A 288358-nucleotide genomic window follows, 5' to 3' on the forward strand; every position below is an offset into this window, starting at 1 on the left:
AGCAACAATCCAGATAAGTTCAAAGATATCGTGCAGATTTCATGCATGGACACATGAGAACAGAAATGTTTTTAACCTGGATTTAAAAATGTCTCCATTTGGTGAAAGTTTAATCTCCACTGGCAGTTTGATATCACATATCACATCTTATTTCAAGAAATCTTGACAAGCTGATTTTCACTAGTTCCATCGGCAGATTTTTTTTGCTTATTTCAAGCAAAAACGTCTTTTATTTGTTGGTTTTTTTTCTTATTTTTGGAGGGGCATTTTTTCCAGTGCTCAGACTGAGGTCCAATGAGAAGGGCCACCTGTCGTCCGACGCTTTCCAGTGACCTTACTCATGAGTAAACAGTGCAGAGTGATGTTAGAGCATCAGACGTCAACATGCATCTAACGCATCTCACAAATGTCACAGGACACCTTGAGCGTCCCTCTGAGGCGCCGCGGGCTTTGATAAAAACGGGAGCGTTTGATGCCCTGGGGAATAACAACGAGCTGCCTCATGGCACCACAACACGGTTCCACAGAGAGGAGAGGAGATGATGGGATGTGAAGGAATGTAAGCAGGCGCCATACGCTAAAATACCCCCGAAATATCCTGCAAGGGAAGGAAAATAGAAGGAATTTGAAAGAAACTGAAGGGTATATATGCAGAAAAAACCCTCAAGAAATCATTTCTGCTGAAGGTGGCAAAAAATGATACACCTGTTGATATTCTGGCTCAGAAAATGATCCGAAACACATCTGGATCATCTGTAAACATAGTTGAAATGTTTCTGTGTTCAAATGTATTCAAATATACACTCTCAGAAAATAAAGTACAGAATGTACCTTTAGGGGTACGATGGCTTGTCACTGGGGCAGTACCCTCAGAAGGTATAGTTTTGTACCCTTATACTGACGTAGCCTAACACAGACTGTCTAGCGTACCCCAGCATGTAGAAAAAAGGTACATATATGTACCTTTTACCACTTAAAGGTGGGGTAGGGGATCTTTTTCTGGAACATTTTTTTACATATTGCTTGAAATACTCTTCACACCCCCATTGCAACCAATTAATTAAAAGTTTTGACACAAATATGAAAAGTTTTAGTGGCCTCTAGAACGTACAATCTAGGAAAAACACTGTCCAATCATACTGAACGGACCGTTCACAATGATTGGATACTGATGCGTCTATCAAAGTGCAATCTGCTCCTCCCTCCCCCTCCTCCCCCTCCCCCTCCTTCCCCCTGTGCGCGTACCCTGCTCCGTGAACGAAGCTTGGCAGGAAGCTAAACTAGAGCCAGCTTGGCTAGCACCTAGCATTATTAAACGTATAGTTAGCATATACTAAATACTAAATACGGCAACGATCGATGCTTGCTGTCAGAACAGCACTCGTGCACCTTCGTGCTCGTGCGCGTTCATGTACTCTAGAGGTGTGCCTTCGGGGGGAAAGTGAAGAAAAGGGTTGGGACTTTTTACCGGTGTATTTTCAAAATGCAGCTTCGCTGGACTCAAAATCCAGGATCTCCTACCCTACCTTTAAGTACATATATGTACCTTTTGGACCCTCAAAAACATATGTGTCAAACTCATGGCCCGCGGGCCAAATGTGGCCCGCCACGTCATTTTATGTGGCCCGCGAGAGCTTAAAAGGTCTGATTGTCTACAAATAAATAAGTCAAATACGTGCAGTGACCAAAAAACTACATTTCCCACAATGCATCCCGCCACTAGACTGCAATGTTTCCAAATCGATGCGATTTTCCCAACAAGTGGAATTGAGAAATACAAATAATGATCCCAAAATGTCCAGGAAGAGAAAAATTGATGCAGATGCACCTTTCATCTGCATCAATTTTTCTGTTTCAAGAAAGATTGGAAGGCGAATACGTGTTTGTGCTTCAAGGAGAAGAAACGGTGGCGGTTGTCAAAGAGTACGATCTACGTCCGCATACTGAGACCAAACACGGAGCTGAATGTGCCCACATTAGGCCTCAAGAAAAACAACAAACTGCCCAAGAATTAAAAGGCAAACTGCGACCGCAGCAGAATGTGTTCGTGAAAGCCACAAACCGGAAACAATGCGGCAGTAAAAGCCGGCTTTGTTTGATATTTCAAGTTTGGAACAAAGTAAATGTCCTAACTTGTGTTTGATGTTATTTTTCTTTATTCACTTGGATAGTTTGACCGTTGATTGATGGAGTTGATGTGGGTTTCATAACCTGACAAATTAAACGGATTTATGATATAATAACAGAGCAACAAGCAAACATATTTTTTTTTACATCCATGCAAATATATATGTTATATTTGCAACTTGAATAAGTAATACATTTAGAGTTATTTAACATTAAGGAGTAGTTACATTTATTTTACATTGCATTTAGAAGTTACATCTGGCCCTTTGAGGGCAACAACTATGCTGATGTGGCCCTCGGTGAAAATGAGTTTGACACCCCAGTCCTAAAAGGTACATATATGTACCTTTTACCACTTGAGTACATATATGTACCTTTTGGACCCTCTAAAAAGTACATATAGGTACCTTTAGGTCCAATAATTAACCCTAGGGTGTACATTAGTATAGATTGTACCTCAGGGGACAAAAAAGGACTCGTACTGTAGCCCTATTTCTGAGAGTGGACGATAATTTCCGTGGCATTTAATAACTCGTCTGATACTGAAGTCGCGTGGTTTCCCTTCAGTAAAGACTCCAAACACTCCTGCCACTGTCGAGCTGTCCCCCTACTATAAAATTCTGTCAGTAAAGTGTTAAAAGTTCAAATTTTACAACCGCAGTCACATGTTTCCTGGGGTATTTATGTATCCTCAGCTGAACTTTGATGTCAGGGCAACACTGGCAGTCTGTTGGAGAATGTGGCCTCCAGGACCACCGAGACCAAGTGATCATCTCTTCTTCTTCATTTCTTTTTTTTTTAAGAGAAGAAGTTCTTCAAACCTAAAAAACGCTCAAAAATAACTTTTAAAGTCATCTGCCCTTGTGTAAAAAGCCCGCTTCGTGGTCTGGCACGGCCCGACGTGGCTGCAAAAACACAGCATGGGATCATGTATAATTAGCAGGTTGATGCAAAGAGGGAGAGACATGAGGCATTAAAACATGTGAAGTGTTCTCATGGAGGAGCCACATGTGTTAGCTAACAGCTTTTACTTCTGCTGTCGGATCAGAGAGGCAGGGTGGTCAAACACGGCGGTTACCTCGGGTCAAGGACGGACCTACTTTTTCAAAAACAAAATCCACACAGCGGGCTCCACCTACATTAGTGCAGCGGGCCCCCGCACGCCGGCCGCAGGGCTGCTCGTGTTTGGGAGAGAGCGGCGCTCCGTCTCTTTCAGGTATCACATGATGAGGAGATCAAACGGCGCTTGGCATTGAACGTCCCAAGACTGGAATGTTTACCTTCGACAGGAGAGAGCAGCAGGAAAAACAGTGTTGTTGTCTCAGGAGCCGCTCACGCCCACGCCGTCGCACGCCAACACACACACAAAACACGCACGCCACAGTCTCCGGGATCCACTTGCGGATGATTAAAAAAATAACTTTCCGTTTCAAGGGCATGAAAAGTGGGTTGATACCCGTGACGGATGAGCTGAGAAAAGCAGGCTTTGTTTGGAACACACCCACGGAAAAGAATGCACACCTGTATGGATCTCACGCAGGTTTTTACAGCGTGCGCGGCCCTCTGAAGCAGTTTTACAAGCACTTTAGATGTTTTCATAGTCATTCTGCGGGATAATAACAACACGGCCTTATCAGCCACAGATGGTTTGACCCTGATCTCAAACACCAACAAAGTCATTTTTAGGATTACGGGAAGAGACAGAAGACGGTAATATCTCTTTATCAACTTCTGAGTCACCCCACTGAGCACTTAACATCGCAATAGCCTGAACAAATAAAAAGTTTAAGCTTGAAATGAACTGCAGATAGAATATATGCAGGAAAGAATCAGGCATGTTGAACTGAAGGAATGTGCTCTGGACTCAAAGACGGAAGGGAAGACTCTCATATCTAATGGTGAAGCACGGCGGTGGGAGTGTTATGGTTTCACCGACCTGTAGACTATGATGACGGGTCAAGTTGAAGAAAAAACTGGGTCCAATACACACTTCAAAACGCCTTTGAGATGTTTTTTTTTATAATAATAGACATAAATGTTATTGCAATGTAACATTAGGGCTGGGCAACGATTTAGTTTTATTTTAAATGTGCTGCCATATGAATGAAAGTGCCATAACATTTGTTGTGCAAACACACTTTTAACATCAGCATCTTTCTGTAGTTTTTATGTAGAAGCCTCGCTCCACTGTCTGTTTCCTTGAATGACTTGCTGCTATCAGTTGTGTGTTTTGCCTTTAAGTGATATTTTAGACTGGAACTACTACGCTGAGAAGACAATTCAACTTGGCTGTGTTTACAGATGACTTTGGTTCTGTCGACTCCGCCGTCTGGAAGAACTTTAACATGAAAATGGCCGAGTAAAAGTTCCGTACCCTTCTCCATGTTTGGTGGATCCACCGATTACTTTCTTTTCCGGTTCCACAGCAGACAGCAGCAGACTTTTACAAAATAAAAGCCTGTGAGCAACAGACTTTTACAAAATAAAAGCCTGTGAGCAACAGACTTTTACAAAATAAAAACCTGCGAGCAACAGACTTTTACAAAATAAAAGCCTGTGAGCAACAGACTTTCACAAAATAAAAGCCTGTGAGCAACAGACTTTTACAAAAATAAAAGATTGTGAGCAACAGACTTTCACAAAATAAAAGCCTGTGAGCAACAGACTTTTACAAAAATAAAAGCCTGTGAGCAACAGACATTTACAAAATAAAAGCCTGTGAGCAACAGACTTTCACAAAATAAAAGCCTGTGAGCAACAGACTTTCACAAAATAAAAGCCTGTGAGCAACAAACTTTTACAAAAATAAAAGATTGTGAGCAACAGACATTTACAAAATAAAAGCCTGTGAGCAACAGACTTTCACAGAAAATAAAAGCCTGTGAATAAGGGGATAAAATGATCAAAATGAAGCTGAAAATATTCCTTATTAGTTTTATCATTGGTTGCTTGTCTCGTTTGTTGCTGTGTTGGACCTGGTGACCCATTCAGGGTGCATTCGCCTGATGGCAGCTGGGATAAACTTCAGCATCCGGCAGCCCTGAATTGGATCAGGAGGGCTACAGAAGATGGATGGCTGGATTATCTTACATATTTATTCTTGTTTACGTCTCTGCCGTCATTCCAAACCACACGGGCTCAACTGCTCTTGAAGTCCATGCAGCATCATCTGCCAAGACCAAATAAACACGTTTAAATACAACACTCGACCTTTTGCTTCATGGAAGCCTCCCCTCTGAGCGGCCAACATGTAAGACGGGTTAAGTCATGGCATTAACATGGCAAAAATGGAGCAAAGTCTGTGAGGAAAACAGCACAAACAGTCCCAGTTCCCACATCATACAGCACAAAATGTTGGGAGCTGTAATTCAGTGTACTTTTCTCCTTCACTGAGTCTCTTGTTCTGAACCTAAATATAGTCTGAGATCTGCACACACTGTCTCTGGAGCTGCTTTACAGCCTCTTGGATTCGGTTTTATTCTTTTTATTTCATTTTGTTTGCTTGTTTGTTGTTGTTGTTGTTTTTGCTCTGTACTAAGGTTGATCGGGGATTCAAAACTAAAACAAACATGTACAAAGTGTTAGTTAGTTTTACAATTCTGGAAGGTTATTGCTGCTGCAACTTTGGGAATTCTGTGACGTCCACTGCATGGTAAACATTACAAAGTTATTGCCCACGAGTGTGAGTGTGACCGGCCAGAAGTGGTCTTGTTGCTCACAATTTCATTATAAACTTGCCACACATGTACAGCGTGATGAGTTGTTCTAACTTGTAAGGTGCTACAGTTTGACCAGAGGTGATGGCCTCTGTCAAAGTCCCGCTCTGGCATTTATAAATCCTCTAAAAACTCATCCGTGTATCTCCAAACTGCACATTTAAAACTTTTTACCATGAATAAAACCTAAGCTTTACAAATTACTCAGGATATGACCCTCCTTGCTACTCTTCATTCAGGGAATATACTGTGTTATAGAATAGAATAGAAAAATACTTAATTCATCCCCCAATGGGGGAAATTCAAATTAGTCAAGTAGCTCAAACAATTATTAATATTTACAATGATTGTATATTAACAACAACAATAATAATACCAATTCTAATAAAAATACTACTAATAACTAATAATAATAATAATAATAAATGACTAAATAAATGGCTTTAAAATAAATATTTAAATAAATATATATAAATAAAATAATAAATTATGGATGTTCATTTCATAAATATAGCTTATAGAAGCATAATAATGGTGATGTGTCCCATTTTTTGTGCTTTTTTAACATCCAGCTAGCATCTTACTGCTAGCTCCTCACAACCAGGCTAATTCTTAGCAGTTAGCAAGCCCAGGGCTCCCAGAGGTCGTCTGATTCCTGGGATTAGCATCTGAAAATAGGCCAAATTGGGAGCAATGGCAGTCGGTGAGCCAACTGGAAGGTGCCATCTTTGAGGGTGCTGGGCTAGCTGGAAGCTAGCAGAGCAAAGTCTCAGCTGGGGAGAGCGAACTTCCTGTTTCTGCTGTTTCCCAAGAGTTTGCTCCTGAGTTAGCTTGGTTCTTGACCCTGTCTAGCCTTGTGGCTTGTGGCTTCCGCGTTTAGCTCCCATTCGATCAGGAGCGAGCTTCTTGCCGCCTCCCATGGCCTGCTATGTGCTATAATTAGCCTGCGCTCACTTATTCTTAGCTTTCAAACTTCTCATTTCATCAGTTCCTCGCAGTACATGCAAATCTGCTGTACAGTCCCACCCTGCAAGTAGTCAGGATTGGTTGGTGCCGGTTTGTCCAAACAGTCTTCGCCTCTCAGTGGTGCTCTGCAGATACAAAGCAGAAATCCTCAATCACAGCCACCGGTGGCTTGTTTATCAAATCAAATCAAATTTATTTGTAGAACATTTCATGTACAAAACAGTTCAAAGTGCTTTCCATGAAATAAAAGCATTGCAGCAGGGAGTGGAAGAAGCATTAAAAATACATAAAAGAATATAAAGAGAAACAAATAAAATAACTAAAATGAATTTGAAAAAGAGCAACAGTCCAGATAAGTTCAAAGATATCGTGCAGATTTCATGCATAGACACATGAGAACAGAAATGTTTTTAACCTGGATTTAAAAATGTCTCCATTTGGTGAAAGTTTAATCTCCACTGGCAGTTTGTTCCACTTGTTTGCAGCATAACAGCTAAATGCTGCTTCTCCATGTTTAGTCTGGACTCTGGACTGGACCAGCTGACCTGAGTCCTTGGATCTCAGAGCTCTGCTGGCTTTATATTCTCTGAACAGATCACAGATTGTAAACCATCAGCAGGCTTTTATTATTCTGTGACTGACTGGAAGCCAGAGTAAAGATTTTAAAACTGCTGTGATGTGTTCAGATCTCTTAGCCCGGGTTAAAACTCCAGCAGCAGCGTTCTGGATGAGCTGCAGATGTTTAATGCTCTTTTTGGGAACTCCAGTTAAAAGAGCGTTACAGTAATCGAGTCTACTGGAGATGAATGAATGGATGAGTTTCTCCTGGTCTGTTTGGGAGAGGAAACCTTTAATTCTGTTAATGTTTCTGAGGTGGTAAAAAGCTGCCTTGGTGACAGCTTTGATGTGGCTGCTGAAAGTCAGATCTGAGTCTATCAACACTCCGAGGTTACGAACTTGGTCAGTGATTGTAAGGTCCCGAGTCTCAAGATATTTACCAACGCTGACCCTCTTCTCTTTGCTACCAAACAGAATGATCTCAGTTTGGTCTTCATTTAATTGCAGAAAATTCTCTCTCATCCAGGTGTTTACTTCCTCCAGACACTGACACAGTACGTCTGCTGGGCTGCAGTCGCCATGGTGACAGAGACACATGAAGTTGTGTATCGTCTGCATAACTGTGATAATTGATGTTAAAGTTCAGGAATATCTGACCCAAAGGGAGAATATACAAGTTAAACAGAAGAGGTCCAAGAATTGACCCCTGGGGGACTCCACAAGTCATGGCCACTCGCTCAGATTCATAGCTGCCAATAGTAACAAAATAACTCCGGCCTCCTGTAATTTTGATTTTTTTTTGTCGTAAAGTGGGTGTTACTGACGTCCTCGTCGTGCTACTGCCACAGACAGCCCACAGACCTGCTGCCTATTTATTCATTCGGCTAAAATTCAAAATTAGTAACCCGGATTTTTTTAAGTAAGCGACGCACCTCCACGTTATCAGTGCTAGTGTAGAGTAATTAATAAATTATAAACAGCATAGTTTGTGCCTGTATAAGCTTGCCCATAGGAAACCGTTTCATGGCCGAATATCTCAAGAGAGCAGCCAGACGCCTCGCGAATATCTTCGGAACAGCTCCAAATGTTCAACAACAAGCAGGGGTGAGTAGAACATCATGCTATAATGTGAAATCAAGGGCCCAGTGTCAAAAAAACGGTCTTATCCTTTAAGGACCGCTCCAGAAAGTCCAACCCAGTTTTCCAGCGTGTGCAACAGGATTCTGTGATCTACAGTATCAAACGCAACGCTGAGGTCCAACAGAACCAGGACTGAAACATTACCAGAGTCAGTATTCAACCTGATGTCGTTTAACACTTTGACCAGAGCTGTTTCAGTGCTGTGACGTCTGAAGCCTGATTGAAAGTTATCAAGACTTCCACTTTCATTCAGAATGTCGTTGAGCTGGTTAAATACAACTTTCTCAATAATCTTGGATATAAAAGAGAGATTAGAGACAGGTCTGTAGTTGTTCATCATAGAGGCGTCTAGAGTTCTCTTCTTTAGGAGTGGCTTAATGGCAGCCGTCTTTAGTGACGTGGGAAAAATGCCTGATGCCAGTGAGCTGTTAACTATTCGTAGGAGATCACTTTCTACTGAGGTAAAAACAGTTTTTAAAAAGTCGGATGGTATTATGTCCAGAGTGCAAGTTGTTGATTTCAGATGCCGAACTGTTTCCTCTAGGATTTTTAAATGTCAAGTGTAAACAATATCAAAGGTCGGGTAGGAGATCCTGGATTTTGAGTCCAGCGAAGCTTCCTTTTTGAAAATACGCAGGTAAAAAGTCCCAACCCTTTTCTTCACTTTCCCCCCGAAGGCACGCCTCTAGAGTACATGAACGCACACGAGCACGAAGGTGCACGAGTGCTGTTCTGACAGCAAGCATCGATCGTTGCCGTATTTAGTATTTAGTATATGATAACTATACGTTTAATAATGCTAGGTGCTAGCCAAGTTGGCTCTACTTTAGCTTCCTGCCAAGCTTCTGGACGCGTAATTCGTTCACGGAGCAGGGTACGCGCACAGGGGGAAGGAGGGGGAGGGAGGAGCAGATTGCAGTTTGATAGACGGCATCAGTATCCAATCATTGTGAACGGTCCGTTCACAATGATTGGATAGTGTTTTTCCTAGATTGTACGTTCTAGAGGCCACTAAAACTTTTCATATTTGTGTCAAAACTTTTAATTAATTGGTTGCAATGGGGGTGTGAAGAGTATTTCAAGCAATATGTAAAAAAATGCTCCAGAAAAAGATCCCCTACCCCGCCTTTAAATTGTGACATAACGTCAGAGTTATTTCTAGGTTTCAGACACAGATTAGTTTTCTTGTTTGTCTGTGTGGCGTGAATGTTTTGTCTAATCGTTTTGATTTTTTGTGAGATTTGTGAGTTTTTCATCCATAGCAAACAGAGTTGGAGAATTGTTGACATTCTTATAAATCATTTCAGATGAATGCAGCTGTCTGGCCTTGCACAACATAGGACAAAACACAGCAAGAAAGCTTTGCTGTCTAACCTGATTTTTTTTACCGTTGCTGTCAGTCTGCACGTGGCCTCGGTTTACGGTCAGTAGGCCTGTGGGGGTGGACTTGTGTTGGACAGCATGTACTGTCTGGGACTTAATAACCATGAACCGTCTTGATGGTGTGTGTGGGTGTTGTTGTGAGTATCTCTCTTAGTGAAGTGATGCGGATGGAGCCTCTGGTTCCTGGGACTGGGCCATGTTTTTCCCTTGTGTCCCAGGACACATCGATGACGCGGTCCGGTTAAGCAGCGTCCTCCGAGGGCTGAGAATCAGCAGTCAGGAATGTGATGTGAGTGGGCACAATGACGCTAATCCCCTGCAAAGTTGTTCTTTTTCTTCTTCTCGTCCCCTTCTCACAAGATTTCCTTAATCGGATAATTCCTGTCTTTTTAAACGGGGGAGCGAGGATCAGAGATTGAGCGTCTGGGAGAAAAACACGGGAGCAGAACCGAGGGTCATACATGATGATGGGGGAGTCTTGTGCTACTCTGCTGTAAGGTGGCGAACGGAGGAATGAATTTATCCGTTGGCATGTTGCATGATGGTGCACGTGTGAGTCTGACAGGGTCTTTCAGTGCGTTTCCAAACGAGTGTATATGTTTGTGAGCTGGTGATTGTACACTTGTGTGTGGGAAACCCAGGAAATCCAGTCTCCCATGCGCCAGCATCCATTGTGTTTGGTTTCCTCCTCTCTCTTTCCTTCTGAGTGACTGTGTGTGTGTGTTTAGCTGCAGTGCTTCCCTCTCTCGCTGTGGCTCTAATGAGATAGAGGAGGAAGTCCGAGCCAGAGGATTGCACTTGGCAAAGTTAACTGGAAGCAGTCTCATGAATGGGTCAGGGGAGCCGTGTTGGTAGAATTAGCCGTTATTATGTCCCCCTGCAAGCAAAAATGGAGATTTCCATCCAAGCTCACTGTTACTTTAGACTCCCTCCTCCAGTTTCCTTCCATCCGATCCATGTCTGCAGATGCTTTCCTAGTTCACAATAGAACAATCGGCCCAGAACATCCACATCAAAGAATCTGCTGCAGTAAATGAAGCCTGAAAGATCACATGCAGCCAGGAAGAGCTACAGTGGGATAAACGTAGTCACCGCCCTTTGGGATGTTGACTGTATTGACTCTTTGGCTCCACCATCTCTTCATTATCAACTTTATTATCTCCCGGAGGGGCGGATAAATATGCACAGCTGGGAGTCACAATCTTTACATAAATTCAGAGAAATAGGACAGTTGCAAAGTTCTTTTTACGTCAATTAAGTAACTCGCCAAAGGCATGAATTTAAGTCATCATAAGGACAAAAAAGTTCTCTTGTAGTCACCCCCACGTAAAGAGAATATGCTCATAACTGTTTAAAAAGCTGTGTGTTCGGTGCTTTATTGTAATATTTCAGGCAAACAGGTCATTACCACAAAGATTACTGGAGTTTCTGCTAATAAAATACATGAAAATCTAATTTAGAAGCAACATTCGTCTCACTCTCTTCAGGAGAAAGTAGCTGCACCTGTCCTGCACAGCTTCAGGAGGTTGGGTTTCTGTTCTGCATGTATGAGGTTTTGGTTGATCTTTTGGTGTCCTGTGTTATTAAAGGGATAGTTCGCCTCTTTTGACATGAAGCTGTATGACATCCCATACTAGCAACATCATTTATGAACATCTTCTTACCCCCTGCTGCGTCCTGTGAGCAGAGTTCCAGCCTCGTTTTGGTGTTGACGAAGGTAGTCCGGCTAGTTGGCTGGGGTTTAAAAAATAAAGCGTTTTGTTTCTCAAAACAATATGCGTTCAACAGAGTAATACATTTGCATCACAAAATCGTTCTCCAGGAAAAAGTCAGACCTCACATTCTCTTGGCCCTATTTTCTCTCCCTTCGTATCACTGCCTGCTGCCGCCTGCCGACAGCCGCACCTGTTATGGTGTTTGCTGCTCGGAAGCAGGAGACTGCTCGGTCTGCACGGTCTACACAGCAGGTGCCAAAGACTTTACATCCGTGCAAAGTAGCTGCATGCTGTGTGGTCAAATGTTTCAGCATGTTGGAGGTATTTCCCCCTTTGATGCGAAAGCTCTGCACGTGTTGCAACTGGCCCTAATATTTTCCTTTTTGGTGAAATATAACCAAACTTTGGAGCGTTTCTGCCTCAACGCCATGTTGGAAACATTCTGAGCCAAAATACGAAGCGTGCACATCGTCATCGCGCAAATGCGTCAGACGTCAGCGGAACCTATAAACGGGATCATTAGGCAGGCGGATTAACGATTCCAAGGAATCGAATGACTGGGAGCCAGTTCTCAATTCCCATCCCTAATCTTGGGCCCTTATCATCTTCAGTCTGTCTAGGGATGCTATTTGATCATTCTCTGTCATTCAACACATGAAATCACTGGCAAAATCATGTTTCCTCCACCTCAACATTAGCAGACTGAGGGCTGTGGTCTCCCGGGCTGACATGGAGATACTCATTCATTCTTTCATCTCATCTGATTACTGCAACGCTCTGTTTTCATCACTCAATAAAACGGTACTTTCCCATTTACAGTCCATCCAGAATGCAGCTGCTGGGTTGCTCACTCGGTCCAATAAATATTCTCATGTCACCCCCCTGCTCCGCTCTATGCACTGGCTTCCAGTCACTTACAGGATTCAATTTAAAATTTTAAATACTCACCATCACATACAGAGCTCTACATGGTCTTGCACCCACTTACATCCATACCACCTCACGCACACTTAGGCTGTGTTCGAAACCGCATACTACATACTGCATACTCATTGATCAGACAGTATGCAGAGCGTTTACCCACAATGCATTTCGCTCCTGCCCGAGCCGAAATCAGCCGGCCTGAAGCTGATTTCCCTTAAGCTCTAAACTCTGTAAACTTTAGCAACATTTGAAACATTTTCAGGTGAGAAAGTAGTCGTTTAGATCCCCAACGTGTTGAAAACCTGACAAAATACCGGCTGTTTACAATTTTGTTCTCACGAATTCAGCGCTACTAAAGCTAGCCGCAGTGAGCAACGCACTTCCGGTTATTTTCACAAAATAAAATACCCGTTGCCTTTTATCATAGGGAAAGCCATTACCATACAATTGGTGCTTTTGTTTTGAAAACAGGAAGTGAACCTACCCTCGTTGTAGCTAGCTTGAAACTGCCGTTTTGACAGGAAATGACGATCGGCGACGTCACATTACGTTGCATCTTGAGTAGTTTGAGTATGAGTAGTAACCTCATGATGCATACCCAACATTTCGGAGAATCTAGTATGCATCCGGGAACTTCTCGAATACTCAAACTCGTACTAACTTTTTGAGTTAGTATGAGTAGTGGGAGTAGTAGGAGAAGTATGCGGTTTCGAACACAGCCTTCGATCCAGTCACCAGAACCTGTTGTCTGTCCCACACACCCGCCTGATACCTGTGGAATTTCAGGCAATTTATACAAAAAAGAGCAAAAATATCTAAGGCACAAGCAAAGATATACATAAGGAGACATAAATTACAAAGCATGACGGCACTGTGGGCTAAAAGTGTGCAGAGAATAGTGCAAAAGACTGGTTTCCCATGACAGAATGAGAGTGGCAGGGAGCCGCATCGCCTTCAAGGGCGTCACCAGAGTTTAAATCACTGGATTATGGCGAGCTGAGAAGCAGCTGTGGAAGCCCACACCACATATTCCTACCATGGAAAATACAGTCCCCTCCAAAAGTATTGGAACAGCAAGGCAAATTCCCTTGTTTTTGTTGTTCACTGAAGACATTTGGGTTTAAGATCAAATGATGAGTATGAGACAAGAGTTCAGAATGTCAGCTTTTATTTCCTGGTATTTACATCTAGATGCGTTAAACAACTTAGGATATATCACCCTTTGTATTACACCACAGCATTTTTAGGTGAGCAAAAGTAAAGGAACAAATAATCTTAAAGTAAATAACATTTAATATTTGGTGGCATAACCCTTGATTGCAATAACTGACTCAAGCCTGCGACCGATCGACATCACCAAACTGTTGCATTCTTCCTTTGTGATGCTATTCCAGGCTTTTACCGTAGCTTCTTTCAGTTCTTGTTTGTTTCGGGGGGTTTCCCCCTTCAGTCTCCTCTTCAGGAGGTGAAATGCATGCTCTATCGGGTTACGGTCAGGTGATTGACTTGGCCAGTCTAAAACCTTCCACTTTTTCCCCCTGATAAAGTCCTTTGTTTTATTGGCAGTGTGCTTTGGGTCATTGTCCTACTGCATGATAAAATTCCTCCCGATTAGTTTGGATGCATTTCTCCATAAATTGGCAGACAAAATGTTTCTGTACACTTCGGAATTCATTCTGCTGCTACCATCATCAGTTACATCATCAATAAATATTAATGAGCCTGTTCCAGAAGCGGCCATGCATGCCCAAGCCATGACATTACCTCCACCATGCTTCAGGATCATAAGCAGTTCCTTTCTTTCTCCACACTTTGGCCTTTCCATCACTTTGGTAGAGATTAATCTTGGTCTCATCAGTCCATAAGATTGTGTTCCAGAACTTTTGCGGCTCATCTCTGTACTTCTTTGCAAATTTCAATCTGCCCTTCCGATTCTTACTGCTGATGAGTGGTTTGCATCTTGTGGTATGGCCTCTATATTTCTGCTCTCGGAGTCTTCTTCGAACAGTGGATTGTGATACCTTCACCCCTGCACTGTGGAGCTCGTTGGTGATGTCACTTACTGATGTTTTGGGGTTTTTCTTAACAGCTCTCACAATATTTCTGTCATCAACTACTGTTGTTTTCCTGTTCGACGTCTGTTGCTCAGTACACCAGTAGTTTCTTTCTTTTTCAGGACATTCCAAATTGTTGTGCTTGCTATGCCCAATGTTTGTCCAATGGCTCTGATTGATTTTCCTTATTTTCTCAGCTTCAAAATGGCTTGCTTTTCTCCCATAGAGAGCTCTCTGGTCTTCATGTTGGTTTATCCTCTTTAACAAGAAATTCAGTCTTTATAGGTTTAAACATGCAGAGCTATTTAATGTTTGAATAATCAACCTTAAAGGCAACACCAGGTCAACAAGAAACACCTGTCAGTCACATGTTCCAATAGTTTTGCTCACTTGAAAAATGTGTGGGTTCAAACAAAGGGTGGTATGTCCTGAGTTGTTTAACACATCTAGATGTAAATACCAGGAAATAAAAGCTGACATTCTGAACTCTTGTCTCATACTCATCTTTTGATCTTAAACCCAAATGTCTTCAGTGAACAACAAAAACAAGGGAATTTGCCTTGCTGTTCCAATACTTTTGGAGGGGACTGTATTAAACTCCCAAGAAGAGGAAGACCGTGGAGAAACTGCTGCATGGCAGCGATATGTTAGAATGTTTTTATTTTTCTCAACTGTTAGAAGTCAAAGAGGAAGCATTTTCTTTCTGAACATCCTACTTACATTCAGGACTGTGACAGATAAGCCTTTTAGTGGATGTTGTACCAAAATCGGCACCATTGGTAACGTTATGTCTACATTTACAAAGTTAAATAAGTACGGCATAGTCCAAAATTACTTCAGAATGTGCCTCTTTGGTTTTTTTTTATTTTTTGTTCTGTTTATAAGAAATATAAACTGTCACTTTTCAGCATTTCTGTACAGTTTAGTGGAAAAAAACCTGTGAAATGATGCAAAGCAACACAACATTCATCTTTTTGTTTCATGATGCTCAAATTAAGCATAAAATACCCTCTTTTATAAGAGTGCTCACATTTCTTTTTCAACCTGTCCACGGTTAGACCCATTGTAAACAAAATGTACACATACATGCAGTTACCAGTCAAAAGAAATTAATGCTAAAATATAAAATTACTCAATAAATGAATTAATATGCCAATAAGAAACAGAAAACATTGATTCGTGCAGTAATTAATGTATTAAATGTGGAATAAATGCATATTTTTGCTTTGATTTCCAATAGAATTCAGAAAACTTTGTGTCAATATGCCTATTTCTTTACTTTATCAGTTTATTATATCTCTTTGACAGGATGTTATATGTATGATATTTTATGTAATTCAACCTTTATGTTGCAGAATGTATGGGGAAATAACATAACAGAATTTGATAGTTCTCAAAATTGATCATATTTATGATACCCGGATCATTCGTGTCATTTGAACGGACACAAACACAAACCATCCTGAGAGCCTCACGAGGAAATGGCGATGCAATGTGGAAAAGTAAAGCTGTCGGACAAATGTAGTGGAGAAGAGGAAAAGTTTGATAAAATGGAAATACTCAAACTTGTACTTATGTGCAGTTACTTGAGTACATTCCACCAGTGCTGCCATCTTTTATAGCATAAAACCACATGTCATAGCTTTATTAGCTGTACTGGGCCGTCTTGAATTAAGGAGATTAAAGGGATAGTTCGCCTCTTTTGACATGAAGCTGTGTAACATCCCATATCAGCAACATCATTTCTGAACATCTTCTTACCCCCTGCTGCGTCCTGTGAGCAGAGTTCCAGCCTCGTTTTGGCGTTGATGAAGGTAGTCCGGCTAGTTGGCTGGGGTTTAAAAAATAAAGCTTTTTGCTTCTCAAAACAATATCCCTGCTGTGCAGACCGAGCAGCAAACAGCGTAACAGGTGCGGCTGTCGGCAGGCGGCAGCAGGCAGTGATACGAAGGGAGAGAAAATAGGGCCAAGCGATTGTGAGGTCTGACTTTTTCCTGGAGAACGATTTTGTTATGCAAATGTATTACTCTTTTGAACGCATATTGTTTTGAGAAGCAAAACGCTTTATTTTTGTGGCCCAAGCCAACTAGCTGGACTACCTTCGTCAACACCAAAACGAGGCTGGAACTCTGCTCACAGGACGCAGCAGGGGGTAAGAGGATGTTCATAAATGATGTTGCTGATATGGGATGTCATACAGCTTCATGTCAAAAGAGGCGAACTATCCCTTTAAATGCTACACCGGCGCTGGTCTCCGTAACCCCGCCATCCACAGCACACCTAAGCTGTTCATGCTCTGGCTCAGCAAAGAGTTGGTACTAGCATAGCACTGTTTTTCTGGCTCTGGAGCCGGTGCTTTGGGGATAGAAACAGAAAGAACTGGTTCTAAGTTCCACTCTGAACCAGATCTGCAAGCCCTTTGATGAAAAATAAACCCTAAAGCCCGATTTATGCCCTACGGAACCGGACGAAATTCGTCTGTCCGGTCCATACGTTGCTCCCGGAGCTTCTGTTTGTGCCTCCGTCCGTATTGCGCACGTCCCTAAGAAATCCTCTAGAGGGCGGTATATATTGAGTCATTGTCGGCCGCGGGTTTGAGAAACATGGCGTCAATTGAGGAAGTTGCAGTCATACAAATGTATATACCCCCTGACCATCTCACAAATCCTCTCCTCCATTACCTGGCATTTTTAAATCTTAAAATGTTTTAATCTCCTACTCTTCGTTCTTCTTCTTCCTCCATAACTTCCGGAGCCAACACGCTCCTGACTCTCTACTGCCCCCACGAATTCCTCTGGTATTGCTCCGTTTCACCCGGAGCTCACCGGATTGCTAAGCTCTTGACCTACGGACAAACTGACGGATGAAACGCCCCCCGGAACCGGGTGAAAGCGTCCGTTTCCGTAGTTAACGTAGGGCATAAATGGGCCTTAAGAGCTGTTTAGATAAGGAGAAGTATGATGGATTCATACAACCTGAACTCATCAATCATCAAAATTACCCTGGCACAGACGGTTTGAGATGAGCTGGGGCACAGAGAGAAGGAAAAGCTTGGTTAAAGCTCTTATTAAAGTAAAAGGTGGCAAATTAATTCATAATTAAAGTTTTGACACCATCAGTTTTTGTTCCACAAGGCAGAGGATGGGGATTTCTGCAGCTGAATTAAAGAAAAACAGATAGTTTCAGGGGATAAAAACTGAACTCTCATGTGAAGGTCAACAGACTGTCAGCGGTGTCATCAGCAACCACAACAGATGAAGAGTCTGAGTTAAAGTACTTTTAAAAGAAGTCCAACGCTGAGCCCAACATGTATTTGGACACACAGTTTGTTTGTTTGTTTGTTTGTTTTATTCAGTCACACAGTAAACAACAAATGTGTTCAGTACAATCACAGCATTTTTTTTAAAGTGACTGAAAAGCTGCAGGCTGAAGCGTAATGCTTATATTTAAGCCTGTCCTGTTGAACTAAATGAAGCTACCCATCAACCTATATTTTTTACAAATAATAAAGTAATTAGAAAAGTAATAGTAAAAAGAGAAAAGACAAAAAAAAACAGAATTGAATCTAATAAAGTAAAAAAAAAATAGAAGAATAATGAAGTAAAATCATAAATAAACACAAAATCCTTCACAGATTATAAATACTTCCTTTTGAAAACCAAAAATGTTCTACAGTTTCTTACATTTATATTAGCATCATTCCATAATGAAATCTCCTTTTAATGTCTTTTTTGGCCTTTGCTGCAGTAAATTTGTCTCTTAAATTATACTTTGTATGCTGACTGGGAGTAACTTTGATTTAGCTCGATACATTATTTGCATTATTTTGTAATATACCAGATCATTGAACTTCATAACATGTGATTTCATAAACAGTGGGGGGGTATGTGCACAGTAATCAACCTTATTAATAATCCGTATGGCTCGTTTCTGTTGGAGAACTATTGCGTTAACCATTGTTTTATACGTTGAGCCTCAGACTTCCACACAGCTTGATGTGTAAGGAAGTATAAGTGAGCAGTAAATAATATGTAAGGCCTTTATAATTTAATATGTTTCTGTAATATGTGAAGGACTGTGGTCTGCAGCAGCTGGTCACATGTTCTCATAATAATCCTTTACAAATCCACACTGAGGCTACAGTAAGTAACCCAAGTTGGTCCGAGTAAATCATTTTACTTCATGTTTCTCTTCGGTCAGTAGGCTGCTTTTTATTCCTGCTTTCTTTTTTTAAGTCGGGTTGTGTAAAGTGCTCGTTAGTATTAGTTATTTTTAGGGTTAGGTGAGTTAACTCGTTATTATTTAACGCCGATAAATATTTTATAGCAGTTTTTTTCTTTTTTTTAAGGGAGAGACAGGAAGCAGGGGACAGAGAGAGGGGGAACGACATGCAGCACAGGCCTGCTCAACCCACTACACCACAAAACACCCGTTTTATTATTTATTTTATTATTGTAAAAGTCTGTTGCTCACAGGCTTTTATTTTGTAAAAGTCTGTTGCTGTCTGCTGTGGAACCGGAAAAGAAAGTAATCGGCGGATCCACCAAACATGGAGAAGGGTACGGAACTTTTACTCGGCCATTTTCATGTTAAAGTTCTTCCAGACGGCGGAGTCGACAGAACCAAAGTCATCTGTAAACACTGCCAAGTTGAATTGTCTTCTCAGCGTAGTAGTTCCAGTCTAAAATATCACTTAAAGGCAAAACACACAACTGATAGCAGCAAGTCATTCAAGGAAACAGACAGTGGAGCGAGGCTTCTACATAAAAACTACAGAAAGATGCTGATGTTAAAAGTGTGTTTGCACAACAAATGTTATGGCACTTTCATTCATATGGCAGCACATTTAAAATAAAGCTAAATGCTAAAAGCTATACACTACTTTTAGATTCATTTTTAGATTTTGCGCTTAAATGCGATTAATCGTGATTAATCAGGGAAATCATGCGATTAATTAGATTAAACATTGCCCAGCCCTAGTTATTTTCTTACGTAATGTCAATGTCTTACCTGCTGGAAGCTGAGAGAAAAGGTCATTTTCTCCATCTTAAAAACAACTTCAACCTGAAAACTTTTGCAAATGTTTGTGAGATCTCTTTCACACTAAAAAAAGGGAGTAAATTTACACATAATTATAGGGTTTTCTTTCCAGTGTGTCCTCTCCTCAACCCACCTAATATAATTAAGATCCCACCAAAGATAAATGTAATATATATATATATATAAATATATATAAATGCATCATTTTATTCTCTATAACTCCAGAGATGAGCCTTGAGGGAAGGACCAAATAGACCTCAGGGTATTGGTTCAGTCCATCTGAGAGCGAACACAAACAGCATCATGATGCATTATCAGTTCATTTGATGGATGAATATCAACAGCAGCTGATTTGTCCACAGTTTCACTTTTTCTTCGAACATTTGAGGCGGAGTTTTGGCTTTTAATTGTGAAACCCAATCATTATCTGTGACACATCCCAGCCTCAAAATGCAAACAAAAGAGCCCAAAAAATCTCTAAAAGCCAGCTGTGTGTTCACAAATCTTTAGGGGAGAAAAAAAAATCTCGAGTGCAACTTCACTTGATGCCAGGAAAGAGTGTCGTCTACATTTATTTGGACTACAGGAAACCTCAGGTTGTCTCTGCCAGGGCCAGTTACTCCTTACGATGCGTCGAAATAGTTCGAGTTTTAGGTCACGAATGTGTGACGAGAGATTATCGCTAAGTTCAAAGAGTCATGGGCGTCGCACCCGTGGGGGGTGGGGGTGTTTCGACACCCCTCACTTTTACAGCAAGATGATTTCATCCCCCCCCACATTTTCCAAGATGCCAAAGAGGAAGAGGCAGCAGAAAATTGACTTCTTTTTCAAGTCAAGTTGTCATGTACCGTGACCCCTAAAATCAACACCCTCCTCCCCCCCGCACCAAGCCACACATCGGAACTTAATGGGGAAAAATAATGATCAGAAGCTCACTCTTTTGGCGAACAAATAAAGTTTTTAAAATGTGTTTTAAAGACTCTGTACCCTCTTTAGAATAATTCCATCCAGATTTGAGCAGTCTAACTATTGTAGTTTCCATACAGGACCTAGTTTAGGGCGATCAAAATGCAAAAAATGCAGTGAAATGGCCCTTTATGCCCATCCATTTAATTCGCGAATCGGATGCCAACTTCAGCGTCGTGTCTATGGGCTTGATGTGGGGCTCATGTGCCCCCCCTGGAACACCCCCACATTTAAAATCACTGCTCCACCCCTGCAAAGAGTGCATCAACAGCGTGTTCACAGCGTGCTCCGGGATATGGAACACAATTATCTGGGCTTAATGTAAGCGTCACGCTCTGAGCACGATCAAGAGAAGAGGATAAGTCGCATAATAACGTCAACGTAAACAAACTTTGAGCAGAATCAGGCTAACTGTTTATGTGTGTAATCCTGCAGTCTAAGCCGGGCTGAATGCCTCTCAGCTTCAGCAGAAAGTCCAGAGACGTGAGACTGATGTTGGTTTTCTTATTCGACTTTAACTGTTTCAACCGTTACTAAAAGCCATTAGCTGCAACTATAAAATAAAACGGCATCATTATGTCTGATGTTTGTAAAAATCTGGTCAATTCCTGGAGTTTTGGAACGTTACGACTCTTAAGGAAAGGTCACAAGTCAAGACATAGGCTGTGTTCGAAACCGCATACTACAAACTGCAGAGCGTTTACCCACAATGCATTTCGCTCCTGCCCGAGCTGAAATCGGCCGGCCTGAAGCTGATTTCTCTTAAGCTATAAACTCTGTAAACTTTAGCAACATTTGAAACATTTTCAGGTGAGAAAGTAGTCGTTTTAGATCCCCAACGTGTTGAAAACCTGACAAAATACCGGCTATTTACAATTTTGTTCCCACGAATTCGGCGCTACTAAAGCTAGCCGCAGTGAGCAACGCACTTCCGGTTATTTTCACAAAATAAAATACCCATTGCCTTTTATCATAGGGAAAGCCATTACCATACAATTGGTGCTTTTGTTTTGAAAACAGGAAGTGAACCTACCCTCGTTGTAGCTAGCTTGAAACTGCCGTTTTGACAGGAAATGACGATCGGCGACGTCACGTTACGTTGCATCTTGGGTAGTTTGAGTATGAGTAGTAACCTCATGATGCATACCCAACATTTCGGAGAATCTAGTATGCATTCAGGAACTTAAAAAAAGTTAAAGTCAGTATGAGTAATAGGAGAAGTAGGAGAAGTAAACAGGTTTCATTGTCATTCAGATACACAAGTATGCAGATAAAAGTGTCCAGAAGCATCTAATAGTGGCTTTTTTTTTTCCGTGTCCCAGTGAGAAACCAGGAGAAACTCATCCATGCATTCATCTCCAGCAGACTCCATCACTGTAACGCTCTTTTAACTGGACTTCCCAAAAAGAGCATTAAACATCTGCAGCTCATCCAGAACGCTGCTGCTGGAGTTTTAACCCGGACTAAGAGATCTGAACACATCACAGCAGCTTTAAAATCTTTACTCTGGCTTCCAGTCAGTCACAGAATAGATTTTAAAAGCCTGCTGATGGTTTACATCTGTGATCTGTTCAGAGAATATAAAGCCAGCAGAGCTCTTAGATCCAAGGACTCAGGTCAGCTGGTCCAGTCCAGAGTCCAGACTAAACATGGAGAAGCAGCATTTAGCTGTTATGCTGCAAACAAGTGGAACAAACTGCCAGTGGAGATTAAACTTTCACCAAATGGAGACTTTTTTAAATCCAGGTTAAAAACATTTCTTTTCTCATGTGTCTAAGCATGAAATCTGCACGATATCTTTGAACTTACCTGCTTGATTTTAATCATTTTATTTGTTTCTCTTTATATTCTTTTATGCATTTTTAATGCTTCTTCCACTCCCTGCTGCAATGCTTTTATTTTATGTGAAGCACTTTGAACTGTTTTGTACATGAAATGTGCTACAAATAAATTTGATTTGATTCGTACGCCACCGCCAGGCACGTACACGAGTTTGATCAATCCTGTTTTCTTGGATTTAATGAAATCCACATGTTCATGTCGAGCCATGAAATTCTTTCCGACTGCAAATGTTCTTCCAACAAATGTTAAAGAGTTTCACAACCTCTGCAAGGTTATGAAACTCTTCCTCAAGTTGTTCAACAGGAGCCAGAAACACAACCTGCTTATTTCTGATTAACAGAGAAAAAAAAAACATCCTCCCTCCAGACTGTTTCTCATCAAGGATTTCCCCGATGCGAGCGTGTTGTTCTCTGCCTGCTGCGGTATGTTTTGCCCACATGCACACGGGTGCAGACGCACGCGGGGTGAATGAACTCTGTGTTGTGTAAGAGCCCCTCTCGTACCGCTCCTGCATGTTCGGTGTCTTCTGAACCTCGACGCAGATGGAATGTGACGAGCTGAGAGAAAACACCTTAAAAACATGCACGAAATGTCATAATAACCTGCAAAAAACACACAGCGGATCACGGTGACCTGTGGTAAACCGAAACAGTTGGATAACGACGCTCTGACCCACAGACTCTGGCACAAACAAGGCGCCCCATTTCGAGGAATTGATGAAAATAAAACCCAGAGATAAGAACCGATCGCATGAAGGCGACTCCTCTGCCGTAACCCTGAAACTACGAAGGTTAAGTTTCTATTTTTGCTGCTCGGGGGGGGCGCGTCTGGTGATAACGTCACGATGATCCCCAGCCGCGTCTGCAGCCACGATGAGCAGGAACAACATGTGGATTATCCAGGTCACTGGGGGGGTTGTTGACCATAAATGAACACGGAAACCACATGTTAACTATATCAAAGGAAAGATTTCAAAGACAATTCTGTACAAATCAAGAAACATATTAAATTATAATGCCTTACATATTATTTACTGCTCACTTATACTTCCTTACACATCATGCTGTGTGGAAGTCTGGGGCTCAACGTATAAAACAACTGTTAACGCAATAGTTCTCCAACAGAAACGAGCCATACGGATTATTAATAAGGTTGATTACTGTGCACATACCCCCCCACTGTTTATGAAATCACATGTTATGAAGTTCAATGATCTGGTATATTACAAAATAATCCAAATAATGTATCAAGCTAAATCAAAGTTACTCCCAGTCAGCATACAAAGTATAATTTAAGAGACAAATTTACTGCAGCGCAGGCCAAAAAAGACATTAAAAGGAGATTTCATTATGGAATGATGCTAATATAAATGTAAGAAACTGTAGAACATTTTTGGTTTTCAAAAGGAAATATTAATAATTTGTGAAGGATTTTGTGTTTATTTATGATTTTGCTTCATTATTCTTCTATTTTTTTACTTTATTGGATGCAATTCTGTTTTTTTTTGTCTTTTCTCTTTTTACTGTTACTTTTCTAATTACTTCAGTATTTGTAAAAAATATAGGTTGATGGGTAGCTTCATTTAGTTCAACAGGACAGGCTTAAATATAAGCATTACGCTTCAGCCTGCAGCTTTTCAGTCACTTTAAAAAAAATGCTGTGATTGTGCTGAACACATTTGTTGTTTACTGTGTGACTGAATAAAAACAAACAAAAAACCATGCAGAGGGGACCCACACTGTAAAGACTGATGCATGATTCAAGCTAAACTGCGACCTTTACATAAGAAATAAGCACGATTATTCACAGATAAGGCCTTGAAGATAAGTAGAAATTTCAAAACAACAAGGCCACTAAAGGAAGGTCCGTCCGCTCTGATGTGTGTGCTGCAGACGTAAGATGTGTGTTTGATGTTAAGCTGCCGGTTCGCCCCCCCCCTCGCATGCAGAAATCTGTTCCCGTACACAAACACGGACTGCAAATAACGCCAAAAATGGAACATTCCCAAAGTTGCACTGTTCGGCGGTTGTTTTTCCTCCCACGCTCCGGGGTCCAGACTCCAGCAGGGTTTACAGTAAAGGGATGTTATGACACACAGGATACGCAGCGCTCACAGAGGGGTGGGGCCGGGGCAGAAGAATTATCACTAAAGGGATAGTTCGCCTCTTTTGACATGAAGCTGTATGACATCCCATATCAGCAACATCATTTATGAACATCTTCTTACCCCCTGCTGCGTCCTGTGAGCAGAGTTCCAGCCTCGTTTTGGTGTTGATGAAGGTAGTCCAGCTAGTTGGCTGGGGTTTTATGCGTACAGCCACCTAGCGATAGCCGCACCTGTTACGGTGTTTACTGCTCGGTCTGCACAGCAGGCAGTGATACGAAGGGAGAGAAAATAGCGCCAAGCGATTGTGAGGTCTGACTTTTTCTGGATGAACGATTTTGTGATGCAAATGTATTACTCTGTTGAACGGATATTGTTTTGAGAAGCAAAACGCTTTATTTTTTAAACCCCAGCCAACTAGCCGGACTACCTTCATCAACACCAAAACGAGGCTGGAACTCTGCTCACAGGACGCAGCAGGGGGTAAGAAGATGTTCAGAAATGATGTTGCTGATATGGGATGTCATACAGCTTCATGTCAAAAGAGGCGAACTATCCCTTTAACCCCACGGAGCGTCGCGGTCGACTGCATCAGTGCGGCGGCAGCGCCCCCCCCACTCTGCAGTGTGTGACAACACCACAGCTGTAAACCGGGCCCGAAAGGCCCGTTTCCGCCTCTTATCTCGGAGAGTGTGAGTGTTTATGCTGGCACTGCTGAGCCGGGCGCGCTTGATCGTATCAGAGAGAGTCCAGCAGGTGGTAAACACTCCCATGCACACACACACACACACACACACACACACACACACACACACACACACACACACACACAGTGTAGTAAATTTCTTGGTTATCAACAAGTTGGGAGTATTGACATCCTCTGTGGTGATTGCACACAATCAGCATGAATCACAAAGCTAATAGACGAGGCAGGAGGATGAGGAGGAGGAAGAGTTGGTTTATCATTTACCCGCTGAAAAACACAACCTTGATGTTTTCTTGTCAGGGCAACAACCTTGTTTTGTTGCCATGACAACCTGTCATTCAGGATGCTGCGCATGCCACAGCTTTGCCACTCTAGCAGCAGCAGCAGAACACACACACACACGCGCACGCACACACACACACACACATTTTCCCCATCGCTGATGAATGTTTTGGAGGCCGGTTCTTCCTGCGACAGGACTTGAAACATCCTTTCGCTCTCTCGGCTCGACGGACGCAACGATAAGGCCTCGCGTTTGTTTTGTTTTTCTTTCTCCTGCAGCAAAGAAAAAACAACACAAAGGGGTGGGAGGGGAAGGAGAGACGCAAACACACACAGTGCATAACCCACAGAGACACCTTTTTGGACTCCCCCCCACCCCACATACACAAAGAAACTGGCCATATCAGAAACATGTAAGAAGCAGGGACTGCTGTTGCTCACTGAGAACCGTTTGTCCTACTTCTACGCCAGAGTTGTGAGATCTGATTTAAATCGGTTCGCACAGCTCAGCTTGAGGATGGCTCGTTTCTGACATTTCACTGTTTTTAACCCCTTAAACCCTCAGCTGGTTTATGACATTTTCAGGCAGCAGCAGCAGCAGCTCCTCGACTGCAAGGCTAAAAATGAACAAACCTGGATCATATGGATGAGACACATGCAGCAGAAATTAGAAATGCACCGTGCTCCTTGTGGGCTGTTGGTGGCCTGGGTCTGGGGGCCCTCTCGGCCTGCTTCTGATTGCTGGGGGCCGGATTGTGACACTATACACTGATATTTAAGCATGGTTATTATATGGGACCATCTATGTGTATTGCATGTTCATGCACACACACACACACACACATACATTCATTAGCCCAGTAGCATGCTCACTATGCTCACTAAGCAGTTGTTGTGCTGTCCTGTGGTTTAAGGTCACCTGTGTATTATATGAGATTGCTGCTGCTTGTGTTTTTTTTTGTTTGTGTGTTTGTTCTCTGCTTGTCTGCTTACAGGTGCTCCTGGTGCTTGAATTGTCTTCTCAGCGTAGTAGTTCCAGTCTAAAATATCACTTAAAGGCAAAACACACAACTGATAGCAGCAAGTCATTCAAGGAAACAGACAGTGGAGCGAGGCTTCTACATAAAAACTACAGAAAGATGCTGATGTTAAAAGTGTGTTTGCACAACAAATGTTATGGCACTTTCATTCATATGGCAGCACATTTAAATAAATAAATAATAATAATAATATGCTTAATTATAACATATATATATATATATATAAAAGATATAAATAATAATAAATAAATAAACACACATAAATAGTAAATATGAATTTTTTTGAGCTACTTGACTAATTTGAATTTCCCCCATTGGGGGATGAATAAAGTATTATTCTATTCTAATTAAAATAAAACTAAATGCTAAAATGCTAATTTTTGGATTTTGCGTACAAATGCAATTAATCATGATTAATCAGGGAAATCACGTGATTAATTAGATTAAACATTTGAATCGTTGCCCAGCCCTAAAATGTAATGTATATCCACTTTGTAAGGTGTGCAGGGTCAAAGTTTCAGGACCCTCCATAATTCTCAGGTCTTGTTGGAAAATGCACAGACGTCCCTGGAACAGATGTGTTCCTGAAGGTGTTGCTGTAAAATCTCAGTGAACTTTTCTGCATTAATGCTGCCATCACAGAAGCTTTGCTCATTCGGGCCCTGATCCAACCCCATCCCATCCCAGAGACAGTTCAGTTGATTGCAAATTCCTCCACATTCCTTGAATATTTTCATGATATTTTACAATTTTAAACAGTTCCATGATTTTTTTCTCACACTTGTTGACAAACCAAAGACGCTCTTTCCACCCTTGTTTGTCAGAAACTTTCATGGACACTACACTGAATTGATATTATTTTCTAAACTTCATCACAAGCCCTAAATCGCTCCCATCTCTGCTTTTTAACTGAAAAAAATAGATGTATCCCAACAAATTAAATCATGTTGATGACGTGAAACATCAAATATATTGAGTATTGAATATAAATTCCTGTTTTCTTACAAAATGAATGATTTTCTAAGCCGTTTGAAGTCTTTTTGATGTGTAGTTACACATTTCTGGACCGCTGGTGGTAAAAATGAAACAACGGAAACAGCCATTTTTCCTCATTTTGTTGTCTTCTCTCACTGAGATGTACCTTTATGCCTCAGTAACTTCTTTAGGGGCAGATTAGCAAACTAAAACCACTGTAGTTGAGCTGCCGCCTGACTACGTTTTAAGTTCGATATCATCTTATTTTCTTTGTTTTATGGAACTTATCATAAGATATATGTATAAGATATAAAATAAGTCTCTTTAACAACCCTTATGACACGTATCTTTTTCAGTAGATTGACTTTTTGATTGCATCTAACCTTCCGGAGGACTAAATATCAGAGACGCACTCCCGTTATACGGTAGCTGCTCTTTACAGGAAAACATAAAGCCTGCTTTCATGTTTTCATGGCAGCAGATGTGTTTCTATCGTCAGTGAGAGGCCAACATCAGGCTGACATTGACCTCTGTGCTGCTTACATCTTACATCAGCTGCTGTTTTTCTGCTGTTATGCAACTTTAACCTGAGTTTGTCCAACTCTCAGGGTGAACCGCCCGAGTGAAAACGAGCACAAGAGGAGCTGCTGGAGACGTGTCCCGCTGGCTTTATTCATGTAATCATAATACGTTAATATCCTGGTAGTGTAAACACTTAGTATAAAATATCGTCTTTAACAAAATGTACATTCACATAAAACATCTCAATAAATACATGACAAATATCAGATCATTCTTAATATATCTCTGGAAAAGACAAATGTACAATAATAGCCAGTAATACCCACATATAACAATTGAAACCCGTATCATACAGTATTAAAAATATCCAAATTTACAGGAAAAATATTGTCCACAACTCCCTTTCATGAACTTTTCTGTCAACTGTTTAAAGCACGTGTATAAAAATAATCTCAAACCTCAAAGAAAGCATCCAAGCTACCAGATTTTTTAGATCTATATTAAACGTGATAAGAAGTAGTTTGTGGCGTTTTTTTTAACAAATCTTTCCAGAAATCAAACACTTTCTGTCACATTTTAATCTACAAAACTGTTCCGAGAGAACAGCTCAAAAAACGGTAAAAACACAGCCATTCAGAACCAGGAACTCCACAATAACCGTAGCCACGCGCGTTCGGCGGCGCTACAGCTCGACACGAGAAGTTTGATATGTTTACGAAAATAGGTTGGCACGTCTGAAAAGCGGCTACCTGTCGACTACAGCAGGAGCAGCGAAGAAGAAGAGGAGGAACTCCATCTATCCTGAAACATGGGCTGTGTTCGAAACCGCATACTACATACTACAGTCTGCATACTCATCGATCAGACAGTATTCAGAGCTTTTACCCACAATGCATTTCGCTCCTACCCGAGCAGAAATCAGCCGGCCTGAAGCTGATTTCCCTTAAGTTCTAAACTCTGTAAACTTTAGCAACATTTGAAACATTTTCAGGCGAGAAAGTCGTCGTTTAGTAGCCTGACTACGTCATACTCACGATTCTAGTCAGAATGTGAGTCTGATACGCTCAATAGAGTTTTGAGTATGGTGCGTGTTTCAACCGAACCAGGAGAAAAAATGCCTCTTCGCTCAATTGGATAGACCTACAACCAATCAGAGCAACGTAGTATGTGAAGTAGATTAAGCAACACACACAGCTGCACGCACGATAAAAGTCTTTATCGCGTTCCTCTGTTCGTTTTTCAAAATGAATGCAATGTGGAGATCCTGTAGAACAGACTCGATGGCAGAATCTACACACCCTAGCTCTCCAGCGACAGCCATGTTTGTTTTAAACAAATTCAAACCAAGCGCTCTTTAGTGACGTCGTCGATAATGTCCCTGTTGATCATCTGTCCATCATCGTATAAAGCCCGCCCTGGCAATCTGATTGGGTCGACTGTCGCGATGTCGAGCATAGAGATTTCCCCAACTGAGCAGGGCCAGACCGAACTTCGACCAAATATTTTATGGGCGGGGCTAAGTTCTGCTGGCACCTAGGCTGGTCCCCAACGTGTTGAAAACCTGACAAAATACCGGCTATTTACAATTTTGTTCCCACGAATTCGGCGCTACTAAAGCTAGCCGCAGTGAGCAACGCACTTCCGGTTATTTTCACAAAATAAAATACCCGTTGCCTTTTATCATAGGGAAAGCCATTACCATACAATTGGTGCTTTTGTTTTGAAAACAGGAAGTGAACCTACCCTCGTTGTAGCTAGCTTGAAACTGCCGTTTTGACAGGAAATGACGATCGGCGACGTCACGTTGCATCTTGGGTAGTTTGAGTATGAGTAGTAACCTCATGATGCATACCCAACATTTCAGAGAATCTAGTATGCATCCGGGAAAAAAGTCAGTATGAGTAGTAGGAGTAGTAGGAGAAGTATGCGGTTTCGAACACAGCCAAAGTCCTAAAAAACATAAAAAAAAAAAATAAAAAAAAAATAAAAAAAAAAAAAGAGTCAAACATCGAGCTCATGAAGAAGACACGCATCAATAAAGCACCTTACATTCAAGAGGAAACCGCTACCTTCACCGCATGCATGAGGACGACATTAAACGGAGTCCGCCGCTCGGCCCGCATCAGCGTTTCCATCAAAGCATGCATGTAAGAGCCACAGGCTGGCAGGCAGTGCATGCTAGAAGAGATTAAAGGAGAGTTAATGGCTGTGGTGAGCCGTACTGCGAGTAGCATGCTATACCATGAAAATAAATCATCTGGGTTTGCATGGTTTGGGTGTCTCCTCATAAACAAGTTGTCTTTTCCCTATCAAAGCAGTTTTCAGTCCTTTAAAAATAGCAGAATAGAATATATATCAACCGTAGAATATTTTTTCTTCATTCACGAGCACGAAAAAAAAAAGAAAAAGAAAAAGTAAAGAGTATCCATACAGAAAGTAAGTTTTCTAAATCATGCTTCGACGCCACAGAGATAAAAGACCGGTGTGGCTACAGCTATGCACTCCACTGGCTACAAACGGGTCAAAAGTAGGATCCAGCCGGCCACGGCATGCGAGGAGCGAACTGGCCGAGAGAGAGAGGAGACGAAGCGCTTTATTGCTACACTTTGACGAGGAAGAATCCGGAGGTCGGGCATCACAGGGAAACGGGCAGCAGACATGACTGGAAATGCAGCGGCGGCGGCATATCGTGCACTTAAAAAGACGCCGAGCAGCTCGGCTCGAGGAATCCAGAGTTTGAGGGGCAGAAACGAACCGAGCGGCATCACTGAAGGCAACGCCTGCTGCTGTTGTTGTTGTTTGGCAAGTTTACACCATTAACTGCATTTGGCGTTGCCGTCTTTAAAAACAACGGCGCCCCTGAAATCTGAACTGGAGTCCGTTTAATCATTAAAGGAACTGAAAGGCAACGAAAACATGTCTCTGTGAGGAGTGGTTGCTAAGGCAAGGTCACCGATTTGGTTTTATACTTAAAAGAAAAAGGTCATCTTAGAGGAATTTGTTGTTGTTGTGAGAGAGCTACACTGTTAACTGTTTTAGCATCAACTCTGAAATCCTGGAGACATCCTGAGGCCTTTGATCAACGGTGGAGCGTTCAGGGCACCCCGCAGTGTGGGAAGAAACAAAACAGGGCTCGAGTGTGGAGGGAGAGTCAGATCCAAGCCTCAGACAAGCCCGGATCCAGGCCAGAGTGAGTCCAGGCCCGAGTGAGTCCAGGCCAGAGTGAGTCCAGGCCAGAGTGAGTCCAGGCCCGAGTCCAGGCCCAAGTGAGTCCAGGCCCGAGTGAGTCCAGGCCAGAGTGAGTCCAGGCCAGAGTCCAAGCCCGAGTCCAGGCCCGAGTCCAAGCCCGAGTGAGTCCAGGCCAGAGTCCAGGCCCGAGTGAGTCCAGGCCCGAGTCCAAGTCCGAGTCCTGGCCCAAGTGAGTCAAGGCCCGAGTCCAAGCCCAAGTGAGTCCAGGCCCGAGTCCAAGCCCAAGTGAGTCCAGGCCCGAGTCCAAGCCCAAGTGAGTCCAGGCCCGAGTCCAAGCCCAAGTGAGTCCAGGCCCGAGTCCAAGCCCAAGTGAGTCCAGGCCCGAGTCCAGGCCCAAGTGAGTCCAGGCCCGAGTGAGTCCAGGCCCGAGTGAGTCCAGGCCCGAGTGAGTCCAGGCCCGAGTGAGTCCAGGCCCGAGTCCAAGCCCGAGTCCAGGCCCGAGTCCAAGCCCGAGTGAGTCCAGGCCAGAGTCCAGGCCCGAGTGAGTCCAGGCCCGAGTCCAAGTCCGAGTCCAGGCCCGAGTGAGTCCAGGCCCGAGTGAGTCCAGGCCAGAGTGAGTCCAGGCCAGAGTCCAAGCCCGAGTCCAGGCCCAAGTCCAAGCCCGAGTCCTGGCCCAAGTGAGTCCAGGCCCGAGTGAGTCCAGGCCAGAGTGAGTCCAGGCCCGAGTGAGTCCAGGCCAGAGTGAGTCCAGGCCCGAGTGAGTCCAGGCCCGAGTGAGTCCAGGCCAGAGTCCAAGCCCGAGTCCAGGCCCGAGTCCAAGCCCGAGTGAGTCCAGGCCAGAGTCCAGGCCCGAGTGAGTCCAGGCCCGAGTCCAAGTCCGAGTCCTGGCCCAAGTGAGTCAAGGCCCGAGTCCAAGCCCAAGTGAGTCCAGGCCCGAGTCCAAGCCCAAGTGAGTCCAGGCCCGAGTCCAAGCCCAAGTGAGTCCAGGCCCGAGTCCAAGCCCAAGTGAGTCCAGGCCCGAGTCCAAGCCCAAGTGAGTCCAGGCCCGAGTCCAGGCCCAAGTGAGTCCAGGCCCGAGTCCAGGCCCAAGTGAGTCCAGGCCTGAGTCCAAGCCCGAGTCAAGGCCCGAGTCCAAGCCCAAGTGAGTCCAGGCCTGAGTCCAAGCCCGAGTCAAGGCCCGAGTCCAAGCCCGAGTGAGTCCAGGCCCGAGTCCAGGCCCGAGTCAAGGCCCGAGTCCAAGCCCAAGTGAGTCCAGGCCCGAGTCCAGGCCCGAGTCCAAGCCCGAGTCCAGGCCCGAGTCAAAGCCCGAGTCCAGGCCCGAGTCAAAGCCCGAGTCCAGGCCCGAGTCAAAGCCCGAGTCAAAGCCCGAGTCCAGGCCCGAGTCAAAGCCCGAGTCCAGGCCTGTCACTGGAGGGTCAGCATCCCCGCCTCCCTGCCTTCCAACGCCAGTAGAAGAAGAGTGGAGAACGGCCTTCTCCGCTACAGCCGTCTGCCACTTTTGTTTTCTTGCTTTCCACGTTCCCCAGGAGACGGCGTGGATCACACCACTGCAGTGGGAACAGAGGGCAGGTACCTGGTGGCGCTGGTGGAGGCGGTTGGTTTGGCCACGCTTGGGCTGGGGGTCCTGACGCTGGCATAGGTGGTCACTGTGGGGGCGGGGCTCAGCCTGGTGCACACGCTGCCCTGGGCGAAGGCGCTGGCCCGGCGCTCGGTGTTGCCGGGCCGCAGCTGCTGGCTCTGAGACGGCCTGCTGCCTTGTCTGCGCCCCTCCAGGAAGTACGTCAGCATCTGGCCTTTGCCCTTCACGCTGACCTGGCCGCGGCACACGAAGTTGTAGTGGTCTGTAATGAGGCGGTAAACGTCCTCCGTCACCTGGAGGGGAAACACAGAGGTTGATGTTTGATATTTGCTGCATCCTACACACACAGAAATGAGGGTTTCATTTCTAGTTGTTAGAAAACGTACAGAAACGGTCCTTCAGCTGTAAATACCGACGATCTTTGGTGCAATTCTTACTTTTGTACTTACATGTACTTTTGCATGTATTTGCATTTCTTTAAAGTGAAGTCAATGGCTGTGTTCAAAACCGCATACTTCTCCTACTACTCATACTAACTTTTTGAGTTAGTATGCGAGTTTGAGTAAGCGAGAAGTTCCCGGATGCATACTAGATTCTCCTAAATGTTGGGTATGCATCATGAGGTTACTACTCATACTCAAACAACCCAGGATGCAACGTAACGCGACGTTGCCGATCGTCATTTCCTGTCAAAACGGCAGTTTCAAGCTAGCTACAACGAGGGTAGGTTCACTTCCTGTTTTCAAAACAAAAGCACCAATTGTATCGTAATGGCTTTCCCTCTGATAAAAGGCAACGCGTATTTTATTTTGTGAAAATAACCGGAAGTGCGTTGCTCACTGCGGCTAGCTTTAGTAGCGCCGAATTCATGGGAACAAATTTGTAAATAGCCGGTATTTTGTCAGGTTTTCAACACGTTGGGGATCTAAACGACTACTTTCTCACCTGAAAATGTTTCAAATGTTGCTAAAGTTTACAGAGTTTAGAGCTTAAGAGAAATCAGCTTCAGGCCGGCTGATTTCGGCTCGGGCAGGAGCGAAATGCATTGTGGGTAAACGCTCTGCATACTGTCTGATCGATGAGTATGTGGTATGGAAGTATGTAGTATGTAGTTTGCGGTTTCGAACACAGCCAATGTGTTGTTCACAAATGGTGGGGCTGATGGCCCAACCCACACTTCCTTTTAGCATTTTATACCTAAATCGAGTGGTAGAGACGGTTTAATTAGGTTTACTTCCACAAATCTTTACAGTAATGTCATGGAAATATGACAGAATATTAAAGGATTAAAAGTACAAAACCATCACTGACGGATAAATGTAAATGTAAATGTACTTTATTTATACAGCCCTTTACAGACAATCCTTACGATGTACCAAAGTGCTTTACAGCAGATAATAAATAAAGAGAAGAATAAGTAAAAACAAATAAAAACAATAAAGAAACAGTGAAAGCAATAAAATACAACAAAATCGAATAAGATAAAAGTGTCATCATACTACTGGGTATTAAAAGCCATCCTAAATAAGTAGGTTTTTAGCCTAGATGTGAAGAGGCCCATGTCAAAAATAAGACGCAGCATGACGGGGGGCTTATTCCAGAGCCTGGGGGCAGCTTTGGGAAAAGGCTCGCTCACCCCAGGGTTTGTATTCTGACCTGGGCACTTCCAGCAGAAACTGATCTGCTGACCTCAGAGCTCTACCAGGACTGTTAAAAGCTCAGATAAATACGACGGGGCGAGGCCGTTAAGAGCTTTGAAAACAAACATTAAAAGTTTAAAATCAGTTCTATAAAGGACAAGACCTCTACCTTCATTTATAAGGGTGTAGTCCAACATTAGGACTTAAGACAGGGGGAAGCCTAACCCAACACCGGTCTATATTCATCATGCCATGTTGGAAGTTACTGTTGTGGTTGTGACCGGCCATGCATTAATAATACCAGCAGGTCCATTTAAAAGCATTCAAGCAGCTGAGCTGCAGAGTTTGTTGAGCATGTTATGAATGAAACTCGTGATTCTGTACGAGGGAAAGTGAATCAGTTCCTTTTCATTGACAAAAGGGGTAATCATGCGTACATAGAAGTTACATGCGCCAGCCTTTAAGAAAACGTATGAATCCACAATATAATGCACAAAGAAAAAGAAAAAAACTCAAATGAGATCAGATATACGTTTATTTGTGCGTCGCTTTCATGTATTTCTTGGTTTTAAGAGGCCCAAAAATCTGAAGGAAGTATTTTTTTTAATCAATATTAACTAGGGCTGGGCGAGTTAACTCGTTATTATCGCATTAAAGCATTGATTATTTAACGCAGACAAATATTTTAATCGCGCATTAGCGCAGGTTTTATTATTTATTTTAATTTTGTAAAAGTCTGTTGCTCACAGGCTTTTATTTTGTAAAAGTCTGTTGCTCACAGGCTTTTATTTTGTAAAAGTCTGCTGCTCACAGGCTTTTATTTTGTAAAAGTCTGCTGCTCACAGGCTTTTATTTTGTAAAAGTCTGCTGCTGTCTGCTGTGGAACAGGAAAAGAAAGTAATCGGCGGATCCACCAAACATGGAGAAGGGTACGGAACTTTTACTCGGCCATTTTCATTTTAAAGTTCTTCCAGACGGCGGAGTCGACAGAACCAAAGTCATCTGTAAACTCTGCCAAGTTGAATTGTCTTCTCAGCGTAGTAGTTCCAGTCTAAAATATCACTTAAAGGCAAAACACACAACTGATAGCAGCAAGTCATTCAAGGAAACAGACAGTGGAGCGAGGCTTCTACATAAAAACTACAGAAAGATGCTGATGTTAAAAGTGTGTTTGCACAACAAATGTTATGGCACTTTCATTCATATGGGAGCACATTTAAAATAAAACTAAATGCTAAAAGCTATACACTACTTTTGGATTCATTTTTGGATTTTGCGTACAAATGCGATTAATCGTGATTAATCAGGGACATCATGTGATTAATTAGATTAAACATTTTAATCGCTGCCCAGCCCTGATATTAATCAAACACTGTTCATGGTTAGAAAGGCAGGATCTGAACCAGTTCCTACACCTGCTCACCTTTTTCAAATTAGAGTTTAAATTGTACCAAAAGAGAAGCCAAACTGTTATTTGTTTAAGCTTTCCTGATGATCAACTCTTCCACACAGAGCTTCCAAACTTTCCCTATTTTTTATAAACTTTTTTGAAGCCAGAAAAGTTACACACAGTCATTTATATCATAAGATTAGCTCGTTTTTTTTTAGCTAAGACATTACAATCAGTCAGTCAATAAGTGCCAAAATGCAGCTTCACCCACAACTATAGAAAAACCTTCTTTTTACCTCCCGGTCCTGAAGATTAGTCACAAGTTATGCATCAGATTTCAGTCCTCTGCAACCCAAAAGATGTCTCCAGTGATTTAAGCAACGCTCATATTTAAAAATCATTTAGTATCTTTTCCGTGTTTTTTTTTAACTTGAACTTGCCTCTATGCTTTTACTTGCCACCAGTTTGTTCGTATCCTGGGGTCCGGTCGATTAGCCTATGTTGCCTGGGAACCTTTCTAACTGAGCGTAATGACCCGGAAGTATCTGAGTACGGTCTCTAAACACTAAGGAAAGAAGCTCCAATGCTTCCTTAATAATCTCTTTGAGCAGAGGACACACCGGACCATCTTTTATCAAAGGAGATAATTCTATCCCACAATTCTTTGCAGGTACGCACGATTATTTTCATCCGGTTGCGCCAACTGTGATTCATGTGGATGAAAATGAGGATATGATATATATGCTGCATCAGATTAACGTAACAACATGAAAAGATTGTAATAGATGAAGAATCTAAAGTGCTTTTTGAAGGACGTTGGCTGAACGTTTGTAATTTCGGTGTTGCAGAGCAGCTCGGCCTTGAGGAGTTTTCCTTCCATCTCACCTTAACCCCATGAGGTTTTTTCACAAGTCAAGGAAAAGAATTTAGGAAAAGACCCCAAACTGTGAGCGTCGGCCACAGATTCTTCTTCTTTTGCTGGATCTAGACTCCACAGTGACTCACATTCCATCTAGTGGTAGACGGTGGTATTGCAATACATTCTGGTCCATCCTTAAAGGATTCATCTTAAGCATAGAAAGCATAGTATCTCAATCTAAATTTAAAATAACTTATTGCTTTTTTTCATGTGTTCTTGGAATTTTGTTGCATCGTATCTTACAATGCAGGAGCTTTTGACAGGGTCACATCCTGAAGAAAAGAAGCAGGAAATGGACACAGCTGAGGAATACCTGGATCTTTCCTTGTACTCCGGTACTGTCCATCCTGCTGGCCACATTCACCGTGTTTCCCCAGATGTCGTACTGAGGTCTCCTGGCTCCAATCACTCCTGCCACCACTGGGCCCACGTTGATACCTGGAGTGAACACAGACCACGGTGTTTACATGATTAAGAACGAGGGAGCTTTAACCTGTTTTCTCTTTCTTTGCTCGTCAAAATTTAAATACGTCTCACTGAATCTGGGATCAGAAGGTGAAAATGATGTAAAACCCACACCGACTGTAGAACTTCAGTTCATTTGTCCGGTAATAAACACAAAGAAACACACAATCAAGCATGCTTTCAGTCAGTGGGGTCACATGGCACTGAAAGGATCGGATAATTGGCTAAATTAGAACAAGAATGAGTTGAGCAAGGGTAATTATCCTTGGATATAAGGCGGTGAATGAATGGAATCAAACTCAGGCATTCGAGAAAATGGCGAACGAAGAGCAAGATGAAGCTACGTCCCTCTACATTTGGTCTGTGATGAGCTGCTTGTTGCACAAACTCGATGCCCAACGGAGCATTCTCCATCGCGTTGTTTGTTTCTTTCTGACGGCGACAACAACAGTAACATCGTCTTCTTTGACTTCCGGGTCACGACCCCGGGAAAAAATCTCGAGTCTAATTCGCCACGTGCTTCAGCCGGAAAAGGGTGGAATGCCCTCTCCGGGTCGGGAATGAGATCCTTCCCCAAGTGGAGGAGTTCAAGTATCTCGGGGTCTTGTTCACGAGTGAGGGACGAATGGAGCAGGAGATTGACAGACGGATCGGTGCGGCGTCTGCAGTGATGCGGGCTCTGCACCGGCCCGTCGTGGTGAAGAAGGAGCTGAGCCAGAAGGAGAAGCTCTCGATTTACCGGTCAATCTATGTTCCTACCCTCACCTATGGTCACGAGCTGTGGGTAGTGACCGAAAGAACGAGATCGCGAATACAAGCGGCCGAAATGAGTTTCCTCCGCAGGGTGTCTGGGCTCTCCCTTAGAGATAGGGTGAGAAGCTCGGTCATCCGGGAGGGGCTCAGAGTAGAACCGCTGCTCCTCCGCATCCAGAGGAGTCAGATGAGGTGGCTCGGGCATCTAGTGAGAATGCCTCCTGGACGCCTCCCCGGTGAGGTGTTCAGGGCCCGTCCCACTGGGAGGAGGCCCGGGGAAGACCCAGGACACGTTGGAGAGACTATGTTTCTCGGCTGGCCTGGGAACGCCTCGGGGTCCCCCCAGAAGAGCTGGAGGAAGTGGCCGGGGACAGGGACGTCTGGGTTTCTCTGCTCAAGCTGCTGCCCCCGCGACCCGATCCCCGGACCAGCGGAAGATGATGGATGGATGGATGGATGGATGGATGGCTTCAGCGTCTACAAGCAGGTTTAGAGTGACTTTCAACCCAGTTATCTCGGGTCTTAATCCAATCCGATCCAATTTCTTGCCAGATTAAGGTGTCTACATGCACTTAATAACTCAATCTTATTGTAATTTAGCCAATAATCCGATCCTTTCAGTGCCATGTGACCCAGGTCAGAGTAATCAGTTAACCATCCGTGCATGAGTTGGGGGTGAGGAAGGAAACCCGAGCATTAAATTACATAACCGAAGCAGATAGAAGGAGAACAACTACGCTTTGTTGTCCTCCCAAAGGAAATGATCAGTTACATAATAAACCTTATTTACCCATCTGTAAGGCTCTAAATGATTACACCCTGTAGTGTAAGCTTAGAATCATATTCAGAGGCTTAAATTACACACAGGCCACAGGAATTATTAATCAATCCACCTGAAAGGAGTTTCAGGACTTCTGTTAAGGATATCAGTGCATGTTAGACAGCTGACTCAGAGCGGGGCCTCCGCAGTAACATGGCACGGAGCACACAGGACATCCAGTGTTGCGTAAATTACCGAAAGTTTCTGCAGAGTTGGCTCGGCCAATGGACACGGAGCCCCACTCTGCAGACAGGATAGAAGTGTGTACACCAGGTTAAGAGTGGGATTAAACAAGGACTCCTGTCACAGGATACCTAACACAATGGGGCCCAGAACTCCAGGTCTGGCTGCTACGAGTTTCCTGAAGAGAAGCTTCTCTCTGTGATGCATTTCCTGGCAAACTTACTGGCACCGAGCCTCCACGGTGTCCTGTGCAGCAGGTCAGAAGGCCTGACACAGGTGCTCATTATGTTCAGTAGGCCAGTGTGTCTCTCCCTCACTCACCGACTCTCAGCACAAAGTCGTTGTAGGACTGGTAGTTGATGGCGTCCAGGACGTCAAACATCTCAACGGCAAAGTCTGACACCGTGCACAAATGTGAGGTGACGGACTTCTTCCCCTATGAATCAGAAAAGCACACATTAACGACGTTGTTGACCTCCTTTTCTGTTACCCTGACCCGGCTACGTGCACGAGTGTCAACAGCAGCGGCCACAGAGGCGTGCACCAGGGTTTTCCCCAAAAAACAGCAGCTGCCACCGAGTGTTGAGTAAGTTTGTTTCGAGCCCTGCAGAAGGTGCAGAAAGGACTCTTTTGTTTGTCGGCTTTGCGGGGTTTAAGGAAACTTTATAAATGCAGAAATGCTGACGCCATAGAGGCCGGTAATCCCTCGCAGAGGATTATGTGGACTGAAATGTCGCAGTGTTATAAATAGAAAACAAAAAATAACAACAATGCAGTTTTAAAAAGTGCCGTAAGAACACACTGGAGCTCATACAGGATCTAAATATAGCTACTGCATGTGTACCTTGGAGGCAGTTGTGGGAACCAGCCCTACTGCAGCCATGTATGTACTGCCGATGGTCTTGATTTTCTCAATGTCCCTGTAGCACTCTTTATCCATCAGCTGGAAGAAACAAAGGGAGGAGGAGAAACGGGATGGGAAATAAGAGGGAAACCGTTCCTGATTTTGCACATTTCAGATGACAGATGGGCCGAAGATTCAGCTCACATTTGTAAATATAATAAGTTGTGCTGGCAAATAATCCAAATGCAATTCAAGATGGTCCATTTGTGTTTTTGTAAATTAATGCTTTACGTTGCCGTTTATAGATTCAGGCAAGGCCGAACGTCATCTGTAAGTAATCCCTCAATTTTGAAGAACTTTCCCAACCGCGACCGTTGCTGATTATATTGCATCAATAAACAGTATTTTTTTTTCATAGCCACAATGTCATCTTTAAAAATGACATTATGGATGTCACACAGAGCTGAGGCTTCCCTCAGAGCAGCGGGCAGACATGCGATCTGCAAGGGGGAAAATATATAAAAACAGCTGGTTTAATGGATGGAACCAATCGTTTCACTCACCTCATCAAAGTCAGCGATGATCTCATTGAGCAGCCTCAGGCACTCGACTCCCATGTTGTTCCCGTCCAGCTCGATGTAGAAGTCGTTAAAGTTGGCGATGGAGGCGAACAACACTCCCACTTGAGCGTAGGACTGGTAGTACAGGTCCTGGAGGGGGGACAGTTAGACACGTGTCACTTCACCCAAAGGACAAAACAGCTATGGGCTCACGTGAAAAAAGCCTCGTTTCCACTATGCAGTCCGGTACGGTCTCTTTGGGGTCAGCTTCTCCAAAGCCTGAGTTTGTTGTTGTTGTTGGTGGTGAAGAGGTCAACAGGAAGTGGCTCTATTAGCAACAGTTGGAATGGGTACAGCGCCACCTATCATACCGGGGCATGACACGCTTTGTGCCTCTGATCCCATTCATTCACCGCCATATATCCAAGGAGAATTACCCTTGCTCAACTCATTCTTATTGTAATTTAGCCAATTATCCGATCCTTTCAGTGCCATGTGACCCAACTGAGTGTGGAAGTGGAATCAACAGCCAACCTGTTACACTGGTAACATGGTTCGTTATTGCGTATTTCCAAATTGCTGATCTGATAATCCTGCCATGTTGCACAAAACTAGCAGCAGCAAACTCTGTGTGAAGTTAGCCGACCGTCACAGAGCACGGAGTGAATGAGCTGTGCTGCAGCGGCGGCGCGCGTTGATGACATCATCCCAGTACACGCGTGTGTAGAAAGCCCCCGATAACAACAACACGGCAGCTCTGAGCTCTAAATATCTTCCGAAGGACGCCGACTTTCACCAAACTGTTATCGGTGAGTAGATGAACGTCAGAAATAAGGTCCAGGTTTAAAAAAAAAAAAAAGAACTTCCCCTTTAAGTTAGATGCCCTTAAAATATCAAACATGCTTTGTAACAACACAAGGACGGCTGAGGACAACATGTGCACTGAAAATGTATTTTAATCACTACGTTTAGAGCAGCGAAACTTTGAAGTCCCTCTGTTGTGTTCTGAGTACAGTGTATGGGTGAACTTTAGCCCAGAGGAAAGAGAGGAAGCCTTTCTATACACTGGAGCTCTGTGGGGTCCCCAATGCGCTGGAAACACACTTCCTGGCTTCCTGCCCCCAGTGTTTAACAATCTCAGAGTCAGCTGATCCCCGCACTGACTGATGCATAGACTGTCGAAGAACAAAAATAGAACTATTTCATCTTTTTATTTCCATTTTCAACAGTTCTATCAGTGAAAAAATAACCTTTAAAATACCTTCACAACTCAGCTGATAAAATACTATATTTTGCTTTGGGAAGATGTTTGAAGGTCGTTTATCAAAGCAAATTTAAGTTGCACTTACAGTATATATCCTCAGTGCTTTGTTTTTTGGAGGTGGGAATTATAATGTGTTGTTTTTAATGCTCTTTTTTCTACTTTGTTTTTCCCATTCAAACCCAGTAACTCACTTTGTGCTGCAGCTACGTTCAGTTTGCATGAAAAACTCGTAAATCAGGGCCAATGTGAGACCCAACTGTTGCACATATACCTGAAGAGCCAAAGGTGTAAGTTCTCCAGATGTTTTATGGTGGCTTTAATTCATTGATCACAGCTGACCTGTGATCGATGAATTAAAGCCACCTCCATTGGTTCACTAAAGACTTTTAAGATCAATATCAGAATAATATAGTTTCACATAGGGCTGGGCGAGTTAACTCGTTACTATCGCGTTAACTCGCTAATTATTTAATGTCGATAAATATTTGATCGCGCATTAATGCTGTTTTAAAAAAATAAATATTTATTATTATTTTTAGGGGCTTTTGTGTCTTTTATGGATAGGAAAGTTCAGAGAGACAGGAAGCAGGGGGCAGAGAGAGGGGGAACGACATGCAGCACAGGGCCGTCCGATGCGGGACTCGAACCGGGACCAGCTGCAGCGAGGACTGTTTTATTATTTATTTTATTTTGTAAAAGTCTGTTACTCACAGGCTTTTATTTTGTAAAAGTCTGTTGCTCACAGGCTTTTATTTTGTAAAAGTCTGTTACTCACAGGCTTTTATTTTGTAAAAGTTTGTTGCTGTCTGTTGTGGAACAGGAAAAGAAAGTAATCGGCGGATCCACCAAACATGGAGAAGGGTACGGAACTTTTACTCGGCCATTTTCATCTTAAAGTTCTTCCAGACGGCGGAGTCGACAGAACCAAAGACATCTGTAAACACTGCCAAGTTGAATTGTCTTCTCAGCGTAGTAGTTCCAGTCTAAAATATCACTTAAAGGCAAAACACACAACTGATAGCAGCAAGTCATTCAAGGAAACAGACAGTGGAGCGAGGCTTCTACATAAAAACTACAGAAAGATGCTGATGTTAAAAGTGTGTTTGCACAACAAATGTTATGGCACTTTCATTCATATGGCAGCACATTTAAAATAAAACTAAATGCTAAAAGCTATACACTACTTTTGAATTCATTTTTGGATTTTGCGTACAAATGCGATTAATCGTGATTAATCAGGGAAATCATGTGATTAATTAGATTAAACATTTTAATTGTTGCCCAGCCCTATTTTCACACCTTTAATGCAGCAGGTGTGAAATTACCATAACCCGACTCCTCTGATCAAATCGGCACCAAACTCGGGTGTTTGAGGAGCGTCTGAGTCATGTTTTTGTTCCAGAAGCTCTTCAGACGTTCTGTGGATGCTCACCATGTTCCTGGGGTTCGACATGAGGAAGTGTTGGGCCACGTGAGCCGGCAGCAGGTTGAACAGGATCCTCTTGTTGTCCAGCTTCACCTTCTCCATGTCGTCCCTCTCCTCCTCCGCCTGGACTCCATCAGCAGCGACACAACACACAAACACATTTTGGGTCCTTTTACAGAGTGATGCACGTGGTTATCCAAAGTGAAACTGACTTTGGGAACATTGAACATTGGGGAGAGATGTAATTGCTTGTCCTTATCACTAGAGGGAGATAATGATTTGCAAACAAGACAAACACACAGTCTTTCTTAAAATAGAAACATTCAGTCTCTCTCCATCTGACTGTAAACTGGAGATAAAACCTGCAGCGTATCAATGAATCTATCAGAAAAGGGAATTACAGCTAAACTGAATACATTCATTAAGATTTAATTTGACACTGTAAAATAAGCAGACATCATCAGTTTAGATACAGAACATGACCATTTGCTGAACCACAATCATAAGAGAAAGAAATAATTCTTTCAAATATCAGGAACTAGCTCATCTGTATTGGATACTCCAGATTTTACAGGCATAAATCTAGCCAACACATTGATTAAAAGTGCTTATTTTCCTCGGAAACACTCAAGTTGACAGCAAATGATTTATGTAGGTTGCTTAAAGACACCAAAGTACCATCCGTAAGACAGATGGCCAGCCTTTGCTGCCACTTGAGCTACTGCTACCTCAGAATTGATCACATTACATTAGTTTAAAATATATTTCTTAACCATTCAAGACCAGAGAAAACATGTCGCTTCCACCCAGACTTTGAGTGACGTTTCAATCATTTACAATGTTTAACCTGAAATAACATCTGTGAAAAACAGCAAAGATAACACAGTGTGACAGACAGAAAACAGGATTTCTGCAGCAACACGGTGATTCCCAAAGAGCTGTTAGCTGAAAACTTGGCATTAACTCTGACCTATGACTCATTCAGGCAGGAAAAAGGCTCCTAACTCGAGGGATGAACCAGTGTTGTGTCCACACGGAACAGACAACTTAGCAAAGAAGCCATTTTAAACCGGATCTTTAGGCACTTTGTTCCCAGCAGCCTGTCACAGAGACACATCATTTGTTCCCATTTCTTTAGCTGCATCTGTGAAAAACAGCTTCATAGTTTCAACTTTTTTGTACATTTACGTTAAAACTGCTTTCAGTTACCAAAAGAGTCAAATTAATATAAGAAATTCTGTCTAAAAATCCCCAAAAAATGAATGTTATCACGTCTAAAAGTAGAAAAGTAGGAAAGAACAGACAATAATAAGAATTATATGTTATTCAACATCAAGAAAAAGTAAATAAGATTCAATTTAAAGCTTAAAAAGGAATATAAGATATAATCTAATGACTAATTATGGAAAAATTAATATAAATTAAATGATGAAACTGCTTTATGCCACCAGAAATGAATAATCTAGAAGCTCTTTGTGGGTTTTAGACTGGAATTAAGATTTGTTCCCATTTCTTTAGCTGCATGTGTGAAAAACAGCAAAGATAACACAGTGTGACAGACAGAAAACAGGATTTCTGCAGCAACAAGGTGATTCCCAAAGAGCTGTTAGCTGAAAACTTGGCATATCTCAGCATGGTGTGCAGTGTGTCCTTAAAACATTTGAGGAAACTGGACAAGTGGAGGGCAAAAGAAGAAGTGTCAGCAGCCGTTTCCTCTTTTTGTGACAATGTATAAAGAAATAAAAGTTGCATCCATTCCTTAGCAGAGTAATTGACGATCATATTATAAAGAAAAGTGAATGATTTGTTGCTACAAACACAGACTGACCTGAGTTGCCCAGAGATAGTCGAGCCGCAGCTTAAGGTCCAGCTGTCTTGAGTGAAGAACCAGAGCTCCAGAAAACAGCAGGACTGCCAACACAGGATCGTAACCTCGAGTGTGGAGAAAGCCACCGCTGGAAAACGGAAAAAAAACACACAAAAACAGAATGAGTCAGATTTGTTTCTCCGCAGTTTTAATGTTGTTTATTCACACTTTTGAGGAAATTATGGAAGACTGATTTAAAATATGGAACGAATAAGAAAGAAAAAGAAAAACAAGCGTTTAAAAAAATAAATAATAATAATTCACCTGAAATAGAATAGAATAGAAAAATACTTTATTCATCCCCCAATGGGGGAAAATTCAAATTAGTCAAATAGCTCAAAAAAAATATTAATATTTACAATGATTGTATATTAACAATAATAATAAAAATACTACTACTAACTAATAATAACATTACATGACTAAATAAATAAAAATAAATAAATAATAATAATAAATAATAATAATAATAAAAATTAGAATTAGAATTTAAAAAAAATTAAGAAGAGTAAGAGAAATAAGTGGATGTAAAAATCAAACAGTTAAGAAACTTGAAAAAAAAAACATCTTTTCCACAACAAGCACCACATCAGATGCAGTCTCACCCCACGGCTTGGCGATAGCCACTGGTTTCCATGACAACTGTGTAGGTGACAGAGAGGAGGAGGAGCAGCAGGATCTTGGGGAGCGACGACACACGGAGGTAAGGGACCACGGTGAGGGTGCCGGCCACACAGGACAGCAGGGCGTAGGCCATGTTGGGGCCGGCCCCGTCCCCCGCTGTGCTGTTGGGAGGTTCGACCCCGAGAGCGTCAGCGGGGACGTCCTCCACAAAGCGGCTGGAGTTGGTCTCAACTCTTCCCCATGGTACACAACCCACCTGGAAGGAAATAAGCCGGGTGAGACGACGATTCAATGGATCCACAGCTCATCCTATATCAGATGCTCCATTTCTACACCAGGCTACTTTACAGGAGTCGCCGGCTGTGTTCGAAACCGCATACTACATACTACATACTTCCATACTGCATACTCATCGATCAGACAGTATGCGGAGAGTTTACCCACAATGCATTTCGCTCCTGCCCGAGCCGAAATCAGCCGGCCTGAAGCTGATTTCCCTTAAGCTCTAAACTCTGTAAACTTTAGCAACATTTGAAACATTTTCAGGAGAGAAAGTAGTCGTTTAGATCCCCAACGTGTTGAAACGCTAACAAAATACCGGCTATTTACAATTTCGTTCCCACGAATTCAGCGCTACTAAAGCTAGCCGCAGTGAGCAACGCACTTCCGGTTATTTTCACAAAATAAAATACCCGTTGCCTTTTATCATAGGGAAAGCCATTACGATACAATTGGTGCTTTTGTTTTGAAAACAGGAAGTGAACCTACCCTCGTTGCAGCTAGCTTGAAACTGCCGTTTTGACAGGAAGTGACGATCGGCGACGTCACATTACGTTGCATCTTGGGTAGTTTGAGTATGAGTAGTAACCTCATGATGCATACCCAACATTTCGGAGAATCTAGTATGCATCCGGGAACTTCTCGCTTACTCAAACTCGCATACTAACTCAAAAAGTTAGTAGGAGTAGTAGGAGTAAAATGCAGTCACTGTTTCTCATCTAAATATCTCCTCTGCCACCCGGCAGGGTGCAGAGAACCCCTTAAAACGTTAACCAATCAGGAGCATGGATTAGTAAGAGAGTAAGATGGTGACTTTAATTTCAACCGGAAAGTTGGATGAATGGGATCAAGGCACAAAGCGTGTCATACCCCGGTATGATAGGTGGCGCTGTACCCATTCCAACTGTTGCTAATAGAGCCACTTCCTGTTGACCTCTTCACCACCAACAACAACAACAAACTCAGGCATTGGAGAAAGATGGAGAACGCAGAGCCAGATGAAGCTACGTCCCTCTACATTTGGTCTGTGATGAGCTGCTTGTTGCACAAACTCGATGCCCAACGGAGCATTCTCCATCGCATTGTTTGTTTCTTTCTGACGGTGACAACAACAGGAATATCGTCTCCTTTGACTTCCGGGTCACGACCCCGGGAAAACATCTGGAGCATGCGCAGAACGCAAAGTCTGATTCACCACGAGCTTCAGCGTCTACAAGCAGGTTTAGAGTGACTTTCAGCCCAGTTATCTCGGGGTCTTAACCCGATCCGATCCAATTTATAGTCAGATTAAGGTGTCTACATGCACTTAATAACTCAGTCTGATTGTAATTTAGCCAATAATCCGATCCTTTCAGTGCCATGTGACCCCACTGACTAAGTGGGGCAATGATTCTAAGTGCTTTATGAAGCCTTTTCAACCTTTTCATAAATTCAAATCACACGTCTTTGATCTCTTATCAGAAAAATGTATCAACCAGTTTATACAATTTATTAGCTTTTTTCTCAAATGTTTAACAGGATCAAAGTCCATGAGACGACGCCACAAAAAGTCTGAAATAACACTTTCTTTCCATATTCATCCATGCATTTGTAATCATGTACAGCCTCTTCCACGAGACCAGAAATGCTTTGCAACACACTATAAATGCACATTTTAATGTGTTTTTAAAGAGCAAACAAAAAAATAACATAAGAAGAGTTTGTTCTTGGATTATTTCACGGTTGTCTTCCTCGGATAGTTTTTATTTGTTGTCATATGAGCTTGGTTCATTGCTGAGGTCACATGGTAACAACCACTGACAGCAGTACCGACTCGGCCATCTAAATCTAAATTTATCACGGGCGTTCTTGACTTCACGAAGGCGGTGAGCGCCAAAAAAACGATGTTAAGAGTGCCAGCAGGTCTTTATAGATCTTTATAGAAGGCACAATTATTGTAAACATCAAATACTGTTGGAGAGTAGCTCTCAGTTCAAGATGAGTCCAACCGATGTCACAATTTGCTGGCACAGCGCATCAGCCCTTAAGGAAGACATGTGGTATGCAAGTCTGGAAAAAGATGAATTTTTCAACACTTTTTGTTTTGTATGCAAAGATGCTCCTCGGTTTGTTTCAAACTCAAACAAATGGGATCCAGGCCACAGACTTACCACGCAGGCCTGGGTAACAGAGTAGGTGAGCAGAGCGAGGATGACACACAGCACCGTTCGGATCTGGATGGTGAGACAGCCCGGTTGGCACTAAAACCAGAGGAGACAGAAGGGAAGGATGAGGCGGAACACAAAGAGTGGGTAAATGAAGCACCTGTTTATCGACTTTAATAGTATTTTGGACACATCATTAGCCACGAGTGGAAATGAGGAGATTTTGTGGAGCTCTATTAAAGGAGACACTAAAGGTTATGATGACCGCCCAATGGAGCATGAAGCCAAGGTGTCATATAAAGGTTAGGCATGTGATCCCGCTGTAAACTAAAGTCTCACCAGTCAGCATTTGTAGCATTATTCACAAAGAAAAACATTATTAGTGAAATGCTGCAAAACAGGTGGGAAAAAGTTTAAAGAAAGTGCTTAAACCGAAAATTTAGGATAACTTTTCATAAATCACTCATATATATAAATGACAGAAATAAACAAAATATGCAGAAAAATCACAACAAAAAGTTATAAAAAGTTACAATTTTACCTGAAAGAGATGCAAAACAGGTGAGAAAAAGTTTAAAGAAAGTGTTTAAACTGAACATTTAGGATTACTTTTCATGTATTGCTCATATATATACTATAAAGTGACAAAAATCTACAAAATATTCAGACAAATCACAACAAAAAGCTATGAAATGATACAATTTTACCTCAAAGAGATGCAAAACAGGTGAGAAAAAGTTTAAAGAAAGTGCTTAAACTGAAAATTTAGGATTACTTTTCATGTATTGCTCATATATATACTTTAATGTGACAAAAATCAACAAAATATGCAGAAAAATCACAACAAAAAGCTATGAAATGTTACAACTTTACCTCAAAGAGATGCAAAACAGCACGCAAAAATAAAATAAAAACACTAAATCACTCAGTTTGAGAAGCAACTACAAAGACAGCCAGCACAACCACAGACTCAAAACAATTCTGATCACTTGTGAAATGATGGCAAAGATACTAAAAACAATCCCACGCAGAATGAGAACAACTGCAAGAGGCAAAAAATATAAATACCTCTGAAAACATGTGAAATAACCAGAGACCTAAAAAGTACAGATATTTAACTACTACGAGTTCCATCTCTCTGAAAACAAGGCCAGTTCTGCAGTTTAAATGTCAAAAACACTCCTAAAATTATGCACAGAGAGACTCGGAAGGACTCAAAACAACCACAAAAATGAAAACAGGGCACTCAAAACGACACTAAAACAGCTCAAAACTCCAAACATTTGTGGAAAGACGCAACTGCAGGGACTTTCAAATGAACCAAAAAGGCATAAAACCATCCCAAAGACATTCAGAACAGCCAGAATGACCTAACAGGAACAAAACAATTCTACAGGTAGGCAAAATAATTGCAAAGAGACTCAAAATAACCACAAAAGGTTCACAAAACTACAATAAAAAGCCTAAAAATAATTCCATAGAACTGCGTGGACTGAAGAGAAACAACCATAAAGAGAACTGAATTAGTCCCAAAGTCACTAAAGGACTATAGAGACTCTAAGGAATCAGAGAAAATGTCAAAAATGATAGAATTGTTCCTCTGTTTTTGTGATAAAAACCTGAAATAAGACAGAACAGGCTGCTGAGAGGTTTGAAGTCGTACCTGAACACTGGTGAGATGCAGGTACATCACACAGGCCACATGGAAACAGACGCACAGCAGCAGCAGCAGCAGCACCAGCATCCCCCTGAGAGACCAGCAGAAACCAGAGTGTAACACGGCTACTGTATGTCTGACTGTCTCAGGAAACGTGTGATGGGGGAGTACGTACTGCGGGATCATTAGCAGATAGATAAGGCCAAACAGAGCGGCGAGGATCAGTGACAGAACCACCGCACCGATGAAATGGTCGTCATAAACCTGGTTGTACTGAGAGATGAAGAAACAAACACAAAGATTGCTAATCAACATCTGTCCATCCATCCTTCCATCGACTCCTTTTCCATTTGGTCCAGATCGAGGTTTGTTTACACGTGAAGCCAGTTCATATATATTTAGAGGTGGGTAGAGCAGCCAAAAGTTGTACTCAAGTAAAAGTAAAAAGTAGTCATCCAAATAATTACTTGAGTAAGAGTAAAAAAGTGCTCAGTGAAAAAACTACTCAAGTACTGAGTAACTGTTGAGTAACGTCTGATTTATTTGTTAACACAAGCATTCAATCAGACAGACAAAAATACTAAATAATATATCAAATATGAAATAATAATATAAATAATAAAACTTTAAATATATAAAATAATAAATAATCATCTTTAGGCAAATTAGAGTTCATCCAATCAATAAAAATAAATTAAAATTAATTAATTAATTACAAAATAGCTTAAATTAAAATAATCCAGGTAAATTCATGTACTTCAATAAAAAATAAAAGAGACTTAAGAAAATTTTTAAAACATATGTAATCCATATGTAACCTAAAAAACAAACATTCACCTATCCATGGGGGGAAAAAACGAGTTTAGGAAACTTACCGCTACATGTTTCCTCAAGTTAGATGTTGAGTTTCTGCTGAAATGTGCGTTTGTTTTGGTTGACACAGAAGACACATAATGTAGCTGCTGTTTCTCACTCTTTGTAAGGTAAACATGCTTTCAGTATGAGGCCTCGTCTGCGTCTTCATTTCCCACCGTTGGTTCTGACATTTTTCATCTGTTTCTTTGTTTGTTTGCTACGACTGCTAATGCTAAAGCTAACCCGTCCCGCCGCTGAGATCGGGTACGGTCACGTGACCAGACTGCACGGCTGCGTCTGATTGGTGGAACACAGTCAGGTGGTAGAGCCTTTGGTGGAAGTCTCTCTCTCTGTCAGAATAAAACATTAAAATGAGGCGTACGCGGGGGGATAAAAATAATGAGGCGTAGAATACCAAAGAGGTAAGAAGAAAAGTAACCAGCTCATTGTAGCCTAATGTAGCGGAGTAAGAGGACAGTTTCTGCTGCACACATCTACTCAAGGAAAAGTAAAAAGTATAGAGATTTAAAACTACTCCTAGAAGGAGAATTTTTCAAAAACTTACTCAAGTAAATGTAACTCGAATGATCCGTGAATACTTTAAAACAGACTTAAAGGAATTAGGTTGCATGACGTGTGATGATTTTATTCACATTATGTAGCATTTTACCATGTTTTCACGGCATCTGGTGACACACACACAGCGGCTATATGACGCATGCGTTTGGCTGCCAAGTTGCCAGGTTGGTTAATTATAAGCAACTTTGAGAGACTTTTAAAGCTTTTTGAGAGAGGATGGCTGCAGGTAAAAAAAAAAGAAGACTCAAGTAATACTCTCCTGTTTTTAAAATATATGAATATAATGAAGGCTTGGGATGCGCACAAACACCCCAGTGGCTTAAAAGGATGTAGCGTGGGCTTTAACTGAAGCATACTCCTTAACATGATATGCAACTAATGTGAACACCACAATGTGAATATTATTAATAGTTGGAATAATGCTGTGCATGTACACATATCCACCAAACACACAGGAAGCTTAGCAACAGAAACTTTAGTAGCGCCGAATTCGTGGGAACAAAATTGTAAATAGCCGGTATTTTGTCAGATTTTCAAAAACAAACTTATTCAACTAAATTCTGTCTTTTTCTTGAAGAATCACACATTTAGAATATGTTCAAGTTTTTAAAGTTTTTTATTTGTTTGTTTTTTTACTTTTGAACTCGATTTTAATTCCACTGCAAGCTGTTTGAATGTCAAGACACACACACAAAGACACACAAAGACACACATGTAGGCAGACAAACCTATCCCTGTTCTGCGCCTCCTTTATAACACCGCCCACGCACACATATGAGAACGCTGTCACGTGTGCTGCTCAGACGTTCCCGAATCATTATCTGCATCCCCTCCTGAGAGGGTGGGTGGATTCCTCACACAAACTCACGCACAAACACACACATCACAGACAACAGGCGTGGGAGAAAGAGAATTATAAACTGTGTGGGGTGTGCTGTGCGAGTGAGACAGAGGGGGGCAGGACATGCAGTCACGAAGCATCTCGCCTTTGCGTGTAATGAGCAAACTATGTAGTTGTCACACGAGCATGCTGATGTAAATCCAAGCTTCTGCTTCCCTGCAGATGCTCTGTGCATGTGTGCATGCCCTCACCCTGCGCTGCCTGTCTCCGCTCCTGTAGAACAGAGTGAAGCGGTTGAGGTCCGACGTCTCCGACTCGGTTTGCCGCGCTTCGATGAGTCGGCCGATGTAGCGGTTGACTCGTGTGCCTGGCGAGTGTTGCACAGCCGTGGCTGAGAAAGACGTCCGACTTCTCAGCTTCTCGGACGTGGTCCGCAGGGCTCTCCGCTGTCAGAGACACACAAAAAAGACAACATAGTTTCCTCAAATTACATGTTAAGTTTCTGCTGATATGCCCGTTTGTTTTGGTTGACACAGAAGACACATAATGTAGCTGCTGTTTCACATAGTTGCTGCTTTATGTGGTGAGGCATATAAAAGTAGAGAGTAGTCAGCTCAGGACTAAACGATTGTGTTATAACTAAACAAAATATAGCTGCAAGCAGCGATGGGGAGGCCTAGCAGCATGGCACAATAGGCAAAGCTACGGCCGCTCAGGAAGGCGTCATGAGTCCATGCACCCAGTTTGGCATCGATACCTCAATGCATCAAAGAGATATGGCCTAATGTCCTGTTTGCGCGTCGGCGTAGATTTTGATTGGCTGCCACGGGCAAAAGGAAGCGAAATGAAAACATCCACATGATAAGTTTTGTGCGGCTTGGTCTGAAGATTCTAAGTGCCAAATCGGACAATCTCCGTGACCGTAAATGCTTTTTGAAGGTATTTGATAAAATTCAAAATGGCGGAAAATCCAATATGGCGCAAATGACGTCATGAGGTGCGTTGGCCTCGTCTGCATCCAGGGATTCCAACAGTACCTCATTTATGAAATTTGGACCAAGGGATCCAAAGATATGAGCAAAAATGCATTTTTGCTACATATAGCGCCCCCTAAAGGGCAAACTTCACCAAACTTCTTTGGTCTCTCAAAGATGTGGTCATGAGTCTGCGTTAGGAGTTTGATGTCATAACATCAAACAGTTGCCGAGATATGGCCTCACTTTCGGTTTGGCAGCGTCGCCGCCGAGTTTGATTGGCTGCTACAGTCAAACGGAAGCGTAATTAAAAATTCCACACGATAACTTTTGTGCGGCTTGGTCTGACGAGTCTATGTGCCAAGTTTCGTGGTAATCGGACAATCTCTGTGACCGTAAATGCTTTTTGAAGGTTTTTGATAAAATTCAAAATGGCTTAGAAAAAAAGGATTCAAACGGTGCCTCATTTGTGACATTTGGAGTCCAAAGTTATGCAGCTGAATGCACTTTGAACTTTGACGTGTTGGTGGCGCTAGAGAGTACACTCTTGGTGCATAAAATTCTTGAGGTTGACTTTGGCACTGTGCTAAATACGTGTGCAAAATTTCACAACTTTTTACCATAGCGTTCATGGTGCTGCCATAGACTTCAATCGCAGAGAAACGGATCAATAATAATAGGAAAAGCTACTAACAAAATGGGTGCCTTAGCAGCTTCGCTGCTAGGCCCCCAATAAAACAGTCCTCCGCCTCATCAAAACTTTGGGACACAAAGATCACAAACAAAGACAACATAGAAAGCAGCACAACGATCCCAAACTTTAAATCAAACCATCCAGATAAGGAGTAAAAACAATAAACTCAGGAAGGGCATGACAAAAACAAAGATAAAGGGACTAAAAATATGCTTTAAATTACAGAAATATAAAAGAAAAGCTGGTATATTCTGTGATACCTGGGCACTGCCATCAATTAGGAATAATAGCAAAGTAGATAGTTTATGTTTAGACTCAAGTGAGCCGTGTGTGAAGCCACTAACAAGTTAGCATGGTAACAGTTATGCTAGCAACTTTTAAAAGTTAACATCAGAGACTGTAGCAATAAAATATCTCTTTATATGCTTTTTAAAATGGGATATACCGTCAGCATGCTACTCTTCAGCATGCTGGAATTCTAACACTAGCTTTTTGAAACGTTCACTGATAAAAACTTTGAAGTAAAATGGCTAATGCTAAACTTTAGCACAGTTAGCTTGCTTTCACATTACATTACATTACATTACACTTAGCTGACGCTTTTTATCCAAAGCGACTTACATCTATTTAGATACAGGGTATTGGTTACAGGCCCTGGAGCAATGTGGGGTTAGGTGCCTTGCTCAAGGGCACTTCAGCCATGAATAGAGGTGTAGGGAGAGGTAATGGTGTAGGGAGAGGTAATGGCGGGACTTGAACTTGCAACCCTCTGATCTTAAGTCCACCTCCCTAACCACTAGGCCACGGGAGTAGCTCATGTCTTCAACAGCTTTTTGATGTTGAAACATTGAACAACATTAGCATTAATCTTTAAGTTAATCCTTAACTTAAAGGCTCTTGTTGGGGAGTATAGAATTGAAAAAATTTTGGCAGCTAAGCTAAATCTAAACAGAGAAAGTGAAGGTTTAAACAGAAGTGCCACCTTTGGAGGGGTGCTCTGCTGTTTTTTGCCATCGTTATCTGGTAAGAGTTTGTTCTCATTGGCTAAAAAATAGATAAAAATGGTTAAATTTGGTGGGGAAGGGGAGATATAGAGATTGAAAAAGAGAGGAGAAGTTAATTACAGAGGGAGAAATTTAATCAAGTTGCCAAGGGGTGTAATAAAGAGCACCGATCAATACTGTGGACTCGATAACAGACCAAGATGCTCCACATCTGCTCAGATTTCTGCACTTTGCTATGTTTTGGTAAAATAAAGTTTTCCTCTGACTGTGCGTTAGATCTGCTAATTAACAAGCAGCTGCTGTACCGAAACCTGAATCCCAAGTAGCCTATATCTAGTTTTATGGTGTTAAAGATTTGCTTTATTTTTTTTTTTACACTTTATATCCAGTTGACAGATACGTTTAATATAATTCGTTATGTTGAGTAGAAAATGGACTGAAGCATGATTTTAGAGTATGTGCTTAAAAAAACACACGATCCTGAAGGTCAGTATACAGAGTGCATGCATACCATGGACTACTTTAATGGCAGTGGGATTCTTACAAAATTGCACAGAACAAAGCCAACTACCCAAATTTCAATCAAGTTCAACACAGCCGTGGTTAATTTGTGTTAAATGGATCAAGAAAACCAAAATGTCCGCTCGCAGATAACAGGGACTACAACAGTAGTGACGATCTTTCTTTGCTCAGGCTATCATCACCTTTGTATGTTTCGATGAAATGGATGTTTAACATGTCATTTTGTGCTTTTTCTGCATCAAAAACAGTAATTACCTGTATTTTAAGTGGCGTAAAATACACAACAATTCTGACAACAAGAGAACAGAAAGGACCTCTGTACTTGTTAATTGAGAAAAAGATATAAAAACTCCTTCTGCATCACCAGGCGACGCTGGTTGACATGGTAACGCAGTGCAACAGCGGACATGTCATTTTTCTGCAAATGCAAAGCTCATTTGGTTGCTCAACATGTTTGGATATTTACATGATTTAATTCAGATGAGAATCTAAATCTAAAAGTTTTAAAGTTTCTGTGTTTGACTTTGTCTTTTGGTTTTAAATTTGACATCAGTCGATGTCATCACTTCCTGTTTTATTTTAAAGAGTTTACCCTCATGTGTTTTCACACTTCCTTACTGATTGCCACACCTGATCCTTGTTTGTTATCACCTCCCACAGTACATATCCTCCAGGTTTTCCTTTCTTCATTGCCAGAGTTACCTTTTCCTTTGCCTGTCGAATTCACCTCCTCCTTCTGTTGTCCAGCATTTGGGTCCGCTGGGTTAAAAGAGCCATCTTTTACTGAAAACTCTGACTTTCAGCTCAACATAGCTTCATAGAACACCCCCTCTGTACTGCTAAGGTTTGTATTAGAGGTCTACAAACATACTGCATACTCATCGATCAGACAGTATGCAGAGTATGCAGTATTTCGGCAAATCTAGTATGAATTCGGGAACTTCTCGCTTTCTCAAACTCGCATACTAACTCAAAAAGTTAGTATGAGTAGTAGGAGAAGTTTACGGTTTCAAACACAGCCTTACTCATTGATCAGACAGTATGCAGAGCGTTTACCCACAATGCATTTCACTCCTGCCCGAGCTGAAATCAGCCGGCCTGAAGCTGATTTCTCTTAAGCTCTAAACTCTGTAAACTTTAGCAACATTTTAAACATTTTCAGGCGAGAAAGTAGTCGTTTAGATCCCCAACGTGTTGAAAATCTGACAAAATACCGGCTATTTACAATTTTGTTCCCACGAATTCGGCGCTACTAAAGCTAGCCGCAGTGAGCAACGCACTTCCTGTTATTTTCACAAAATAAAATACCCGTTGCCTTTTATCATAGGGAAAGCCATTACGATACAATTGGTGCTTTTGTTTTGAAAACAGGAAGTGAACCTACCCTCGTTGTAGCTAGCTTGAAACTGCCGTTTTGACAGGAAATGACGATCGGCGACGTCACGTTACGTTGCATCTTGGGTAGTTTGAGTATGAGTAGTAACCTCATGATGCATACCCAACATTTCAGAGAATCTAGTATGCATCCGGGAACTTCTCGCTTACTCAAACTGACATACTAACTCAAAAAGTTAGTATGAGAAGTAGGAGAAGTATGCGGTTTCGAACACAGCCATAGTCTTCATTATTCAAAATATTAGCATTGTTAGCTTGTCACGTGTCATACGATGATACACTATTTAGAACTCATCAAATTGCAGTGTTATAATTCTATTATGAAACTTCTCTGTGTCACAAAGGGTGGATTTTTTTTTTGGCTTCTTGGATAATCATGTAGCAATGAGCCTAATGCTATTAGAGGAGATGATACCAGGCTGTGGGTGATTACCAGCAGTCATAATGCAACCTCATCAGAGTCATGAAGCACCAACTCCTGCCCGAGCTCGCACAGCTGGGCGGATTATAGCCGGCAGGCTATTTCCAACAGCCAGACAATGTGATGACCCCAGTCGTGCACCGACTAATCGACTGAACCACGAACCAGCGGCCTTGCTGCATCATAGTAGTTTAAAAGCTTATATTGACACAAAGATAATGAGACACACATGAGAACTTATGCACACGTAACAATCCTGCACAGACGGTAGGAGAGCAGTGGCTTCTTGTCAGATCTGTTCCACTGATTTACTTCTCAGTACGTTGTTTTAATGGAGCTCCGTTTCACCGATAAGGGTATAAAATCCACAAAAGCAGATTATGATTTATGTGCTTGTCTATGAGCAGATTACGTGTCCAAGCAGGATTCATTTTTAAAAAACGTTAAACACACGCACGGTCGGTAATCTCTTACGATACATTGGAAGCTAAAGGAACGCGGACCCTTTTTCCTCTCCGGCACGTGTCACACACCTTGTCGTCATCCTCGCAGGTCATGACGTTGGAGAAGGGGATCTCGGCCTTGAACATCTTCCTGCAGTGCATGAGTTGCACCAGCAGGTAGCACACCGTCTTAAACTTCATCCTCTTGGCTGGTTTGATGTCTGACAGGATGATACCAGGAAAGATCTGGAAAAAATAGATATTAGAGACACGCAATAAAAAACAAAAGAAGCAATAAAGAAGAATAAATGCAGATTAATCATTTCTCTGTATGGCACACATATTTAGTCATTTAGGGACTAAATTTACCATTTGAATGGTTTTGTTTGCCACACAACCATACAGCAGTTCAGTCTCTACATCAAATGCTGCTGATATTCACCACTGATGTGCAGCAGTAAGTTAGAGCCTAAAAGGCATGAACTGACTGATCTTTGCACCCTGTTCAACATGCATTTATGAGTGTTTCCCTTTCAAGGTGCAACATTTGTGGAGGAAACCATTAAAATGAGTCATGTGGGCTGATTTACAAAGCTTTGCAAAGTCTCTGCTCATTGCAATGTTGTGAGACATGGAAAGAAATCTTCCATTTGAGTAAATTTATTTGAAATGCCAGAGGAAGATATTATATGGACGTCTGAGTCTGAGAGGACCTGGAATCTTAAAGAAGAGGGAGTCATGAAATACTGTTTGTGGTCATTTTGTTGTGATTTGCTTTATTTATTTAAGTTTTTTTTATTTGTTTTATTTTAACAGGATCAGAATTTATGCAGCTACTTCATCCATCCATCCATTTTCCAGACTCTCTTAATCCCATATATGGTCGCGGCAACTACCCTCTGGGATAATTACTAGGGCGGGACAACGATTAAAATGTTTAATCTAATTAATCACATGATTTCCCTGATTAATCGCATTTGTACGCAGACTCCAAAAATGAATCCAAAAGTAGTGTATAGCTTTTAGCATTTAGTTTTATTTTAAATGTGCTGCCATATGAATGAAAGTGCCATAACATTTGTTGTGCAAACACACTTTTAACATCAGCATCTTTCTGTAGTTTTTATGTAGAAGCCTCGCTCCACTGTCTGTTTCCTTGAATGACTTGCTGCTATCAGTTGTGTGTTTTGCCTTTAAGTGATATTTTAGACTGGAACTACTACGCTGAGAAGACAATTCAACTTGGCAGTGTTTACAGATGACTTTGGTTCTGTCGACTCCGCCGTCTGGAAGAACTTTAAAATGAAAATGGCCGAGTAAAAGTTCCGTACCCTTCTCCAGGTTTGGTGGATCCGCCGATTACTTTCTTTTCCTGTTCCACAGCAGACAGCAACAGACTTTTACAAAATAAAAGCCTGTGAGCAGCAGACTTTTACAAAATAAAACCCTGTGAGCAACAGACTTTTGCAATAATAAAATAGATAATAAAACCTGTACGATAAAATATTACTATATACTCTCTGGGATAATTACTATTGCAAATATCAAGGGATGGACAGTTGGCTGCAGAGACAGCTGACCGTTAGGCGAGTCCAAAAGTTTTTCTTTATTATTGTTATTTGTAGGGATGTCCCGATCCGATCACAAGGTTTCAGACTTGATCGGATATATAGCCTATCTATATATGTTTATTAATCTCATTATTTTATTTTTTTTTATCAGAACTATAATATTTCACAACAAATGGGACAAAACAGCAGCTTAGTATTTACTGTTATGTGGTGGTACAGAGTCAGACCGTCTCAACCATAGACATAATATACGTAGACGCCTCAGACTGACGTATCAGCGTGGCCGCCATCTTGGATGGGTCTCCAATGCCTCCACATTGCATTTATTTCGACTGAGGAAGGTATTTATCCCCAACTACAATAATCATAACTCCCCGAATTTTCATGTCTCTGGTCTGAACTCCACATAGAAACATGCGGCATGACGTCACTTTGCTGCCGTAAAGCGAAGCAGAACACGGCAGCAGCTTGAAGCTGGGGGCCGAATGTCCGCGGTGTGGAGCCATTTTAAAGGGGATGACAAAAACGTTGCGATTGCAAACTGTGAGATATGCAAACTTGGGATTTCAAGAGGTGGCGAGGACATCGCTAACATCCTTGATGAGAACAGGAACAGGCTAAAACAAGGTAGAGATGTTGGTTTTCATCAAGAAAAACGAACATTTCCTTCTGTGAAGCCAGAGGAGGAGAGTAAGAATTAGGAGTGCAGTTAAAGGACATTACTGGCCTTACTTTAGAACACTGTGGCACTTTTATTTTCTTATTTGTTTACATGCCTGCCAGGTATTTCAAGTTGAGCTGCTGCTCGTTTTTATATAAGACATTGTTGCGCTAAACTACAACGTGAAGAATTTGTTTATTACTTTTGTTGTTTAAGCTACCTCACAGAAGTGCTCTGTTTATAAGTGTTAAATGATAAAATAAGTGACGAAAATGAAAAAAAATCAGGGACATCCTGGATCTGTTTCTTCGCCGTTCTTCATTTTTTTAATGTACTGTAGAAGTATCGGATCGGGACATCCCTAGTTATTTGGGTACTTTGGTTCCTCCCTCATGTATCCTGTCCAATTGTAACCATTAAAGAATAGCAACCTTAATTAAAGTGAAGACTGAAGTCTTATGGTCGTCACAAATGAGCCTTTTTTTTTTTTATCTGGGCCATAGAGTGCATCTTAAAAATTTCAACTGATCAGCTGATCAAGTTCATGCATGTATGTTTTGTGTTGTAACAAGAAATAAGGGATTCACACAGCAGCTCGTGGACTGCTTTGGTCAGAACTAAGATGAGCGGGTTGAGCCTGTGTTTATTCAGTGCAGGTTTTCACCAGCAGAACTGGATGCTCTCATCGTTGCTGTTTAATATCTGCGGCCGTACGGTGATTAGCTGGGTTTAGTAAGCTTTAAAGCTGGAGGCTTGAAACTAAATTTATAAAAAAAACTTTTTACAGAAGATAAATTAGCATTAACACGTGCAGTTTGTTGCATTTGCATGGGTTAGCATGCTAACACTTAGCCTGTAAGAGGCTCAAGACCTACCTTTTTAGTTTAGCTTATAGCTGAATTTCATTTGATTTATTTATTTATTTATTCTGGTATTTATTTTATTTTATTTTTTTGTTTTGTTTTACTTTTATCTATTCATCCATTATTTTAAATATTTATTTTTAAATTATTTTATTATATACTTATTATACACTAATTTATCCAGTGTTTTTCCTCATGGGGATTTCGGTGCGCCAGAATGAGAATTTAATGTTCTTATTCATTCATCGTAATTGATTAAGTAAATGCTTTTTATCGGCTTGTCATTGCAATTCAGTCCAGTTGCTTGTTTGATGAGTTGTTGTGACAGCTGATATGATGGGTATTGGTAAACGCTGGTCTTTACTTGAAGCTTTAAGAGACAGTTCCAGATGTTTTATCTTAAGACTCGTATATAGTGACTAGCTTCTGGAGAGAGAGGGATGACAAGACTTTAATATTCCTCTACAGAGTTTTCTCATTCATGAAAATAAAGTAGGCTTGAGGGGGATGTAATACAGTGAACTGTGAGCATGCAAAGCTTCAGAACGTGGATATATTAAGTGCTCATTTGTGTGTACGTGCTTGTGGATTTTCCGAGGATTTAAAATGCTTTGAGTTGACACACAAACACACGCCGCTGGTGCACATGTGCAGCTGGTGTGAGATAGTGATACTAGCCATGTGTGTGCCAGCTTAACACATGGTCTGCCTCCCTTCTCAGCATCAGAGGATTAACTATTACAACACTGACAGCTGTGTCACCTCTCAAGATGTTTGGTGAGAGAAAATGCAGGAAAGGAACTGATCCTGGCGTACTTTGCGTCTGTGTGATGGCACGATGAAAAAAGTCTCTATGTGGTGCTTCTGCAGGAAGGCATGTCTCTCGTGGCCGAGGCCCGGCTCCACCTCGTAGTCCCCGTTTAAACACTCCAGGGTGGTCCTGGTGATGTGCACCTTGCTGAGAGCACAAGCACAAGCAGAGGATGAAAAGCAGTTAGTGATGAAAGCACGTTGCTGAGGACTCAAATCGTTATCTCCCTCATTATTTTTATCAGGCTAATTGGCTTGAAACTTCACACAGAATACGTTTTTTTCATCTTAACGACTCATTCAATCTGGTCTGGAGTCCTAAAATCTTATTACTTCACTTGAAACGAGACCAAATGGGGCCAAAAAGGGGGACCTCGTTTTTGCTTTTTAAAATGCAAATTTGTCTGTTACCGTACACGAGTTTTCTTAAATGAGGAGATATCATTTTGATCAGTGGTCTGATTCATTTTTAGTTCCAGTTACCATCCTTTAACTGAATAAAATCATCACATAACAGTAACTTCTTAATAAGGTGACCTCTTAAATCGTTACACTATTTAATAATTGAAGTATTATAACATCAAATTAACACAATCGTGTCATGTAAAAAAGAAAAACTCTCAGTTCTGAGGTTTGATATATTATTTTGATGTTTTTTTTAATTATTATTTATTTATTTATTTAGTCATTTATTATTTTTATTAGTTAGTAGTAGTATTTTTATTAGAATTGGTATGATTATCGTTGTTGGTAATATACAATCATTGTAAATATTAATAATTTTTTTTGAGCTACTTGACTAATTTGAATTTCCCCCATTGGGATGACAAACGTATTTTTCTATTCTATTCTATTTCAGGTGAATTATTGTTTTTTTTTTAAACCGCTTTTTAAAAATTTTTATATCATCATTATTTTTTTATTTATTATTATTATTAATTTTTTTATTTATTTAGTCATTTAATATTATTATTATTATAATTAGTTAGTATTTTTCTATTCTATTTTCTATTCTATTTCTATTCTATTAGGACATAATGATAATATTAATAATATGGTGCTTAAAATTTGGTAAATACGACCTCGGATGCACAATAACTCATTGAATATTAAGCCAGGTTATTATTAATTGAACGAAAACTGAGACAAAACACAGAAGCAGTGTGTGGAAAAACTAAGTGAACCCCTGAAATCAAGAGAATTATGGACAACCCTGAACATCCTCTCCATGAGACTGTTATCGGAAAACAGAGTCTCTTCAGTCAAAGGCTTCTTCAGTTTGGATGCAAAACGGACCGCTACAGGAAATCATTCCTGCCCACAGCCATCAGCATCTACAATAACTCTTTGATTTAATTGAGCTACATCAACATTTAATTTCCCTCTGGGATAAATAAAGTATTTTTGAATTTGAATTTGAATTTGATCCTGCAGCTTGTAGCAGCAGTGAGCTGCAGTGATGGTTTCCTGTGGGACGTTATCAGACTTTCTCATGGTTGAGGAGGAATCTTGGCCAACTCTTCTTTACATTGCTTCAGTTAAATTGCAATTTTAACATCTTGTGACAGATGATGTATTGTTCTCATTATTAAGTACATCAGAAAGGGTGAGGCAATGTATGAAAACACTTAATTCTATTCAAATGCACAAAATCTAAGGAAAATAAACACCTGAAAGTAGATACATAAATACATATATTGAGCAGAAAGATCCATTTCCGGGGCCTGGATGTGTGTGAGCAGTTTGAGAGGATGAAACTGTCGGTACTGACCCAGGCAGGCCTCCGGCCTCCATCACATTTGCCAGTGTGACATCGTTTGACCAGACGTCATACTGCCACTTCCTCAGGCCGAGCACGCCACACAGCACCCGTCCTGTGTGCAGCCCAACGCGCATGTTCAGATCCACCTCGGTCGCCTCCACCACCGACCTGTTGGAGGATGGAAGATTAATTCCACGCCTGATGCACTCCTTTAAAAGACAAACACTTCAACGATAAAAATTTGTGCAGCAGAAGTTTTTGGCGAGGTGTTAAAGGGATAGTTGGAAGTTAAAGACTCGGCATTTGACTTGAGACACGATGACTTGAATGACTTGAGTGTTATTCAGTTCATGTTTTCAGTTTGAATATAAAATTAATAAATTATTTTAAAAAATAATATGGATTACCCGGTGGGAGCGCAGGCTGAGAATGGCGTCATGATTGGATCCCTACCCTGTCAGTCAGCCATGCCCTCTCTACATACCTTACGTGTTTATTGGAGAGAATCAACTCATATCAGATATGCATCAACATGTCAGTTACCACAAAGAGCCACATTATTTTTGAAAAATGACCGAATTCTCTCCGTTCCATCCGTCTGTTCTTGACTCTCGTCTCGGTCACGTGACGCATCAACGCTAAAATATTAAACCCACGAACCTAGCAAAAATGAGTCAAAAACACGTGTTTGGAAAGCTTCTTCCCAGTGAGGAGACGGAAGAAGAGGCTGTGACCACTAAGAAAAAGAAATCTGCATTTTGTAGGCATGTTTCAGCGTTACCATAGCGACCAGAGAGCGTTAGGAGGCAGAGAGGACGTTACGTCAGGAGGACGCTGCTAATAAAGTTACATACAAGTACACAGTGGATTCAAGTTTATTATTATTATTATATTTACTAAACACCACAGTGTCTGTGTTAGTTTTATTATTTTATTTTGTAGTATTTATCCGCCACACCTGAAAGGCCGGTCCGTGAAAATATTGTCTGACATTAAACCGGTCCATGGAGCAAAAAAGGTTGGAGACCGCTGCCGTATTGAACTCAAACGAAGCGGGAAAAAGAAATAAAAATTTTGATATGAACATAAGAGCCGCATGAAACCAGACAAAGAGCCGCGGGTTGGCCACCCCTGGCCTAGTCTGTAGTTAGCTAACGTTAGCTTGATATGATACGGGGTGGACAGGTTGGACACATTGGCCAATGATGTTTACTGACAGTTACTTATATCTTTGTGTTTTCACTTTATTAAGATCAGATTCTGCAGGTAAAATTGCTATAATAAGGTGACTTGACCAAGAAAAAATGACTTGAGACTTGCACATGTGTGACTTGGTCCCATCTCTGTACATTTGCATCACAAAATCTTTCTCCAGGAAAAAGTCAGACCTCACAATTGCTTGGCCCTATTTTCTCTCCCTTCGTATCACTGCCTGCTGCCGCCTGCCGATAGCTGCACCTGTTTCGGTGTTTGCTGCTCGGTCTGCACTTCGGTCTACACAGCAGGCATGTCTTTTGAACACATATTGTTTTGAGAAGCAAAACGCTTTATTTTTTAAACCCCAGCCAACTAGCCGGACTACCTTCGTCAACGCCAAAACGAGGCTGGAACTCTGCTCACAGGACGCAGCAGGGGGTAAGAAGATGTTCAGAAATGATGTTGCTGATATGGGATGTCATACAGCTTCATGTCAAAAGAGGCGAACACTCCCTTTAAAGTTCTGGTTTGGGTTAGTGGAGATTATATCCTGTTTTCAGACACAAAAACATGCTTCCAAAAGAGGGAGATCTGCATTTCAGAGTCGCAGAACGGAGTCCAGAGAGCAAACGCAGAGCGGCAGAGGGGTTGACAAACTGTGTTTGTGTCTACAGAAGAGTGGAAAATAAAATGTGCTGAAGGAGGGCCGTCTCACAAACTGACAGATGAGTGTGAACGGCGGCACCTGTCCTCTGAGATAAAGGAGTCTTACAGCAGCATCCATCCACAGCGACAGACCAGCAGGGAGGGAACATGACAGGCAGGCGCTCACACGAGGAAATGAGGTGGAGGTGCTGCATGTGTTAACGTGCTTGTGGGGAAAAAGGCCGACGCACACGTGCAAATTTGCCTCGAATAGAATGAGTCTCAACTTGGGAGATTATCTGCGATCAGTACTGAGAAAAGCGTGAACATTTCTGTTGTTTAAACAACAGAATGAAAACACAAACTGCCTTCACAAATATCCTCTAAAAACCTTAAATACATAGATAGATAGATAGATAGATAGATAGATAGATAGATAGATAGATAGATACTTTATTCATCCCAATTTGGGAAATTATTTTGTTACAGCAGCATACAGTAAAAGATATGAAAACAAAAAGTAAAAACAAGCAAATAGAATAGAATAAATATAAAATAAAATAAAAAATAGTGAATAAACATTCGCTTTGTACATGTATATCTTTGGAGAGGGTGCGTGTTCAATGCGAGATAGTAAAGAACCGTGATGTTTTATCAGAATACTGTCAGTGTGTGAAGGCCAAGGACAGAAACCACTGTTGAATGGAGTCGACTTTCTGGTCTCCAGGTAGAAACGAGTTACATTTACTAAATAATCATACTTCTAGGAGTAGTTTTAAATCTCTGTACTTTTTACTTTTACTTGAGTAGATGTGTGCAGCAGAAACTGTCCTCTCACTCCGCTACATTAGGCTACAATGAGCTGGTTACTTTTCTTCTTCCCTCTTTGGTATTCTACGCCTCATTATTTTTATCCCCCCGCGTACGCCTCATTTTAATGTTTTATTCTGACAGAGAGAGACTTCCGCCAAAGGCTCTACCACCTGACTGTGTTCCACCAATCAGACGCAGCCGTGCAGTCTGGTCACGTGACTGTACTCGATCTCAGCGGCGGGACGGGTTAGCTTTAGCATTAGCAGTCGTAGCAAACAAAGAAAGAAACAGATGAAAAATGTCAGAACCAACGGTGGGAAATGAAGACGCAGACGAGGCCTCATACTGAAAGCATGTTTACCTTACAAAGAGTGAGAAACAGCAGCTACATTATGTGTCTTCTGTGTCAACCAAAACAAACGCACATTTCAGCAGAAACTCAACATCTAACTTGAGGAAACATGTAGCGCTAAGTTTCCTAAACTCGTTTTTCCCCCCATGGATAGGTGAATGTTTGTTTTTTAGGTTACATATGGGTTACATATGTTTTAAACATTTCCTAAGTCTTTTTTATTTTTTATTGGAGTACTTGAATTTACCTGGATTATTTTAATTTAAGCTATTTTGTAATTAATTCATTCATTTTAATTTATTTTATCAATTGGATGAACTCTAATTTGCCTAAAGATGATTATTTAGTATGTTTGTCTGTCTGATTGAATGCTTGTGTTAACAAATAAATCAGACGTTACTCAACATAAAGTTTTTTCACCAAGCACTTTTTTACTCTTATTCAAGTAATTATTTGGATGACTACTTTTTACTTTTACTGTAATCATATTATTCTGAAGTAACAGTACTTTTACTAGAGTACAATTTTTGGCTGCTCTACCCACATCTGATAACAGATCAGTCCCTTGGAAAAAGGAAAGGAAGGAGCAAATAGGTCCGTGGAGAGGAAAAATTAGCAGAGAATTCTCACCAGCACTCAACTTGCTCAATTTGCACGTCATCTAAAGTGCATTGCACTAAAAAAAATAATAATTTTTTTTTTTTAAATAAAAAAAAATAAAAAATAAAAATAAATAAAAATAAATAAAAATAATAAAAAAATAAAATAAATTAAAACAAATAAACAAATAAAGTGCATCCCACGAGGAGGAATCCATATAACAGATTCCGTGCTGACCAAAGGTCGAGTTCTGCAAACACGAGCTCATCTCTGATGGACGGAAAGACAGAGGACATGTGAGTCCACGTTTCAGCTGCTTTTCTGGTTCTATGTGCTAAAGATGAGAAACAGCATCCAGGCTGTTCTCAGAGAAAGGTTTAAAGCCACCGTCTGTGATGGTGTGTGTGTGGGGGGGGGCATCAGGGTCCAGACCCCGTATTCCTCTGAAAAACTGCAACAATCAGTGTCCTCAGTTCCCAAAGCGTTAAAAAGTGTCATTAAAGGGAAGCTGATGGAAGACGATGGGAAACATGACTCAAAAATAACTGAATATTTTGTAAGCTATTTGTAAGTTAGCTGAAGAGCTTACAGCTAACTTACAAATAGACTAACCAACAATGAAAAAACAGCAGAGCAACAGCTCCAAAGGTGTGTTTTTATTTAGTTGAAATGAAAGGTCGAATTTACAACAAATCCTTCAACTTTAAAAAAAAAAAAAAAAAACACACAAATCTAGCATTTAAAATCAAACACGTGGAATGTTATTCAGGTAGGTTGTGTACCAACTTCAGGGCGTGCGTCGGCGTGTTTGTGCACGTTACTTACGCGATGGTGTCGATCATATCCAGCCCCATCTCCACGCAGCAGTGGGCGTGGTCTGCCTTGGGCTGCGTCAGTCCCGACACACAATAGTAACAGTCCCCCAATATCTTTATCCGCCTGCAGTGATTCTCCTGCAGAAACACAGGGAGACGGACAGCTGACCGTCTGAAGCAAACCGATGTGGTCCTATACAGAGATACTTTGCAATAAAGGTAGGGTAGGAGATCCTGGATTTTGAGTCCAGCGAAGCACAGGTCAAAAGTCCCAACCCTTTTCTTCAGACTTTCCCCCCCGAAGCCACGCCTCTAGAGTACATGAACGCGCAATGCTTGTTCACGAGCACCAAGGTGCACGAGCGCTGTTCTGACAGCAAGCATCGATCGTTGCCTTATTTAGTATTTAGTTTATGCTAACTATACATTTAATAATGCTAGGTGCTAGCCAAGCTGGCTCTAGTTTAGCTTCCTGCCAAGCTTCTGGACGCGTAATTCGTTCACGAGCAGGGTACGCGCACAGGGGGGGAGGAGGGGGAGGGAGGAGCAGATTGCAGTTTGATAGACGGCATCAGTTATCCATAGCCTAGAAATCTAGACGCCCCTAGCGGCCGCAAATGGAATATGCTCCGGGGCTAGTCTAGTCACTTGTGGTCGTTTTGCGAGGTTCCAAATCAAAACTTAATCGAGCCAATCAAATCGTGAGGAGCGGGGTCGGATGCCGGGCTACCTAGTGACGACAGAGGTGCGCCGTTTCAGTGTGTAGTTTCAGAGAGAGGTTAAAAAAAAAAAGTTCCAGAGAGGTAAACAATGGCTACGCCCAGTGGAACAGTCTTTCGAGTTGGCTTTGACAGCGACTCTAGAAAATTTAGATATACAGTTTTCTTTGCGAGACGAACAGAGAACTGCACTTAAGTTTTTTTGTTTTTTTTAAAAAAAGGACGTTTTCGGAGTTTTGCCCACCGGGTATGGTAAAAGTTTAATTTACCAGCTTGCTCCGTTGGTGGGACGACGCATGGGTTTCCACAACCCATGCGTCCACAACCCTGGTGGTTGTGCAATCCCCAGTCGATTGCGAGCATGATGTACCGAAGACGGCGGGCCGATCTTCGTCTCAGAGCTGACAAAACTCTCCGGTAAGGCATTTGAACGGTCAAATTCCGTTAACGGGACGAGAGCAGTCAAAACCGGAAGTGCGTTACTCACTGCGGCTAGCTTTAGTAGCGCCGAATTCGTGGGAACAAAATTGTAAATAGCCGGTATTTTGTCAGATTTTCAACACCTTGGGGGTCTAAACGACTACTTTCTCCCCTGAAAATGTTTCAAATGTTGCTAAAGTTATATATTTACAGAGTTTATAGCTTAAGCGAAATCAGCTTGTCAGGCCATAGACTACAAACCACGATGTACAATCCGTCGCGTTGACTATGTAAAACTTCTTCATCGCTCTGATTGGTTGTTGCGCCATCCTATTGCGTGGCGTTGAACTTGACAGACAGCCGTTAATCCCGCCCACACTGCTATCCAGCGTCACTAGACCCATGTACAGCTTTTTGCTGTACGGGTCTGGCTTGCTAGGCTAAGTTATCCAATCATCATTAACGGACCGTTCAGTATGATTGGATAGTGTTTTTCGTGGATTGTTCATTCTAGAGGCCACTAAAACTTTTCATTTTTGTGTCAAAACTTTTAATTAATTGGTTGCAATGGGGGTGTGAAGAGTATTTCAAGCAATATGTAAAAAAAAATGTTCCAGATAAAGAACCCCTAACCCACCTTTAAATGGTTGTTTTGGATGGCGCACAACTGAAGGAATCAACAGGTTCTTCAGTCAAACACAGATTATTCGATTTTTTTTTAACTGTGATAATGACAAACATCATCCCAACAAATGTTCATGACTGCTTTGAAATGTGATCCGTATTCCCTCAGCATGAACGACATCACTGATCATCTGATAATTTGACCATCGGTTACGGAACCGACTGTGGTATCTCAGCTCCTGAGCACTTTAGGGTCATTTCAGGCCCAATTGTGTGCATAGCAAAAAGGCAACGTACTTCAAAATGATCTTTTAAGCACACGGTTTTAAGCCTCCCTGACTTCTCTGGTTTTACTTTAAGGAGACACTTGAGAATGATGTTTGCTCAGATGTAGAAACACTCATGAGTCGTACTTCCCTCCTGCTGCTCGGGGTGACTCGGCACAGTTCGCCATCATGGGTCACAGTCAAGAGGATAAAGCAAACAACATATTTTCTACACAGTGCTGCTTCTCCAAAAGTTCACATTTTCAAGCATGCGAGCTACGATGTGCATGAGAGATGTTCACTTCCAGAGCTGTTTGGTCATGATATGCATACAGATCTATTTAAAAACAGTTGTTTTCCACATCTAATGGTCAAACATTTAAATTAGAATCCATTTTTTGGTTTTGAAGTTGAGGACCGTTGCCATTTTAAGCCGTTCGGTCTGTTGATTAAAGCAAAACTTGATGCCTCTTTCAGAAATAAAAGATGACAGTCTGCAAAATGACATGAAAAACTCTGCAGGGACTTAAATTGAGACAGATCTTCAGACTATTTCTTCACTGAACAGATGAACCATCAACAACAGAGGGACTCCGGCGACATGAGATGCTGCAGTTGCATCTCTGTTCGTGTAAATCAGATATCTTGCTTGTGAAAGCATTTATGCATTTGTTGTTGGGGCCAACTCTAATTGCTCCGACATGCTGTTGAAGTAGAGTCCCGCCCACACATCCCCAGACAGATCCGCGATTTGTCACACTGCGCATTGTGCACAAACTCAAATGTTGATTACAAACAAATATGCGTGTATATATACGACACATTATCCCACACGTGTACCTGCAAGAACACACAAAAAAAAAACCAGCTGAATGGTTACATGTAAATATACTGTACAGCCCACTGTACCTCCTTTTAGTTTCATTCACAGGGTTCCCTTTTGGCAACTGTATCACTCACAGTCATCAGAAATAATAATGGCAAATCCTCCAAAGCTTAGCCTGTAGGCAGCCTCTGAGTGACACGCACACAGATGCAGAGGTTTCACCACGACTGCAGGGTAAGAGGCAGAGATGAGAGGAGAGAAGACGGGGTTGCTTTGGTTTTCTGCTCACGGGAGCAGAAAGATTCTGGCGTGGGAGGATATGAGAATTCAGAACGTGGATGATTATCCCAGCAGAAATGTGTGTGCGAGCAGAAATCAGCTGACGGAGAGACACGTCTCAGGAGAAAGGAGTCTGGATTTGGGATTTTAAAACCTGCTGAATTAAGGGGGGAAATGTACGCCTGGTGCATTTCTGACCCCGAGCCCTGAGTTTGGGCTGTTAAGTTTAGGTTGAGCCTTCGGGGGAATAAATGTTTGGTGTAGCTCACAGCAGTCAGACAGGCACAGCAGCTGTGACGGAGCCAGTTTGAAAGTGAATTTCTCCCTCGCTGACGCGACAGGATATAAATCTCAATTAGGATGCAGCTGCCACTACGCACACACGCTCACACACAATATATCCTCATCACAAGATTTCCATAATACGGGCTGCTGAGCAATGGAGCACCGACGGCGAGCCGCGTATCACCTTATATCTTGATCTTAATCCCCCCCTCTGTCGCTCTGTCCCCATTTTAAGCCACGACTGATTGTATAGCTACAGAATTAACTCAAGAGGGATAATCCTGATGTTCATGTGATCTGCGTGCATGCATGTGCCTGCATGCCATAAAACATTGCCCCGTGGCAGCAGAGGTCGCGCATGCGGCCCACTGAGGGGCGAGGCTTGCAGAAGGTTAATATGTGGAAGGTAAGCTCTTCGTTCTTTGTGATGCACATAAACTACAACATTCTTTTAATGTGATTTAATGCACTGTGACATCATATAAGGAGTTTATTATGTAAACAATACAGATTGTTTGAACATTTGGTTCTTTGGTGGTTGAACGTGACCGATCCAATGAAGCTACGTTACTTTTATTTTTCAGCTTTTAGGCAAAAGATCTTCACAACACCTTATAATCGATCTTATAAATAATCTATTGTGCCAAATGCCTCTATAGCTATTTTTAAAGCTGTGGCTGTGTTCAAAACCGCATACTACATACTACATACTCATCGATCAGACAGTATGCAGAGCGTTTACCCACAATGCATTTCGCTCCTGCCCGAGCTGAAATCAGCCGGCCTGAAGCTGATTTCTCTTAAGCTCTAAACTCTGTAAACTTGAGCAACATTTGAAACATTTTCAGGCGAGAAAGTAGTCGTTTAGATCCCCAACGTGTTGAAAACCTGACAAAATACCGGCTATTTACAATTTTGTTCCCACGAATTCGGCGCTACTAAAGCTAGCCGCAGTGTGCAACGCACTTCCGGTTATTTTCACAAAATAAAATACCCGTTGCCTTTTATCATAGGGAAAGTCATTACAATACAATTGGTGCTTTTGTTTTGAAAACAGGAAGTGAACCTACCCTCGTTGTAGCTAGCTTGAAACTGCCGTTTTGACAGGAAATGACGATCGGCGACGTCACGTTACGTTGCATCTTGGGTAGTTTGAGTATGAGTAGTAACCTCATGATGCTTACCCAACATTTCAGAGAATCTAGTATGCATCCGGGAACTTCTGCTTACTCAAACTCGTATACTAACTCAAAAAGTTAGTAGGAGTAGTAGAGTAGTAGGAGTAGTATGCGGTTTCGAACACAGCCTGTATTTTACCACTTAGAGGCAGTAAAAGTAGCCAAGAGATGATTGATAAATAGTATTTGGGCAGTGTTTGTGTCCCCCGTTCCCACGTTTAAAGGCTACTTTCTGTTGCCTTTGTATCACATTTATGAACTTCGAGGAGAAACCGAGCCATTTAGTTGGTATATGAGTCTTAATTTTAATCTGTTGCATCATCAGCTTAAATGTTGGTTCATTTTCTGCGTGTGTTTTGTTTTGTTCATCGTTAATAAACGATATCTAGTGCCTCAAATGTCAAGCTGCATCCAAGTGAATGCCCCCCCCACTTGAAATGCAAAAGAGCTGCTCTTATAGACAACTATCGGTGTCCTTTCTGAGCTATTGGAGTGACATGGTGGTATCTCTGAGATGAAAACACATTATATGGGGTCAGTTAAGAAGGTTCCTGAGTGAGTGAAATCACCTGGAAGTATCTACATGGTAGTAGGGGTGGTGGAAAATTTCAGATTCTCAGACGCATCGCTATTCGGACGTGGACGATTCCGAATCGATTCACAAACGTCCAAATTTTGATTATTTCAATAAAGTAATACGGGCGGTTTGCACGCATTTCCATTAGTTTGATCAAATGTAATGGAAATTAATTCAGCTCTTGTTTCTTATTACAAATGCACTGTTTTTCAAAATTGCAAGAGACAAAAAGAAATGTTGTGAAAAAGTGCAGCAATAAACATAAATTAAGGATCCATCAATAATTGTTTTATAATCAAATTGTGAGGTGCCCAAAAATTCCCACTCCTACATGGTAGCCATGATATTAGCTGTTTAAGTTCGCCAAATGCCAAGCAAAGAGGCATCAGTACTTTCTTTTGTACCTCCTTTTGCTTAAAGAGACACTGGACCACCTTCATGAAAGGTAGAATAAAATAGAATAGAAAAATGCTTTATTTATCCCCCAATGGGGGAAATTAAAATTAGTCAAGTAGCTCAAAAAATTATTAATATTTACAATGATTGTAAATTAACAACAACAATAATAATACCAATTTCAATAAAAATACTACTACTAACTAATAATAATAATAATAATAATAATAAATAAATAAATAAATAGTGACAATAATAAAAATAAATAAATAGTAATAATAATAAAAAATAAATAATAATAATAATAATTAAAAAATAAATAAATAAAAAATAAATCAATCAATTTGAGAAGAACTCAGCAGTCACAGATAAAAAGCCTTATGGCTGTGGGAACAAAGGACCTGAGCAGCGTGGGTGAGCAATATGTGAGGACATCTTTTACTTTTGTGGCTTTTTTTTTTTTTTTTTAACTGTAAATCCCATCATACTAATATGTACTAATACTCATATATCAATATGCAATAAGAACAGATTAGGGGAAGTACTTAATGTGTTTTCAATGGAATATTTTCACCAACAGCTGTGGTTTCACCACTCGCAGCTTCGTGCGAATGTGGTCAAATTCTCAGTCCTCATTACTTCGTCCTACCAGCTTTTCTTGACCTTGGAAAGAAAGTGCTCAGGAAAGAGGTCATTTATTTGACTTCTCAACTGTTCCCATGTTTTTTGTAAACTAAGATGGTCCTCGGTTTCCACCACACATCACCCAACACCACCAAAACAACCTTTTATTATTATTATTATATATTATACTATTATTATTTAATCAAAGTGACACTCTACTGTAGGTCAGCTGTTAATGATAAAGACTAAGGATGTGTGTGTGTGTGTTTTTGCTTGTTTTTTCTATATTCAAAAGATCCAGAAATGAGTAATCTACTATACTTATGGGCTCCGACGTGTTTTGAAAAGACCAAATGGTGCACCCCTTATGTTTCAACAGGATTTTTGAGGGTGAAAACTTGGCTTTACGTTTTGGGTATTGGTGAAAGTTGGGGGCAAGGGAATGCATCATGCCAGCGGTGAATCACCACGGCCCGGATAACGCTATGAGGTTAAAGTGTATTTAAAGATCGTTGCACATGTTGTGGGGAAATACATTTGTTTTTAAAATGCAGCGTGGGGACATGCCCTCCTTTTCAAAAGAAAAACCAACTTAAAGCGAATCATTAAATAACAGTATGAAGATTTAGCTTACGATTAGGACCAGGATTAAGAGACTATGTGGTTGTGGTATGGATGAGTTTTTCAGGAAATGTATGCAAGTCAATGCAATGTCCTCTGAAGCGTGGGAAAAGGAGTGCATGTGTGTGTGTGTGTGTGTGTGTGTGTGTGCGGCTCATGCAGTATTAATATGATTACAGTGGTCTGGCGGCAGATAACCTATCACTCACCTAATCTTCTTTCCCAAAGAACAACGCTACACGGGCTTACTGAGGCACCGTGCACGCTGCCGTGCACACTCTCAGCGGTCCCAGTAGTGCTTCATAACACACATACACATCCACAGACTCACACTGAAACAGTCCACCTCCTCAGCCTTTATCTCCCCCCTGTTTAAACATCCCTTCTCTCATTTCTCCTCCTCTCACCCGTCCAGCGCCTTCTCCTTCTTGACCTTCTCTTCCTCCTCCTCCTCCATGTCAGACAATCTCCCCTGCTTTACTTTCACCATTTGGATCAATACGCAGTTGGCTCGGCATAATAAATGAGCCGTAGGACCAAATAAGACATTCTCTTGTCGTGGAGGTGAACAACAGCTGCTTAATTGTGAGGCTCAGCGGCATCACAACAACTTCAATCTAGACTCGAATAAAAAGAAAAAGTCTTTAAAGAAAGACTAGAACTGATGAATAAGAAGGAATTTTACTTGATCTAATTCAAACTAATTGTTTAAATTAGAGTTTATTCAGTAAAAAAGTAGAAAAATGTCTCATTTCTCACATGTTTTGGATATTTAAGATAAGTTTAAGAAGAAGAGGTGTTGATCAAATCAAACTTATAATGCCTGTCTCACCCAGCTGTATTCTTTTTTACTCTGACTTTTGTTAGTTTTCCTGTTATGTTTTCTTTTAATAGATCCTTGTCACGCCTGGTTTCTGTTGCTGATTACTCCCACATGTTGTTCATTGTGTGATTATATATATATATATATATATATATAGTACTTTTTCTTTGTTTCTTGCCATATCATGGCATGTTGCTGTGGTTCTGTTGTCTCCCATTGGTTCTCGTTGCTTAGCATTTTTTGTTTGTAGTTTATTATTCCTGCCTTGGCAGCGCCTTTGGTTTCTTTTTCATAAAGCCTCTGAGACTACCTGCTTGTCTTCGCCTCCTGCAATAGCCCGGCATTTGGGTCCTCCACCTCCAGCGCCAGAATGAATCAGGACAAACAGCTGCTGTACATTGGCCCACAGAGCAAAAACTTTTACAACAAAGCTCAGAAACTGCTCACTTCCTATGTTTTCTCGACTCATTTTCCCTTTCGTAATCCAGACTTACACCTCACTACATGACGCTTCTATATCATCATGTCGGGGGATTTGAACGTGCGGTGTCTTGCTATGTAAGATGAGATACACTTTATAGATTCAATGGGAAATTGCAGCCTTAGTGGCTGCAATGTAGAAATCCCACCCAAAACATTGGTTTTGGACTCCATGGACAGTTCGGTTCTTGACGGGAACTTTCATTTCGATCTACCTCACCAGATCCTCTAAATGGGTCAAAATCTGAAGAACTCTAAAGTCAACTACCACAGCTATGCAGATGACACACAGATATATCTGGCACTGTCTCCAGGTGACTGCAGTCCCATAGGGCCATTGAGCGACTGCTTAGAGCAAGTCAAAAAAGTGGATGAACCAAAATTTCCTTCAGTTAAATCAAGAAAAAACTGAGGTCGTTGTGTTTGGCAACAAAAGCCACTTTCGGACTGTAGGAACCTTTGGCAGTTCTAATAACCTTTTAATCCGCGGGGCCGTTTTCTCCCGTGTTTGGACACACAGGAACTCGGGGCTTTCTCCCTTAGTTCCTATAACTATTTAGCTCCTTCTCCGAGGTCGGGTCTTTTCATAGTTCTTATAGAACTAATCTAAGGGAGGTGTGTGGTGGTCGGTAGCTACGCCCCATGTAATTCTATCACGGCTGAAATGTCTCCTCATATGACACAGACACAACCGGCGGGTGTTTAATAAGTTAACTTACACTTTGTCTCATTTGTCTGCAGCGCTCTGCTCTCCTTTCTTCCTTCATGAAATAAAAAAGTATCTCCTGACTCTCTCTGTGAGCTCTTCCAGCCTCGATATTAGACGCCTGATGTGATTGTCCATGATTAATATCACCATCATGCAGACCATAAACACGATGACCTCCCCGCTCTCCATATTAGCTTCTTGGTGGTGTTTTTCTACTCTTCTTACTTTTACCGTTTTGTTTTGTGTTTGAATGTAGCGCTAAACGGCTAACAGCTAACACGTCACTGAAGCAGACGGCTGCGCGCGGCGCATCAGTCCCTATCAGGTCCCGACTCATGTGCGAATGCAGACTGAAACAGTTCCGCTGGGGAAGGATAGTTATCAGAACGAAATTCGAGGAGGGTAGTTCTGATAACTACTTTCTTAGAACGGTCTGCCCGAAAGCGGCTAAAGAGAAGAGGTTTGAGCTCTGAGATCTGCTGACTCAGGTCAGATAGTGGAGCCCAGAGTTCAATCTGGACCCGGTGAAGCAGCTTTTAGCTGTTATGCTGCACACAACTGGAACAAACTACCAGCAGAACTGATATCAGCCCCAACTGTGAGCACTTTTAAATCCAGGTTAGAAACATTTCTCTTTCAGTGTGCTTATGGTTGAGTTTAAATTTTTCTTTTTCCCCTCTTCTTTGATTGCTTTTAACTGTGTGTTTTAATTTTTATTCTCTTTAATTGGTTGTTTTTATGCTTTTAAATGCCTTGTCTTTATGTAAAGCACATTGAGTTGCCTGTGGTATGAAATGCGCTGTATAAACAAAGATGCCTTGCCTTGCCTAAATGTGCAGACTGTTTATTTGTGCCGTAACTGTCATTATGAAACAGGTGAACAGTTGCGGCGTATAAGACTTACCGTGGCCAGTTCATCAAACTTCCCAAAGAGTTCGTTGAGCAGCTTGACCAGTTCCTGAGCAGTACACTGAGAAGCCAAGCTGGTGAAACCCACAATGTCTGCAAAGAGGATGCTGTCAGGAGGGAGAGGAAAGAGATTTTAGCTCATTTTTCCCTCTCTGTGCTCCACAAAAAAAACAAATAAAACAAAACAAAACACAGAGAAATTCACAGAGCAGTGTTTTTCTACCCATTTTGGAAACAGATACTCACGGATCACACTGACGCAGAAAAATCTGAGAACGGTGATCAGCTACGAAACAAACAGCGAGCCCTTTAATCCAATCCCCAATAAGTGAAAGCATTTTTTTTAGGCCAGCCACTAAATCAATTACGCAGCTAAATTGCCTGCTGCTGGCTAGCTGATATAACGGTTGAGGAATGTGTTGAAAGCCACTTAGCCCCTCATTCATTTGCTCAGAGGCAGGCCAGATGGCAGCAAAACAAGGTGTTATGGATCTGATTGACTCAGTGAAAAAAAAAAATAAATCACTGCTCTCAGCGGAGTAGGCATCCGGGCTTGAGCTGGATTTATCTAATTTATGATAGATGACTCTGAGACGGTTGAATGCCTGATTGTGAGAAATACTGAAATGTGTTTTTGTTTTCCCGACCTCCTGTTTGTCGGAGTTTGTGAAAGCTCCCATAAAAAAACGTGAGCATGAATCATCTGTGAAGCTCACAGACAGCAGCTGTTCCATAGAAACATTCAGCCCAGTGCAGTGACAACACAGCCCATACTTCAGAGACTGGTGACCAGTTCAGGGTGTTTCCCGCCTCTCATGCATGCCAGCCGGGATCTTTCCAACATCCTGCCACTCTGAACAGTCACGTTTAGAAGGTGAAATGACAACTAATCTGATCGCAGTTTCAAAAATGAGTTCAAAATTATTTTAAAATGAGATTTATGAAAAACAACCTGTTCAATCTCAAACTAACCACATACAGAAGCTTTATCGGGACCTCTTTGGTGTTACTTTTCAGAGAAAAACAGGGTACAGGTTGTAAACATGCAGGGAAATCCAAAAAAGGCTGTATCCAGTTGTTAATCACTGGTGTTTCAGAACTTATCTTTGTGGTGAACCTGAAAACACATCTAATTACAAATCTTGACCCTATAATCAGGATCAAGGGTACTGCTGTAGACTGGTTTATGTCATGAATATCTGATAAATAAGTTTGTAAATGTACATAATGTGTCCTGTACAGATACCAGGGTTGCTTTATGTTATTCAGGATTACGGAGAGAGATCAATTATGTTCCTCCTATGCTCCCATTGGACGATATCCTCATGGACCATCACATAAACTGCTATTGTTATGCTGATGATGCACACCTTTACTTACAAGCCCAATTCCAATAAAAATGAACATGCTTTGTAAAGTGTAAAAACCAGGAATGAATTCATTAGAAATCTCATAGACCAACATAAACGATCAAAAGCGAGACATTTTAACATTTAATGAAAAATATCTTGAATTTGAATGCAGCGAATTGTGTCATTTAGAGGAGCAAAGGGCTGGAAAAGTAAGTGGTATTAAAGAGAAACAGTTGGAGGAAGATATTGCAACTAATAGGTTAATCAACAACACGTCAGTAACATCAGTCAGTGGGGTCACATGGCACTGAAAGGATCGGATAATTGGTTGAATTATGATAAGAATGAGTTGAGCAAGGGTAATTATCCTTGGATATAAGGCGGTGAATGAATGGAAACAAACTCAGGCATTCGAGAAAAAGGCGAATGAAGACCCAGATGAAGCTACGTCCCTCTACATTTGGTCTGTGATGAGCTGCTTGTTGCACAAACTCGATGCCCAACGGAGCATTCTCCATCGCGTTGTTTGTTTCTTTCTGACGGCGACAACAACAGTAATATCGCCGACTTCTGGTTCACGACCACAGGAAAAAAATCTCGAGGATGCACAGAACGCAAAGTCCAACTCACCCGTCTGCAAACGCGTTTAATTTGACTTTCAACCCAAGTTATCTCTGGGTCTTAATCCAATCCTGAATAATCCAATCCAATTTATAGTCAGATTAAGATGTCTACATGCACTTAATAACTCAATCTTATTGTAATTTAGCCAATAATCTGATCCTTTCAGTGCCATGTGACCCCACTGATTGATAGGAATGGGAATTGATCACATTTTTAAGATTCCAATTCCATTTTTGATTATGCTTAACGATTCTCATTTGGAAAAAAAATCCAACGAACAGGTGGATTAGCATCAACTTTGTTTAGTTAACTTAAAGTAAAACATGCAACTTTGACCTTCTCTGACAATTGAACACATTCCCCTACCAAAATTCAGGGGCATCTACTGTGGCAGATGGGTGCAAGCCTTTTACCACCAACTTAGTCACTGCTCTTTGACTTTCGTCTTTTATAACCTGGGTCATTTTACTCTTCCCTGCTTTGGTGAAAGGAGAAGCTAGAGAAGCTACATTTAGATGGTCTAAATCATCTAAATGTAATGCACGAGAAGGCATTTATTTAACGTTAACCGTTACTAATAGCAGGTTTTACAATGAGGCAAATGGCGCTAACATGATAGGCAGAGTTTGTTAGTTAGTTACCTGCAGTGTTAGCCGAGGACATGCTAACGTTGCTAACGCTGCTGCTGGGTTCAGATTCACCAACGTTAGTCCGGAGTGGATCGAAAACATTCATTAAAATGTATCTGCATGTTGGTAGTATTTCCTTCTTTTGATGAAATATCCACTTTGCAAGTACTGTGAGTTGCCCTGTTGTCGTCTTTTTTCGTGAAGTGGAACCAAATTTTCGCGCGTTTGTTCCGCTCGGGCGCCATGTTTACTGTTGACTGCTGGCTGCGCTGCCTGGACTCGCCACGCAACGTGCGTGGTGACGTCATTCGCGCTCACAGGAATCGCTAAGGGAATCGTTTTTTCCCAATCCCAAGGAGTTAAAACACTTCGAACCGGTTCTCAACAAGAAGTTATAAAGACCTGGAATTCTCCTCATGTTAATTCAAGCAAAACTGCCTTAATAATTTCAAAGATTCATTTGAGATCCAACCATTTTGTTACTCTGTTTGCCCCGTCAGGAACGTTGAAGTCATTTCTGGGATACCAGGATTTAACTTTTAAATCACTTTTTAAACAGGTCACCTTCTTTCATCTGTGTAAACTCGACAGCAACCTGCCTGTGCATCTATCACACTCTGCCAGACCGTGTCAGAGCTGATTTTATCAGAGTAGATCTTTCAGGTGATCCAAAACACTGCAGCAAGAGTGCCGGCCGGTACCTTCTAACATCTGGTTAAAACTGTCAAAGGTTGTGTTTCAACCAAGGGTGGAGCAGTGATTTTAAATGTGGGGGTGTTACAGGGGGGCACATGAGCACCACATCAAGCCCATGGACACGACGCTGAAGTTGGCATCCGATTCGCGAATTAACTGGATGGGCATAAAGGTCCATTTCACTGCTTTCTTTACATTTTGATCGCCCTAAACTAGGTCCTGTATGGAAACTACAATAGTTAGACTGCTCAAACCTGGATAGAATTATTCTAAATAGGGTACAGAGTCTTTAAAACATATTTTATGATTTGTTAAAACTTTATTTGGTCATTGAAAATTCAAAAAGGTGAAATCATCTTGCTTTAAAAGTAGGGGTGTCGAAACACCCCCCATCCCCTACGGGTGCGATGAAAAGTGGTTTTGGAGCCTGAACTTAACCAAACAGAAAGTTTGAAAAGAATTAAGAATATAAAACAAATGTTTAACAACAACACTTCTCACAGCTCCAGTGTCTCCGATGGTAGAGTTGGAGCGAAAGCTTCTTTAAATCCCATTAAAGAGAACAGAAACCCAAAAGTCGGGGCAAACTCAGAGGTAAATGCAGGCGAGGTTAGCTCTCTTGGTAAAGCATGTCAAACATTGTTAATTAACACGGACTGCATTTTTCTGCACATATTTGCACATATCTCGGACTATAACCTGTGCACATACATATATTCACTTTACTTTACTTTATTTTGCACTCTATTTTATTCTATATGTGTATATTTTTAATCTTACTTGTATTTTAAACTTGCTTATATAGTTTATATATTTTATTTGATATTCTACTATTCTAATTTAGGAATTTTTAATTTTACTTTAACTTTCCATAATGTTACTTTGCTACCTAGTTTATAGTTTGTATTTTGTGGACGGCGGTCAAAGGTCATTTCACTGCATGTTGTACCGTGTATAACTATGCATGTGACAAATAAAACTTTGAATCTTGAATCTTGAATCAATTAATGTTTGAGAAGATGATCCATCATGGACATTAGATTTTCTGGAAAGGCCACCAAACACCCTTTGATTCATGCACATCTTTTCAAGTAGACGCGTCTTGCCTGGTTAAATGTGCTCAGCTATTGAAAAAGTTAGTTTTTTAGGTGGGTGGAGGTTCAGTGAACATGTCCAAAGGAGGAGGGCCCTTCCTCTGCATCGTGACTGTGTCACTGTGCTCCTTTCTGCAAGCGTAGTCGGTTGCTCGGGAACCTGATGTATGCAAAGCTGGGATCACGACTGCTGCTCGGCTGTGCGATTTCTCTTTGAATGGCGGCGTGCTCGCAGGTCGTGCTGATGCGGGGTTGGGTGAGAGGAGGCAGGGTGGCAAAGCTAAATACACGTGTGATCAAACGGGCCTCATCAAAGGGGGGCCGGCTCAGGGGGCTGTCGTGCCCCTGCACGGCAACATAAACCTGACTGTTTCTTTTCACCAGCATGTGTTGGTGCAGCGGCGCCCCGGAGATGAGCAGGAGGTGGCTCACCGGGTGAAACGCCACTTTTGTTTGGCTGAGCGCCGGCGAGGCAGCGAGGCTGCTGAATGGGATGATGCTCTCAGGCTGGAAGCCGAGCAGACAGACAGAGTGGAGGACCGTCTCTTGACAGTAGTGCTGTCAATATGCTGCCGTACACTCGACTCCTACACTCAGAGCAAAGAGAAAACCTCTCCTCTCCTCTCAACTCTCTCACTGGGATTTAATTACCACCAAGTCAGGCCAGGTTCTCACACTCTGTAATACTTCCTTTATCGCATGTGCAGCTGATGGAAAAAACTCTTGGTTTGCTTTAACCCTAAATCCCTGATAGGGGACATTTTTGTCCACTTGGGGTGTACTTTCTCCTCTAATTTCACACAGGAATTAGTGATACTCATATTTGGTCCAGTTGTGCATTTTTGACTATTTTTTCAAATTTCAAACACAATGCAATTTTTCATTGTGGAGGAAAAAAACTCCTTAATTTCTGAAAAGAGACATTTTTGTCCCCTTTTAAAACGACATAAAAAATCATATATTAACATTTTTCCATTTTTTTTGCATAAATCTTTTATTCCACTTCAGTTGTGATCATAACTACCAAATTTTCAAATATTTAAAAAAAAATTAACCCTTTAGATGCCAATTTGAACTTTTTTAGCCCAAATTTTAAGCCTTTAAGGTGCCAGTATTTTCAAAATATGGAATGCAAAGTGGAAATATTCAGTAGGGATAATTATGGTCTGGGATATGTCAATGATTAGCAACAACATTGACATATCCCAGACCATAATTATCCCCGCTCAACAATTCCACTTTGCATTCTATATATTGAAATATAGCAGTTTTTGTGTTTTTTGGTTTTTTTTGTTGTTGTTGTTGGTTTCAAATAGGGTCAAATTCTACATCAGAAACATGTTATTTTGCTGAATGTGTTGATGAAAGTTTGACATATCAGCTTCTAGTTTGATCGGACACTTTTGGTCCATTATTCACTCACTTTCAGCTCTGATTTTGATCTCTTTTGGCCCTGAGGGGAAGCATCTGGCTAGTTCACTGCTAAATTGTCCCCACTAATCTCTCTTTCTGCTTGCTGATTAATGCTGAGCTGGAAGTGTTTGCCCCCCCCCCCCCCCCCCCCGCGCGCTGATAAACGCTGAGGCTAACGAAGATATAATGTTTGAGAGCCAGAACAGTAAAGCTGAGGATCAGGCGGCTAAACCATAAGCTTCAACTTGCTTAAAAGACAAAAACATGGCTCGACTCCATCTGTGTTAATGACTAATCTTAATTGTTCTCCGTCTATTTTCGACCCTGACGTCACATCTGGATCAAAACACTCCAGCACACCTCTGCAGTTGTCATGACACCCCGTTACCTGACATTGTCATGACGCTGGATGTAGATCTTGTGAAAGATCCTCTCGGGCGGCTTAAGGAAGTCCTCCTTCATCTCCATAGCAACGTTTCTGGGGAGCAGGCTCATTAGTAGGCGCTCCTGGGGAGGGAAGGGTTAAAACAAGAAACAGGAGGAAGTGTTAGAACTCCAAACTCGGAGGACGTAACTGCACACCTGTTGGTAAAGTAACAGAGTTGGCTCCTTCTGTAAATGTATTTTTAGAGCGCTTTAACTCCGGTTTGAAGCTCCTCGGTGTGAAGTTTCTGCTGCTTTCTCTTCAGCAGAAACGTTTGAATGTCACATGAGATTATCTTACATTTAAATGTAAAACTTACGATATTTTTGCATGTGGAACTGTTGGACATTTGGTGTTTTTTAAATTGTTTAGTTTTAGATTTCTAACATCTCTTCGAATAAATCAATAAATCACTAAATGATTGTAGTTACTTAAAAGAAAGAAAAATATAACGTTCAGGTTGTTTAGCTCTTGGAATGAGAGCCAATATCCAACATTTTGTTTTTAATGAGGAGAAAAAGAACACAAATGATCATATTTTTAATCATTTCAATTGCACCTATTGTCTTTTGTCAATTTTCCTTTATTAATTGATTTATGGTTGAATCGAAGCTGACTGTCTGTGCATCTATGAGTGTGTGACCCTGTGCATGTTCAACAGGTGCCAACCTGGATGGGTTAAAAGCGGAGCAGAAATTTCCCTATACATTATTAAGATCAATAAATCTGATCTTAAAGGGATAGTTCGCCTCTTTTGACATGAAGCTGTATGACATCCCATATCAGCAACATCATTTATGAACATCTTCTTACCCCCTGCTGCGTCCTGTGAGCAGAGTTCCAGCCTCGTTTTGGTGTTGATGAAGGTAGTCCGGCTAGTTGGCTGGGGTTTAAAAAATAAAGCGTTTTGCTTCTCAAAGCAATATGCGTTCAACAGAGTAATACATTTGCATCACAAAATGGTTCTCCAGGAAAAAAGTCAGACCTCACAATCTCTTGGCCCTATTTTCTCTCCCTTCGTATCACTACTCATATTGTTTTGAGAAGCAAAACGCTTTATTTTTTAAACCCCAGCCAACTAGCCGGACTACCTTCATCAACGCCAAAACGAGGTTGGAACTCTGCTCACAGGACGCAGCAGGGGGTAAGAAGATGTTCATAAATGATGTTGCTGATATGGGATGTCATACAGCTTCATGTCAAAAGAGGCGAACTGTCCCTTTAATCTCGATCGTATAGTTTCAAATCTTAATAAAAATGAGTCAAAAGATAAAGAAAATCTAAAATTAGACCCACAAAAACTCTCTAACCATTCCATCTCAGGAAAACTGATTCTACAGAAACCCAGAACACAGCCAGTCTTCACACATCTGCCTTTTTCGTGTTAGTCTCAGTTACAGCGGCACGAAGTACACTTGCAATTCTCTGAGGATGTTAAATGGCTGTGAATGCACAATGAATCATCAGGCGGCTGTGCTCCAAAGCTGCTGAGAGGCAGGGTTAGCCGGGTTCTCCCTCCATCACGTTTCCCCTTTATACTCCCGTTCCACTGCGAGAGGCAGCCATCACACTCCCTGAAAAAAGTGTGTCAGTGTGTGTTTGTCCGTGTGAGCAGTGGCTGTTTGAGTAATATAATGAATTGTCTTGCTTTATTATTCTCTTCCGATTCTTTATCCCGAGTGCGTTATAATCGCACGTTAATGATTCCCATTTCTCTGATCTGTCCCGGCTTTAATTCACTGTGGGCTTTGTGCGACGACGGAGGTTTATAAATGAACCATTCCGTCACACGCTGGGTGCCTTTTGATCCATTTACAGTCAGATTCTTTATGTGTGCTCGTACATACGAACATCAAATCGTGATCCTAGAGACCAGGATTGTCCCTGCTTTTGAGTAACCTGCATAACAAAAAGCTCGAATGTTTGAATCCGAACTCTGCTGACTCGCTGTTTTCCTTCCAAATGCCCTCCGTGTCGGCAAACATCACAAGCATTTGTCCAAAGCAAGCCGCCAGGAAACAGCTTGGAGCATTCGGGTTTTAATGTGGAAACAACCGGATTTCTTTGAGTTTCGTGCAAACATTGTGTCCCCAGTCCGATCACGTTCTGTATTGACTTCGTAACTGTGCAACTCTAACTCTAACCCTTTGTTTTCCTGGGACTTATAACACTTGTTTAGGGCGAATTAAAAAGGCTTCCACCCAATTCATGTAAAACTGACCAAACTCAAGAGTTGATCTGCAACGTTTTCACACAAATTTCTACAATTTCACAGTCGATGCTGGACAGTATGTTGTAAAGCTAACTCCTACAGGAGTTTAGGGTTAGTGAAACAATAATTAATATTGTATTAGATAACCTCCTTTAAGCAAACTGTCCTCCCACCTAGAAAAAGATTTAAAAACATGTGAATTGTGTTTTTTACACAGGAAATAGCTAGCTACCTATATACCACTTTCAGAAAATGCGACCTCTCGTGGTTGTGAGATAGTGGGGTCCATTAAGGCAACTAGTGGAGAGAAGTTACTTTTGCCATAAATAATGATATTTGTGCCTTGTAAATTGTTGTTTTGTTGAGTAATTTCAACCAGGAAGTGACAAAAGTGTTGTTTTCTGGTTCAACAAAGTAGCATCCGGGATGTTGCATCGTAAGAAGAATGTATTTCGGCCCTAACCGTGACTGTTTTCTAACTAGTTACAAAAGTGTTTTGGTGACTTTTTTTGTTACTAACCTGAAAAGTATAGAAGCAGTGGTTGTATTTAGGTTTTAAAGCAGTGTCCAAATCGTGGCTTCTTCTTCTCAGTATTCAATTCAGTGCTGCACAACATTGTTGTATACCAACATAACTGTTTACATAACATAATTAGTATAACTTGTTGAATCCACTTTAATTTTCTACCTAAGATTCACCCCTGACTAAACTAGATAAATAGAGAAGAATATTAACTAATTTATATCAAATAACTCCAGTTGATTGCTTACATTGAGTCAATTATTCTTTGCACAACCACTCTTCAGAAATGTAGTGTTTGAATATGTAAACGAGGTATTATATGTGCAGTAATGAGCACACGTTTCCAGAAAAAGAACTCTAAATATTGGATTCCTGTTACACTCTTTTATATATTAGTCTCAAAATGGATTTTATATATATCTCACCACACCATCGATGTGATGCAAAGCTGTAACCACAAATCTTTTCAATATCTAGACCTAATCATGTATTTTATTTAACCGTGACAGACGGCAAAGTGCGATCATTTCACGTCATTAAAAAACATATCACAACTCGCAAAGGCAAACAAGCATTTAACCATTTTAGATCTTGAAAAATGTGTAATTTTACAAATTATTTAGCGTGTTTGACAGTTTCACACCATGCAAAGTATAGATATGTTGCCATTTTGAAAGGCAGACTCGGACATTTGAGGATTCTGTGGCCCAGATAAGGTAGTAATTTCACTATTTCTGAGCCTGTATTGTTGAACTGCCACATTTTGAGATGTGAACCAGTGAGAAAAGATTCAGAATATTGCTGGAGCCAGAGATTGAGGAAAACTACCTTTATGTATTAAGATTGCAAAGCTTAAAACATTTTTAATGAAAAGTCAGGCGTTTTTTTGGTGGTGAAATGTAACCATGAAACCTCCCCAGCTCAGTTTTGGATTGGAAATCTTATGAATATGCAAATAAGACATTAACTTATTTAAAATGTGGTTTTCTGTGTGTTATGAACACGGCATTTCTAAGGATTTACCACTGCATTTGGTGCCTGAAAAGATAACCTCACTACTGTAACATCGAATCTTTATCCTGCCGAATATCCGACAGAGTTGTTCTGGGCCTCTTTAACATGTTAGATTCTCCAGCAGTCTGATCACCGGTGGGAACATCGTCATGTGACAACAGAAGGTCGGCGCCCGTGTGACCATAAAACCTGAGGGAAAGCAGCCGGATCCCCTGAGTTACGAACTGTGTCGCCTGGTGACAACTGAGCAAAACAAAGACTGCAGCACAGCTGAAAGCTCAAGAAAAAAAGATGGTAAAAGGATCATTTTGGTCATCTGAATGTTGACTTTTTTAAGGGTTTTTGAGTTTTATTTTGGGACTTTTGTGCCTTGTTTTCTTCTGTTTTTTATTTTCTTTGTGTTCTTAGTATTTTGGAGTTATGGTTTTATTCCAGTTTTTGTTGGTAGAGTTTGTTTAGTTTGCCGTTTCCCGTTTTATTTATAAAATCTGTTTCCTGTTTCTCCTCCTTTAGTCCTCCCTGGTTGCACATTTTGAGCATCTCTAAGTTCTCTGCAGTTACCAGCTGAGCAGCGCTTTCATTTGCTAACTGTAAAGACTTTTGGTTCGCCCTAGTTCTGTCTCCGGATGGTCTGGTTTGTTGCTATGCATTAACCCACAGTACAGTGCTGCTTAAGAAAATAATCATTTGGGAAATGGTTAAGATAATCCCTGATCAAAGTCTTCTGATACCCTTTTAACTGCAGCTTTTAACCACAACCATCCCCGGTGGTTCAGTTGTTATGGAAATAGGATCCGTCAATGTTGGCTCAGTAATCTGATCTCGATTGGGAATTACTTTGTCAAAATGAAACAAAGACAACAAACTAGTTCAGTTTGAATCTGCATTTACAGAATCATTTATAGTCGAGCTCCTGAAGTCAAGAGGGAACTCTGACTTTCAAGGAAGCAAAGATTAAGAATGAAGCCATGACAGATGCTGAGTTCCTGTTCCAGATCAAACATCACTCTCAAAAAATAAAGTACATAATGTACCTTTAGGGGTACGATGGCTTGTCACTGGGGCAGTACCCTCAGAAGGTATAGTTTTGTACCCTTATACTGAAGCAGCCTAACACAGACTGTCTATTGTACCCCAGCATGTAGGAAAAAAAGGTACATATATGTACCTCTTACCACTTGAGTACATATATTTACCTTTTGGACCCTCAAAAAAGGTACATATATGTACCGTTTACCACTTGAGTACATATATGTACCTTTCGGACCCTCAAAAAAGGTACATATATGTACCTCTTACCACTTGAGTACATAGATGTACCTTTTGGACCCTCAAAAAAGGTACATATAAGTACCTTGTACCACTTGAGTACATATATGTACCTTTTACCACTTGAGTACATATGTGTACCTTTTGGACCCTCAAAGAAGGTACATATATGTACCTTTAGGTCCAATAATTAACCCCAGGGGGTACATTAGTATAGATTGTACCTCAGGGGACAAAAAAGGACTTGTACTGTACCCCTATTTCTGAGAGTGTGGATGCGATGGGTGGCTCTAACGAGCTCCGGCGTATGTGAATGGAGAGAAAGCTTTGGACTTTGGCTTCTCCAGCTTCGAGATTTGCTGTCGAGCCGAGAGGCCGGTTTACCACGCGGGTGCTCTGAATATAGCCGACACTAGTTCAGGAATCGATACAACCTGTGGCTCCGCTCTGAGCTGAAACCCCAGCAAACACCCGGGTGATAACCAGAGGCACGTTTCGGCCGTTTGATGGGCGATTATCAGGAGTGAGACGTGTGTTCACGGGCACATCAGCAGAGGCCTGGTCGCTGGCTGTTGATAGATCCCAATCAGGAGGGTCTGTGTGTATTTCCCTCTCTCTCAGATAAACTGTGACCTTTCCTGGAGTGGGAAGGCCATGAAAGCAATCTGCTTGTATAATTACCTGTCAGAAGGGAGCCTGATATTGCTGGAGAAAACACAGCATATCATCACCTAATCTACAAAGTGCAGGTGCTAAGTGTGCGCGTGTGCTTGCAGGCTTTGAGGAGAGTGAAGCTAAGACATATTGAGGCGTGTTAAATACACGGGGATAATTAATTTTCTATGTAAGAACTGGTGGGTGCGGCACATAACTAAAGCGTTTCTGTGGGTTAAAGTTGCCCGATTGTGCCTTGGTTAAATCACTCCACGTGGGTGTGCACGGAGGGGGTGGAACGTGTGGCGCTGGTGCATGTGCCACAGTAATTGTTCTTTCCTTAAATAGCTGCTGTCATAGTTACTGCGTGCCTGTGGGCAGGTTGCTGGAATACATTGCCACCTGAAACCTTTTTTTAAAAGAAAAACTTCTGAAGCAACTGTGAAGTTTCCTCGAACATCACTCTCAGAAAATAAAGTACAGAATTGTACCTTTTGGGGTACGATGGCTTGTCACTGGGGCAGTACCCTCAGAAGGTATAGTTTTGTACCCTCGTGGTTTGTACCTTACAGAGACCAATCTTGTACCTCTGGTGGCAATTTTGTACCCTTATACTGAAGTAGCCTAACACAGACTGTCTATTGTACCCCAGCATGTAGGAAAAAAGGTACATATATGTACCTTTTGGACCCTCAAAAAGGTACATGAACCTTTTACCACTTGAGTACATATATGTACCTTTTGGACCCTCAAAAAGGTACATATATGTACCTTTTACCACTTGAATACATATATGTACCTATTGGACCCTCAAAAAGGTACATATATGTACCTTTTACCACCACTTGAATACATATATGTACCTTTTACCACCACTTGAGTACATAAATGTACCTTTTGGACCCTCAAAAAGGTACATATATGTACCTTTTACCACTTGAATACATATATGTACCTTTTGGACCCTCAAAAAGGTACATATATGAACCTTTTACCACTTGAATACATATATGTACCTATTGGACCCTCAAAAAGGTACATATATGAACCTTTTACCACTTGAATACATATATGTACCTATTGGACCCTCAAAAAGGTACATACAGGTAACTTTTACCACTTGAGTACATATATGTACCTTTTGGACCCTCAAAAAGGTACATATATGAACCTTTTACCACCACTTGAGTACATATATGTACCTTTTACCACCACTTGAGTACATAAATGTACCTTTTAGACCCTCAAAAAGGTACATTTATGTACCTTTTACCACTTGAGTACATATATGTACCTTTTGGACCCTCAAAAAGGTACATATATGTACCTTTTACCACCACTTGAGTACATATATGTACCTTTTGGACCATCAAAAAGGTACATATATGTACCTTTTACCACTTGAATACATATATGTACCTATTGGACCCTCAAAAAGGTACATACAGGTAACTTTTACCACTTGAGTACATATATGTACCTTTTGGACCCTCAAAAAGGTACATATATGTACCTTTTACCACCACTTGAGTACATATATGTACCTTTTGGACCATCAAAAAGGTACATATATGTACCTTTTACCACTTGAATACATATATGTACCTATTGGACCCTCAAAAAGGTACATACAGGTAACTTTTACCACTTGAGTACATATATGTACCTTTAGGTCCAATAATGAACCCTAGGGGGGTACATTAGTATAGATTTTACCCCAGGGGACGAAAAAGGACTCGTACCCCTATTTCTGAGAGTGCATACGTGCTCAGCAGAGAGTGGGTGCACGTGATGTGCTTCCTTTCCGATCATTTATGGCGCGTTTGTGTGTGTTCACGCCTCACCTGCTTCTCATTTTCATCCTCCAGCCTCAGACGCTCCTCGATGCAGTTGCGAGCCTGCAGGAAGACTTTCCTCTGGGTGCGTTCGGTGAGGATCCTCACAAACACCCCCGACAAGTTGACGCTGGCGAAGAGCACGGCGTTGGCCACCAGCTGCACACAGACAAGAACAGACATGCCTAACCAAGCCGGCGGCGTCCACGCTCCATACGTGCGTGTGAAAGAACACCCTATATACATATATACATAAGCATAAGTGTGAGTGAGCAAAAGCTCTCGAGTGGGATGGCAGGCGGACAAAGTGCTCCGTTGCTCAGAGATTGCTGACTCCTGCTCTTGTCCCACACTTCATTTTGCACATTGACTCTTTGATTCTGATCAAATCGGAGTTAATAGGCCAGAGAAACCCTGTTATCTGGCACGTCCAGTTTTCAGTTTAAATTTGAAGGTCATCACCACATTAGATCAAAAGAATAAACACGAAATTTGGATCTTTTTTTTTCTCATTGTTTTGCTATTTTTGCTTCAAAAACTTCAAATTAGGGCTGAGCAACAATTAAAAAATTTAATCTAATTAATCACATGATTTCCCTGATTAATCGCGATTAATCGCATTTGTACGCAAAATCCAAAAATTAATCCAAAAGTAGCGAATAGCTTTTAGCATTTAGTTTTATTTTAAATGTGCTGCCATATGAATGAAAGTGCCATAACATTTGTTGTGCAAACACACTTTTAACATCAGCATCTTTCTGTAGTTTTTATGTAGAAGCCTCGCTCCACTGTCTGTTTCCTTGAATGACTTGCTGCTATCAGTTGTGTGTTTTGCCTTTAAGTGATATTTTAGACTGGAACTACTACGCTGAGAAGACAATTCAACTTGGCAGTGTTTACAGATGACTTTGGTTCTGTCGACTCCGCCGTCTGGAAGAACTTTAAAATGAAAATGGCCGAGTAAAAGTTCCGTACCCTTCTCCATGTTTGGTGGATCCGCCGATTACTTTCTTTTCCGGTTCCACAGCAGACAGCAACAGACTTTTACCAAATAAAAGCCTGTGACCAACAGACTTTTACAAAATAAAAGCCTGTGAGCAACAGACTTTTACAGAATAAAAGCCTGTGAGCAACACTTTTGCAATAATAAAATAAATAATAAAACTTGCGCTAATGTGCGATAAAATATTTATCGTCGTTAATTAATTATTAATGCGTTAACGAATAATGCGTTAATGCGTTAACGAGTTAACTCGCCCAGCCCTACTTAAAATAGAGAGATATCTGTGCTTTGGTCATTTTGGTCAATCGTTTTCTTTAAGACATCTGAATATGTCTCAGTATAAAATTGATGTTTACATCTACATGGTTTTTCAAGCAAAAAGGTCACTGAGCCTTAATAACAAGCATTCGTGCATGTTTTAGACCTCAGAAACCAGACTCAGTCATTTGCACTACAACTATCGCTGCTATCTGATTCACGAGGATCAGGTAATCAACACAGAGTTGTGTTTGAATCTCCCGTTTCAGCACGCGCGGCTGGACAGCTCCTCGTCTACTGAATCACACCGATGCGCAAAAAGTGAGCCAGTCTGCCCGCTTCCACTTTCACAGCTTCTCTGTCCTGGAGCTAAAATCGATGCAGAGCGTGTTGTTTAACCCTTTTTTCTCCAGGGAAAGTCGGATGAATAAACAGCCCGGCTCTCCACATCACTACAGTCATACTTCAGAGTACAACTGGGAGCAAAACAACACACCGGAGCAGCTGCTGCTCAGAGGCACTTGGACTGGAGTTTGTTGAGGGGAACACTTGGATTTTAACCCACTTCACACGTATGGTGGTGGAACAAGTGAGAGGATTGTTGTGTCACGCAAGCAGCTGACTGGGATGCACGTGCGGAACTCACCGGTCTCCACAGCTTCTGTCTTCTGCCCGTGACCGACGTCGCTATGACGATGAAGTGGGATGCAGCCAGCATCCCCCCAAAGAGCACGGCCAGCAGCGTCCGCACGGGCAGCAGCACGTAAGCCACGAGGGTGACCAGCATGAGCTGCCACACGCCTTGCTCAGGGGCGGCGGCGTTCGCCAGCTCCGACGTCCCGAGCGCGAGCGGGAAGGGGCAGCAGAGCAGCGCAAAGGTGAAGCTGAACAGCAGCGCCAGCTTGGCGATCTGCTGCAGCTGCGTGACCTGCAGGTATTTGACGTTGGTGACGATGAAGAGCGACAGGAAGACCACGCAGTGCACCGGGTGGGAGCCCTTGGACAAGGTGAGCCGCGGGCTGGACAGCAGCTCCATCAGGGACAGCGACGCCGCGGCCACGATCAGCACGGCCAGCGCTTTGAGGGTGGCGGTCTGCTCCAGCTTCAGGTTGTAGCTCTGGAACAGAGCCTCCAGCTCGTGGCTGTTGAACTCGTCCTCGCAGGCGATGGCGCGCAGGGGCGCACCGGCCGGGCAGGGACCCTTCCTCCGCCGCGTCTTAACTCTTTCGGACGGCATCTCCTCCATGTTCCGGCCATTCATGAAGCGGAGATGGCGCGCGACCCCCTCCCCACCCCGCTTCAACTTTTCGGCTGCTCTCCTCCTCCTCCTCCTCCTCGCGGGAATCGAACCGGCACCCTCTCCCAGTTCATGCGTCCTGGATGTCCGAGGGTCGGGCTCGGTGTCAGAGGGGGAGAGGGTGGCTGCGGAGGACACGGCAGAGCACCGCGCGCGCTCATCCACAGGTTGGCTATTGTTGTTGTGTCGTCGGGAAAGTAGCCCGAGCACTGTGCCGCGCGCGCCTCCTCTCTCTAACTCCCTCTCTCTCTCTCTCTCTCTCTCTCTCTCTCTCTCTCTCTCTCTCTCTCTGAGTGTCACCCACCCTCCCTTCCTCCGTCTCTCTCGCGCGCGGACCACCTGCCTCCACTCAGACTGGTTCACCTGTGATCGCGCGCCCCAGCAGGACTCATAAGACGCATGTCTTAACGCATGTCCACGAGGCTCAGCGCTCACGCATCTTATAACAGAAACAAACAATGAACATAAAATAATTCCCCCCGCTTGTACTTTCTGTTCTTTTCCCTCGTCTGAGACGCACGAGCAAAGGACAAAAGCATGCTAGAGTCAGTGCCGGTGATTTCCCCCTCTCAGTGTCTGCAGATCCCGGCTAAAAATAGACCAGCCGCACCGGTGGGTGCTCCATTATTAGCAACAATGTGGTCTTTCCCGCGAATCTTCCTCTCATTTATTTTAGTTTCATGAAATATTCATTTCACACTCTAACAGAAAAAAAAAAAAAAAAAAAGATCAGTAATAATCGCGTGGGTGGGATAAAAAAAATCCTGAATTTACGGGGGGAAATGATGGTGTGGGCTCTCAAACTGGTGGTGCACCGTTGCTGGACTTGAAGATTTGCGCTTTAGGTTATTTTAATGTGTGTTCAATTTGAGATTGTTGCAGAACAAACTCTTTAGAATAAAAAAAAAAAAAAACAAGAAAGAAGACTGTAGAAAGTTCAGCAAACAGGAGTTTGTCATTTAATCAATTGGGGAAGTATGGGGAGGGTAAAAAGTCGTCTAAAGGAAAAAGTTATCATGAAGACATTTTTATAGTCACAAAAAACAGCATTTACATCCAAACCTACATGAGTTATAATGTAAAAACAGTTTACTACATGATTTCTTTAGCTTATTCTTGCATGAATTAAAAAATGTGATAAATATTTACATAACTGAAAAGAATTGCGCCAAAGGTGGCCGTATAAATAGATCCCGTGGGTAGATAGACACCAAGAAATTCAAATTTACCGAGGATCAGAATGAGTAACAAAAGGGGGGGGGGGGGGGGGGGGTTTTCTAATGTGGGTGTAAAATCTGAGGATGCAGATCTTCAGTTAAATGTTAAATAGAATGAGCGTGTTTTCATGCATGATGGTGACACAGTAGGTGTGTTATATGTGCTGACACAGCAGCCAGGTCCCCCATTTCTGTAACCGTTGCAAAGAAGAGACTGTGGCAGGTTTACGTGGATTTGAGAAAAACTGTTTAGTTTTAGCTATGCAAAATATGACGTTTTTGCTCAGGAATGTGTCAGTAGGGATTGAAATGATTGAAAAGGCTTTTATTTTGTAAAAGTCTATCGCTCACAGGCTTTTATTTTGTAAAAGTCTGCTGCTGTCTGCTGTGGAACAGGAAAAGAAAGTAATCGGCGGATCCACCAAACATGGAGAAGGGTACGGAACTTTTACTCGGCCATTTTCATTTTAAAGTTCTTCCAGACGGCGGAGTCGACAGAACCAAAGTCATCTGTAAACACTGCCAAGTTGAATTGTCTTCTCAGCGTAGTAGTTCCAGTCGAAAATATCACTTAAAGGCAAAACACACAACTGATAGCAGCAAGTCATTCAAGGAAACAGACAGTGGAGCGAGGCTTCTACATAAAAACTACAGAAAGATGCTGATGTTAAAAGTGTGTTTGCACAACAAATGTTATGGCACTTTCATTCATATGGCAGCACATTTAAAATAAAACTAAATGCTAAAAGCTATACGCTACTTTTGGATTCATTTTGGGATTTTGCGTACAAATGCGATTAATCGGGGAAATCATGTGATTAATTAGATTAAACATTTTAATCGTTACCCAGCCCTAGTCTAAATAAAGCATCTATGCTCAGATAACACCACAATAAATCAGTCAAAACAATGATAAAGCAGAGGTATGGGTCCAATCTGTCGCACAGGACTATTTCACGTGAAGGACACATAAATCTGTAAGTGGCTTTTTGTTGTGAAGATGCATTCACATGCTAATAACACTCCATCGGTACCTGTTTTCATACAAAAGCCTCCTCAGTGGTGTGATTCCCCTTCTCCACAACTGTCAGATTAGACAGAAAGTCAAACGCAACGGGCTTTTAAAAGCTATAAAAGGCTTCTCTTTAGTGCACGTTGGTACCTTTAGAAGACAAACTCAGGAGCTCCGGCGGCTTCAATAATAACCTTGTTTTCTTTAAATTGCCTCGATGCTTACAAAAGTCAATGAACCGGCTTCATCGATGTGTCGAGTGGGTCAATGTGAGGCACTCTGGGCCATCGTAACAAAAAGTCTCTTCATGCACGCGGCCCATTACTACGTGGTCAATATCCAATATTGTTCAGCACACCTTAATCATTCGGCCGCAGAGATCAGCAGTGAGATCAAAGTCAGTCTGACCTCCCAAATGAATGGAGGCTGATCAGATTTTGTCTTCTAACAGAGTGAAACAAACTAATCTCCCCTCATAACACCCTGCAGAGATTCAAACCGGTCTATAAATCCTTTCAAGGACTCGTTTACTGTGAATATGCAGCTGATTTGCACACAAACTGAGCCACCAAATGATTAGAAATGACTGACACTGATAAAAGACTATGATGGTGTGTTATACAGAATTATATTTTGCAAGGAAAAACGACACAGGTGAAAAAAAAAGTGTTAATACAGTGAATTAAATAGAGTTTGAAGAATTTTAAAGAGTTTTAAAGTGAATATCTGCTCTGAGTCCTATCTCTGGGCAACTCAGGTCAGTCTGTGTTTGTAGCAACAAATCAGTCATTTTTCTTTATAATCTGATCGTCCAGTACTCTGCCAAGGAATGGATGCACCTTTTATTTCTTTATGCATGGTCACAAAAACAGGAAACGGCTGCTGTTATTTAGGGAAAAGTGCAGAAATAAATGGAAATATCGTGTTTATATAAGACAAAAACAGAGTTTGTACAGGTTAATATCTGCTCTGAGCTGCTTTCTCCTCCAGCACAGCCTGAACCCTCTCAGACAGCTTTCTGTCCTTTCTTTAAGGAGTCTGCAGGAATAGTTCTCCAGGCTTCTTGAAGGACATCCCAAAGCTCTTCTTTGGATGTGGGCTGCCTTTTGTTCCGTTCTCTGCCAACATGATCCAGTAATGTTGAGCTCCGGGCTCTGGGGAGGATTCATCCCTCCATCAGACCTGCTGCCACTGATTTTCAGCCCACTTCTTCACTGGTTCATCTCTTGAGTTAGGAGCCTTTTTTGAGCTTTTAATGATTCATAAGTCAGAGTTAAGTGGTGAAAATGTTCAGGTACTGAAAATTAGTTTAAAAAAAAAAAATCAGCCAATGTCCAAAGAAAAACCTTCAGAATGCTGGAGAACTGTTGCTCGAGACCACTTTAAAAGATTACAAAAAGTCCGGCTGCGTGGAAGGAAATTAATAAGAACCAGGGCCTGGATCGGGACTTTTACACAGTGCTTTAAATATAAGATAAATAAAGATAAAGATAAACTGCCATGAACCAATGAACAGGATTAGAGTGACACACAGAATTAAATGTGACCTACAAATACAGAAGCTCAGTCTAATATAGAATTCAGTCTCATACAGAATGAAGAAAGTCCACAGCTACGATGCAGAATCAGTGTTTTACTTCATCAATATATATATATATATATATATATATATACACACACATATATATATGGTCAAGGCTGTTTGGGAACACACTGGAAAAAAATGTAAATCTTACCAAGTATATTTGTCTCATTTCTAGTAAAAATATCTCATTAAACTTAATATCAGACACAACTGCCTAACAAGTTCTATTTCAGCCAGATATAGGGACTTGTTTGAAGACGATACATCTGGAATATCTTGTTAAATGAAAAAGTCTTGAAAACATCTTGTTTTGAGTCACATATCATATGAAACAAGCTTTTTTTTAATTTATTTAAAGAGGTTTTTAAGCTAATTTCAAGATCACTTTTATCTCAAAAGTCCTAAATATCACATTTTATTTCAAGAAATCTTGACAAGCCGATTTTCACCAGTTCCATTGGCAGATTTTTTTGCTTATTTCCAGCAAAAAACGTCTTTTATTTGTTGTTTTTCTTACTTATTTTTGGAGGGGCATTTTTTCCAGTGCATCTCCACATCACTCAGAGAGTCTCATCTTCCACTCAGAGAAGCAGAGACAGACATGACTCCATTTACGCCGGCTCCATTTCTGTCTCACCCAAAGTAAGTGACAGCTTCAGATTTTTTTTGGACCGTCTCCCCCCCGCCTCCCTTCAGGATGCCTGACAGTCCCTCCGTTGCCATGGCAACAGAGGCTGTAAGTCTCGCAGTTGTGACGGATGTGCCGCTGAGGTGTTTCCCAATCCGACACCCCTGCTCCCCCCCGTCTCTCTCTCTCTCTCGGTCTTTTGTCTCCCCGGCCTCTCTCGTGCCTCCCTGACTTTCTCTCTGGCGGGTTGGAGATGATGAGCGTCCATCCCTGCCCGCTCATTGTGCTCGCTGACATTTCTCCCAAATTGAGGCTCCGACATGAAGCTCCAGAGGTGACCGGAGCCACACAAACCGCCGAAGAGGAGGAGGTGGGACGCGCACGAGCTGAAGCAAATCCACAGATTGATAATAAACTTTGAAAATGTCAGAGCGAGTCCAGCCCCTCCTTGAACCCGGTGACCCGGTGATTGTGGCTTTGATTTGTCAGGAGCGCCGCTGGAGTTATGGCAGCCAGGTGATTTCCAGGTCATGAGCGCAGTGTGTGTTCATGTGTGTGTGTTTGTGTGATGAGAGCCAGTTGGCAGGGGGACACAGGAAGAGATAAATGGGAACTGGACTCTTCAGTGCATTCATGAATAGAAGCTGAGGATGCTGCTGCTGCTGCTGCTGCCTCGGTGTTGTTTGCATTCATGAATAAACCTGCTCGCTGCCATTCATGCAAACACAATTAGCTCCATGCTTCACCTGTGAGAGACAAGAACAGACGAACACAAAGCCCCCCTCCTCCTGTAAATAAATGCTAATACGACTGGTGAAGGACCTCATTAACTCTATTGTCCTTATAATCGTTCCGGAGCTGGAAATTCATCCGGTTTTGCATTTCTACACGTCAAGAACAATCTTTAATTGCATTAAAAATGAAAAAAAGACATTGATATTCTGATAAAAACGATTCAAAGATCTCCTCGGCTTTGATATCTTTTTTTTTAAAGTGCTCAGCTGTTGGCAGATTGTATTTATCCACGTGCACAAGAGGGGGAACGAAAAAGATGAGAGAGGCACAAAAACAAAGTGTTCAGCAGCAGACTGTGAGTTAAAGTGTGTGTTTATGAGTGCATGTGAATGCTTGTGTGTGTGTGGGAGTGTTATGAAGAGATATTTTTAATTCTGTATGTCAGTGCCTCTCACGTCCCTCAGAAAGAGACGTCGGAGGGAAGCAGAAACAAATTTCCAATGCAACTATCATTTAAAAACACCGAATTTTCCCACAAAAGAAGGCAAGGCAATTTTATTTATAGAGCACAATTCGTACACAAGGTAATTCAAAGTGCTTTACAGCTACATAAAATCACAAGAAGGCAATAAAATCATTAAATTTAAAAAAATAAAAAAATAAAAAAATAAAAATAAATAAATGAAAATTAAAAAAACATTAAAAATAATCACGAATTAATTAATTTAAGGCGATAAAAGAATAAACACACAAACTGCTCATCACCACTTCTGGTGTTTAGAAAAGAAAAGGGACACCTTAAAGCCACAGTTACCAAATGATACCAAACCATATGGCAGATGATGACTCTAATAATTCCCTGTGGAGCGGCTGTTGTCAATCTAATGACTTCTATGTTGTTCCTTTTAGGCGTGTGCACGGTCACTGTGGACCGCAGAGTGGGATTAGGGTCATCCTGGAGGAATATGCCGCAAGATTTCTCTCAAGTGGCAGATAAATGGATTTGGCTCACCCTCTTTTCTCTTCAGTCAAGTCTGACAAAAGCACAAACGTCTCAATAACCTATCGTACAAGCCGAGCAGACCGGCTTTATACAGAAACGCTGTTTTATTTGAGCGTCTGGACATGACAAATCTGCCCTTTTAAATCTGCTTGAGCAGCTGTCGTGTTTACATGTGATGGGAGTCAAATTTCCAAGCATCTGTTGGAGCACCGGCGCCGCCACAGCTCCCAAAATGTGGGAGAATGAGAGATAAACGGTTCCTCTAAAAAAAATTCTGTTAAAATTTAGAATGATTGGTCTCCTTCTTCACTGAAAAACACTTCAGGCTGCAGTTTACACAGCATATAGAAGCAGATACAAGCACTGTGAGGGTAAAATATCAACTTACAACTCTCAAGAATATTTGAAGAAGAATCCAGGTTGCCTCCTTAATGATTCCACCCGGTTTTCTGATGAATTCAGCTTTGCAAATGGATTAATCCCGGACAAACAAACGAGCCGCGAAACTGCGCGTAACATACATATGTATGGACCCTGTGTCTATCGCACCCACTTTTCAAAACATTGCAAATCCCACAAAGTTTCCCACGGCCTCCTGAGTTACTTCAAAAGAGCTAATACCGCAGCATGACCAAACAGATCCTGAGTCGAGCGTCCACCCTCCTGGTTTCTACACCAAACTCCACGGCAGCTAAAAAAAACTTCCCTTTCGTTTGATTACCAGTTTCACCCCTAACGGCTCTTTGTTGAACAACTACACTTCATATTTATGTGTCTTTTGTTCTGTCTCCGACAGCAAAGGCAGACGAAACTCGAGATTGAGGTTGTTGGACTGGATATCGTGTTGGTAAATCTGCCAGAATTGGAAACAATGAAGCAGAAAAGTGTTTGTTTTTGAACAAATTTAAAGCTCCGTCTTAATAAGAATAATAAAACGTACTTCCATCCTGGTACTCTCGCTTCCTTTGACACCGTTTATAATTTCATCCTCGTGTTACGATTAAAAACCAGAGCAGGAATAGAAGGGGTTGCACTCTCAGTTCACCTTCCTCTGAAAAGGCGTCCCTCAGGGCTCTGTGTTGGGCCTCATGCTCTTCTCTTTGTGTTTGAGAAACACAACACTTCCTTTCACTGTTTTGCTGATGATGTGCATGTTTATTTGCCCTTAAGCCCCTCCTAAAAGCGCTGCTTGCTTATTTGAATGACATTAAATCATGGATGAGCTTAAACCTCCTGAAGCTAAATGAAAATAAGACCGTGGCCATAGTTTTTTATATGGGTACTGTAGGTCCATTTATCTGTGATATTAAGAATCTTTCTGTATGTTTTGATGGTGCTTTTGAATTTAACAAGCAGAACTCAGGTCCAGTTTCTTTCTGACATCATCGTGTTTAAAGTGAGGGAATAGAAAGTGGAAAGTCAATCGGGATCCTGGCCAAGAGATCCAGAGAACCCCTGTGACTACAGGCTCAGAGTCGTCTTCATAATCAACCCGACACATCAAATATTCAGCAGCTCAGTGACGAGAGGTGGGACAGCCATGATACTAATTATCACTCGGAGCTATTCGAGTTTCACCCCTAACACTTGCACTTATCCCCAACAGATTACGGCTCCACACATCAAATATTAAAGCGGCGGTGTGAATTATTGATCCCCAATCAATGACTGCAGATCAGAGCTCGCAGCTGGCAGCGGAGGAGCTAATGTGTGGGTGTTACGTGAACAGCTGAGCAGCATTACAGAGACACTGCTGCTGTGCAGAGGCGCTCAAACATAAGATTATCAACCCCAAAAATATGAAAACACTTCACATGTTTTCAGTTTTTTAAGTGTCAACCAGGGAAGAAACATTTAAAGGTAAAGAGTATTTCAAATCCTGTTGTGTTTATGTGTAAAGAAATGTACAATATAGATAAAGATGTTGTTTAAATGACTGAAAAAGTTGGGTATTAGACTTTTTTAGAGTTTCATCTCAGTGTCTGGTGATCTCTGCTCAGACTTTTGCTTTCACGACTCAATTCAGTTGATTAAATTCATCAACATAGTGCCAAATCATCTCAAGGCACTTCAAAGATACAGTCCGATTCAAGCCAATTATAATCAAATTAATTGGAACGAATTCAAATTAAAATTAGTCTGATTCATTCAGAGCCAATTCAACAAAAGTGGCCTACGTCCTGAGCGCGCACGAGTTGACTGTGGAAAGAAAAAACTACAAGAGAGGGGCCTGATAATTGAAGACTCTGGCTCCCAAATTGGCAGCTGGTTCCATAGAGAGGGGCCTGATATCTGAAGGCTCTGCCTCCCAAACTGGCAGCTGGTTCCACAGAGAGGAGCCTGATAACTGAAGGCTCTGCCTCCCAAACTGGCAGCTGGTTCCTCAGAGAGGGGCCTGATAACTGAAGGCTCTGCCTCCCAAACTGGCAGCTGGTTCCACAGAGAGGGGCCTGATAACTGAAGGCTCTGCCTCCCAAACTGGCAGCTGGTTCCTCAGAGAGGGGCCTGATAACCGAAGGCTCTGCCTCCCAAACTGGCAGCTGGTCCCACAGAGAGGGGTCTGATAACTGAAGGCTCTGCCTCCCAAACTGGCAGCTGGTTCCACAGAGAGGGGTCTGATAACTGAAGGCTCTGCCTCCCAAACTGGCAGCTGGTCCCACAGAGAGGGGTCTGATAACTGAAGGCTCTGCCTCCCAAACTGTTGTATTTGGGTTGAAAACACATTTAATTGTAAGAACTATAAAGGCCTTGATTAGCACTCATATCGGTACTCGGTATCGGCAAGTACTAAAAGGTAATTACTTGTACTTGTACTCGGTTTAAAATAATGTCCCTAGTAGTTACTCTTGTTATATTGCATTTTTGTCAAAAGATTAACCTAATTCTTACAAATTACAAGTTAAATAGCCAAAAAAAACTTAACTAACCTTTAAGAACAAGTCTACATCTGTAGTAATTTTTTTTACATACATCAAGACAACGCCTGCACTATTATGGGGTGTAGGGGGGGGGTAGTTTTATTCCACATCAGATGTGCTGAAGCTGCACTGATGCACTGATTTGTCTGTTTTCTCCCACACACACAGACACACTCACAGGTAGGGCAGCTGTGAGCGCCACATCTGATTATGTTGTTGACACTGGGCAGGAAACACAAGTGGAAACGTGCCTCGGCTGAGTGGTAAATACACAGAGGACGAGGCTGCTCCATCACAATAAATGACATAACTCGTTTACATTAGCGCTGCTTTGCCGCACGCCGGGAACAGGAACCATGGATCCCTCACCATCCATAAATCAGCCTGTTCATGTATCAGATTTGTTAATGCAGCTTGGCCAGCCTCGGTTACGTCTGAGCATCTCTAAAGCCCCCAGGGTTGGTGCTACAGCTCATGATTAGTACTTTCATAATGAGCTAAATGTCGGCTGCTGCCTTAACCCTAATCCCTGATAGGGGACATTTTTGTCCACTTGGGGTGTACTTTCTCCTCTAATTTCACACTGGAAATAGTGATACTCATCATATTTGGTCCAGTTGTGCATTTTTTATCATATACAATGCAATTTTTCATTGTAGACAAAAAAAACTCCTTAATTTCTGAAAAGGGACATTTTTGTCCCCTTTTAAAACGATCTAAAAACATCATATATTAATATTTTTTCCACTTTTTTTTCATAAATCTTTTATTCCACTTCAGTTCTGATCATAACTATCAAGTTTTCAATTATTTTTAAAAAATTAACCCTTTAGATGCCAATTTGAACTTTTTAGCCCAGATTTTAAGCCTTTAGGTGCCGGTATTTTCAAAATATGGAATGCAAAGTGGAATTATTGAGTAGGGATAATTATGGTCTAGGACAGTGGTTCTCAAATGGGGGTATGCGTACCCCTTGGGGTACTTGGAGGCCCTCCAGGGGGTTCTTGAGATTTTGAAAAATATATTTAAAAAATAGCATCAATTCAAAAGTCATAAATATCAATTAATATAAGTTCATGTATGTTCAGGTATGTTTACAAACACAGCTGGCAGCGGGGCAGGTACCCAAATGGCGGCATTCTACTGCACTCACTAGAACAATGCAATCATCAGTGCTGACAGTCTGTAAGTTTGACATGTCAGTCTTCTTTTGATCCTTAAAGAACATTAGATACATAAATTCATTTTTTTGAACATTTTCTGTGCACAAATATAATGGTTTTATGTGTTTATTTGTAAACAATCGAGTTTATAAATTCAGTTTTAAACACAGACCTAAAAGAGGACACTTTAAAGGTGCGGTCGGCAACTTTTTTTTTCATGGGATTCTGGAAGTAGAATATTAAATAGGCTGTTTAGGAAAAATAACTAATTCTGTAGCTCCCTCTGAAGCCTGTAATCATGCTTACAAAAACCGAACGCTCCCGGCTGTTTTTAACCAATCAAGTTAGGGTGGAGGAATCCTACCTGTCAATCACAGCTTGTGCACACGCTGCTGAGCGTGAGTCTGCCCCAGCTTGTGTGCGCTCACACTGGTGTGAACTCACGTGCACAACCTCGTCCACAGAGGGGGAGGGGTTTGGGGGGGCGATTCGGAGCTTGTTAGAGGTTGGGGGAGGGACCTGAAAGTTGTATCAGTTCGAATTTTCCGACTTTAGACTCGCACTTTTGAAAACCTGCCGACTGCAGCTTTAAGTTGATTATATTTTGTGCACAAATCTTTATTTATAACTAAGCTATTATTATTATTATTTTTAAAGATCTTAAGCTATTTTTTATATATTTTAATTTGCAAACAGTTGAGGAGAATGCAGTTTATTTGCAGTTGCAAAGTTTAATAAAACAGACAGTGCTGACACAGTGTTCTACGTCTTTTCTTCAACAAAAAATGCTTTGCTCTGGTTAGGGGGTACTTGGCTGAAAAAATATTTTACAAGTGGTACATCACTGAAAAAAGGTTATGGGATATGTCAATGATTAGAAACAACATTGACATATCCCAGACCATAATTATCCCCGCTCAACAATTCCACTTTGCATTCTATATATTGAAAATATAGCAGTTTTTGTGTTGTTTACATCATATAAACCAGTATTTAAAGGGTTAAATTTTTGAAAATAATTGAAAACTTGGTAGTTATTATCAGAACTGAAGTGGAATAAAAGATCTATGAAAAAAAAGTGGAAAAAAATATTAACATATGATGTTTTTAGGTTGTTTTAACCTCCACAGAAACAAACACACGACGGGGACAATGACAGACGTAACAGCCTCCTTTTGAGGTTTAAATCACATTTTTAGGTCCTCTTTTGAGGAATATTTCATTCTAATTTGATACAAGTGGAAAGCAAACATAAAAGCTAAACTCTGGTGTGATTTTTCATGGAGTGGTCAATTTTTAGATTTTGGGCCGATCTACTCCTTCAATATGTGTTCTTTCAACCTGCTATAAAGAAAACGTCTAAAACATGAATTAAAATGTTTATTTCACCACATTTTGTTTACTCGCGGCAGTACGTTTCGCCCAAATTTACCAAAATGAATTCCCCTGTTTAAATCTCAAAAATTTTTGCTCAAAATCAGTTTTTTGTATTTTTCCAGTATCAATATCTCAGACTATGGAGCACCTACTAACACCAAACTTTCCAGTCATACACTTAGCAGTATTCTGAAGATATTTATAGAAGGATTTGTTGATAAATCATTCCTGGCCTGATTTATGTGACATGATAATAAAAAAAATATGGCGAAAATTTATGTTTTTTAGGCTATGGGCAGTATATTTTGATTTCCTAGGAAAAGGTGAATGGTGAAAACAGCGTAGGAATTCACAACTGAATGGGGAAACCTGGAAACTAAATACTGACCAGGGTGATTGGTGAATGGGTGCAGCTGATGACAATGAACAGGTGAAGTGAATGAAACTAACGACCTGAACATGGGGACTGAGGAAAAAACAATGGCAAAACTTAACTAAGACATGAAATAACCTAAAACACGATAAAACACAGAATTAAAAACATGGGGAAAACCCCATGGACGTGACAGTGCCTCATTTTATTGGCTCTAAATGGAACATTCCTGTTCGCCCATATGTGGCCCAACAATGATCTCATAATGATGGGGGAGCATTTTCTGTACCTTGCTATCCACCACTTACCTCTGTGGCTTTTCTCACCATCAGCTGACTGTTTTCGCTCAGTAATTGGACCGTTAGTGTAGACGCAGATCATAAAAAGCTCAAGGGAACTTTTAGTTTCTTAGAGAGCTTGCCGACATTCAGCTTCAGCTTTTATACGTCTGGACAGAGCCAGCTGCGTCCCTGTCACCAGTCTTCACTGGAATAAATGCCCCTCCAAAAATAAGTAAGAAAAACAACAAATACAAGACGTTTTTGCTTGAAATAAGCAAAAAATCTGCCAATGGAACTAGTGAAAATCGGCTTGGCAAGATTTCTTGAAATAAGATGTGATATTTAGGACTTTTGAGATAAAAGTCATCTTGAAATTAGCTTAAAAACCTCTTCAAATGTCAAAAAAAAAAGCTTGTTTCATATGATATGTGACTCAAAACAATTTGTTTTCAAGACTTTTTCATTTAACAAGATATTCCAGATGTATTGTCTTCAAACAAGTCCCTATATCTGGCTGAAATGGTACTTGTTAGGCAGTTGTGTCTTATATTAAGTGTAATGAGATATTTGGACTAGAAATGAGACAAATATACTTGGTAAGACTTTGATTTTTTCCAGTGTTCATGTTAAGCTTAGTTTAACAACATGATAAAATTATATTTATATTTTGTAACTCTCATGGAAATGTTTTTAAATCAAAACCCTGCATGTGTCTGAAGAAATCTACATCCTATGGATCCTGTTTCTCCAAAATACACGGTCTCTGCCTCCATTTTTCTCCGATTTTCCCTTCCTCCTCTTCCTCCTCTCCGTCACAATCTGTCTTCTCAAATACAGACAGCTTGCCCGACTGCCTGGAATACTCATTCGGATCTGCTTGTCACTTCACATCTCCCTCGTCTTTGTCTTTTCTCCACTTCTCTCTACCTCTATCTGTCCAGCCTTCTACCTCCTAATCTCTCTATCTGTCCATCTTGGGCCTGACTTTACGAGCTATGGTCTGTAGAGATTTTCTGCTTTTAATTCTTCTGCAGGAGGAACCTTGGGAGTAATGGTGTGAAGAGGAGGGATAGGGGGGGGGGGGGCTCTAGATGTAAACAGTCGAACACAGAGCAGCTTAAGAGGGCTATAAATAGAGCGATTGAGCATGAGGAAGCGAGTAAAGAGAGCGATAAAGAGAACGAAAGCTTTGCTTAGGAATAAAAATTGCTCCCCACAGTCGGGGATTAGTGCTTCCCTGGAGGATTTTCACTCCAAAAGCCCAATCTGGGGCGATTGGGAAGAGCACCAGCCTCAGTTAATTCAGTTAAATACTGCTCTGCACAGATAGACAAACACAGATCTGTGCATGTTCTCATGCAAACACACACAGTGACGCATTAAAAACATGCAAACACACACACACACTGAGGCAGAAGGATGCACGATGCACCGCTGATGTTGGGTGGGAATAAACGAATATTAATGGTAATGGCCATTCGTCCTCTTGTGTCAATAATAAAAACAATGTCAAAACCATAAATTTGTAAGAAATCTGTGCGGCAGAGCTCAATGAGTGTGACTTTGTGTGAAAGAGGACAAAAAGGCCTACGTTTTGAAGTAAAATTTGTCCAAATCGGGCAGATATTTCGGACATGAGAGACATTTGTTTGAGGAATTGATGCAGTCTCAAATTTAGAGTGAGCAGCAGAGTGGGAGAGACACCTGAGATGAAATGTCGTCTCCCTGAAACGTAAACTGCCGTTGTGTCAAAGCCGTATAATATATATACAAACCCTTTGGTTCAGTTAAAGCTGAGAGTCTCCTGTCACATACAAACTTTGAATGAGGTCTGGGTTCTGCTTTATGGCTGAGTTATAAGGCCTCTAAAATATGCCAGTTTGGCCTATTTTTTCATTTCCAATGCATTTTCCCATCCGCAATTTTCCGACTTTTTCCCGTTTTGCCGGAATTCCTTTTGACGAAGGAGAGGCAAAAGTCATAGCACACCATTCCCGATCGATGCGCACGCAGCGGTGTGCTTTTTATGTCGGTCCAACCATCGCTGCCAGACTAGTAGTGCGCCGAACTTTAGGGCAGAAACGGAAAAATAAGAGTCTGGCAACAGAGTAATATGTGTGTCTAATGCCTTCAGCATTGGCACCCATTATTAAATCAAACGGCCACTGAGACACCGAGGGAGTGAATTTACGCAGGAGAAATTAGTCCATTGTCCAGGCAAAAAATTTGGTTTCTTTAGGTTTATTGCTCCAACCAAGCAAACGAACAAAGAACAAAGGACCTTTGCTGCCTCTCTTGCCCTGGTAAAAAACTATTAGCCCTCCCAGTTGCCTGCTCATCTAAGTAAACTCTCCCAGTGCGTCCCAGCTAACCAGCGCTTTCAAAATAAAAGCACAATTATACCCAAATTAACTCAAACAATACTAAATATCATTTATTTTTTATTTATTTTTTATTTATTCATTTATTATTATTAGTTAGTAGTATTATTTTTTTTTTTTACTAGAATTGGTATTATTATTGTTGTTGTTAATACAATTATTGTAAATATAAAAAAAAAAAATGTTGAGTATACCCAGCACCATGCTGCTTCTTTTAAGTCATTACTCTCAGAAACAGGGGTACAGTACGAGTCCTTTTTTGTCCCCTGAGGTACAATCTATACTAATGTACCCCCTAGGGTTAATTATTGGACCTAAAGGTACCTAAATGTACCTTTTTTTCTACATGCTGGGGTACAGTAGACAGTCTGTGTTAGGCTACTTCAGTATAAGGGAACAAAACCTTCTGAGGGTACTGCCCCAGTGACAAGCCATCGTACCCCTAAAGGTACAATTCTGTACTTTATTTTCTGAGAGTGTATAGACTCAAATAACACCAGAAGATTTGGAATTACGCTCCGTAAATTACGTTCTGGGGCTTTAAGAGACAGCAGGAGCGACAGAAAACTGCATTTAAAAGCTACAATGTCTGAAATAGGACCTCGATGTTTCTTAAAATCCCGCGTGCAGCCCCGTTTTATTGATTCACCGTTTGATTTATGAACATCTGTCAGCGGGCCTCAGTACCACGTCAGGCCCCCAATAAACTCACAAAAGCCCAGAAATCTCACAAAAATATTCCAAACAGTGTTTGGGCTGCTAGAAAATCGCACAATCTACCTGTCATCAAAACCTGAAACTTGGATGATGTTAGATTTTAGCCTTTTCTCAGCATCCTGAGCTGTTTTTCCATTGGACGGCGTTCACTCCTAACAGGAGGAGTCATGCCTGGGAAAGGGTGTAAAAATGTGGGAAACAACACTTTTTGCTCTTTAATTTCCTTGTTTCCTGTTTTATTTTGTAAAGTTTACCCCCTCGTGTCCTCAGTTATATTCACCTTCTGTGCACACCTGGTTTTCAGCTCTGATTGCCACACCTGATCCTCGTTCTTCATCATCTCCCTCAGCGTATAGCCTCCAGGTTTTCCTTTGTTCCGTGACACTTCCTTCTGTGTCTCCTGCTTTAGTTTCTGTCCAGTTGCTTTTGTTCGTGAGTTATTTTACTTTATGTCTTTAAGTTTATTTAAATAAAAAACAATTCGTAATTACTCGCTGTCCTCGACTCCTGCATCTGGGTCCCCGACCTCCTGCTCTTCATTGTGAACTGAGACAGAACAAATCTACTACATACTGCATACTCATCGATCAGACAGTATGAAAAGAGTTTACCCACAATGCATTTTGCTCCTGCCCGAGCCGAAATCAGCCGGCCTGAAGCTGATTTCCCTTAAGCTCTAAACTCTGTAAACTTTAGCAACATTTGAAACATTTTCAGGCGAGAAAGTAGTCGTTTAGATCCCCAACGTGTTGAAAACCTGACAAAATACCGGCTGTTTACAATTTTGTTCCCACGAACTCGGCGCTACTAAAGCTAGCCGCAGTGAGCAACGCACTTCCGGTTATTTTCACAAAATAAAATACCCGTTGGCTTTTATCATAGGGAAAGCCATTACCATACAATTGGTGCTTTTGTTTTGAAAACAGGAAGTGAACCTACCCTAGTTGTAGCTAGCATGAAACTGCCGTTTTGACAGGAAATGACGATCGGTGACGTCACGTTACGTTGCATCTTGGGTAGTTTGAGTATGAGTAGTAACCTCATGATGCATACCCAACATTTCGGAGAATCTAGTATGCATCCGGGAACTTCTCACTTACTCAAACTCGCATACTAACTCAAAGTTAGTAGGAGTAGTAGGAGAAGTATGCAGTTTCGAACATAGCCACTGCCTTTCATCTGAAGACAGTCAGGGGATCTACATGGTGAGATTAATTGGATTATAGCTATAGTTGGGTTATGCTCCTTATCTGAGTAAGGGTAATTCTCCTTGGATATATGGTGGTGAATGAATGGGATCAGAGGCACAAAGCGTGTCATACCCCGGTATGATAGGTGGCGCTGTACCCATTCCAGCTGTTGCCAACAGAGCCACTTCCTGTTGACCTCTTCACCACCAACAACAACAACAAACTCAGGCATTGGAGAAAGATGGAGAACGCAGAGCCAGATGAAGCTACGTCCCTCTACATTTGGTCTGTGATGAGCTGCTTGTTGCACAAACTCGATGCCCAACGGAGCATTCTCCATCGCGTTGTTTGTTTCTTTCTGACGGCGACAACAACAGGAATATCGTCTCCTTTGACTTCCGGGTCACGACCCCGGGAAAACATCTGGAGCATGCGCAGAACGCAAAGTCTGATTCACCACGTGCTTCAGCGTCTACAAGCAGGTTTAGAGTGACTCAATAACTCAGTCTGATTGTAATTTAGCCAATAATCTGATCCTTTCAGTGCCATGTGACCCCACTTTTAGTTCCCACAGCAACTCTACCACAGTGGCGACGGTACAACAACCTGTGTATCTGCTCTTGAACTCTTTGTAAGGGCCGCTCACTTGGATGGAAGTGGAGGCATTTTCTGGAAGAGTAGAAATGGGAAGTCTGTGGAAGTGTTAAAGAGGTGCGTTAGCAAAGTGAGGACAGGAGTTCACTGGTGGGAGCATGGGTTTGCAAGAGGGAACACATGCTTCTTTCCATTAATAATACAGAAACTGAACATGTGAGCATCATGTCACGGCTCGTTCAGCAGCTAGCTTCTTCAGAACAAGCGACCACAGGTGGAGTTTAGAGTCAGATCTCTGTTGAATAAGCTTAAACATGTAGAAAAGAGAGATTTTCAGTCGCTCCCATTCACCGCTGGTGTGTTTAACTCAACAAACAGGTGCTCTACATGCTAATATGAACTGTTCTGTGAGGTCTTTGGTGTTAGACCAGTCCAATCTGTTTTTATGGGTATAATTTTTAATTCCAGTCAGTTCAGACTCGATTAAAAACTCATCACTGCAAAAAGGGAAATCTAAGTAAAAAGAAATATCTCAGATCAAAGGAATATATGCTTATTTTTTGTCCGATAAGATAGTTCTTCTTAGTAAGCAGTTTTTATGTTAGACTGCTTCACTTGTTTTAAGTGTTTCTGTCCTTAATGATCTAAATAAGATATTACAGCTCGTTACTGAGATTTTAGGACCTGTTTTGAGTAAGTACATGCTTGAAATCAACAGTTTCAAAGCTGGTTTCAAGAAATATAAGGCCTAGTGCATACCGCTATGTCAAGATAATGGCTCTAGCATTTACTTAATTCAAGAATATTTTTCAATATATTGAGAAAATAGGCCACGTGTATTTAATTAGAATCAAGAAAAATGTACTTGTTATTAGTTAGAATACACTAACTAACATTGGCAGATAATTTTGCTATTTTTAAGCAAAATACACCACATTTTTGTACTTTTTTTTCTTGTTTTTGAAAGCTGGCTTTTTGCAGTGATTTTTTTTGCACAAACACTTTTAAAAAGATGCTCTGATCTCACTTTACTCTGCAGCTCTGGAGTTTTCCAAAAGATGAAGGAAGTGATTCACCTTGTTGACCTCATTCAGCCTTTTTTGTAAGATCCTCGTAAATTCTCGTGCTGTCACACTTTGTGCAGAATAAATCCAGCACAGCGACCACACACAGGTTTTCCTGGGCGTGAATGAAACACCGACGGGTCTGAGAGTTGCAGGTACGGCGGTGGAAAAGCGGGGCGTGCATGTGCGGATCAGGGCACAATGTCGATTCCGAATGAATAAAATATGATGCTCCCGTTTGCAAAGATGCTCTAATTGGATATTCGTTGGCTGAATGAGAAGTTGTGGGAGGACAAATTATTCAAACGTACACACATGCACTGTGAATTTAATCGAGCAGGTCCATTAGGTAGGTAACCCAAAGTGTTGGCATGAGCTGCTTCCTCTGGGATGTGGGACTTTAAACATCTACAATGATAAAAAAAAAAGACAAAAGTTCCCTGTGAGAGTCATTTGCTTTTTAAATATTATTTCATACATACTCATTTCCACAGTCTAATTCTCTCCTTTTAACGATCTTAACAGCTACAGAAATACGGCAAAGCAAACATGTGGGCCCGAGGCGATAATTCTGAACAAATATTCATTCAATATTTTCAACTGTTTGCACAAAATAAAGCAGACGAACTTCTGGGAAATCAGCTCACAAACGCACACATCCGTGCACAAGCCCCTGCCTATTAGAGGTCACAAGTGGGCGCACAGCTTATAAAACTGGTGTGGAGAGGAGCCGCAGCGGGGAGCAACACATAACCGTACTGACGTCCTTTCTGGTGACACTGTGACAGTGATGGAACTATTTACCGCAACCTTGCTGTGGCCTTGGCTGAGGACGGGAAGACGCTGTAATTCTTCTCATTGCAATGCTTGTTCTGATCTGAGGGACTCTGGTTACGGTGGTTTCCATTCTCTACTGGAGGGCGTATTCGGATAGGTTCTGTTGTGCTAAAATCAAAGGTTTAAACTAGGGCTGGGCAACGATTAAAATGTTTAATCTAATTAATCACATGATTTCCCTGATTAATCACGATTAATCGCATTTGTACGCAGAATCCAAAAATGAATCCAAAAGTAGTGTATAGCTTTTAGCATTTAGCTTTATTTTAAATGTGCTGCCATATGAATGAAAGTGCCATAACATTTATTGTGCAAACACACTTTTAACATCAGCATCTTTCTGTAGTTTTTATGTAGAAGCCTCGCTCCACTGTCTGTTTCCTTGAATGACTTGCTGCTATCAGTTGTGTGTTTTGCCTTTAAGTGATATTTTAGACTGGAACTACTACGCTGAGAAGACAATTCAACTTGGCAGTGTTTACAGATGACTTTGGTTCTGTCGACTCCGCCGTCTGGAAGAACTTTAACATGAAAATGGCCGAGTAAAAGTTCCGTACCCTTCTCCATGTTTGGTGGATCCGCCGATTACTTTCTTTTCCTGTTCCACAGCAGACAGCAGCAGACTTTTACAAAATAAAAGCCTGTGAGCAACAGACTTTTACAATAATAAAAACCTGTGAGCAACAGACTTTTAAAATAATAAAATGAATAATAAAACCTGCGTTAATGTGCGATAAACTATTTGTCGGCGTTAAATAATAATGCGTTAACGCGATAATAACGAGTTAACTCGCCCAGCCCTAGTTTAAACCACTATTAATGTTAGAGTAATCCCTTTTGGATAAAAAAAACACTTTTATTTCTGTGGCTATCTGCTCCAGACAAAGCACATCCATGAAGTCAAACCACAGAGTAAAATTGATCATAAATACAGGCACATAAACAAAATCTCATGGCTCATGAGTAAAACTGATGATGCTGAAGTAATATATCTCCCTAGGTGTCACTTTGGCACCATTAACGTACTTCACAATGACATAAAGTCACGTTTGAGGCAATCTTAATGTTATTTTAGATCGTCATTTCCCTGAAAAGGTACACGATGTAACATTTTTAGGAACGCATTCTTGGATAATGTGGCGCTGAATACTGATGGACAAAGGTCTCGTGCTTTTGTTGCCACAATCTTCAACCGTTCCACATGAGTGAGCGACGGCCAGCCGGTTATAACTGGGTCATGAACAGGAGTCAGGGGTTAAAAATGGGACCAAACACCACGAGAGGAAGGTTTAGACGTGTGCTTTGCTTCTTAATAACTCTCCATAAAACTGCATCAACCCCCTTGTTCTCCACAGGGTCCGGCATTTATGTCCATGCAGGGTATCTGTTCTTAAACACACCAGAAACAGCACGGCCTTTAAAGGGGAAGTTATCTCTGGCATAAAATACGTTCATCTACTCACCGATTACAGTTTGGTGAAAGTCGGCGTCCTTCGGAAGATATTGTTTTTGAATTTTTCACAATAGAACACAGACACACAGGAACACTCAGAACAGAATCCCATCCCCGTGAAGTTAAAAAAACACAATTTTTCAAAGAAATGCATAGATAAATCATAATAAAAAAAAGATATATAGATGAGTAAATCGAAGAAAATGTATGTCAAGCATGTTGTAAAAGAAGACATATGAATACAAAAAGGAGAGAATGTTACAGAAAAAAACAAACAAAGAAGCAAAAAACATCAGAGTGATACAGAACAGAATAGTATTTAAGCGGGTTGTCATCTAAACACAATGAAATCAATGGTTGTCCCAGTTAACTTGATTCATGCAGCTCTGATTTCTCTTCCACATATCTCAGAAAAGGTTGCCAAATCTTATTGAATTTACCAGCTGAACCTCTTAAGTGTGTGTTTTATTTTTTCCAATTTCATATGATATAAAGTACTTCTGATCCAAAGTGTGTGGGATGGAGGGATGGCATCCTTCCATTTTAGAAGGATTAGGCGACGGGCGAGCAAAGTACAGAGAGCCAGAAAGTCACACTTTGGGGAATTGTTCAAACCGTAAACAACGGACAGTTTTCCAAAAAGAGCTATGATTGGGCAGGGGGCTACAGACACCTCCAGAACCTCAGAAAGTGTTTTAAACGCCGAAGTGCAAAAGGTCGACACTTTGGAACAGCTCCAAAACGTACGGAAATATGAGGACGGCGTCCTTCGGAGGATATTTAGATCGCTGGAGATCGGCGTATATTCATATAACGGGAGAGAACATGGCAGAGACAATACAGCCTCTGAAAAGTTGTTATTAGGGGCTTATAGGAAGCTTTCGACACACGCGTCACACAATAACAACCGATAACAACAACAGGGCAGCTCTGAGCTAATAGTACTCCTTCATTCATTCATTGGTCTTAAAGTATTGGTGAAATAAAGACAGATAATGCCTTATTTAGAGGCTGTATTGTCTCTGCCCTGTTCTCTCCCGTTATATGGATATACGCCGATCTCCAGTGATCTAAATATCTTCCGAAGGACGCCGACTTTCACCAAACTGTTATCGATGAGTAGATGAAGGTATTTTATGCCAGAAATAAGGTCCAGGTCCTTTTAAGTAAATGGCTCATTGAAATGAACGCTAACAACATGTTCAAATACAGTTCTTTGGATGTGTACCATAATTGGCATGAGAGGATGTCTGAAGTCTGTGTTCTATGTTAAAGGGGAAGTTTGCTAAGCTTGTTTAATTTTCCCAAAAACAGGAGTTTCAAGATGAAAAAGACACAAAATACCAAAATTACTCGATTACAGAAATTCTTCTTGGAAAAACTGGTGACCCCAAGCTGTGAGTCCAAGTTTCGTTAAAAGCCAACATTCATTTGGATCAGTCCTTGGCCTCTTTCTGTCCTTTTAAATGAGACCACTTTTTTTCCCCACATACTAATCTACCTCCAACAGTTTCTGGTGAAAACACCTCTGACGCATGCCCCAAAAAACAGGAAAAGCAATAGCCTACAGCTATGTTAATTCAGGCTCTTTTACTTGCACTACATTATGTCGTGAAATTAGGTCATTGGCATTAACTTTGCATACTGATGTGGTGGCCTTCTCGTGTTGAGTCTTTCTGTCAATGGAGGCGATGTATACTCAGAGCATCAGAGTCCACAAAGTAGTAAAACACTGTTTTCTCTAACTGTCCTTACTAAAGTTAAACAGCATCCCAACTAAAATCCTCCGAATATCTTTGGAAATATTCACTTATTTGTTGAGAGTTTGGCTTAAAGATTCTGAATGCAATAAATCAGAAGGTTCTGCTTTGAATCAGTTCTTAACGATACTTAAAGGGATAGTTCGCCTCTTTTGACATGAAGCTGTATGACATCCCATACTAGCAACATCATTTATGAACATGTTCTTACCCCCCGCTGCGTCCTGTGAGCAGAGTTCCAGCCTCGTTTTGGTGTTGATGAAGGTAGTCCGGCTAGTTGGCTGGGGTTTAAAAAATAAAGCGTTTAGCTTCTCAAAGCAATATGCGTTCAACAGAGTAATACATTTGCAAAAATAGCGCCAAGCGACTGTTAGGTCTGACTTTTTCCTGGAGAACAATTTTGTGATGCAAATGTATTTCTCTTGTTAAGCGACCTTGGGTACCCTGAAAGGCGCTATATTAGTCCAAGTTATTATCATTATTATTACTCTTTTGAACGCATATTGTTTTGAGAAGCAAAACGCTTTATTTTTTAAACCCCAGCCAACTAGCCGGACTACCTTCATTAACGCCAAAACGAGGCTGGAACTCTGCTCACAGGACGCAGCAGGGGGTAAGAAGATGTTCATAAATGATGTTGCTGATAAGGGATGTCATACAGCTTCATGTCAAAAGAGGCGAACTATCCCTTTAAACTCCTCTACATAAGGCAAGAACTGTTTCCCAGCATGGAGAGGGCAATTTACACATGCTAAACCTCATTGGATGACCACATCTTCTGTAAAAGGCACCAGTCTTTGCACCAGACAACTTCGAACCCAACGGGGACCGATGGCTCGCCATCAGACAAAGGTCATCCCTTAGATTTGCAGTCGCATGAGTCCTTTAGAAGTCAAAGAGCTGGTCAAGTGTTCCACAACCAGGACACAAACTGCATTGTCCTCCCCAACAGTCTGACTATCAGATGGATTCTGTTGTAAATGTGGCTCCAGCAGTCTTGAGACATTTCCCTGACAAAAGGCAACGTGTTTCATAGAAATGAGGAACTCGTATTTTCAGACGCATCACTTTCCCTGCTTTGCTTTTCTTCTGCACCTTATATCTTACCGTCTGTGACAGGCCTCGCTGGGCAGTACATCTCAGATTGGTGTGAAATCGCCGCCTAACAGGCGGGAAATTGGCTCTGTTATTTTTGGAGCAGAGTCATGGGGGACCGTCGGACCATCATCCTCTCTCTAATGAGCAGGTGATGGAGGCGTAGCTTCGGAGGGAGGGAGGGAGGGAAGACTGGTGTCTCCAACAGAGTGGGGAGGGAGCACAACCCTGCAGGAGGCAGCTGAGGAAAAGCAGAGCAAGAAATATTGAAATGCTGTGATGAGATTTATTGATGCTACACTCTCAGAAAATAAAGTTCAGAAGTGTACCTTTAGGGGTACGATGGCTTGTCACTGGGGCAGTACCCTCAGAAGGTATAGTTTTGTACCCTTATTCTGAAGTAGCCTAACACAGACTGTCTATTGTACCCCAGCATGTAGAAAAAAAGGTACATATATGTACCTTTTGGACCCTCAAAAAGGTACATATATGTACCTTTTGGACCCTCAAAAAGGTACATATAGGTACCTTTTGGACCCTCAAAAAGGTACATATAGGTACCTTTAGGTCCAATAATTAACCCTAGGGGGTACATTAGTATAGATTGTACCTCAGGGAACTAAAAAGGACTCGTACTGTACCCCTATTTCTGAAAGTGTACAATGAATATACCCCCCCAGATTACCAGATTAGCCGAATATTGGACCTGTTCTGCACTAGGTTTGTTTTCAAGTTCAGAAATTGGAAAGTTGTATTGTTTGATTTTTGCCTGAAAACATCAATTTTGAACAATGTTTCTCCCCTCAGCACAAATATTTAACACTCAAACACTCCAATATCACTCGATTTTGTCACAGCAATAGAGCACAGTATGCGTCGTGCTAGAATTTCTGTCAAATAAATGCTAAGATCACCTTTTTGTCCGTCTTGAAACTTATTTGTGAGTATTATTGTGCATAGATCTCCAAGCGATGAGGAAACCATACCGGCTGTCCCTGCGCTGTGCTAAATGATGATTTTCATGGTCATGAAGCAAGTGTGGTGAGGTGTTGTGGCTTCTCCCCCTGCCCAGGTGCAGCATATAAGGCCTCAGCTGACCCAGTTCCTCCCTCTCTGTTGCTGGTCCCTGAGGGCGGCTGCCCTGTTGGGTTTGTTGGGGTTGTTCTTGCTTTTGATTTGTCCTTTTTTTGCACCATTTTGAGTTTTGAGTTCTCTTGAGTGCTTTTTGTTTTTACCTCGGCCAGCTTTTCCCGTCGTGTTTATTTGTGTGGGGGTTTTGAGATATTGTTCATCCATCAGTTGGGTTGTTGGTTTTGTTTGTGTTCCAGGAACATCTGCATGGAAGTAGGCACTGGGGCACTTGTTTTGTGAGGAGGGGCACCTTCCCAGTAGCCCACCTCCCACTGATTTTAGTCTTCTGTTGTAATTATTAAGATTTTGTTGCAGTCGGTCATTTTAGCTCATTTATATGAATAAAATTATCCTTCTTGTACTTTACGTCTGCGTTTTCTTCTTTCCCAGCAGTTCTCATCCCTCATTCATCTAAGTTTAGTTCTGATTACTTGTAGTTTTATTTCAATAAACCTATTATCTCATTGAATCTCTGCCTCCGCAGTCCCGAACCTGTGTCCTTTTTCAATTCCTCTTTTGCATTTGCCTTTTTTAGGTTTCTACAGTATATCCTGGGGTGTAGTCGTCCTGTTAAATCCCATAAACGCCACTCTTTAAGCATAATGAACAGGGGGCGAAATCCTCCCTCAACGTTCTGTGTAAAACGTTAGAAATCAGAAGTTTGAGCCGAGTTAATCTTGAGGGAATCCTCCAAAGTTTCAACTAAAATATCTCAGTATTTTTATCTCACTGGAGAAGAAATGCATCTGCAACTCAAACTGCTCATCCCTCTTATTGTCCTCAAGATCAGAACGTCATTTTCAACAGATTACTACAACAAGCACTTTTTTTTTTTATCTGAATGTCATTTACAGACGCTTCTAACAGGAGTAGGGTTCATTTTTCTGGGCTAATTCAAACAAATATGCTCGTATGTCCTCATATTCTGAGAGGTTCTTGGCCTGATTCTTCTGCTGTAAACCTCACAATAATACAGTGCTGGACTTGGCCAGTGTACACCATGTGTTCATGCTCAGATTATGGAAGTAAGGGGGGTTGGGTTGGTTGAGCCCAAGCAGCCAAGTGTCAGGAGCAATCTCATCTTTGGAGAGCAGAACATCGCCTTTAACAGAGAACCGATAGATGGTCTTTATTCACACTGCAGAGGAAACCTCACTGATGGTTTCTGCATTAAGACGGCTGCATTATTTCCCACACATTACAGAATACGCTTCATTTTGCTTCAATAAGCTGTTTTAATTGTGGGAAAAACTTGGTAAATCAGAAAAGATCCACATCCACACAAAACGCTGGTTTAATTTCCACTGGAAGGCATCTCACACAGTATTCATCACAGTGCATAAATTCAGACGGCACAAACGAGCACACATCCCAGGCAGCGCTAGCACGACTCTGACAGGCAGCGGCAGCTAAACACTGCCCCCTACTGTCAGGAAACAGACAGCCATTCATGGGAAATACAGCTTTTTATAGTCTTCACTCATCTTCAGCTTTAGACTTTTATAAATAGCACAGTTTCAGTAGCTCAGAACACAAAGGAGTCGTGTGATACAGCATCAGAGAACAATAAAAAGTCAGTTAGACACCTGCAGCTCAGTCAGAACTCTGCTGCTCGAGTCCTCACTGAGACCAAAGAAGAGGACCTGAGGTCTTTACACCGGCTGCCTGTCCATCAGAGGACAGACTCTAAAGTTCTGATGCTGCTCTATAAAGCTCTGAATGGTCCAGGACCAGAATGCATCAGTGACCTCCTGACCCAGTGTGAACCTCCCAGACCCCTCAGCTCATCTGGATCCGGTCTTCTATCAGTGCTCACACTGGAAAAATCAAAGTCTCACCAAGTATATTTGTCTCATTTCTAGTCAAAATATCTCATTACACTTAATATAAGACACAACTGCCTAACAAGTACCATTTCAGCCAGATATAGGGACTTGTTTGAAGACAATACATCTGGAATATCTTGTTAAATGAAAAAGTCTTGAAATCAAATTGTTTTGAGCCGGATTTCATATGAAACAAGCTTTTTTTTGACATTTGAAGAGGTTTTTAAACGAATTTCAAGATCACTTTTATCTCAAAAGTCCTAAATATCACATCTTATTTCAAGAAATCTTGACAAGCCGATTTTCACTAGTTCCACTGGCAGATTTCTTTTGCTTATTTCAAGCAAAAACGTCTTGTATTTGTTCTTTTTTTTACTTATTTTTGGAGGGACATTTTTTCCAGTGCAGAGTCAGAACCAGACATGGAGGAGCTGCATTCAGCTTCTATGCTCCACATGTCTGGAACAAACTCCCAGAAAGCCTCAGATCAGCTGAAACACTCAGTGTGTTTAAGTCCTATTTTCAGCTGCATTTGAATAAAGCTCCAAATCTGAAGCTTGAGTTTCAAAACTTAAACACATTTTAACTCCTGATTTTATCTATTGTTCTTATTTCTTTCTTTTTTGTTTAAAATTTAAATCGTGCTTTTTATTTCGACTGTTTTAATGTATCTGTAAAGCACTTTGAATCACCTTGTTGTTGAATTGTGCTGTACAGATAAACCTGCAAAAACTTGCAATATTTGGCCACTAAAAACTGTTAATGTTTCCTCTTAAGGAAGCCTGTTTAAACAAACGCGTTCCCTTTGCTTTACATTATTTTGGCCACATGATTGAAATCATTACACTCGTTCAGTTTCGCTCATCCTCATGGCGTGCCAGTGCCGAGGGAAGGGTGGTCCCACAGGGGCCGTGGAAGTGGAACCTGAAACAAAAGAGAGCCGTTATTAACGGGGCGTTCTGATCCGTGAAAACTACGCCGGCGTGCGATTGTGTGACGGCAAAGGAAACGTGCTTGAAGCGCATGGTGGCCGGGGTGTCCTCCATGTTGAACTCAGCCACTGGGACGCCTCTGGCTGCCACCTGGGGCGCAAACATGGCGGCCGGATACACAATTGAAGAGGTACCAACCTGCCGAGAGGAGATTCCAATGACCCGTGATTAAAGGTAAAAGTGCAGCCAGCAGGTGCATTATCATGGATGCGTAAAGAAGCCTTTTTTAAAGGAATATTACATGTTTTTAGAGCATTTTAGGTCCGATATGGTAAAACGAAAAAAGGGGGAACAACAACAAAAATGAGCATGAAACAAAACAATTTAGTTTTTATAATACTCTCTATGTATTAAGTGGTTTATTGGGATAATTCTTAATAATGAATAAATATTCTAATCTCCTCTACCTATGACTTTACCTGGTCCTGACTCTTTCTCGGACTTTTAAATCCGTCCCTGTTCCTTTGATTTGAATGCACAACTGTAACCTTTGCATGTCTATATTCCTGTGGGCTGACAGCTTTTGTTTGTTTGTGTTTTGTTTGGTTTGTTGTGTATTTTTTGTGTTTTATATGTGGTTTATACCTGAAAAACTTTATAAATAAATAAATATTCAGAAACTATAGGGTTAGGGTAAATATTCAGATCATAGTTGGCTCATTAAAACACTTAAACCAACATTCACATGCTGGTATTTCCAGGTTGAATGGCAACACTGTATATGTTATATACAATATATCGTCCCTACGAATGCAGGTGGTGCTTTACGCCTCTCCACACACGTACCACGAGGCAGAGGTCACAGCTGTCCAGCGCTCGCTCCGCACCAGTGAGGATGTCGGCATCCAGAGTCTCTCCAAACCAAACCACAGCTGGTCTCAGGAGGCCGTGACAGCCCGTCTGCTCACACCTGAAACACGAATATCCTTTAAATTAAAAAAACAACAACCACAAACCAGGTGCAAAAGGGAGCGCGAGCGTGTCGTACCGGGGCAGCTGCTCAACGGGGATCTGGGCATCTTGAGAGTCTGGGTCTGGAGCTCTGAGGAGACAGTTGGGCGTCACTAAAAACACAGATTTTATACACCCAAACACACTCTTAAAAAAAAAAAAACACAGATCCGATACCCCCGAACACACTCAATATCTTTCAGATTTGTTGGAAAGTAGAGCTATAAAATCAAAACTTTTTCTCCGAACACTGAAAAACGATATGTAATGATAAGTTTCTGCTTCTTTGCATATGATGAAATGCACCAAAAAGCTGGAATATTACACCCTCTGACGGGCGAAGTGAAAAACATTGCAAGGCATCCTTAAAGGGATAGTTCGCCTCTTTTGACATGAAGCTGTATGACATCCCATGTTAGCAACATCTGCAGCTCATCCAGAACGCTGCTGCTGGAGTTTTAACCCGGACTAAGAGATCTGAACACATCACAGCAGCTTTAAAATCTTTACTCTGGCTTCCAGTCAGTCACAGAATAGATTTTAAAAGCCTGCTGATGGTTTACAATCTGTGATATGTTCAGAGAATATAAAGCCAGCAGAGCTCTGAGATCCAAGGACTCAGGCCAGCTGGTCCAGTCCAGAGTCCAGACTAAACATGGAGAAGCAGCATTTAGCTGTTATGCTGCAAACAAGTGGAACAAACTGCCAGTGGAGATTAAACTCTCACCAAATGGAGACATTTTTAAATCCAGGTTAAAAACATTTCTGTTCTCATGTGTCTATGCATGAAATCTGCACGCTATCTTTTAATTTATCTGCTTGTTTTTAAATTAATTTATATTATTTTATTTGTTTCTCTTTATATTCTTTTATGTATTTTTAATGCTTCTTCCACTCCCTGCTGCAATGCTTTTATTTTATGTGAAGCACTTTGAATTGTTTTGTACATGAAATGTGCTACAAATAAATTTCATTTGATTTGATTTGATTTATGAACATCTTCTTACCCCCTGCTGCGTCCTGTGAGCAGAGTTCCAGCCTCGTTTTGGTGTTGATGAAGCTAGTCCGGCTAGTTGGCTGGGGTTTAAAAAATAAAGCGTCTTGCTTCTCAAAACAATATGCGTTCAAAAGAGTAATACATTTGCAAAAATAGGGCCAAGCGATTGTGAGGTCTGACTTTTTCCTGGAGAACGATTTTGTGATGCAAATGTATTACTCTGTTGAATGCATATTGTTTTGAGAAGCAAAACGCTTTATTTTTTAAACCCCAGCCAACTAGCCGGACTACCTTCATCAACACCAAAACGAGGCTGGAACTCTGCTCACAGGACGCAGCAGGGGGTAAGAAGATGTTCATAAATGATGTTGCTGATATGGGATGTCATACAGCTTCATGTCAAAAGAGGCGAACTGTCCCTTTAAAGTTGATGTGTTTGGAGCAGGAAAAGGAGCGAGCACAGCTCGACAGCTGGTTCGTAGCATCTGCAGCTCTTGTGGCTCACTGATGCTCATTGGGAGCAAGGCTGGCTTGTCCACTCTAATTGAGGCGCAACTGTAGCTCAAACTGCTGAAAAGGTTAATGTTTTAGGCGGAAATGTGTCCAACAATGTGCAAGTTTGGTTATGGAGCCCATATTCACCCATTTCCACCAACAAAAGTACATCAAATGAGCAGTACTGAGCCTTGGGGTGGCCCTGTGGCGAGGTGGTGCGCTACAGACATGTGACCACGCCAGGATACTTTGAATGACCGTCCACCCTGTTTACATGTTTCAACGACGTCAAAATAAATTTCAATAATCCGTCAACAGTTTGAAATATAAACGGCTCATCTGGAGGCAATATTTCTGAGCATGTTTTTGTGTTTTTGTAATGAAACGCAGGACGATGCTTTCAACTTCTGAGTGACTTGAAAGCTGTGGTTGTACAGAATGAATCCAGCGTCCTACAGCAACGTCATCTCAGGCACAATCAGAGCTGTTACAAACTGTGGTTCCAGCGTGCAATTCTGCAGCTGTAACAAAGGAACGTTTGTCAGCACACACAAACATCCGTTTTAAATGTCAGGTAAGTGACAAAGTGGCTTTCAGAGTGACATTTGATTCGATTCTGATTTTTCCTTTTCACTGTGTCCTCCATTGTTATTTAGCTGCCTGACATTTGACTGACTGCAACGGCCTGTTTTCTCTGGCATTTTGAGCTCAAATGACTGCGATCGATATCTCTTTACAACACGTTGAGGAAAACAGTTCAATTTACCCAACAACAACAACAGCAGCAGATGAAGCTCTTACCCTTTGCCCTCCAGAGCGGCACAAATGGGGCTCTTGTGGTTGGCCGCCTCGTGGCCACAGCTCATGCAGCGTGTTTTAAATAAGCTGCCTGAGTTCACCAAAGAGACACAAAGAGATCATTACCACAGAGTTTCAGCTTCTCCAAATGTGAAAATCTATAGAATAAAACATCAGCAGACAAGTTATGAAGGAAAATATACACGTGCGGTCCTCTTTAAAGGGACAGTTCGCCTCTTTTGACATGAAGCTGTGTAACATCCCATATCAGCAGCATCATTTATGAACATGTTCTTACCCCCTGCTGCGTCCTGTGAGCAGAGTTCCAGCCTCGTTTTGGTGTTGATGAAGGTAGTCCGGCTAGTTGGCTGGGGTTTAAAAAATAAAGCGTTTTGCTTCTCAAAACAATATGCGTTCAAAAGAGTAATACATTTGCATCACAAAACGGTTCTCCAGAAAAAAGTCAGACCTCACAATCGCTTGGCGCTATTTTCTCTCCCTTCGTATCACTGCGTGCTGCCGCCTGCCGCGCCTGTTACAGTGTTTGCTGCTCGGTCTGCGCTTCGGTCTGCACAGCAGGCAGTGATACGAAGGGAGAGAAAATAGCGCCAAGCGATTGTGAGGTCTGACTTTTTCCTGGAGAACCATTTTGTGACGCAAATGTATTACTCTTGTCACACCCCGGGAATGGAGGACACAGGAGCAGGAGATGCTGTATCCAAAAGCTTTTATTTTAGGGGCATAAGTTCTCAAGTCTCTCCAGAGAAAGAAACAAAACAGGCTATAGAAATATTAATTATATATATATATATATATATTTATACACTTCTCCCAAAATGAGGGAAGTATATCTGTGAAAACTTATCAGGAAAATCAAAATCACTCCACTATAAGGAGGAACAAAAAAAGATCTATCAAACTTTAACTTTAACTAATCGTCACTCCTGCTACGGAGGAAAAACAAATAACCTCTCCTAAAAAAACGGAGGCACTACTCTATGAAAATGTATAAAACAAAACTCACTCCAACTGGGAGGAAAAAACAAGAATGCTATGAAAAGAAACTTAAACTGTTACCTTAACAGGACTACCTTATCAAACTTTAACACGAACAAAAAATCTCTCTTGACGAGGAAATAACGAAAGGCTCTGTAACAAGACCAATGTTTTTCACTTCGCCCGTCAGAGGGCGTAATATTCCAGCTTTTTGGTGCATTTCATCATATGCAAAGAAGCAGAAACTTAGCATTACATACCGTTTTTCAGTGTTCGGAGAAAAAGTTTTGATTTTATAGCTCTACTTTCCAACAAATCTGAAAGATATTGAGTGTGTTCGGGGGTATCGGATCTGTTTTTTTTTTTAGTGACGCCCAACTGTCTCCTCAGAGCTCCAGACTCTCAAGATGCCCAGATCCCCGTTGAGCAGCTGCCCCGGTACGACACGCTCGCGCTCCCTTTTACACCTGGTTTGTGGTTGTTGTTTGTTTTGTTTGCTGACTTTTTCCTGGAGAACGATTTTGTGATGCAAATGTATTACTCTGTTGAACGCATATTGTTTTGAGAAGCAAAACGCTTTATTTTTTAAACCCCAGCCAACTAGCCGGACTACCTTCATCAACACCAAAACGAGGCTGGAACTCTGCTCACAGGACGCAGCAGGGGGTAAGGAGATGTTCAGAAATGATGTTGCTGATATGGGATGTCACACAGCTTCATGTCAAAAGAGGCGAACTATCCCTTTAAGGGATGCAGGTGGCATAGATTAAAGGTGGAATGTCAGAAAGAAGTGAAAAATGTCCCGAACCGTGAGGTCAGAAAACTCACCGTGGATTTCCAGGATGTTTTGGGATCCGGCGCGGCGGTGGAGCTCGTCGATGTTCTGGGTGATGACGGTGACTTCACGCCCTTGTTTGCTCAGACGTTCCTCACACCCAGCGATGGCCAGGTGAGCCGGGTTGGGATCTTTGGTGAGCATGACCTCGCGTCGGTAGTGGTAGAACTCCCAAACGCGGGAGGGATTTCGGGCGAAGGCCTCCGGGGTGGCCAGTTCCTGAAGCGTGGGAGAGGCGACAGAACAGAGCACGGCGGTGATGTGACAGAAAAACATTGTTTACCATGTCCGATCCTTCTGCGCTCCACCTCCAGAACCTGCTCACCTGTGCCTGCCATTTCCTCCAGTAGCCTCCCGCTCCTCTGAAGGTGGGGACTCCGCTCTCGGCGCTCACCCCTGCTCCTGTGATGATGGCGATATTGTTGGCCTTGGAGAAAATGTCCCTGAATGCTGCCAGGTCTGAAGATTAAAAACACCAAGACGCTCACAGACAGGACAATAAAGGAAAGAATGAGTTAATAACGGTGAAAATAAACTGTGGCTACCTGAACTGGGTCTGGCCATGTCCTGGCTTCTGATGGGCTTTCTCAGGTGGGCATTCAGGTGAGTGTTTATGACGGCCCTACAGGGGAACTGGCGGATAATCATCGGGTTTTGGCAACTGAGGAAAATAAATAGCAGCAATGAAACCTGAAACGTGTCACTTCTGGCAGCATTATTACTCTAAATAAACAATAAAGTGTTTTTTTTGTTGTTTTTAAGCATAATAAATTCTTTCATCAAAGCGGAGACGCCTTTAAAAAATGGGTATCATCCAGTCAGGTGCAGAAATGGTCAATTTTTGCAATCAATCATGTAACCAGTGGGTTAAAATAACCATCCAATTTAATGTAAGCTCCCTTTGATTACAGATTTAAATATAAAAAGGTAAAATAAAACAGCGTGAGTTTCATAAAAACAACAATCAAGTTGCATTTTGCATATTCAGGATTTACAGTTGGTCAACAAATTGACCCTTTTCACAAACTACAGGTGTATTATCTGTTTTTCACAGCATGGTTGAAGCTGTTTTACACAAAGGCCACATAGAAGCACCTCTCCTGTATATTCTATGTGAATATAAGACACTATAAAATACTAAATTTTCCTATAAACCATCATCGAATCATAGTTTGGTCGATACTATCCTATCACAGACACGATATAAAGCTATCTGCAAATGCTTTCACCTGTATAAAAAGACATCTTTTTCTAATTTTACAGAAAATACTCCAGTAAAAAGTCTCCTGAAGTCATTTAGACACAGCGTTACAGTCAGGGTTTGTCCATTAAAGCAGCTCCATCTCCACTGTTTTAAACTGTGAAATATCGAGCGATGTATGGATGTGAGACTTTTTAAATCTGTTTAGTTTAGCTTGGACCCTTAAACACAAATAGAAGAAGACTTCTATATACTCCAGAAAATAGGAGGCAGTGGGAATACTCAGATTAAATAAAACCTTGACCTTGAAGCCATAAATTTCTACAGGTGTAGTTTGTTGTTTCATTTGTCTAAAATATATAATAAAAATATGATCTACTATATCTTTATAGATTCACAATCATTTCAATATGTGTTTCCAATGTAACCTAAGCTGCTTTTAGCTATTTATTTCTGTAAACTGACATAGTTATCCAGCTTGTTTGTGATATTTTAGCCCTCCACTGTAGCTTCATGTGTGAAACTCTTGAGGTCATCCAAGCAAACACAGACCACAAAGCTAACCTGCTACTTTGCTAAAAGTATCGTTACATTAGCCGAAATGCATTACTCATGACGTGGCGATGGTTTTGTGTTAACATACTTATTAAAAGCCTTCCCCAGGAGCAGTTGACAGAATAGTTGACCCCAGAGTTTTCATTAATTTAAGAATAAAACTAAGCTAGCAAATGCTACCCAGCTAAGCTAACAGTCTGGAAGTTAGCAAGCTAGCGCTCGTAACCCTGGAAACGGCTAAAGACGACTAGCATCACATTAGCGTATTAAAGCAGCGTGTCCAGTGAATCCTCAACTCTTCCAGGGTTGAGTGGGGGTCAGATCTGAGGTGAACTATCGCTGACTACCTGTCAGACCACAGCCTGGATCATCAGCTGCTGCGAGCAGGAACTTCTGGGTGGATTGGATCAGCTGGGAGGACATGGGCCTATCAGAGAGGAAAGCGAGGTAAATAACAACCTAAATCACGTGACCGGCACAGCCAGATTTCCTCCTCCCCCCCCAACTTCCTTTTATTTAAACATTTTTTTACATTACACATGAAATATTTCTATATTATACGCCAGGGGTCACATTAAAATATTCAAGTGTTCATAGATATCAACAGTCTTAATCGCTTTCTGGTTGTTTGAGAATTTAATGGGAGGTCATTGCCTGAGCTCACCGAGAAAGGCAAGAAAAGATGGGTTTTTTTTCATGAAATTACATTATGTATTATATTATGGATATGAAATTTTGCCATTAAAATGATGAGGTTGATAATAAAAGTTATGTTTGCTTTTTCTTTGGTTTTGTTAAAGTCAGGGAGCCCAAACAATACACTCAAGATAAAAGGACAACAGGGAGAAATGTTTGGTTTCCACTCTTGGTTGAGATCTAAATAACATGCAAACTCCAGAAGGGATTGCTCCAAAAACTTTGGCAAAATCTACAGGTGATACAGGGATATTATATTCAGATAAAAACTCATTATGGGAATAGAGAAGACCATCCCTGTTGAATAATTGAGCCACATGTACAATGTTATTATTAAACCAATACTCAATAAAAAGGGATTTGGGTTTAAACAGAATGTCCTTGTTCTTCCATATATAATAATTATGAGGTGAAAAGTTATGCTTGAAAATAAGGGACCATGAGAGACATTTTTACTGGTATTTTGTCGCCAGATTTCCTCCTGGCACATGAAACATCTTAACTATTTTTTCTGAAATGTTCGTTGTGATTGTGGGAAAAAAAACTTGTTTCCTGTTTTAATTCTGTGACTTTTTGCAACACAGATAATGGAATTATTCTAAAATACAGTGAATGCAATGAAATAAAAGTACATTAAATGTTATCATGCTTGCAGTCAGACCCTAAAGTGTGGCAATGATCAGTTATAGTTACAATCTAAAATTAATTTATGTGCTAAAGTGGAACAACTTAAAGTATACTTAATGCACTCAATCATGACTGTTTAAGTACTAATTTACATGCCTGATTAGTGAAAAAAACGTTTTGTAAGTATACAAAAAAAAAACACCACTGATATTAAAATGATTCGCCATTAACATGTTCTTATTCTATTAATAGTATACTCAATCAGACTTTACTTCCTACTAGAAATTAGTGCTTAATAGGAAGTTACTAATATAGTTTGTGTTTAAATACAAAATGTAAATGTACTTTATTTATACAGCCCTTTACAGACGAGTAAAAACAAATAAAAACAATAAAAAATATATATATATAACTATATATCATACTAAATACAAGTGTAAAAAAAGTGCACTCAAATTAAAAATACACTAAAACTAACCCCCATCTAACAAAAATGACATTTGAAGTAAATAGACTTTAGTAACTTTAACTAACTAATCCAATAAAGTGTACAATAACACCATTTTTTTTAAAGAGTGAGAGTTAAATGTGTAATTTTACCAGGGAAGGGCTTGAGCAGCAGCATTCTGTGCTCCTGGGCTGCAAACATCTTTAAACTTTTGCATTAATCCCGTTCAACCATTTACAGTCATCTCCACCAGAGGCCAGCACCGAATTGAATTGATCTCAGAAGCAAAACTCAGACACAAAAACAGATTATGCTTTCATTCAGATTCATCCACTGAGAGCTCTCTGTCCCTTTTGCAAGTCATGCAAATGTCACGCTGTGCAGTAGCTCGTCTAATGAATACATTTCCCATAAAATCTGTAATAAATCTATCAGGATTAAGATTTCTGTTGCTATATCATCGCTTACATTTCACTTAAAATCTGAAGCTTGAGTTTCAAAACTTAATCACATTTTAACTCCTGATTTTATTTTTGTTCTTCTTTCTTTCTTTTTTGTTGAAAATTCAAATCATGCTTTTTATGTCTACTGTTTTAATGTATCTGTAAAGCACTTTGAATGGCCTTGTAGTTGAATTGTGCTGTACAGGTAAACTTGCCTAAAATTACTTGCATGTTGACTCAACAAAATCAAAATGACGGCGGTCTGATCAGTAGTAATAATAGCTAAATATCTTGTATCCCTGTGAGATTACATGTAAATAAAAAGTCATATTCAGCAGACCTGCACTGCCTGCTCTTTAGAGATTATTCCCCTAATTAGCAGATTATCCATAAGGGTTTCTAACTAATTGAATTATCTACAAATTAGCACAGTTGTATAATGATTTATTCCCTCTTAATAAATTGTAATGTGGTTAGTGAACAGAGTGTTAATATATTGCCAAACAAATGTTCCTTATAAGGACCCAGAGTCTACTTCTTATTTGAGTTCGTGTAGGTTTTCTGTTTTGAAGAAGAGAAAAGCGGCTAATCCTTTGGTATTTTTGGTATTTGATCATTTATTAGCGCTGTTGAACGGTTACCTGTCAGTTGTCTTTAGAATAGAATAGAATAGAACTACTTTATTCATCCCAGCTGGGAAATTGCTTTGCAGTTGCAGCGTACAATAAAATAAAAATAAAATAAAATAAAATAAAGAATAAAATAGATAAAATAAGAATAAAATAAAATAAAATAAAATAAAATAAAATAATATAAAATAAAATAAAATAATATAAAATAAATAAAAAAAATACAATAGATAAAATAAAAAAATAAAAAAATAAATAAAATAAAATAAAAAATAAAATAATAAAATAAAATAAAAATATATGTACATCAGGTCAGTGTGAGCCGCGCGGGCCGGTTAAACGGTGTCTTTGGTCACTGTGTGTTTGCTCAGCGTGGAGCAGGTGGAGCTGCTCAGAGGAAACATCACATCAAACCCTCGCATCTTTCTCTGCCTCTCTGTCCTTCCTCCACCCCCCATCGCGGTTACAACAGCCCACCCCCCCTCCTACGCCGTCTCACCGGGCGGGTGCACGAGTGGCTGCTGTTGCTGCTGCTGCTGCTGCTGCTGCGGCGCCGAGTCTCTCGCAGTCCCGCCGGTCGCCAGTGGACGCTGCCCGGCCGGCCGAACATGGCGGCGGCCCCGGAGGAGGAGGTAGACCGCAGACCGATCCGCAGGGTCCGGTCCAAGAGTGACACTCCTTACATCAACGAGGCGAGGATCTCTCTGCACCTGGAGACAGGTAAGGCAGCCCCCCGCCGGCGGCGCGGATGCGCTCCGGCTCGCGTCTGGGTGTTTTAGCATTCTCCACGCGGAGGATGCAAATTTTAGCTCTGAGAGAAATTTGCTTTGTACCTCAGTGACAGTTCCCACGCACCAGGATGACTTTGGGGGGCTTCACTGTGCAGGAATTGGAGGTGCCCCCCCCCCCTCCCCGGTGGATTGTAACCACACAGTGACTCACGCACGCATGCACGCACGGGCTCTATAGTAGGAAACCTCATGACCCGTATATAGGACGATTGATCGCGCTCATGCTTGCAGCCAGACTCCGCCTTGGTTGTCGGCTGCAGTGTGCACGCTGTGTGAACTTGGCCACTCGTTGTGAAATGCTGCTGTGATTAAAGCGTTTTTTTTTGGAGCCGGGGAGAGGAACGGGGGCCGTTTTCCTCCCCGAACTCCTCCGGCTTGGCGTGAAAAAAAAACACGGGAGATAAGGTATTGTTTTCTTTGTTGCCATGGTCACAACGAAGCCCGTTTCATCTGCATCTTGATATCAGTTGACAGCTACGTGTCTGCTTTGGATGGATGGGTGGGTTGGGGGGTTGGAAACACGCGCACTCCCACCCATGGGCACGGCTGAGCAGCGGAGCTGTCCACTGCCCCTCGGTGCTGAAAATGCCACGAGTGGAATGGGCTAAAAAGCGAGATGATCATCCGCATCAGACATATATTTGATGTGTTTTTTTTGTATTTATTTCATTATTTATTGCACAGTGGGCTGCTGCTGCTGCTGCTGCTGCATCCAAACAGCCCCGTGCTCGGTCCTCCCTCCCCCGGAATTGGCCGATGTGACAAATCTCAGTCACATGGCCTGTGTAGCCTGGTGGCCTGGGCCAGACTCACGCCTTTACTTTCCATTTCACACACAAAGCTGCTTGCCTATTGTTCGGCTTTAGTCTTATTTTTTTTCCACAGAGAGAAATGTGTGATTTTATTAAAAAAAAAAAAAAAAATAGTCTTAATGAGCTCAGGAATTACGCACACACTTGCCTTTTAATATGCCCCCCTTTCATCCTCCTCAGACCTTCATGACTCATGATGTTCAGACCCACCTACTCATAATCCCTCTCAGCTGCCCTCTCGCTGGCCCTCAACAGCTCCTCTCCATTTTAGGCTCTATTAAAAGCAGTCAGATTAGCCTTCCTAGTATAAATAACACATTTTTCTCCCCTTTAAGCTTGAATCTGTCTTGAAGGTGTGTGTGTGTGTGCGGGGGGGGGGGGGGGGGGGGGGGGATAAGGCTGCTGTGTCCTGCTAATGGTGCTGCTTCTGGCTATTAGCTGAAAACAGAGCGAGGCAGGCAGGCTGCCAGCTACGACCGAAGAGGAATATTAAACTGAGGACCACGAAGGCTTCGTGTTTTCCTTTCCTTTCTTTCATCCCCCCCACCCCCCCCCCCACAGTATTGTTTGGGTCTAATCTTGTTTTTTCTCTCACCCGTTAAGCCATCTCCCCGCCCGCCTACTCTCATGAGTCCCATTCACTTCACGTGTGTTTAGCTGAGGTTGTTCTGCATGAATCCAGCCCACTCTTTTTCCTATTGTGTGTCCCCTCTTACATGACAAGTGTTCATGCCATCTTCAGCATGCTTGTGTGTGTGTGGGGGGGTGGGGGGCTGTTTGGAGTAGTAAACAAGAGTTTTTGTCAAAGGCTTTTTTGCCAAACAGCTTGTTGTCTTTTAGCAAAAAGGAGAGTTATTGACACATCATTAGAGTTTGACAAATTCAGAGTCAGATTAATTAGCATCTAGGTGTCAAAAACAAACACTCAGTACCTAGACTCTGTCCAGTTTTGTTATGTTTTAAGTAGGGCTGGGCAACGATTAACATTTTTAATCTAATTAATCACATGATTTCCCTGATTAATCGCGATTAATCGCATTTGTACGCAAAATCCAAAAATGAATCCAAAAGTAGCGTATAGCTGTTAGCATTTAGCTTTATTTTAAATGTGCTGCCATATGAATGAAAGTGCCATAACATTTGTTGTGCAAACACACTTTTAACATCAGCATCTTTCTGTAGTTTTTATGTAGAAGCCTCGCTCCACTGTCTGTTTCCTTGAATGACTTGCTGCTATCAGTTGTGTGTTTTGCCTTTAAGTGATATTTTAGACTGGAACTACTACGCTGAGAAGACAATTCAACTTGGCAGTGTTTACAGATGACTTTGGTTCTGTCGACTCCGCCGTCTGGAAGAACTTTAAAATGAAAATGGCCGAGTAAAAGTTCCGTACCCTTCTCCATGTTTGGTGGATCCACCGATTACTTTCTTTTCCGGTTCCGCAGCAGACTTTTACAAAATAAAATAAATAATAAAACCTGCGCTAATGCGCGATAACATAGTTATCAGAGTTAAATAATTAACAAGTAAACTCGTCCAGCTCTAGTTTTAAGACTCATTTTTAACATTTGCTAAGAAAGGTGAAGATGAGATAGTAACATTGTGTTTTGTGCACCGTTGTTACCTGGTTAGGTTTTGTTTTGTTTGGCTGAGTATGCGGTCAGTTTGTGGATTTGAATGTGGTCAGACCTGGTGTGGAAGGGAAGAGAGGCAGAAAGAACAAGCAAAGAGAGAAGAGGGACCTTTCAAGCTGTTTTTATGCTGGATTACATCCATCGCATTAATGAAGAAAATTCAACTCGGCTTCATTCATGGTGCACTTTCTGAAAAACGAAGTAAAGTTAGTAGGTAGAGTTGATCCGTGTAGCACCATTCTCAACGTTCTTGAAGTAAAAACAATAACAAAGACAATAAAAGTAAGTGAATTACATAACAAAGATTACATAACATCTTCTCTCTAAAGTTTGGCCAAAAAAAAGTCCATTTCATAGCTGAGGTTGATTTCGACTTTCTATTTGATTCTAAAATTAACTGGTAAGCATTGAAGTGCTGATAAAACTGGAGTTGTTGGTTCCGGTTTGGCCGAGCTGCTGCATTTTGTACAATGCCAAGACAGTCAAGGGATTTTTTTCTATTTCTTAACTTTGAAATAGTCCTGAAGTGGAAAAAGCTGTTTCAGAGTGATAGTTTGAGATGAGATCAGTTAAACTGACTGTATAATATGTCCTAGACCAGTGATACTCACTATTTTTTCACAAGAGCCACATTGGCAGAGCAAAATCAAGGGAAGAGCCACTTTTACCACAACATACTAAAGTCCCCTTTTTGCAAATATGCATTTCTACATATAAAACATCCCACAAAAAAAGAAACAACACAGCCAATACATTTTCAATTAAGACCATATTTACCTTAATACTGGGATGAGAGGAAGCTGGCGTGCATGTCCTTAACTTTCTTCATGTTGTATTTGTAGTTTGTTGTTGTAATCATAGTGAGACATTCAGGATGGGCATGGTTTTTGTGCTAGTTTTTGCCCTTTATTAATTAAAAAATGATCCATTGTGCCTGCATCTCGTGCTGGCTAAAGGAGCTAGCGTGCTCTGCTGTCAAGTGTGACGGTGGTTTAAGCGGGCTGCGTTGCCAGGTTTAACAGTTCCCCCTTTAGGAAACACCATTAAGCCTTAATTAATACTTAATAAAAATACTTAATACTACAAAAACGCAAAATTAATAAAAATACTTAATACTGTGCGGTATTCTCTGTATGTTATTTGAAAAAAATTATTGTTATTGTTACCATATTGTTATAAGCTACTGTGCGAGTGCGAGCCACCAATTAAAGCTTGAAGAGCCGCGCAATGAGTATCTCTGTCCTAGAGTATGAATGTATGGCAAGAGCGGGAAAGGGCCCAGAACAGAACCATGAGGGACTCCACATAACAGACCAGTAGTCTCTGACAAGATATAAGGTATATGGACACTGAATTTTCTGATAGAAAAATAAGGAAAGAAACAGTTCCAGGATTCCATACTAAATCCTGAATCCTATTAATTAAGATGTTGTGATCAACAGTGTCAAAGGCCGAGTTAAGGTCCAGCGAAACCAGAACTGTGAGCTCGCCATGATGTCACCAGACACTTTGAGAGGAAATTGATCAAAACGGCTGTGTTTCTCAAGAAAAGAAGAACTACTTTTCTCTAAAACCTTTTAAATGGAAGATGGTTCGGAGGTGGGCTTATAGATATTTGACTGAGAGGGGTCCAAAACAGTCGAAAGAGATGAATTCAAATCAAAGGCTCCTGAAAGAGGACCTGAAGATGGTTTAATTTAGCCGAGTGAGTGCGGACGTCCTGGCAATTTATCAGTGAGGATTAGGTCCGAATGTGTCGGGGAGACGGATCATCGGGTGATGAAGAATTAGCCCAGATATCTCTGATCTCTTTCACAAAGACTCTGAGGAGAGCAGACGGTTCTCTTCAAGCACTCCAACTTCTTCCCACAGTCCAAAAAACATGCATGTTAGGTTAGTTTGTGATTCTAAACTGACCAGAGAAACAAGCGTGAGCGTGCACGGCTGTTTTTCTTGGCCCTGCGATAGACTGGCGACCTGCCTCTCGCCAGAAGCACCTGGGACAGGTTTCCGGTGCCCAGACAACACCGAAGAGAATGAAGCAGTTACGGGAAATGAATGAATGCACAAGAAAAGCAACGATTAAAGCAGGAATACAAAAATACAACAGCATTTAAAACGAGTTAGGCACAAAGATCACTGCATTATATATAAGATCCAAGATGGAAAAAAGCTAAGTTTGAAGCTTAAAAGCTTGAAAGCTAAAGGCCCTGCCGACCATTATAGTCACAGACACACGATGCCAGCGTTCAGGAGAAGTGTCGCCCACCTGTAACCGCGTGTTTATTTAAATCTAAACCTAACGTGTGTGTTCTGTGCTTAACACCAACCGGTGCTCACTGACGGTGGAGTGGCAGAGCGATAAGCTTTGGGCGACATCAGGTCTCAGACCTGGTTCCCTGGCATGACAATCCACAGCATAATGCCACCGTCTGCCACTTCTTCCTCGTTTGTTTAAACATGTGACATTTGTGCACTTTGTGTTAGTGTCACACAGAAAAAAAAAAACGTTTTAAGCATGTATCATGTTAGCGTGTCAGTAAGCAATAATTTTAGAACATGTGATTTTTGAGCCTTTGTTGTGAATCTGCTGCATTTAGAGCAGTGGGCAAACGGAGCTGTTACACATTCTGGTGGGAGGCTGCATTGAAATGTCTACAATGAGGTTTTGTGAAGCTCTTATGAGCTCTTAGTTTGTTTGGAATTGGGAAGAATTCTGACGGGGGAGCCGAGCAGAAAGCTGCTTTTACCATCTAAAACAACTCAAACCTGAAGGATTACACAGTGGCTAGTTAATGCACACTGCCACTGATCAGCTGTTTAACAACTATGAGTCAGTAACTGTTCATGGAACTGAAATATCACTTCTAGTTTAGGTTAGTACAGGGTTTGAATACGTAATAGCCTCAATATTTCCCTTTTATTCTTGGTTTGTACCTTACAGAGACCAATCTTGTACCTCTGGTGGCAATTTTGTACCCTTACAGTGAAGTAGCCTAACACAGACTGTCTATTTTACCCCAGCATGTAGAAAAACAGGTACATATATGTACCTTTTACCACTTGAGTACCTATATGTACCTTTTGGACCATCAAAAAGGTACATATAGGTACCTTTAGGTCCAATAATTAACCCTAGGGGGTACATTAGTAAAAAAGGACTCGTACTGTACCCCTATATCTGAGAGTGTACTGTGTTTTATTGGTGGTGGACTTTAGGTTGCTGTCTTGTTGAAATATAAACCTTCGTAAATCCAGAGCACTCTGGAAAAGGTTGCTCCTCGGTGTTGTTCATAGTTCTCCCCGTCACATAAACCCTTCTCCTCAGATTTATGACGCCATCAACATGTCTGACGAGCCCTTTGACTTCAGTTATTCTGCTATATCTTGGAATTCTGCTGTTGGTTCCAAACCTATTCCATTTTTAAATGACCGGCGCTACTGTATTTATTTTCTTGCAACCTTGCTCATATGTCAGGACTTCGACACAATCCTGTCCCACGGGTCTATAAAGAGTAATCTCGGGCTACCAGCTGTGAGACTGCAGCACGTAGGTAGGCGCTACTGGACTTTAGTCAGGCTGTTAAAGCATCACAGGGGCCACCGAAACATGTAGGATTCACCGGAGCTCAGTGCTGGTTTAATAGAAAATAAGCTCTGTAAATGGTATAATCAAACAATCCGAACACCTGTGCTCCTCATATGCTTGTTTCTGGACTGAAGGACTGAACTGCCGCTGTATTTTACATCTGGCGGAAAAAATTGAGGCAGCAATTTGTGAGTTTAGCAATGGAGGCCATTTCCTTTAAAGGGGAAGCTCGTTTTTTTTTTTTTTTAAACCTGGACCTTATTTCTGGCATAAAATCCGTTCATCTACTCAGCGATAACAGTTTGGTGAAAGTCGGCGTCCTTTGGAAGATATTTAGATCACTGGAGATCGGCGTATATCCATATAACGGGAGAGAACAGGGCAGAGACAATACAGCCTCTGAATAAGGCATTATCTGTCTTTATTTCACCAATACTTTAAGAACAATGAATGAATGTACGCGTACTATTGCACTGTTAGCTCAGAGCTGCCGTGTTGTTGTTATCGGGGGGCTTTCTACACACGCATCTACTGGGATGATGTCATCAACGCGCGCCGCTGCAGCACAGCTCATTTACTCCGTGCTCTGTGACGGTCGGCTAACTTCACACAGAGTTTGCTGCTGCTAGTTTTGTGCAACATGGCAGAATATTTATCAGATTTTGACGTTGTGGGCGACGACTTTAAAGGGATAGTTCACGAAGGGAGAGTAAATAGGGCCAAGCGATTGTGAGGTCTGACTTTTTCCTGGAGAGCGATTTTGTGATGCAAATGTATTACTCTTTTGAACGCATATTGTTTTGAGAAGCAAAACGCTTTATTTTCTAAACCCCAGCCAACTAGCCGGACTACCTTCATCAACACCAAAACGAGGCTGGAACTCTGCTCACAGGACGCAGCAGGGGGTAAGAAAATGTTCATAAATGATATTGCTAATATGGGATGTCATACAGCTTCATGTCAAAAGAGGCTAACTATCCCTTTAAGTATGATGGAGTGAATGAGCTGTGCTGCAGCGGCGCGCGTTGATGACATCATCCCAGTAGAAGTGTGTAGAAAGCTCCCGATAACAACAACACGGCAGCTCTGAGCTAACAGTGCAATAGTACGCGTTCATTCATTCATTCATCTTAAAGTATTGGTGAAATAAAGACAGATAATGCCTTATTTAGAGGCTGTGTTGTCTCTGCCCTGTTCTCTCCCGTTATATGGATAAACGCCGATCTCCAGTGATCTAAATATCTTCCGAAGGATGCCGACTTTCACCAAACTGTTATCGGTGAGTAGATGAACGTATTTTATGCCAGAAATAAGGTCCAAGTTTAAAAAACGCTGTAAACTCCTGTCCTAGTGTCTGTACCTAAGGCTTAGAAAAGGAAATTATTTTATATTTGCTCGGTTATTTAGTTAGGAAGGGAATTCAAGGCTTTATCAGTCTCATTTGACTCTGGGAGGCATGTAACTTCAGAGCAATTAGGCCGACGAATGGATGCTTGGTTGCATTGCAGCCTTCGGACAGTGTGACGAGCAACGTTTTGGCAAACATTTGCCTGCTTACAGACACCCTTAAAGCATTCGTCTGAGGTGTGTTTGTGTTCATTCTCAATGAATTCAAATCAAATATTCACTTTACATTTTTAGCTGTTTGTTTCCACTTTCTTGGATGAGAGCAGCGAGACCCAAACAAGCAGAAAATTTGATACAAAACCAAAAACAATGCAGCCAAACAGGAGGATGCTGCAGAGTTTCCGATAGTTCTCTGTGTTTCAGCTGGTTTCCGTTGCGTGGAGTCAGTCCGGATCTCAGACGCTGTGAATCCAGGTCAGCTCAGTGGGAGCTTAGCCTTTGCCACAAAGACCAAGATGCAGGCATTACCACGCTCTGATTCAGACAGAGAGAGCTAATACAGAACTAAATAAAAGACGGGGAAGGTGAGGGCTTAGAAGAGAGGAGGTGGAGGAGCAGGAAGGGATTGAAGATAAGGACAGGATGGAGCAAATCCCATTGTAGCGCCGTAAAGACCGACACTCTGAAGAAGAACCCAGGCTGGCTGCCGGCCATCGAATACGCCGAAAATGGTGCATTCACAAGCCATCTCCTCCTGTCTGAGCAATACTCCTGTTCCGTCTCATGCTCATATGTCAGCGCTGCTATCTGCATGCATGAGACAGAGGGCCAGGCACAGGGAAGAGGTGGGACTGTTTAAAATGCCGAGGAGGGCTCCCCGCCACCAACACTGGAAAAAATGCCCCTCCAAATGTAAGTAAAAAAACAACAAATACAAGACGTTTTTGCTTGAAATAAGCAAAAAAATCTGCCAATGGAACTAGTGAAAATCGGCTTGTCAAGATTTCTTGAAATAAGATGTGATATTTAGGACTTTTGAGATAAAAGTGATCTTGAAATTAGCTTAAAAACCTCTACAAATGAAAAAAAAAGCTTGTTTCATGTGAAATATGACTCAAAAAAAGATGTTTTCAAGACGTTTTCATTTAACAAGATATTCCAGATGTATTGTCTTCAAACAAGTCCCTATATCTGGCTGAAATGGTACTTGTTAGGCAGTTGTGTCTTATATTAAGTGTAATGAGATATTTTGACTAGAAATGAGACAAATATACTTGGTAAGACTTTGATTTTTTCCAGTGTATAACACAAACGGCCTTCGCTGAGTTCGTCCATTCAGCTCACGCTAAGCCGACCTCTGAGCCGAGGAAGGCGAGTGACTCAGAGTTATTACGATGGTGGGAAGCGTGTCCCGGCTGGATGATGTCAGAGGTGCGGCGTGAAAGAAGAAAACGCCCTCAGGGACCTGCACACAGTCGCTGCTGGTGATGCTCTGATGACCACCGCAGTTTATCTGCATGTCGTCTTACCTTTTATACCTGTAGATACGTTGTGTCGCTGCATCGAACAGATCAGTGTGTGGAGGCAAAAGTGTTTTCTCCAGCTGAACTCAGACAAAACTGAAATCATTGTCTGTGGCCCACAGAAACAAAGAGAAAGGCTGTGTTCGAAACTACATACTGCATACTACATACTACATACTACATACTACATACTGCATACTACATACTGCATACTGCATACTGCATACTGCATACTCATCGATCAGACAGTATGCAGAGCGTTTACCCACAATGCATTTCGCTCCTGCCCGAGCCGAAATCAGCCGGCCTGAAGCTGATTTCTCTTAAGCTCTAAACTCTGTAAACTTTAGCAACATTTGAAACATTTTCAGCTGAGAAAGTAGTCGTTTAGACCCCCAACATGTTGAAAACCTGACAAAATACCGGCTGTTTACAATTTTGTTGCCACGAATTCGGCGCTACTAAAGCTAGCCGCAGTGAGCAACGCACTTCCGGTTATTTTCACAAAATAAAATACCAGTTGCCTTTTATCATAGGGAAAGCCATTACGATACAATTGGTGCTTTTGTTTTGAAAACAGGAAGTGAACCTACCCTCGTTGCAGCTAGCTTGAAACTGCCATTTTGACAGGAAATGACGATCGGCGACGTCACGTTACGTTGCATCTTGGGTAGTTTGAGTATGAGTAGTAACCTCATGATGCATACCCAATATTTCGGAGAATCTAGTATGCATCCGGGAAAAAAGTCAGTATGAGTAGTAGGAGTAGTAGGAGTAGTAGGAGAAGTATGCGGCTTCGAACACAGCCAAAGTGTCATCAGTCACCTTGAGACTCTCTCTCTAAAACCTAATCATCAAGTTAGAAATCTCGGGGTAAAATTGGACTCAGACTTGAACTTTAACAGCCACATTAAATCTGTAACATCAGCAGCTTTTTACCATCTAAAAAACATTGCCAGAATCAAAGGAATAGTGTCTAAACCAGACTTAGAGAGACTGATCCATGCGTTTGTCTCCAGCAGGTCAGACTGCTGTAACGGCCTGCTCACTGGGCTCTCTAAACGGGCTGTAAGACAGCTGCAGTACATTAACTGTGCATATGACACCTGAAAGTATTTTATCTGCACTCTTCACTTTTAAATGAATGAATTAATGATTATTTTTATGTTTTTTTGGAATGATTTTATTGCCTTCTTGTGATTTTATGTAGCTTTAAATTGTGCTCTACACATAAACTCGCCTTGCCTTACATACATTCAATTACATTTTATTAATAATAACTTTAATAAAGACATTTCCCTCATTTCTCTTTGCTGTTGCCACTGCAACCTTTACAAAACGTATGTCCGTGTACGCAGATGATACGCTGCCTTATGTTTCAGTGTTACACAGATGATACCAGACAAACTGATCAATGGATCCATGTTTGCTCTGCATGTTTTGTCCATGAAATCTGTCTGCAGTTAAACACCTGAAAGTATTTAATCTGCACTCTGCACTTTTAAATTAATCAATTAAAGCTATGGTAGGTAATCCTAGAGAGCTAGCAAGAGAGCTAGCAAGATTCGAAAGTGTCCCCTCCTCTAAGCTCCACCCCCCCCTCCCCATTCCGTCAGTGCTTCATCCAAAGCCGGTGGAACCGCATGCGCACATGGAGCAGGGAGCCGGCAGAGGGGGGCGTAGGCAGAAAGCAGAGGCATCTGATTGGTTTTTTGTAGGCGACCAATCCGAGATCAGCGGGACGCTGATCTCGGATTGGTCAGCTTTTTCTCAGTCCTGCAGCTGCCACAGAGGTCTGATTATTTTCGTCCCTTTTTCTAAATACATCTTGTATAGATTTCTCTCAGGATAGACGGACCATTTCACCCAGTATTACAAAATGTGTTTCTGAACAGGATTACCAACCCTGTCTTTAATGATTATTTTTTATGTTTTTTTGGAATGATATTATTGCCTTCTTGTGATTTTATGTAGCTGTAAAGCATTTTGAATTGTGCTCTACAAATAAACCTGCCTATACCTTTGTGTAGGCCGAGTATTGTGTGACATGGTGAAGATGTTGGATGTCTCGACTGAAAACGATCAACTTTAAAGTCCTTTTATAATGATAATGATTATATTAAATTAACAGCAACAGTTATTAGCGTTATTAGTCTGATCTGAGGGCAGATTGCCTGTTGGATGCTTTTTTTACTCAAACCATAATGATGTTTTCTCATAATCATTAAAAACTCTTTAAAGAAAGTTCAGGCGAGTGCAAGATTCACAGCATTTTCACCCTGGTAAACCTAACTGTGACTCAGCAGCTCGAATCATCTTTTATCTCTGCGCCTCTTTGCAAAATTCCGCTCTACACTGTGAGGACATTTTCTCTCATTTGTGTTACTAAAAATCAACATTTTAAAAGTCACGGAGATGCAGTTTGATTTAGCAGAAACGGCTCTGCAGCTGAAGTAAAATATAAGGAGCAGCAGCAGGGATTCTGCAGGGAGAACAAATGCCAAAAAAAACCTGTAGTCATTACATATCTGGTATGAATAATGGAAGCTAATGGCCGGTTTGTTGCCGAGGAGCTGATTGTTAAACATGAATGAGCTGCAGTCCCTACGATGCTCCAGAGATTACGTCTGCAGGTGGAACACATTCAAATCATTCGCGTTACTCAACAGAAACATCACCGCATCACTTCACAAATTAAAAACAACGTTCTTTTGTTGTTTATAGTGTAACTTATAGGAATTTCTTACCTCGTTGGAGTAAACACCCACGATATGCTCGGATTCTACTGGGGAATAAATCCCTGTGGTGCTTTATATTGAGAAAAATCCTTGTTTTGCCTTATCCACAGAGAAGAGGCCTAAAGATACCAGTGTAATATTTCTTATTTAACTCCCAGTTACATGGTGTAACAGCCTTAGATGTCAGATTAAAAAAAAAAATGTTTTAAACATATATTTATTGGTTTTTCATGTTAATATAAAAACATCCAACAATTTAAACATCCAAAACGTATGGCAGTAAAGAAAATAATGATTAAATGATTAAAAGAAAAACAATAAACCGCAGTAATTAGACAGCAAATTACTGTGCAATGAATATGAAATAATGAAAATAATAAAAATAAATAAGTAAATAAACACATATATAAATAAAAATAATAATAGTAATAATAATATATTTAAAAATGTATTCAAAATGTAGGTTACAGCTTGCACTCCCAACAACATATTAAATAATTTTCATTATTATCATTCTCCATCCCTCAACAGTTCCAGAAATATCATAAAATTCAGAAGCCCTCTTTCTAACTATATAGGTCAGTTTCTCAAGAGCCAAACTCGATGTTAAGTTATTTAACCAGTGTGTAAAAGAGGGGCAACCAGCATTCTTCCAGCATAATGCAATACAGCGTTTGGCCTGCAATAAACCAGATGTCAGCTTTTAAAATGCAGTAATTTTAGACAAATCAACTTAAAGATAAATAAGATTTTAGAACTACAGAACTGTTTACTGAGTACTTTACCTTCAGAAACTAGTTGTTTTCCCAGCGTTTTTAGGCTCCATTTCCATTTCACCTCATGATTTCTTCTCTTTTTGGCAGACTTGAATATCGACTGGCTTCTGTGGATGTTCGGGCTTTTCTTTGTGACCGAGCTCAGTGCGTTTTTTCTTGCCTCTTCTCTTTGAATTGATCAAACTGTTGATTCGGACGCTCCTAATGTTCCCCTCTGGTAGCGTTGCCTTGTTTTTGCAGCCTGTTCCACTTGTTTTGAGGGCTTCTTTGACCCCACGTTGTAGCTTCTCAGCTTCTAAAGGCCAGATTGGACCAAACCTGTCGCTTTTCTTTTAATTGTGCCATTATTGCTCCCTTTTCTACATATATTTGAGCCTTAACATCTGTGTTGTCATGTAGCATAAGTTGGAGACTCGGCTTCTGTGAGTTTCATTTCCCACGATGCTTTGTGACAACCTATAGCCGGCATGTCTGAACCTGTTGCTTTCATCGCCCACATGTCAGTCTGATGCTGAGACCCGCAGCACCGAGCAGCGGATTGTTTCCAGCTGAGCTTCTTGAATGCAGGGTGTTGTGGTCGCGTTGCATTATTTAGGTGAGCTGTGAATAAAAAAACATCTCTCAGTTCTGTTGTTGTACAGAAAGCTCACCGGTTTCTGCTCTTCAGCTCCGGTGTGAAACAACCTGGAAGCTGAGAGGAGCATTTACAGGAGTGTGGGCTTCCTCTCGGTTGAGTTTGTGGGTAATTGAAGCCAGTAGACTCAATTTAGCCCAAGGACTAATGTGTTAAGTGGTGGATGTGGCACTAAGGGTGTTTGTAGCCTCGGATGCGTAGCAGTTAAGCAAACAAGCTGCATTTTTAAAGCTTTAATCGGCTTTAATAATGAGGAAATTGATCTGAAATCACTACAATTTAAACGCACGAAGCCGTAATTGGTTAAACGGTCATTAACTTTGTTGGAAGCTGTAAACTGCCCTGAAATAAATGAAGAAGAATCTATACAAAACAAAAAGGAGCCAAGTATATTTGTCTCATTGAGTATCTCATTACACTTAATATAAGACACAACTGCCTAACAAGTACTATTTCAGCCAGATATAGGGACTTGTTTTAATACAATACATCTTGAATATCTTGTTAAGAGAAAAAGTCTTGAAAACATCTTGTTTTGAGTCATATTTCACATGAAACAAGCTTTTTTTGACATTTGAAGAGGTTTTTAAGCTAATTTCAAGATCACTTTTATCTCAAAAGTCCCAAATATCACATCTTATTTCAAGAAATCTGGACAAGCCAATTTTCACTAGTTCCATTGGCAGATTTTTTTGTTTATTTCAAGCAAAAACGTCTTGTATTTGTTGTTTTTTTTTACTTATTTTTGGAGGGACATTTTTTCCAGTGTGCCTGCTGTGTTGCCTCTTTCTCTGCAGCCTCTCTTTGATATGCCCCCCCCACCCAGGGGCAGTTTTAAGTGTGGCCCCGCTGCGTTACAGTAAGGGAAAAACACACATCGAGTCACTGCATGCAGGTCAGATCCACCCCAGTGTTGCTTTCCGTCTGTATCGGTGAAGGCCACCTATCAAAGCAGATGAGCTGCATAAAGGAGACAGAGAGGGAGGAGAGAGGGATGACTCATATCCCTGTGATACGCCAAGTCTCACATTCACACATTCACAGCGACGCGCACACAAACAACCACACACACACTTTCCTACAGGCTCTGCTGAACTGTCACTTTGCATTAAATCAGCACCAGGAGGAGGAAGGGGGGGGGGGGAGGTTATTCAGGCTTTCGTTGGCATAGAGAGAAGATAAAGAAAATTTAACAGGAGGAAACTTTGAACTCTGCGTTGCCTTTGAACTTGCACACTTGTTTTGCCCCTTTTCCCACCCCGCCACACGTCATTCCCCCCCCGTGTTTGTCGCTGCGCTCATGCCAACACGTTTTCTGGACAGATGGTGGAACCAAATCAGACACATGTTGTCACTGGAAAGCCTTAAAACTCAGGGTTTGTTCCAACACGGAAACCTCGATTGGAGGAATTCTACCTTTTCAACCAAACATCTATCAGAATAGAAGAAGTCCTCACAGGTTTTTACAGCCTCCAAATAAACTTAAATTCTTCCAAAATCAGTGCATTTTCTAAAAAGTTTAACTAAAACTAATATTTTTATAGCTAAATACCTCCCTCTTCACTGGAAAAAATTAAAGTCTTACCAAGTATATTTGTCTCATTTCTAGTCAAAATATCTCATTACACTTAATATAAGACACAGCTGCCTAACAAGTACCATTTCAGCCAGATATAGGGACTTGTTTGAAGACAATACATCTAGAATATCTTGTCAAATGTCTTGAAAACAAATAGTTTTGAGTCGGATTTCATATGAAACAAGCTTTTTTTTACATTTGAAGAGGTTTTTAAGCTAATTTCAAGATCAATTTTATCTCAAAAGTCCCAAATATCACATTTTATTTCAAGAAATCTTGACAAGCCGATTTTCACTAGTTCCATTGGCAGATTTTTTTTTGCTTATTTCAAGCAAAAACGTATTTTATTTGTTGTTTTTTTTACTTATTTTTGGAGGGGCTTTTTTTTCCCAGTGATCTTACTGGGGATAGCTATTCCCTATCGAAAGTCTTCTTTCGGATCATCATTTTTTTTAAATAAAAATGTGTTGATGCAGCTCTGACTGATCCGCTTCTGTGCGTGAAACATTAACAAGATGTCAGATGTTTGTGATAATCGTGTTTTTAGCAACTACTGTCTGTCCAAAGCCTTCAGACACTGGAAAAAATCAAAGTCTTACCAAGTATATTTGTCTCATTTCTAGTCAAAATATCTCATTACACTTAATATCAGACACAACTGCCTAACAAGCACTATTTCAGCCAGATATAGGGACTTGTTTTAATACAATACATCTGGAATATCTTGTCAAATGTCTTGAAAACAAATAGTTTTGAGTCGGATTTCATATGAAACAAGCTTTTTTTGACATTTGAAGAGGTTTTTAAGCGCATTTCAAGATCACTTTTAACTCAAAGGTCCTAAATATCACATCTTATTTCAAGAAATCTTGACAAGCCGATTTTCACTAGTTCCATTGGCAGATTTTTTTGCTTATTTCAAGCAAAAACGTCTCGTATTTGTTGTTTTCTTACTTATTTTTGGAGGGGCATTTTTTCCAGTGTTATTGCTGTGTCGGGGTCTCTGGGAGCCATTTTTCCTAATACTTACCTCTGGGATCGCTTTGGATTTCACCTTCTGCATCTGCTCCAGTTGCTTCGGCCCTCGGCAAACACTTCTCAGTTTTTCCAGGATGTCACTGGATACCACATCTGTCACAGCTGCCGTCTCGTTTTCCTCTCTGCCACCAGTGTTCTTTCTCCTCACCTCTGGAATAACTTGCATATTCCCAAAGGATTCGCTCAGATCTTAAAGACATTTTCCATGAAAGTCATTATACTTTCTTGGTTTTTTTAGTCTCAGAAACATTTCTGCAGAGCCTGCACCTTGAACCACGTGTGCTGTCGGACAAGCCGCTGGAAGGACTGGATAATCTCATCCACTTCCTCTTTTTAGCCACTTTTTTCTCCTTGTACGTCAGCTGTTCCCAAAAGAACAAAATAACCTGGAAGAATCTAAGCAGCAGCCCCGATAAGAGCTGTTTAAATGCTCTAAATATCCAAGAAAGCTAGTCTAGAAAGCTTAGTTTCTCATCTCTGGACCATCCTTAATGTAAGAAAGGAGATCTCTCCGTCCCACAATTCATTGCGGCTGCAACTTTCAAAGCAACGCTAGATTTTATTTATCCATTTCTACTAAAGAGGATTTATTTGAATAGATACGAGAACAAGAGGGTGAGTGAGCATCACTTTTGTACTTATTTGCAAAGTTTGATAACTGTGAGGAGGGTTTCCTGGGCAACCGTTCTGTTGTCATCAGGACCAAGAGTCAAAGTAAGATGAGAATGGAAGCAGGAGTCTTTAAAACCGTGTACACGGGGTCAGAGGAAAGACCTCGAACAAAGAAACCAGGTCCTACACTGGAAAAAATGCCCCTCCAAAAATAAGTTAAAAAACAACAAATAAAAGACGTTTTTGCTTGAAATAAGCAAAAAATCTGCCAATGGAACTAGTGAAAATCGGCTTGTCAAGATTTCTTTAAATATGATGTGATATAAGTGATCTTGAAATTAGCTTAAAAACCTCTTCATATGAAAAAAAAAAGCTTGTTTCATGTGAAATCCGACTCAAAACAATTTGTTTTCAAGACTTTTTCATTTAACAAGATATTCCAGATGTATTGTATTAAAACATGTCCCTATATCTGGCTGAAATGGTGCTTGTTAGGCAGTTGTGTCTTATATTAAGTGTAATGAGATACTCAATGAGAAAAATACACTTGGTAAGATTTAGATTTTTTCCAGTGTATTTATACCCCACATGCAAAACAACACGTCGGCCTTTGGGAGTTATTTTCTTCATATATTTTCTATAACGAAAGTCCAGACTGGGGCCATGCTGACATTTCCTTTGCTTTCTCTGGACCCATATATCACAAGGCTGACGCTTCCAATGTCACGCAGCACCAATACGCTCGGATTTTTCCCAAAACGCACGATCAAAAATACTTTTTTTTCCTTAAGAATTTATCCGACCACCTTTATTTAACCTTGAGCTTGCTGGAAAATGTCATTCCAACAGAAACAGAAAAAAGAGCTCAGGGAAAGTTCAAATGCGCCCGAGGTTTTATCTGCCGCCGCTGTCAGGTGAGGGAAAAATGTGTGTTTATGTGTTAACTTATAAGGCCGATCCTTTATCAGCGCATTGGGCCATCAGTGAGGAAGTCTGCTTTAACTTTACCTTGGATTTTAACGTTTGTTCTTCAGGTTTCTGGATTTTTCAAGTTATTTCAGAGACAGAAATTCACATAATTTCTTTTGGAAAGCAGTTAAACTGTTGCATGGAAATGTACGAGTAAAAGATTTAGGTTGATATTGTTGTTATTTGTTCAATCTTTTGAGCTGTGATGGAAGTTTTATTTCATTTTGTTGTATTTAGCAACAGCAGTTCGATTATAACTCGATTATAACCTCAAACGAGCTTGTTTAGTTCAGTAGAAGGCTGTAGACGGTCTTATAAATCTTTTAATCTGTTCTGCTGAACAGTTTGATTAGTTTCTGTCAGATTACAGAGATGCTTTACCTCTGTTGTCAGAAAACAAAACTTTTCTTTGGTGTGAGGTTTTTGTGGATTATCAGAGCTGCTGCTAACGATGCTTCCTGCTGTAGCTTCAAAGTTCAGTTCAAGTTGCCTAAACTAAAACGATCTATTATGTTTTAATAAATTAAGTAGGGCTGGGCGAGTTTACTCGTTATTATCGCGTTAACACATTAATTATTTAACGCCGACAATTATTTTATCGCGCATTACCGCAGGTTTTATTATTTCTTTTATTATTGTAAAAGTCTGTTTCTCACAGGCTTTTATTTTGTAAAAGTCTGTTGCTCACAGGCTTTTATTTTGTAAAACTCTGCTGCTGTCTGCTGTGGAACAGGAAAAGAAAGTAATCGGCGGATCCACCAAACCTGGAGAAGGGTACGGAACTTTTACTCGGCCATTTTCATTTTAAAGTTCTTCCAGACGGCGGAGTCGACAGAACCAAAGTCATCTGTAAACTCTGCCAAGTTGAATTGTCTTCTCAGCGTAGTAGTTCCAGTCTAAAATATCACTTAAAGGCAAAACACACAACTGATAGCAGCAAGTCATTCAAGGAAACAGACAGTGGAGCGAGGCTTCTACATAAAAACTACAGAAAGATGCTGATGTTAAAAGTGTGTTTGCACAACAAATGTTATGGCACTTTCATTCATATGGCAGCACATTTAAAATAAAGCTAAATGCTAAAAGCTATACACTACTTTTGGATTCATTTTTGGATTTTGCGTACAAATGCGATTAATCGTGATTAATCGGAGAAATCGTGTGATTAATTAGATAAAATTAAGCATCCATCTCGGCTCGCTGTGTTTATCTGTTGAAAGAGTGATAAACGATCTTCTTCGCAGTGAAAATGAGCCTAATGATGCTGTCCAGATGAACCTGACTGCTGACGGATAATTCGGTGGTTTATCTGTTGGAAGCCAGTAAAACAGAGTTCTCTCTGCAGCATATATACGACTCGGGGAAGTGCTCCTGCTGTGCAGCCAATTATCTACAAATCACTCCATTTTGAGCCTCTTCCATCCACTCTGCTCGCCGAGTTTCACACCCAGAGACTCGTATAGAAGTGTGTGCGCTGCCTTTAGATTTAACAAGGCGACTCCACAGCAACCCTGCAGCCAGCTGACATCCTAATCAGGGAGGGAGTTGTGCAAATGAAGAGCAGGGAAGGAGAGTGATGAAGATTAAAGTCCTTTTCCGACTCCAAACAGAAGGCCTGCACCTTGTCGTCTCACTTGGTGAAGCACCGGATTAATCTTTGATGCTAAATCTCCGTCAAGATCAGAGTCTCAGTTCGTGGCCCAAATTAGCAGCGCTGCCATCAAAGGCCGGAGGATGATTAATATCTTCTGACTGATGGAGACAGGAGAGCCCCCCCCCAGACAAGAGGATCAGCCGGGGACGACTGTGGACCTGCAGCGTGACCGAAATCATCAGGACAGAGTTGCATGTATTTAAGGGTCAGGTCAACATAGAGATATTCCAAAAGTCCAATACTCAACTTCAGACTTTGCACATCAACAAAAAGGATATTTTACAGCAAACCCTGATTGATGTCTGACAGGCAAACGCTTTGAGTTGCATATTTTGACATTTTTAGAAGTCCAACATGAAGACTTTTGTCCAACATTTGTTCCCACGTCTCTATTGTGCAGAGCTATGTCTTATAACTAGGGCTGGGCAACGATTAAAACTTTTAATCTAATTAATCTAATTAATCGCATGATTTCCCTGATTAATCACGATTAATCGCATTTGTACGCAAAATCCAAAAATGAATTCAAAAGTAGTGTATAGCTTTTAGCATTTAGCTTTATTTTAAATGTGCTGCCATATGAATGAAAGTGCCATAACATTTGTTGTGCAAACACACTTTTAACATCAGCATCTTTCTGTAGTTTTTATGTAGAAGCCTTGCTCCACTGTCTGTTTCCTTGAATGACTTGCTGCTATCAGTTGTGTGTTTTGCCTTTAAGTGATATTTTAGACTGGAACTACTACGCTGAGAAGACAATTCAACTTGGCAGTGTTTACAGATGACTTTGGTTCTGTCGACTCCGCCGTCTGGAAGAACTTTAAAATGAAAATGGCCGAGTAAAAGTTCCGTACCCTTCTCCATGTTTGGTGGATCCGCCGATTACTTTCTTTTCCTGTTCCACAGCAGACAGCAGCAGACTTTTACAAAATAAAAGCAAAAATAAAAACCCGGTTCGAGTCACACATCGGACGGCCCTGTGCTGCGTGTCGTTCCCCCTCTCTCTGCCCCCTGTTTCCTGTCTCTCTGAACTTTCCTATCCTTTAAAGGCACAAAAGCCCCAAAAAATGATTTAAAAAAATTTAAAAAACGCGTCAATGTCCGATAAAATATTTATCGTCGTTAAATAATTAGCGAGTTAACGCGATGATAACGAGTTAACTCGCCCAGCCCTACTTATAAGCCCATTTAAACGGAACAGCTTCAGTTTCAGGCGTATATCAGCTATAAAAACCTCCAAATAAAAGCCCTCCTCATGCAATACCAAGTTTGTTTTAAAGCCTTTTTTTCACTCCATGTTTCTGCCTTTTTTTTGCCAAACAAATTCAGATATCAACTCATTGGAGAAACAGAAAGAGTCCTTTTATCAGGACAGACAGGCGGCTGAAGTCGAGGTTTCGTTGTCACATCACAGAGAGACTGAAATAAACTTCTTTTATCCATGAAAACATCCTTTGAATTTGGACAGAACCTCTGATGTTTGGTGGCACTTTTCTGGAATTTAGACTAATTGAAGGGAACAACACAGATAACTCAAAGTAAAGGCACTTCATTGTAGTCCTCCTGAAAGTATGAGCAACTCTTGCACTTTAACTCAAAGTGGAATAAAAAGACGCGCGTCTTACCAAGTATATTTGTCTCATTTCTAGTTAAAATATCTCATTACACTTAATATCAGACACAACTGCCTAACAAGTTCCATTTCAGCCAGATATAGGGACTTGTTTGAAGACAATACATCTGGAATATCTTGTTAAATGAAAAAGTCTTGAAAACAAATTGTTTTGAGTCGGATTTCATATGAAACAAGCTTTTTTTGACAGTTGAAGAGGTTTTTAAGTTAATTTCAAGATTACTTTTATCTCAAAAGTCCTAAATATTACATCTTATTTCAAGAAATCTCGACAAGCCTATTTTCACTAGTTCCATTGGCAGATTTTTTTGCTTATTTCAAGCAAAAAAGTCTTGTATTTGTTGTTTTTTTAACTTATTTTTGGAGGGACATTTTTTCCAGTGCACAACCTGATTTTGAAAGCCCGTTTGACCGGTTAACAGAGCAGCTTCGGACAGAACATCAGGAACAGGGCTGCTATTGATTGTTTTCATTTGGTGCAATGCTGTGGAGACCCACACACATGACTTCTGGGCCCCGATCGATGGCCAGCTTGTTTATTCTAAAAAAAAAAACACAAACTTTGTGCATGCAGCCATTTTAAAACTTAAATTAGAGGATGGTTTATGACACCAGCAGGGTCGAGTGTGAGCTATTTGTGCTCCAAAGGCTCGTTCAAAAACGTAAAAAGAACATGTGGAAACGAGCCACAGATAGAGGAAAGGAACCTCACATCGTGATTGTTTTTGGGAGAAAACTGAAAAGCAAATAAAATCCGAACGTCTTTGACAGCCGCGCTCAGTTCTTTGGGTTATTTTTACACCCTTCTCATGGTTAAGAAGCCTCAGTGAGGGAGTCTGGGAGCCTCGTTAGAGTTGTCAGGCAGACGCAGCGCCGTGGAGATGTGGCTCACAGCTCAGGCAGGTCAAGGTGAGATGGATTCGGCTAATGCATCTCCATCACAGCGCACAGGCACAAAGCTGGGGAGCTCCACAGGGGAAGTAAGGCTCTCTGCTGTGGTCATGACTGACAGTGAGGAATCCTATTTAGGGCTCTGGGTGAGAAATACAGGCTTCAGCTGCTGGCAGCATGAAATAGATGCTGTTGGACGGGATAGTTTACGATGAGACAGATGTGAAGAGCTCCGTGTCTCACAGGCAGCTGGAGACACGCCGCCTCCTCTGATCTGACAAGAACACCTGCAGTCCAAGCAGGTTCGTGTGTTCATTCATTCAAACACGAGCTGTGAGCGGAGGTCTCAGAGCCGGCTGAACACTCGAAAGTGCTCCGACTTAGTCCATTAAAGTCCCCAAAGAAGCGTTTCTGAGGCCCCGGGGCCCGATTTCATCATCCGGCTTCTTGTTTTGGGTTTCAGATAAACAGGAAAAGTGTGGAATTATAAAAATATCTTGCATCTAGTCGGACCTCACTGGAAGCATTTTGTACCTTTGAATAAAGCCGGAGTATTAAAATGCTGCTGCACAGTTTCTCTTCAGGCTGCACGTAAACAAACAGAGCCGCCTCCTTTCAGACCTCTGGTGCTTCTTAAAAACTGGTTTTCAGACATGAATAATTCAAAAAGCCGTTTGTGACGGATCATTTTTCCGTATGAGACTTACAGCTTTACACACGAGTGTCATTTTTATCCCTCGTGTGTTTATTTGGTCTGCAAACACAACTGCCAAAGGCCTTCAGTGTGTTGTGAAGGAGTTTTATCATGTTAGAGAAGATAACTTGGAACAAGAACAGGTGGTTAGCACCTTGGTTAGCATCTTTGGCCAATAGGATGTACACTGATAGCATCAGATAGTGGCAGTCTATATTGTACTTGCTTAAAAAGTAAACCTGCAGCTATAAAAGTATGCAAACTCTAACTCTCTAACATAAGCGCTCGATGTAAAGCTTTCCTACAGCATCTCGTTTCCCCCAAACGATCCATACAAGCATCCCCATGTGCTGTGGATGTGGCTGGAAATATCACTTTTCTACATTTTTTAAGCTCACTGAATATCGTAGGTGTTAAAAAGAACTGTGATATTCTTCTTCCTCCCGAGGATTGAGCGGCACTGACTCCAGCTTTAGAAAAACATTCTATTCTTTTTAGGGCTGGGCGAGTTAACTCGTTATTATCGCGTTAAGTCGTTAATTATTTAATACTAATAATAATTATTTATCGCACATTAACGCATGTTTTATTTGACTTTATTTATCTAAAAAAAATACGAATTGAATACGAATTAAAGGCTTTTGTGCCTTTAATGGATAGGAAAGTTCAGAGAGACAGGAAGCGGGGGACAGAGAGAGGGGGAACGACATGCAGCACAGGGCCGTCCGATGCGGGACTCGCCAGCTGCAGCGAGGACTATAGCCTCTTGTACATGGGGCGCCTGCTCAACCCACTACCACCCCTGTTTTATTATTTATTTTATTATTGTAAAAGTCTGTTGCTCACAGGCTTTTATTTTGTAAAAGTCTGTTTCTCTCTGCTGCAGAAGTAATCGGCGGATCCACCAAACATGTTATGGCACTTTCATTCATATGGCAGCACATTTAAAATAAAACTAAATGCTAAAAGCTATACGCTACTTTTGAATTCATTTATGGATTTTGAGTACAAATGCGATTAATCGTGATTAATCAGGGAAATCACGTGATTAATTAGATTAAATCTTAATCGTTTCCACGTGGACGCTGTTACGTCTCTGTGGGAGAAGAAGCTGCAACAGCATGTTGCTTTGTGATTAACTTTTAGCCTGATACTCACTGCAAAGCACAGAGAGCTCATTCATTCAGACATGTTCAGCTGCAGCCAGATGATTAGAAACGCAGTTTATGTCACCACTAAAACCAAAAAAAATAGGAGATATACAGCATCCTGCATCCTCCAAAGAGCGTTAACAACACAATTAAACCTGTTTTTGCTACTTGGTGCAGTTTAATATAGATTTAACGGTAGATATACTGTTAAAATCTGTTTAAATTGAGCTTTTTTACCCGAATGCCTCCATTAACTGTAAGTGTAGCCAAATCTGTGCCCTTTTGTGCCACCGCTGCATGTTATGTGAGGCGCGCCTGCACCTTTGGGGCATCACTCAGTCTGCAGACATGCCACCTTGCCTCGCAGTCACTTGAGACACACTGCGGGTCTTAGCTTGTGTGAGAGAGCGAGGCCATGGATTTATCGATCAGGCTCGCGTCCCACCATCCTCTCACCTCTCATCTCCTTCTCATTTGAGGAGTTGCTGGTATTAAATCAGTGTGAGACTCTGGATGAGTTCAGATTAAGAGCCATGATGGTGCCTCTTTGTTTCCCATCATTTTAGGCCTCGTCTACTTCTGTTGAGGACGGTTGAAAGTCGCCTTGGTGCAGAATATTTTACGTTGAGGATTGTACTTAATGCAGAGAAAAATACAGATTATTCTTCTAAAATCTGAGGTTATCACACAAGTCTACTCACATTAACACGCGCAGTAAAGACGTGTTATTCATGTGCACCGCAGCTGGCTGTGGAAACACGAAGGAGACGGGAGATAATCAGACACTCTGCACCCTGCAGCTCAGTCTGACACTGGTGAGAGGCAGAAGAATTCATATCAGATGCATGTGCTGCAAGTGAGCTCCACCTGCTGGCGGAGACGTAGAACTGCACGATAAGATCTTTTAGTTTTTCCTTTTCTTCTTAAATCTAAGAGACTTTCCAAGTTCGGCTTCCTCTTATCTTAAAAATCCCAAACTGTTTGCTGCCTTTTCTTGTCTCTGATCCAGACTGTACAGCTTCCTCAGCTTGAAAAGTATTTCTAGATTTCATAGAGCACAAAACGCTTACTTTGAAGATCAGGGTTGATTTTGAGTTCCTTTTTGTTTTTGTTTTCTTGTTTATTTGCTTACACACAGAGAAGATGGCAGTGTTTCTGGATCACGTTCACACGTGGCTTCTTCTCTGTGTTTGGTTTGGGGGAGGAAACCGATGCAGCTGTCTCTGCTGTTGTGAGGGGACTAATGCACCATTCAAGCCTGTAAAAAACAGCTTTAAGCTTTAAGTCAAAGTCTTCACGGTTTCACATGATTCTGAAATTCCTCTACAATTTATAGAAGCTGCATAGCTTCAACATGTTCCTCTGGCTGTTTCTCTTCAGAATAACTTACTTTTCCAGCGTTTTGTTGCCCCATCCCAACTTTATAAGACGTGTGGCTGCCATCAAATTCAAGATGAGCTGATATTTTTCATAGAAAAGTAAAATGTCTCCCTTTATGTTCAGTTATGAATTATTACGGGAGGTTTTTTTGTGGGGGGTTATTCTGATAAAGAACCATAAACCTGTATGTCCTGTAATTTAGATGTTTTTTCAAGGTTTTCAAACACCTTACAGGTTCAGGTGTGTTGGAACGTAGCAGATAAGTCCTGAAGGAATAAATCTGCACACTGCTCTCCAACAGCTTTAATAGTTCTCGTGGTGGAGATCGAAATGTTTAGATTGTTTCTTTCTATGTTATGACACAAAAAAAGAAAAAAATATTGACAAAATAGGATATTTTAAGTCTTAGCAATCATTGTTATTCATAAAATATGTTTTATATAAACAAATCTGAGGGAAAATAGGTATATTTATAATAAATACATATAAACCAACTCAAATTAACTGAATATAAATTTTATAAATTATATATAATATATATTATTATATATTAATATTTTTGCCAGTAAAAAGTCTTTTTTTGCAGATTTATCAGCCTTTTTCTTTTTCTTTCCGAAGTGATTCCAAATATCCCGGTCCTTAAACCTCATTGGCTGAAGCTGCAGGTCCAGCGTGCCTGGCTGCTCTGTGATTGGCTCAAGGCGTCAGCGTTCGGCGCTGCGTCAAGTTACCACCTGACAGGCGCATGAAAACCGGAAGTTGAGAACACCTTCGAAATAAAGTCAGGAAAGCTTATGTGCTTGTTACCAACTTCAGAAAATCATCAACCTGAGTGTTTTAACTATGTTTTTTTTTTAATTAATTATTCTTAATAAAGTTTGATACAATACTACACAACTTCTCTTAAGGAAGCATTAAAAATACATAAAAGAATATAAAGAGAAACAAATAAAATAATTCAAATTAATTTAAAAACAAGCAACAGTCTGGAAGATATATATATATATATATATATATATATACATATAAGTATCCTGAAAATTTAGACAGTTTCAGGATAATTATTCAGATTTAACTTAACGTGAAGCCATTTTCCTGGAATTATAGACTCCTGACCAAAACACTGATCCCCACATTATTTTACATTTATTACTTATCCCTCAGGTTTATGAAGGATACATGTCTGTATTATTATTGTATTTTTTATTTTTATTTTCTAATAAATGGGCTGACAAAGGAGGAAAACACCGATAAAAACTAATTATTAGGCTCATTTTCAATGAAGTCAGGTCAGGTTCCGGGGCTTTTATTTTGTAAGAATTGGCCGGAAGTGTGTTTTATAATGGCTAATATGTGAGGAAGGACGGAGTTGAAGACTGTTTGAAATCCGCGAGTGGGTCCATCCCTGCAGTCCGGCGCAAACATGGCGGGATGTGGAGGGAACGTGCTGTGCTCGCGGTCCGGACCGGGACCGGGACCCGGACCCGGACCCGGATCCGGATCCAGGACCCACCTGGAGGAGGAGAAGCCGAGGAAGAGGAGGAGAGGCTTCTGCCTGGGCAGGATGAAGCAGCAGCAGCAGCGTGAAGCCGCCGCAAACAACAACAACACGCCGTTCATCATCCACTGTCAGCTGGGGAAGGAGATCAAGCACATCTGCAGCAACTGCCGGGGAGCACAGCTGGACGGTGAGCCGGAGGAAGGGGGCTGCTCCCGGGCTGCTGCTCCCGGGCTGCTCCCGGGCTGCTCCCGGGCTGCGAGGCTGGGGGTGGAGGGGGAATCAGCTCCGTCCACAGCCTGTTAACTTTGGGATTTACTGGAAATCCTGGCAGTGTTTCTTTCACCTTCAGTTTTGCTTCCCTGTTTACGTTTTTGGTTCCCTGACAACTCCTCTGAAATATGGAAGTTTTTTTGTGCCATCAGAGTTTGAATACGAATTTCTAATATTGAATTTTTACAGCATCAAAATCAGACTTTGAATTGGAAAAACCAACAGTGTAAAAAAAAAAAAATCAATTTCTAAAAATTAAAATCAGTGGAAAAAAATTCAACTTCAAAAAATGAAATGGAAAAAATAAAAATAAAATTTTTTTTCCATTAAAATTTTTGAAGTAGAATTTTTTTCCATTTAATTTTTTCCACTGAATTTTTTGAAGTTGAATTTTTTTCCATTAAATTTTTTGAAGTTGAATATTTTTCCATTTAATTTTTTCATCTGTATTTTTTCCACTGAATTTTTTTCCATTTAATTTTTTTGAAGTTGAATTTTTTTCCACAGATTTTTTTTAAGTTGAATTTTTTTCCACAGATTTTTTTTAAGTTGAATTTTTTTCCACTGAATTTTTTTAAGTTGAATTTTTTTCCATTTATTTTTTTCCATTAAATTTTTTTGAAGTTGCATTTATTTTCACTGAATTTTTTGAAGTTGAATATTTTTCCACTGAATTAAAAATAGATTCTTTTTTTTACACTGTTGGTTTTTCCAATTCAAAGTCTGATTTTTGATGCTGTAAAAATGCAATATGAGAAATTCGTATTCAAACTCTGATGGCACAGAAAAACTTCCATACTGAAAGCAGAACCAGTGGATCATCATCCCGCCGTCTGATGGACGCATTGAGCCGAGCAATCTGTTCCCAGTCTAACAGTGAAAGACCAAACCACTGAACAACCAGCTGTAAAATTACCTTTAAAACAGACGGGAAGTCAGTTGATTTAACCAAACTACATTTTAATCAACTCTATGTTTTCATAATCACGTTATTTGTTGTAGAATTATTGAGTTTGAGGTTTTTTTTTTTACTTTTGTCCGGTGGAGGAGCTGTAAGTCTTCATAATAATGAAGGCATGTGTGAGCTTGGATAATTTGCTCGATCTGTAGCCGGTTATCAATAAAACTGCCGACTGCCCAGCAGCCAATTTATTGATCTGCTGCCTCCACACTTTGGCTTAAATCCTAAAAATCCATCGCTGGTCATAGAAATCGATCATAAATCAGCCTTTGGTGGTTTTATGTGCGACATTATTCATGAGCATTGCAGTTCAGTGCAGATTTTAGCATGAAATATACATCAGCCGGTTCAGATGTCAGTCAAGGCTTCTAATGATACAGTTCTGAGCAAATGGGAACAAATCTTAATTCCAGTCTAAAACTCACAAAGAGCTTCTAGATTATTCATTTCAGGTGGCATAAAGCAGTTTAATCATTTAATTTATATGAATTGTTCCATAATTAGTCATTAGATTATATCTTATATTCCTTTTTTAAGCTTTAAATTGAATCTTATTTACTTTTTCTTGATGTTGAATAACATATAATTCTTATTATTGTCTGTTTTTTTCCTACTTTTCTACTTTTAGAAGTGATAACATTCATTATTTTGGGATTAGGATTTTTTTTAAACTGAATTTCTTAAATTAATTTGACTCTTGGTAACTGAAAGATGTTTTAACATAAATGTACAAAAAAGTTTAAACTATGAAGCTGTTTTTCACAGATGCAGCTAAAGAAATGGGAACAAATGATGCGTCTCTGTGACAGGCTGCTGGGAACAAAGTGCCTAAAGATCCAGTTTAAAACGGCTTCTTTGCTAAGTTGTCTGTTCTGTGTGGACACAACACTGGTTCATCCCTTGAGTTAGGAGCCTTTTTCCTGCCTGAATGAGTCATAGGTCAGAGTTAAGTGGACTGGACTGAAAATGAGTGAAAAAGCAGAAAATGTCCAAAGATAAACTCTGAAAAACCTTCAGAAAGCTGGAGAACTGTTGCTCAGGACCACTTTAACAGATTAGAAGAAAGTCTGGCTGCTGGGAGGAAAAGTATGAAGAAATGACGGCTGGATTAAGACAGTAAAACTGACAAAAAATAAGATTTTAAGAGACGACATATTCATAATAAACAGATTATTAACAGAATATTCTGATGAACCAGCCTGGAAACAGCCGTCCTTTAAAGGAAAATGAAGACGGACTGGACTGAAAATGAGTGAAAAAGCAGAAAATGGCTCATGTTGAGTTGTTTTTGAGCTCGTTGTTGAGTGACTCAGGCAGCAGTGAGGTAACAGACGCAGGGTCAGAGTGGAAGAATGTCGGCCCACGGTGTGAGTCTGATTCCCCCCGGTGGGGGTCGGACTCCACCGGGGGGAACGGGACGCCTTCGCTTTGTGAGCAGAGATAAAAAAGATGAGCCAAGGAGCTCATTAAGGCAGCAATTTATCAGCTGGAAATCTGCACCGGTCGGGTGTCTGGTGACCACAGTTTGGTGGCGCAGGCCAAGAAAGAGTGTGTGGGGGGGGGGGGTTTCACCCTGAAGGCACCTTCTGTGTTGGTGCAGGGAGGGTTTCCTGTGTGCTCGCTGAGATTCACACCGGGGTGTCACACGGCACGAGCTCACACTGACAGAGGGGAGGCTGGATGTTTATGGAAGTTTTTCAGTGCCATCAGTTTGAATACGAATTTCTCATATTGAATTTTTACAGCATCAAAATCAGACTTTGAATTTGAAAAACCAACAGTGTAAACCAAAAATATATATTTCTAAAAAGAAAAATGAATGGAAAAAAATTAAACATCTAAAAATTCAGTGAAAAAAAAATTCAACTTAAAAGAAATTCAATTTAAAAAAAAAAATCAGTGGAAAAAAATTAAACTTAAAAAATTTCAGTGGAAAAAATTTAAAAAATTCAATTTAAAAAAATTCAATTTAAAAAAATTCAATTTAAAAAAAAATTCAGTGGAAAAAATATTCAATGAAAAAAAATGCAGTGGAAAAAGAACCAGACTCAACATCCGGGTTAACAGGGAGAAGCACTTTTTTCCACTGAATTTTTGTTTTGAGAAATTGATATTTTTTTTTTTTACACTGTTGGTTTTTCAAATTCAAAGTCTGATTTTGATGCTGTAAAAATTCAACATTAGAAATTCGTATTCAAACTCTGATGGCACAGAAAAACTTCCATAGGTGTTGCTGTTGAAGGGCCTCTGCTACAGATCTGAACCGACGCCCTCCAGGCTCACATCTCCCCTCGGTTTGTTTTTCCGTCTCTGACATCGTCCGCAGACTTTCCTTTTGGGCCCGTTTCCCTGCAGCAGATGTTGCTTATGTTTAATATAAAAGAAGATCATGCAAATGATCCAAAGCTGGAAACCGTCTGAGGAGGGAATGAGATTTAAAGGCACAGATCGGAGTGTTTGCTTTCAGCATCCCGACAGATGTCGGGTCCAAAGCTGCTGATTCAGCTGTGGGAACCGTGTTTGTTGCCTGTTAGTCAGCAGGACGTCAGTTTTTATGCGTGGGATCATCTAATGCTTATCAGGTCTTAAACTGAGATAAAACACAGCCTCTTTATTCAACAAAAATGGACCCAATCACAGAAAAGTGTGTGAAAAACAGCCTCTTATTGGACTAAATAAAGGGGTAAACAGCAGCTGCCAAAGAGTGTGAGCAGCTCTATAAAAGCAGAAGTTCTGTAGCGTTCAGGTGTGTGTTAACACGATGCCAAGGAGGAAAGACACCAGCAACGATCTCAGAGAAGCAGCTGTTGCTGCCCATCAACCTGGGAAGGGTTATAAGGCCGTTTCCATTTTTTTTTTTTTCATTTTTCACCACAGAATCCTCAGTTTTGCATTCAGTATTTAGCTTTTCGTGTTCAGGCTCCTCTCTACCAGGCAGATCCTCAGGTTTCTCCCATCTTTCTCCAGCTTTTTGCCCCCCCCCCTCCTCTTACACAATGCCCCGGACACATTAACTGTGATTAAGAGCGACCCAAATAAGCTTTGCTTGACTTGATTATCCACAGCCTCCTGGCGGAGAACGTCCCCTGACATTTGAGGCTGAGACAAGTGAGCATCTGGTTTCCTGGATGGTTTGTTTGTTTTATGCCCGACTGGGAAAATAAACCAGCAAAATGACAACGTTAAAGGAAAATGATCCGTTTTTCATCTGCAGCAAAGGATAAATGAATTCAGTTAGGGGGGAGGTTGTGACAGGTGAGATTTATGAGGGTGGTCGAGTGATTTTATCTGAAAACTGAAACGTTGTTGGATGGGATGTTGATTTATCATTCAGTGTCTGTTTTTAACTTTAATCAAAGTGAAGGTAAAGAAGGAAATGCGTTAGATTCTGGTATTACAATAAAGCCATTTTTCTTAGTTCCACACCTTAAAATGAGTTCAAAGTTAAAGGGATAGTTCACCTCTTTTGACATGAAGCTGTGTGACATCCCATATCAGCAGCATCATTTCTGAACATCTTCTTACCCCCTGCTGCGTCCTGTGAGCAGAGTTCCAGCCTCGTTTTGGCGTTGATGAAGGTAGTCCGGCTAGTTGGCTGGGGTTTAAAAAATAAAGCGTCTTGCTTCTCAAAACAATATGTGTTCAAAAGAGTAATACATGTGCATCACAAAATCGTTCTCCAGGAAAAAGTCAGACCTCACAATCGCTTGGCCCTATTTTCTCTCCCTTCGTATCACTGCCTGCTGTGTAGACCGAGCAGCAAACGCCTGTTACGGTGGAGAGAAAATAGTAAATAAAATTAAAATAACTAAATAATAATAAAAATAAAATAAATAAAAAAATAAAATAATAATAATATTATAATATAATAATAATAAAAATAATAATAATAATAATACTAATAATAAAATAATAAAAATAAAATATTAAAAAAATAGAGAAAACAGCCTGATACAAAGGGAGAGAAAATAGGGCCAAGCGATTGTGAGGTCTGACTTTTCCTGGAGAACGATTTTGTGATGCAAATGTATTACTCTGTTGAACGCATATTGTTTTGAGAAGCAAAACGCTTTATTTTTAAACCCCAGCCAACTAGCCGGGACTACTTTTCGTCAACACCAAAACGAGGCTGGAACTCTGCTCACAGGACGCAGCAGGGGGTAAGAAGATGTTCATAAATGATGTTGCTGATATGGGATGTTACACAGCTTCATGTCTAAAGAGGCGAACTGTCCCTTTAACTGAAAACTGCAAGTGGAGGGTAATGGGTCGACAGTTTTGTCTGATTTAGTGAAAAATGTAGATATAAAAACCTTATAATGTAAATGTGTTGCTTTAGTTGAGGCAGGCAAGCTTTGCCCCTGCTTCATCTAACTGTTCCACCTCTGAAACATATACCTTCCCAACCTCTTCCAGCATGAGCCAATTGTTTTCTTTGTTCATACTGCATTTGTTTAAATTACTCAGCTGTTCCTAAGTGTTTCCTCCGCTTTACCTTTAAGTTGAAGTTCAGGTGTTTGGAAATCTCTCGCCTGATTGGTTAAAAACAGCACGGAGCATCATCGGGTGTTTGTTTTAAACTTTCTGTCTGTTCTGTCTTCCAGCTGAGGAGGTGGAGCGGTTGGCGGCGATGCGCTCCGATTCGCTGGTGCCAGGCACGCACACGCCTCCCATCCGCCGGCGGAGCAAATTCGCCACTCTGGGACGCCTGTTTAAACCCTGGAAGTGGAGGAAGAAGAAGAGTGAAAAGTTCAAGCAGACCTCTGCCGGTGAGAGCCCAAAACGCCGGAAACACCACACTCCCATTAGCACCTTTCCCCCCTTATTGCACTCCCTGTTGCACCTGGCAACGGCAGCTTTGACTGATGGGGTCTCAGAGGGGCTGAGCTGCAGGGCAAAAGGGAGAAATGGGGGGTTGCAGCCAGGCTCTGCAGCTCCATGAGGATGGTTGTGGGAGGCTGGTGAAAGGCAGGCAGCTCAGCATCAACACCACCGAGCCGTGCCAGCTACAGTAAATCTCACAGGCCAGGTTGATGCAACATACGCCCCACACTGTGAGTTAGGAAGCCAGTAGTGAAGGAGTTTGTGCACAATCGGCCCGTTTGGAAGGTCGGGATTTAACCCAAAGAGGAACGGATGCAGAAACCGGAGGCAGAAAATGACCAAAAAATGTGAAAAACGGAAGAAAAAGCTTGTTTCTGACGGGCTGAAAAGCTGTGAATTAGATCAGAGACGCAAACACAACAGCTGTGAAATATTTAGCTTTAAATGGGGATGGTCCTCCACTTTAGCGCCTCTTTAATGTCGAATTAACTATATATATATATATAGATATATATATATATATATATATCTCTGAGGAAACCTCTGTTACATATCGTATCATATTTATTTGTAGAACATTTCATGTACAAACAATTCAAAGTGCTTTACATAAAATAAAAGCATTGCAGCAGGGAGTGGAAGAAGCATTAAAAATACATAAAAGAATATAAAGAGAAACAAATAAAATCATTTAAATGATTAAAAACAAGCAGATAAACTCAAAGATATCGTGCAGATTTCATGCATAGACACATGAGAACAGAAATGTTTTTAACCTGGATTTAAAAATGTCTCCATTTGGTGAAAGTTTAATCTCCACTGGCAGTTTGTTCCACTTGTTTGCAGCATAACAGCTAAATGCTGCTTCTCCATGTTTAGTCTGGACTCTGGACTGGACCAGCTGACCTGAGTCCTTGGATCTCAGAGCTCTGCTGGCTTTATATTCTCTGAACAGATCACAGATTGTAAACCATCAGCAGGCTTTTAAAATCTATTCTGTGACTGACTGGAAGCCAGAGTAAAGATTTTAAAGCTGAGCCGGGAAACGGAAGAGTTTGATTCGCGTTCAGAAGCGGCCGCTGCTGCTTCTCAGCTGGACGAGTCGTTTTATTTCCTGTTCTCACCGAGAGACGCAAACACGCAGCGGAGGGGCGACGAGAGGCTTCCTGCAGCCAAGCTGTTCTCCCAGCTGGCATCGTGCTTTTCTTTTTTTCCTTCCTCTGCATCCGAGCAGCCACTTTATTCACCTTAAAGCACACATATACACACAGGTTGCTGCACGGTGGGTTTCATCTGCAGCCCTTCTGTCACACCGCTGAGGCGCATTCAACGTTTCAGGATCGATTTAGGTCAGAGAAGTTATTCCTTTTTGAGTAAAAAACTAGGGCTGGGCAACGATTAAAATTTTTAATCTAATTAATCACATGATTTCCCTGATTAATCGCGATTAATCGCATTTGTACGCAGAATCCAAAAATGAATCCAAAAGTAGCATATAGCTTTTAGCATTTAGCTTTATTTTAAATGTGCTGCCATATGAATGAAAGTGCCATAACATTTGTTGTGCAAACACACTTTTAACATCAGCATCTTTCTGTAGTTTTTATGTAGAAGCCTCGCTCCACTGTCTGTTTCCTTGAATGACTTGCTGCTATCAGTTGTGTGTTTTGCCTTTAAGTGATATTTTAGACTGGAACTACTACGCTGAGAAGACAATTCAACTTGGCAGTGTTTACAGATGACTTTGGTTCTGTCGACTCCGCCGTCTGGAAGAACTTTAACATGAAAATGGCCGAGTAAAAGTTCCGTACCCTTCTCCATGTTTGGTGGATCCGCCGATTACTTTCTTTTCCTGTTCCACAGCAGACGGCAACAGACTTTTACAAAATAAAAGCCTGTGAGAAACAGACCTTTTCAAAATAAAAGCCTGTGAGCAACAGACTTTTACAAAATAAAAGCCTGTGAGCAACAGACTTTTACAATAATAAAATAAATAATAAAACCCGCGTTAATGCGTGATAAAATATTTATCTGCGTTAAATAAATAATGAGTTAACTCGTCCAGCCCTGGTAAAAACAAAAGATTTAGCAGCAAGAAAAGCCTGTAACAGCGACACCAGCAAGTCGTAGGTCAGCCTGCTGCAGTGAAAAGATGATCAGTCACAGATAAAGAGCCTCCAACCCTCTCACATGCGCCTCTTAATTATAAACCTCGAGTTTAATTTAGTCAGTTATGATGTTAAAGATATGCAAATATCGTGTTAGTCTGACTAAAATCGGACATATAAAATACATTGTATGTATATATAATGTCAGATTAAACTATAATGTGGTCCAACTCAGTTGGACTTTGATTGACCGAAGCTCACCGCACACGCTTCGGCTTTGACCTGGAAGTAACAAAAGAAGAAGAAGAAGAAGAAGACAGAAGAAGAAGAAGAAGAAGAAGAAGAAGAAGAAGAAGATGGAAATGACAGAGAGTAACCGGAGCGTGGAGCGTGTGTCTCGTCTCGTTTTGGTCCTTGACTTCAACCAGAAGAAGCCCAACACTCAGTGGGGTCACATGGCACTGAAAGGATCGGATTATTGGCTAAATTACAATCAGACTGAGTTATTAAGTGCATGTAGACACCTTAATCTGACTATAAATTGGATCGGATCGGATTGAGACCCCGAGATAACTGGGTTGAAAGTCACTCTAAACCTGCTTGTAGACGCTGAAGCACGTGGTGAATCAGACTTTGCGTTCTGCGCATGCTCCAGATGTTTTCCCGGGGTCGTGACCCGGAAGTCAAAGGAGACGATATTCCTGTTGTTGTCGCCGTCAGAAAGAAACAAACAACGCGATGGAGAATGCTCCGTTGGGCATCGAGTTTGTGCAACAAGCAGCTCATCACAGACCAAATGTAGAGGGACGTAGCTTCATCTGGCTCTGCGTTCTCCATCTTTCTCCAATGCCTGAGTTTGTTGTTGTTGTTGGTGGTGAAGAGGTCAACAGGAAGTGGCTCTATTAGCAACAGCTGGAATGGGTACAGCGCCACCTATCATACCGGGGTATGACACGCTTTGTGCCTCTGATCCCATTCATTCACCGCCATATATCCAAGGAGAATTACCCTTGCTCAACTCATTCTGATTGTAATTTAGCCAATAATCTGATCCTCCCAGAGCCATGTGACCCCACTGAGTGACTGTATGGCTGACCTATTTGGGTGAAGTGTGCAAGTAAATGTAGTATTTTTAGAGCACACTTTTTGTTCCATATTGATTTTTCTGCCATAAATCCACCCAACGTGCTTCTAAGTGTTTAAAAATAACTATTGTGCAAAGTAAAAACCACGATGATAGTAATTAGATTAGATGAAACTTAATGATCCCCTGATCATAAGCATAAAAAAAATCCTTTTTTTTAACTTCTAGCAGCATTTTTTAATAAAAATGTCAATAATATCACGACTGAGACAGCATTTCACTTTAGTTTGCACACGTTTGAGCACGTATGTCAAATTAAAAGCTGATATCTCAACATGATAATGTTTAAATATTCTTATAAACTTTGATTCTTGGACGTTTTCCTATTTTGAGATGATGAAAATGGATTTTCAGTGGAAAAAAACGCCCCCACACTTATTTTTATTTACAGTGTTTCGCTCTGTCTGACCTACATGGGCTCAGAGCATCTTACTGTTTACGCACACACACACACACACACACACACACACACACACACACACACACACACACACACACACACACACACACACAGTCGGCCAATTGTCCAATCAGAGCTCTAGAATCCATAGATTCCATACATTGAAGAAAAAAATAGGTCACAGAAAAGCCGTATTTTGACATGTATAGCAGCAAAAACACACACAAACAAGCCTCATACAGATCTGAAACACTCTCCAAAATGAAAGGATATATACAGATTTACAACTTAATGATCTATCGGGTCTTTTTAGGAAAAAATACGACTCGTGTTTCCTATGTGGGGAAAAAAAGGATTAAGTTTGCCTCTTGGACCCATAATTAATTAAACACGAGTCCTAAAGGTTTGAAGTGAAACAACAGAAGACTAAAGATGAATGTAGCATCGGATGAAGAGAAAGCTGTTTGATCTTTGAGTCTTCATCCATCAGTAATAATCCTTCTTACTAAGCTTTTTGACGGCGTGCTCTTTGTGTTCCTGCAGTGTTGGAGAGGAAAATGTCCACTCGCCAGAGCAGAGAGGAGCTCATCAAGAAAGGAGTCCTGAAGGAGGTGTATGAGAAAGGTGAGGAAACTAAAACATCGCTGATTAATTACTCCATTTTGATCCTTTTCAGTCTAAATGTGTTGACTTTGTAGTTGCAGATTACCATCATGGATCGTGTCGGCAACATTTTAGAGGATTATTAACTGCTGGAGTTTGTGTTTAATGTTTGCTGCATAAGATTCGAGGCAATCCGTTTGCGGATATTACACCTAATATCACATTTATGGGAAAATAAGAATTATATCATCAGCATGGAATGCCATATTGAAGAATATTTGGCTAATATCCACAAATAAAAGGTGCTCAGTTGGAAATTACCCAAAAAGAAGAACATTTGACACTTTTAGGTGGCTGCAGCATCAGAACTAACAACAATATATAGGGCCGGGCGAGTTAACTCGTTAATTATTTAACACCGATAAATATTTTATCGCGCATTAACGCAGGTTTTATTAATGTAAAATGTTGAATGCATCACATTCACACAGTTACAGCAAACACCACAAAGCATGGAGTCATAAAATTAAAATAAACTAGCAGCTAACATCACCGCTACAGTTGTGAAGCTAACGGAGCTAACCGGCACTACTTCCTGTTTTACTTGTTTCAACATAAAAGCACGTATTTCAAATTAAATAAATAAAAAAACTCCTGCATTTACAGCCAAGTTGAATTGTCTTCTCAGTGTAGTAGTTCCAGTCTAAAATATCACTTAAAGGCAAAACACACAACTGATAGCAGCAAGTCATTCAAGGAAACAGACAGTGGAGCGAGGCTTCTACATAAAAACTACAGAAAGATGCTGATGTTAAAAGTGTGTTTGCACAACAAATGTTATGGCACTTTCATTCATATGGCAGCACATTTAAAATAAAACTAAATGCTAAAAGCTATACACTACTTTTGGATTCATTTTTGGATTTCGCGTACAAATGCGATTAATCGTGATTAATCAGGGAAATCATGTGATTAATTAGATTAAATATTTTAATCGTTGCCCGGACCTAACAATGACTGTGGCTGTGTTCGAAACCGCATGCTACATACTTCCATACTGCATACTCATCGATCAGACAGTATGCAGAGCGTTTACCCACAATGCATCTCGCTCCTGCCCGAGCCGAAATCAGCCGGCCTGAAGCTGATTTCCCTTAAGCTCTAAACTCTGTAAACTTTAGCAACATTTGAAACATTTTCAGGTGAGAAAGTAGTCGTTTAGATCCCCAACGTGTTGAAAACCTGACAAAATACCGGCTGTTTACAATTTTGTTCCCACAAATTCGGCGCTACTAAAGCTAGCCGCAGTGAGCTAACGCACTTCCGGTTATTTTCACAAAATAAAATACCAGTTGCCTTTTATCATAGGGAAAGCTATTACCATACAATTGGTGCTTTTGTTTTGAAAACAGGAAGTGAACCTACCTTCGTTGTAGCTAGCTTGAAACTGCCGTTTTGACAGGAAATGACGATCGGCGACGTCACGTTACGTTGCATCTTGGGTAGTTTGAGTATGAGTAGTAACCTCATGATGCATACCCAACATTTCGGAGAATCTAGTATGCATCCGGGAAAAAAGTCAGTATGAGTAGTAGGAGTAGTAGAAGTATGCGGTTTGGAACACAGCCTGTGTTTTCATTGGTGCACCGCTATGTTTCAGCACCATCCAAGAACATTAAAGCCACCCACTGACTTTAAAGAAGGCCTTTAAAGGAGATTACTACATGTTCACTAACTGTTTTCTGTTAAAGCATCTAAATAACCAGTTAGTCAGTTTGTTAGTTAACTCTTTAACTTTCACACGGTCTGCAGACGGCTCATCGCCGGCTCTCCGGGAGGAGGTGAAGATGGAGAACGGGCGCTCCCCGGTGTTCGGCTCCAGCCTGTCGGAGTCTGAAGGTACTGAGCTGATGGAGGGCGCGGCGGCAGCTGTAGGTAGGCAGCAGAGCCTCAGCACCTGCTCCCTCCTCACTTATTTCAACACATTCTGGGCCTCTCACAGCCTTTTCTGTTTGTTTTTTCTTGGGCTCAATAGAGTTTCTAATGCCGAGTGATGGAGCGTGTCAACAAGACCACGCCCAGAAACCCAGCCAGGCTCCGCCCACAAAGACGTCCGCAGCGTATCCAAGTGAAAGCGCCGAATCGACCCTCTCCAGACCTCCGACGCTACACAAACAACCTCCCGCTCTGCCCCCCAAACCTTTCAGCAGGCTTCCTAATCACATCACAGGTAGGCCGGTCCCGGTGCGCGCTCATGATGGCGTGCACGTGTGTTGAGGACGTATTTTCTTCTTATTTTGCCACGCTTAAATGTTTAAGATCATCAAACAAATTTTAATATCAGGCCATTTATTTATTTTGGGGGAAAAAAGCTATCCAAACCCACCTGGAACCGTGTGAAAATGTCATTGTTAAATCATGAATTAACAGTCATTAACCGCTTATTTTTAAGGCTGATTTCCTGCCAGACCTGTAGAATCAAAAAAATCCCTTAAATAGAACCTGCCTGACAACATTAAGGAGGCTAAAGGATCTCAAAAAGCAACGCATCATGCCCCGATCTAAAGAAAGAGGAGATCTATCAGCCTGGAAAGGGTCCCAAGGCCGTTTTTAAGACATTTTTAAGGAGTGGCCGGCCTACCAGAACATCTAAAGGCCTCACATGCCTCAGTTAAGGCCAGGGGTCATGATTCTCTCCATGGGAGAGTCTCTCTGTTACATCTGCTGTAAAACCGACGCAGCATTTCAGAAAAGGAGTCAAACACGGTGGTGGAAGTGTGATGGTCCGGGGCTGCGTTGCTGCTTCAGGATTCAGGGTTCGATGTAACTATGAATTCTGCTCTCTAGCACATCAGCAGGTAACCAGCAGGTCCGCCTCTGAGTGGCTCAGAGAAAAACAAAATGGAGGTCCTGGAGTGGCCTCGTCAAAGTCTGGACTTAAATCTGATTCAGCTGCTGTCGCTCGACCTGAAACAGACGGAAAACCCTCCGACGTGGCTGAATTAAAGCAAAGAAAATGTAAAAGCCAAGAGGTGGAACGAGCGGTTTATTGGTAGTAGTTTACTCAGGTTAGCTTTGTCTGATGCTAAAATTTATTTGATGATCTGAAACATTTAAAGGGACAGTTCGCCTCTTTTGACATGAAGCTGTATGACATCCCATATTAGCAATATCATTTCTGAACATCTTCTTACCCCCTGCTGCGTCCTGTGAGCAGAGTTCCAGCCTCGTTTTGGCGTTGACGAAAGTAGTCGAAGGTAGTCCGGCTAGTTTTCTAGGGTCCCGAAAATAAAGCGTTTCAACAGAGTAATACATTTGCATCACAAAATCGTTCTCCAGGAAAAAGTCAGACCTCACAATCTCTTGGCCCTATTTTCTCTCCCTTCGTATCACTGCCTGCTGCCGCCTGCCGACAGGACGCAGCAGGGGGTAAGAAGATGTTCATAAAAGATGTCGCTAATATGGGATGTCATACAGCTTCATGTCAAAAGAGGCGAACTATCCCTTTAAGTGTGACAAAAAAAGCAGAAACAGAATAAATCTGTACTTTTTTCCAAGCCCTGCACGTGTGTGTTACTGTCTCACTTCCTTGCCCTCGCGCAGACGGCCATCATGTGAAGTTGCCTTGTATGTCTGTGAAGTTGTCTCCTCCTCTGCCTCCAAAGAAGCTCATGATCTCAGTGCCTGCAGGGAACATGGAGCCCTCTTCAGTCGCCTTCCACAAGTGCCCCGCCCCTCCGAGCCATCCTCCGATGGGCGGCCACTCGCTGCCGTACGGGATGCTGCCCGTTCACCCGCCCAGCCGCATCATCGAGGAGCTCAACAAGACCCTGGCCCTCACCATGCAGAGATTTGAGAGGTGAGCATCCAGCTACAGGTAAAGGATTTTAAACATTCCCAAATCGCTGTTTGAGTGGCTTCACAGCAGCATTCAGTAATATAATAGAATAAATAATAAAACCTGCAATAATGCGCGATAATAACGAGTTAACTCGCCCAGCCCTACTTACAATGAAACACGGAACCATGTGACCCCAAAGTTGAGCACTCTCATCCTTACAAACATGCAAAAAAAAAGCCTGTAACTGCTGTTTAGGTGAGCAGCAGATAGCATGAGTTCTACGTAGGGCTGGTAGGATTAATCCGGATCCGACTTCACATTGTTGTTCGGATTAAAAATCTGACTTGGATCTAGGAAATTCCAACATCCGTTTACAACTGGAACGCATCATTAGCTGTAGCGCACAAACGCCGGGCTCTCAATGCACGCTGCAATGTGAATTAGTCAAAGTAACGGGACAGTAATCACCGGTTTTATCGGCGATGTTTGGTGCCTTAAAGGGACATTATGTAATTTCTTCCCCCATCTAGTGGTGCAATTTTATTTTGCAAAGTCGAATGAATTTGCTCTCTAGCGCCTCGCGTTTTCAAATGTGCGTTGCAACTTCTTGAACTACGGCAGGCGGTATGTGTCAAGATTCAAGAAGCTATGGCTTCAGACTCAAGGTCCATACAAACAAAAAGACATCAAGACACACAGTACAAAGGTATACATAACACTATAAATACAGATGACAGATGACATGTCAGATAACATAAGGTGACATAGCCTTTGGTGTGCAAATCATATTCCGGGAGTTACCGGAAGTGACGTCGACGCAGCGTTAGCGTTAGCAGCAGTAGCGTTAGCGTTAGCAGCAGTGTGTAGTTGCTATCTGGAAAGTGTTCTTTTAAATAAACTCCCGGTAAACTTACAAACTTTCTAATGCCTCGTTTTGTGAGTTAAGAGCCTATGTGTACTACGGCAGAAGTTTGGTAACAATCAATGCATTATTAGTGGGATAATTTACCAGATAAAATCTATTTACCATTAGTGCCGGTAGCGTGACGTGACGTCAAAATGGCGTCATTTCCGCTTGCAGGCCTGGCGTTGGGGAAAACGCGATTCGAAGTGCTTTATGTCCCTCTCGGCACTTCGTCGTTTTTCATAGACCGGAAGGACATGGCAGCCTCCTTAGAGCTTACCCGCTCTATGTAGATACAGACAAGTTATTCTTCACTCAGGAGGATAAGTGAGATTTTTGACAGAGATAATTTTACACCAATGAGGACTAATTTATGAATGAATATGTTGATTTGAGCTAATAAATGACTTAATTTATTACATAGTGTCCCTTTAAATAGGGACGGGATGAGGGTCACTGTGAATCTGGGGGGTCATGCCCCCCCCAGGTTCACAGTGCCATCTGCGCCCATGCTTGAGTTGTTTTTCTGACCATCGTTGCATTCGTCCCTCCTCTGATTGGATGGAACTTTTTGTTCTGAGATGCGTAGGCTGATTTTAAACCGTGCGCAGACACGTCCTTATGCTCCTCCGCAGAGTGATGCACATGCACGTCTGACCTTTGACCTTTCCCACCGACCTGCAGCTCCATGATGCACACTGTTCCCACAGTGATGATCGAGTGCGACGACGACAAAGAGAACCTCCCCAGTGAGGCGGAGTACGAGGGCCCGCCGGGCATGTACAGGGACGAAGAAGAGGAGGAGGAGGAGGAGGAGGAGGAGGATGAAGATGACGAGGAGGAAGAGGACGATGATGAGGAAGAAGAAGAGGATGAAATGCTGTTTACAAGTAAAGCTCTTTCTTTTCCTCTGTGGTGAAAGGTCGCTACAGTCGGCACTATCACAGCATGCGTCCCATTTCTCCCGAAGGCATGCTGGCCATTAAGGTTCTACGAAAAGACTCGCTGGCCCTCAAGCTGAGCAACCGTCCGTCCAAGAGGGAGCTGGAGGAGAAGAACATCCTGCCGATGCAGTCGGACCAGGAGCGGCTCGAGTTCCGACAACAAACGGCCACCAAACTGACCAGGTGAGCCATTTCCCGCCCGCACCCACGAGCAGCAGAATCACAGGTGAGTCCGGGTTTAGGGAGGTAAAGCTGCAATAAATATGGAAGTTTTTCTGTGCCATCAGTGTTTGAATACGTATTTCTAATATTGAATTTTTACAGCATCAAAATCAGACTTTGAAAAACCAACAGTGTAAAAAAAAATCAATTTCTAAAAACAAAAATCAATGGGAAAAAATTCAACTTTAAAATAAATCAATTTTTTGAAGTTGAATTTTTTTTTCCACTGAAATTTTTTAAGTTGAAATTTTTTTTCACTGAATTTTTTTCCATTGAATTTTTTTAAGTTTATTTTTTTTCCACTGAAATTTTTTGAAGTTTAATTTTTTTCCATTTAATTTTTTTAAGTTTAATTTTTTTCCACTGAAATTTTTGAAGTTGAATTTTTTCCACTGAAATTTTTGAAGTTGAATTTTTTTTCCACTGAAATATTTTGAAGTTTAATTTTTTTCCATTTAATTTTTTAAGTTTATTTTTTTTTCCACTGAATTTTTTGAAGTTGAATTTTTTTTCCATTTAATTTTTTTCCACAGAATTTTTTTTCCACTGAATTTTGTTTCAATTAAATTATTTTTCCATTGAATTTTGTTTCAATTAAATTCTTTTTCCATTGAATTTTTTCCACTGAATTTTTTGAAACTTCAGTTTTAGAAATTTGTATTCAAACTCTGATGTCACAGAAAAACTTCCATAAATAAACTCCACAGAAAACTGATCTTTGAACCCTTCTTTTTGTTGTCCTCACCATCCCAGCCCTGCATAACCCCTGATAACCCTAACCCAACATACAGGCCCCGTAAAAGTGACATTAAATGCACCGTCAGCGACTCTCAGGAGGGAAATCTCCTGTGTGAGATTTTTGAGGATGGTGCAGTAACGATGTTCTGAAAGGTTGCATACGAAGGTTGAACTGCTACAAAAATAGATTTAATCTCCTCTTTTCAGGCGGTTGAGTCAGAGGCCGACAGCAGAGGAGCTGGAGCAGAGAAACATACTGAAACGTAAGTCACTCTTCACAAAGAAAGGCAAAAAAAAATCCATCATGACGGCGTGTGACTGTGGTCTTTCTGCTGCTCCCTGCAGCTCGAAACGATCAGGAGGAGCAGGAGGAGAAGAGGGAGATAAAGAGGCATTTATCAAAGAAGGTAAGCTGAAAGTGGGAACACGGTTACCGTGGAGACCAAACTGCCTCCTGTCATATTCCAGCCCTTTTTGAGAGGAGGTTGATAGTATTACGGGTCACATCATCTTGTTATTTAGGTCAGAAAACAGGGAGAAAACCAGCAGGACGCTGGTGGCGACAGGTTTAAATGGCTCGTTTCAGAGTCGGGAGCATCATCATATCCACAAAAAGATGGGTGTGAGTGACGGTTTAAGGGCCGTCTGCGCTAAAAGAACAGCTGCTGCCTCCACAATGATCAACTAAAGCTTTATTATGGGTTTTCATGTTGTAGGATAGAAGTTTTCACTCATTTTCACCCTCATATCTCCAGATATTTTACATTTAGCCGCACGCTAAAGCTAACATACAGCAGATATGATCAGGAAAAGTACTAAAAAACTTAGGTCCAGACAATTGTCCATATTTTATTGTCTAAGATAGAAAAAAAATGGATTTCTGTAAATTAATCACACAGATTCCATATAAAAGATGGATGCAGCCACCATGGAGGCCAGTTTTTAATCTAATATGTTGAGGACCTTCATTGTAACATTTGGGGTTCAGTCCACAGAGTCTCCATTTACTGTAAAAGGACCACAGTTTACCAAATGAACAGAGTCTTGTATTAAAGTTGACTTAAAGAATCCCACCCTGCCCTGTATGTTCATCCTATACGTGTCAGTTTGGGCGTTTAAACAAGTGGTTAAAGATGCTGTTACTCCTACATGTAACTGCGTTCTTTCATGAATTAACTTCTGCAGAGCGTGGAACTGCAATCTGTTGGTGAATACATGGCATCACAGTTTAAATAGGCAGAAATATAACATATATAAGTGCTTTTTTTGTTAAAAACTGTATAAATAAAGCTTCTAGAGGTTTGTTCTCTTAAAAACAATCTGGAAAAACAACCAAAAGGGCAGAAAATGTGAGATGTTTGGTAGCAGAACTACTTATTATTATCAAATAGGATGTAAAGGCAGCTGCGCACTGTTTTACAATGAGGGAGTAAAACCCAACTGAATGGTTTCTCCCACCCAAACCTGCCTTAACCAGACATTGGTGGTGACATTTTGTATTATTTAGCTTTACAGTTTCTCATTTCTTCACATTTTACCATGAAAAGGGGATTTTTTTGGGGGCAAAGTTTTCTGTTCCACTGGTTAGGAGCCTTTTTTAAGAGTTAAGTGGCTGAAAAGTGTCTATTTGTGGTGGTAATTTGATGCTTTTTAAACGTAAACACCTCTTTGTTTCCACCCCTCAGCTCAGCCAGAGGCCCACAGTCGAAGAGCTGAGGGAGGCGAAGATCCTGATCCGCTTCAGCGACTACGTGGAGGTGGCCGAGGCTCAGGACTACGACCGGAGAGCAGACAAGCCCTGGACCCGGCTCACTGCCGCAGATAAGGTTCATCCCTCACAAACTCACAACAGACCCCGAGAAATGTCCCGTCATGTGGCGCCGTGTCTGATCTGGTGTTGGTGTGTTGTGCAGGCTGCCATCAGAAAGGAGCTGAATGAGTTCAAAAGCACAGAGATGGAGGTGCACGAGTCGAGCCGTCATTTCACCAGGTGAGTGAAACTCATCTGGAAATCAAATCAAATTCATTTGTAGCACCTTTAATGTACAGAACAGTTCAAAGTGCTTCAGATAAAATAAAAGCATTGCAGGAGGGAGTGGAAGAAGCATTAAAAATACATCAAAGAATATAAAGAGGAACAAATAAAATCATTTAAATGATTAAAAACAAGCCGATAAGTTCAAAGATATCGTGCATAGACACATGAGAACAGAAATGTTTTTAACCTGGATTTAAAAATGTCTCCATTTGGTGAAAGTTTAATCTCCACTGGCAGTTTGTTCCACTTGTTTGCAGCATAACAGCTAAATGCTGCTTCTCCATGTTTGGTCTGGACTCTGGACTGGACCAGCTGACCTGAGTCCTTGGATCTCAGAGCTCTGCTGGGTTTATATTATCTGAACATATCACAGATTGTAAACCACCAGCTGGCTTTTAAAATCTATTCTGTGACTGACTGGAAGCCAGAGTAAAGATTTTAAATGTGTTCAGATCTCTTAGTCCGGGTTAAAACTCCAGCAGCAGCGTTCTGGATGAGCTGCAGATGTTTAATGCTCTTTTTGGGAAGTCCAGTTAAAAGAGCATTACAGTGATGGAGTCAAGATAACTGTGCCAGGTTTGTCCTGAAGGTGGCGCCACCACAGAGGTGGTGTTGGGCTCATCCTCCCTGGACCTCGCTCGGCTTTTAAATCAGTCCAAGCGTAACTCGCTGCGTCCCCCGCCAGCTTGTTAAAAGCATAATTACAAGCAGCCAAGCGTGAAGACTTCCAATCAGTCTCCAAGATGCAATTTCGAAGTCGGTGAATTTCTGAAAGCTCCCCGATCGGAGACGCAGAGGTGTCGGCGTGCTTAGAGCAGAAGGCTGCAGAGCTCCTCTCCAGTGGGGCTTTATGGGCCTTTTCAGGGTTTTCCATTAGATACGAGTTCCTGCTGCATCTATAGCAACTACTCGCCCGGTTCCAAGCTAGCTGAGCTGAAGTTCGATGACTCTGAGCTCGATACGCGACCTTCTCCCTGAGGACGTGATGATCAGCCGTTATGAACAGATCTGGGTTCTCCTGCACAGGGGTGGAGCAGTGATTTTAAATGTGGGGGTGTTCCGGGGGGGCACATGAGCGCCACATCAAGCCCAGAGACACGACGCTGAAGTTGGCCTCGGATTCGCGAATTAAAGGGATAGGCATAAAGGGCCATTTCACTGCATTTTTCGCATTTTGATCGCCCTAAACTAGGTCCTGTATGGAAACTACAATAGTTACACTGCTCAAATCTGCATGGAATTATTCTAAAGAGGCTATAGATTCATTGAAACCTTGTTTGGGATTTGTGAAACCTTTTTCTGATTTGTGAAGATGCAGAACAGGGCCATTTTACTGCTTTTTATTTGTATTCTCATCACCCTAAACTAGATCCTGTATGGAAACTACAATAGTTACACTGCTCAAATCTGGATGGAATTATTCTAAAGAGGGCACAGAGTCTTTAAAACACATTTTATGTTGGTGCACTACGAGGGTGGGCAAACCGTTAATATAATACATCCATGGGGCAAACTGGTTTACCCTTGGAAAATGTGTGGGGGGTGAAATCATCTTGCTATAGAAGTGGGGGTGTCGAAACACCCCCATCCCCCACGGGTGTGACGCCCATGCTCGTGCATCACGGTTAATAGTTCGTCTTCGGTTGCTGTTGGTAAAGACGACAGTTGAGACGCTTCTTCACTGACGATTGCTCGCTTTGTGTGTCGGAGCCATTTCAAAGTTTGGTGTCGATTCTCACTCATCCAGGTTACGGTGTTTCCTACGAGTTTAAAGGGACAGTTCGCCTCTTTTGACATGAAGCTGTATGACATCCCATATCAGCAACATCATTTATGAACATCTTCTTACCCCCTGCTGCGTCCTGTGAGCAGAGTTCCAGCCTCGTTTTGGCGTTGAAGAAGGTAGTCCGGCTAGTTGGCTGGGATCCCGAAAATAAAGCGTTTTAGCCACCGAATAACCGAACTCTTTGTGAGATTCTTCCCGCTTTCATTCAGACTCTGGAAAACTGTCTATAACTTTAAAAAAGCTTGAAAATGAGCCGTTTAACTGCCGGAACAAGCACGTTTTGGTCACAAGACCCACCATGTGAATGGTACTTACGAGCCAAAACTTCCCACTAATCAGTTTAAAACTGAAGCCTTTCAGATGAGAGGCGAAACGTCTTCAAGAATCATGAAAAAAGGAGTTAACTTGCTCCTATTCCAGCTCTTAGGATCACTTACAGTAGCCCAGAAGGTACAAACCAAATATAGGCTCCATACAGGGTGCTTGCGCAACTCTTGAAAGTCTTAATAAGTATGGAATTTTAAAGCACTGTTTTCCAGACCTTGAAAAGTCTTGAATTTTGTGTGAAAGTCTTAATAAAGTATGGTAAATAAATGTATGGTAGAATTTTACAGTATGCTGAAAGGCATTGTGAAATGAGAAATAAGAAAGTAGGCTATAAAACTATCATTTTACTAACTGGTCATGTACTGTATTAGCCTAATGGGATGAGATCCAATCAGCGCATGCTTAGCCTAGTCTGGCACATTTTCGTAACGTCACTGCTGAGGTCTATTGACATGTACTTGTGATTTTCATGTTTTCATCAGTAAAAGCATAATTTACTGTGAATAATGCATTTGTTCATTGAATACTAGCCTATAAATATTAACATTTCTAATAAACACAGTTGGTACAATCTCAACCAATGAAGTAGGGACACAAGTTACAAGTACATAGAGTCAAGGTCTTGGGAAAAAAAGTATCAGTTTTAAAAAAGTCTGGAATTTTAATTTGGAAAAAGAGCAAGCACCTTGTCCATAGGGTTCCTTTTATGGTCGTAGATTCCTCCCAGTTGGTTGCAAAGTGAAGCTTCACCACTAGATGTCACTAAATCCCACAAAAGCTTCTTTTTTGTTTTTTGTTTTTTTTTGGAAATAAGACCAAACTGCTTAGCACTTCAGCCACTCACTTCCTCTAATATTTTTCTCCCTGCAGGTTTCACCGACCATAAATCAACTCAGTCGAACCTCTGCCACTTTTTTTATACACCGACGGGAGCTCCGTGTGTTCAGACTGCCGCCGGCGAACCAGCGTCAGCCTAAAAGTGACGAGTTGACCTCGGCGTCGGCGTTTGAGCCGTCACAGGAAACACGGAAGCAGAAAAACTTTCAGGAGGATTTAACTCTGGACTGTTGTCTCCCATCTGTGGGAATTTTACAGACTTCTTGATATTCAAAAGCTTTTAATTGTCTTTTTTTCATTTTTAATGAAGAGATGGTGCACTTCTGTTTTCGAACACACAATCTGTGCCAATGTCGTCGATGGGGGAGAAACGGTTGGAGATAAAGACGCCGGGTATTTAATTTATTTTTATGGTTGTGCTCTGGCCCTCACTCTCCTTTCAACTGGACGTTATCTTCCCTGGGGGAAATGTGTGTGTTGGCTCAGTTTTATTCCACAGATGACGCAGTTTGCTGTCGCCGGCAGCTGAAACCCAATCAAAGTCAAATTAACCGCAGAAATTAAAGTCTTCAAACACGTTTCACATCAATTAACTGAGAGATAATTGTCCATCTGTTTATGGGCAGCATTGAAGAGCTCAAAAACCTCAGATTCCCACTTTAACCCGAAGCGACTCGACTTGCTGTGGACCCTGAACGCATCTCAGAGCGTGTGCCTACAGCATTCTTTACAGGGATTTCAAAGTAGCCAAATTATCTTGTGTGCAGACGCAGTAAATAGTTCCTGATCTCAGCTGAATTACAAGAAAAATGAGCCTTTTTACAGAAGAAAATACTAAAACCCGGCCACCTTACTCAAGTTTTTCGTTTACAGCTCAAACCGGGTCCGTGAATTAGCGGCCGGGACCGCATTAGCGAGGGGAACTGCTCTGTAGCGCCCGTGTGTCTGAGTGAGCGTGCATGTGTGCGCGCTTGTGTACAAAGAGTCAGGAATCCCGTGCATTTAAAAGGTGTTTGGGGAGAAAAATATAGGATGTGCATAAACATAAAGAGGATTTTCAAAATGTTTTTTTTGTAAAACAGAATAACTGCATGTGAGTATTAATTTATTGTGAGTCTTCTATGATGTACGAAGTTTCTTAAAGAAAAGAAACTTATTAAAAAAAATAATAAGTTTGAGCTTCCTGGTCTTCTTCGTGTCGCCATCCGCCTCCCATCTGTGGGGTCGCCTCTCTGCCCCCGAGGTTCGTCTGATTCCCAGAGGAACGGCGGAATAAGAAGCCCGGGCTTAGCGGAAGTGTTCGGGGAGTTCTCAGGTCAGTCATGCTCAGACGGAGCCTCACAGAGTCGGGTTCAGTCCTCCAGCTCCAGATTTCTACACGGCGTGAACTGGGTTGCCGCAATACTTGTGCCACAAGTCGATGGCTTTGGTCACAATCGCGTCTGTGTTGTCCTGCGGCACCTGAAGGAGACACGTGGAGTAAAGAAGTGTTACACGAAGCTCCAAACGGGTCAGAAACCACAACATGAAACCGTTTCTAGGCTGGTTCATCAGAATATTCTGTTAATAATCTGTTTATTGTGAATATGTCGTCTCCATTTGTATTTTTGTTAGTTTTACTGTCTTAATCCAGCCGTCATTTCTTCATATTTTTCCTCCAAGCAGCCAGACTTTCTTCTAATTTGTTAAAGTGGTCCTGAGCAACAGTTCTCCAGCTTTCTGAAGGTCTTTTAGAGGCTTTTTTTGGACATTTTCTGCTTTTTCACTCATTTTCAGTCCAGTCTAGTCCACTTAACTCTGACCTATGAATCATTCAGGCAGAAAAAAGGCTCCTAACTCAAGGGATGAACCAGTGTTGTGTCCACATTTTAAACTGGATCTTTAGGCACTTTGTTCCCAGCAGCCTGTCACAGAGACACATCATTTGTTCCCATTTCTTTAGTTGCATCTGTGAAAAACAGCTTCACAGTTTCAACTTTTTTGTATATTTACGTTACAACTGCTTTCAGTTACCAAAAGAGTCAAATTAATATATGAAATTCAGTTTAAAAACTATACTAATCCCCAAAAAATTTATGTAATCACGTCTAAAAGTAGAAAAGTAGGAAAAAAACAGACAATTATAAGAATTATGTGTTATACAACATCTAGAAAAAGTAAATAAGATTCAATTTAAAGCTTAAAAAAGGAATATAAGATATAATCTAATGGCTAATTATGGAACAATTCATATAAATTAGATGATTTAACTGCTTTATGCCACCAGAAATGAATAATCTAGAAGCTCTTTGTGGGTTTTAGACTGGAATTAAGATTTGTTCCCATTTCTTTAGCTGCATGTGTGAAAAACAGCAAAGATAACACAGTGTGACAGACAGAAAACAGGATTTCTGCAGCAACAAGGTGATTCCCAAAGAGCTGTTAGCTGAAAACTTGGCATATCTCAGCATGGTGTGCAGTGTGTCCTTAAAACATCTGAGGAAACTGGACAAGTGGAGGACAAAAGAAGAAGTGTCAGACCTAAAGAACTATCTACAGCAGATGAACAGGATCTGAAAGTGATGTCCTTAAGAAAGAGGAAAAAAGCCTAAAGATCCAGTTTAAAACGGCTTCTTTGCTAAGTTGTCTGTTATGTGTGGACACAACGCTGGTTCAGCCCTTGAGTTAGGAGCCTTTTTCCTGCCTGAATGAGTCATAGGTCAGAGTTAAGTGGACTGGACTGAAAAAGCTATTGCTCAAGACTACTTTAATTATGGGAAAATCTGTCTGCTTGAAGGGAAATATAAAGAAATGAAGGGGAAGCAAAGACTTTAGTACAGCACTGTACATCCCATAATATGCTCTTATTTTGCTTTCTTTGTTAATAATCATTCAGTTTCTAAATGACAGTTTTTTTCTTTGTGAAATCCTTTGTAAGCTCACTAAGAAAAGAGCCATAAAAGTAAACTTTAAAGAAAAGTTGAAACAGGAAGTCAGCATTCATCATCCTGTGAAACTCACAGCATCTCATTTCTTTCTCCCCGATCGCGTCGCTCTGCGATAGTGACAATTTTTATGCTTTTTCACATTCGTCTGAAATCCTTTTTACACCACAGCAACTCACAAAAGATAATATTCAACTTATCGACGTACATTTGATCTGGAATTAAGCGCCCGACTCAGTGTTAGAACCAACTGATGCACACGATAAAAGTTTAAACCTTTAACCTGAAATAACATCTGTGAAAAACAGCAAAGAAAAAATCCTAATCCCAAAAAAATGAATGTTATCACATCTAAAAGTAGAAAAAAAAACAGACAATAATAAGAATTATATGTTATACAACATCAAGAAAAAGTAAATAAGATTCAATTTAAAGCTTAAAAAAGGAATATAAGATATAATCTAATGACTAATTATGGAACAATTCATATAAATTAGATGATTAAACTGCTTTATGCCACCAGAAATGAATAATCTAGAAGCTCTTTGTGGGTTTTAGACTGGAATTAAGATTTGTTCCCATTTCTTTAGCTGCATGTGTGAAAAACAGCAAAGATAGCACAGTGTGACAGACAGAAAACAGGATTTCTGCAGCAACAAGGTGATTCCCAAAGAGCTGTTAGCTGAAAACTTGGCATATCTCAGCATGGTGTGCAGTGTGTCCTTAAAACATTTGAGGAAACTGGACAAGTGGAGGACAGAAGAAGAAGTGTCAGGCCTAAAGAACTATCTCCAGCAGATGAACAGGATCTGAAAGTGATGTCCTTAAGAAAGAGGAAAACATCCAGCAAAGACCTGACACAGGAGCTGAGAGATGCATCTGGACCTTCAGCTGATCCATCTGCTGTTGGCCCAAGCCTCATCAGAAATGGGCTCCATGGAAGGGTGGCTGTCAAGAAGCCGTTCTTAAGGAAGGGAAACAGGGAGAAAAGGCTGAGCTGTGCCAAAGGACACAAGAAGTGGGCTGAAAATCAGTGGCAGCAGGTCTGATGGAGGGATGAATCCTCCCCAGAGCCCGGAGCTCAACATTACTGAAGCAGTGTGGCATCATGTTGGCAGAGAACGCAACAAAAGGCAGCCCACATCCAAAGAAGAGCTGTGGGATGTCCTTCAAGAAGCCTGGAGAACTATTCCTGAACTAGAATAAAGTAGCACCGTTCACTTACATTAGACAGAAATCTGACCACGCCCTCTGGTCGACTGATGCCCATCAACATGATCTTGAAGCTGAGCAGGATCTCCAGGGCCACGAACACCAGGATCTTACAGGAACCGCTGATCACCTTGTCCCACACCCTGAAGACGGATCCACAGTTAGACCAATTAAACAACTTCAACACCAGCTTTTTAAATGTACAACCAGATCTCAAAGGAGGCGTGGAGCTCTTAAAGTAACGTGCTTTAACTTTAACTTTGGTGAAACTGACCTCTGCAGGCTGGACTCAGGCAGGCAGCCAGCGAAGCAGCGCCTGAACCAGAGGCCGTAGGGCAGCTGAGCCAGCGCCCCGGCGCTCTTCAGATGGTTCAGCAGCCGGGGCTCCTCCTGACTCAGGTAGTGCTCCAGGCTCTTCGGCTGCACAACAACGGTCCGAAAAGAAAAGAAAGTCTTCATTCAATGGCGCACACTTAAAGGAAATGTAATCGTAATTAAACTAGACATTTACTCCATGGTTCCTAATGTGCTGTGGATCTTTCCCATTAACTGGAATGTTGCATGTTCTGAGCTCCACCAGCTGACCGAACCTGTGCAGGACATAAGTTCCCATCAGGATTCTTTTAGTCGGATACGTAAACCTGCATCTGTTTAATGCATTTTACATTTTACATTTAATGGATAATTTAGATGTAAATGTACTTTATTTATACGGCCCTTTACAGACGATCCTTACGGTGTACCAAAGTGCTTTACAGCAGGTGATAAATAAAGAGAAGAAGAAGTAAAAACAAATAAAAACAATAAAAGAAACAGTGAAAGCAATAAAATACAACAAAATCAAGATAAAATAAGATAAAAGTGTCATCATACTACTGGGTATTAAAAGCCATCCTAAATAAGTAGGTTTTTAGCCTAGATTTAAAGGGATAGTTACACGATTTTGTGATGCAAATGTATTACTCTGATGAACGCATATTGTTTTGAGAAGCAAAACGCTTTATTTTTTAAACCCCAGCCAACTAGTCGGACTACCTTCATCAACACCAAAACGAGGCTGGAACTCTGCTCACAGGACGCAGCAGGGGGTAAGAAGATGTTCAGAAATGATGCTGCTAATATGGGATGTCATACAGCTTCATGTCAAAAGAGGCGAACTATCCCTTTAACTCCCAACAGCAGAAATCTGTCTTTATACACAAATGTCACCAGAAGCTGCTCATTTACGACACCTGAACCCCTCTGACTGTCATGAGTCACACATCAGTGGATTCTACACTAAAGATTTCATCCACTTTCACACATTTTAAGATCGTTGACCTTTAATTTAACTCCAACCAGCGATTGAAGTCGTACTGAATGTTTTTGCCACTCGTGACCGTTTCTGTGTTGTATTGATGGAGCAGTGACATCATCATGGAAGCTGCCAGTCGATGTGAGACGCTCTTACAGACTCACAACAGCAAGCTAACGCTCCCCCAATCCTTCCACCTTCTTAGATATAGATAACCCAGCTGCTTATCATGGCCGTGCATTTGGTCTCCGAGAATCCTCTGAAACTCTCTTAATTTCAAACCATTTTTCAAAATAATGGAAGAAACTGGACAGCAAACAGCTTAACTCCAGGGTCGGCTTCCTCCTGAAAATGTGCAGAATTCTGCACCAGCTGGATATTTCATTAAGAGGCCGAATAAACATTCGTAAAGAGGACGACACCGGTTTCCTTTCATCTGAACGCCCGGAGTTATGAACCCGAACAGGATAAAAGAGGAACAGGAAGATGGATGATCACGCTCGTTTCAGATGAACAACAAACCCACAGAACTTACAAGGTGAGGTATGGAGTCTCCGAACTTTGTGTGAAACTGACTGATGAAACACTTGATGAGCCAGTAGCAGTCGACCGGATCGTCTACGATCTCCTCCATGGCTCGGCTGATGGAGAGAAAGTCTTCGTTTTCTTCATCCTGGGCAGCAAAAAGACATAAACAAACAGAACTTAGATAAGTTTCATGTTTTAAATAGATGTAAACAAATTCTGAGTTGAGCAGCTGTGGATGATTAAGGCACATCCCCCCCCTGAAAAAGCCAAGTCTGTGCGGTTTCCTCGAGCACTTACATCCGCCAGCGCGTTTAATTGGTCGGTTAATGATGTCGTAATGGTTGTAAGCGATGTTCTGACATAAATCTTTGAAATAACTCGGGCTCCAGCAGCCTGTAATGAGAGGCTGCTAACTTAACTCTGCTTTAACTTCGACGAGACCTCAGCAGAGATTTGAGAATGGTTTGCAGATGTGAGAGGGCACAACGCCAACACTATCAGCAGCTAAAACTAAATGTTTAAGCTGCCTGTGAGAAAGCTAAACAGTGGCAGGTGGGAATCAATGCTGCCACTGGATCTCTGTGATTTAAATCAAATCAAATTTATTTGTAGCACATTTCATGTACAAAACAATTGAAAGTGCTTCGGATAAAAAAATATATTCTGACTTTAGTGGCACACGTCACATGATGCGCTTCGTCTCCATCTTACCGGCGGAGAGGTCTCGGAGCAGCGCGGGAGGACCTGGCTCTCCAGCTGGAACATGCGCAGGTAGACGTGGGTGGAGGGGGTGGAGGGGTGGATGTACCTCATCACCTCCAGAGCCTCCACAATGTCCTGGTTCTGCTCCCTCCGGTAGGCTCCGACCAGAGCGTGCGAGTCGCTGTGGGGGGGCAGGACACCTGCGGGGGACAGCAGACGGCCAATCAGAGAGCGTCTCCATCTGTCCCTGGATCAAAAACTAAATCAAAAACTTAAGTTCTTTTCTATCTTGAGTTAAAATGATATATACATATATATATATATATATATATATATATATATATATATATATATATATATAAATGATATATCTATTAGTAATAAAAAATACACCAACATAAACAGGACCGCGGAGGTGTGTGCGTGACTTTTCATACACGTTTCTTACCCAACAGCACCTTCCAGACATGAATCCTGTACATGGAGGGGAGAGGGAACCTCTGACTGAAGGTGCTCAGCTTTTCTAGGTCTGCAAGAGAGTAAACAGCGACTGTTATTTCAGCAAATGAAGAAAACATGCTTTTCAAAGGTGAGCAGGGAAGGTTTGGGCTGTTTTTTCATGGTAAATTCTGCGTTTTGGTGTCTGAAAGTGATAAAGAACATGAAAAAATCTGCCAGAATATCATGTTAACCTGGATATTAGATGGAAGTTGGGAGTTTTTAAGAGAAATTTGAAAAGGAGGATGAAGTTCTGGGATGTGAAATTAAGATGATTATTCAAATTAGTGTGGGCCCGTGAGCAAATATCTGAGAAAAGCGCGATTGCTTCTGCATAGTCTTCAGATCGTCTTCGTTCAGATGTGTGAAAGTCACGTTTTTCACCGTTTTCTACCATTTCACAGAGCGACGCTGCCTTAAAGGGATAGTTCGCCTCTTTTGACATGAAGCTGTATAACATCCCATATCAGCAACATCATTTATGAACATCTTCTTACCCCCTGCTGCGTCCTGTGAGCAGAGTTCCAGCCTCGTTTTGGCGTTGATGAAGGTAGTCCGGCTAGTTGGCTGGGGTTTAAAAAATAAAGCGTTTTGCTTCTCAAAACAATATGCGTTCAAAAGAGTAATACATTTGCATCACAAAATGGTTCTCCAGGAAAAAGTCAGACCTCACAATCGCTTGGCACTATTTTCTCTCCCTTCGTATCTCCCTTCAGCCAACTAGCCGGACTACCTTCATCAACACCAAAACGAGGCTGGAACTCTGCTCACAGGACGCAGCAGGGGGTAAGAAGATGTTCATAAATGATGTTGAAGAGGCGAACTATCCCTTTAATGACGTCATAATGCCACAGCCTCGTCTTCCGCCGCACACGTCATATCTACCTTGTGTATTTTTCTTAAAAAGCCTTTAACATGTAAGTTGCTGTATTTATTTTCAATAAAATCTGTTGATGAATTTCTAAACGTTGCTATAAAATCATGTAATTCCTATAAAAACTATCCCAGTGGAACAAAAATGGTTCATTCTGATTATTTGGATGAAATCTCTACGCGTAGCACGTTAAAAAAAGAAAAAAAAAAATCTGAATCCGCTGCAACCAAAAGCGAGCACAACTATAAGGAGAACAATGCATCAACAATACACCAGCTTCATCACCACTGCAGCCCAAAGAAGCCGCTGTGGGGCATCTAAACCACTTCTCAGGAGTGGAACCAGGACAAACGTTTGGAAATTGGCTGAGAGAAGAAGAAAAAAATGCTCCCATTTACTGAGAAATCCCATTTAGAGGTTTGCAGGAGCAACATAAGGGTGTATTTAAGAGATGAGAGAATTATAGCACAGTGGCTCAAACGCACAATGAAATGCAGTGGCGGGGATTTTACAACAAGAGAGGCATCAGAGATTCCTCAGAGACAGCCCCCCCCCCCTCTGGTTTGCAGCTTTATGGAGATGGAGTCAAACTGCGTCAGAATGAGCCCAAACTCACCTCAAAGCTCTTTAGAACGACTTGAAGGTTGAGAGGACGGAGAGGTTGTGGCTGTCATGGACCGCCAAAAAAGCCTTTTTCCAATTAGCGATAATTAAAGGAGTCAGAGCCAGAGTTTGGCCACAGTGTGCTATTCGCCTTCATCATACTGAAATCTTTTTAAAAAATGCTCCGTCGGTTCGGTAAGCCACCGTATGACAGCATCAAGCTAACGCTGGAGATTCATAGATGGTTGACTGAGCTGTCAGACCGTCGAAAGATGTCTCTGTGTGAACGGAGTCGTTCACATGATTTAAATGTGAAAATTAAACCATTAGAAGCCAGATTTTCTGGCTCTTGAAGAATTCAAAGAAGACTGCAAAACAACTAAATGCATATGGAGCAGAATAGACTGTTTTTGCCTCAAGATTCACAGTCAAAATGCAGGTTTTTATTCATTTCTGAGGGATCTGATGAGCTGCTTCTGTGCCCTGGAGCCACATGTTGACCATGTGTGTCTTGATCCCAAAATGAACAATCCTGGCACCTGAAGATGCTGTTTAATTTGGGTCATCCTGTTTCGGATTGTTAGATCGATTCTTTCATTGGATGCTCAAGAAAGTAAAGAGTATTCTCAAGTTAAATTAAGTCTTTATTTCTGGCAACAAATGGAGTATATCAGCGCTGGACCCAGTATGACAGACCTCTCGCAGGAAATCCGTCAGATAGAGCCTCGATTTCCGGTAACATTTTGTATTTATACGCCTCATTGTTTCACATAGGTTGGACTCCTTGTCGACCAAATATGATTGGATATGGTTCAACATGCTTCGTCATATTCTCTGAATAAGCCAAATAATGTCTCTGAATAAGCCAAATAATGTGTGTGTGAACCTTGCACCTGCTTTCCCAGGCTAATTGTTTCGTCGTCCCATTCCTGGATCAGTTAAGGTCTCAGTTAAGGTCATGTCTCGTGTCCATCGTGGAAAAGTACAGCATTTAATAAAGCCAATTCTAACAGGATGGAGCGGCCATTAATGCAAAAGCTATCCTGAAATTAATGTGCATTTTTAATGTAAAATGGTCATTTTCAAACATTTACATTACAAATTTGTATGATTTAAATGATAGAAACATTATTAGAGTGGATATAAACCCCTTCATCACAACTATTTGTGATGTCACTGCACAGGATACCCTTTAATCCAACAGCAACAGTAAATAAAAAACAGTTTTCCTCGCATGTTCGTGTAAATGTCACGTACCCAGTGGATTATCCTTCAGCAGTATTTCCAGTGATTTCTTCTCCTCCACCCCTCTGAAACCCACTTTTTCATAATATGCAGAACGGAAGTTTCTCTGAGGGTCGTCAGCCATAATATCTCCTGCACACTGACACCTACACGTTCACAAAACAACCATTTATCAGCACTTAGATACAGATTAGATTCAGTTTTACGACGCAGACATGTGTTGTAGGGGGAAAACTGGAGTATAATTTGCAAGTCTACAAATATCCAACATTAGAAGATATTAATGTGTTGAGTGAGATACAGAATTACTTGATAGCAGGCTTCCTACCTTGTGTATTTCAGTCTGTAGTGGGTGTCTACATGGGTTGATTCGGACTGACGCAAAACTACAGCTAAACAAGCTAACGCTAGCTTTAAACACGTAAACAACTCCGTGACAGCAAACGCTTTTAAGTCATTATGTAAGCTTTATATTATCCGTTTCCCTACATCAGGGTATTTATCTAAACGCTGATATGTCAGCGGTGTAAATAAGGGAGCTACCAACGCTACATGGTACATGCTAATTACGCTCATCAATCAACTTCCGGGCAGGAATTTTCAAAGTAAAATGAGCAGTTGTGTCGTACGTTTCAGTTTATGCCGTGTGAGTGCTGCTTTTCTTTCTGAGAAAACCGACGACTTAATGTGATTAATTGTGTCCCATTTGGCTTGCGAGACGACAGTACATATACCTCCCATTCGTTGTAAAATGCAACAAGAACTTTACTTTGAAAGGTATCAATGACGTATTCCTGTGTCAGTGACACACCCCTCAAACCTCCAAAATCTATTTGTTGATAACATATTTAACGTCATAACTTATTTTTACTATTTGACTTCTTCTTATTCATATTGAGATATAAAAACTCGAATTTAATCTAATTGAGAAAGACTGCCTTTAACATCTATATTCATATATATTTATAGTCTTTAGCCATAATCAGATTTAGTTTGATGAGAGATGAAACTAAAACCTTTTTCATTACCCTTATGAAACCTGCAACAAGTGGACATTATTTAGATTATAAAAACACAACCTGCTATATTATTTTTACTAGGGCTCTGCAACGATTACATTTTTTTATCTAATTAATCACATGATTTCCCTGATTAATCACATTTGTACGCAAAATCCAAAAATGAATCCAAAAGTAGTGTATAGCTTTTAGCATTTAGCTTTATTTTAAATGTGCTGCCATATGAATGAAAGTGCCATAACATTTGTTGTGCAAACACACTTTTAACATCAGCATCTTTCTGTAGTTTTTATGTAGAAGCCTCGCTCCACAGTCTGTTTCCTTGAATGACTTGCTGCTATCAGTTGTGTGTTTTGCCTTTAAGTGATATTTTAGACTGGAACTACTACGCTGAGAAGACAATTCAACTTGGCAGTGTTTACAGATGACTTTGGTTCTGTCGACTCCGCCGTCTGGAAGAACTTTAACATGAAAACGGCCGAGTAAAAGTTCCGTACCCTTCTCCATATTTGGTGGATCCGCCGATTACTTTCTTTTCCGGTTCCACAGCAGACAGCAACAGACTTTTACAAAATAAAAGCCTGTGAGCAACAGACTTTTACAATAATAAAATAAATAATAAAACCTGCGCTAATGTGCGATAAAATATTTGTCTGTGTTAAATAATTAATGCGTTAACGCGACAATAACGAGTTAACTCGTTCAGCCCTAATTTTTACCTTCATTTGTGTTCATTTTGTATTCAATAAAGGTGTAAAGTACATCCAAAATTAGGAATAGCTATGATGTCTTATACGTAGCGATCGAATGTGTTTGGATTCTGCTTGAAAATGATCAAGAACAAAGAAAAGTCACCAATGCACGAGACCAAATGCCTCGAGTTTTATTTTGATATAATGAAAAGTGGTTACAAAGCTGGAAGCATCAACCAAAAAGCAACACGTTTAACAACTGATTTGGTTTAAAAAAAGAAAAAAAAAAGAAACCATGTATTGATGAAACTTGGTACCCTTTGCCACAAAATAAGCACAGAATATGTTTTAGAAGAAAATAATTGATAACACAATACCAATGTAATGTCATGTAATGAAGTTACATTATAAAAGTTTAGAAAAATAGGCTAAAACTGTGTATTTAAGCTAGGAAAAATCAGTAACATTCAGTTTATATTCAATCCAAATGCCTTAACAAGGGTGCTATGAACACATTTGGTCATTGTCTCATAATTGTCTTGGATGTTTACTTCATTACGATTATTTGAATTACAGTATTCTAAGCACAGCAACACCAAAGCGTAGATCGAAGACGATAAAGAGAACAATAATCTTCTCGGCACACACAAAGCAAACACATTTAGTCATTTTCTGCACATTAAAAGTATTCTCACGAATGCAGGCCCCCCTTTTTTTCCGACTTATTAAGAGGACGAGTAGCTGCTGAAGCTCATAAAGTTGTAACTGGGGACTAAGGAGCCGAGGTCCAAACTGCCCCTGCGGGAGCACCGCTGGGAGCCGCTCCTGGAGCCTGTGGTGGATCCTGGGGCAGAGGCGACGTTGTACGGACTGCTGATCCCCCTGGAAGACACGGATGATGCCTGGAGCATTTTCACCCCAGTGCCCTCCTCCAACAAGCAGTTATCCAGAGCTTCTTTGTAAGTGATTCTGAGTTTGCTTTTGGGGCACGTCAGGTTCTTTGTGTGGTGTCTGAAGTCTTGGAGCCTATGCGCTGTCCTCCCATCCAGCCAGCCCATGTTAAAACCATCCTGTATGCTTCTCCTGCACCTCATTTCTGGGTCATAAAGCCCCCCCGTTGCAACCTGGAATTCCATGAATCTCTGTCCCGCCTCATATGGTAACCACAGCTCCTTCACGGCCTCAGCGGCTGACATCTTCCTCTTGGCTTTTAGATTATCAAAGCCGATATAGGCTTTCTGGGCAGGCTTCAGTTTAACGGACATATCACTAGTTATTATGCCCACGGGAAGGGCCTCTTGGATGCTGAGCCTGCCGCCATTTGTGGGATCGACAATTCCTCCAGTGCAGGCTTGGGCCTCAAGCAGTCTCTGGGCAGTGATGGAATCCACTAAACCCCGATTTAAAGCCTCTGTGATAGATATCTTCTCCAAAGTCTCGGTGTCAAAAATGGCCCCCACGGGTGCCAGCTCGCCCACTGTTTCAACAGGAGAGGACAGAGTGACGGATACGCTGGACGTGTGCTTGAAGGACTCTGGAGAATCCTGAGCAACGGTGCCGGCTGTGGCGCCTTTATTCGTGACAGTCGTAACTTTCGTTGTGGTCGTCTTGGTGAAAGTAGGCGACAAGGGTCTTGATGTGGAAGAGGAGGACGATGATGTCAGTGATACAGGACTTGAAGCTTCTGATATTCCTGAAGTTGAAGATGATGAGACTGCAGATTTTTCGAGAGATGTTGATGTTCTTGAAGTTGAAGATGATGAGACTGCAGATTTTTCGAGAGATGTTGCTGTTCCTGAAATTGAAGATGATGAGACTGCAGATTTTTCGAAAGATGTTGATGTTCTTGAAGTTGAAGATGATGAGACTGCAGATTTTTCGAAAGATGTTGATGTTCTTGAAGTTGAAGATGATGAGACTGCAGATTTTTGGAGAGATGATGTTGATGTTCTTGACGTTGAAGATGATGAGCCTGCGGATTTTCCGAGTGACGATGTTGACGTTCTTGAAGCTGATGCTGATGATGGTGTCACTGGAGACGTTGCAGAGGACGCTGAAGATACTGAGGTTGATAATGATGATGACAGCTGTTTGGTCATACTGGTGATGATGTCTGCAAACTGAGTGAGGGTGATGCTTCGTGAGCGGTACTGCTGTAAAAGGGATTCGTTAATTACTCGCTTTTCGAGCAGTTCGGTGATGTTGTACTCTTTTCCGGTTTTCCTGTCAATGATCGCGATTTTTTTGGAACCATCTGGAGCAGTGACAGTGATCTCTTCCCATTCACACTCCTGCTCAGACAACTCCAGGAAGGTGTCATAGTCAATGTAACCTTTGTCATACGCTTCACGTATCGTCATCTCTTTATCAGTTTCTGGATCCACAATTATCACCCTCCTCTTTCTAAGGGTGTTTCTTGATGAAGACTCTTGCTTCTTCTTGTCTATGATGGGCAACAGAAGCAGGCCGGACTTCTTGTCGAAGATGCAGCGTTTCTTCAGTTCCAAATAGGTTAGGTTTTCCTCTGTGTTTGGGTCAAAGAAACCTTTGGTATCATCACTCGGATCAGTCAAGATCTTGTTCATTTCCTCGTTAAAGTAACCTCTCTTGTAGGCTACACTCACATCGATACGATGGCTGTGTACAGGATCAACGATGCCGCCACTGGAAATCTGGGCCTCTAGTAAGCGGATGCCGTGACCTTTCTCCACAAGACCTTTCTCCATGGCCTGAAAGATGGAGATTATCTTGTCTGTTCCAGGCATTTTGTAACCAGTCACAGCCCTTTCAGCTGCTAAAAGTTTGTCCTTAAACTCTGGCCCAAACAGTCTTCTATTGTGGGCGTCATTAACAGTCAGAAAGAGGTTATTAACAGGGTCGACCATAAAACCGGAGGCCGCCTGGGCTTCAAGCAGCTCCAAAGAGGTTCCATAACGCAGCAGTCCATCTTTCATGGCCTGATAGATTGGCATTACCTTATCATTGGCCTCATCATAAACTCCTGCTATGCAGGTGGAACTTCTAAGGTGTAAGTGCAGACGGTCTTCAATGTCTTGGCTTGTCAATTTACCTTGATTTAATTTATCAATATCAGAAGGTTCCAGCAGGTTTGCATCCACCAGATCGACAACAGACACCTGGTTCCTGAGTCCCTGTATAGTTAAAGCCATTTTAGGCTTTGGGAGAAGCAAAAGACCTGTGTTTAGATCAACTTTGCATCTTTTCTTAAGTGATATATATGTAGATGGTTGTTGGGTTTCTGGGTCCAGGTAGCACTCCGGGTGCTTCTTCAAAGCCTGGTACAGGTCGTCATCTATGAGATCCCGATCCATTGCTCTGTCTCTGGGCAGGAAGACACTGAGTACGGGGTCCAAAATACCCCCAACAGACTCTTGTGCCTGAATCAGATGCAAAGCCGTGTCCTTGTCAATTAATCCCTTTCTCATTGCCTGGCCAACTGACAGGAGCTTCCCAGTGTTGGTGTCTCTGTAACCTATAGCGGCACCCTCAGCTGCACACAACATTGATTCATCCTCCTTATCCACTACTCCTTTGGCACATGCTTCTTTTACAGTGAGTTTCTGATTTGTCCTGGGGTCAATGATGTGCCCTGTGGCTACCTGAGCACGCAGAAGCATGTTCGCACTGCGGAGTGACATCATTTTCTGTTTCTTTGCCTCTGTGAAAGACATTTTCCCTAAAGGTCCAGCCTCCAAACCAGCAATGGACCCTGTGCCCTTGAGAAAGACCTTTTTATCCACAGACACCTCTGAGACAGTTTTCTCTCCTTTCATGAGTTGGTTGAATGTTGGTTTGTCCAGGACTCCACAATCAAGTAGCTGCCGTGCACTGACTGTTTTGCGTACACCATCGAACAGTAATTTTGAGGAGTCAAACTTCACTGAGACTGGTAAAATGTGTAGGCCCGTATGAGTGTTTGTGTTGCATCTTTTCTTCAAAGCGCCGTAGCTGATGTCACGCTCAGTTTCTGGGTCAACGTAACAAGCAGGAGTCTTTGTCAGGGCATGAAGGAGTTTTTCATCTAAAAGGTTGTGCTTAAGAGCTTTGTCTTTAGGTAAGAATACACTAAGATTGGGATCTACAATTCCTCCCACTGACTCCTGAGCCTGCAGCAGACGCAGCCCAGTTTTCTCATCAATTATCCCCTTTTTAATGGCCTCAAACACTGAGATAGACTTGCCGTCAAAAGGATCTTTATAGCCAATAGCAGCACTCTCTGCTGCCAACAACCTGTTTCGATCTTTGACGTCCACCACTCCTTTGACACATGCCTCCTCTACTGTCAGTTTTAGTTTGGTTTTAGGGTCAATGATGTGACCTGTAGCAGCCTGGGACTCCAGCAGCAAATCTGCACATTTTTCTGTTATGATGTTCTGTTTCTTGGCTTCTGAAAATGACATCTCTCCCTGACATCCAGCTGCAATCCCTGCAATAGGTCCCATCCCTTTTAGAGAGATCTTTTTATCCTCAGACACCTGTGGGACACTTTTCTCTCCTTTCAAAAGCTGGTTAAATGTTGGTTTGTCAAGGACGCCACAGTCGAGCAGCTGTTGTGCTGAGACTGGCTTGCGCAAACCGTCAAACATCAGTTTGGAGGGGTCTTTCTTCTCAGACACTGGCAAAAGCATCAGATTGGTTTGAGGCTCTGTTTTGCATCTTTTCTTTAAAGCTCCATAGCTGGCATCCTTCTCCGTTTCTGGGTCAAGGTAACACTCGGGATTCTGGCTTAGTACACGACTGAGGTCTGCATCCAGAAGGTTACGCTTTATAGCCGTGTCTTTAGGGAGGAACACGCTGAGGTTTGGATCCAGAATGCCCCCTGCAGACTCCTGGGCCTGTAGCAGCCGCACTCCAGTCTTTTTGTCAATGAATCCCTTCTTGATTGCCTCAAACACTGAAAGAGGCTGGGCTGTATGTGGATCCTTATAACCCACAGCAGCAGCTTCTGCTGCTAACAGTTTATCCCGATCACTCTTGTCCACCACTCCCTTAGTACACGCTTCCTCTACTGTCAATTTCTGATTGGATGTGGGGTCAATGATGTGCCCTGTAGCAGCCTGGGCCTCCAGAAGCAAATCTGCGCTCTTTGAGGGGATGAGCATTTGTTTTTTGGCCTCTGTTAAAGACATTTTCCCTAAAGGACCAACTGCCACACAAGCAATCGGTCCCATCCCCTTCAGAGGAATCTTTTTATCCTCAGACACCTGTGGGACACTTTTCTCTCCTTTCAAAAGCTGGTTTAATGTTGGTTTGTCAAGGACGCCACAGTCAAGCAGCTGTTGTGCTGAGACTGGCTTGCGTACACCATCAAACATCAGTTTGGAGGGGTCTTTCTTCTCAGACACTGGCAAAAGCATCAGATTGGTTTGAGGCTCTGTTTTGCATCTTTTCTTTAAAGCTCCATAGCTGGCATCCTTCTCCGTTTCTGGGTCAAGGTAACACTCGGGATTCTGGCTTAGTACACGACTGAGGTCTGCATCCAAAAGGTTACGCTTGATAGCCGTGTCTTTAGGGAGGAACACGCTGAGGTTTGGATCCAGAATGCCCCCTGCAGACTCCTGAGCCTGAAGCAGCCGCACCCCAGTCTTTTTGTCAATGAATCCCTTCTTGATTGCCTGAAACACTGAAAGAGGCTGGGCTGTATGTGGATCCTTATAACCCACAGCAGCAGCTTCTGCTGCTAACAGTTTATCCCGATCACTCTTGTCCACCACTCCCTTAGTACACGCTTCCTCTACTGTCAATTTCTGATTGGATGTGGGGTCAATGATGTGCCCTGTAGCAGCCTGGGCCTCCAGAAGCAAATCTGCGCTCTCTGAGGGGATGAGCATTTGTTTTTTGGCCTCTGTTAAAGACATTTTCCCTAAAGGACCAACTGCCACACCAGCAATAGGTCCCGTCCCCTTCAGAGGGATCTTTTTATCCTCAGACACTTGGGGGACACTTTTCTCTCCTTTCAAAAGCTGGTTAAAGGTTGGTTTGTCAAGGACGCCACAGTCAAGCAGCTGTTGTGCTGAGACTGGCTTGCGTACACCATCAAACATCAGTTTGGAGGGGTCTTTCTTCTCAGACACTGGCAAAAGCATCAGATTGGTTTGAGGCTCTGTTTTGCATCTTTTCTTTAAAGCTCCATAGCTGGCATCCTTCTCTGTTTCAGGGTCAAGGTAACACTCGGGATTCTGGCTTAGTACACGACTGAGGTCTGCATCCAAAAGGTTACGCTTGATAGCCGTGTCCTTAGGGAGGAACACGCTGAGGTTTGGATCCAGAATGCCCCCTGCAGACTCCTGGGCCTGTAGCAGCCGCACCCCAGTCTTTTTGTCAATGAATCCCTTCTTGATTGCCTCAAACACTGAAAGAGGCTGGGCTGTATGTGGATCCTTATAACCCACAGCAGCAGCTTCTGCTGCTAACAGTTTATCCCGATCACTCTTGTCCACCACTCCCTTAGTACACGCTTCCTCTACTGTCAATTTCTGATTGGATGTGGGGTCAATGATGTGCCCTGTAGCAGCCTGGGCCTCCAGAAGCAAATCTGCGCTCTCTGAGGGGATGAGCATTTGTTTTTTGGCCTCTGTTAAAGACATTTTCCCTAAAGGTCCAACTACCATACCAGCAATCGGTCCTGTCCCTTTCAGAGGGATCTTTTTATCCTCAGACACTTGGGGGACACTTTTCTCTCCTTTCAAAAGCTGGTTAAAGGTTGGTTTGTCAAGGACGCCACAGTCAAGCAGCTGTTGTGCTGAGACTGGCTTGCGCACACCATCAAACATCAGTTTGGAGGGGTCTTTCCTCTCAGACACTGGCAAAAGCATCAGTTTGGTTTGAGGCTCTGTTTTGCATTTTTTCTTTAAAGCTCCATAGCTGGCATCCTTCTCTGTTTCTGGGTCAAGGTAACACTCGGGATTCTGGCTTAGTACACGACTGAGGTCTGCATCCAGAAGGTTACGCTTAATAGCCGTGTCTTTAGGGAGGAACACGCTGAGGTTTGGATCCAGAATGCCCCCTGCAGACTCCTGGGCCTGCAGCAGCCGCACCCCAGTCTTTTTGTCAATTAATCCCTTCTTGATTGCCTCAAACACTGAAAGAGGCTGGGCTGTATGTGGATCCTTATAACCCACAGCAGCAGCTTCTGCTGCTAACAGTTTATCCCGATCACTCTTGTCCACCACTCCCTTAGTACACGCTTCCTCTACTGTCAATTTCTGATTGGATGTGGGGTCAATGATGTGCCCTGTAGCAGCCTGGGCCTCCAGAAGCAAATCTGCGCTCTCTGAGGGGATGAGCATTTGTTTTTTGGCCTCTGTTAAAGACATTTTCCCTAAAGGACCAACTGCCACACCAGCAATCGGTCCCGTCCCCTTCAGAGGAATCTTTTTATCCTCAGACACCTGTGGGACACTTTTCTCTCCTTTCAAAAGCTGGTTTAATGTTGGTTTGTCAAGGACGCCACAGTCCAGCAGCTGTTGTGCTGAGACTGGCTTGCGCACACCATCAAACATCAGTTTGGAGGGGTCTTTCCTCTCAGACACTGGCAAAAGCATCAGATTGGTTTGAGACTCTGTTTTGCATCTTTTCTTTAAAGCTCCATAGCTGGCATCCTTCTCTGTTTCTGGGTCAAGGTAACACTCGGGATTCTGGCTTAGTACACGACTGAGGTCTGCATCCAAAAGGTTACGCTTGATAGCCGTGTCTTTAGGGAGGAACACGCTGAGGTTTGGATCCAGAATGCCCCCTGCAGACTCCTGGGCCTGTAGCAGCCGCACTCCAGTCTTTTTGTCAATGAATCCCTTGTTGATTGCCTGAAACACTGAAAGAGGCTGGGCTGTATGTGGATCCTTATAACCCACAGCAGCAGCTTCTGCTGCTAACAGTTTATCCCGATCACTCTTGTCCACCACTCCCTTAGTACACGCTTCCTCTACTGTCAATTTCTGATTGGATGTGGGGTCAATGATGTGCCCTGTAGCAGCCTGGGCCTCCAGAAGCAAATCTGCGCTCTCTGAGGGGATGAGCATTTGTTTTTTGGCCTCTGTTAAAGACATTTTCCCTAAAGGACCAACTGCCACACCAGCAATCGGTCCTGTCCCCTTCAGAGGGATCTTTTTATCCTCAGACACTTGGGGGACACTTTTCTCTCCTTTCAAAAGCTGGTTAAATGTTGGTTTGTCAAGGACGCCACAGTCAAGCAGCTGTTGTGCTGAGACTGGCTTGCGCACACCATCAAACATCAGTTTGGAGGGGTCTTTCCTCTCAGACACTGGCAAAAGCATCAGATTGGTTTGAGGCTCTGTTTTGCATTTTTTCTTTAAAGCTCCATAGCTGGCATCCTTCTCTGTTTCTGGGTCAAGGTAACACTCGGGATTCTGGCTTAGTACACGACTGAGGTCTGCATCCAGAAGGTTACGCTTAATAGCCGTGTCTTTAGGGAGGAACACGCTGAGGTTTGGATCCAGAATACCCCCTGCAGACTCCTGGGCCTGTAGCAGCCGCACTCCAGTCTTTTTGTCAATGAATCCCTTGTTGATTGCCTGAAACACTGAAAGAGGCTGGGCTGTATGTGGATCCTTATAACCCACAGCAGCAGCTTCTGCTGCTAACAGTTTATCCCGATCACTCTTGTCCACCACTCCCTTAGTACACGCTTCCTCTACTGTCAATTTCTTATTGGATGTGGGGTCAATGATGTGCCCTGTAGCAGCCTGGGCCTCCAGAAGCAAATCTGCGCTCTCTGAGGGGATGAGCATTTGTTTTTTGGCCTCTGTTAAAGACATTTTCCCTAAAGGACCAACTGCCACACCAGCAATCGGTCCTGTCCCCTTCAGAGGGATCTTTTTATCCTCAGACACTTGGGGGACACTTTTCTCTCCTTTCAAAAGCTGGTTAAATGTTGGTTTGTCAAGGACGCCACAGTCGAGCAGCTGTTGTGCTGAGACTGGCTTGCGCACACCATCAAACATCAGTTTGGAGGGGTCTTTCTTCTCAGACACTGGCAAAAGCATCAGATTGGTTTGAGGCTCTGTTTTGCATCTTTTCTTTAAAGCTCCATAGCTGGCATCCTTCTCTGTTTCAGGGTCAAGGTAACACTCAGGATTCTGGCTTAGTACACGACTGAGGTCTGCATCCAAAAGGTTACGCTTGATAGCCGTGTCTTTAGGGAGGAACACGCTGAGGTTTGAATCCAGAATGCCCCCTGCAGACTCCTGGGCCTGAAGCAGCCGCACCCCAGTCTTTTTGTCAATGAATCCCTTCTTGATTGCCTGAAACACTGAAAGAGGCTGGGCTGTATGTGGATCCTTATAACCCACAGCAGCAGCTTCTGCTGCTAACAGTTTATCCCGATCACTCTTGTCCACCACTCCCTTAGTACACGCTTCCTCTACTGTCAATTTCTTATTGGATGTGGGGTCAATGATGTGCCCTGTAGCAGCCTGGGCCTCCAGAAGCAAATCTGCGCTCTCTGAGGGGATGAGCATTTGTTTTTTGGCCTCTGTTAAAGACATTTTCCCTAAAGGACCAACTGCCACACCAGCAATCGGTCCTGTCCCCTTCAGAGGGATCTTTTTATCCTCAGACACTTGGGGGACACTCTTCTCTCCTTTCAGAAGCTGGTTAAAGGTTGGTTTGTCAAGGACGCCACAGTCCAGCAGCTGTTGTGCTGAGACTGGCTTGCGCACACCATCAAACATCAGTTTGGAGGGGTCTTTCTTGGCAGACACTGGCAAAAGCATCAGCTTGGTTTCAGGCTCTGTTTTGCATCTTTTCTTTAAAGCTCCATAGCTGGCATCCTTCTCTGTTTCTGGGTCAAGGTAACACTCGGGATTCTGGCTTAGTACACGACTGAGGTCTGCATCCAGAAGGTTACGCTTAATAGCCGTGTCTTTAGGGAGGAACACGCTGAGGTTTGGATCCAGAATGCCCCCTGCAGACTCCTGGGCCTGTAGCAGCCGCACTCCAGTCTTTTTGTCAATGAATCCCTTGTTGATTGCCTGAAACACTGAAAGAGGCTGGGCTGTATGTGGATCCTTATAACCCACAGCAGCAGCTTCTGCTGCTAACAGTTTATCCCGATCACTCTTGTCCACCACTCCCTTAGTACACGCTTCCTCTACTGTCAATTTCTTATTGGATGTGGGGTCAATGATGTGCCCTGTAGCAGCCTGGGCCTCCAGAAGCAAATCTGCGCTCTCTGAGGGGATGAGCATTTGTTTTTTGGCCTCTGTTAAAGACATTTTCCCTAAAGGACCAACTGCCACACCAGCAATCGGTCCTGTCCCCTTCAGAGGGATCTTTTTATCCTCAGACACTTGGGGGACACTTTTCTCTCCTTTCAAAAGCTGGTTAAATGTTGGTTTGTCAAGGACGCCACAGTCGAGCAGCTGTTGTGCTGAGACTGGCTTGCGCACACCATCAAACATCAGTTTGGAGGGGTCTTTCTTCTCAGACACTGGCAAAAGCATCAGATTGGTTTGAGGCTCTGTTTTGCATCTTTTCTTTAAAGCTCCATAGCTGGCATCCTTCTCTGTTTCAGGGTCAAGGTAACACTCAGGATTCTGGCTTAGTACACGACTGAGGTCTGCATCCAAAAGGTTACGCTTGATAGCCGTATCTTTAGGGAGGAACACGCTGAGGTTTGGATCCAGAATGCCCCCTGCAGACTCCTGGGCCTGAAGCAGCCGCACCCCAGTCTTTTTGTCAATTAATCCCTTCTTGATTGCCTCAAACACTGAAAGAGGCTGGGCTGTATGTGGATCCTTATAACCCATAGCAGCAGCTTCTGCTGCTAACAGTTTATCCCGATCACTCTTGTCCACCACTCCCTTAGTACATGCTTCCTCTACTGTCAATTTCTGATTGGATGTGGGGTCAATGATGTGCCCTGTAGCAGCCTGGGCCTCCAGAAGCAAATCTGCGCTCTCTGAGGGGATGAGCATTTGTTTTTTGGCCTCTGTTAAAGACATTTTCCCTAAAGGTCCAACTGCCACACCAGCAATCGGTCCTGTCCCCTTCAGAGGGATCTTTTTATCCTCAGACACTTGGGGGACACTCTTCTCTCCTTTCAGAAGCTGGTTAAAGGTTGGTTTGTCAAGGACGCCACAGTCCAGCAGCTGTTGTGCTGAGACTGGCTTGCGCACACCATCAAACATCAGTTTGGAGGGGTCTTTCTTGGCAGACACTGGCAAAAGCATCAGCTTGGTTTCAGGCTCTGTTTTGCATCTTTTCTTTAAAGCTCCATAGCTGGCATCCTTCTCTGTTTCTGGGTCAAGGTAACACTCGGGATTCTGGCTTAGTACACGACTGAGGTCTGCATCCAGAAGGTTACGCTTAATAGCCGTGTCTTTAGGGAGGAACACGCTGAGGTTTGGATCCAGAATGCCCCCTGCAGACTCCTGGGCCTGTAGCAGCCGCACTCCAGTCTTTTTGTCAATGAATCCCTTCTTGATTGCCTCAAACACTGAAAGAGGCTGGGCTGTATGTGGATCCTTATAACCCACAGCAGCAGCTTCTGCTGCTAACAGTTTATCCCGATCACTCTTGTCCACCACTCCCTTAGTACACGCTTCCTCTACTGTCAATTTCTTATTGGATGTGGGGTCAATGATGTGCCCTGTAGCAGCCTGGGCCTCCAGAAGCAAATCTGCGCTCTCTGAGGGGATGAGCATTTGTTTTTTGGCCTCTGTTAAAGACATTTTCCCTAAAGGACCAACTGCCACACCAGCAATCGATCCCGTCCCCTTCAGAGGGATCTTTTTATCCTCAGACACTTGTGGGATACTTTTCTCTCCTTTCAAAAGCTGGTTAAATGTTGGTTTGTCAAGGACGCCACATTCCAGCAGCTGTTGTGCTGAGACTGGCTTGCGCACACCATCAAACATCAGTTTGGAGGGATCGAGCTTCTCTGTGACTGGCAATAGTAGCAGACCTGTGTGAGGTTCTATCTTGCATCTTTTCTTCAACGCTTCATAACTGGCATCTTGCTCTGTTTCTGGGTCAAGATAGCATTCAGGACTCTGGCTTAAAGCATGACAAAGGTCTTTATCCAAAAGGTTACGCTTTATAGCCGTGGGTTTAGGGAGGAATACGCTGAGGTTTGGATCCAGAATGCCCCCTGTAGACTCTTGGGCTTGTAGCAGACGTATCCCACTGTTATTGTCAATTATTCCTTTCTTCATGGCCTCAAAAACTGAGATAGGCTTGGCTACGTTTGGGTCTTTGTAGCCAATGGCAGCAGCCTCTGCCTCCAATAATCTGTCTCGATCATTAATGTCCACCACACCTTTGGCGCATGCCTCATCTACTGTCAATTTCTGATTAGCTTTTGGGTCAATTATGTGACCAGTGGCAGCCTGGGCTTCCAGGAGCAGATCTGCACTTTCAGCAGGCATCAGCATTTGTTTCTTGGCCTCAGACAAAGACATTTTCCCAGCTTTGCCAACTACAACACCAGCTATGGGCCCTGTGCCTTTAAGAGGGATTTTCTTGTCTACAGACACTTCTGGGACCGTTTTGCTTCCCTTTTCTAGATCTTTAAAAGTTGGCTTATCTAAGACACCGCAATCAAGTAGCTGCTTCGCAGTGACAGGTTTACGAACACCATCAAAGACAAGTTTAGAGGGATCTACCTTCTCAGGAACAGGAAGAAGCAGAAGACCCGTGTGTGGCTCTATCTTGCATCTCCTTTTCATTGACATGTAGGTTGTACCTTCTTCGTTTTCTGGATCCAGGTAGAGCTCAGGCCTTTGATTCAAAGCATGACACATTTTATCATCAATTAGGTCACGTTCAATGGCTGTGTCTCTGGGAAGGAAGACACTGAGCATGGGATCTAGAATCCCCCCCACAGACTCTTGGGCTTGTAACAGACGTAATGTTGTGTTCTTGTCAATCAGTCCCTTCTTCATAGCCTGAAATACTGAGAGCGGTTTGTTTGTGCCAGGTCCACTGTATCCCACAGCGGCAGCCTCTGCTGCTAGCAGCCTGTCTTTGTCCTCATCATCAATAACACCTTGATTGTAGGCCTCTTCAACTGTTAGCTTCTGATTAGTTCTCGGGTCAATGATGTGGCCTGTAGCGGCTTGTGCATCCAGTAGCAAATCAACACTATCTGGTGGAAGAAGATTCTCCTTCTTGGCTTCAGTGAATGTCAACTTGCAAAGGGGTCCAAAGCTGGACCCTGAACCTTTTGGACCTTCAATCACCACCCCGGCTATTGGACCTGTACCTTTTAGACTTACTTTTTTGTCTTTCGAAACCTCAGGAACTGTCCTGTGTCCCTTCGCAAGCTGGCTAACTGTTGGTTTGTCCAACACTCCACAGTCAAGCAACTGGTTAGCTGTGACTGGTTTACGGACTCCATCAAAAATCACATCCAGGATCGGGGGCTCTCTAGGTGTCATCTGAGTCTCCATGGTTCGTCTCACAACTGTCACCTCCTGCAGTTCCATCTGCAGGGCTGACAGTTTACTTTTATATGTCTCCTCAAGCTGCCTGAGTTCCCTCATCAGCCTCTCTATCTCACTTCTTAATGACTTCTGTTCCATCTCAAGACGCTCCTTGTCTGTGTCTTGTTGTCTGATCATTCCCTGTTTACCCTCACACTGGTCCTTCCAGTAACTTAAATCTTTCTTCACCCTCTCATTCTCCTTTTGTAGATGTTGTTTATCGCGAAGCTCAGAATCGAGGGACAGTTTAATACGACTGAGTTCTTCCTCTACTCTTTGCATGTATTCTTTGTCTCTCTCCAACCTCTGCACTCTCACCAACAGAGTATCTCTCTCATTTGAAATTTCGCTGTGCTGGGACTGAATGGACTGCATCGTGGTTCTCATCTGCCGGAAATGGAAAAAGAAGGCAAAAAAAGACAAAAGGTTAACAAACATTACAATGCAGTGGAAAGTCTATAGCCAAGAAGAACCACATATTCTTTGTATTTGACAGTCGAGAATCATATAATCCATGAGATCGGAGGTGTCTTCATGCAGAACAACACACATATTTGCTCTGAAACCAGCTTTGATATTGCTGTTCAAAGTTGATTTAGATGCAACGAATTTGAGCTTGTGCCAGACATGTTCACAAGTAATTTTTTCCAAGTCCAAGTCTCAAGTCTTTGTGTTGGAGTCCAAGTCAAGTTTCAAGTCTCAAGTCTTTGTTTTCGAGTCCAAGTCAAGTTTCAAGTTTCAAGTCTTTGTGTTGGAGTCCAAGTCAAGTTTCAAGTCTCAAGTCTTTGTGTTGGAGTCCAAGTCAAGTTTCAAGTCTCAAGTCTTTGTGTTGGAGTCCAAGTCAAGTTTCAAGTCTCAAGTCTTTGTGTTGGAGTCCAAGTCAAGTTTCAAGTCTCAAGTCTTTGTGTTGGAGTCCAAGTCAAGTTTCAAGTCTCAAGTCTTTGTGTTGGAGTCCAAGTCAAGTTTCAAGTCTCAAGTCTTTGTGTTGGAGTCCAAGTCAAGCTTCAAGTCTCAAGTCTTTGTGTTGGAGTCCAAGTCAAGTTTCCAGTCTCAAGTCTTTGTGTTGGAGTCCAAGTCAAGTTTTTGTGTTTGAGTCCAAGTCACGTTTCAAGTCTCAAGTCTTTGTGTTGGAGTCAAAGTCAAGTTTCAAGTTTCAAGTCTCAAGTCTTTGTGTTTGAGTCCAAGTCAAGTTTCAAGTTTCAAGTCTCAACTCTTTGTGTTGGAGTCCAAGTCAAGTTTCAAGTCTCAAGTCTTTGTGTTCGAGTCCAAGTAGAGTGTAAAGTCTGCGTGAACGCTTTTAACCAAATGTGACAACATATGGCACAGTTCCAGATGAGCTTGACGTTGCCATGGTTACAGTGGTTTTGATATTAGTGATATTAAAGAGTTCGCAATGATGAATGTTTAAGGGAAAAAATATCGAGCAAATCTGTGAGTGTTGTGCCAAAAATGCCATTTCATTTTACTAAGACAGGAATATAGAAATTAATTAAAGGAGAAGTTCATTTTTCTTTTAATCTTGGACCTTATTTCTGGCATAAAATACGTTCATCTACTCACCGATAACAGTTTGGTGAAAGTCGGCGTCCTTCGGAAGATATTTAGATCACTGGACATCGGCGTATATCCATATAACGGGAGAGAACAGGGCAGAGACAACACAGCCTCTAAATAAGGCATTATCTGTCTTTATTTCACCAATACTTTAAGACCAATGAATGAATGAACGCGTACTATTGCACTGTTAGCTCAGAGCTGCCGTGTTGTTGTTATCCGGGGCTATAGGGGGCTTGGGATGACGTCATCAACGCGCGCCGCTGCAACACAGCTCATTCACGACTTTGAGTCGTCCTTACCGTTAGAGGCTGTATTGTCTCTGCCCTGTTCTCTCCCGTTATATGGATATACGCCGATCTCCAGTGATCTAAATATCTTCCGAAGGACGCCGACTTTCACCAAACTGTTATCGGTGTGTAGATGAACGTATTTTAAGCCAGAAATAAGGTTTAAAAAAAACTTTCCTTTAATCGTGCAAAATCTCTTCAGAACAACAAGAAAACACAACAAAGTCTAACAGGATTGGTAAGAAAATAAAGAAAATTACCATTTAGAAGTAAAAAAGTTCAACTAAAAAAACAAGTAATTCTATCAATGACCTTTTTCTAACACATAATGTCTACATTCTGCAAATTTCATAAACAGCACGGATATTTAAAATCAATAAACGGGTGCCATTCTTAATTTGTGTGCTGTTCTACAGATTTGCAAAATGCATCTTAGAGAGATGATTGAGATGCTAAAACAAAACAATAAAGAAAAGATTTAATCTCAGTAGATCGGAGGACTGGCGGCGGTGAAGTCATTGATAACGTTGATCACTGAACTAAAGAGGTAAAGCCCAAAAAAGCAAGTATCTTTCCGCTATGTTAGGAGGGAGACAGTGAGATGAGGAGACTGGGAGGCAGAGAGGGATATTGTGTTTGCATGCAAGTTTATTCAAACACATACGGATGTGTTTGAATCAGAGTGATCTACAAGGAAGCTAAAGGTACAGCTACAAGGGTTGCTAGGTGAATATTCCAAGTCAGGACTCTGATTTGGAAAGACGAGACAAGTCCAGGACTAAGAGGCAAACTTCCATGTACCTCAGTGGCCTGCTTTCGTATTTGTTCAGCCTCCTGCTTGAGTTTCTCCCTCTCTGAGGAGAGCTCTGAGACCAGGTTACGGGAGTCGACATTGCTGCGCTCGCTGGCTCGCAGCTGAAGCTCCAGAGCTGTAATCTGCGAAGAGAGCTCATCATCACTTCCCTTTTTGGATCTCAGGAGCTCGTCCTTATCGTGCCGCGCTGCCCTCAGTTCCTCCTCCGACCTCAGCCTTTCTTTGGTCTGGGTTTCTATCAGCTCCTTCAGCCTCTCAAGTTCAACCGCGTTATCATTCAGCGTCTTGCTCTTTTCCTCGTTCGTCTTGTAAAGACCCTCGTTCCTCAGGTGTGCCTCTTTGAGTCGGACCTTCTCCTGCGAGAGTTGCTGATTGAGGGTTTTCAGTTCGGTGCACAGCCGAGTGATGCGCTCGGAGGAGGTCTGGTTTAGTCTCGAGCTTTTTTCCAGCTCCTCCTGGAGCCTGAGACGCTCTTCTGCACCTCTTTTTTCCGTCATGCTGGTTTGTTCTTGGCTCTGGCGCAGTGCTGCGATGGTGCCGGTGTACTCCGTCGTGGCCACGGCGGCCTTCTCCAGCTCTGCTTCGACCTGCCTTCTTCTGCCCACCTCCTCTTGCTTGGCTTTCCTCAGATTCTCCACCTGGCTCTCCAGCCCGTCTCTCACCGCCTGCAGGTCCTTGATGCGCCCTTGTAACCGGCTGGTGTTTTCTTCTACCCTGCTTCGCTCCTTGCTCTGTCTCTCCAGCTCGAAACGGATTTGCTGAAGCTCCTCCTCGCTCTCCCTCAGCCGGGTCGCAGCCTTCGAAGAAGCCGCCAGCTTCACCTGCAGCTCGGCCAAAGACTGCTCGAGCACAACCTGCCCTTCTTCGGTGGTTTTCCTCCGACGCGTCTCCTCCTCCAAACCATGCGTGACGTAAAGCAGCTGGTCGTTCTTCTCCTGCAGGCTCTTCATGACTTCAGCCAGCTCTTCTCTGTACTGGCTGCCTTCTTCCTCGCTCTGCCTCATCAGCAGCTCCACCTGATGTTCCATTTCTCTCCTGTTGCATCCCTCCTCTATGAGCATTGCCCGCTGTGTGTGAGCATCCTCCTCCGCCTTCTTTCTTTGCTCCTCAGCCTGGCTGACGGAGATCCTCAGCCTCATGAGATCCTCTTCCAGGTTCCTCCTCTCTGCCTCCATCCTCTCATACTGCCGTTGGCTCTCAGCTGCGCCCTCATCCCGCTGAGCCACCAGCCTCTGGATGTCTGTTTGGCTGGTCTCGATCTGGGTTTCGTAGCTCAGCTTTAAGCTATTGAACTCTGAACTGAAGTGGCCCCTTACCTTAGATATCTCCATCTGCAGATCCTTGATTTTTGCTGCTTCGTCAGCCAGCTGCCGCCGCAGCTGCTCGATCTCTTGATCCTTGTTAACCACACTCTTCTCCACTTCCATCTTGGACCAGCTGACTGTCTCCAGCTCTTTCTGCCTCTTCTTCAGCACCGATTCGTACTCTTCTTGCTGCTGGGTGTAGCGCTCCTCCGCCAACTTTGTCTTCCTCCTTTCTTCTTTCAGCAGGTAGTTGAGATGCGTCACCTGATCGTTGAGGTCTGCCAGCTGACTGTGAGTGGAGTCCAGGCTGTCCTTGGTGACACTGCACTCCAACGCCGTGCTTTGCTTCACCTCCTCCATCGACAGCAGCTGGTTTTGGGACTGGGACAGCTCCAGCTGGTATTGAGTGACGGTATCTTCCAGCGATTTGTTCTTGGTGTTGTAGTCTTGCAGATCTTCCCTTAGAAGGCGAAGCTCTTCTTCGAGCAGGTCAATTTGAGTGTTACGCATCTGGGAAAAAAAGTAGAGCGCATATAATCGCAGACGTAACTTCAAACATGTGCACTGGGATTTAGTTGAGTAATATGAAACACCGGGTTCAAAAGAGCTAAAACAGTTCTGTTTTGCATGGATAACATAACAATTAGGGCTGGGCTAGTTAACTCGTTTTTATCGCGTTAACTTGTTCATTATTTAACGCCGATAAATATTTTATCGCGCTTTAACGCAGGTTTTATTATTGTAAAAGTCTGTTGCTCACAGGCTTTTATTTTGTTTATACTAAGATTTCCTGTTTTTTTTGTGTGATTTTAGGTCCAATGTGTTGACACAGTACGTCAAAATGGAAAAACATTATTGTAAAGTCACAAATGTGAAGTTGTGCTGAAAAAATTACACCAAACGAGGCAAAGTAAACAGGTTGTAAGGTGAAATATAAAGGTGGATACCAGGGCTGGGCGAGTTAACTCGCGTTAACTCGTTAATTATTCAACGCCGATAAATATTGTGTCGCGCATTAACGCAGGTTTTATTATTTTTTATTTTATTATTGTAAAAGTCTGTTGCTCACAGGCTTTTATTTTGTAAAAGTCTGTTGCTGTCTGCTGCGGAACTGGAAAGAAAGTAATCGGCGGATCCACCAAACCTGGAGAAGGGTACGGAACTTTTACTCGGCCATTTTCATTTTAAAGTTCTTCCAGACGGCGCAGTCAACAGAACCAAAGTCATCTGTAAACTCTGCCGATATGCCGCCCATTGATTGGATGCGAGACTCCGGTTCTTTTCACAGACGTTTAGTAACGCCACATCAACACCGTAGAACTAAATGTTCGAGTAAACATAGTAAAAGACAACATTAGTTGTTGTAATCTTTAAAGAAATAGCATTCTTAGCATTGTCGCTGGTGCCAATAAATAATCAAATTGATACTGGCCACTTTAGCTGCTTCTCAACCAATGGCAGAGTCATTCCCAGAGGCAATCTTCACGGTCAGAACTAGGATTCTTTAACTTCCACTTCTCCTCTGCATCACATTCACACAGTTACAGCAAACACCACGAAGCATGGAGGAATAAAATAAAGATAAACTAGCAGCTAACATCACCGCTACAGGTGTGAAGCTAACGGAGCTAACCGGCACTACTTCCTGTTTTACTTGTTTCAACATAAAAGCACGTATTTCAAAATAAATTTTAAAAAAAACTCCTGCATTTACAGCCAAGTTGAATTGTCTTCTCAGCGTAGTAGTTCCAGTCTAAAATATCACTTAAAGGCAAAACACACAACTGATAGCAGCAAGTCATTCAAGGAAACAGACAGTGGAGCGAGGCTTCTACATAAAAACTACAGAAAGATGCTGATGTTAAAAGTGTGTTTGCACAACAAATGTTATGGCACTTTCATTCATATGGCAGCACATTTAAAATAAAGCTAAATGCTAAAAGCTATACACTACTTTTGGATACATTTTTGGACTTTGCGGACAAATGCGATTAATCGCGATTAATCAGGGAAATCATGTGATTAATTTCATTAAACATTTTAATCGTTGCCCAGCCCTAAGAACAATGTTTCTTTTTTTGCACACATTATAAACCTGAGAGAGTAACTCCTTTCGGTATGGACTCTGTATTACAAAGTGAAGATTTGGAGAAGATCAAAAAAAAGGATAAATGATGCTGAATTCTGCACGACTGTTGGGCAGGTTGCGGATAAAATAAGATATTGAACAAACAAAATATAACAAAGAAAATCGGTACCTTGAGCTCCTCCATGTTTTTGAGCAAATCTCCCAGGAATTTGTAGTAATTATCGGACATAGTAAGCAGCTCCATGTAACGAGTTTGAAGGAGTATAACCTGGGAGAAGAACAAATCCAGATGTGACATCTCATCATTCACCGGGAGGAAACATTTAACTGAACCGATGTTACCTCTTGGTTAAGATCCACTGAAGGGGAGTTCAGCATCGTCCTCTTGATGGGGATGTTGAGCAAAGTTTCTAAACCAGAGGTGTAAGAGGCCAGGTCTGTTTCATAGTCCTGCAAAACAAAAAGAAAACACTCGTAAAAGCAGAAAATGGAAACCTTTTATGAGTTTGATTTATCGTATGTTCGGCCTATTTACCTTGATAGCATTCACACAGGCCACGTTGTCCTTCACCACACGCTCTACCGTCTCCCTCTTTGCCTTGATTTCAGTGTTCAGGGCCTGAAGAAATCAACAAAAATATCAGTGACGAACGTGCACATTTGCCCTAAACACAGAAGGAAGTTCGTCAATGAAGGGTTGAGCAAAGGACCTTCTGGTTGTCGATGTGGTCTTTCAGCATTTGGACGCTCTCTATCTTCGTGGCCTGCAGGGCTGCCTGTTTGGTCCGTGTGGCATCAATCCATTCGAGGAGAGTGCTGCTGGTTTGCTTGTAGTGCTGCAGCTGAGGCAGATACAGCTGCAGATCCAGCAAACTGAGCAGGAATAATTCAAAAGAAAAACACCATATCTGTCAAATAATTTCCAAAAAGCTCTGAACCAATGCACACATGTAAAAGAGAAATGACACGATGTTCTGTCTATGGGGGTAAAAAAACTACTTCCATTCATCATAGATTAATCAACCAGCTGAACAGCTCCGTCGACAGTTCAAAATACAAATGTGTTGCTACTTAGAAATGTTGTAAAATTCTGCTTTTAGGGACAGAAATGTACACTATATTCCCAAAAGTATTGGCTCATCTGCCTTTACACACATATGAACTTCAGTAACATCCCATCCTTAATCCAGAGGGTTTAATATGACGCCAGCCCACCCCTTGCAGTAATAACAGCTTCAGCTCTTCTGGGCAAGCTTTCCACAAGGTTTAGGAGTGTTTATGGGACTTTTTGACCATTCTTCCTGAAGCTCATTTGTGAGGTCAGTCACTGATGTTGGACAGAAGGTCTGGCTCAGAGTCTCCGCTCTGATTCATCCCAAAGGTGTTCTATCGGGTTGAGCTCAGGACTCTGTGCAGGCCGGTCAGGTTCTTCCACACCAAACATCCATGGCTGTGTTCGAAACCACATACTACATACTGCATACAGCATACTTCCATACTGCATACTCATCGATCAGACAGTATGCAGAGCGTTTACCCACAATGCATTTCGCTCCTGCCCGAGCCGAAATCAGCCGGCCTGAAGCTGATTTCACTTAAGCTCTAAACGCTGTAAACTTTAGCAACATTTGAAACATTTTCAGGTGAGAAAGTAGTCGTTTAGATCCCCAACGTGTTGAAAACCTGACAAAATACCGGCTATTTACAATTTTGTTCCGACGAATTCGGCGCTACTAAAGCTAGCCGCAGTGAGCAACGCACTTCCGGTTATTTTCACAAAATAAAATACCCGTTGCCTTTTATCATAGGGAAAGCCATTACCATACAATTGGTGCTTTTGTTTTGAAAACAGGAAGTGAACCTACCCTCGTTGTAGCTAGCTTGAAACTGCCGTTTTGACAGGAAATGACGATCGGCGACGTCACGTTACGTTGCATCTTGGGTAGTTTGAGTATGAGTAGTAACCCCATGATGCATACCCAACATTTTGGCAAATCTAGTATTGCTTACTAATTCTTTCACAGATGTTTCTAGAAGCAGTCTGCATGCCGAGGTGCTTGGATTCATACACCTGTGGCCATGGAAGTGACTGGAACACCTGAATTTAACTATTTGGATGGGTGAGTGAATACTTTGGGCAATATAGTGTATTTGGTCCAAATTTTGGTACATTTCGTTTGTGCTTTTGTCAAATAGAGGCCAATAAACATTGGACACATAAATCAAAAACTACATTAAATTCGCTCTTTTATTTCCTACCAAACTTGTATTGGTATGTGCACAGTTTAAAGGCAATAAGCAGCAAAATAATTAAATTAATTCCTTTATGTTGCACTGTTGCTCACAGCCCGACCCCTGATTTAGGCATCAGGTGAAGTAGGTCTTCAAGATGGTGTTTAAAAGACATACCTGGTGTCAATGTGTCCATGTATTCGTCTCCAGCGGTTGGACAGTACGCCCACCTGCTCGTTGTATTTTGACAGCATCATGTCGCACCTGTGGAAGGAGCTGCCCACCTCGCTGTTCCAGTGGTTCGCCTTGGTCAACTCTGCCTCCATAGAGGCCAGAACATCTTTCTTCTGATCCAGCTCTGCTTTAATATTCTACAAATCAACATCAAGGCAAAACATACTTAAACATCCAAGGAATGGATCTCATGACAGCTTTTCTAACTCAGCCTGCAGGGTGACCACTGAGCCGTGACATGCACTGATATTCTGTTGCTGGGTTTGAAGCGGTGCAGAAGAAATGGCCAAAACATATCTAACTTTAGCAGTGTAACATATTGAATACCTTCAGGATCAACATGTACTCCTCCACTTCACTTGGAGACAGGGAAGTGGTCTCTTTTTCAGTCAGTCTCGCTTCATGAACTTTCACAATGTCCTCCGCTCGCGCCACACTCTCCAGGAGGTCCCTTAGAGCCCGCAGCCTAATAAATAGATGCAGGAGAGGTGGATGAGTTGGATATAATTATTTAGTTTAAAATGCAGGCTACATGCAGTGTCCTTGTTAAGATACGGGTTCAGTTGGATTTACCTTTATTAAACTTCTGCTAATTTTTGTTCATTTTTAATATATGATTGTGATTTGAAACATATTTATTAAATTCAGCAGTTAATACAGCCTTATATCCCTCAATGATGATGGTAATAATAAGTATTAGTGTCGGGAGTTTCCAGTTCAGCCCTCTAAACACTGTTTAAGGTGTCCTACAGGGATCTACGCTGGGCCCCCTGCAATTTGAGACTTCTTAACTCATCCCAGTTTTGTGGTTTTCAAGCCAAAGACACCATCTGCTCCACCATCTTCTGCTCAACTGCAAACAGGATGTCATCCTTTGATAACTTTTTTAAAAAGTTTGAAAGGTTACTGAAGCCCTACATTGACCAATACCTGCTATTTCCTGTGGAAATATAAAATATTTCTTTCCAACTTTGCATGGTAATGTTCAACTGCTCCACTGCAAATAGGGCATCTCACAGATAAAACTGGTCACTGACAAACTTTTAAAACATTTTTAAAGACTTTATAGGTTATCAAAGCTCTCAAAACATTGTTTAAAGTGTTCCACACAGATCAGTAGAGGGTTCGCTACTGTCTACTTTGAACGTATGCAACTATGCCCTCCAACTCAAGTTGGTTATATGTATTTTTAAGCTGATGACACCATCTTGTATGTCTCCTGATATACTGCATTTGGGGTTGCTTCCACATTAGAGTTAAAAAGTCATCACATAACAGATTATGGTGTTCCACAAGGTTCAATATTGGGCTCCCTAATATTCACTTTGTTTACTGCGGTTCATCAAGGTAACGTGTGTTTTTAAGCTGATGACACCATCCTGTATGTATCCTGCTATACAGCAGTTGGGGTTGTTTCCACATTAGAGTTAAAACATTAAGGTGTTCCACAAGGTTCAATATTGGGCTCCCCAATATTTACTTTGTTTACTGCAGTTCATCAAGGTAACGTGTGTTTTTAAGATGATGACACCATCCTGTATGTTTCCTGCTATACTGCAGTTGGGGTTGCTTCCACATTAGAGTTAAAAGGTCATCATGTAAAATATTAAGGTGTTCCACAAGGTTCAATACTGGGCTGCCTAATATTTACTTTGTTTACTGCAGTTCATCAAGGTAACATGTGTTTTTAAGCTGATGACACCATCCTGTATGTTTCCTGCTGAACTGCATATTGGGTGTCTCCAAATAAAAGTTTGCCTTGATAAATTTTGATAAAGAAAGCTTTCTGATGTCAGATTGAGGGTGTTCGTGTTATGTACCGCTGAATGTAAGCTGACGAGCTGCTCTCCAGGCTGCCCAGCCTCTGGTTGATCACTCCAATCTCATTGCGAAGGAACTGGGCTTTGTCTGAATCATTCATGTCTTCCAGCTCCTTCAAAATACGCTCCCTCAAACGTAGATACTCGTCACGTATCGATTCGACATCCCACTGCACTTTCTGAAAAGCACATGAACACAAACACAGTTGTTGCATTGAATGTGAAGGTTTTTTGTGTTAAAATGCATTTTTTCTTGTATTTATGAATGTGTATTTACCTCTAACTGAGTGATCTTGAGGCTACAGTCTCGCGCCCCCTCATCTCCGACGCAGATATGAACGTGCTGACTCAGCGTGCCCTCAGCGGCATCCAGCCTCATTCTGAGCTCGTGCAGCTCCGATAACATATGCAATGACATGGAAGTAGAAGAGGAAGAAGAGGAGGACAGCAGCACCTTCCGCTTCACGGAGTCTGTCTTGGTCACTTTCACTACATCCTTCTTTATCGCCTGCTCTTTTTTCACCACTTCTTTCTTTACTTCCTTTTTCTTCTCCACAGTTTTTTTAACCTCCACTTGCTGTCGTTGTTCCTCCAGCCGACTGATGTCTACTTCAGCAGCAATTTGTTGCGGCTGCTGCTGTATTATATACAGCTGTGTCACCTGTTGCTCGACAGGTTGCTGTATTTCTATTTGTTGCTGCTGTGCAACTGTGTAGGAAAAGTAAAAAAAAAAAAGACGATTTTCAGTCCTACAGTTACACAAATTTCTTCTATTTTTTCTATTTCTTTCTATTCAAAATAGAAAACGTTGGAAGTATTTGTTTATCGGTGAAGGATGAATAAACATTCATTTCAAGCTTTCATTTGCATGTATTTAACCTACCAAATTTTCTTTTACTGAAATAAATCATTTTTCAATTTCCCCTTTGGATTAATAAGATTTAAGATTTTATTAATTAATGTAAATCCCTTGCTCAAGGGACTGGAGGGGTGCTCAAGTAGACTGCCACTGGCTTCACTGGCTTAACTGAGACTTTTAATTTAATACATGTATGTTTGAGCTGCAACTCTTCAACCGCTGGATAGTGTTTACCACTCAAATTTTACGCTCAAATTCCTCTTCTTCTTGTTTTAGTTGATTCATTTATTCTAAAATCTTTACAACTCTTGTTTTTTAACTTAATCTTTATTCGTCTTTTTAATACTTTTTTATTGCCGCTTCTTATTTATATACCTGCATCCAAGGCCGGATTAACTATATGGGCCTGCGGCACAGTGCCCAGGGACACCAACCATTCACAGCCAGTGGGGGGGCACCACACGACAAACTTTAAAAATAGTTTTTTTCATGAATGTTTGTACACTTAAAATGATTATACTTGACACTTGACATAAATATTCATATAAAATTCATTATTAAAACTAATGTGATAAGAACAGCAACGATATATCATAATTCTGAGCAATAGTGGCCTAATGTGAACATTAACCGCACTGCTCGCACTTCTCAGGAGGTGACGGAATGCGGTACGGTTGATGTTGTTCTCAGACAACAAAAAGAGGATGCGGCGAAGTGTTGGAGAGAGGTGTTGCGACGCATTGTGGCCGTGATTAACAGGGTGCTTGCGCAAGTCTTGAAAGTCTTAATAAGTATGGAATTTTGAAGCACTGTTTTCCAGACCTTGAAAAGTCTTGGATTTTGTGTGAAAGTCTTAATAAAGTATGGAAAATAAATGTATGGTAGAATGTTACAGTATGCTCAAAGGCATTGTGAAATGAGAAATAGGAAGGTAGGCTATAAAACTATAATTTTACTAACTGGTCACGTACTGTATCAGCCTAATGGGATGAGATGTGAGTGAAGAGACTGAATTCTACATACATTCATCCATCCATTCATTTTTTTTATAGATAGTTTTTGTGACACTTGTTTGATGTGAAATTCATGTACTTGTGATTTTCATGTTTTGAAACGTTTTCATCAGTAAAAGCATAATTTACTGTGAATAATGCATTTGTTCATTGAATACTAGCCTATGAAAATTAACATTTCTAATAAACACAGTTGGTACAATCTCAACCAATGAAGTAGGCAGTAGGCACACAAGTTACAAGTACATAAAGTTAAGGTCTTGGGGAAAAAAAGTATCAGTTTTACAAAAGTCTGGAAAAAGTCTGGAATTTTGATTTGGAAAAAGAGCAAGCACCCTGATTAAGTTTTTAAGTGTGTGTGGTTTGGCATTCCGGGGAGACAACTTATGGTGCTCTGGGACGGCTGTGGCAATGACGTCCCCCTGGATAATAGGAGTGTTGTTAGTGCTGCATAGGTGGATGCTCTTTGAATTGATAATATATTTCAATATAGACAAATGCTCTTCGAATTGATACACATTTTGAATCTGTACATAGTGAATTGAATTGATTGGTTTTAAATGGAGATATTTGAATAATCCTACATACTGTATATAGATGGATGCTGCTTTAATTGTTACTGATTTTGAATGAATACGTTTGAAAATGTAGCCTAGGGGCACTTGAGGTTTAGTGCCCACATTGACTTAATACGGCCCTGCCTGCATCTCATCTTCTTGGCTATGTAAACTGTGTTTTTCAGTTTAAATTAATGTTGATAAACTGAATTTCTATATTTTTCTATATTATTATCATATAATGTGTTATTAATGTATCGTGTGTTATCATTTATAGTTAAAGAAAGCTGCATGCAATATCAAACAAGTCACCATAGCTCTTTTATCTGCCAAAACCAATGTACCTTTTCTCTTTAGCTAATCTCCAGCATTGATTTACTGTAAGATTAGATAAAGTTACTTTTGAATAAAGAGTCTGAACATGTATCTTTTCTATACATATAAATATAAAACATAAAAAAGCATGATATAACAGACATGAACATCGTAAAAACATACAAACTGTAGTATATGAGCAAGAATTGAGTGCAAACGGTGGTAAGACAGGTTTATTATACTGTGTAACAAATACTGACCGAATGTAGGCAGCTGCACCACCATCTGCTCATAGTGTGCCTGAGCTCCACTAATCTGGTTATCAATGCTCCTCTTGTCCTCCTCAGCAAACATCTGGGAGCCCTTGCTGGTCTCTTTGAACTCCTCATAGCGCGTCTCCATCCTCTTGATAATCTGCCGGTACTCCTCAGGACGCATCTTGGCCAGCTAAACACACACAAACATCATGTGTGATTTAGATATAAAACCTCCGAAAAAGAGAGAAAGAACTTAAACCTTTAACGGAACGAAAAAGATTAGTGAGCATTATTACTGCATTACGACCACATAAAGAGGATACCACCCCTAGGCGTTCCTAGGTCAGCCGAGAGACATAGTCTCTCCAACGTGTCCTGGGTCTTCCCCGGATTCGGAGGTGCTGATTCTCATCCGGAACCAGTCTCCATAAAAAGGAATACTTAAGGAAAGATGTATGTGTTGGAATACTTACCTACGTTTGGATATTTCTGCATCAGGAGTTAGTTTAATATGATCAGTTTCACAGATTGGAGCAATGATTTGATGCATTATTATTTGGTAGAAGGAGGTAACCAGATATACCTTCTGAACAATTTTACAAGTGTTTTGTGAGCATCTGCATCTTAACAAACACCTGAAATGATTCTTACTTTTGTCAATAAGACTTCTTCAATTAGTTTTCCACCCATTTCTACTGTCTTCAGGCTTTAGGATTACATTGTCTTTGTCTCTGTCGATGTCATGAAAGCTGCAACATCCTCTTCCAAATTTTATGATTTATTTACATCCGGGTTTGCATCTTCTTTAAAAGGCTGACGCAGTGCACGCTGTTCTCACTTAAAGTGGCATCTTATAAGAAAAGTCCAGTTTTCTGTGGTTGAAGAGACACAACCAACTGAAAATATGCGATTCAGTGATTCGTCCTTTGTTTTATTAGTTCAAGAATAACAAATCCAACATTGTGTGTTCTCTTGGTATATTAAATTTCTGGGGAATGATCTAAAATGGATGAGTCGGCGGTAGATAAGTCCTACCTGAGCTCCCAACTTGACTTCTGTGGGTGTTCTTTGAAAAGTGATTTTCCACTTATAGGCCGAATAGTTTGGCCTAATAAGTCAATAAAGCAGCACAAAACTACGTGTTGAAGACAGATTATTAACTAAAAAAAACTTTTTGATATCAATGTATGAGTTCTAAATGAGTTTATGATCAAATGCAGCGTAAATAAGCATCAACGGATGCAACAAAAGGACTGGCGGCCCATTTGATTCCACTCTGACTTAGTCAAAGCTGATGCTGTGCTACTGTAATCCTGTGGGACTTTGACCAAAGCATGCTACATTTCATTAAAAGCTCAGGAAAACCTGCGAAAGAAGGACTTTATATCAACAAAGGTATCCATCAGAGACAACACTGTGGAAGGTTTTCTGTGCCATCAGAGTTTGAATACATACTTCTAATATTGAATTTTTACAGCATCAAAATCAGACTTTGAATTTGAAAACCAAGTGTAAAAAAAAGAAATCAATTTCTAAAAACAAAAATTTGTGTCAAAAGATTCAACATTAAAAATTAAATTTTTTTCCACTGATTTTTTTTTCAGTTGATTTTTTTTCAGTTGAATTTTTTCAGTTGAATTTTTTCAGTTGAAATTTTTTCAGTTGAATTTTTTCCATTGAATTTTAAGATGTTGATTTTTTTTACACTGATTTTTGTTTTTAGAAATTGATTTTTTTTTTTTTTTACACTGTTGGTTTTTCAAATTCAAAGTCTGATTTTGATGCTGTAAAAATTCAATATTAGAAATTCATATTCAAACTCTGATGGCACAGAAAAACTTCCACACAACACAGACTGATGACAAAGATGCACTTTTCTCTTACTATGGAAATGGTGAGGGAGTTGATGTATTTGATATCCATGAGACAGAGGTTCCAGGCGATGAGACTCTTAATATTGATACACAGCTGAGTCCAGATGGCCATGATGGCATCGTAGAACTGCTCGTTCCTTTGCACAACACAGAGATAGAATTAAAAATGCTTACTTTTCAATAACAAAGCACAAATGAGTTTATTTTACAAACAATATGTGCCAGAAAGGGACGTATTTTTCTTACTTTTTGGCGATGGAGATGCTCAGCGGGTTAGGAGGCGGTACAATCAGGCACACGGAGGGTATCAACATGTCCAGGCCCCCGGGGCCGATCACATGCCACTTACTGCGCTGGCTGTTGTCCTTCAGGATGGCCTCGTTATCCTTACAGATCACTTTCTGTGAAGCCCAAATGTGAAGGTATGAGCTACGTTCCAGAGAAAACGACACATCGAACATCGGTTCTCGTGTGACCGTGAGATTACAAAGCTGACCTGGTCTTGTTTGAAGTCGCACAGAGCTTTGACAACGGTGCCGCTGCTCTTGTCCTCCGGGTTTCGGGGTCTCAGCCTCACGATACTCCTCGACTTGTTGACCAGATGTTGCACGTGCTGCCGGTGCTCCACGATCTTTTCATTTTTACTCTGATGAGAATAAACACGACGTATTCATATTAAAGCCTTTCACCCGCGCTATCCTGTCGAATAGCAACATTTCCTTGTTGTGACTGAGAGCTCATCGGTGGACGTGTTATTGCTGTAAGAGGCTGTCATACCTCAATGCCTGCGCTGAGCTCCTGCAGGTCCTCCAGGGAAGTGTTCTTGTCACAGGTGAAGATCTTCTGAATCGTCTCCTTTTCCTTTTGCAGAGCACTGTACGTCTCGTGGGCCTCTTTGAAGAACTATGAAACACAAAATGCGCCGTCAAAGTTCAGGAAAAGACTCCAAAGTAAAAAGGTTTGTTTATTTCCGCGACCCATTTCGTGCTAAAGGGCTGTTTGAAACACTTTGCATGATATGGAAAATGGATTCTTCTGATTGGAAGCTGATGAAGAGACTCAAAAAGGCCTTGTTGAGTCAGGCAGCTCATTCTGAATGAAGTGAGATACTGAGAGTTTGACTGTAGAAACGTCCCCCAGAGAGTCCCTGACCCAGAGATGGGACCAAGTCACACATGTGCAAGTCTCAAGTCTTAGCTTTCGAGTCTCAAGTAAGTCCCAAGTCTTAGCTTTCGAGTCTCAAGTAAGTCTCAAGTCTTTGCTTTCAAGTGTCAAGTGAGTTCCAAGTCTTAGCTTTCAAGTCTCAAGTAAGTCCCAAGTCTTAGCTTTCAAGTCTTAAGTAAGTCTCAAGTCTTAGCTTTCAAGTCTCAAGTAAGTCCCAAGTCTTAGCTTTCGAGTCTCAAGTAAGTCTCAAGTCTTAGCTTTCAAGTCTCAAGTAAGTCCCAAGTCTTAGCTTTCGAGTCTCAAGTAAGTCCCAAGTCTTAGCTTTCAAGTCTCAAGTAAGTCTCAAGTCTTAGCTTTCAAGTCTCAAGTAAGTCCCAAGTCTTTGCTTTCAAGTTTCAAGTAAGTCCCAAGTCTTTGCTTTCAAGTCTCAAATAAGTCTCAAGTCTTAGCTTTCGTGTCTCAAGTAAGTCTCAAGTCTTTGCTTTCAAGTCTCAAGTAAGTCCCAAGTCTTAGCTTTCAAGTCTCAAGTAAGTCTCAAGTCTTTGCTTTCAAGTCTCAAGTAAGTCTCAAGTCTTTGCTTTCAAGTCTCAAGTAAGTCTCAAGTCTTAGCTTTCGTGTCTCAAGTAAGTCTCAAGTCTTAGCTTTCGTGTCTCAAGTAAGTCCCAAGTCTTAGCTTTCAAGTCTCAAGTAAGTCCCAAGTCTTAGCTTTCAAGTCTCAAGTAAGTCCCAAGTCTTTGCTTTCAAGTCTCAAGTAAGTCTCAAGTCTTAGCTTTCGTGTCTCAAGTAAGTCCCAAGTCTTAGCTTTCGTGTCTCAAGTAAGTCCCAAGTCTTAGCTTTCGTGTCTCAAGTAAGTCCCAAGTCTTAGCTTTCAAGTCTCAAGTAAGTCTCAAGTCTTAGCTTTCGTGTCTCAAGTAAGTCCCTAGTCTTAGCTTTCGTGTCTCAAGTAAGTCCCAAGTCTTAGCTTTCAAGTCTCAAGTAAGTCCCAAGTCTTAGCTTTCAAGTCTCAAGTAAGTCCCAAGTCTTTGCTTTCAAGTCTCAAGTAAGTCTCAAGTCTTAGCTTTCGTGTCTCAAGTAAGTCCCAAGTCTTAGCTTTCGTGTCTCAAGTAAGTCCCAAGTCTTAGCTTTCAAGTCTCAAGTAAGTCTCAAGTCTTAGCTTTCGTGTCTCAAGTAAGTCCCAAGTCTTAGCTTTCGTGTCTCAAGTAAGTCCCAAGTCTTAGCTTTCGTGTCTCAAGTAAGTCCCAAGTCTTAGCTTTCAAGTGTCAAGTGAGTCCCAAGTCTTAGCTTTCAAGTCTCAAGTAAGTCCCAAGTCTTAGCTTTCAAGTCTCAAGTAAGTCCCAAGTCTTAGCTTTCCTGTCTCAAGTAAGTCCCAAGTCTTAGCTTTCAAGTCTCAAGTAAGTCTCAAGTCTTAGCTTTCGTGTCTCAAGTAAGTCCCAAGTCTTAGCTTTCGTGTCTCAAGTAAGTCCCAAGTCTTAGCTTTCAAGTCTCAAGTAAGTCCCAAGTCTTAGCTTTCAAGTCTCAAGTAAGTCCCAAGTCTTTGCTTTCAAGTCTCAAGTAAGTCTCAAGTCTTAGCTTTCGTGTCTCAAGTAAGTCCCAAGTCTTAGCTTTCGTGTCTCAAGTAAGTCCCAAGTCTTAGCTTTCGTGTCTCAAGTAAGTCCCAAGTCTTAGCTTTCAAGTCTCAAGTAAGTCTCAAGTCTTAGCTTTCGTGTCTCAAGTAAGTCCCAAGTCTTAGCTTTCGTGTCTCAAGTAAGTCCCAAGTCTTAGCTTTCGTGTCTCAAGTAAGTCCCAAGTCTTAGCTTTCAAGTGTCAAGTGAGTCCCAAGTCTTAGCTTTCAAGTCTCAAGTAAGTCCCAAGTCTTAGCTTTCAAGTCTCAAGTAAGTCCCAAGTCTTAGCTTTCAAGTCTCAAGTAAGTCCCAAGTCTTAGCTTTCAAGTCTCAAGTAAGTCCCAAGTCATAGCTTTCGAGTCTCAAGTAAGTCCCAAGTCTTAGCTTTCAAGTCTCAAGTAAGTCCCAAGTCTTAGCTTTCGTGTCTCAAGTAAGTCCCAAGTCTTAGCTTTCAAGTCTCAAGGAATTTTTTCTTGGGCAAGTCAAGTCACCTTATTATTACAATTTTACCTGCAGAATCTGATCTTAATAAAGTGAAAACACAAAGATATAAGTAACTGTCAGTAAACATCATTGGCCAATGTGTCCAACCTGTCCACCCCGTATCATATCAAGCTAACGTTAGCTAACTACCGACTAGGCCAACAGGATAATATTAGCTAATTTGAAAAGCACTTACTGGTCAGAATGGATCTTCAAATGACAAACAAAGTTGGAAGTTATGCTAGATGCTTAACTCTCAAGTCATTCAAGTCATCGTGTCTCAAGTCGAGTCAAGTGCCGAGTCTTTAACTTCCAAGTCCGAGTCGAGTCTCAAGTCTTTTATTTTTTGTCAAGTCAAGTCATAAGTCATCAAAACAGCGACTCGAGTTGACTAGAGTACAAGTCACAGTGACTTGAGTCCCCATCTCTGCCCTGACCCTCTGAGAGATGTTCAAGGTATTCAGGGTTCAGGTTCAGGGTTCAGGTTCAGGGTCCCTGGCGTCTTAAAGAGGAAACCGAAGGTCACAGGAGGTCATTTAGTACAATGAGAACAAAGATGATGATCAAACATCACGCAAAGATGCTCTTCAAACTTGCAATAACTTGTACTGCAGATGAACCAGCCCGGTGACGCTGCGCCTGCATGTTTACGCCTCATATTAGCACCGATATCGAGTAAATGAGCATCCTCGGGAGGAAATCACATCTGGTTTTGCCAAAGTTGATGAAATGCTAATGTTCTGCAGGCTGGAGAAAAGTCTTTACTCCCTTGCAAAAAGGTCCCAGAGGATGAAAATAAACGTGCGCTTTAAGTTAAAATGCGGCTCGGCTCATTGTGATTGGTTGATAAGGTCACACCAAGATTTCTGACTTTGTTTCTGGTTTTAAAAGACAGAGTCGACTTAACCCTGTGTGTCCAAATCACATGACCGATTTAAGACGAGTTAGCAGCAAGACGGCTGTGTTCAAAACCGCATACTTCTCCTACTACTCATACTAACTTTTTGAGTTAGTATGAGTGGATACCTTTAGTATCAAAGACCTGGCACATCCGGTCTCCTATTCATTTACTTCCCTTTACTTCAGAGTATCTATACTATTGTAGTCTCTTGGTAAAAATTAAAGTAAATGTGGGCTTCATCTGTATTTTGTATAAAAAAAACGAGGCTAATTTGTGTTTCTGCCTTGGTCTCCATCAGCTTCTGAGAGAAATATCTGCCTTTAGCTCCTAACGTTGTATGTGTTATGTCTGATGTTGAGCAGGTTGGAAAAATGAAGGCTTTCAAATCTCAACAATGAACACAGTCGTTCTTCTTTAAATTACCTGGTTGTAAGCTTCATTCTCCTTCAGATGAGTGTCAATACATTTTGTAATTTGAAGCAGCCAGCTCCACTGAGTCTGTAAAGTGTCCTTGTAAGCCTAGAAAAAACACACAAGCACAAAGATAATGAAGAAAAAGCTACACAAACTAACACAGCTATGGAAAGTGTGTCTGATGCAGGTGAATCTGTCCACACCTCGATCTTGTCAGAGGCCGGGTGGTTGCCTTTCAGGAGGGCATCCACTTTAGCATGCAGCTTATACAGCTCCTTCTCTTTAGCCTCCAGGGCACTCATCAGTTTCTGTTGAATAAGAACAGGCTAAGCATCACAGACGAGGCAGAAAAACATCCAGAAGGGGAGAAAAGGCTCCGTGGCTTCGCTCTAAGTCAGAGATACTCATTGCACGGCTCGGATAGTAGCTTATAACAATATGGTAACAATAACAATAAATTTTTTCAAATAAAATACAGTGCATACTGCACAGTATTAAGTATTTTTATTATTAAGTTTGCGTTTTTGTAGTATTAAGTATTTTTATTAAGTATTAATTAAGGCTTAATGGTGTTTCCTAAAGGGGGCTTTGTTAAACCTGGCAACGCAGCCCGCTTAAACCACCGTCACACTTGACCGCAGAGCACGCTAGCTCCTTTAACCGGTTTTTAATCAAAAAAGGGCAAAAAGCAGCACAAAAACCAAACAAAAATCAGCATGAAGATGCCAGAGAGGGGACGAGCAGGCAAACGTTGGGTGTACCGCGAGATGCAGGCACAATGGATCGGTTTTTAACTAAAAAAAGGGCAAAAACCAGCACAAAAACCATGCCCATCCTGAATGTCTCACTATGATTACAACAACAAACTACAAATACAACATGAAGAAAGTCGAGGACATGCACGCCAGCTTCCTCTCATCCCAGTATTAAGGTAAATATGGTCTTAATTGAAAATGTATTGGCTGGGTTATTTCTTTTTTTGTGGGATGTTTTATATGTAGAAATGTGCAAAAGGGGACTTTAGTACGTTGTCGTAAAAGTGGCTCTTCCCTTGATTTTGCTCTGCCAATGTGGCTCTTGTGGAAAAAATAGTGAGTATCACTGCTCTAAGTGGATGAGTCACAGCAGCAGCCGAAACAAATTACACTTAATATCATAAATTAGTGTAATTTAGGCGCCCCAGAAGTTGCAAAGACTGTTTACCAACAGCCAGTTCCCAACACCCAGAGGTTTACTCACCGAGTAGCTCTCCTGCTTCTTAGGGATGTACTGGTTGATGTTCTTGTCTCCCCAGTCAAACACCAGCTCCTCTTCTTCTCTGTCGTTCACCCACATGATCTCTCTGGAAATCTCCTCAATGATCAGCTTGAGGTCTTGCAGCTGCTTCGTCCGGCTAAACGACATTTGCTTTGGGGAGGAAGAGGACAGCGGGTTCATTCTAACAATTCCCCAGAAGGTGCACGGCTCGGGTATACGATGAGCATTTATTTTTCTTTCACCTGTAAACTGTCCCATTCTTGTCCAATCACATGCAAGCCTCCTTTGTCTCCTCTCTTTGTCTGAGAAAAGAGAATCATTCGGTCGGACTTTGGTTGTACGGCGCTTTCAATAACAAGAAATGAGTGCATATAAAAAGTATTTAAGTGTGAAGAGAATCAACTAAATGGGTGAGAAAAAGGTTTGTTTCTGGAGTTTTGTCACATGTTGGAAGTTTAATATAAAAATGATTAACTGAGCGTAACAATGTGCCTGCGAGCAGACTGAAACCCACCAGCTCTTCTTTGGCTCGGGTCACCTCGGAGCAAATCTGGATGGAGTTGTGAAACATCCTGTGGCTGCTGAGCTGTTGCTCGATGGCTTCAGCATCGTCTCCCCAAGAAGCCGTTTCAATCAGACGCTGTAAAATTACAAACCATCAGCGCACAGAACCCCACAGCAGAATCATATCCTGAACGAGCAAGTCAAGGGATGGTATCGGTATCGATACGGGTATCAATACCGTTACCTGTATCGATGGTATCGATACCGATACCGATACCATGTGCCTATACTTGTACTCAGTATTCATTAAAGTGTTCTGATAATACAGAACCGATACCAGTGTGACAGGAGCTTAAAGGGATAGTTCGCCTCTTTTGACATGAAGCTGTATGACATCCCATATCAGCAACATCATTTATGAACATCTTCTTACCCCCTGCTGCGTCCTGTGAGCAGAGTTCCAGCCTCGTTTTGGTGTTGATGAAGGTAGTCCGGCTAGTTGGCTGGGGTTTAAAAAATAAAGCGTTTTGCTTCTCAAAACAATATGCGTTCAAAAGAGAAATACATTTGCATCACAAAATCGTTCTCCAGGAAAAAGTCAGACCTCACAATCTCTTGGCCCTATTTTCTCTCCCTTCGTATCACTGTCTGCTGCCGCCTGCCGACAGCCGCGCCTGTTACGGTGTTTGCTGCTCGGAAGCAGGGGACTGCTCTTGGACTGAAGAGAACTTTCGGTGCAATCTGTTGGTTTCCTTAGCTAGGAAATTGTTTTTGAATTGGCTCTATATGAATGAATTGGATTATTTTATAAATAACTAGAAATGCACTCAGAGAGTGCAGACCTCCGCCAACCGCCAACCTACCTGTGGATAGCGAGCCATGTATGGACATACGTTCCTGATGTGGGCTACTTGTTGTTTGGCGCTGTCAGCAGAAGAGGCATTCCCTTCTCCCTATTCATTATTGAACAGCAGTGTTCGCCGTTATTATTAATTATTATTATTATTATTATTATTATTATTATAATGTTTTGTGGGGAAGCAATGTTCTGTCGGGAAGCAGTGTTCGCCGTTCTCATTACGCTATATGCAGTTATGCACACTGGCTTGCCGTTGCAATCTTTTGTTGTGCTAATTACAGCAAATCCGCGCAATATGCATTCAATCCGCGCACTATGTCAGCTCTGTTTGGCTTTGGAACCATGAGGTCGCGCCACCTTGTGGCAGGTCGCAAGATTGCAGCACGAACAGACGAACGAACATCCAGACCAACAGACAAACTCGGGCAATCACATAACCTCCTTGGCGGAGGTAATTATGATTACAATGAATTGAATTCCAATTGGATTGAATTGGACTTTATTATCCAAGTGCCTTGAGATGACATTTGTTGTATTTGGCGCTATATAAAATAAACAGAATTGAATTGAAATTGCTCGGTCTGCACTTCGGTCTGCACAGCAGGCAGTGATACGAAGGGAGAGAAAAAAGTGCCAAGTGGTTTTGAGGTCTGACTTTTTCCTGGAGAACGATTTTGTGATGCAAATGTATTACTCTTTTGAACGCATATTGTTTTGAGAAGCAAAACGCTTTATTTTTTAAGCCCCAGCCAACTAGCCGGACTACCTTCATCAACACCAAAACGAGGCTGGAACTCTGCTCACAGGACGCAGCAGGGGGTAAGAAGATGTTCATAAATGATGTTGCTGATATGGGATGTCATACAGCTTCATGTCAAAAGAGGCGAACTATCCCTTTAATTTTCCTGCAATGTATTTGTGAAAGTTAAAACGTTAAAACAATATGTTGCACAAAGAGTAGTTTTATATGACTAAAATGCACAAAGTGCAGCTGTATTTGGGTTGAAAATGCCTAAAGAAAATAAAATGTATTTAATTGTAAGAACTGTAAAGGCTTTGATTAGTACTCAGCAAGTACTAAAAGGTAAGTACTTGTACTTGTACTCGGTTTAAAATAATGTGGTAACTTCCTGTTGATGTCACCAGCAGGTGGTGGCAGAGAAGCAAGTCAGGCCAGTTTTATGTGTAAATAATGAGCCGCTTGGGTTAAAATATCTCAGGAATCCACCAGGAAAAAAAGATTTAACTGGAACTTTGCTTCCAGTGTCTGCAACAACACATAAATGAGGAATGAGACCATTCAAATCCATCAGAAATATGGAAAAAAAATCTGTAACGTATTAAAAGTCAAAGTTTGATTAACGGTTCCCGAGAAAAATCCCATTTTTAAGATTTAACAGTGAATTTAGATGCCGAATAATTGGAATAAACAAAAAGAAAAAAAATCGCCACACCACAAAAACCTCAAGCTTGCAGATTTTTTGAAGACGAAGAAATCATAAAATATAACTTATTACTTTGTTTACATGACGCTGTGTTCATTTCATGTCATAATTTACTGACACAACGAGATGCTTTTAATCAATCTTCAAAAAACTGCTTCAGGATTCTTCAACTGTGCTTAAAATAATATAAAACTTCTTCAAAAACTACTAAGATAACGTTTGCTTTTTGTGTATAATTATCCGACGACAAATTCCACATTTAGAGAGTCCAACATTTAGTTTAATCACTACAGTAGCTCAGAAGGGACAAACCAAAAACTGAATCTGGAGTTCAATTTGTTTGCCTCTCGTTCAAGTCCCTTTTTATGGTGTTTAATTACCCTCAAAACCTGCACATGTAGGAGAAAATATGCAAATTATAGTGCAATTATGGTGGTTTTCTCACAAAGGAGACAGGACTGTCATGAGCACAAGGTAAAACTTTGACTCTGAGTACTTTGTCTCTGCTCCTCTGATTGTTCATTCGCTTTGTTTTTTATACACAGAGGTGGGTAGTAACGAGTTGCATTTACTTGAGTAAGTTTTTGAAAAAATTGTTCTTCTAGGAGTAGTTTTAAATCTCTATACTTTTTACTTTTCCTTGAGTAGATGTGTGCAGCAGAAACTGTCCTCTTACTCCGCTACATTAGGCTACAATGAGCTGGTTACTTTTCTTCTTACCTCTTTGGTATTCTACGCCTCATTATTTTTATCCCCCCGCGTACGCCTCATTTTAATGTTTTATTCTGACAGAGAGAGAGACTTCCGCCAAAGGCTCTACCACCTGACTGTGTTCCACCAATCAGACGCAGCCGTGCGGTCTGGTCACGTGACCGTACTCGATCTCAGCGGCGGGACGGGTTAGCTTTAGCATTAGCAGTCGTAGCAAACAAACAAAGAAACAGATGAAAAATGTCAGAACCAACGGTGGGAAATGAAGACGCAGACGAGGCCTCATACTGAAAGCATGTTTACCTTACAAAGAGTGAGAAACAGCAGCTACATTATGTGTCTTCTGTGTCAACCAAAACAAACGCACATTTCAGCAGAAACTCAACATCTAACTTGAGGAAACATGTAGCGCTAAGTTTCCTAAACTCGTTTTTTCCCCCATGGATAGGTGAATGTTTGTTTTTTAGGTCACATATGTTTTAAACATTTCCTTAATCTCTTTTATTTTTTATTGAAGTACATGAATTTACCTGGATTATTTTTAATTTAAGATATTTTGTAATTAATTAATTTATTTTAATTTATTTTATCAATTGGATGAACTCTAATTTGCCTAAAGATGATTATTTAGTATTTTATATATTTAAAGTATTATTATTTATATTATCATTATTTTATATTTGATATATTATTTAGTATTTTTGTCTGTCTGATTGAATGCTTGTGTTAACAAATAAATCAGACGTTACTCAACAGTTACTCTTACTCTTACTCAAGTAATTATTTGGATGACTACTTTTTACTTTTACTTGAGTCATATTATTCTAAAGTAAGAGTACTTTTACTTGACTAAAATGTTTTGGCTGCTCTACCCACCTCTGGTTGTAGGACTAATCAAAAAGCTGTTGCTGTGGAAACTCTGGGGCTTAATTCTGTGTGTGTGTACATGCCTTTTGCTGTGTAATCCAGCCCAAGGCATCTTGCACACTCCTGTCAGATCCAGATTCTTCCCATCCTCCAGAGTACTTTCTGGTGCTCCTCCTCCTCTGCATGGTACCTGAGATGGCCATGTGGATCCCCCTCAGCTGGTTCATACATTTATCCACACTGAGAGCAATAATAGGACATATGAGGCACAGAATAAAGAAATAAAGACATGGAGGATTCAGAAGGGAAGCCTTATCTACCTCCTGACTACGCTTTCGTTGGATTGTCCCAGCTGGTTCATGTCCATCGCACACTTCTTCAGCTTCTCGATGGCCTCTCTGGCCATCCCCATGTAGTACTCTGCATCCCCTGAGGGGCCACCCTGCAAAATATAGACCCAAAGCAGTTTGAGAGGCACATAAAGCCACCAACCAAGAGACAGAATTCTAAATAAAACAATAAGCTTCCGTGTGATTAAGCTTAGACGGAAACAAAACAACATAATATGTGTTAAAACTAGGGCTGGGCGAGTTAACTCGTTATTATCGCGTTAACTCGTCAGTTATTTAACGTCGATAAATATTTTAATCGCACATTAACGCAGTTTTTTTATAAAATGTTTTGGGGCTTTTGTGTCTTTAATGGATAGGAAAGTTCAGAGAGACAGGAAGCAGGGGGCAGAGAGAGGGGGAACGACACGCAGTACTGGGCCGCCCCTTAAAGTCTGTTGCTCACAGGCTTTTATTTTGTAAAAGTCTGTTGCTCACAGGCTTTTATTTTGTAAAAGTCTGCTGCTCACAGGCTTTTATTTTGTAAAAGTCTGTTGCTGTCTGCTGTGGAACAGGAAAAGAAAGTAATCGGCGGATCCACCAAACATGGAGAAGGGTACGGAACTTTTACTCGGCCATTTTCATTTTAAAGTTCTTCCAGACGGCGGAGTCGACAGAACCAAAGTCATCTGTAAACTCTGCCAAGTTGAATTGTCTTCTCAGCGTAGTAGTTCCAGTCTAAAATATCACTTAAAGGCAAAACACACAACTGATAGCAGCAAGTCATTCAAGGAAACAGACAGTGGAGCGAGGCTTCTACATAAAAACTACAGAAAGATGCTGATGTTAAAAGTGTGTTTGCACAACAAATGTTATGGCACTTTCATTCATATGGCAGCACATTTAAAATAAAACTAAATGCTAAAAGCTATACACTACTTTTGGATTCATTTTTGGATGTTGCGTACAAATGCGATTAATCGTGATTAATCAGGGAAATCACGTGATTAATTAGATTAAATCGTTGTCCCGCCCTAGTTAAAACTGAATATATAGTCTGTAAAATGGATTGACAGATGAGCTATGGCGCAGTTCCACCGGAGAACTAATAAAAAACTGTGACTATCTGCCTGGTTTCCAACTGCAACCACACAACATTTCTGTCATTCTTTCAGCCTCGCTCTGCCAACAGAGGACGTGCTGCAACGCTGCGCCTTTTCTCACTAAACAGAAACTTTCTGGAGGGAAGAAGACGACTCACGGACTGAAGGGAGTATTCGGCCTTCTTCAGGTACTCGTTGCACTGGGTCTGCAGGGCCGCAGCCATCTGGTTGATGGCACCGAGTTGGGAGACACTGCAGGGGGGGGCAGAAAATTAAAATCATTACCATAAAGGATCGTCTGTGTGTGGGTTTTTCAGGCATATCCACCAGAGCATCACCACACAGACCAGCGCTTCCAAGCTTTTTACCACATGTGATCCCCTAAAATCCACTGTGATGCACCTTTAAATGAGTAACTATGAGTTTAACCAATTCTGACACAGACAATATTTATGTTCACCGACTCAAATACTGAACAAAACACATAGTTTTCCCAGCAGAACAACTCTGAATCTCTTTATTTACACATTTGTGGCTGTCTCCAACACATTTAACAGAGCAAACATCCCAGCTGAGCAGACATTGGGCCTCACAGCAAGTGGCAAAGTTGTTCAGTCAATACACTATGACCACATAATGTCCTGTTTTCAAAATAAATCAAATATCCTTCTGAATAGCCCCAAGAACCATTCTTTTGAGCTCCTTTGTACTTTATAACCGTTGAAGGACGTTATTACAGTATGACAGAGCAATAAACTGAGAGCTCAGACCACACTCACTGATAGAAAAATACTTTAGTGGCATTTCTATGCTCGTGTACTGACTTTTCCCTGAACTACAGTTGAACTACGGACAGCTACTGATCCCTCATTTAGAGACAGCGTCGTTGTTCAACGGGCCCGAGCCGTTGAAACAGTCACCGAAGAACATAACGGCTGCTGGCCGGTTGGAAACACGATAAAAACACGATTAAAAACTCATATATGTCATCATTCAGCTGTCACACATCGACTTCATAAACTCTGGAGTCCCCTGACACCTAATTCCTTAGTTCTGTTTAAGTTTTCAGTGGCTAACAAGAAAAGTTGCTTTTTTTTACATCTAATTTTACACCAACGTCTGTTTTTGTAAAGGTTATTATCGGTGCCATGCTGGTGATGCATTCAAGTACAAAACAAAAACCGAAATGTCTAACTCCTGACCAGAAAATAACAAAACATCGCCAGTTAGACGACAGATTTGCTTGTGGTTATAAAACATTAAACAAATTACTGGTAGAGCATTATTAGCTGGTCCACTGTTTAAGTTAGGGGAACTATGAGACTAATGACAAGATTTTATGTTGATAGCAAAGCACAAAATGGGTGCAAAGGAGCTTTTAGTTCTCATATCCGAGGTACAGCAAAGGCAGCATCGATTGTAGCTGAAGTTATGCTAAAATACAGCGTAAACATGCTAGCTAACACTCTAAACTGAGGCTTGTTTCCCCTACAAATCTATAGTGCTCAGAACATAACAACAGGGTTGTGTTTTCCTGAGTTTTTGAGTTGATAGTGACTTCAGACACCCAAATGTATGTTGTCAAGAATAAAAAAAAACAGGAATTTTCTATTAAACGTCCCCCTCTAAGTTGTTAAAACAAATGTAACTGCAAATTTCTTGCAAACCTCCCCGAAAAGTCAGATGCAATGAGGCACTAACAACGGTGCAAAATGGACAATAGACAGAACCTGCTTCATGATCAGGTATTGGATATGAATAAAGGCGACATATCAGTTAGCGTAAAGTGAGTTCTGTGGTAAGTTTCACTGAGGATAGACAGTTTTTGACAAGAAGGATTCTACATTCTGCATCTTTTACATGTAGGCCCACAGTTTATGCATGAAACAACAATCTGAACACCATCATCAACATTTTACATCAAACATCTACAACCATCTCCAGAATCAGGACACTATTTGTGCACATCAGTGTTAATCCTACTTCTGCTGTGTAATTTATTCTAACTCTCATAAATGGCGGGCATTTTAACTCCAGCAACAGGCTTGCCTTTTCTCACTTTTCACCACAATCAGAAAGCTTATAGTAATACCCAATAACAAAGATCAGAAACTTTCTGATATGAATTACAAACAGAATCATTTTCTTCTTTTTATCTTGTAGGATAAAAACAGTCTCAGGGCCCTTTATTAAAGCACAATAGTGACAGAAAATTAGTGTTTTATCTGTGTGCAATGAATCAAATCGGGGGAAGAGAGCTGCTGTGCAACGCAGAATATATTTCCTGGTCGGAAAAAGAGGGGAAAGTGTCTATAAATAATCACTAAAAGACGTTTATCACACTGCAGCTATGTATTATTGTCAGTGTGTGAACAGTTGTGCAATTGAAGGACTTGTTTTGTGGGTCCCTCAGAAACAGAAGGTGAATTCCTTAAAAAAAACACCAGCAAACTGTTGTAAATGTCAGGTTATTTCAGAGATTAGAGGTGAGAACTTTGCAGAACGGATGCATTTCCCTGCATTACCATTTCATTTTGAGGGGGGACTGTTCTCGGTTTGCAGGGCCGAAACTGATCCCATGATTAAAAAAAAAAAAAAGGCTGTCAGTTTTAATATTTAATGGCAACCTGTTGTTCAAACTGAAATGCATGCAGCAAGTGAAACAAAGTCAGCAACAGGTAAAAAAGAAAATGAATTCACACCTCATTCCGGTCATCACCATGCCTCCGGTGCCGCCTCCCTTGCCGCCTGCCATTCTGCCTCCCATGCCGCCTCCCATGCCGCCTGCCATCTCACCAGTCATCCCACCTCCCTTGGACATGGTCCTTGAAACGCTGTAGGTTCTGTATCTATCCGCGAAGGGGTCGTTTTCAGGCCCGTCTCCCTGCATCATTTCGCTCCGTGCGTAATAGTAGTTCCCTCCGCCGTCCAAGTCGCCTCTGGAGCCGACCCTCCGCTTCTCGTACAGGTTGGGCTGAGACCCGTACATGTTCAGTCTGGTCGGGTAACGGCAGCCACAGAAGACGCTTCAGAAGTCACCGGAGCAGAACGGACGCAGCTCGGCCGTGCCTCCACCTGTCCTCTCTGGTCCCCCCGCTGCAGACTGCGAGCAGCGCGCAGGGGAGGTGCGCTTTTTGGGAGGCTGTGACCACACCTTACTGCATGCACCCAGCCAAAAGGTTTCTATAATAACTCCGCCACTCCCCTCCAAACACAGCTGGAGGCAGAAATGTGTGTGTAATTAGTGCTTCAGTACATAGCTTTCTGGGGCCCTCCTTTGACTCTCAGAATGTAGAAACAAATTTGGGAACGCGGGGATTTTAATTATGGTGGGAACACATCAAGTTTATGCCTCAGTTTAAAGTTAGGGCAATTTTTGGGGGATTATAGGACCTATCTGGGGTATATTAATGAGGAAATAACTAAAGAAACTTTTTAAAAAGCCTCTTTTGAAGTGTGAAAATTGTTTTTAAATGTAGAATTAAAAAATGAAGGGCTGGCAGATATTTCAGATTGTTGTATAAGTATCTATATTTGGAGAGTTGAGCCATTTTTCAGCATTAAATGAGCCTCAGAGGAGTTAGGACCCTTCTAAATTAAGGGACAAATGGATGAAATCTTTTTAGAAAGGTCAGCCATTGTTCAGAGTTAAGATTTGGGTTTCAGGTTTAGGATTTAAAGCTGTCATTTAAAGCAGGTCTTAGTTACCCATCCACTTATATACCCGTCCTCACATGTGTGCAGAAATAGATCCTATTTGTCGCTGATGTTACTAAAACACATGCACAGATCATTCAAAAACAATTAGTAAATGAAATTATAACATAAAATAAAGAATTTTATTAAACCTATTGGGCATATGTCCAAAACTGGACCTACAATCCTTTGCAGCAGCTGTAGGTGAACAGGGCACATGATCAAATATGGTGTCACCATTTTTCGTGGCAAAAATGTGACAAATTTGTGACAAAGCACAACTATTCTGTAATGTGTGAGCTTTCAATTCAAGTCAGTTTTATTTATATAGCGCCAAATACAACAAATGTCATCTCAAGGCACTTAAATAATAAAGTCCAATTCAAGCCAATTGGAATTTAATTAATTGTAATCATAATTATTTACAAAATAATCCAATTCATTCATATAGAGCCAATTCAAAAACAATTTCCTATCTAAGGAAACCAACAGATTGCACCGAAACACGTCTTCAGTCCAATCTCGCGTCCTGAGCGGCGACTGTGGAGAGGAACGACTCCCTTTGAACAGGAAGAAACCTCTGGCAGAACCAGAACCAGGAAGGGTGGCCATCCGCCTCCACCAGCTGGGGTTTGAGAGGACAGAAAAGAGGAAAAAAAACCCTGTAACACCATTCAAAGGATACCTGCTGGAACAGGGAAACACCAGTTAATGACCACAATAATGTCACATGTACATAATATCATTTGAGAAATTAAACGGGGGAAAAAGAGAGTAAAGTGAGGAAAGGTGTGACAGATGATTCCCCCAGCAGTCTGGGCCTATAGCAGCTTAACTATGGGATGTTTCAGGGTCACCTGAGCCGTCCCTAACTATAAGCTTTATCAGAAAGGAAAGTTTAAGCCTGGTCTTAAAGGTGGAAAGGGTATCTGCTTCCTGGATATTTACTGGCAGCTTATTCCACAAGAAAGGGGCCTGATAACTGAAGGCTCTGCCTCCCAAACTGGCAGCTGGTTCCACAGAGAGGGGCCTGATAACTGAAGGCTCTGCCTCCCAAACTGGCAGCTGGTTCCACAGAGAGGGGCCTGATAACTGAAGGCTCTGCCTCCCAAACTGGCAGCTGGTTCCACAGAGAGGGGCCTGATAACTGAAGGCTCTGGTTCCACAGAGAGGGGCCTGATAACTGAAGGCTCTGGTTCCACAGAGAGGGGCCTGATAACTGAAGGCTCTGCCTCCCAAACTGGCAGCTGGTTCCACAGAGAGGAGCCTGATATCTGAAGGCTCTGCCTCCCAAACTGGCAGCTGGTTCCACAGAGAGGAGCCTGATATCTGAAGGCTCTGGTTCCACAGAGAGGGGCCTGATAACTGAAGGCTCTGGTTCCACAGAGAGGGGCCTGATAACTGAAGGCTCTGGTTCCACAGAGAGGGGCCTGATAACTGAAGGCTCTGGTTCCACAGAGAGGGGCCTGATAACTGAAGGCTCTGCCTCCCAAACTGGCAGCTTATTCCACAGAGAGGGGCCTGATAACTGAAGGCTCTGCCTCCCAAACTGGCAGCTGGTTCCACAGAGAGGGGCCTGATAACTGAAGGCTCTGCCTCCCAAACTGGCAGCTTATTCCACAAGAGAGGGGCCTGATAACTGAAGGCTCTGCCTCCCAAACTGGCAGCTTATTCCACAAGAGAGGGGCCTGATAACTGAAGGCTCTGCCTCCCAAACTGGCAGCTGGTTCCACAGAGAGGGGCCTGATAACTGAAGGCTCTGCCTCCCAAACTGGCAGCTGGTTCCACAGAGAGGGGCCTGATATCTGAAGGCTCTGCCTCCCAAACTGGCAGCTGGTTCCACAGAGAGGGGCCTGATAACTGAAGGCTCTGCCTCCCAAACTGGCAGCTGGTTCCACAGAGAGGGGCCTGATAACTGAAGGCTCTGCCTCCCAAACTGGCAGCTGGTTCCACAAGAGAGGGGCCTGATAACTGAAGGCTCTGCCTCCCAAACTGGCAGCTGGTTCCACAGAGAGGGGCCTGATAACTGAAGGCTCTGCCTCCCAAACTAGCAGCTGGTCCCACAGAGAGGGGCCTGATAACTGAAGGCTCTGCCTCCCAAACTGGCAGCTGGTTCCACAGAGAGGGGCCTGATAACTGAAGGCTCTGCCTCCCAAACTGGCAGCTGGTTCCACAGTGAGGGGCCTGATAACTGAAGGCTCTGCCTCCCAAACTGGCAGCTTATTCCACAAGAGAGGGGCCTGATAACTGAAGGCTCTGCCTCCCAAACTGGCAGCTGGTTCCTCAGAGAGGGGCCTGATAACTGAAGGCTCTGCCTCCCAAACTGGCAGCTGGTTCCTCAGAGAGGGGCCTGATAACTGAAGGCTCTGCAGTTTGGGAGCGAAGTCCAAAGCTTCATCAACGTATCGTTGTTAGTTCTGATGTTATGACTGCAAATGTGGAACTGTTGACATTTGAAATGCTCAGGGCCTCTGCTGATTGGTCAGGTGCCGGGGTGTGACTCACTGTGACATAACGAGAGCTTTGCTGACTGGCCGGGGAAAAAAATCTGTTTAATCTAATTTTTTATGTCACCAAACACAAAAGGGTTAAAGTACACTGAAACTAAATGTGGATAAACTGACGTTTGTGGCTTTTCTGATTTAATGACACCACCTGTAAAGCAAACCAGAATCTCTCCGCGCGTCGGCTGTAAGGGTCGAAAAGCCTCAAGGCAAACTGCTGAAAAATGACGGGTGATAAATAAACGTGCACACATGCACATGCACATCAGCGATGCGCCTACAGCCAGAGGGTGGGACTCACAGGAAAAACAAGTTGCCTGTGAACGACAGTCACTCCAAAGATGCACCGAATCCCACAGCTGGACCCACAGAGAACCTCCTGATTCTCTGGTCAAATGCATTCCCGTGTGCTCCTCCAATCCAGTCGCTTTGGTTCAGTGCGCGCAGAACTCTGTTAGCAAGCCTGTTTCAGTTCCTCGAACACCTCAGACATTTCCACAGAAGCACAATGTGCTCATATTGCCAATGTTTGTGAGTCCACCATCTTCTTTGTGTGTGCACAATGGAGTCTTTGTCTGGCTGCAGGCGGTCTGACCCTCCTGCAGAGGCTGAAATGTGCTGACTAAGTGGAGCATCTTACAGACACAGTGCTGACACTTTAGTGACATTTAAAACCCACAATTGTCTCCAGAGCGATTACGCACACTTGTTCAGTCTTTCTTGTATTTGTTTATGAATAGACGGGGAACTGTATCGGTGCTTTTATTTGTTGGCGTTGCAGGAAGATCATCATATATACGTTTAAATTAGGGATGATTAGGGATTTTTTAAATTTATTTTATTATTGTAAAAGTCTGATGCTCACAGGCTTTTATTTTGTAAAAGTCTGTTGCTCACAGGCTTTTATTTTGTAAAAGTCTGTTGCTCACAGGCTTTTATTTTGTAAAAGTCTGTTGCTCACAGGCTTTTATTTTGTAAAAGTCTGCTGCTGTCTGCTGTGGAACCGGAAAAGAAAGTAATCGGCGGATCCACCAAACATGGAGAAGGGTACGGAACTTTTACTCGGCCATTTTCATTTTAAAGTTCTTCCAGACGGCCGAGTCGACAGAACCAAAGTCATCTGTAAACACTGCCAAGTTGAATTGTCTTCTCAGCGTAGTAGTTCCAGTCTAAAATATCACTTAAAGGCAAAACACACAACTGATAGCAGCAAGTCATTCAAGGAAACAGACAGTGGAGCGAGGCTTCTACATAAAAACTACAGAAAGATGCTGATGTTAAAAGTGTGTTTGCACAACAAATGTTATGGCACTTTCATTCATATGGCAGCACATTTAAAATAAAGCTAAATGCTAAAAGCTATACGCTACTTTTGAATTCATTTTTGGATTTTGCATACAAATGCGATTAATCGTGATTAATCATGTGATTAATTAGATTAAACATTTTAATCGTTGCCCAGCCCTAGTTTAAATTAAGATCATCTTTTTTTTTTAAGGAGGCTCAAAGTCTGAAGAAAACAATGAAGTGAAGACAGACAAACAGACTTTGTGAGCTTCACGCCGTGAAGTGACGCCATTATGAATTATGCAAACGTGAACAATAACTGCTAAAGCAACATCTAAAGTGTGCAGCCGGGTCGTGCTGTTGGAGGACACCACAGTCTGAACAAACTCTGACGCTCCTGAGGAATGTAGCATGCGTTTGTAAGAGTGTGGGATGGTGAGTTATGTGCATGAGCATCCAAACGGGTAAGTGCACGACACAGAAAAAGCGTTTATTTTCTATTACAAACAGGTGTTTTTTTTTTGTCAACTCAAGTCTAATTGCAGACTTTTGCAGAAGAATTTTTGATACGACAAGGAAGGCTTGAACTCATTTCATAAAAAGGTAAAAAAAAAAAAACTGCTCTGTTCTCTTTTCTCTGAGAAAAAAAGGAAAGCCCCACATAACCATCATGTCGTTCCCTTTGGCAAGTGACATTCAAGTGCAGGCCTTTGCCTGTAAATCAGCCCAGACAGAAACGAGCGTCTTTGCCAGAGCAGCATTCCAACACTTTTGTCTCTTTTCCAAAGCTTGGTTTAGAAAGGTTATCGCAATGAAATCTTGACCCCTGAATTCTGAATTGTTGACGAGCATTTGTTGTTTTCCCAAAAGCAACAACATTGTTTTGCACAATTTGTGCGTAAGAAACTGTCAATTAACTTAAGATTTTCCCACATTCCCAGTGCGAGATTAATTATTTTAGGGTGTGTTTCCGAGGCGTAACCCTGGTATTCACACCCTCATCTCTGTTCATTCCTGATTTCGACAGACAGGACGGGGCTTGCACACTTGAATGATTCTCTAAGGTAGCCAGAACATTATGGGCCATTAACTTTTAAAACATTGCTGTGTGGTGTTGGTTGGTTTTACTCAAAAAAGAAAAATCCTTTTATACATTTTACACTCTAATCCTGCCTCTTTACTGAATATGAGAGCTTTGGCCACTTTAACACTGGAGAAAATCAAAGTCTTACCAAGTATATTTGTCTCATTTCTAGTCAAAATATCTCATTACACTTAATATAAGACACAACTGCCTATTTCAGTAGTACTATTCCAGCCAGATATAGGGACTTGTTTTTAAATTAAAAAGTCTTGAAAACAAATTGTTTTCAGTCACATATCATATGAAACAAGCTTTTTTGACATTTGAAGAGGTTTTTAAGCCAATTTCAAGATCACTTTTAACTCAAAAGTCCTAAATATCACATCTTATTTCAAGAAATCTTGACAAGCCGATTTTCACTAGTTCCATTGGCAGATTTTTTTTGCTTATTTCAAGCAAAAACGTCTTGTATTTGTTGTTTTTTTTACTTATTTTTGGAGGGGCATTTTTTTCCAGAGCTACACTGGAAAAAAAATCTAAATTAACAGGTATATTTGTCTCATTTCTGGTCAAATATCTCATTACACTAAATATAAGACACAATTGCCTAACAAGTTCTATTTCAGCCAGATATAGGGACTTGTTTTAATACAATACATCTTGAATATCTTGTTAAGGGAAATATTGACAAGTCGATTTTCACTAGTTCCATTGGCAGATTTATTTTGCTTATTTCAAGCAAAAACGTCTTGTATTTGTTGTTTTTTTACTTATTTTTGGAGGGGCATTTTGTCCAGTGAAAGTAATGTGAATTCCTTCCGTTCTTAATTCTTAGTTATCCGAGACCATCAGTGTCTGAACACTCAACAAATCTGTTTCAAATGACGACTCAACATCTGTGCACTGTTGTTTTGAGATAAATACGTCTCAGCCTGCTTGCATCAGACTCTTTTCCAGCAGCAGCAGGTTGCTGTTAACCCTGATAAACCCTGTTCATTGCACGGCTCATTGCTGACAAATGCTAAAGAAAGTGGTGCATCCTTTGGTTGATGAGATGTCTACGGGCATCTAAATGGTCCATTGGCAGCACGAAAAATTTAGCTAAATTGGGTTTCGAACTGAAATTTTAGTAGTCGACAAGGCCTATTTGAAGATGTTGATTGCACATTCACGTTTAGCCCAGATTTTTTATCGGGAATGGTAACATAAACAGAACTTTCTGACTTCCACTTTACAAACTTATTGAGCTAAACAGCCACATAAATATGCATTGCACTGCCACTGATTTTGGGGAACACTGTCTCAGATGTGGGGTAGTAACGAGTTACATTTACTTGAGTAAGTTTTTGAAATAATTCTCCTTCTAGGAGTAGTTTAAATCTCTATACTTTTTACTTTTCCTTGAGTAGATGTGTGCAGCAGAAACTGTCCTCTTACTCCGCTACATTAGGCTACAATGAGCTGGTTACTTTTCTTCTTACCTCTTTGGTATTCTACGCCTCATTATTTTTATCCCCCCGCGTACGCCTCATTTTAATATTTTATTCTGACAGAGAGAGAGACTTCCGCCAAAGGCTCTACCACCTGACTGTGTTCCACCAATCAGACGCAGCCGTGCAGTCTGGTCACGTGACCGTACTCGATCTCAGCGGCGGGACGGGTTAGCTTTAGCATTAGCAGTCGTAGCAAACAAAGAAAGAAACAGATGAAAAATGTCAGAACCAACGGTGGGAAATGAAGACGCAGACGAGGCCTCATACTGAAAGCATGTTTACCTTACAAAGAGTGAGAAACAGCAGCTACATTATGTGTCTTCTGTGTCAACCAAAACAAACGCACATTTCAGCAGAAACTCAACATCTAACTTGAGGAAACATGTAGCGCTAAGTTTCCTAAACTCGTTTTTTCCCCCATGGATAGGTGAATGTTTGTTTTTTAGGTTACATATGGGTTACATATGTTTTAAACATTTCCTAAATCTCTTTTATTTTTTATTGAAGTTCTTGAATTTACCTGGATTATTTTAATTTAAGCTATTTTGTAATAAATAAATACATTTTTATTTATTTTATTGATTGGATGAACTCTAATTGGCCTAAAGATGATTATTTAGCGTTTTTGTCTGTCTGATTGAATGCTTGTGTTAACAAATAAATCAGACGTTACTCAACAGTTACTCAGTACTTGAGTAGTTTTTTCACCTGTCTGTGGAGTGGCTTAATCATCCCACAACATGTCATGTGAAACGTTTTCTGGTGTTTTCTGGGATTTCAGCATAATTTACAGACTTGCTGAAGTACATCTTACAGATTTACAGCAAGTTGTATGATATATAAATGAAGCAAAACAGACTTAAAGTGGGCTGAATTCAACCATGGACGGTGAGATGAAGCATGTGCTGGATATTGGATAAAGTTGCTCGTTCTTTTTGCTTTCTGTTCACTTTCACATGGAAATATCTGCCATTGCACTGATAATAAAACGTTTTTCACAGCGCTAAATTCATTGACTTTCAAGCCGTCCGCCTTCATTTAATCACCATCCCCTGGAGTTAAAGGCAGATCTATTTAATCCACCTTTTGAACTGACTATCTTATGAGCGACTTTGGCTTTATTCCATTTTAATACATAATACTTTAATTAGATGATGCACACGGAGTGCCAATGTGAATCATCCTGCAAAAATTTGTCTGGTGCAGCCATGCAGCAACGGGAGTTTGAATTTTGCAGTTTTATGTGAAGTCTTTTTTGCATTCTTGTTAACAAAAAATTACGAGCAACTTAAACTACAGTTGTTCTTAACCTCAAAATGTCCATAAATCATTATGAGTATAATTTGTTTGCATAGATGGAAGTATGCAGGATGAAGTGTGCTCCATGCATGCTTACATATAGACTATGACTATGGATTCGAAACCGCATACTACTCCTACTACTCATACTGACTTTTTTCCCGAATGCATACTAGATTCTCCGAAATGTTGGGTATGCATCATGAGGTTACTACTCATACTCAAACTACCCAAGATGCAACGTAACGTGACGTCGCCGATCGTCATTTCCTGTCAAAACGGCAGTTTCAAGCTAGCTACAACGAGGGTAGGTTCACTTCCTGTTTTCAAAACAAAAGCACCAATTGTATCGTAATGGCTTTCCCTATGATAAAAGGCAACGGGTATTTTATTTTGGTGAAAATAAGCGTAAGTGCGTTGCTCACTGCGGCTAGCTTTAGTAGCGCCGAATTCGTGGGAACAAAATTATAAACAGCCGGTATTTTGTCAGGTTTTCAACACGTTGGGGATCTAAACGACTACTTTCTCGCCTGAAAATGTTTCAAATGTTGCTAAAGTTTACAGAGTTTAGAGCTCAAGGGAAATCAGCTTCAGGCCGGCTGATTTCGGCTCAGGCAGGAGCGAAATGCATTGTGGGTAAACGCTCTGCATACTGTCTGATCGATGAGTATGTAGTATGCAAGTATGTAGTATGTAGTATGTAGTATGTGGTATGCAGTATGCGGTATGTAGTATGTGGTATGCGGTATGTAGTATGCAAGTATGTAGTATGTAGTATGTGGTATGCAGTATGCAAGTATGTAGTATGTAGTATGCAAGTATGCAAATATGTAGTATGTAGTATGTGGTATGCAGTATGCGGTATGTAGTATGTAGTATGTAGTATGCAAGTATGTAGTATGCAAGTATGTAGTATGTAGTATGTAGTATGTGGTATACAGTATGCGGTATGTAGTATGTAGTATGTAGTATGCAAGTATGTAGTATGCAAGTATGTAGTATGTAGTATGCAGTATGCGGTATGTAGTATGTAGTATGCAAGTATGTAGTATGTAGTATGCAGTATGTAGTATGGAAGTATGCAGTATGTAGTATGTAGTATGTAGTATGCAGTATGTAGTATGCGGTATGTAGTATGTAGTATGCAAGTATGTAGTATGTAGTATGTGGTATGCAGTATGCGGTATGTAGTATGTAGTATGTAGTATGCAGTATGCAAGTATGTAGTATGTAGTATGCAAGTATGTAGTATGTAGTATGTGGTATGCAGTATGCGGTATGTAGTATGTGGTATGCAGTATGCGGTATGTAGTATGTAGTATGCAGTATGCGGTATGTAGTATGTAGTATGCAAGTATGTAGTATGGAAGTATGCAGTATGTAGTATGTAGTATGTAGTATGCAGTATGCAGTATGTAGTATGCAAGTATGTAGTATGTAGTATGTGGTATGCAGTATGCGGTATGTAGTATGTAGTATGTAGTATGCAAGTATGTAGTATGCAAGTATGTAGTATGTAGTATGCAGTATGCGGTATGTAGTATGTAGTATGCAAGTATGTAGTATGTAGTATGTAGTATGTGGTGTGCAGTATGCGGTATGTAGTATGTAGTATGTAGTATGTAGTATGGAAGTATGCAGTATGTAGTATGTAGTATGTAGTATGCAGAATGTAGTATGTAGTATGCGGTATGTAGTATGTAGTATGCGGTATGTAGTATGTAGTATGGAAGTATGCAGTATGTAGTATGTAGTATGCAAGTATGTAGTATGCAGTATGCGGTATGCGGTATATAGTATGTAGTATGCAAGTATGTAGTATGTAGTATGTAGTATGCAGTATGTAGTATGTAGTATGGAAGTATGCAGTATGTAGTATGTAGTATGCAGTATGTAGTATGTAGTATGCGGTATGTAGTATGTAGTATGCAAGTATGTAGTATGTAGTATGCAAGTATGTAGTATGTAGTATGTAGTATGTGGTATGCAGTATGCGGTATGTAGTATGTAGTATGTAGAATGCAAGTATGTAGTATGCAAGTATGTAGTATGCAAGTATGTAGTATGTAGTATGCAGTATGCGGTATGTAGTATGTAGTATGCAAGTATGTAGTATGGAAGTATGCAGTATGTAGTATGTAGTATGCAGTATGCAGTATGTAGTATGCAGTATGCAAGTATGTAGTATGTAGTATGTAGTATGTGGTATGCAGTATGCGGTATGTAGTATGTAGTATGTAGTATGCAAGTATGTAGTATGCAAGTATGTAGTATGCAAGTATGTAGTATGTAGTATGCAGTATGCGGTATGTAGTATGTAGTATGCAGTATGTAGTATGTAGTATGTGGTATGCAGTATGCGGTATGTAGTATGTAGTATGTAGTATGTAGTATGCAGAATGTAGTATGTAGTATGCGGTATGTAGTATGTAGTATGTAGTATGCGGTATGTAGTATGTAGTATGGAAGTATGCAGTATGTAGTATGTAGTATGTAGTATGCAAGTATGTAGTATGTAGTATGCAGTATGCGGTATGTAGTATGTAGTATGCTAGTATGTAGTATATAGTATGTAGTATGTAGTATGTGGTATGCGGTTTCGAACACAGCCTATATCTTGTTAGATGCATTATAATGCTGACTTATCTGGAGTTAAAGCCAGTTTCAGAGTTTTCTTCATGCACAATCACAGGGGAGGTGTTTCACATCGCTAGCTGTAGTAGCATAAAGCTAAAGCTGTTCCCTGCCCTCTTTGAGTTGCTACAGATTAAAAGTGATATATAACACACCCTTTGATCATCTCCAACTTGGCTTTGTCCCACAGGTAAACTGTGGGAAGCTTTCTGAAAGAAGTTCCTCCTTCACACCCACATCTGGCTGGAGGGTTCCACACACACACACAAAACTATCTGTTGGTGCTCGCACTGTTGGGGCTGACTCAGCCTTCAAAGTGGCGTGTACAGACAGCTCGTCTCTTTTCACTTTGACACTCTGGAGAAGGAGGAGTGCTTGAATAATTTTGTTTGTTTTAGTTTCACTGTATGAGTGGATGTTCCTCAACAGTGAGTGTATGTGTGTGTGTGGGGGCCAAAAGAAAGTTTTTGGCCATTAAGATGGAGGATTAAAAAGGATAATGAGTGGTGGTTGTAACCGCTGGGGTTCAGGGTGTGTCGGCTCGTCTGATACTGACATAAAAAACAATCTAAATTCAGATGGAGTCATGCTTTTACCTCTTAAATTTTAGCCCCAGCTAACCACCATTCACCCACTACTCCTTCATAAGTCGTTACAGTAAAAGCTTAAAGCTAAAAGGTATCTGCAGAGATGCACTGTTGATAAAGTGGTTAACATAATATAGAGAAAGCAGTGTTTGTCAGAGGTGTGGCCCCTGCAGAGTCTCATCGCCCTGAGGGCCGGTGGCATGCAGAGGTAACATCTTTGTCTGCACCTGCACAAACAGGTGGTGCAGGGAGGACACATGTAAATGTGTTCGTAATGTCCTCGATTAAGAAACTTAAAACAGCGGTTTATCCTGTGTCCAAAGGGTTCAGACAGCTGCAGGAACAACGTGCACATTCACTCCTTCTGAGTTTACTTATGGGTTTATAATTATGTTATTTTTTATTCTGCAGACTCTCAGCACGTAAGCCAAGATAACCAAAGTTTGCAGACATATTGAGACAACACCAGTTACATTAAAAGTAGGGCTGGGCGAGTTAACTCGTTAATTATTTAACACCGATAAATATTTATAATATTTTTATAAATATTTATTTATAATATTTTTTATAAATATTTATTTAAATATATATAATAAATGTTATAATATTTTTTTTAATTTAAAAAAAAATAATTTTTGGGGGCTTTTGTGCCTTTAATGGATAGGAAAGTTCAGCGAGACAGGAAGCAGGGGCCAGAGAGAGGGGGAACGACACGCAGCACAGGGCCGTCTGATGCAGGACTCGAACCCGGTTTTTATTTTGGCTTTTATTTTGTAAAAGTCTGTTGCTCACAGGCTTTTATTTTGTAAAAGTCTGTTGGTCACAGGCTTTTATTTTGTAAAAGTCTGCTGCTGTCTGCTGTGGAACAGGAAAAGAAAGTAATCGGCGGATCCACCAAACATGGAGAAGGGTACAGAACTTTTACTCGGCCATTTTCATTCTAAAGTTCTTCCAGACGGCGGAGTCGACAGAACCAAAGTCATCTGTAAACACTGCCAAGTTGAATTGTCTTCTCAGCGTAGTAGTTCCAGTCTAAAATATCACTTAAAGGCAAAACACACAACTGATAGCAGCAAGTCATTCAAGGAAACAGACAGTGGAGCGAGGCTTCTACATAAAAACTACAGAAAGATGCTGATGTTAAAAGTGTGTTTGCACAACAAATGTTATGGCACTTTCATTCATATGGCAGCATATTTAAAATAAAACTAAATGCTAAAAGCTATACACTACTTTTGGATTCATTTTTGGATTTTGCGTACAAATGCGATTAATCGTGATTAATCAGGGAAATCATGTGATTAATTAGATTTTAAAAAGGCAGTTATCGCTTGTGTGTTACTCTGGAATTATCTAAGCATGACACCTTACTTACAGTCGTCAGCTGTCAAATAAATATCACTTCAAACTTCATTTTAACTTGGAAATAAATTGAGATAAAAGCCTAATAACAGGTATTTTTTTCATAAATACAATGTACACAATTGACTAAAGCAGGCTGGTTGTGGGGAGTTCCATTTTAGGAGTATAATACCGCCTTGGGTAGTTCTGTAAACTTGGATACACCTGCTAAAACATGCAGATTCATGTATTGCCCATTTCTGGTAGTTTATTCACCCTCAATGTTCAGAGGGCTACGAATGTTCACAGAACTGGAATTACTCTCATTTACTAATACTTCTCTGGGGAGAAACCTGTAAGCTACAACAACATAAAGGAACGGGAGTACACTGTATCTTTCAGGCTGCGTTTTCTGATGTGTGTGACTTTCTGACATTGTTAGGTTGGCGCTTTATGTTTGATTGGACTGCACTTGTCAGTTCATCCGGCAGAATGGACAGTGAGGAGCCAATTGATCAGTCTTGTCTCTTTTTATTTGTGAGTTGCTGCCGTCTAATTTAGAGTCTCCATGTCGTGTGTTAATGACAGAAGTTAGCTGTGCCCACTCTTGCAACCCTGAGGTCAGGGCTGTCATTTTGTAGTTGTGTTGCCATCAATGCCGATCAGAACCACAGCTGATACCAATTCATTTGCAGCTCAAAAGTCATATATATTAGCATATGTTTGTGGCTTTTAGTTTTGCCAAGGTAAAAAAAAGGGGATAGTCAGAAGAGAGATGAGATGTGATAAGACAGAGAGGAACATGCTACCCACGCTGATCATGTGCCTGCCAAAAGCAACAGGAGCCTACAGGCAAAACTAAATGAACCTAAATCAATTGTTTGTCACTTTGTGAAAACTATTAATTGCTCTCTTTCTTCACTGTGTATATGCCTAAAGAAGGATTATCTTGGCTGATCTCAACTAACTTAGCTTAGCTCGTTTTAGGTAACTTATCGTATGTCATTTTAGCTAACTTAGCTTAGCTCATCTTAGGTAACTTATTGTAGGTTATCTCAGGTAACTCAGGTCATCTTAGCTAACTTAGCTTAGCTCAGTTTAGCTAATTTATCGCAGGTCATCTTAACTAACTTAGCTTAGCTCAGTTTAGCTAACTTAGCTTAGCTCATCTTAGGTAACTTATCGTAGGTCATCTCAGCTAACTAATTTCAGCCCAGTTTAGCTAACTTAGCTTAGCTCATTTTAGCTAACTTAATTCCGTTCAGTTTAGCTAGCTTAGCCCATCTTTGGTAACTTATCATAGGTCATCTTAGCTAACTTATTTCAGCTCAGTTTAGCTAAATGGCTTAGCTCATTTTAGCTAACTTATTTCCGTTCAGTTTAGCTAACTTAGCTTAGCTCATCTTGGTTAATTCATCGTAGGTCATCTTAGCTAACTTATTTCAGCTCAGTTTAGCTAACTTAGCTTAGCTCATTTTAGCTGACTTATTTCAGTTCAGTTTAACTAACTTAACTTAGCTCATTTTAGCTAACTTATTTCAGCTCAATTTACCTAAATAGCTTAGCTCATTTTATCTTATTTCAGCTCAGTTTAGATAATCTAGTTTCGGTCAGTTTAGTGACAGGAATTGGAGGGAATTGGTTAATTTTCCTCCTGGATCTAGTCACAGCTGCTTATAATTCTCTGCTTTTTGTCACATGTGCAACAAACACAAAAGATACACATTGAGCTAACCCTTTATCATGCTAACAAAACATATATATATATATTTTTTAATCCATTCATTTTTATCTGAATCTGTATCATCAGAACAACTATTTGGTGTTCAGAAGTCTCTTTCTCTCCCTGTGTGTTCATTTAACATTGCATTAGGTGTTTGTGCATCATATTTTTTGTATGGCTTCAAAAAGAATCCAGAATGTTTACTAGCTCTGGATTATTTAGACATATTTTCTTGTCAACACCACCAAGACGTATTTTGGATTCGTTAAATACTAGTTCTTAACTAAGATGGGCCATCTCTGGTAAAAGTTTAGCCACAGAGAGTTCCAATAAAGGAGATGTCCCAACATTTGAATTGTCCATTTGTTTGGATCTCCACAATTTCTACTTTTCATCGGTGGGAAAACACGGTTTGTTTCAACCTAATTCCTTGAAAACACACTCGAACACTTGCTAACTCAAATGTTTTATGCTAATTAGTGCTGGACTGTGAAACATGATAAGACAAACCGCCCCTGCAGCAAAAATCATGCAATAATTTCTGGGGGAAAAAAGAAACCCAACTGACTCAGAGTTTCTGTATATGTGTAATTTCTGATTATTATTTATAATTGTTTCTCATGTCATGTGGAACTGTTTGATATGCACTGGGGCTATTTGAGCACACTTTGAATGTTCTGATGCTGACTCTGTGGTTTGGGTGGAGCAGCAATCATACTCCAAAACACACAAAGCACACACACAAATGCTTATAAATTTTTCAGACTTCAGGACTCAGGATGAAGACAAGAGGAAATTAATTCTTTCTTTTGCCTGTGCAGCTGAGTGTGTGTGACTGAATATATGATTGATGATAAGACAAAGACAACACACATTCATTGCCTGAGGAGGTTTGAGTAAACCTGTTGGTCTGGTTAACTATACAACTACTAGATGTCATCTATATGACTAAAGATACTGACTTAAAGCAGCTTTTTTGGGTGGTAGAGGAGCAGGCAGTGGGCAGTTTGCAGGCAGCTCCAGCTCATTTATCCCATGACAGAGGTGTACCTGTGCAGCAGGTGACATGGATATGACTCCTGGGGGTACAAAGACAAGGCAGGGAGGGGGTGAATGACGGGGAGTGGCCATCAGAGAGCTGCCACATGACACCTAAACCTATCTGGGTCACTGGTCACATGATCCTGCTCCACCTTTTGGAAGACAGAGAAATTCTTTCACTCCAGATCTGCCAGCGGAGTCGTTGCATCTCTAAGGCTTATCGAACCAGGACTCTATTATCATATCTTATCTCATCTTAGTAAACAGTAGCTGCAAATGTTCAGGGACTGCAGCAAAACAAATATAGAATAAGTTAACAAAACCGGTTCCAGCAGCATTTAAAAGCAGAAATACAATATTATATACACAAGTATGCTCTCATTAGTGTGAAGTCAACTTATTATGAGAATTATTGTGTTTTCATAACCTTGGAATGACTAATTTTTAGCTCCTAGCCCTTCCTGACTTCTTCTGCCATTTGCACAACAAATGTTATGGCACTTTCATTCATATGGCAGCACATTTAAAATAAAACTAAATGCTAAAAGCTATACGCTACTTTTGGATTCATTTTTGGATTTTGCGTACAAATGCGATTAATCAGGGAAATCATGTGATTAATTAGATTAAACATTTTAATCGTTGCCCAGCCCTATTATAAAGTAACATATTTTTAAAGGTGATAAAACAGTCTTCATTCTCCAACTATTTCCAAAAACTGTGAATAATTCACAAACCGAATCTGTCCAAACACATCAGTCTTATTAAATGGTTGCAGTTGCAATAAATCACCGCTATAGTCATTCTAAAATGAATTACGCAGTTAAAAATAAGATTTAATTAAACATTTATTAACATTTGTATTTGTGGAAGGGGCCACATTCTGTTTGAGGAGCCAATAAAATGGCTGGAGCAGTTCTGGTGTAGAAAGGGAGTGGTTGGCAGACTGTACCAGATGACAGACAGACACAAACACACACTTCTGGCTGTTAGGTCTTATTAAAGAGTCTGAGGAAGCTGGAGGTGTCAGCTGAGTGGGAACTGAGCACGGGTTGTCACCTCTCAGCCGCGCCCTGGATACCAGCTCCGAGCCATTAGGAGACACCAGGAGTAAACCGGCAGGTTCACAGCTTCACTCTCACACAAACATGCACTTATTTTGTCACATCGGCACCCCTGACGGCCGGCTCCCACGGTGCCCTGGAGAAAAATCTGTCACTCAGTCAAATCCCAAGGTCACAACCAGTCACGTGGGAGCAGCTGCAGGCAGATATGATGCGCGTGAGGAACCTTAAAAATATCACTCGTGTCTCAAATCACTGCAGCTTTGACGATCCAGAAGTAGGAGTTAAAGCTCTTTTTTATAAGAATAGAATAGAAAAATACTTTATTCATCCCCCAATGGGGGGAAATTCAAAAATTAGTCAAGTAGCTCAAAAAATGTATTAATATTTACAATGATTGTATATTAACAACAACAATAATAATACCAATTCTAATAAAAATACTACTACTAACTAATAATAATAATAATAAATTACTAAATAAAAATAAATAAATAAATAAAAATAATAATAATAATTCACCTGAAATAGAATAGAATAGAAAAATATTTTATATATCCACCAATGGGGGAAATTCAAATTAGTCAAGTAGCTCAAAAATTATTAATATTTCCAATGATTGTATATTAACAACAACAATAATACCAATTCTAATAAAAAATACTACTACTAACTAATAATAATAATAATAATAATGAAATACTAAATAAATAAAAAATAAAATAAATAAAAAATAAAAACATAAATAGATAAAAAAAAAATTAGAAAAAAAATCAATTTGAGAAGAACTGAAAAAATTGAAAAAAATAAAAAGAACAAAAATGCTGTTTTCTCTCGTTTGGGCACAAATTGAAGCGAGGACATAAAGTATTGCGATGGTCTGACGCCCCCTGGCGGCTGAGAGGCAGCACACCACCACCCCCACCAAAAAAAAAAAAAGACCTGCCATCCTCCCATTGTCTGCACAATCCAGTTACTAATCTATTTATATGATGGTTAGGAAAATGACGCGCAACTGCCTCTGCGGGATGTTCGACGCGTTGCAAAAAAACGCCTGAAAAAAAACAACCAAACAACAACAAAAAATGCATTAAAATAATAAATAACCTGGATTTGCTCATCCTGCCGCATCGGTGGAAAATATGAATGAGTGAGGGATCCTAACAAGCCTTACATTCAGCGGAGTGGGCAGAGGCTGCACAAAGGGGGCTATTGTTGCCTGCAGATGCCCGTCAGTGGTGCAGTCGCTCTTTGAAGGCTCTCCAATCGCAGCGCATAGCGCGACCGAGGGAGGGCGGGGATTGGTCTCCCCCAGTCTGTGCTCGGAGCCCCGCTTTGGCACAGCGTCCCATTAACGAGACGGCGACGAGCCCGAGGACCGGATTCTATGGCGTCTGTGGAGTCAGAGTGGACGGGGGCTGTATGAGAGGTCGGGTATCTGGGCTTGAGGCACTCCATCACGCGCACCTCCGGGAGGTCAGGGTTCGGGCAGGTATGAGACCTGTGGCGCCCGCGGATCAGGGAGCAGCGGGTGTTTAGAGGCAGCAGGCCTGGCACGCTGCAGCCGCACATGGGTGGATGTTGCTGTAGGAGCTGTAGGAGCTGCACTCATGGAATACAAAGCCCGTGCTGGTGAGCGTGCCCCCCTGCCTGAGTCCGCCCCTCTCCGGGAGCCTCTGCACAGCGATCTCCCCCTGACGCAGCTTCTGCACTCGGACATCCCCTGGTCGCTTCGGGTGCCCTCGCCATGAGGGCGACAGCTCGGTGATCTGTTCGTTCAAACGGACCGGAGAGAGAGACCCCTCAATATTTTGGGTTGCAGTTTTTTTTTTTTGTTTGTTGTTAACGCAGCGGGTTTATCTGCGCCCTGGGCTTCCTTTGTGCCAAAGGGTCTAAAAACACAGAGCGCGCGGCTGGCAGCGGAGCGGGGGGGATTTACGTGCGCACAGCGGCTGTCTTTGTGGCCGCGTGGTGATGGAAGGCGGCCGGCCGGAGGCGCAGGACCACCCGCCTGAGAACGGCTTCACCCCGCTGGAGCGCGCAGCGCCGCGGCTGCTGCCGCACATCGACGGCTGCGTGCTGCCGTCTCTGGGGGGCTTCGGGAAGCACCAGAAGCAGCTCGTGGTCCTGACCTGGATACCGGCATTGTTCATCGGCTTTAGCCAGTTTTCAGATTATTTCCTGCTGGCTCAGCCCAACGGCACGTGCCTGCAGCCCCTGGGTAACGACAGTAACTGGACCCTGCCGTCATCCCCGCCGGCCGCGGTCTCAACCAGCGGCGCGCCCGCGCTGCAGCTCAACGGCACCGGGGAGGGAAACGGACTGTTGTGCGCGTGCAAGGAGTGGAGGCTGGAGCTGCAGACGGGACTCAGTCAGAATGTTGTTACCAAGGTAACGGGTGCTATACTGTACAGAAAATACTCTCTGTATCCCCCCATCAGCAGCAGCAGAGGGGCTGAGCGTGGAGCGCACGAGCAAACAGCTGAGCGACAAGTCGCCCACTGACCTCAATATGAGCGGCTGCGTGTTGTGGTGTTTGTGTTGCTCCTGCGTCACATCTCATAAATACAGAAGCTGTTCTAAATGCCCAAATGGAAACAACTCACCGTGTTGGATCACTTAGATTAAAAAAAAAATCTGAGCCCTAAAGCATCTGTGAGCTGAATTATGATGGATGCAACTATCCAACCCAACGGAAAAACCTCAACAGTCACAGACACAATCTGATCAAAAAATATGGTTTTGACCCCAAAAAATTAGTTGTAATTAATTCCGAAATCGTTTCGTTTGCACAGTCAATACTTTTGTGTGTGTTACATAGAGAAAAATAAAGATTAAAAAGGGATGTTTACTCTCAAGAAGGACATATTTCAGGTTTTTAGGATACGTTTAAAGCAGCTGCTCCACAAAATCACAACAACCATTTCAGAGTGGTTCATCTTTTATATATATATATATATAGTTCCAATCCCTGGTGGTATACAGTAGCTATATATATATACCACCAGGGATTGGAACCATACTACAATCCAAGGTTGACCAGGATGGATTTCAGTGCAGAAAAACTGCACATGGTGCAAAGAGAATTGGAGGGAACGCGTTAAAGGGATAGTTTGCCTCTTTTGACATGAAGCCATCCATCCATCCATCCACCCATCATCTTCCGCTGGTCCGGGGATCGGGTCGCGGGGGCAGCAGCTTGAGCAGAGAAACCCAGACGTCCCTGTCCCCGGCCACTTCCTCCAGCTCTTCTGGGGGGACCCCGAGGCGTTCCCAGGCCAGCCGAGAAACATAGTCTCTCCAACGTGTCCTGGGTCTTCCCCGGGGCCTCCTCCCAGTGGGACGGGCCCGGAACACCTCACCGGGGAGGCGTCCTAACCAGATGCCCGAGCCACCTCATCTGACTCCTCTGGATGCGGAGGAGCAGCGGTTCTACTCTGAGCCCCTCCCGGATGACCGAGCTTCTCACCCTATCTCTAAGGGAGAGCCCAGACACCCTGCGGGGGAAACTCATTTCGGCCGCTTGTATTCGCGATCTCGTTCTTTCGGTCACTACCCACAGCTCGTGACCATAGGTGAGGGTAGGAACATAGACTGACCGGTAAATCGAGAGCTTGGCCTTCTGGCTCAGCTCCTTCTTCACCACGACGGGCTGGTGCAGAGCCGCATCACTGCAGACGCCGCACCGATCCGCCTGTCAACCTCCTGTTCCATTCGTCCCTCACTCGTGAACAAGACCCCGAGATACTTGAACTCCTCCACTTGGGGAAGGATCTCATTCCCGACCCGGAGAGGGCATTCCACCCTTTTCCGGATTTTGAAGCTGTATGACATCCCATATTAGCAAATTCATTTATGAACATCTTCTTACCCCCTGCTGCGTCCTGTGAGCAGAGTTCCAGCCTCGTTTTGGCGTTGATGAAGGTAGTCCGGCTAGTTGGCTGGGGTTTAAAAAATGAAGCGTTTTGCTTCTCAAAACAATATGCGTTCAACAGAGTATTACATTTGCATCACAAAATGGTTCTCCAGGAAAAAGTCAGACCTCACAATCACTTGGCCCTATTTTCTCTCCCTTCGTATCACTGCCTGCTGCCGACAGCCGCACCTGTGTTTGCTGCTCGGTCTGCGCTTCGGTCTGCACAGCAGGCAGTGATACGAAGGGAGAGTAAATAGGGCCAAGCGATTGTGAGGTCTGACTTTTTCCTGGAGAACCATTTTGTGATGCAAATGTATTACTCTTTTGAACGCATATTGTTTTGAGAAGCAAAACGCTTTATTTTTTAAACCCCAGCCAACTAGCCGGACTACCTTCATCAACACCGAAACGAGGCTGGAACTCTGCTCACAGGACGCAGCAGGGGGTAAGAAGATGTTCATAAATGATGTTGCTGATATGGGATGTCATACAGCTTCATGTCAAAAGAGGCGAACTATCCCTTTAATAAGAGTGTAGTGGCTCAAATTGACCTTGAACTTCCCAACAGGTTAATTATTCCATGTCAAAGACAAAACCTTGATGATCAAATTTTCCAGAAATCAGACATGTTTCTCTGAACGTTGCCCTTCAGAGTCAGTGTTATCTCGCAGCTCTGCCACCTCAGCATGAATAAACACCCGTTTTTCTCAGAAGACATCGCTGCTAATAGCCCAAACATAATAAAATCATGCTGGCTGAGTTCCCCCACAGGTGCAGCGGTGGCCATTTCATCACCAAAATAAACAGGGAAAAACCAATAAGCGTCCCCTCCTCTTCTCTGCTCTCCTGCACAGTCGGAGGCTCAGCGGGGAGATGTGTAAATTATGGCTAAACACTGTTTTCACACACAGCTGAACGGGTCCGGCGGGCTCTTGTTGTGCGGTTTCAGGGTTGTGCACAAATAAAGTGCACGTCGTGCTTCCACATGTGTCCTTGGCTGCGTTTCAGATGCTGAGCGCTGCAGCGGCCTGAGCGCTGACCCGTGGTGCTCGGAGGAAAGAGTGGAAAACTATTGATTTGCGTTAGAGTAGACATGCTTGCACATTCCCACACATGCTGCTTTTTCTCTTCAACACACACACACACACACACACACACACACACACACACACACACACACACACGCATGCTTGTGTTTTCTTTGAATATTTCAGCCTCGGATCAGAGTGTGACAGCATTCTATGGAAGTTTTTCTGTGCCATCAGAGTTTGAATACGAATTTCTAATATTGAATTTTTACAGCATCAAAATCAGACTTTGAATTAAAAAAAAAAATCAATTTCTAAAAAAAAAATTCAGTGGAAAAAAATTCAACTTCAAAAAATTGTGGAAAAAAATTCAGAAGAAAAAAATTCAAATTAAAAGAAAATTAGTGGAAAAAAATTCAAATTAAAAAAAATTTAGTGGAAAAAAATTCAATGGAAAAAAATTCAGTGGAAAAAATTCAGAAGAAAAAAATTCAATCGAAAAAAATTCAACTTTAAAAAAAATTAGTGGAAAAAAATTACTCTTCAAAAAATTCAGAAGAAAAAAATTAAAATTAAAAAAATTGTGGAAAATAATTCAATGGAAAAAAATTCAAATTAAAAAAAAATATTAGTGGAAAAAAATTAAACTTCAAAAAATTCAGTGGAAAAAATTCAGTGGAAAAAATTCAGAAGAAAAAAATTCAAATTAAAAGAAAATTAGTGGAAAAAAATTCAAATAAAAAAAAAATAGTGGAAAAAAATTCAATGGAAAAAAAATTCAGAAGAAAAAAATTCAATCGAAAAAAATTCAACTTTAAAAAAATATTAGTGGGAAAAAATTACTCTTCAAAAAAATCTGTGGAAAAAAAATCAGAAGAAAAAAATTCAAATTAAAAAAAAATTTGTGGAAAATAATTCAATGGAAAAAAATTCAAATTAAAAAAAAAATTAGTGGAAAAAAATTCAACTTCAAAAAATTCAGTGGAAAAAAATTCAGAAGGAAAAAAAAATCAATGGAAAAAGAACCAGATTTTCCACTGAATTTTTGTTTTTAGAAATGGATTTTGTTTTTTTACACTGTTTGTTTTTCAAATTGATGGTGTAAAAATTCAATATTAGAAATTCGTATTCAAACTGTGATTGCACAGAAAAACTTCCATAGCATTCAGATGATGTTTTCTCTTTGTTTCCCTGCAGCTCGCATATTGAAAGTCTCTCAGCTCCTGATGTTTAATTCCCTTTCATGTTGGTGTAAAACGATAACTGATGCCGATCCGTCTCTTTTTTTAAATCTGTTTCAGTGGAACCTGGTGTGCGACTCGGCCTGGAAGGTTCACATTGCCAAGTTCTCTCTGCTTGTGGGCTCCATATTTGGCTACCTAGTGATGGGTGTCATGGCCGACTGGTACGCTGCCTCCTCCTTTTCTGTTTTGTTCAAAGTCTTAAAGATAAACTCCAGCTTTGCCACTAAAATCTTAATTTTGCAGCATTTTTTAAGGTTTTTTGGTATAATATTAAAGTAGGGCCGGTTGAAAGCAAGCTCTCAGGGTAGCTGGGGAAGACAAAAGTGTTGTAAAGTGTTAACAATGACATTTAACATTTAGACATCTTCCATAGAGTAACTTGCAAAGGGTTATTACGGACATTTGGTGCTTTTGTTTTCAAAACCCTCCAAAAAAAGCAGTTTAGATGAAATTAGAGTTAAAAAAACTTGTTTTTTGTCCCATATTTGTGCTCCCGTATCTTATATGAGCTAACTTTGTCATAAATAATGAGAAAAGATGCTAAATCTGCTCCTCCGGATAACTAAAAAATGCATTTTCTGATGAAATCAGTTGGTGGTTTCTTGATATTTGTGCCTGCACCCCAACAACAGAGCTACTGTATGTTAATATGTAGTCTTAAACCTTTAAAAAATTACATTTAAACAAGACTAAGAGTCTGTTTACAGCTGGTGATAACGCATGTCAAGCTCACAAATACTCCATCATTAGTGTATCTACTCATGTTTCTGCTAAATACTGAATTTAATCCAGTTACTTAAATGCTATTATAATAGATTTAGTCTGTAACATGTTATGGATTTGTCTCAGTCCCATTTCTTACGCACTTATTATTATTATTTAATTATGATTTCAAAAGGTTTTTAATGTAATAGATGCTTTGAAAAAGGGGTAAAAAAGAGAAACTCGGATTAAATGTTAGATTGGTGATAGGAAACAGCATTTAATTACATTTAATCCCATTTATTACGTACTTATTATTATTTAATTATGATTTCAGAAGGTTTTTAATGTAATAGATGCTTTGAGAAAGAAGTAAAAAAGAGAAACTTGGATTAAATGTTAGATTGGTGATAGGAAACAGCATTTAATTACATTTAAATTACATTTAATCCCATTTATTACGTACTTATTATTATTTAATTATGATTTCAGAAGGTTTTTAATGTAATAGATGCTTTGAGAAAGAAGTAAAAAAGAGAAACTTGGATTAAATGTTAGATTGGTGATAGGAAACAGCATTTAATTACATTTAAATTATATTTAATCCCATTTATTACGTACTTATTATTATGTAATTATGATTTCAGAAGGTTTTTAATGTAATAGATGCTTTGAAAAAGGGGTAAAAAAGAGAAACTTGGATTAAATGTTAGATTGGTGATAGGAAACAGCATTTAATTACATTTAAATTACATTTAATCCCATTTATTACGTACTTATTATTATTTAATTATGATTTCAAAAGGTTTTTAATGTAATAGATGCTTTGAGAAAGAAGTAAAAAAGAGAAACTTGATAGGAAACAGCATTTATTTACATTTATAAGTTCACAAGAGGAACCAACACACGTGTAAAAACTCTCAAAAGACGGCTAAAACTCTGGTTTTAAAGCAGATTTGACCTGATTGCAGAACAAATGTCACATAGCAGTAATCAGTATCATTGTTATTATTATAGAGAGGGGACTAGGTTTTTGTGTAAATGTGTCCAACTGTTGTTTGGGCCACCTGAGCTGCATCGTGGGGAAAAAAAAGCCCCTGCATTGTGTGCAGGATCAGTAACAAAGGAAACTATGTGGAGAAATATGCAGGCCGGCGAGGCATCAGCTCTGACCCGACCCATTGACCCACTGACCCTCCTTACGACAGGAAGTCCACAGAGTCCGAGCAGAACAATGCGGCGGAGCGATCTCTTTCACCTGACTTCACATCCAAAGTTTTTAAAACTCTGTGCTTCTTCTTTGTGTCTCTCTGTCTCCGTCTCTAAGGTTTGGTCGCCACCCGGTTTTGATTCTCTCGGTGTTTTTCATGCTGGTGTTTGGTCTGACTGTTGCCTTCTCTGTAAATGTCACCATGTTCAGCACCTTGCGCTTCTTTGAGGGTTTCTGCTTGGCGGGCCTCGCTCTTTCCCTCTACGTGCTCAGTAAGTACACGCTGCCACCGCCTCGCTGCCTACCTGCCGCTTCCCTTCTGCTGCCCTGCTGCCCGCACTTTACTTTGTGATTGTTGAAAGGATAATTGGGTTAGGAGGAGCTTCCCTTGGCATAGCAAATGTGTTTGGCATAAACAGTATTCAGATTACAGTCCTGCTGCCATAATGCTGGACAGGACAAGGGGTAAAAATAAATAAATAAATAAAATAAAACAATAAAAAAATTATTTAAAAAAAACAAAAAATAAAAATAAAACAATGAAAACATTATAAAAAACAAATAATATAATAATAATAATAAAATAAATAAAACAATGTAAAATAAAGAATTTAAAATACAATTTAAAATTTAAAAAATGTAAAATATTTAAAAATTAATAATTTAATAATTTAAAAATTTGAAATTTAAAACAATAAAAAATAATACAATAATAATTGGGTTTGAGGAGCTTTCCATTAATAAAGCTTCCCTTGGCATAGCAAATGTGTTTGGCATAAACGGTACTCAGATTACAATTCTGCTGCCAAAATGCTGGACAGTACAAGGGGTAAAAAAAATAAATAATAAATAAAAATAAATCAAACAATAAAAAAATGATAAAAAAACAAAAAATAAAATAATAATAAAAAAATAAATAAAACAATGAAAAATAAAGAATTTAAAATACAATTTAAAATAAAAAAAAAATCAAATTTTAAAAATTTAAAAATTTAAAACAATAAAAAAAAAATAATACAATGATAATTGGGTTAGATGAGCTTTCCATTAATAAAGCTTCCCTTTGCATAGCAAATGTGTTTGGCATAAACATTACAATTACAATTCTGCTGCCATAATGCTGGACAGGACAAGGGGTAAATAAATAAAAAATAAATAAAACAGTAAGTAAATTAAAAAAATAAAATAAAAAAGATAATAATTGGTAGGTTTAGGATTATCCTGCTCATCTGAAATTTGTCATGGTCAGCCATGCAGCTTCGGTTTAAATCTAACCCCGAGGTGAAATCAGAACTTTAGCATCATTTAGCATGTTTTTGCTGCTAAATTCTACAAAACAAACGGACATTCATTTCATACCCTTTACCTAAACAAAGGAACTAATACAACACACTGATTACTGTGGGAAGTCCTGCAGTGCAGGACAGTGTCTCCTGTTGCAGTTTTATTAAATTATTAGAACATTGTTACTCGTGCAGGGACTGAATCTGGTAGCAGTGCTTTTAATCCTTAGTTTTGTTCATTACGTCATTGATTGTTTGGTTTGACCAAAGCCGCCACAGATGCTCTAAAAACAACCAAAGTAGTTGGAGATTTTCTGCAATTTAACCAACTATAACGATCAACTAATTATTTCAGCCGTAGTTGGATCAACTGTGCAGTCGTTTAATCTATGACTAAACGTATTTTTTAAGGGCTTTACTCGATCTAATCTAGTCTGAGATGCAGTGTAGCAGAAATATAAAGTTATTTGAAAAGAAAATACGAAGTAGAAGTAGCACACACTCTGTTGTTTGTTGAGACTTAACTATTAAAATCCGTTTTAATCTGCGTGACAAACAAACAGCAGATAGCTTGGATGTGATGTTTAGGTGAATATCATAAATTAATCACCTGATTTGGATGTAATCAACTCATTTAATGAACTTTACCTCTTGGTATCACTGGAAGTGATAAGAAATACTTATCAAAAGTACTTTTAGTTACCATCTAAAGTATTTTAATGTCCCTTTAAGGAGCTCACTTTCTTGTTCAGTCTTGTTCAAACTGACACCAAACTGGCCGACGCGGATGTTATTTCCAGAGATTGTCCTCACCTCCCTCCTGCAGCCTCCACCTCCCCCTCTCATTCTCACCCTCTGCGGGCCTCTTCTCTCTTTCAGGACAAAGTGAGATTAGTCCGACATTATGCGTGACGCCCGGGCGGACTTGAGCTGGGGGAGTGGGGCGGGTTTTTCCCTCTAAACGTGGTCCCCGATAAATCTCAAATCAGCTGCTTCTACCAACGACCAAAACAAAATGGACCCTCTGCAAATTAAACACAAATTACGGTGCCAGAGAGTTGTGGATGTGGAAGTGGAATAGGGATGTAATATGAAAACAAATGGAGGTGACGCGCTGGAGTAATAAAGGGAAATTGAGATTAATGCGACAGATTACAGAGCAGAAGAAGTCCACAGGCTCTTAGATTTTCTTTTCCAGAACGCAAAAAGACGGATTTTTAGAGGGCAAAAACAATACTGAGGCTGGATAGATATTACAAATGAACAGCTCTGATTAAAACATTAAATTACTCATTAAGGACTCATATAATGTCCTTTAAATGTGAACATAAGGGCTTTATCTGGGTATTAAACATGATAAGTTTGTGATTATACTTAAACATATTCAGATAAAATGGTGTAGTTGCTTATTTCTGTGAATTCTCGGCTTGTTTTGAAGTAGTTTTTTTTTTTTCAGGCAGATAAAAGTCAACATGTCGCGTTTTCTCTGGAAGAAACAACCAGTTATAGCAAAGCAGCAGCTCGTGTAATGAAAACCTAATTTACATGCCTGTCTCTTTAAGACACACCCCCTTTGGGAAAGGCCCAATCAGTGAATCTCCCTCTTAATCACACATTTGCATAAGGAACTTGCTCCTTCGTGGGCGTAGTAGTTAACATACTTGCATGTGTACCACGCCTGTTATCGAAGGATTCCACTTGGGGAGAAAAAACACGCCGTTAACACCATCAATACGCCGTTTCTCCAAAAGTTTGTTTAAATTTATATTTAAAAAAATTACAGCAACGTAGCAAAGATAAATCGTAAAAATCCAGGTAACTGCGGACCTTCTTTATAAGCTTGTCTTCCAAACTTAACGCCATTTTTACCGCTGCCTTGATACAGTCAAATTTGCGCCTACACTGCCCCTATTGGTCACTTATATATTGCAGCTTGATTATACGTTGGACAAATGCTGGATGTGAGAAGCAGCCACGATAAACACTCGTATCGGTTAATAAAAGCAAGGATTTTCCTGGCCTAAATGGTCTGCCGATACAATCCAAGATGGAGGAGAACGAGGCAGTTGTGCATTTTTTTTTTGTTGGCAGCTAACGAAATTAGCTATAAAGGAGAAATTATGCAAATATGTCCCTTGGTGATGTCATTAGGTGAAGCCTGGAATACTAAGGAGGTAGTTCAGGAACAACAACATCTTTGGTGGAGAACGACTACTTTCATTGGGACCCTTTCTTCTTTCATTTAAAGGGATAGTTCGCCTCTTTTGACCTGAAGCTGTATGACATCCCATATTAGCAACATCATTTATTAAATTTGACTTACCCCCTGCTGCGTCCTGTGAGCAGAGGCGAACTATCCCTTTAACTCTTTTTACATACTCGAGGCTGTAATTCCAACTTTTCCTCTTGTGTCACTGCAGTTTTTCTCGTTTCTGCTTTAACAAACTCAACACAGTAAATTTCCATCAGATCATCAAAGGAAAAACACTCGTGTTGCTGGGTAGTTGTTCCGTATTTCACTTAATGTGTGCGATCAGACCGGATTGCATTAGCAACTGTGTGTGTTGCATGTGTCTTGCCGCTTGCATGTGAGAGCAGATTGCGTGCATGGACTTTGAAGTGCAACAAAAAAAAGGTGTTTGTTGGCTCTGTGAGGCGCGTATGCATACAGTGGGAGTACAGCAGCCTGGTTCTCCTTTGAGGTGAATTCATGATGTGACAGTAGATAATAAACACTGTCACCGCTTTAACTGCAAACTGCACCAGTACGTGAGCAGCATGGCAGGGGGGGGCACGACAGTCTCACTGCAGGACAGAAGCAGCGCAGTCCATCAGCGTTTCTGGCAGTGACACCTTGTTTCGTTGGGATGACGGTATTCCAGTAAATTGGATTTAAAATGGAACAAGAAGAGCTGTTCTTCCATATTGAGTAAACGCTGTAGGACTTTTATACAGCGCAATGATTCTGGCATAGCCCCGTTTCACCGTGGTTTCTCTGTTTCAAAGGTCCAAAAGGAACCATATTATCCTTTTAAAGTAACACTAGGAGAAAAGTGATTTTTGTGCTGGTTGTTAGACCAGAAGCAGACTTTTAAAATACATGTAAACTAGGGCTGGGCGAGTTAACTCGTTATTATCGCGTTAGTTATTTAACGCCGATAAATATTTTATCACGCATTAACGCAGATTTTATTTTCTATTTTATCTTTTATCATAATTTTTAAATTAAAAAATAAACAAATAAATAATTTTTTGGGGGGCTTTTGTGCCTTTAATGGATAGGAAAGTTCAGAGAGACAGGAAGCAGGGGGCAGAGAGAGGGGGAACGACATGCAGCACCTCTGTTTTATTATCTATTTTATTATTCTACAAGTCTGTTTCTCACAGGCTTTTATTTTGTAAAAGTCTGTTGCTCACAGGCTTTTATTTTGTAAAAGTCTGTTGCTCACAGGCTTTTATTTTGTAAAAGTCTGCTGCTGTCTGCTGTGGAACAGGAAAAGAAAGTAATCGGCGGATCCACCAAACATGGAGAAGGGTACGGAACTTTTACTCGGCCATTTTCATTTTAAAGTTCTTCCAGACGGCGGAGTCGACAGAACCAAAGTCATATGTAAACACTGCCAAGTTGAATTGTCTTCTCAGCGTAGTAGTTCCAGTCTAAAATATCACTTAAAGGCAAAACACACAACTGATAGCAGCAAGTCATTCAAGGAAACAGACAGTGGAGCGAGGCTTCTACATAAAAACTACAGAAAGATGCTGATGTTAAAAGTGTGTTTGCACAACAAATGTTATGGCACTTTCATTCATATGGCAGCACATTTAAAATAAAGCTAAATGCTAAAAGCTATACGCTACTTTTGGATTCATTTTTGCATTCTGCGTACAAATGCGATTAATCGTGATTAATCAGGGAAATCATGTGATTAATTAGATTAAAAAAGTTTATTCGTTGCCCAGCCCTAATGTAAACATGTCTGTTCAAACAAAATCATACGAAATAATAATGCGGTTTGGTTTGAATTACTAATGCATGCTCAACTAGACTCAATTGGACCTGGATAATTTTCAGTGTTTAATGATACAACCACATTCCCATTAAAGCTGCTCTCGTTCAAATATTCTCTGTCTCTTTTATCAGACAACTAAACAGAAACTGGGACCATTAAGACTTGTGTTTCAACTCAAAGCACTTCCGGGCTGTCGCTCTGCTCTAATAAAATGTTTAAGTTTTATAACCACAGCGTCACCCGGACAGAATCACCACTTAAGAGGCTTAAAGACGACATCTGTGCCGGGAATTCAGCTCCACTTACTGTACGTGTGTTCCACCCTCCCACAGAGGTTAGAAACTATGGGATGTGTTAAATGTTTTGCCATCTCAAAGTCCTCCGCCCACCATCCAGCAGCAAAGTGTAGCTACCTTTGAAAGCTAAATTACATGCTGAGGAGAAAATAAACAACTTCTGTATCACATTGAAGATCTTTTTTCTTTATCAGCTGTTTCCTTCTGAGAAGTTTTTGCTTCTTTGACAGTTTTAATTCATGTACCAGTCCCAAAACAACAGTGCTAAACCTCACAGAACAGCATCCACAACCATTGATTTCTCCACTGGCATCTTCTTTGTTACACACTCTAACTTTAAAGGCATGTTCTGTAGTTTATACTGTATTAGTTACTGCTAAAATGCGAGTAATAAGAAAGTACTTACTCAGGGTACATCCTGAAGATCTGAGCTGAGATCTGGGAGGGTGGAAACATTACGCAGAAGAAGTCCTGCAGGGACAAGACAGAAGATCAGACCGGCTGTAAATCTTATCTTAGTTGGAAAAAGAAAAAAGAAAGCAGAGTTTACAGAGTTTACAAACTCCCGTCCAATCAGCTGCTTATTTTAACGGTATATTGCAGCCTATTGGATTGCAGTATATAAAAATCTGAATATCTGTAGGTTTGATGCCATTTTACAGTGTTACAATCTGCCAATTCTGCATTTATCCGCCTTAAATCTCCACAAAAAAATATAGAAAAAATTTAGTTATTGTGAAATACAGTCATAAACACACAGATCACTACTGATACTATGGGAATATTCACTTTTAGTTTGATCTTTTCGGAGCTCAGCAACTACCTTAACAAATTCTAAATGAACTAAAAACACTGTACTTGAAAGCAGATTTAAGGCACTTGTAGCTTATTGTACTTTCTGATGGATGTTGTTTTACATGGTGGATAAAACAGTATTAAAAAGCTCTTTAAATACAACATTGTTCAACGATTGTGGACATTTTTTGTTCCATATTGCACCTTTGGGCACTCACACTGTATTGAAGGCAAAAAGAGGCAAGTGGAAGACCCTAAAACCCCAAAAAAGCATGAAAAATAATCTGGTAAATTCAACAGAAAACAGTTTGAGAAGAGACCTGAGAGGACCCGAGGGGCTCGAACAAGGTGTTAAACGTGCTCTGATGGGGAAGATTTTGAACTAAATCCTAAATTCTATAGAAAACCGGTGAAGTGACGTGGATGAAGGGGAGAAATGGAAGTTATATAAGGTGGAGTTTTGCACCAGTTCTAACCAGTTACCAGAACTTTAGGTGGAAATACTGAGCACTACTGTAGTCTAAACATGAGGTCACACTTTTGCTTAAAGGGATAGTTCGCCTCTTTTGACATGAAGCTGTATGACATCCCATATCAGCAACATCATTTATGAACATCTTCTTACCCCCTGCTGCGTCCTGTGAGCAGAGTTCCAGCCTCGTTTTGGTGTTGATGAAGGTAGTCCGGCTAGTTGGCTGGGGTTTAAAAAATGAAGCATCTTGCTTCTCAAAACAATATGCGTTCAACAGAGTAATACATTTGCATCACAAAATCGTTCTCCAGGAAAAAGTCAGAGTTCATAATCGCTTGGCCCTCTTTTCTCTCCCTTCGTATCACTGCCTGCTGTGTAAACCGAGCAGCAAACACCGTAACAGGCGCGGCTATCGCTACGTGGCCGAACGCATTGATATGAAGGGAGAGAAAATAGTGCCAAGCGATTCAAAACGAGGCTGGAACTCTGCTCACAGGAGGCAGCATAGGTAAGAAAATGTTCATAAATGATGTTGCTGATATGGGATGTCACACAGCTTCATGTCCAAAGAGGCGAACTATCCCTTTAATTAAAGGATCTGCTCTTCAGCAGGTGAAAGACTTCTCAGGGTAATCAGGTGACTGAACTATCGAGTATCGTGTATGAAAAGTGCCAGATGTTTACACCCATTACAGATGTAAACCCCGTCAAATTCAAGCTTAAAGCCTGCATTTTAATCCCAAAGTCGTGCTTTCTTTCAAACCCAACAAGCAAAGTAAACGCTCTAAAAGCTGCACTCTGCTGTGCTGTGAGGGACAGATACCGAAGCACAACAGGGTACATGTGGTGTGTTCGACAGCTGCGTGGTAAACAGGCTGCAGCAGGAGGAGGCTGCATGGAGAATTGAAGAAATAAGGATGTAGCATGCGTGTGCTGTGTTATGGATGGATGTAACAGTGTTTATATAAGTGTGCTATAATGCTCCGTCTTCCTGCATTGCCACTGTAAATTCAACACCGAGCGTCTGTTTCTAAATCCAGCAGCTCTCCGGCTCTCTGCATTTTACCTCAATGTGTTTCCCGTTGCCCCATTCATACCCCCCCTCCTCCTCCTCCTCCTACTGTACCATTTCATTACCACCAGCACTCGCAGCCTCACTTGCTCATTTTCGTAAGCTTATTTGAAATCTCTCATCATTTTGTTATCTCCCTGCAGCACGCACTGCATAATAAAGTCCGCTGGCGCAGTCAGAAGAAGCTTTAGTTTGCTCTTCTTATGTAAATATTTTCGTGTGTGTGTGTGTGTTTTGGTAATATTTGGTTATTGCACCCTTTATGCTCTTTTGTAATGCAGCACCTACATCTGGGCTGTCCTCTCGGAGCTGTCAGGACAGACCGTCCTTCTCCTTTTTCCTTGTTTTAAAAGGCAGATTACTGGACGTGATCCCGTGTTACAAAACAAACTGCCCGTTCTTTTCTGTCAAATCTTAAAAGCTTGGAATACGTCTCTAACCTACTGAATTCCTTGCTTTAGAGCAGAGGATTTCTAAGTAGGGGCCTCCCCAAGGGGGCCTCAGTGAATGGAAGAGAATATTATATTCGATCTTGAATTAGTTATCAAAAGAGATCACATAGAAAAGCCACAAAACAAACACAAAGATGTGAAAATGTATCGTAACGAAACCTAAAATAAAGACTCTGAATTAGCACAAAGATGCATGAGGTGACTGTAACCTAAAAGAGAAATAAACATGCAAAAACAACGGCTTTACAGACAAAAAAAAGACTCAAAATGACCACCGAGAGTTGGAAAAGAACAGTTAGGACACTAAATAACACTAAAGAAACAAAGAAACACACAACAACCACATGGACAGATAAAAAGAGACAAAAAAGACCACAAAAAACACTCAAAACAACCATAAAGGCAAATAGCACCCCAAACGGCCGCTAATCATCAGTTAGAAACTACATTTGTCTGTCAGTTTGGTGGACAGGTGGCGTCTTTTCATGGGAGGATCAGATTTACATTAGTTACAAAAACACTGCAGAGAAAACATCAATAAATCAAAATCTACTTTTGTGTTTTTAATCCAGAAGAAAAGATAAATTAAGCTAAGCAAGGCTAAAATAAGATAGGCTAAAGTAACCTAAACTAAGCTAAGCTAGGCTCAAATAAGATAGGCTAAAGTAACCTAAACTAAGCTAAGCTAGGCTAAGCTAAAATAAGATAGGCTAAAGTAACCTAAACTAAGCTAAGATAGGCTAAACTAGCTTAAAATAAACTAAGCTAAGCTAAACTAACCTAACCTAAAATAAGTTAAGCTAAGATAGTTTAGATATGATATGTCTCATTATGATATAATTAAGGTGAAAATTAGCTCTTTAAATAATTATTTAAATAGCCTATAATCAGTATTTACTGTATCGTTATATTACATTATATATTGTATATATATTAAAGATTATAGCATCTTTCCGGACTGAAACAAAGCCATGTCTCCCTGCGTTTTGCACACAATGATAATTTTCTTAATTATTTTGTTTGCACTTTGGTGTCTGTATCTTTTACGCTTATTTTGAGCTTTTTGAGCATTAACTGAAATATGCAAATCAACTCAATATCCAAACAGAATTCCAACAGTACTTTGTGTATTCAATTTAGTCACATATGGTCTCAAAAGGATATTTTTTTACTTTTACGATCACTAAGAGGCTCTGTAACTTTACCTGTGGACAATGGGAGCATTTACCATCTAAATAGATGTGTTTAAATCTAATTGTGGATGCAAATGCAGCTCTAAACTGTATCTGCTAAAGAAGCAAAATAAGTGAGTGATAGCAAACAAGCTCAAATTAGCAAATGAAAAGGTGGTGGGTAAGTGTTTAGAATAAAAGTGCGGACTTGAGACTCAACTTACTGATGAGAGAATCAATGTTTTTGGATTAAATGCTTAAATATTTGCAAAGTTATCTCAGTAAAGACTTTTTGTCTCATTAAGAAGTTACTCAAACGTGCCATTGGGGATGTAATTTGAGTGTGTAAACGTCTGTGTGTGGGATGTTATGACCTAAAGGGGATGACTTCTGCCGACTAAGCGGTGTAACATAGTGCTGTTGTGTTGTGCTCTCCTGGGAGTTTCCCTTCCTGCCAGTGAAGCCATCATTAAGGTTTCAACAGAGAGTTTTTCCGTATTTTGTTAAATTGAAAACTTTCAAACAGGTTTAGAGAGTCTGTGGTGATGTCTTCTTGTTTTTATTCTTGGTCTGTGGATAATCTCCAATAATGTAAAACAACAGAAAACAATGAAATCTCCTAAAATACTGAATTAATTCTAAAAGTTGATGGTTTTGACCATGAAACAGTTCTTACCCCCTGCTGCGTCCTGTGAGCAGAGTTCCAGCCTCGTTTTGGTGTTGATGAAGGTAGTCCGGCTAGTTGGCTGGGGTTTAAAAAATAAAGCGTTTTGCTTCTCAAAACAATATGCGTTCAACAGAGTAATACATTTGCATCACAAAATCGTTCTCCAGGAAAACGTCAGACCTCACAATCGCTTGGCCCTATTTTCTCTCCCTTCGTATCACTGCCTGCTGCCGCCTGCCAACAGTTGCACCTGTTACGGTGTTTACTGCTCGGTCTGCACTTCGGTCTGCACGGTCTAGCAGGCAGTGATACGAAGGGAGAGAAAATAGGGCCAAGGGATTGTGAGGTCTGACTTTTTCCTGGAGAACGATTTTGTGATGCACATGTATTACTCTGTTGAACGCATATTGTTTTGAGAAGCAAAACGCTTTATTTTTTAGGGGCACTTTACACGGAAACGAAAACGGGTTAAAAACGCAAAACCTTTTTGCGGATGCACTATATCGTTTAGATGGAAACGGCGTTTTGGGGGCATGAAAACGCAAAAAAGTGAAACCGCCCTCCAGAGTGGAATTCTTGAAAACGCTCCACTGTCGCGCCACCGTGTAAAGGATGAAAACGCAAAACTGCGTTTCTCGTCACATAGAAATGACGTGACAAGCATAATAAAGCGCCAGGAAACCGCGGGAAACGCATCCGTAGGCTATCAACATGTCCGTCCCTGCGGACTTTCAACTCGCGGTAATTGACGTTCAAGAGTCATTTCATCAGATAACAGCAATGATGAGCGAGAGTAGTAAAGAACAGACCAAAAATATGAACTACGTTCTCGAAATTCTTGAAGTTCATAGAGAGAGCAGGTGACCTAGACAGCTGTGGGGGAGACCTGGGAGGACTTCTCAGTGGTGGGAGCCATCTGGCGTGTTTACTGCATCGATAAATATGAAACGTCACACACTTTTGCGTTTCTGTATGCATGCAGATTTTCACCCTAAAACGCTACTCTAAATGCAGATTTAAAAGTGAAAACGAAACGCCACTTTTGCGTTTTGGTTTCAGATCGTTTCCGTGTAAAGGTAGCCTTAAACCCCAGCCAACTAGTCGGACTACCTTCATCAACACCAAAACGAGGCTGGAACTCTGCTCACAGGACGCAGCAGGGGGTAAGAAGATGTTCAGAAATGATGTTGCTAATATGGGATGTCATACAGCTCCATGTCAAAAGAGGCAAACTGTCCCTTTAATTCGGGCAAGTTAACTCGCTGAAATCGAAAAGAAGATCATCATTATCATCGGATAATGATAATAATCTTCCATTGATTTCCCTTTCGACTTATCGTTTCAGCACCAAATCTAAAATGCGCATCGCTTCTCAGCAGCAGGGATCTGTTCGTCATCACACACATTAACACAGTCTGTGCTTCTCTCTCTGAACTCCTGCTGTCAGAATAGTCTCTCCTCTCTGTTCTCATGCCCCAGGCGAGGTTCGCCAATAAGCAGCACGAGCTGTCAGCCATTTGTCATCGAAGACGTGTTTGACCATTAGATCATCTGGGTTTTTTTTTTTTTTGTCGTCTCCTCGTCTTAGCCGTTGGGTTTTTTTGTTCTGCGAAGGTTTTCAGATGTAAAGTCAGAGGAGAGGCTGCTTGGTGAAAAGGATGGGGGATGGTAACTTTACAGTGGGTGAGAGCCACTTCAGAGTCAGGGAAGAGGGGGGAGAATGATGGGGGAGTGAGGGAAGATCAGCTCACAGAGGGGGGGGGGGGGGGAGCAGTGAGATAATCAGCACAAGAAGAGCCATTCTCCCACTCAGCTGGAACAAAAGGTCCCTGCCAGTGTGAGATTCTGTGTGTGTGTTGATGTTACAACAGAGTCAGTGAGATCAGACGCCTCCCCAGAGAGCCAGGGAGTGGTTTTTGTTTTGCTGCTTTGGGACACGTTGCCTTTGCTGAGGTACTTTTGATTTCTCTGGTCTCTCTCTGTGTGGTTTGACCGAGGTCACTGATTGTTGTGGATAGTCGTACCATCGGGTGACAACTGTGGGAAGTAACCAAGAACGTGTAAAAGAGTTTTATGTCTTAACTGCACGTGAGATTATAATGTTTATTTAGACCTAAATACAATTCAAATATAGATAAAGGTATATGGCTCCGTTAGATATTAACAGAGGTGGGTGGAGGAGCCAAAAATTGTACTCAAGTAAAAGTAAAAAGTAGTCATCCAAATAATTACTTGAGTAAGAGTAAAAAAGTGCTTGGTGAAAAAACTACTCAAGTACTGAGTAACTGTTGAGTAACGTCTGATTTATTTGTTAACACAAGCATTCAATCAGACAGACAAACATACTAAATAATCATCTTTAGGCAAATTAGAGTTCATCCAATTGATAAAATAAATTAAAATGAATTAATTACAATCTACCAAGACAAGTGGAACGAGTTGATTTATAAAATATTTTCCATTTTAATTACATTAGTTTAATTTCGCTACACATACCATAAATAGTCAACTTAACCATTTGGTTGACCACATTTTTGAAAAATTATTAGACAGTTAATTTTTATTTTTTGGGGGTATCAAGTAACTTAATTCTGTTCAGTAAGGCCTCTAAGACTATTATATGCCAAAAAAGTATTCCTACCTTGGAAAGTTTGACCAAAAAAAGTCAAAATATCTTCCATATAATTCTTGTCTCTGACTTTCTGGTTGGGGGAGGGGGAGACTTACCAACCCTTTACAAACACATTGACACCTGGTGGATTTTTTTAGCATTACATACCTGAACCAAGTGGGAGAGATGGCTCAATCAGTTTGAGTTGAGTTAGGAGCTCCTCTGATGAAAATATAGTGACTCAAAATGTGCTAAACCATTTGTTCGTGCAGGCAGTTAAAGGGTTAAGGACTGAAACTAGGAGACGCACAAATATAAACAGCCACAACACAACCCTGTGGGAAGGTGCCGCATTGACAGAATTTGTGTGAACCCAAGTGCAGCTTCTAAGAGGAAAGACATCAGATTTTTCGTCATTTAGATACAGGAAAATACACGAAATTACTCCTCCGCATGTAACCCATCCAGGTTGGCACCTGTTGAACACACACTGGAGCACACCAGGGAGCATGGGGGTACGGTGCCTTGCTCAAGGGCACCTTGCTCAAGGGCACCTTGGCCGTGGCTACCCACTGCCACCCCTCCAGCTATCAGATCACCAATCTTTTTGAGTGGGAATCGAACCGCCAGTCATCCGGTATTTTGTTTTTATCTGTTTCAGGAATACAATTAAATAAAACATTTTTTGACCAATTTTCCTTTTGAGATGATTTAGAAAAATCAACCAAAGTGCTACAAAAAGAAAAAAAATAGTCCCTGGGACCAAAAGAACCTGGCGACCTTTGATTTAAGCAGGTGTTGCACACCTTTATCAAAGCTTCTTTGCCTGATTGTATAGGTGGTATGAGAACTCCATGCAGAAACTCTAAAATCTAGTTATTAGATAGGAAACAACTTGATTTATACAGTTTTAAAGGATTTTTCCTTCAATAAAATCCAGGTGTATGAACGTACAGAACGTATAGGTGTACAGGTAATCACCAAAGTAATGTATGAACTCTGGGATCAGAGCATAACGGTAACAAACAGACAGGAAGGTGTTTGGAGATGAAACCCAGCTGGGAAACTCTTGCTTACACATCCATCACATTTCATAAAATTATACTTTCTTTGTAAACGTTCACGTGTGGCTTCAATCGTTCCTTTAGTTTTTGGGTTTGCTCACTTTAAGCACTTCATTTGACTTCAGTTTTAGTTTTCAATGGTTTATTTACAGGAGAACACAGAAAGCTTTCAATGTTGAAAGTGAGATATTTAGCTACTTCCTGAAAAATAATAGCTTATTTTGAATTTTGTTGGCAGCATGTATTAGAAATGTTTTCAGGTCAGTGCAGCACTCGGATTCTTCTACTACGAAGCCAGGCTGTTGGAATAGATGCAGGATGAGGTTTAACTTTGTCCTGCTGAAATATGCAAGGTCTTCCCTGAAGAAGACGTCACCTGGATGGGAGCAGATGTTCCTCTAAAATGTTTATATTAGGGCTGGGCAACGATTTAAATGTTTAATCTAATTAATCACATAATTTCCCTGATTAATCACGATTAATCGCATTTGTACGCAAAATCCAAAAATTAATCCAAAAGTAGTGTATAGCTTTTAGCATTTAGTTTTATTTTAAATGTGCTGCCATATGAATGAAAGTGCCATAACATTTGTTGTGCAAACACACTTTTAACATCAGCATCTTTCTGTAGTTTTTATGTAGAAGCCTCGCTCCACTGTCTGTTTCCTTGAATGACTTGCTGCTATCAGTTGTGTGTTTTGCCTTTAAGTGATATTTTAGACTGGAACTACTACGCTGAGAAGACAATTCAACTTGGCAGTGTTTACAGATGACTTTGGTTCTGTCGACTCCGCCGTCTGGAAGAACTTTAAAATGAAAATGGCCGAGTAAAAGTTCCGTACCCTTCTCCATGTTTGGTGGATCCGCCGATTACTTTCTTTTCCTGTTCCACAGCAGACAGCAGCAGACTTTTACAAAATAAAAGCCTGTGAGCAACAGACTTTTACAAAATAAAAGCCTGTGAGCAACAGACTTTTACAATAACAAAAGCCAAAATAAAAACCTGGTTCGACTGCCGCATCGGACGGCCCTGTGCTGCGTGTCGTTCCCCCTCTCTCTGAACTTTCCTATCCATTAAAGGCACAAAAGCCCCAAAAAATAATGAAAATAAAAAAAATAAAAAAATATATAGAAAAAAAACAAAAACTGCGTTAATGCGCAATAAAATATTATATTGGCGTTAAATAATTAACGAGTTAACGCGTTAATAACGCCCCCCCCCTACCATCAGAGATGCATAGAGGCGTTCCCTCTCTAAGGTGTACCCTAACCTGTTCCCAATTAACCCAATTAGCTGCTCTAGCTGCTTCTGTTTCAGCCTTTTGTTGCCCGGTTCCCGACCTTTTTGAGACGTGTTGCTGCCATCGAATCCAATGACGAGCTGATATTTGTAGTGAAGCAGCAACGTATCTCATCCTCAACATTTGATATGTTTTCTATGTGAATAAAATATTGGTTTGTAAGATTTGCAAATCGTTGCGTTCTGGTTTTATTACATTTATTAAATTTTTGAAATCGGTTGTAGAAGCCGTGAACACTGCCTCGCATCGCTGAGTGGGAGGCAGGCGTAGTCTGTGTTTCCTGCAGAGGAGGAAAAGCTGCCAGCCAGGTGAAGGATTACGGGTCAGTGTAATTTCCTTCGGAGGTTTTGGTACCTGCAGGGAGGATTTTTTGGAGTCTTGAGCAGGGATTTCCAGTTAAACCTTGACCACTTCTTTCCCAGCCTTCTCAAACTAAACGAACGCCCTTTCTTTCTCCCATCCACAAGTCTTACTCATCATTAAATCTTTCTTCTTATTAGGCTTTTCCCTTTCTCTGCTTTGCTGGTCTTCATTATCATTCCTCACGTGACTCCGCTGATGAATAGATGGACTTTTTGTAGCCTTCTGAGGGAAAAGTCATTTGTATTCTGCTCCTACACTCCCTGTCCCTCCCCCTCTTTTTTTTTCTTCCCTTCTTCACAATAATAAGTGACAGTACGGGTTACTGTATCCCTCCCTCCCTCCCTCCCACAATGATCACCTTCAGGAAGACCTTGCCATATGGGCCCGGCCATCTGGACTGTACCATATTACAGGCAGTAGGGGTGGCAGGGGGGGAGAAATTAAAAGACAATCAAAGCAAAATGCTCGAAGGGCAGCTGGACCCCCTCAAAAGCTTTGATGCGGACTCCATTCTAAGTTCATAAAGCGGCCCGGTGTTAAACTCGTGCACTCTCAGGGGAAGCATCAGTTATGGATGTCCTCAATAATTCAGAGGAAACTCAATACCGTTAAACAAACACACACATCACGTTCTTTCAGGCCGTTAAAGCCGCCGTTAGGTTAATAATCACAAAAATCTAAACGCCTACAGTCTCTAGATAAGAGTCTATATTTTCCCGTGGAGTGAAACCCTCCCTCTTTGCTTCTCGCTCTCGTCTCTCTATTCAGGGATCGAGCTTTGTTTGCCAGGCTGGCGCTTCTCCATGACCATGGTGGCCAGCTTTCTGAAGGTGGGCGGGCAGCTCCTGATGCCAGGGGTGGCCGCTCTGTGTCGGCATTGGCCGAACCGGGATGACTGGCAGGTGCTGCAGATAGTCATAATCAGCCCCTTCGTTCTGATGCTGCCCTATATCTGGTGAGTCCCACCCTCTTCTCACGCTGAGCCGGGCGACGGCTCGTACAGTACACTGAGCACTACACAGTACTAAGCACTCTCTGCTTCAACTTAGGAACAATACTCTCATTCTCCTGCTGTTTTTCTTCTTCCTTCTCCGTCTCCTTCTCACCCTTTTGTCTGTCTCTCTCTCTCTCTCTCTCTCTCTCGCTCTTCAGGATTTTTCCCGAATCGCTGCGCTGGTTGCTGGCCACCCAGCACTACAGGCGGTCCAAAGCAATGATGCTGCGCATCGCCAGAAAAAACCAGGTTGACATGACAACGGAGCCCAGTGGAGTTCTCACAGGTGAGAACGGACTCGAAAAAGGGGGGGAGAGGAAACAAGAGGAAACGAGAGGAAAGCCTCTAAATCTATTTTTCCTACATTAAAAATGTGCCATTAAGCAGATTATGAAGGCGCCATCAGCTGTTTGTCTCGCCGCTGCGTGATGAAACAAACGTGCAACAGACACAAAGACACTGAGTTTTCACTGTTCACATGATGAAATGCAGCTGCAATCAACACCTTTACCTTTAGATCTTCTTTGCGAGATCAATAGAGTCGGACGCCCAGAGATGATTATTTTCTGATAATAACTGCGTTAGCGTGTCAGTTGTAGAAATCGGGGGAAAGCGTATATTACCAGTGCTGAGAGCTCACTTTAAATGACTTGTTTAGTCTGTCCGACAGCAATATATTAAAGGGGAACTCCGAGGCATTTGAAGCGCATTTCCATTGGTAGAGGTTGTCAAATACTGACAGTAGGACACAGACAGGTGCACATCTGCGCTCCCTGTGTGGAGATCGCGCTGTTCGCGCAGCCTGTCATGCTAGGCTAATACGTGGTGGCTAGGGGCAAGCGCTAACCCTTCCACGTAAAACAACAACTTACAACAACAATATTACTGGGCATGTATTGTTGTAATGTTTTAAATACTTGAACGCAGTTTTTCTAGAGAATATAATTGTTTTGTATATGGGATTATCGTCCATTGACTCTTTTGGGCTTTCAAATGCTCGCGCATACCGACAACCGGTGAATTGCATGCTGTTTATAAAGTTGTTTTGTAACGTCCCCATGCCCATAATGTGAGAACCATGCATTTGGTTTTGATGGTAAGGCTTGTGACTTTATTGTCGGATGGTTTATAAAGTGGTGTGACGTTTCTGCAGTGTGCAAGTTGTTGTTTTACGTGGAAGGGTTAGCGCTTGCCCCTTAGCCACCACGTATTAGCCTCGCATGACAGGCTGAGCGAACAGCGCAATCTCCACACAGGGAGCGCAGATTTGCACCTCTCTGTGTCCTACTATCAGTATTTGACAACCTCTAGCAATGGAAATGCGCTTCAAATGCCCCGGAGTTCCCCTTTAAACTATTTTAAAGGGGTTATGCCTTTATTAGATAGGACAGTGTAGAGAGACAGGAAGCAGGGGGCAGAGAGAGCGGGAACAACACACAGCACAGGGCCGTCCGATGTGGGACTCGAACCGGGGCCAGCTGCAGTGAGGACTCTTGTACATGGGGCGCCTGCTGTACCCACTATGCCACAGACCGCCCCCAATATATTAAATTATTGAGCACAAAGTGGCATTTTTTAGTCCTCAAAAACCGCTAAAACAATTCATCCTAATTCTGTAGCTACATAACAGCCCTTATAGACTCACACCTTCCTCCTCTATGCGTGTGTTTCGCTCGTCGTTTCAGCCTCCCTCAAGAGGCCCGAGCAGACAGATGGATGATAGGAGAGTGTAAAGTGATGTCCTATATCAATCTAAAGGCACCACAGCACTTTAGCTTCCCTGTGCTAAAAGGTCCCTTAGCGTCTGGCCTCTCATTACCCTCTAAAAAGGAAAAGGTCTCAAGGTGTGCGTTTCATGTTTCCCACCAGAGCTGGAGCAGGAGCTGCACAAGAAACCCCAGAGGACCTGCATTGTCAAGATGATGAGCACCAGGAACCTGTGGAAAAACATCGTGGTGCTGTGTGTCAACTCGTAAGTGTGTGGCGTTTGTGGCACAGTTCTTTAACAAATCAAAGAACAAACATCCATTGTTGTTGAGAGCATGAATTTCACAAGAGCATCAACCACAGACAGACACAATGGCTGTGTTCGAAACCGCATACTTCCATACCGCATACTGATCGATCAGACAGTATGCAGAGCGTTTACCCACAATGCATTTCGCTCCTGCCCGAGCTGAAATCAGCCGGCCTGAAGCTGATTTCTCTTAAGCTCTAAACTCTGTAAACTTTAGCAACATTTGAAACATTTTCAGACAGAAAGTAGTCGTTTAGATCCCCAACGTGTTGAAAACCTGACAAAATACCGGCTATTTACAATTTTGTTCCCATGAATTCGGCGCTACTAAAGCTAGCCGCAGTGAGCAACGCACTTCCGGTTATTTTCACAAAATAAAATACCCGTTGCCTTTTATCACAGGGAAAGCCATTACGATACAATTGGTGCTTTTGTTTTGAAAACAGGAAGTGAACCTACCCTCGTTGTAGCTAGCTTGAAACGGCCGTTTTGACAGGAAATGACGATCGGCGACGTCACGTTACGTTGCATCTTGGTTAGTTTGAGTATGAGTAGTAACCTCATGATGAATACCCAACATTTCGGCGAAAAAAGTCAGTATGAGTAGTATGAGTAGTAGGAGTAGTATGCGGTTTCGAACACAGCCAAAGACACGTGTGTGGGTGTAAACCTCACCGACCGCCGTGGCGGACGCACGTCTCAGGTTCCACCTCGCCGGCTGCCTTCTCACTGCCTGTTTGTGTGTTGTTTGTGCAGTCTGACAGGTTACGGGATTCACCACTGCTTCTCCCGCAGTATGATGGACCCGGAGGCCCAGCCCACAGCTTTGTGCCACGCTGACTATTACACCATGGCTGGCATCGCTGTGGCAACCTGCCTGGCACTTTGCCCCGCGGTGGGGCTGATGGGTCGGCGTGGAGGCCTGCTCACCTTCATGATCATAACAGCTCTGGCATCACTGCTTCAGCTGGGTCTCCTTAACTGTGAGTAATCACATGCACAAGTGTCAAAATACTGTGAGCAAAAGTCCTTCTCACATCATTCAGTGTCAGCAGCGGCTTCAGGTTTCACATAACGTTGACAACATTATCACAAGGAAAAGGCTGTTTGTGCACCAGCGACCTGAAGCATGTGGCCCATGATCCTCTGGATCTTTCCAAATATATCTTGTAACTCATTTTATAATAACTTCTTATCTGCAATGTCATTCATGTCTCCTGTTGGCAGCACACAGCTTGTAAAATCTCAAATTAGAACATCTTTTATGAAACATTAAATGTGTTAAAATTATGTTTTTGTGTCAACAGATGCCAGAAAATATTATAATATACAAAATAAAAAACATGTTTAATCAAAATCATATAGTAGACTAATATGTGGTCTTTCTAACAAAGCAAAGCACTTGATAATTGATCAAAAATTGACCGAGTAACGGTGATATCAGTTGTGTTATTTACTGTCAAAGGCTCCCAAAGTGCAGCTACAAAACAAAATCTAATCTGGTGATGAATATAAACATCTTTTTTCCTAAGTAGAAAAAAAATGTTTGACAGAATTCTCAGTTTAACTTTATGTGGAAGCTTGCAACTTTATTGCAAGCTACACATTAGCTTAGTTCTAGCTAGCATGCATAACTAGCTCGCTAGTTAGCTTACTTTGTAGCTTAATGTTAACGTTAGTCTTGTTAACTTTCTAGTTGCCAAGGTTTTGCTCCTGTTTTTACTTTGGGAAAAGCAAGAAAAAATGTGCACATTTAAGGCGGTAGACTTTCCTCTACTTTACTTTTCACCATTTATTCCCCTGCTCTTTGCTTAACTGACATTTTGAGTGCTAACTAGCATGAAAGGCATACTTCACATGAAATTATTATTAAGGGGGGAAGGTTTGTAAATCGGGTGGCAACAAGTCCAGAGTGTATTGTATCCCATCCCTTTCAACCTGTGGCTGCTGGGGTAGGCTCCTGTGACACCCCCTGTGACTCTGAACAGGCTAAAGTGGGTATTAAAATATTGATGGATGGGTTTAGAAAGGCATCAAAACAGTTCAGGAAACTGTCTTGTACATAAAGATGAAATTCTAAGACACCTTGCTTGCTGCCCCCAAGTCATTTAAACAATACAGTTTGTAATTTAACCTTCAGTATGATGGGAGCCTCCTCTCATCCTGCCTTTATGACCTACATCTGCAGTATGTAGTCATTATCTCAGGCTCCAGTAGTAAACCATTCTCCTTAAGGCCTTTATTTTTTTTTAATTCTACTTGTTTTGAGTCAGCAATGTGCTGCCTTTAACTAACGACATGCTCCCTTTCTCCTTTTCTCCAACGCTCACTCGTGGACTCCAGTGATTGGAAAGTACAGCCTTCGCCATGACACAGGTACGTCAGCAGTTTGCTGATTTGTTCCCACATAAAACAGTTCATTAAAATAGTAAACTTTTCTGCTGATCCGAGGCTCGGTTTCATTTGGAGGACTCTTGATTTATTCCCCTGGCGTGAGGCAACATTGGCTTCTGTTTGTGTTTTATGCTGGTACTTACAATGCTGATGTTGTTCTCTTCTGGACAGTTCTGCGAGACACTCTGAACAGGAAATTCTCGGTGGCCTTCTCCATCATCGGCATGTTCTCATCTCACGCAGTCAGCACACTCAGCATTTTCTTTTGTGCTGAAATCACTCCGACTGTGATTAGGTAAGCCTGTGTGCTCACAGGTAACTGTTGTTTGGTTTCCTGTTGGAAGTGAACAGTAAAACTAGAGCTGGGCGAGTTAACTCTTTATTACCGCATTAACTTGCTAATTATTTAACACTGTTAAATATTTTAGCGAGCATTTACGCATTTTTTTTAATTTTTCCATTATTTTTTGGGGCTTTTATGCCTTTATTGGATAGGAAAGTTCAGAGAAACAGGAAGCAGGGGTCAGAGAGAGGGGGAACAACATGCAGCACAGGGCCGTCCGATGCAGGACTCGAACCGGGGGCCAGCTGCAGCGAGGACTATAACCTCTTGTACATGGGGCGCCTGCTCAACCCACTACGCTACAAACCACCCGTTTTATTATTTCTTTTATTATTGTAAAAGTCTGTTCGTCACAGGCTTTTATTTTGTAAAAGTCTGTTGCTCACAGGCTTTTATTTTGTAAAAGTCTGTTGCTGTCTGCTGTGGAACAGGAAAAGAAAGTAATCGGCGGATCCACCAAACATGGAGAAGGGTACGGAACTTTTACTCGGCCATTTTCATTTTAAAGTTCTTCCAGACGGCGGAGTCGACAGAACCAAAGTCATCTGTAAACACTGCCAAGTTGAATTGTCTTCTCAGCGTAGTAGTTCCAGTCTAAAATATCACTTAAAGGCAAAACACACAACTGATAGCAGCAAGTCATTCAAGGAAACAGACAGTGGAGCGAGGCTTCTACATAAAAACTACAGAAAGATGCTGATGTTAAAAGTGTGTTTGCACAACAAATGTTATGGCACTTTCATTCATATGGCAGCACATTTAAAATAAAACTAAATGCTAAAAGCTATACGCTACTTTTGGATTCATTTTTGGATTTTGCGAACAAATGCGATTAATCAGGGAAATCATGTGATTAATTAGATTAAACATTTTAATCGTTGCCGAGCCCTATAAATTATGAATCTTTGATCAGTCGCCAATCGGCCCCATCTTGTCAGATGAGGGGACATCTTTTTCTGAAAAGATGCACGGTCTTTGAACGCACTGTTTGAATGCCTAAATGTAGTTTCTCTCTGCGCAGGGGTGGAGGTCTGGGCCTGGTCCTGGCCAGCGCCGGCTTTGGGATGCTCACCGCCCCCATCATGGAGCTCCACAACCAGAAGGGCTACTTCCTGCATCACGTGATCTTCGCCTGCTGCACCCTGCTGTGCATCATCTGCCTGCTGCTGCTGCCGGAGCCGCGGGGCCAGCCGCTGCCCGAGAGCCTGGCCGACGGGGAGACCTTCACCCGTCAGACCCTGCTCCACCCAGGAGAGCAGCACCTCCTCCTCGCCAAGTACGACAAGGACTACTCCCGCGTCCACGACACGCCGTTACACCTCACAGCCACCGGGGGCGCTACCGTGGCAGCAGCCACCGCTCTGGCAGCGGTGCCTGCCTCCTACGCTTTTGCGACTGGTGGCGAGGTGATTGGGAATTGTGCCGTCGCCAATGGGGTGTGAGCGCCACAGCAATAGTCTTCTACTGTAATAGCAATTGCTGCAACATTAACCAGACTGAGCGGTCGTTGAACTCGTGAACGAAACCTTTAAGGGAAAAAAAAACAAACAAAATAAACCACTCGGACGAACCAGATGAACTCTAGTTGTAGTGAGGTTTGAGATGATGATGATGTAGTAAATTTCTGTACTTTGTAGTGACAATGGTTATTCAAGAGTTGCCAAAAAAAATGTTGTACTGGACCAAGTTGACCTGAAGTCAGGCTGTGTTTGAAACCGCATACTACTCCTACTAACTTTAGTAAGTAAGCGAGTTTGAGTAAGTAAGAAGTTCCCGGATGCATACTAGATTCTCCGAAATGTTGGGTATGCATCATGAGGTTACTACTCATACTCAAACTACCCAAGATGCAACGTAACGTGACGTCGCCGATCGTCATTTCCTGTCAAAACGGCAGTTTCAAGCTAGCTACAACGAGGGTAGGTTCACTTCCTGTTTTCAAAACAAAAGCACCGATTGTATCGTAATGGCTTTCCCTATGATAAAAGGCAACGGGTATTTTATTTTGTGAAAATAACCAGAAGTGTGTTAGCTCACTGCGGCTAGCTTTAGCAGCGCCGAATTCGTGGGAACAAAATTGTAAATAGCCGGTATTTTGTCAGGTTTTCAACACGTTGGGGATCTAAACGACTACTTTCTCACCTGAAAATGTTTCAAATGTTGCTAAAGTTTACAGAGTTTAGAGCTTAAAGGGATACGCCACCCCCAGGCCAAATTAAGTGTATCCCCGCATTCCCGAGACATAAATAAGTTTGTGGGAGCGTTTTCCTGGCGACCCAGGCATTGTCCGAATCTCACAGCACTGACCACTGCTTGGTTGCGCGTAATACATACATGCTAGCGTCGCCAGCGTCGCCAATCGAAATATTTTGCCCAACGTGAATTAATTTACCTTCTAATTACTGTGTGAGTGGTGTACTTTCACATCAAATGCAAATGACTCACTAAATCTACACGGAAGGCTTGGTTTGCTCATGTCGGTTTGGGAACTAGTTTCAGGTGCGGAAAATACAGCCGAAGCACACTCCCCGCTACGTCTTTGGGAATCCCCACCCCCGACTTCTTCAAACAAACCAGCGTGAAGCAGCCGGGGGGGGGGGGGGTTCCCAATGACGTAGCGGGGAGTGTGCTTCTGCTGTGCTTTCCGCACTGGAAACTAGGTCCCAAACCGACATTAGCAAAACAAGCCTTCAGTGTAGATTTACACAGTCATTTGCACTCGATGTGAAAGTACACCACTCACACTGTAATTAGAAGGTAAATCAAGTAAATTAATTCACGTTGGGCGAAATATTTCGAGTGGCGACGCTGGCGACGCTAGCATATATGTATTACGCGCAACCAAGCAGTGGTCAGTGCTGTGAGATTCGGACAGTGCCTGCTCTCACACACTTATTTATGTCTCGGGAATGCGGGGATACACTTAATTTGGCCTGGGGGTGGCATATCCCTTTAAGGGAAATCAGCTTCAGGCCAGGTGATTTCGGCTCGGGCAGGAGCGAGATGCATTGTGGGTAAACGCTCTGTATACTGTCTGATCGATGAGTATGCAGTATGGAAGTATGGAAGTATGTAGTATGCGGTTTCGAACACAGCCTCAGTGTGTTGAACAATGCGAGCGTCTTCAGTGGCGTTGGTGATGTTCCTGCGCTGCCAAGTGAGCAGACGCAGGGGAAGAGTCGGCGGATTAACTTTGTGACTTTTCTGTTTGTCCTTTTTTTGAATTGTTGAAACGGGATTTCACGGCATCTTCTAAGTTATTTTTGCACTAAAATGTCAAAGACACAATCAAGTGTTTGTGAATTTCAGCCAACACGTTGGAAATCCAGAGTTTGGCTAAACCACCACCACTATTTCCTGCATGAAAGGGCACAAATTATTATTCCTGTTGTCGTTCCTTTTTTCCTTCTTCGGTCGTGGTCTCTAACAGAAGTCCAACGTGGCACTTTATCCTCAGAGGTGAGTTTAGTGTGGACGCTGATTTTTTTTAAACGATTCCTCCAGCTGTGGGCGTGTGATGGCTGTCAGCCGGACGCCTCGGCAGACTGCTTCTGTAGCCTTTTAGAGACGATCGCTAAAACAAATCTGAGAGCTGAACGGACATCCGAGGGACGCCGTTGGTCGGCATTCTGCCGCATGTCCTATGATGCATCTTTCGCGTTTTAATGGCTTTAATCACGGCGGCTCTGTTCATTTAACCAAACAGAGAAGACACAAAGTAATTAAAGAAATCCAGTATTTATTTTGTAAGGCTGCCAAGGGCAATTTCGTTGCTTGAAATACCTCCTTATTTCAACTCCAGCTCTCTCGTTCTCTCCTCTTTCTCAGTACTAGTGTGATGTTGTAATCCTGCTCCTCAGATCTGTAACTATAGCCACAAAAGCACAATATTTCACTCTTTATTTTTGAAATATGAAAAGTTTGTGAAGATTAGACTAGAGCAGCATAGGCCTGGCCTACTTGTGACAAGTGTAAATTCATACTGTATCCTTTAGGACTGCATAAAAATGTAAGGTATTTGTACATGCGCCATCCATTCATAATGTATGGACCATAACCTTCATAGATTTGGAAGCACAACAAATATAAACCATCTCATGAATCATTTACAACAAAACCAAACATGCTTAATTTTTCAAAACCATAATTACTCCGTCGCACATGTATAAAACACACCGTATGGTTTCGTAGTTTCTATGTTTTCAACATTCAAACACTGAGGAAAAGAAGAAAAAAACTCAACCACTAACGCTGTTTTATAAGTGTTATTTTTTTAATAAGATGCATTTGTACAAAAAGCCATAGGCCTACATGTTTTGATAATAAACCACTTAATTTATTATGTCAATAAAAGATCACTCGATGTGGCTGTTTGTCCTGGTTATTGTGTGTGAAGGGTGCCAAAGTGCTCCGGATGAAGTTCCAGCTCCTTTTTGATCCGGTTCTCCACCAACAGACTGAGGCTGGAGTCGGTCATCGCAAGACTGTAACTCACAAACACTTGTTTTTTGGTCCTCTTGGCTAAAAAAAAAAAAAAAACAGAGGAAGTCTGGTTCAGAAAATACACAAAATACAGTTTTTTTTCTATATTTCAACAAGCCATTTGCTCAACTTAAACTTGGAAAAGAAATAGGGCTGGGCGAGTTACCTCGTTATTATCGCGTTAACTTGTTAATTATTTAACGCGATAAATATTTTATCGCACATTAACACGAAGTCTGTTGAATGCATCCCATTCACACAGTTACAGCAAACACCACGAAGCATGGAGTAATAAACTAAAAATAAACTAGCAGGTAACATCACCGCTACAGGTGCTCCTCGGTCAAATGTTATGGCACTTTCATTCATATGGCAGCACATTTAAAATAAAACTAAATGCTAAAAGCTATACACTACTTTTGGATTCATTTTTGGATTTTGGGTACAAATGCGATTAATCGTGATTAATCAGGGAAATCATGTGATTAATTAGATTAAACATTTTAATCGTTGCCCTGCCCTAAAAAGAATAATATATAGATTCATACAACAGTTAGCCTAACACTTATGACACAGTAGAAGTGTGTGGCGGTGCATTTCTCTGCAGAAACATCTCTTACTGCTTTCATTTCTTTTATTTCTTCTCACCTTGGGATTGTAAACACCAGCCAATGACAGAGCACGGATGTAAGGACTCAAAAATAAAAACAAAGCAGCTCCAGGGGTCAACTTTGGGCATGGGGGCAGGGTTACAGGTTAGTGAGTGCGGCCTCTAAAGACACATGATAAATGACTTGGATGTGGTCCAACTCCATCGTCCCACAGGTCGCACCAACAGACACTTTTAAATAAAACCTGCCAACGTAGCAGGACCCTCCAGAAGCTCAGTGCTGAGGTGTGCATGTGGGGTTTTATCTGCTTTAGCGTGCAAGAGCTGTGACAAAAACGAGTAAAGCCTGGTTTATTTCCCTGATTTAAGTCCCACGTTCTCTTTTTCTTTTTCTTTATCTTAGATAAAACACAGATAACACAGAGGAAAACGTGTTGGGTACAAAAATTAACACGATATAAGTGTGTAAATGAGAATGTAGGAACTTGCTGAGACTGGAAAGTCACCTTCAGTGTTTCATTAATCTCCATCAACGTCAGTATCGCTCTCATTTCGCTTCATGGTTACACAACGCAGACATATCAGTCCACACTTCCCCAGAAGACGGACACGTTTAGACCTCAAAGCATCACTTTTCTCATATTACAAGCATAATTATTGGATTTAATCGTATTAAATTAAAGGTTTCCAGTGGCTGCCTCAATAATATGAAATTTGCATTAAAAATATTGAACACCGTTGGTAATAATAGCAGCTAAAGTATATATAAACACTGGTATATTGCTTTGAAATGCATAGAAGAAGACCACAAAACAGCAGAGCAGAGCTCTTTAAGCACTACTGACAGTAGCAGACCACATTAAAGCGAAACACATGAACTTGAGCTGTACATTACCTAATCTCTCTGCCAAAGAAGTAGCAGCAGTATTGGACGGGTCCCCCATCACTAATGTTGACAACGGCATTGAATCCTAGACAGAAAACAGACAAAAAAAAAAAGCAGTCAGCCTCCACTGAGTAAATCAATTTGTGGTTTTTAAATCTTAAATGTCTTAAATGAGGCTGAATTCATCACATTGATTTATAATACCATAGAGAAAGCCGTCAAATCTGCCAATACAGACATGGATAAATATAAAGTACCTCTGTCAGGAGGCGAGTTTCTGCCTTCTTTAATAACAGTGATGTTTTCCTCACACTAAATAAGCTGGATCCTGCTAATATTTGGTATATTCTCTTAAAAAATAACCAAAGATCTGGTGGAAAAAAGATATTTCTGCAAAAACTAACTTAAAAACTGATATATAGAGTGTTTGTTGCATATTATCCTGCACTTTTCTCAGTTTAAATTACAACTAAATCCTTGTCATAAAGAAGGAATATTCAGATAAATACATCTATTTGTGGATTAGATGTCGCAGTCTGGATTTATTAATTCTGTGACTCCAGATTCTATCAGTATTTTAGTTTTATTTGTAAAAAAAAAAAGCAGAAGTGTGGAAGTACAGCTTTAAACATCAAGTGTATTGAACACTAAAAACGGATTGTAGGCAAGCTTTTACCATTCTTATGTAATCTGTGGGTTGTTTTCCTTTATTAATCCTTTTGTGTTTGAAAAATCAAGTAAAAGTCAGGTCTGAATACGTTTACAAATTCAATCTATATAAAAACATCATCTTAAATATGAGATATAACAGTAAAACTAGCAGGAAGTTGGCTGGAATCAGAAAAATTGGCACCGATTCAGTGTTTTTATTTAAAAAAAATAAATAAAAACTGACCAGAACAGTTGAGTTTTAGCCATGTTTTTTACATCAAATCACTTTTAATTGTATTTTAATGTTAATAAATAAATGCACACTCACATATCTGCTGCTCATAGACACCGCCAGGTTGGACAGAACCGGAGACGAACCGACCCAGAGGAAGAACCCGCCGCTGAGCTTCATCACGTGGAAGTGGACCACCTGCTCCAGGATCTTCTCGGAAAAGTTGTGCACTGTAATGCCATCAAAGTCCTCTCCATTCTGCACTGGGTTCATTTTCATGCAGTCACTGCTCGCGTCTGTAACGCGTGCTAACTGTAAACAGCAGCAGCTACTTCCGGGTTGGAGAAAAGCAGCAGACAAAAGCAAACGATACTCGATGCTATCGAGCAGGGAACCAGCGCGGCTGATCTGCAGGGGATCTAAAGAGGTTTGGAATGGAAGTTTTTCAGTGCCATCAGTGTTTGAATACGAATTTCTAATATTGAATTTTTACAGCATCAAAATCAGACTTTGAAAAACCAACAGTGTAAAAAAAAAATCAATTTCTAAAAACAAAAATCAGTGGAAAGAAATTCAACATCTAAAAAAAAATTCAGTGGAAAAAAATTCAACATCTAAAAATTCAGTGGAAAAAAATTAAACTTCAAAAAATCCAGTGGAAAAAAATTCAACATCTACAAAAAAAATTCAGTGGAAAATAATTCAACTTCAAAAAATTCAGTGGAAAAAAATTCAACATCTTAAAAAAAATTCAGTGGAAAATAATTCAACTTCAAAAAATTCAGTGGAAAAAAAATAAACTTCAAAAAATTTAATGGAAAAAAATTCAACTTAAAAAAATTAAATGGAAAAAAATTCAACTTAAAAAAATTCAGTGGAAAAAAATTCAACTTCAAAAAATTAAATGGAAAAAATGTCAACATCTAAAAATTTAATGGAAAAATAACCAGACTCAACATCCGGGAAAACAGGGAGAAGCAATCGATCCCTGTCTCAATTCATCCAACGGCAGCCAATCAAGTTAC

The 288358-nt window shown here is 41.4% G+C and overlaps 8 protein-coding genes across 9 annotated transcripts; 2 read left to right on the forward strand and 6 right to left on the reverse strand.

The window, feature by feature from the left end:
* Positions 1–32594: 32594 nt before the first annotated feature.
* adcy1a (adenylate cyclase 1a) lies at positions 32595–93693 on the reverse strand. The gene is made up of 20 exons (XM_075484474.1): positions 92863–93693; positions 90965–91114; positions 83413–83531; positions 77212–77323; positions 67491–67618; positions 63068–63226; positions 61303–61444; positions 57482–57637; positions 52190–52384; positions 49839–49936; positions 49670–49754; positions 48013–48102; positions 45565–45839; positions 44921–45047; positions 43099–43215; positions 40406–40552; positions 39843–39941; positions 39320–39434; positions 37091–37215; positions 32595–33121 (listed from the first exon to the last, which is right to left on the reverse strand). Exons 1-20 carry the CDS (start codon positions 93475–93477, stop codon positions 32789–32791), a joined length of 3387 nt encoding a protein of 1128 aa, XP_075340589.1. The 5' UTR covers positions 93478–93693; the 3' UTR covers positions 32595–32788.
* Positions 93694–119303: 25610 nt separating this feature from the next.
* On the reverse strand, positions 119304–128110 carry LOC142400796 (NAD-dependent protein deacylase sirtuin-5, mitochondrial-like). Of its 2 annotated transcripts, none has more exons than XM_075486007.1 (9): positions 128021–128110; positions 126463–126578; positions 126243–126376; positions 125911–126136; positions 124090–124177; positions 121834–121887; positions 121632–121755; positions 120868–120983; positions 119304–120777 (listed from the first exon to the last, which is right to left on the reverse strand). In XM_075486007.1, exons 2-9 carry the CDS (start codon positions 126563–126565, stop codon positions 120705–120707), a joined length of 918 nt encoding a protein of 305 aa, XP_075342122.1. In that variant the 5' UTR covers positions 126566–126578; positions 128021–128110; the 3' UTR covers positions 119304–120704. The 2 variants fall into 2 exon arrangements, with proteins under 2 accessions (XP_075342122.1, XP_075342123.1); XM_075486008.1 differs by lacking the exon at positions 128021–128110 and adding an exon at positions 127762–128004.
* A 2745-nt stretch (positions 128111–130855) lies between these two features.
* On the forward strand, positions 130856–180552 carry phactr1 (phosphatase and actin regulator 1). The gene is made up of 13 exons (XM_075486009.1): positions 130856–131236; positions 163298–163462; positions 167713–167793; positions 169585–169707; positions 169808–170002; positions 171454–171631; positions 173202–173407; positions 173488–173644; positions 174629–174684; positions 174767–174828; positions 176107–176247; positions 176335–176411; positions 179443–180552. The coding sequence occupies exons 1-13, from the start codon at positions 131125–131127 to the stop codon at positions 179456–179458; spliced, it is 1569 nt and encodes a 522-aa protein (XP_075342124.1). The 5' UTR covers positions 130856–131124; the 3' UTR covers positions 179459–180552.
* On the reverse strand, positions 180502–189864 carry tbc1d7 (TBC1 domain family, member 7). The gene is made up of 8 exons (XM_075486010.1): positions 189618–189864; positions 189302–189435; positions 186518–186598; positions 186079–186269; positions 185375–185512; positions 183820–183965; positions 183559–183688; positions 180502–180870 (listed from the first exon to the last, which is right to left on the reverse strand). The coding sequence occupies exons 2-8, from the start codon at positions 189411–189413 to the stop codon at positions 180784–180786; spliced, it is 885 nt and encodes a 294-aa protein (XP_075342125.1). The 5' UTR covers positions 189414–189435; positions 189618–189864; the 3' UTR covers positions 180502–180783.
* Positions 189865–191159: 1295 nt separating this feature from the next.
* Positions 191160–234436, reverse strand: LOC142400799 (uncharacterized). The gene is made up of 24 exons (XM_075486012.1): positions 234016–234436; positions 231472–231565; positions 230202–230323; positions 229965–230121; positions 226010–226135; positions 225738–225797; positions 225478–225645; positions 224442–224546; positions 224248–224343; positions 220453–220578; positions 220172–220321; positions 219922–220076; positions 219686–219812; positions 217805–217991; positions 215078–215508; positions 214801–214979; positions 213308–213446; positions 212924–213117; positions 211225–211387; positions 211050–211133; positions 210857–210964; positions 210684–210782; positions 208438–208935; positions 191160–204850 (listed from the first exon to the last, which is right to left on the reverse strand). Exons 1-24 carry the CDS (start codon positions 234300–234302, stop codon positions 191726–191728), a joined length of 16980 nt encoding a protein of 5659 aa, XP_075342127.1. The 5' UTR covers positions 234303–234436; the 3' UTR covers positions 191160–191725.
* On the reverse strand, positions 206792–208412 carry LOC142400905 (desmoplakin-B-like). The gene is made up of 2 exons (XM_075486159.1): positions 207109–208412; positions 206792–206884 (listed from the first exon to the last, which is right to left on the reverse strand). Exons 1-2 carry the CDS (start codon positions 208294–208296, stop codon positions 206792–206794), a joined length of 1281 nt encoding a protein of 426 aa, XP_075342274.1. The 5' UTR covers positions 208297–208412.
* A 17852-nt stretch (positions 234437–252288) lies between the features above and the next one.
* On the forward strand, positions 252289–282611 carry slc22a23 (solute carrier family 22 member 23). The gene is made up of 10 exons (XM_075486013.1): positions 252289–253457; positions 257312–257415; positions 259284–259438; positions 275493–275679; positions 275877–276004; positions 277588–277690; positions 278492–278718; positions 280079–280111; positions 280301–280424; positions 281494–282611. Exons 1-10 carry the CDS (start codon positions 253041–253043, stop codon positions 281912–281914), a joined length of 1899 nt encoding a protein of 632 aa, XP_075342128.1. The 5' UTR covers positions 252289–253040; the 3' UTR covers positions 281915–282611.
* A 2111-nt stretch (positions 282612–284722) lies between these two features.
* On the reverse strand, positions 284723–287681 carry psmg4 (proteasome (prosome, macropain) assembly chaperone 4). The gene is made up of 3 exons (XM_075484475.1): positions 287430–287681; positions 286460–286535; positions 284723–284993 (listed from the first exon to the last, which is right to left on the reverse strand). Exons 1-3 carry the CDS (start codon positions 287610–287612, stop codon positions 284854–284856), a joined length of 399 nt encoding a protein of 132 aa, XP_075340590.1. The 5' UTR covers positions 287613–287681; the 3' UTR covers positions 284723–284853.
* Positions 287682–288358: the final 677 nt, after the last annotated feature.

Source organism: Odontesthes bonariensis, chromosome 15 (genome assembly GCF_027942865.1).
Source record: "Odontesthes bonariensis isolate fOdoBon6 chromosome 15, fOdoBon6.hap1, whole genome shotgun sequence".
In the NCBI taxonomy this organism is placed as follows: domain Eukaryota; kingdom Metazoa; phylum Chordata; class Actinopteri; order Atheriniformes; family Atherinopsidae; genus Odontesthes; species Odontesthes bonariensis.

Bases quoted from the DNA above. Each gene is read 5' to 3' on its own strand.
- LOC142400796 (XM_075486007.1), bottom strand. From the start codon at position 126,565: ATGATTATCCGCCAGTTCCCCTGTAGGGCCGTCATAAACACTCACCTG. The intron at 124,178-125,910 runs GTGAGTTTTCTG...TGGTGAACTCAG, and splicing joins AAACATCCTGGAAATCCACG to GCAGCTTATTTAAAACACGC. The intron at 121,756-121,833 runs GTACGACACGCT...TTCGTGTTTCAG, and splicing joins CCCGTTGAGCAGCTGCCCCG to GTGTGAGCAGACGGGCTGTC.
- LOC142400799 (XM_075486012.1), bottom strand. From the start codon at position 234,302: ATGTACGGGTCTCAGCCCAACCTGTACGAGAAGCGGAGGGTCGGCTCC. The intron at 220,077-220,171 runs GTCAGCTTTGTA...TGGGCTTCACAG, and splicing joins GCGACTTCAAACAAGACCAG to AAAGTGATCTGTAAGGATAA. The intron at 215,509-217,804 runs GTCAGTATTTGT...TTTCCTACACAG, and splicing joins GGTGCAGCTGCCTACATTCG to TTGCACAGCAGCAACAAATA.
- LOC142400905 (XM_075486159.1), bottom strand. From the start codon at position 208,296: ATGGAGGCAGAGAGGAGGAACCTGGAAGAGGATCTCATGAGGCTGAGG. The intron at 206,885-207,108 runs GTACATGGAAGT...CTCCTAACATAG, and splicing joins TACGAAAGCAGGCCACTGAG to CGGAAAGATACTTGCTTTTT.
- slc22a23 (XM_075486013.1), top strand. From the start codon at position 253,041: ATGGAAGGCGGCCGGCCGGAGGCGCAGGACCACCCGCCTGAGAACGGC. The intron at 259,439-275,492 runs GTAAGTACACGC...CTCTCTATTCAG, and splicing joins TCTTTCCCTCTACGTGCTCA to GGATCGAGCTTTGTTTGCCA. The intron at 275,680-275,876 runs GTGAGTCCCACC...CTCGCTCTTCAG, and splicing joins CTGATGCTGCCCTATATCTG to GATTTTTCCCGAATCGCTGC.
- adcy1a (XM_075484474.1), bottom strand. From the start codon at position 93,477: ATGAATGGCCGGAACATGGAGGAGATGCCGTCCGAAAGAGTTAAGACG. The intron at 45,048-45,564 runs GTGAGACTGCAT...TCCGTTTTCCAG, and splicing joins GGCTATCGCCAAGCCGTGGG to CGGTGGCTTTCTCCACACTC. The intron at 40,553-43,098 runs GTGAGCATCCAC...TCCCCCCTCCAG, and splicing joins TGTCGAACCCCAGGAACATG to GACCTGTACTACCAGTCCTA.
- psmg4 (XM_075484475.1), bottom strand. From the start codon at position 287,612: ATGAAAATGAACCCAGTGCAGAATGGAGAGGACTTTGATGGCATTACA. The intron at 286,536-287,429 runs GTGAGTGTGCAT...TTTTCTGTCTAG, and splicing joins TGTCTATGAGCAGCAGATAT to GATTCAATGCCGTTGTCAAC. The intron at 284,994-286,459 runs GTAATGTACAGC...TTTTTTTTTTAG, and splicing joins TTCTTTGGCAGAGAGATTAG to CCAAGAGGACCAAAAAACAA.
- tbc1d7 (XM_075486010.1), bottom strand. From the start codon at position 189,413: ATGGCTGACGACCCTCAGAGAAACTTCCGTTCTGCATATTATGAAAAA. The intron at 185,513-186,078 runs GTAAGATGGAGA...TTTGCTGCCCAG, and splicing joins GCTCCGAGACCTCTCCGCCG to GATGAAGAAAACGAAGACTT. The intron at 183,966-185,374 runs GTAAGTTCTGTG...GTTGTTGTGCAG, and splicing joins GAGACTCCATACCTCACCTT to CCGAAGAGCCTGGAGCACTA.
- phactr1 (XM_075486009.1), top strand. From the start codon at position 131,125: ATGGCGGCGGCCCCGGAGGAGGAGGTAGACCGCAGACCGATCCGCAGG. The intron at 163,463-167,712 runs GTGAGAGCCCAA...GTGTTCCTGCAG, and splicing joins GTTCAAGCAGACCTCTGCCG to TGTTGGAGAGGAAAATGTCC. The intron at 167,794-169,584 runs GTGAGGAAACTA...CACGGTCTGCAG, and splicing joins GAAGGAGGTGTATGAGAAAG to ACGGCTCATCGCCGGCTCTC.